This window comes from Hordeum vulgare, chromosome 4H (genome assembly GCF_904849725.1).
Source record: "Hordeum vulgare subsp. vulgare chromosome 4H, MorexV3_pseudomolecules_assembly, whole genome shotgun sequence".
Classification (NCBI taxonomy): Eukaryota; Viridiplantae; Streptophyta; class Magnoliopsida; order Poales; family Poaceae; genus Hordeum; species Hordeum vulgare.
Window position 1 is genome coordinate 158,549,393 of NC_058521.1, and position 288,358 is coordinate 158,837,750.

The 288,358-nt window shown below is 43.3% G+C and overlaps 4 non-coding genes across 4 annotated transcripts; 3 read left to right on the top strand and 1 right to left on the bottom strand.

The window, feature by feature from the left end:
* Positions 1 to 77,206: 77,206 nt before the first annotated feature.
* LOC123451642 lies at positions 77,207 to 77,304 on the bottom strand. The gene has a single exon (XR_006632470.1). It is a non-coding gene; the product is annotated as a small nucleolar RNA snoR26 (small nucleolar RNA).
* Positions 77,305 to 259,348: 182,044 nt separating this feature from the next.
* Positions 259,349 to 259,449, top strand: LOC123451559. Its single transcript, XR_006632399.1, has one exon. It is a non-coding gene; the product is annotated as a small nucleolar RNA R64/Z200 family (small nucleolar RNA).
* Positions 259,450 to 261,345: 1,896 nt separating this feature from the next.
* On the top strand, positions 261,346 to 261,491 carry LOC123451628. The gene has a single exon (XR_006632457.1). It is a non-coding gene; the product is annotated as a small nucleolar RNA F1/F2/snoR5a (small nucleolar RNA).
* A 317-nt stretch (positions 261,492 to 261,808) lies between these two features.
* Positions 261,809 to 261,903, top strand: LOC123451544. The gene has a single exon (XR_006632389.1). It is a non-coding gene; the product is annotated as a small nucleolar RNA Z103 (small nucleolar RNA).
* Positions 261,904 to 288,358: the final 26,455 nt, after the last annotated feature.

Sequence of the window (288,358 nt, forward strand, 5' to 3'; positions counted from 1 at the left end):
CTAGGGGGCGCGGTCGTGCCCTCATACCTTGACACGCCCCTGTGGCCCCTCTTGCACCATTCTTTGGCCTATAAATTCTCAAATATTCCAGAAACCCTAAATATCATACATAAATACTTTTTACGCTGCTCCAAGTCTCTGTTGCACGACAACCCCATCTAGAGCTCCATTCCGGCACACTGCTAGCGGGGGGGGGATCAATCACGGAGAGCCTCTTCATCTACCTTGGTGCCCGCATGATGACGTGTGAGTAGTTCACCACAGACCTACGGGTGCGTAGTTAGTATCTAGGTGGCTATCTCTCTCTCTCTCTCTCTTGATCTTCAATGCAATGATCATCGCATCTTCACTTTGATCTATCCAATGTAATTCTTTTGTATGGTGTGTTTGTTGGGATCCAATGAATTGTGGGTTTATGTTCATATTATTCATGAAAAGTATTTGAATCTTCTCTAAGTTTTATGATTCTTATTTGCATGATCATCATAGCTTCATAATTATCTATCATTTACTGAATTGATTTGGCCAAGTAGTTTGGTATTTCTTGAGTGAGAGGGGTGCGTTGTAGTGGTTTCAACCTGGCGAGTTTCTATATCCCAGTGATAGAAGGGGACAAGTTGAGTATTTGTGTTGCTGCACTAAGGACAAAACAATGGGGTTTATTCATCTTGGTTGAGTTTAATTTTTCTACAGCATGTCATTCTTCTCCAAGCATTACTCTGTTTACTTAATACTCTAGATGCATGTTGGATAGTGGTCGATGGGTGGAGTAATAGTAGTAGGTGCAGGCTGGAGTTGGACTTTGTGCTTATGTACGTGATGCCTATATACACATGATCATTACCGTAAAAAATTCGTAACAGTCACTGTTCTATCAATTGCACAACAGTAATTTTTTTACCCACCATATGTTGCTTTCATGAGAGATGCCACTAGAGAATACTCTGGCCCATGGGTCTATTCACTTATATATTCAAAACACTTATAATTTTCTCATTGTCATTATTTGACTTTTATTTTTTGCAATTCACAATGATTTACAATTACCTACACACCTCATTCACTTGCAAATAACGAGATCATGGGGATTGACAATACTCTTGCCCGCATTGGGTGCAAGTTGTATGCTATTTTGTGTGCAGCCGCTAAAGACGGTTGAGGATTGAAATTCCTATCTATTCGATAAACCTTGGTTTCTTAATCGAGAAAATACTTACTCGCATTGTGCTACGATAACCCGTTCCTCTTCTCTGAAAACCGAACGTAGATCACAAGTATCAGGAAAGATATTTGGCGCCGTTGCTGAGGAATATCATCACCAACTATCAAGTATCTTCATACAAACTATCATTCGCTTGTTCTTGTTTTTATTTTCTATTATATCTTGCCTTCTTCAAGAAAAATTAAAAATGAAAAAATATTTATCTTTGCTTGTTACTATGGCTAGTTCCTCCTATCTCTTGCTCACTTTGGAAAATAAAGTGTTCAATTTCAAACAAAGGGGAGGAGAAAATTTTAAAGATGCTTGGTACAGGATTTGTAACGCTCTAAATAGATCAACTCATAAGCAATTAATACACTACTACCTTGCTTCGTAATTTTTATGAGGGTGTGACAACTTGGTATAGGTTTGTCCTTAATGTGTCATACTTTGGATGCCTATAATGCTATTGAAAAGCTTGTGGGATCACCTCCCACCATTGTTAATGGAAATATTTTAACCTTGGAATACGTAATGTGTAGGCTTGATGCTATTGAAAAGAAAATTTCTACTTATGAACAAATTGAGGAGTTAGACAAAAAGCTTCATAATCATATTACTCAATTTGGTTCATGGGTAGGAATGACTTTCAAAACTTTGATGGATAAGGATAATATTACTAATGAGAGAGTAGAACAAAGTATGAGTATGATTGATAAAATGGAGGTGGTTATTTATAAAGTAGGTTTTGCTTTCACACCCTCCAAAATTAATGCTAGTACCTCTCATAGTAAAAGTCCCAAATTTATGTATTTTCCTTAGGGCATTAGTACTACTCCTATAAAAAGGGATGGAGATCTTAAAATGATTAGTGTGCATTCCAACATTGTAAACTTGCTAAAATATTCTATTTTCAAGTCTCCTATGGTTTTCGCTAACCATGGTTGTGTTATTGAGGAGCTTGATGTCAAAGATGAGAACACGTTATCATATGCATTATGCCTAGCTAGGGGCTTAAAACAATACCGCTTGTTGGGTGGCATCCCAATAGTTATCTTAATTTTTTATCTTTTTACCTTTTGTTTTGGTGTGATGACATGATTGTTGCCTCTATAATGATTGTGTTTTTATGTTTGAGTTAGTGTTTGTTTTAAGTTAAACCTTTGGGATGACTTGTATGATAAGTATAATTGATACAGTGCAAAAACAGAACCTTTAACGTCAAGTGCAGAATTTCTCTAATTTTCTGGAACATAATTTTAAGCTGTACATTGTTGCTGTACAAAAAGTTTTCTTAACTTTTGGATTTACACAAGTTTAGGTTCATTACATATTACTTCAGACTGTTCTGTTTTAGATAGATTCTGTTTTTTGCTTGCATAGTTTGCTTGTTTTGATGATGCTATGGATTGTATCGGGGGGTATAAGCCATGGAGAAGTTAGAATACAGTACCTATTATGCAATAATGAAATATGAATCAATTTGGAACAGTACGTAAGTATTTGATATGTTTCTTATACTAACGGATCTCACAAAGTTTTTTTGAGTTTTGTGTGATTGAAGTTTTCAAGTTTAGGGTGTTACCACGATGGACAATGGAATAAGGAGCAGTAAGAGACTAAACTTGGGGATTCCCAAGGCACCCAAAGCTAATGTTCCAGGAAGACTCGAGCGTCTAAGCTTGGGGATGCCCCGGAAGGCATCCCCTCTTTCGTCTCAATCCATCGGTATGTCACTTGAAGCTACATATTTATTCATCACATGATATGAGATTTGCTTGGAGCGTCATTTGCTTTAGTTTGCTTTTTATATTTAGTTTAACACAATCATATTTTGCTGGAAATACCAACCTGAGAGAGACATACATTTATCATGATTTGTTAGAATACTGTTTGTGCTTCACTTATATCTTTTGAGCTAAACAGTTTCTCTAGTACTTCACGTATATCTTTTTGAGCACAATGGTGTGTAGATTTTTTAGAAATATTTGAACTCTCGTTCTTCACTTATATTTGTTTGAGATTTAATAAACAGTAGCAGTAATTTGAATGGGTCGTAGACTTAGTCCAAAAAAATAAGTATTCAATGTATGATATTAAAAACTGTCATGTAGCACTCAAAGAGAAATTGTGGGTTAATGATGTGGTACGGTAATATGAAAAAGTGCGAGCGCATCATTTGTTGATTCATAGCGATATTAAGAGGTGATAATTCCTTGTTTCTCTGAATATTAAAAAGTCATGGCGGGGATGTGTGAGCATTTCTATTCCTCATGAAAATCCTAGTGTTGTTTCGAGTCTGAGTCGCGCGATGGTTAACTCCTCCCAACCCTCTTCCTCGGGGCATGCGGGTAGTGCTTTGATTTGTGATGAAACTAATAAAGCTTCACAATAAGTACATGATTTCTTCATGCTAATGTGAAACCATGGACATATGCAATCTCACCTCCTCATATTTTTCTAGCCTCTTCGCTACCGTGCATTTCCCATTCTCACCTCAAGGATCGGTGCGAACTTCGCGATGCATCCAATCCCCGTGGCATGATATGATGTGTCACACATAAACCTTTATTTTTCTTCCTCAAAACAGCCACCATACCTACCTATCATGGCATTTCCATGGCCATTCCGAGATATATTGCCATGCAAATTCCATTGATACATCACATGACAAGTTCATTCATCATCATATTGGTTTGCATGATCATATAGAGATGACATGGCATTTGTGGAAAAGCCACCATTCATTATATTGTTGATACATGTCATGCTATATCATTGCACATCCTGGTACACTGGCAGAGGCATTCATATTGAGTCATAGTTCTTTATATCGAGCTTTCATGAGTTGTAAGTAAATAAAAGTGTGATTATCATCATTATTAGAGCATTGTCCAAGTGAGGGAAGGATGATGGTGACTATGATTCCCCCACAAGCCAATAAGATACTAGGAATAAAAATAAAAATGGGGGAGGCCAAATGATCCCACCATAAAAAATGAATGAGAGAAAAAGAGAGAAGGGGCTTTGCTACTATCCTTTACCACACTTGTGCCTCAAAGTGGTAGAAGTTTCCTCATAAACAAATTCTCATGATATGTAATTTTCATATGCTAATGGGAATCATATTATCATTATTAAAAACTTGGCTTGCATATTACAATGACGGGCTTCCTCAAATGCCCGAGGTCTTCATGAGCAAGCAAGTTTGATGCACACCCCACTTAGTTTCGTTTGAGCTTTCATGCACTTATAGCTCTAGTGCATCATTTTCATGGCAATCCCTACTCCTTGCATTGCCATCTACCAATAGGCATCTCCATAGACTATTAGAGGGTAAAAGTGAGACTATATTCCCCACTTTTACCCCTTTGATACCTACCACCATATTCTATTTGAAAGTGCGTTATATCGACTAGAGGGGGGTGAATATGCGATTTTCATAAATTTGCGAGTGACGAAATTCCTTATGAGGAAAGTCCTCGGTAATGAACTAAGTGTAGCGGACTTAGTACTCAAACAGATGTGCAAAACAAAGCATAGGCGCCAGAGTGAAATGAAATGTTCGGATTGCACAAGTAGCGTGATTAGTTCTTGCAAGTGAAGAATAAGTTAAGTGAAGAATTTGGGGTGAGGAATTTGAGAAAGTCTTCAGCCAAATTCTTCAAACAGTAAAGATCAAAGTTGTCAATATACAATTGAGGAAATGAAAGGGTTGAGGAATTAGAATGAGGTGCTCGATGCAGACAATGATTTGATGACCCAGTTCCAACTGTTGTGCCAGACGTGCGTCTGGTTTGGAGCAACTTTGTATTCAAACCAAAGGACACAGAGTCCCAGGACACTAAGTCCTTACCGTATTCTCCTTGAGCTAAGGACACACAGTCCTTGCCCAACACTCGTGGTAAGTCTTCAGGGAAAACTTCCAAACCCTCACAAACTTGGTCACTCGGTGATCCACCGTTCACTTCTGGATGTTGTAGACCATGATGCCTAACATCTGGAGGATGCACGATCCTCAAAGGTAATAAGCATCAGTTCCACACAGGTACAATCTCTTCAGTGATGCTCAATCACTTTGGGTTTTGGGTTTTGGTTTGGGTGTTTGGGTTTTTTCCTCACTAATGAATTTCTCTCAAAGACTTCGAGGAATGGGTTGTTCTCAAATGACAAGTTCTAGTTTTATGGGGGCAGCTATTTATAGCCGGGGAGCAATCCCGACATGAATTCACATAAATTCCCCAATGATATGACTGTTAGGTGGATAAGGCTGGGGACAAGTGGCGCACATCACAACCTTAGTCAGAATGTTTGAGTTATGAAAGTCCTCATGTGACTCATGTTCCTCACAGATAGGTGATTCACACTAGCGAAGACCTAACTCATTAGTTAGAGCAAATTCCTCAGGGACCAGAAGATCTTCGTCTCTGTCACTGAAGAATTTGGCTAAGCTGTTCAAGATTTCCAAAGGCTTCACTAGAAGGATATGTATGTGTAGGCTTTGAGACGAGCATCACTTGGAAACTTTTGGTTAGTTTTACCTCGACCCCCTTTAACAGTATGGTGGTCCTATGACACAAAATACAAAAAATGAAATTGTGAAAATGAAAGTCTTCACGCTTCAAAGTCCTCGGATCAATTTCTTCACGGACACACCAATTTCCTCACTTTCAAAGTCTTCACAGGAAATACCAAATCCTTCAACAAAGACATACATATTTAGGGGTCAATATTCTTAGAATACCTCAAACTCCTCAACGACTTATAGAGCATGTGTACACTTCCAAACATATCAGTCTCTTAACCTATAAGTCTTCAGTACATCAAAATCACTAAGGGGCACTAGATGAACTTACAGTCTCCCCCTTTTTGGTGATTAATGACAAATAGGTTATGTTTTCAATGAGGATACTAATATGATGTGTAAGTACACAGTTTGAGGAATTTGAATGAAAGATATAGAGGAACTCCCCGTGAAGATGTGTATGTTTGAGGAATTTGCTTTGGACTGCAAATGTACAATGAGGATTTATACCATGGAGATATCCCCCTATATATTGTAATCCATGCAAGCATTTGACATATATCATGAGGAAATTGAAATGCATGATGGAAAGTGGAGTCTTTAGCATGCATGCATTTAATCAACATGAGGAATAAGCATGCGAGGAAAAACGGTTCAAAAGTGTTAGACTGCCACCGGGCATAAGTTTACAACTCATACAACCAAACACTCCAGAAGAACAAGAGTTGTACTTAAAATAATATAGTTCAAAAGACCATAAATTAATAAAGTAGACCTGCTTGAAGACTAACTCAGATTTCTCCCCCTTTGTCCTCAAATGACGAAAAGGGACGAAACTGAGGACTAACGCCCTTGAAGAGTATCATTTTGTTGGTGGAGGAGGAGCATTGGGGTAGTTCATCACACGTGTGTCGTCAAGATCTTCAGCGTCATTAGTGGTGCGCATTGAAGAAAATGAGTTGGCCACCAATTGAGGAACTAGAATCTTCTTGAAATTATTTTTTGGCGGCGAGGACCAATCGAAGTCTAGCTGGAACTCCATTTCAGTGAGTTCCTCACGAGTCTTGTGGTGAGACAGAGTGGCCCATGTGCGGTCAAAGATCTCATGAAGATAATAGTGATGATTGTTCAGAGCATTCTGAGTTGCATTGAGGTGTTTCACAATGGCACCAAACTGACGCTTTACCCATTTTTGGTTGCGATCAACCTTCTGATGAAAACTTAGCAAGAGCTCGCGGTCAGTCATCACACGCGGTGCAGATTCGCGAGGGGATTTTCCTCTGGCAACTTAGTCCTAGGAAGTAGTGTGGTCATTGGTGGAGTAAGACGCAGCTTTGCAAAATTGGCCATCAAGGGGCCAAGATACTTCATAAATAAAAAATTTCCCTTCACCATCAAGCATATCAAAAGATTCTTAATGACTTCAAGGGGAGGCAAGTAGGTGAGGTGATTCACAATACCTGCCTTGTAAGGAACAATAGATATGGCCCTGATGAATTTCATTATGCACGGCGCATAAGGCTTCGGATCAAAAGGTGACAGATCTGTGTTGGACAGAGTCCCCATGGAGAAATTGTGAAGTTTTATTGGAATCCCATGGATGATATTGAAGAGCAAGTTCTTCATGATGCCCACAATTTCTTCATCGTTGGAGTCATGACCCTTGATTGGACAGAAGGTTTTGGGCAAAATTCGCTAAACTGATCAGGGCACATAAAACAATTCCTTCACGAGGAATGTGGTTCTTGGCTGCCTTCCACGAGCCAAGGGCTTCATCAGTACTTGCATCAAATGGATTCGTTGTTCAGTTTCTTCATAGACGCATCTGGTTCCATCTGAGGTAATTGGAACTGGGACTGCATGAAGTAATTCCATGGCAGGGGCTTTGTAGTGAGTGTTTTGAGTCATCCAGTCCGGAACCCAAGTGTTGACATCTTAGACATCTCCTTAGATGTGCAGTGTAGGATAGAATTGAAGAATGATTTCTTCACTCCAGCCACAGATATCCGTGCAGAATGGAAGTAGTCCAACGTCATGAAGAACATGAAGAACTGGAGTAAATCAAGGAATATTCTCCATATATGCATGAGGAATTAGCCGGAGCGGAAGAACCTTGTCTTTGTCGAAGAGAACAGCGCCATAGTAGTTCATCTGACTCAGGGTACACAATCGGTTGCATCTTATCCTTGGTTAGTCAAAAGGATTGGTGTCGATGAAATAGTGATGTTCTTCAAATAATTTTGCCTTGTCAAACATTGGCCTCTTTGTTCTAGTGTAAGGCTGAAGATTCTTTGGTTGAAGACTTGGCTTGAATTGCCCCACAAGTATTCAAAGATCTTCAGTTTGAGGAATTTCAGCCACGACCACTTCCAACTGAGGATTGTCAACATGATGTTCATAGGCAGTGTCTTCACTCTAAGGAACATGTTCTTCAGTGACATTTTTCTCAGTTTGAAGAATATGAAGTGGAGATTCCTCAATTTCAGGTGCAACAGTTTCCTTAGTAGCTGTTTGATTGCCAGTGTCTTGAGCTCATGCAGCCGATTCAATCTCCAGGATGGACTTCATTGTCGTGCTCTTGTCATTAGACCTTGTACGAATTCCAGTGGGAGCAGGGGACTAGGGGACTTGAGGAATTGGGGTGGTCAATGGTGAGTTCGGATGAGCCTATTCCAAGTAGTCGTTATTGATCACAGGTGTTGTGCTTCCAATGTTCACATCTTCATATTTTTCTTCATCTCCACATATGTGTTGTGATGTGGCCGAGGAGATGCGGCTTGAGGAATTGAAGGATTTCGACTAGCTTCAATTTCTTCATCAATTGGTGTGGAAGCAGCATAATGAGTGTCTTCCATTTCTTCATCCCCTTGTTGGATGACTTGCTCGATACCAAATGGCACAATCACATAGGAGGGTGTTGCGTTGATAGGGGTGGCATCAATTGGAGCAGTTGAGGAATTTGTTGAAGTCCTCACGACATATTTCCTACAAGGTCGGCCTCGGCCTGCTCCAGGTGGGCGACCTCCATTGCATGTGTGTACTTAGGGTTAGTGGAGATGGTGATGACGTCGTTCAAGCCCAAAATTTTGAGCTTCATATAAGCATAACATGGTATGGTCATGAACTTAACGAATGTCGGGGATCCTAGTAGTGTGTGGTACCCTCCTTTTAAAGGGACCACTTCGAAGCATAGTTTTTTGATACACAAGTTTGCTTCAGTGCTGAATATGACCTCAGTTGTGGTATTTCCTAGTGGCTCAACCTTCTTTCCTCGAACTATGCCAGAAAAATGTGTGGTCGAGGGTCATAGCCCAGTTGTGGGAGGCCATTTTATGCATGGTTGCGTTGTAGATGATGTTGAGGCCGGATTGTAACAGCCCGAGATCGACACTCGAGAAGATTCCACTCTTATTCCGTTCTCGTCGTGTGATTTATTTGATTGTCGCATCATTCACATCATCTGCATTGCATCGACAGTTCGTTGCTGCCAGTTTTTAAAAACTTGCATCCATTATTAGTTGATGGTTCTCTGTGTTATTGTCATTGACCGTTTCGAGACCAACCACACACGCACGCGCCCGCGACACTGCTAAAGATATTGTTTTCAAAGTGTCTATAAAACATTCTCGGTTTTTGTTCAAACTTGACGTGCGGTCCTATTTTAATGTATGTAGGTCGCGTGCCAATTTTCACCGCAATCGGAGTCCGTTTGATACCAGAACAGTCGACCGTTGCAACACCATTGTCGGTTTATTGGCGTACGTTTTTTGGTATTTAAAATCTTGTTGCTGGGCCGCAAACCTCCCTCTCTTCCCCACCCAACCTATTCTACACAGCCCAATACCATCCAGCGAGCCTACCACTCCGTTTTAGACCATCCGATCGAGATCCGACGACCCGAAAACGGTGCAAAAAACAACTAACCCTAGTCCCGTGTCTATAAATAGACAACCAAACCAGCCTCTCCTCGAAATCCATTGCCCACCAACCCTAGCCGCCGCCTCCCACCTTGAGAGGGCCCGCCAGGCCCATCCCAGGCCTACCCTGGACCTGAACCGTGCTGCCGCAGCTCGCAGCTGCTCCCCGAGCCTTCAGCCGCTCGAGGGGAGGACCCTTTGATTTAGCGCGCCGCCGCTCGATGCAGCCTCGTTAGACCAGCACGTCGGCAGCTCGCCGGCCCAGATCCGGCGACCGACACCCGACAGGCGTGACCGAGCCGCCCTGTTAACTTCCTCCTCTCTCCGTGGCGGTCTCATCTCTCCTCTCTCTCTCTCCCTCTTTCGCATGTATAGCCGCCGCCGCAAGCTGCAGATCGCCACAGGCTTGCCTTCGGCCAGGACCCGGCCGCCCCGACCTGCCTTGCCGGGATCCAGCCAGCCCCGCTGTCTCCCCGTGGCTCCCTCGCCCTTGCGCCCTGCGTCGGCCATCGGCCGCCGCCATGCGCCGTTGGAGCTCGAGCAGATCCTGGCATTGACCGGCCGCTGTTTGCGATGCTTGATGGTGGGTCGCGCCCCACAGCAGCCTTCCTACACGGTCGAGCCAGGCCGGGTGCCAGGCCCAGCGCGCCCCCAAGCCAAGTCTAGCCAGCCCAGCCTCCTACCTAGATCCGGCCCATGAGGCCGAGGTGAGCCCCCTGCCAGCCCTGCCTATCCAACGCCCGCGTACGTTTTATCTATATAGCGCACCCCGTGGTTTGGCCCAGTATCAGATGTCGGCCCGTAGTCATTTTTTTACGTCTTGCGAATTGTCTAATTTAGGAAAATTGCATGATTTTAAAATGCTCGTAACTTTTAAACCGTGCGTCAGATCGGAATAAGTTATATATGAAAAACATGTAGAATTTTGTGTAGATTAATATTTCGTATCTTTCATGCATATTTAAAACTATTAACCTTGCTGTTTTCCTTGTTTTGCATGATGCCATGCTAAATCGGTTTAATTCATAGCTAGTTAACCGTAGCTCCGTAGGAGATGATCTATATATGGAAATCGACTAGAATGACACATAGAATTACGTAAAACACTTTATTTTTCCATTTAACAAACATAAAATATGTTTAGGACAGAACTGGTAAAATTTCGAAGTTAATGTGTGGGGTTATTTCGGAGATGTTATGTGATGTTTCCGGCCTCATTTAAAATGCCTAGATAGGTAGTTTATTTGTATTTTACCTCTTGCCATGTTCAAAAAACATTTAATATTTCCGTGTACCTAAACGGGAGTGAACTAAATAATTCCTATGTGGTGTTTCGTCAATATGCAACTCGTTGCATATTGAACTTCACTTAATGCGTAGTGTTTGATTTTGTGAATCGTCATGCCGTGCCTTGCATAATTAAACCGGACATGAATCATATGTGTTGTGCATCATATCGTGCTTTTGTTGTGGTGTTACTGTGCATTGATTGTTGTTCCGGATTGTTTCTTATCAATAGTGTTCCAAACCGCTTCGAAGTGTGAGGATCCGTTCGACTACGTGGTTCGTCTACTTCACGGATTCGTTCTTCTTCCAAGCGGGATCACGGGCAAGATGACCATTTCCCTAGATACCATTATTATCATTGCCATGCTAGTTGTCTCGTTTCTTTCGTTATGTCTCGTTGCCTACCATTTATTTGTCAGTCTTCCAACAATTTCATGAAAAACCTTTAACCTTTCTACAACCCAGCAAACCGCTTTTGGATATGTTAACGCTTGCTCAACCTTTTGTTAGTGTTGCTTGTTGCAGATGCAGTTGCTTCCATGTGCCAACATGGGTTCCTTGTTATATCACCATATAATTTCTACTTAGTTTCATCCACCTATATACTTGGTAAAAGGTTGAAAGCTTGTCCTTCTAGCCTAGTGTTTTATTCCACCTTTGCCTCCTTAGTTTTGGCTACCATTGTTATATTCCATAATTGAGCAGTCCTAACACGCTTGGGGTGGTTATGGGCCCCCCCTTGATAATTCGTCTTAGTTTAAAACTGGTCTAGCAAGGCCCAACTTTGATATTACATTTGCCTAATAACTATTGAACCGTATAGGGAGTAATTAACCCGTGGATAATTAATAAACCCCCGGGACAGTGCTCCTCATGAGTGTTGGTCCAAAATGGGCTGCCTGCGGGGCCACCACGAGGAAAATCGAAGATTGGTTTAACTTGTAGCTAGTCCCATCCGGTCGTGTCCTGAGAACGAGATACGAGGCTCCTATCGGGTTCGTCGACACGTGGGCGGCCTTGCTGGACTTGTTTTACCTTTTATGAAATATCTTGTGCATCGGGATTCCGGTGGTGTTTTGGGTTATCTTAGAGTTGAGGTTTTCCACTAAAGAATTCGAGGAGATCACGAGTTTCGTGATCGAGGCTTTCTATGCGGCTTGTTGTAATTTGTGATGGACTAGTTGGAGCACCCACTGCAGGATTAAATCTTTTGAAAAGCCGTGCCCGTGGTTATGTGGAAAACTTGGAAACTTTGTTTAACATCTTGTTCTGTATAACTTGAAGTAAGCTTAATTAAAAATATGCAACCGTGTGTGTAACCGTGACATTATCTTTCCTGAGCTCCTTCTCCGATTGAGGACACGGTGGTGTTATGTCTGACATAAGTAGGTGCTCAGGATCATTCATTTGATCATCATTAGCTCACGTCCACTATGCGTAGATCATGCCCCCTTTTAATCTTGTACTCGTAAGTTAGCTACCTCAGATAAATGCTTAGTCGCTTGCTGTAACCTCACCACTTAACCATACCTGACCCATTAAGCTTTGCTAGTCTTGATACCTTTGGAAATGAGATTGCCGAATCCCTATGGCTCATAGATTACTACAACACCAGTTGCAGGTGTAGGTAAAAGCGTGAATTTGAGGTGAGCACGATGATTGTTTTATTTGGAGTTTGTTCTTCTTCTTCATCATCGATCTAGGATGGGTTCTAGGCCGGCAGACTGGGATAGCAAGGATGGACGTTGATCTTTTATCATTTGTTTTCGTCCGTAGTCGGACCCTGCTCTTCTACATGTTGATTGCATATGTTGATGTATTGATGTGATATTGTTGTACCTTGTGGCGAGTGTAAGCTAATTCCATATAACCATCTCTTCAGTACAGGTACTTGTAACGATATCTATTCTTGCAAAACGACGAGATGCGCTTCTATCCCTATCGAGGCCCTCGTGCTAAAATATGGATAGGATCGCATCTTGGGCACTACAAGTTGGTATCAGAGCAATACCGAAATAGGAGCCCCTTCATTGATCAAACTTGGCCGAGTCGAGTCTAGTGCAAAAAAATGCTTTGAGTCAAGTTATATATCGGAGAGTAGGATTCTTTTTTCTCCTCTTCTATGCTCTGGTGAGGAATGTTGACATAAGAATTTTAATTCTACTTGTCTTCTCACTCAAGTTTTTTAGGATCAACCGGATATTTTTGGAATCTATATGGTGTCGATGTGATGGAGTTCTGTCTTGGTGCCTTGTTTCTGACTTGATTTCTTTCGTGGAGTTGAGCTCCAGGGGATTCTTGACCACATCGTTATTATTACGATTTCTTAGTATCTCAAGACGGAGGATGTACGAAATTTATTCTATACTAGTATTGGCGAGAGGAGTCCGACATCCCCAGTACTAGTGGACAGCGTCCAGATGTACTACCATACTTGGTATAGTTGTGATTACGAGGATCTGAGGTAGATGAGTTTCTGAGATCTCTGGTTATGTGTTGACGGATGTGATACACTGGACGGGTAGTGTTATTGCTAGGAGTTGAGTGATGCATTTTACTCCTTGTATACGTGGACCCGATTGCATGACCAGAAAATTTTGGGAGTTCTTAGGTGGGAATTCAAGTAGTTACCCGTAGGACAATCTTCCAATAGATGCATGATATGAGGTTGGGGTTTGACATCTAGTGGATTCGTTTGTTCATAGTCGTTTTTACAAAGGACACTCTCGATATATGTCATTAGTATGCTTTGACAAGCCTTGTAGTTTGCTACACCTAGGGAGCATACTCGAGTTTCATTTCAATATTACAATCCAATGTACGACCGAGCCCGTGCGATCCTATCCACGAAAATATCGAGCAAAATCTTTGTCATCAATTTGTTCTGGCTTGTTTAGTAATCCGCATCCTTTGTTTTGTTGGAGTATGGTAATTCGAGTTGCTTCGATGTCAAGTGGTGATTTCATATCTTTCCTAAGTGGTGTTCTCATATTTTTTTATGAGAGTGCTATCCTTTTGCTCAATCAAATTATCTTAGCAATTCTTGTTCACCCACAGTGCTTCTCTTCAAGTAAATCAATCTTCTCCAATATTTGCAAGATCAATCTCTCATTTCTTTCGAGAGTTCATCTCATCTGTCCTGAGTTGTCTTTGTTTTCCCCGCCCTCCCGCTCTTTTTCTTCAATGATTTAATTATCATCCAAGTGCCTTTCTTTTTATTTTTCTTCTGCTTTCTTATCTTCTGGGTCGTATCCGATGATTCACTGTGAAGATTCTCAGGAGTTCTAAGTTCATCATTTTTCATTTTTTTTATCTTTTCCGGTGAATTCAATTCAAGATCTCCGTGTTCATCATATCCTTTTCATCCTTTTAATTCTTTCCCTTGTTGGAAATTCTTATCAACTCTTTTTCGTTTTTCATCTCTCTCTCTTCTATCCGGTGTGTTGAAGATTCTGAGAAGTTTCTTCTTCTCAGTCCTTTCAATTATTTTGAGCTGCTCAACCTCGTCAAGTTTTCATTTCTACTGGTGAAAATCCCTCTTCCTAATCAATCATTTCAATAGTGGCTTATTTTGAGTGGGCCCATAACCCACAGGTTCTTCTCAGGATCTTATCTAGCTGTTTTAATCTTTTTCGGAGATCTCAAATTCTTTTTAAGTATGACGTAAGAATGGATTTGTCACATCCCTGACACCTTAATCAAGTTAGCTTTGTGCTCATGTTTTCTTTGCATTGCATCTAGGAAATTTTCAACAAGAACAAAGCAAGTGGTGAAGGAAAACTCAAAAACCCTAGCCACTTCTCAAAATAAAGGAAAATTCAAACTAGTTAAACTCAATGAACCCAAAATGGCCTCAAGAAAAGATCAATCTTTCTGATAAATCATGGAAGTAAATAAGCGATGAAGAAAAACATTTTCTTGATACTTTAAGCATTTTAAATAAATGCAAAAAGCTACTGGTTTCAAGTTTAAAATTTCAAATCAGAAACTTTAAGTTTTCAAAAATGTTGAAAACTCCATGAATGGTTGGATACATTCCAACTAATATTCTAGTGTGTTCAAAATGTTTTTACAAACTATTTTAGGAGCTGAAATAAATAGCAAATAAATAGTTTTCAAAACAGAATCAAAACAGAGACAAAACAGAAAAGAAAAGAGAAAGAAAAGAGGAAAAATCTTAACTGTCGCCGGCCCAGCCCACCAGGGGCTCCCCGGTCATCTTCCTCCTCCTGCCAGTAGGCACGGGAGAAGATGAGCACAGCGGCCAAGCCGGCCACCTCCTGCCTACCTGCTCGCTGCTGGAGGCCTCCAGGAGCGCCAGCGCGACGCCCGAGCCTTCTTATCCTCCTCCCCGCGGCTCTATCCTCTCCCCTAGGCCTCGATCCCCTTTTCCCCTCTCGGATCTCTCTCTCCCCGAAGCTCCGGTCGCCGTTGATCTGTCGTCTCCCGGTCTTCCCCGACCCTGCCGGCAGCCTCACAAGATCCGCCGTGAGCTCCTCTTCCCGTTCCCCCTCTTCCCAAGGCTTTCCCCCTCCTTTAACCACGTTAGCCGCCGGAGCCCGAAGGACCTCGTCGCCGGCCATGTCATTGCCGTCGTTGTGGTACTCAGCTCACGAGGCCGAGCTCACGAATGAGCTCCCGGAGCTGTGTAGATGGCGTAGGGCTCCTCTCCAAGCTCGCTAGTCCTCTGCATCAGCACTCCCGTCGATGCCTGAGCCGCAGCCGCCGCTGAGCTCATCGCCGGCGTGGATTCCGGTGACCACTGGGTCCAGCTCCTCTCCCTTTAGATGCTAGCTGTCCGTAGCACTAAACCGCGTCCAAAACCGACGCCCGTAGCGCCGTTTAGCTCACTCCGGCAAGCCCTCCGCCGCGCCCGTGGTCGCCGCCGGTCATATTCCGGTGGGGGCCGACGTGGCCAGCTTAACCCAGTAGGTTTAAGCCTAATATCTCGCTGACAGTGGGCCCAAGGCCAAGTCAAACTCAGTTAGGGGCTGGTCAGCGCGGGATTAGCCCCTGAGACGCTGACCAGTGGGTCCCCCCTGTCAGGTTTGACCTGATCAGGTCAGTTGACCTGTTGATGTCATGCTGATGCAATAAAGGGGTTTTCTAGTATAAAAATAATTCCAGAAATGTTTAATACTTCTAAAATTCATAGAAATTAATCTGTAACTCCAATGAAAATAATTTATATATGAAAAAGTATCAGAAAAATTCAAGGAATCTGAATATGTCATTTTCAAACATGTTTGAAAATGTTACAGCACCCAAACATGTAGATTAATGAATAAGTTAATTCTTTTAATTACTTTTTAGATGGAATTTGGGAAATATTTAAATTTCACTATAAATGACAAGATCAAACACTGTCCAAACTACAAACCAGCAACCTAACATGTCATACCATGCATGTTAAAAGCAAGTTGATCTGAGCATCAGGTCGAATCAATTAAAATGGTATCCGAGAATACCTCGTTTGAAGTGATATTTGAATTTGATTCAAATCAACTTCAAACCTAATGCATGTTAGCTATAATAGTATACCACCTTGCATCCTCATGCCATGCTCATGCATCATCTTGATTGCATATGTTTGATATTGATTGTTGTCATTCCCTTCGGTAGGCTCCGCTCCCCCGGATTCCACCGAATATCCGTCTGACGGATATTGTCACTCCTCTGAGCAACAAGGCAAGCAACCATTTTGATCGTCCCAATAAATCCCATGTTCTTGCTCCTGCACTTACTTATTGCATTAGGATCAAATGCTTCAAATGCTTTTGCCACGTTAGTTGAACCCACTTCCTTTGCATGACCTATCCTTGTCACTGTAAATAGCTAAACCTTGCAACCTAGCATACCTGGTAGTTGCTTGAGCCATGATGTGCCTTATCCTTCTATGCATGCTATGCTTAGAGTTGTGTATGGTCTGTCATCTGGGAGATGAACAGAATTGTGAGAATGTGTTCGGTAAGCAAAGGTTGTGTGTTGAACCTGATTTGGTAAAGGTACCGGTGAAAGGCTGTGTAGGAGTACATGGCGGGTTGTTTCATTGGAACAGTCCTTAGGAACTGAGTTCCGTGTATGTAATCCAAGACGAGATACTACCACATGCTGGGCCCTGAAATATGACCCCACTCGACTTATTAACTGCTTAGTACTCGGTCCACGAGTTGCAAGTAGTTTCTAGTGTTTATAGTCATGCTGGAGGCCGTGCATGGTGCTGACCTGAGAGGTGGGCTGTGATGCGGTAGGCAGTGGCACGGTTTACCAAGTGGCACCCGGATGGTGGGCTTGGGAACCCTGCGCACATCGTTTGGAGCCGTGGCGGAAACCTCGACCGGACTTCCGTGCGTGTTACCCTCAGATAGGCGATAGACCTGGACTAGGTACTAATGTGGTTAATGGTCGTGGCCGACTCCCTCGCTGGGCTTCCGCTTGAAGGTTGCCGAGCTGCATGACGTGCACATGGCGATAAGTGGCGAGAGCGTGTGTGACGAAGTACACCCCTGCAGGGTTATGATCTATTCGAATAGTCGCGTCCGCGGATATGGACTACTTGGAGACATATGTTGTTCATAGATAACTTCAATGGCTACTCAGAAAATTGTCAAGATAAGCGTGAGTTTCGTGGACGGCATTTCCGTATGGAGATGGAATGATTCCATGATGGATTATTGTTGTGGTGTTAGTGGACTCGTGTGCGAGAAATCAAGTTGTTAAAATTATTTAAAATTGCAAGTTGCCTAGCCACGAGTCAAATGCTGGCTTTCTGCATGAAACCCCACAATACCTTATTGATACATTGCATGAGTAGACAGTTATCCTAAAGTCTTGCTGAGTACCTCCGTACTCATGTTTGCTTAATAAATGTTGCAGAGGTTGCTAATGACCCTAATGGAGGGTTCTTCATAGACATCGACGATGACGAGTAGCTGGTGTCCCAGCTACGATCTGGCCCTAGGTTCGGTATGTAGTATAGTCAGGCCATGTGCCTTCTAGTTGCACCTGTCTGTACTCAGACAGTTTTAAACACTTCCGCTGGCTTGTGACTGAATGACTGCTATTATGGGTCGTGAGACCCTTACTGTGTAATATTATGTGTGTGGCTCTTCCGAGCCTCTTAAATAAAGCTTGTATGTTTATGGTTATGTCGTGATGCCGTCGATGTATCTATACATATCGGTATGCCATGCGTACGTGTGTCGTACTTGATATGTATGGGGTTCGACTACCTAGCCGTGAACTTTAGTAGCACTCCTTACAGGGTCTCGCTACCGCTCCGGACACATCGGTTGACCGGCATGTGTCCTTCTTAGCTGCTGTGTCTGTCCCCTTTGGGGAAATGTCCCGCGATGTAATGGAGTCCTTATAGCTTGCTACGACTCGTCTACACTCACTTGTGACCGACACCTGCTTTGTTGGGTCATGTATGCATGTCCTTGTGCGGTACTGCCACTTTGGTTTATGACTAGACTTGTTGATCCGGGTTCTTTGACATTGGAATGCTAGCGACACAATTGCATACGTGAGTCAAAAGGCGCAAACGGTCCCGGCTAAGGTAAGGCTACAGCCGTGGGGTTAACCGTGCGTGAGACCGCAAAGGGATGCGATGTGTTACAGGCTTGATTCCTATGGCTTAGGATCGGGGTCCCGACAGGATTCCATCAGTCGTATTCCTCCTCAAGGTCAATCTGAATTATTTCATCATTGGATCAACTTTTCATATTCCTTATTCTAGAGTGTCTCACCAATTCATGGTGTTGTTTCTTGTCATCATTCTGAGCTTGGAAGTTCGAAGGAGTGTTTCTCTCAAATCTTGTCCGTTCTTTTCAAGATTGTCATTTCGGCTTTGTGTTATCCTCTCAATTGTTTCCAATCATGAGTAATTCTTTTCATATCTATCCGGTGCATTTCAGTGTTGTGTTCATTTCTCAATCCTCCGAAGGCCATCATTTGAAAAGAATTCTTCTTTCTCATCCTCACTATTGGAATCCAGTTCTATGACGTCTGCTCACTGATGGCAAAGAAACTCTTTGCCGCCAGCTGACCTAAAGCATACGGTAAAGGGTTGAATGATGGCAAACAGACTATTTGCCATCGGCCAGACGTTTGCCGTCTGCCAGCGGACGACAAATTGCCCTAGGGCAGACGGCAAAGGGGCAAGATGGGTCCCACTAGACCTTGGGCCTCGCTAGGTCCAACGGACGGGATCTTTGTCGTCAGCGTGGCCTTTGCCGTCTGCCATGGGGCTCTTTGTCGTCCGGGGGCAGACAAGAAAGGGGAAGTGCCTATAACGGCCGTTTCCTCCAGTGCCCCCACTCTCTCTCTGCCCCCGCACGTGTGCCACTCCTGCGCCGGCCACTCCCCCGCCGCTGTTCACTCCCGCGCCGCCTCCTACCCTCACCCGTGCCTGGCGCCGCCCCCTCCCCTCACTGGCCCCCTGCGCCGCCCCCTCCCCTCACCCCGCCACCCCCACCCCTCACCCAACCCTGGATCCACCACCACCCCGCCGTCGTCCACTCTTGTGCCGCCCGCCCCCCCTCTCCTCCACCACCATGTTGCCCCGCCTCCACCACCGTGTCGCCCCTCCCCGCGCACCCCTTCCTCCTCTACGCCATGCGTCCGCCCCCACCCCGCCGCAGCCGGCGCCCCGCCCCGCCCCTGCCACAACCGGCGCCCCGACCCCGCCCGACGCCCGTGCCGCTGCCCTGCCCCCGCCCGACGCCCCTGCACGTGAGTTTTTTTCCTTTTTTGCTTTATTTCCTGTTTTTTCTTTTAAATTAGATAGTTAATTTCCATAGTTAGCTTATTTTTTGTTTTTTCTTTTAAATTAGATAGTTAGTTTTTTACTTTTTTTGTTAAATTAGATAGTTAGTTTATTAGGTAGAAAAGAGTAGATAGAAAAAATAGATAGAAAAGAAAAAACTTAGAAGAAGTTAAGAGAAGAAAAAACTAGAAGAAAAAAGAAGAAGAAGAAGAAGAAGAAAGAGGAGAGGAGGAGAAAGAGAAAAGAAAGAAGAAGAAGAAGAAGAAGAAGAAGAAGAAGAAGAGGAAAAAAAGAATAATAATAATCATAAGATGATCAAGAAGAAGAAGAAGAAGAAGAAAAAGAGGAGAGAGGAGAAGAAGAAGAAAGAAGATGACCACGAACCCCGGCCCCCGGCCCACGACCCCTGACGCGCGACGCCACCAACCCCCGACCCTCGACCCCCGACCCCCGACGCCACTGACACCCGACTCCCAACCCTCGACGCCCGACACCACTGTCCCATGACCCCCGACCCCCGACTCCACTAACCCCCGACCCCCGACGCCCGACGCCACTGACCCTCGACTCCCAACGCCACTGACCCTCGACCCCCGACCCCCGACGCCCGACGCCACTGACCCTCGACTCCCGATGCCACTGACCGTCGACCCCCGATCCCCGATCCCCGACGCCACTGACCCTCGACCCCCGACTCCCGACCCCCGACTCCCGACCCCCAACGCCACTGATCCCCATCCCCCGACACTGACACCTCTTCGTCCTCTTGTTGACCGAAAAGACCCCGACCCCTGATGCGAGTGACTCTCGACCCCCGACAACCCTGACCCCCGACCACCAACGCAACTTACCCCCGACCCCCGCAGCCGCCGACACCCGACACCATCGACCCTTGACGCCACTAAGCCCCGACCCCCGAAACCTCTTCTGCCTACTATTTAACGAGTAGGTGCTTTTCGGCCTTCTAGAGGCCGACGAGGTCATAGTTTTGTAAATTATGAGTTAGGTAAAATATTTTTCGATTATGTTAATTATAAAAACATCATATTTGTGTTGATCGGGTGAATTTCAATGTGCAGTTGTTTGACGACCTCCACGTGCATTGGACGAGCTCCGCCTCTGCATTTGTTGGTGAGCACAAATGAATTGTCCTCCTACCTCCTTAATTTGCTCTATTCCGATCTTCGTGCCGATGAAACATGCTAGCTATAGGTTTCTTCATTCATGAGTATGTGTGACTAGTATGCGTCTCTCATTCGAAAGGGTGACATATATAAATATGCATGTCTTTGCATATTTATAACCGCCATCCTTTCGAATTGTCCAACGTTATCCATGGACAGCCCGAGTATGTATAGATTGGGTTCGTTTTCCCGTATGCTGTGCTCCGGATCCGGTGCGGAATTTCGTCAGTGCCTCCCTGTTGTTCTCCGGGTACACATCCTCTCTGCTTATTGCCGAGACGTGTATCAGGAGAACAGCGGGGAGGTGCTGCCGAAATTCTGCGTCGGATCTGGAGCAGAGCATGGGAAAATGAACCCAATCTACACATACTCGGGTGGGATTAGGACCTATCTTTAACTATTAGCGTGTAGGTTTCATGGACATAATAAAACTGACAAACTTGATTAGTGGATGAATATATATGATGAATTATATATTTAATTCTTGTGTGCCCATAGATAGCTAGGCAAGATGAGTGATTGTGCATGGATGTACACTTGTCACCCTAGTCAGAAAGACATGACCCATGAATGGTAAACAAAAACCAGGGGGTTTGTGAGAGCCGCATTTGCAAATGGCCAGCAAAAGACATGGTGCCCCTGCGACAACTGCGACAGAGTTTGAAATGGGTAAACACCTAGAGAAGTGGGGGGTTTACGCCTAATTATAAGGTGTGGACTTTTCATGGTGAGTCTGATCAACGTGCCAGAGCTGAGGTGATTCGTTGTCGCACCGACGAGCATGGTACAGGGGTCCTTAAAATGATGAAATGGAAGAGTTGGCGGTGGAGTTGATCTGCGAATTAGAAAAGATCTTTCCATTGGGCTTCTTTAATCCAATGCAGCATTTGATTTTGCATCTCCCGACCGAGGCAAGATTGGGGGGGGGGCGTTCAAAATCGATGGTGCTACCCAACTGAGAGGATGCATAAGTCGCTTCGAGATAAATGTAAAAATAAACATAGAATGGAAGCATTGACGGCCGAGGCATTTGCTACTACAACAAAAGACCTTCCAACGACGCCAGAAACACGTGCTGACGGGAGACTGTTCTTGTCTTGAAACTCCTCAGCAACGGCACCAGGAATCCTTCTGCTACGGCTACGCCTTTAGGGACTTCCTAGTAAAATATGCAAATGATTTCCCCGCGGCCTTGGAGCCTTTCGTTGGTGTTCCCTCGAAGCGGAAAGGGTGATGTAGCACAGCGGTGGTAAGTATTTCCCTCGGTTTTGAGAACCAAGGTATGGATCCAGTGAAGGAGTATCACAAGTGCGTGCACAAACACAAAACACTTGCTCCCAGCGCTATGAAGGGGTTGTCAATCCCTTATAGATTGTTTGCCAAGTGAGAACTGAAAGCAACAAAGTAACAGAGCGAAGTAAAAGCAAAGTGGAAATGATAGGTGTAAATAGACCCAGGGGCCGTAGTGTTTACTAGTGGCTTCTCTCATGAAAGCAAGTCGACGGTGGGTGAACAAATTACTGTCGAGCAATTGATAGAACCACGCAAAGTCATGACGTCATCTATGGCAATGATTATAACTATAGGCATCACGTCCAAAACAAGTAGACCGATACTTTCTGCATCTACTACTATTACTGAACATGTCGACCGCTATGCAGCATGCATCTAGTGTATTAAGTCCAAAAGTACAGAGTAACGCCTTAAGCAAGATGACATGATGTAGATGGACAATCTCATATCTACGACAAAGCCCACCTTGTTACCCTTGATGGAAACTACACGATGTGTGCCGTGTTGCCCCTACTGTCACTGGGAAAGGCACCACACGGTATGAACCCAAAACCAAGCAGTTCTCCCATTGCAAGAATCATAGATCTAGTTGGCCAAACAGAACCCAAGACTCGGAGAGACTTACAAGGATATCAAATCATGCATATAAGAAATCAGCAAAGACTCAAATATATATCATAGATAATCTTATCACAAATCTACAATCCATCGGATCTCGACAAATACACCGCCAAAGAGGATTACATCGGATAGATCTCCATGAAGATCATGGAGAACTTTGTATTGAAGATCCAAGAGAGAGAAGAAGCCATCCAGCTACTAACTACGGACCCGTAGGTCTTAGGTGAACTACTCACGAGTCATTGGAGGGGCGATGATGTTGACGTAGAAGCCCTCCAACTCCAAAGTCCCCTCCGGCAGGGCACCGTGAAGGGTCTCCAGATGAGATCTCGCGGAAACGGAAGCTTGCAGCGGCGGAAAAGTGTTTTCGTGGATTCCCTGAATTTTTTTTTTGTATTTTAGGGAATACATAGGCGAAGGAGCTAGGTCAGGGGGGCGCCAGGGAGGCCACAAGCCTGCTAGCCGTCGCCCCTGGTGGTGGCTACAGGGCTTGTGGGCCCCTTGTAGCTCTCCTGGCTTGGCCCTCAAGCCCCCTGATCTTCTTCCGTTTGGGAAAAATTTATTTCGGTACAGAGCCAAAAACAGAGAAATAAACAGGAACTAGCACTTGGCACTGAATTAATAAGTTAGTCCCAAAAAGATATAAAAGGTACATAAAACATCCAAAGATGACAAGATAACAACATGAAACCATAAAAAATTATAGATACATTTGAGACGTATCAAGCATCCCCAAGCTTAACTCCTGCTCATCCTCAAGTGGGGAAGTGATAAAGAATGAATTTTTGATGCTTTCATGCTACCTAGCATAGATGTCCTTTGTAACTCCTCTTATGTGACGTGAATGTTCAGATCCATTAGATTCAAAACAATAGTTTACTATAGACGTGGAAACAATAATACTTCAAGCAAACTAGCAAGGTAATCATGAACTTTCAAAATAACAAGGCCAAAAGAAAGTTATCCCGACAAAAGCATATAGTCCGGCTATGCTCTATCATCATTGCACAACGATCTAAATCATGCACAACCCCGTATTGGCCAACTAATTGTTTTCACACCTTTACTTTCTCAAACCTTTTCAACTCTCACGCAATATATGAGCGTGAGCCATGGTTTTAGCACTATAAGTGGTGTGGAGTGTGAGGGAGGTTGCAAGACAAACAAGGAGAATATGATCACATTAACTAGGCATATCAATGAGTTGTGGAGATGCTCATCAATAGATATGAATGTGAATGAGTATGGATTGCCATACAAATGATGCACTAGGGCTAAGAGTATGTGAAAGCTCTTAAAGAAAACTAGTGGGTGTGCATCCAACTTGCTTGCTCACGAAGACCTAAGGCAAATTTGGGGAAGCCTATCTTTGGAATATACAAGCCAAGTTATATAAAGAAAATTTCCCACTAACTATATGGTGGTGACAAAACGAGAGACTCTCAATCATGAAGATCATGGTGCTTAATATGCACAAGTGTGGAAAAGTGGTAGCATTGTCCCTTCTCTCTTTTTCTCTCTTTTTTTGAATGGGCTCTTTGGCCTCTTTTTTTATTTTGGTGGGCATCTTTGGCCTCTTTTATTTCCTCACATGGGACAATACTCCATCAATGATGATCATCACACTTTCAACTCAAAACTTAGAGCAACGATGACTCTACATGGAATGCCTTCGGTAATGTACCGTGACAATGATGTAGCATGGCATAGACATTAATGGAAACATCATGCTAGCTATCTTACGATCATGCAATGGAAATGTAGAAGTGGTGGCACATGTCATGGTGGTAGTTGCATGGCAATATATCTCGGAATGACTTTGAAAAAGCCATAGTAGGTAGGTATGGTGGCTATTTTGAGGGAGGCTAATGGTGGGTTTTGTGCACCGGCGAAAGTTGCATGACACTAAGAAGATAGTGATGGTGGAAGGTGAAAGTGCATCTAAACCATGGACTCAACATTAGTCATGAAGAACTCATATACTTGTTGCAAAAGTTTTAGTAGTAATCGAAACAAAGCATTCAACGCATACTCCTAGGGGAAGGGTTGGTAGGTATAAACCATCGCACGATCCCGACCGCCACACAAAGCATGACAATCAATAGACTAATCATGCTCAGACTTCATCATATAGCGGTTCACCATACGTGCATGCTACGGGAATCACTAACTTCAACACAAGTATTTCTAGATCCACAACACCTTACTAGCATAACTTCAATATTACCACAACCACAACTCAAAACTAATTGAGATGAATCAAACTTCTCTAACTATTCAATGCACATGAAGGTGGAAGTTTTCATATCCCTTTGGATAACTACCCCTTTTGAGACTACTTTCATAGCATAGATCAACTACCAAGCCACGCACCACTGTGCTCCAAAATATGTAAGTGAAGCACATAGAGAAAAATCAACTAGCTCAAAAGATATAAGTGAAGCACATGTGAGCTGAATTGTCTACCAAAGGATATATGTGAAGCTCGACAAAATCACGGTGAGTGCATGTCTCTCTCTCTAGGTGTGCAGCAAGGATGATTGTGACACAGCAAAAATAAAAGACTCCTACGATACAAGACGCTCCAAGCAAAACACATAACATGTGGTGAATAAAAATATAGCCCCAAGTAACGTTACCGATGGATTGAAGACGAAAGAGGGGATGCCTTCCCGGGGAATCCCCAAGCTTAGGCTCTTACGGCATCCTTGAATCATCTTGGGGTGCCTTGGGCATCCCCAAGCTTGAGATACTGCCACCCTTTATCTTTTTGTCCATAATAACTTCACCCAAAACTTGAAAACTTCACAACACGAAACTTAAACAGAAACTCGTGATAACATTAGTATAAGAAAGCAAACCACCACTTCCTTATGTGCTGTAGCAAAATTAAATTCTACTTATTTTGATGTTGGGTTACTGTATTTTCAATCTTCCATGGCTAATACCCCCCGATACTATCCATAGTTTCATCAAAATAAGCAACCAACTCAACAAAAATAGAATCTGTTAACAGCAGACCAGTCTGTAGCAATCTGTATTCTTCATATACTTGTGATACTTCAGAAATTCTGAAAAATTACGACAGTCTGATGAATTTGTGTAGCAATCAGAAGAAAAAAGAATCAACTCAAAAGCTCTTACAGAAAAAAATGAAAATTCTTTTCGTGAGCGGAAAGTTTCTGTCTTTTCCAGCCTGACCAAACGATCATCCCGAAGACTAATCATAATGGTTTTGCTTGGCACAAACGCAAAAAGAAACACAAAAAACACAATCATAACAGAATTACGAATGTTTGGAAAACACAAAAGAGAAATAAAAAGGATAGATTCGTTGGGTTGCCTCCCAACAAGCGCTATAGTTTAACGCCCTTAGCTAGGCATTGATAATTCAATGATGCTCTCATAAAAGATAGCAATTGAAGAACAACGAGAGCATCAGAAAGCATGTGAAAATCACATCTAAGTCTACCATACTTCCTATGCATAGGCATTTTATAGGAAAACAGATAGTCAAGACAACCAATAGTTACCAAATGCAAGGAAGAAGAAAGAGACAATAGCAATCTCAACATAACGAGAGGTGATTTAGTGATATGAAACTTTCTACCACCATATTTTCCTCTCTCATAATAATTACATGTGGGATCATATTCGAATTCAACAATGTAACTATCACATAGGATATTCTTCTCATGATCCACATGCATGCAAAGTTGACGCTCTTCAAAAATAGTGGGATTGTCATCAACTAAAGTCATGAGTTCTCCAATCCCACTTTCAGTATTGTTGCAAATATCATAATCATCATGAGGCTTGAATTTTTTTTCAAGATCATAAGAAAGATCATCACCCCAATCATGATTATTGCAACAAGTAGGGGACATAGGAAAACTAGCATCCCCAAGCTTATGGTTTTGCATATTTTTAGCATGATTCTCACTAATAGGATTTATAGTGAAACCATTGCAATCATGCTTTTCATTCAAGGGGCCCTCATGAATCACTTCATAAGTTTCTTCATCACGATTTTCAGATTCACGCATCTCAAGCAAAACTCCATAAAGATAGTCAAGTGCACTCAATTCACTAGCAATTGGTTCCACATAAGTGGATCTCTTAAAGAGATTACCAAGTGGATGAGGATCCATATCACTAGATTTTCAGCAAGCGAAGATGCAAGCATATTGAAGGCACATGGCACACAAGCAATGGAAAGGAAAATGAGAGAAAAGGGCGAACGAAAAATAGGCAAACGAAAAAGGCAAAGGAGAAAGGCAAATGAAAACGGCAAAGGAGAAAGGCAAAAGAAAACGGCAAATGTGAAGTGGGGGAGAGGAAAACGAGAGGCAACTGGCAAAAAGGTAAATGCAAGAGATGAGTTTGTGACACCTACTTGGATAGATCTCTGCTTCCCCGGCAACGGCGCCAGAAATACTTCTGCTACTGCAACAAAAGACCTTCCAACAGCGCCAGAAACACGTGCTGATGGGAGACTGTTCTTGTCTTGAAACTCCTCAGCAACGACACCAGGAATCCTTCTGCTACGGCTTTAGGGACTTCCTAGGAAAATATGCAAAGGATTGCCCCACGGACTTGGAGCCTTGCCTTGGTGTTCCCTCGAAGCGGAAAGGGTGATGTAGCACAGCGGTGGTAAGTATTTCCCTCGGTTTTGAGAACCAAGGTATCGATCCAGTGAAGGAGTATCACAAGTGCCTGCACAAACACAAAAAGCTTGCTCCCAACGCTATGAAGGGGTTGTCAATCCCTTATAGATTGTTTTCCAAGTGAGAAATGAAAGCAACAAAGTAACAAAGCGAAGTAAAAGTGAAGTGGAAATGATAGGTGTAAATAGACCCGGGGGCCATAGTGTTTACTAGTGGCTTCTCTCATGAAAGCAAGTAGACGGTGGGTGAACAAAGTACTGTCGAGCAATTGATAGAACCACGCAAAGTCGTGATGTCATCTATGGCAATGATTATATCTATAGGCATCACGTCCAAAACAAGTAGACCGATAATTTCTAGTTGGCCAAACACAACCCAAGACTCGAAGAGACTTACAAGGATATCAAATCATGCATATAAGAAATCAGCAAAGACTCAAATATATATCATAGATAATCTGATCACAAATCTACAATTCATAGGATCTCGACAAACACACCGCCAAAGCGGATTACATCGGATAGATCTCCATGATGATCATGGAGAACTTTGTATTGAAGATCCAAGAGAGAGAAGAAGCCATGTAGCTACTAACTACGGACCTGTAGGTCTGATGTGAACTACTCACGAGTCATTGGAGGGCCGATGATGTTGATGTAGAATCCCTCCAACTCCAAAGTCCCCTCCGACACGGCACCCGGAAGGGTCTCTAATTGAGATCTCGCGGAAACGGAAGCTTGCGGCGGCGGAAAAGTGTTTTCGTGGATTCCCTGATTTTTTTCTGTATTTTAGGTAATATATAGGCGAAGGAGCTAGGTCGGGGGGCGCCAGGGAGGCCACAAGCCTGCTAGCCGCCACCCCTGGTGGCGGCTACAGGGCTTGTGGGCCCCGTGTAGCTCTCCTGGCTTGGCCCTCAAGCCCCCTGATCTTCTTCCGTTTGGGAAAAAATTATTTCGGGGATTTTATTCCGTTTGGACTCTGTTCCAAAATCAGATCAGAAAAGAGCCAAAAACAAAGAAAAAACAGGAACTGGCACTTGGCACTGAATTAATAAGTTAGTCCCAAAAAAGATATAAAAAGTACATAAAACATCCAAAGATGACAAGATAACAACATGAAACCATCAAAAATTATAGATACGTTTGGGACGTATCAGCTTTCATTACTGAGGAGGCGACAAACTTCATGATAGTACACTACGAAGCCAAAAATCATCATTTGCATAACCCGATCCTCGGTACAATGATGGCGGTCCTAAAAAAGGTCGATCCAACCTCAGCCTATTCAAACGGAAGCTCGCACCATCCGGTGCTTCGAAAGGGAAATCATTGGATGTCGAAGAATGGCGGACCATTTCATTGTATATATTCACCAACCTAAGAGAAGTGCTGCCGTACATCGATTAAGTTCTCGGTAAATTATTGTTTTGCAACTTCTAATTCCTTTGAACTACTCTTATTCCCGGATATTTGATATAGTCGATACATCGCTGAATTCTTGGATGGAGTATTCATCGAAAAGGATTCCGTCGAAGAGTATGAGCTTCTCACAAAGCATGGAGGCGACTATCCCGGTTTCATCTCTTGGTTAAAACAAAGGGTAATTAATTAAAATTAGTGGGGCATTTGATTTCTTGGTCTAATTTGCGGCTAATGCATCCATTCTTTCGTATTAAACTTGTAGGCTGATGCAGAGTCTATGGACGCCGAGTTGGGACATGTCGCTAATGGTTTTGACTATAAGGTCCGTTCATTTGACAAATACAACATCAACAGGTATCACTTTCGTACCTTTGGCAAAGAGTTGTCTATGCTCGACCTAAAGACTACAAATTGTTCTGTCTCCGCTATCGACGAACGAGGCACCGAGTATTATGGAAGAGTTGAAGAAATTTATGAACTTCTATTCTATGGTGAAAACCCACCGACCATCGTAGTCTTAAAATGTTATTGGTTTGAGCCGAGGGAGACTAGAACGACTGATGAACAAATAGGACTAGTCGAAATCAACCAAAACACCCACTTAGATGTTCCTGATGTCTATATTATGGCTCAACAGACGACACGAGTTTTCTATCTACCGTGGGCCTGCCAAACTGATCCAAATCTGAAAGGTTTGGATGTCGATTATGAAGTGCCGCCACATTTTAGACCACCTACCCTCAGTGAAGAGGATTACGAACCTCACATTAACCCAGACACATATGAAGCAGAATTCTTCCAAGAAACACGTATGTCCAAGAAACGTTTCAAGAACCACTCTACATCACCCCAGAACATTGAAGTAGACAGCGACAGTGAATCCGTCTTAACCCCTGAGCCAAAACAGGAAGAACCAGAAGAAGAAGAGGTTACTGCTGCGGATGACCTGTCACTTCTTGAACGATTACATAATGGTGGCCTTCCACATGTTCTTCCAGATAGTGATGATGATGATGCATTTATTGATGATAGTGATGATCATGATGCATTTATTGACCCCCAAGCATATATAGACGAGCACGATTGTTATTAGTTCATGTCAGGTATTCAACTATTACTATATATAAATTTTGAGTTCATGTTAGGTATTCAATTTTTATTAGTCATGTTGGTATTTATGATGATGATACACTTAAATTATATACATTTTATTACTCATGTTGTTATTTATGTTGTACTAATTTCATTTATTCTTTTTCATGAAAGGTATTGAAAGATGGTGGGAAAGGGTCGAAAGCACTCCAGGGCTCCTTCTTTCTCGGCGGGTGGTGGGATGGGTACTTCCATTCCCACCTCGCCTCTTTGGAGAGCGTTGCTCTCTACACTGCATGGAGTGGTCGGTTCTTTGACTCTCATGGCCCCCGTGAAAGGAGGTCGACCCCTGCGAAGGTATTACTCATGTTGGTATTTATGTTGTACTTATGTTGGTATTTATATACATTTTATTACTCATCTTGGTATTTCTGTTGTACTAAATGCACACGTGGCTGCGGGAGAGGTAGGGCGGTGGGTGCCACGCCTTCCTCGACGCCACCCCAAGCTGATTCACCTGAGCACAAGACTTCTAGGGTGGATTCGTCTGAGGTGCAGCCTACACGGTCTCCGGTTCATGAGCCTCAGGTCGATGAGCGTCAGGTCAACGAGTCTTCGACCCACGGGACTCATGTCCCAGAGACTTCGTTCCAGGCGACTCCGGAGCAAAGTAGGGATGAGGGTACATCCCAGAGACCCAGTGGGATACCTGGGCTGATCTGGGTCAGCCTAAGCCAAGTGGCCATGCTGATAGCGACGAGGAGTTGGGTGAGGGGGCCACCGTCTAGTAGCGTGGTAGTTCGGGGCTCCCGCTCATGCCGGCGACCCGCGATCAGAGGTGGTCGATTAAGCCAAATGGGGACAAGTTAATTTACTATTATTTAACCTTTTGCCTTCATGTTTTCTCAAATATCTAATGTTTTGGCTTTAATTTTTCATACTGCAGGGGTTGGATTGTTGCCAAGGGTGTCCACAAGCCCAACAGTGTCCTTGGTGTGCTTTGTCGTCAAAACTTCCCGGGGTTTGTTATGTTGCCCGGTCGGGAGCGAGAGGTAGGAATGACCTGGGAGCACTACTTGGGTGCCCCAGCCCCGCGGGAGGTGGAGATCGACAGTGTTTTGTGCTACACGAGGGCCGATATGGTGATCCGACAGTTCTGGGTAATTTCTCCTTTACACAATTATAAATCAACCATAGCTAGTTATTGTACTAATTGGTGTTGTCTCATTTGCATACCTACTACAGTTGTGAGGAGGGATACGAGGAGGACGCGGCAAAGGTTATCAAAACCGAATGTCGCCGCCTACTTCAAAACTTTCGGCACGAGGCTCGGGTGCAGGTTGTTCCAGAATACTATGCCTTGCGGCGTATTAGGAAGGACAAGGCGAAGTGCCACGATTCTAAGATGGAGAAGGAGCATTACATGAAGGTAATTACATATTATTAAGGACTTGTACTTAGTTTCCTTGATTTGATTTTTACGCGTTGCGCTTAAATTTCTCTTTATTAACTTAGGTGCCCCCGAGATGGTGTGTGGATAAGATGGATTGTTGGGAGGCCTTGGTGGATCAATGGTGCTCCGGAACGTGGAGGCCAGCCACAACAACGACAAGGAGAGGTATGGCAAAATGGTTGGTGTGCCACACCATCAAGGGACTGTCAACTTAATCCAATTTGGCGAGAACTGGGTATGTGGTTTGCTTCATGCCTCATGCAATTCATTCTTGAGCCCTTTACTAATACATTTTCTCTCTCTCTCTCTCTCTGTCTCTTAGGCGCGTCACAATAAGATGGAGGTGCCACAGATGTACGACCTGAATGCGATGGCCCATACTTCCTCGTACAAGAAGGTCAAGGCATTCTCTGAGTCTGACCTCGAGCATCCAGAAAAATTCACCAACATCTCCTCCCACCACAAGCTCGTGAAGTACAGAGATCACAGGAAGGCGAGGAAAGGGGAGGACTTTAACCCGAGTGAGGGGCCTATTGATCCAGAGCTGGTGATGATAGCTGGCACCGGGAGGCCCCATGGCTCGATCTCCATTGGAGACGGCCTTATATGTTGTCCTCGCACTCTCCGACAGATAAAGGCACGCAAAACGAGCTCCTGTCCTGAGATAACACCCCGTCCACGTCCAGTCGAGCTCGCCATCGAGGTTAGTTTAATGGACTCAACTATCTTTCCGCATTATGTTATGCGTGGGAACCAATATGATTACAATTCTAACAAAGAGTTGTGTTGCAGGCTGCTATTCTGAAAGAGAGAGAGAGGCAATGCACGTGCTTTTGGCGGAGAAGGATAAGGAGATGAAGGAGCTGGAGGAGAGGATGGCTGCATTGGTGGAGGCGGAGAGGGCACATAATGATGTGTCTAACATGGCCATGTACAAGCTCTTCGTGGTAAGTTTCTTCTTCATATTATTTCAAATCTTGCATGTTAATGTGTGTTTCATTAATAACTAAGAAGTTTGACTTGTCAAAACCAAATGTACAGTCTATGTGCGAGAAGACCGGCGACGTACCTCCGGCGATGCCAGTCATTAACATGGCGGGGATGGTGAGTTTCATTTCAATGCAGTGTCATCATGCTAACGACACATTGCAAACGATGTTTGGTGCAGAATATCTCCCGAAACGCATCAGGTGACCCTTCTACAGTGGAGCCTTCTCCAAGTGAAACAAGCCAGGGCCACCATGCTTCACCACCGTGATGACGATAATGGTATGTTATTTCTCGTGTTTTGCTAAACAACCGCATAATGTTCCAATATGGCTTAATAAGCATAGTGAGCTCCAAAATTACATATTTAACCCAATCTAGCTCCAAAACGACATATAGTTAGCTTGGCTTCCACCTAAATGACATAATTAGCTTAGTTAGCTCCAAAATGACCTATTTAATAATAAATGACCTATACTTAGCTAAGTTCTCTCCTAAATGACATGATAAGGCTTAAGTCGCTCCAAGCTGACCTATCCCCCCTAACTTAGGTAATAAATGGCCTATAATTAGCTTAGCTAGCTCCAAAATGGCTTAATAAGCATAGTTTGCTCCGAAATGACCTATTTTACCCAAGTTAGCTCCAAAAGGACCTATAGTTAGCTAGGCTTCCACCTAAATGACATATTTAGCTTAGTTAGCTCCAAAATGGCCTATTTAATAAAAATGACCTATACTTAGCTAAGTTCTCTCCTAAATGACATAATAAGGCTTACGTAGCTCCAAGATGACCTATTCGCCATAACTTAGCTATTAAATGGCCTATAATTAGCTTAGGTAGCTCCAAAATGGCTTAATAAGCATAGTTAGCTCCAAAATGACAAATTTTACCCAAGTTAGCTCCAAAATGGCCTATAATTAGCTTGGTTACCACATAAATGACATAATTAGTTTAGTTAGCTCCAAAATGGCCTATTTAATAAAAAATGACCTATACTTAGCTAAGTTCTCTCCTAAATGACACAATATGCTTACATAGCTCCAAGATGATCTATTCCCCCTAACTTAGCTATTAAATGGGTTATAATTAGCTTAGCTAGCTTCAAAGTGGCTTAATAAGCATAGTTAGCTCTAAAATGACTTATTTTACCTAAGTAGCTCCAAAATGACATATACTTAGCTTAGTTTCGTCCTAAATGATGTAGTAAGCTAAATTAGCTCTGAAATAACCTATTCTTCTCTTCTTCATCTAGTCTTCTTCTTCTAACTTACTTATTTCCCATTTTGCAGATTAAATTCACTTCATAAAAGCTTGGATTATGTTGATGGAATGCTTCAATATGGTTTCTTCTAAAATGGCTTCATGGAAGCTTGGATTGAAACTATTGTAGTATGTGGATATGAAACTTTGTATGTATGGATGAAACTAGTGTAATATATGGTTTGGTATGGATGAAACTTGCACAATATGTATGTATTATGTATGAAACTTATTTTAATATGGTTATGAGTATGGCCAGTTTGTGTGAAATATATTATGTATTATGGATTATGGATGAAACTGTCAAATATATATTATGTATTATGGATGAAACTGTCAAATACGTATATATATATATATATATATATTCCTGATTTGTGTAAAAATTGTTGGATATAATTAAAAACAAAATAAACAGTGGCAGTTTGGACCCTTTGTTGTCTGCCGACCGACGGCACAGGGGTTATAGCAGACGGCAAAGGGCCTAAACTAGGATGTCGAAGCAAACTCGGTGCAGCCTTTGCCATCTGGACACAAGGATGGCACACGGAAAAGGCGCAAACTAGAGGGCTTTGGTGGCACCTTTGCCGTTAGCCCACCAGCATGGCTGACAACAAAGGGGTCCATGGCGGACGGAAAATGATCTATGGACCCAGCAAGCTGCCGTTAGCACTTGACGGAGGTGCCCGTAGATGTGTCGTCCCATATTCTTTGCCATCTACCCCTCACGGCAAAGATCCTTTGTCGTTAGCTGTTCCAATGCAGACGGCAAAGAGGCCCTTCACTGGATTTTTGTTTGCCATGCAGTTTGCCATCAGCTGATAGATGACAAAGGCCTTTGCCGTTCGGGGTGTCCCGCTTTGACGTCCGCCATGGCAGACGACAAATTTCTGAATTTCAGTAGTGCCTCCAGCTTTCATCCTCAGATTCTTCTCAATTGTTGTCTCTTCGCTCGTCCCTCAATGATTTGGGTGCCTTGTTCAAGTTTTTCTCTCAGGTGGATCATGAGCTCTTCGCTCTCTTCTTTCTTCATTCATTCAAAATTTTCCCATTGATTTCAATTCTTACTGTTGGCTTGTTCAAGCATTGTCTAATCGAATCATGCTCTCCTTGTCCTCATGTAGCCCAGTTCATTTGTATTATCCTCTTGTATTCCAAATTCTAACCAGTGGTTCCTTCAAGACTTCTTCAGTGTGTGCCTTATCTATCTCTTTTTTGTCTTTTCAAGAGGAATAAGTGGTATGCCAAATCCATTGCTTGTCATCAATTAAACTTTACGAAGGATAAGCGTAACATAATTCTTATTCCTGTTTCATCAAATGATTTTAATTCTTTCTTCCGGAGTTGTTCATGGTATCAAATCCTTTATTCCAAGTGCCTCATCGTATCTTTTTCCGGAGTTCCAAGTATTTTCTCAAGTATCTCTTTGTGGAGTTTCATCTAAATCTTTGCAAGGCCTCAATCTTATTCTTTTCAACCTTAATTCTTTTATATCATCCTTTCATTTCGGTGTTCTCCAAGATGTTCTCCATGGAGGTCCTTCAAGGTTCCAATTCATTCGCAATGAGTTATTCATGATTCTTGTTGGAGAACGTCAAGTATTCTTTTCTTGCATATCCAAGTGCAATTCTTCCTCCTTTATCCTTGAGGTGGTGTTATAGCATTCTTTGTAGTGGAGGAGCCTCGAACAGAGTTATTTCAAGAATGAGATATTTAAACCAACCAATTCTTTCATCATGGGATATTTTCAACCCATGATTTCTTCATCGAGTTATCTTGGTGGGGATTCCACCTAAATCTTTTCCTATGGATTGTTGCAATCATGGTGCTTGTCATTAATCTAAGTTCTCAATGTTTCCTCTTGTTGTAAGAAATTGTGCATATCTTGTTGGTCCAAATCAATTCTTGTTTCCGTTAGTGGCCGGTTGTCACCTCATTATTTTGAAATGGTTTCTGTAAGCCCACTACAAGCATCTTATTTTCATTGTTGGTTTTCCAACAACTCCGTTCAAATCTTCTTGTAGGATGCTCTTCAATTCAATTGTGGTGGAAATTGTCATTTTCTTCTCTGTTCTCTTCGTCTCAATGATCTAGTTCGTATTCCTTTGTTCGGGAGACCTTGTGATGTTGCTCTCTTTAATTCATGACCTTCTCTCATCAAGCTCATATTCTTTCATTGCTTATCAATTCAGTCGGTTTGTTGTGAATCTTATCATGTTCTTTGTATCTTATAAAATTTTGGCCTCTCTTTCCTACCGAAGTGCTGCCAAAATTTTGTTTGAATTCTTCCTTGTTTCTCATGTCATTCTTCAACCCCTTTGATATCTTCAAGGATCATTGGTTCACTCGTTTGTCAAAGAAGCAACTAAGTTTTTCCTATTTTCCTTTCTCTTCCTCCTCCCCCTTTCATTCTTAGATCTCGGGTTGAGATCTCTTGTTTGTGTAGGAGAGTTGTAACAGCCCGAGACCGACGCTCTAGAAGATTGCCCTTTTATTCCATTCTCATCATGTGATTTATTTTATTGTCGCATCATTCGCATCATCCGCATTGCATCGGCACTCCGTTGCCGCAACTTTTCAAAACTTGCATTTGTTATTAGTTGTCAGTTCTCTCTGTTATTGTCGTTGACCGTTTCGAGACCAACCACACACGCCCACGCCCGTGGCAGTGCTAAAAATATTGTTTTCAAAGTGTGTATACAAACTTTCTTGGTTTGGGTTCAAACGTTGCGTGCGGTCTTATTTAAATGTAGGTAGGCTGCCCCCAATTTTCGTCGCAATCGGAGTATGTTTGATATCCGAACGGTCGACCGTTGCGGCACCATCGTCGGTTTATCGGCGGATGTTTTTCGATGCTTCAAATCTCGTTGCCGGTCCGCAAACCTCCCTCTCTTCCCCACCTCGCCTATTCTACACAACCCAATACCATCCATCGTGCCTACCCCTCCATTTTAGACCGTCCGATCAAGACCCAACGGCCCGAAAATGGTGCAAAACTGCTAACCCTAGCCCCTGTCTATAAATAGACAACCAAACCATCATCTCCTAGAAATCCGTGCCCCCACCAACCCTAGCCGCCGCCTCTCACAGCCTCATCCGCCTCCCACGTAGAGCGGACCGGTAGGCCCATCTGAGGCCTGCCCCGGGCCCGAACCGCGATGCCGCAGCTCGCAGTTGGTCCCCCGCCAGCAGCCACTCGAGGGGAGGAGCCCCTCGATCCAGCACGCCGCCGCTCGATGTAGCCTCGTCTGACCACCGCGTCGCTAGCTCGCTGACCCAAATCCGGCGACTGACCACCGGCAGGGGAGCCCGAGCCGCCCTGTTCTCTTCTCATCTCTCTCTCCCTCAGAGTCTCATCTCTCCTCTCTCTCACTTTCGCACGTGCAGCCAGCCGCCACCGCAAGATGTAGATCACCGCCGGCCCGCCTATGGACAGGACCCAGCCGCCCCGACCTGCCTTGCCCGGATCCAGCCTCACCGTCTCCCCGTGGCTCCCTCCCCCCGCGCCCCGCATCGGGCCTCGGCCGCCACCATGCATCGTTGGAGCTCTTGCAGCTGCTGGCATTGACCGGCCGCCGATCGTGATGCCCGCTGGTGGGCCGCGCCCCACAACAGCCTCCCTCCACGGTCGAGCCAGGCCGCGTGCGAGGCCCAGCGCGCTCTAAGCCAGGTCTAGTCGGCCCAGCCTCCACCCTAGAATCGGCTCGTGAGGCCGAGGAGAGCCCCCTGCCAGCCCCGCCTATCCAACGACCACACGCGTTTTATCTACATTGCGCACCCCGTGGTTCGGCCCAGTATCAGATTTTGCCCCGTAGACATTTTTTTACGTCCTACGAATTTGCTAATTTCAGGAAAATTGCAAAATTTTAAAACGCTCGTAACATTTAAACCGTGCATCGGATCGGAATAAGTTATATATGTATAACATGTAGAATTTTGTGTAGATTAACATTTCCAAGTTTCATGCACATTTAAAACTATTAACCTTGCTGCTTGCCTCGTCTTGCATGATGCGATGCTAAATCGGTTTAATTCGTAGCTAGTTAACCGTAGCTCCATTGGAGATGAGATATATATGGAAACCGACTAGAATTACTCATAGAATTATGAGAACCACTTTATTTTACTGTTTAACAAACATAAAATATTTTTGGGATAGAAATGGATAGATTTCAATGTTAATGTGTGGGGTCATTTCGGAGATGCTATGTGATGTTTCCGGCCTCATTTAAAATGCCTAGATAGGTAGTTTATTTATTCTTCACTTCTTGCCATGTTTAAACAACATTTAATATTTTCGTGTACCTAAACGGGAGTGAACTAAATAATTCGTATGTGGACTTTTGTCAATATGCAACTCCTTGCATATTGAACGTCACTTAATACGTGCCTTACATAATAAAACCGGACATGCATCATAGGTGTTGTGCATCATATCATTATTTTGTTGTGGTGTTACCGTGTGTTGATTGTTGTTCAAGATTGTTTCTTATCGATAGTGCTCTGAACAGCTTCGGAGTGTGAGGATCCTTTCGAGTACGTGGTTCGTCTGCTTCATGGATTCATTCTTCTTCCAAGCGGGATCACATGCAAGATGACCATTTCCCTAGATACCATTACTATCATTTCCATGCTAGTTGTCTTGTTGCCAACCACTGATTTGTCAGCCTCCCAACATTGCCATGAAAAACCTTTAACCTTTCTAAAACTCAACAAACCATTGTTTGGCTATGTTACCGCTTGCTCAACCTTTTGTTAGCATTCCTAGTTGCAGGTGTAGTTGCTTCCATGTGCCAACATGGGTTCCTTGTTAAATCACCATATTATTGCTATTTATTTAATGCACCTGTATACTTGGTAAAAGGTGGAAGGCTTGTCCTTCTAGCCTAGTTTTTTGTTCCACCTTTGTCGCCTTTGTTTCGGCTACCTCTGTTATATTCCATAATTGAGCGCTCCTAACATGCTCGGGGTTGTTATGGGGACCCCCTTGATAATTCGTCTTAGATTAAAACTGGTTTGGCAAGGCCCAACTTTGATACTACATTTGCCTAATAACTATTGAACCGCATAGGGAGTAATTAACCCGAGGATAATTAATTAACCCTCGGACCAGCCCTCCTCATGAGTGTTGGTCCAAAACGGGGTGCCTATGGGGCCACCCCGAGAAAACTCGAGGATTGTATTAACTTGTAGCTAGTACCATTCGCTCGTGTATTGAGAACGAGATACGTGGCTCCTATCGAGTTCGTCGACACATCGGGTGGCCTTGCTGGACTTGTTTTACCTTTTATGAAATATCTTTTGCATCGGGATTCCAGTGATACTTTGGGTTATCTCAGAGCTGAGGTTTTACACTAAGGAATCCGAGGAGATCATGAGTTTCGTGGTCGAGGCTTCTATGAGGCTTGTGGTTATTTTTGATGGACTAGTTGGAGCACCCCTGCAGGGTTAAATCTTTCAGAAAATCGTGCCCATAGTTATGTGGCAAACTCGGAAACTTTGTTTAACATCCGGTTCTAGATAAGTTGAAGTAAGCTTAATTAAAAATATGCCAACTGTGTGCATAACCCTGACTGTCTCTTTCGTGATTTCCTTCTTTGACTGAGGACACGGTGGGGTTATGTCTGACGTAAGTAGGTGTTCAAGATCATTCATTTGATCATCAATAGCTCACGTCCGCTATGCATAGATCATCCCCCCTTTTAATCTTGTACTCGTAGGTTAGCCACCTCAGCTAAATACTTAGTCGCTTGCTGCAACCTCACCACTTAACCATACCTCACCCATTAAGCTTTTCTAGTCTTGATACCTTTGGAAATGAGATTGATGATTCCCTGTGGCTCACAGATTACTACAACACCAGTTGCAGGTGCAATTAAAAGCGTGACTTTGACGTGAGCACGATGATTGTTCTATTTAGAGTTCCTTCTTCTTCTTCTTCTTCTTTTTCTTCAATCTTGGATGGGTTCCAAGCCGGCAACCTAGGATAGCAAGGATGGACGTCTATCTTTTATCGTCTTTTTGTCCGTAGTCGGACCCTGCTCTTCTACATGGTGATTGCATATGTTGATGTATTGATGTGATATTGTTGTAGCTTGTGGAGAATGTAAGCCAATTCCGTATACTCATCACTTCAATACATGTACTTGTAACAATATCCATTCTTGCAAAACGACGAGATGAGATTCCATCCCTGTCGAGGCCCTCGTGCCAAAATAAGGATAGGATCGTATCTTTGGTATTCAGGGATCGACCGTCTATGACCACCTTTGAGAGCTGACAACCACCAACGATTGGGTCTACCACAACTGCGTGTTACCGGGGTATGCAATGTAGACTAGGTCATCTATGAGCCCAAAAAATAGTGTGATTTGACCAATCCATGAGCCCGAGGACTTCGGGGATGAGCGTGTAGACCTCCCACAAGGTTTGCTTCTGGGCACTCTTGGACTTGGGACCTCGGAACATCATAGCTACTTTCTGTGTTTCCTTTTGTTTGATCTTCCGACCTCCACTACTTCTCTCACATGCCTTTGCAGTCCTTGTCGTACAAGGGAGGCAATCATTGTAATTGTGGGAACTTCTTATATCCCTGTTTCTAGTGTTCTTCTCATGTAAGAGTTATTCATTGATGTGACAGCCGCATGTTGAGTGAAGTGCCTTGTAGGCTACATGGTTGTTGTACTTGCAAGGGCCACTCATGATCTCTTCCTATGAGCAGGAAGGTCGCCTCAGTCTCTCATTACCTCTTTTCTTCTTGTTGTTCTTCTGTACGACCTCCTGCACGGCGGTTGTCACATGGATCTACAACCTTTCCTTCCACTTGTGGTCCCGTTTGTGGTTTCAATTATGATCTTGGTGGCCTCCATTACAGTGCATGTCGTCTGGCTCCATTGGCCTATCGTAAGGGTGGCCCACGCTGGTGGTCTATGTCGTGGGTATGATCCTGACAATGAATACTAGGGTTACGAATGAGGGGAGGAGCCTAGCTATGGCACAAGCATCACACAAATTTAGCGAGTTCGGGCATGCGTCGAAGGAGGTAAAGACCTTATGTCTCGAGCCCAGAGGCTTATGTTTTCTATGGCGGTGTCTGGTTACACAGGATGATGAACCCCTGTCACAGATCTTTGGGGCGTCTTATATTGAGTCCACCAGGACCTGTCGAGCATCATCACAAGGGCATTTAGTGAGATTCATTACAAGCATGACTAGAAACTGCAGCTTTAACTATGGCTATTACTCGTAACACTGGTTTTAACCGCACTTCCTGTATGGTTTTAAGTCCCTTGGACATTGAAGCTACCAAACCGTACACGCTTGCCTCTGTCCAAGTGTCGGTGCATGTCTGACTGATTGTAAGACATCCATGTGACTCAGTGGGACCGAGTGAGACGTGGATATGCATCGTAGTCTTGGGACTTTAATAGTCGTGTGGGGCCCAAGGTGGGCCGTGGATGTCCGGTCCATGATCCTACCCTTGGTAGGTGACTCCATGAGTAGCCCGCAAATTGGTTGAGCCTTAATTTGTCGAGTGAAAGACACCTTGGGGTGTCTCCAGCACTTCGGAGACGTTTGAAAAGTAGGTCGGGGCTTGCTCACTCGGTTCCAAGATGAAGCCGCAACAAATTCAAGATTGAAGATCTCCGAATGAACGGACTAGTTTGGATGCTATGCACAACTAGTGGCATTTGTCCATCTCTCGGGAGAGACATCTAAATGGATCGGTTATGTGCGATCTAGGGGCTCCGAGTGATTAGGTAAGAGCAAGGACTGATCCTTCTCGTGTTCCAAGGGAACTCTTCGACTTTGTTCGTAAGCGTCCTGGTGATTCGGGTCCTGCAAGGGGAAATTTGGCGGACCAGAACATCTTGCTTCCGGTAAGTGGACGCTGGATCCACTCGAGCCAAAATGTCGCAGAATTATCACGGATTTTGAAATGTGGGCGACGCGCATGCGCGTGAAAGCAGTGGCATCACGGTTAGCGGGGAAACTGGGCACGGCGCCTCAATTACTACATCGTGATTTCTGCCACGTGCGTGAGGGGCACTGTTTGTGAGATCTTGCGAATCTCGCTCCGTTCGGTGATTGATGGCTCGTGATACACTAATATGGAGTATAAGAGCAGGGCGTGGCCGGAGAGAGAGAGAGCACCAGATCTAATTCCTTTCTTTTCGACTCCTTCGCCACTCCACCCGCTTGCGATGTCACTCCAACCCTAGCTGCCTCTCCTCAAAGTCCGACCTGACCTTGGAGGATGATAATGATCACAACTTCAAAGGCTGAGCGGATGAAGAAAGGATCCTGTGGGTCCTCCTCAAATGTCGGGACGCCGACAAGGCGGATCCAAAGCGATTCGATGGTGTCTCGCGTCGCCAAGGACCGTCTGATGCTGGTGATGTGCGTTGGGTTTTCCGCGAAGAGTAATGTTCGATGCAACATAATATAGGTAAGTATTTCCCTCAGTAGAGAACCAAGGTTTATCGAACCAATATGAGTAACAACCAACCCTTGTCTTCAGCCACTGCACGCAAGAGAAACAATCACTTGCACGACCGCTGGCAAGAGGGATGTCAATCCCGTTGTCTCATTATTCGCAAGCAAATAAGCAATGTGGTTGGATGTTGCACACGACGGAATAGAGACTTGTGGCGGTAGAAAAAGTGTTTCCGGATGCTCTCTAGGGTTTTCGGGATATATGTGAATTTATAGGACGAAGAGGTACGCTAGGAGGCAATAGAGGGGACCACAGGGAAACAGGGTGCACCCTAGGCCCTGGTCGCACCCTGTTGGCTTGTTCCTCCCTCGTGAGGCTTCTCGCCTCCTACTGAGGCTTCCAGGTCTTCTTTTTTCCATAAAAAATCACCAAAAAGTTTTGTGGCAATTGGACTTCATTTGGTACTGTAAACCTGAAAAGCCAAAAGCATGCAGAAAACAATAACTTGTAGTGGCAACCGGGTCAAGAGGTTAGTGCTCACAAATAATATTAGTTGGTAAATAAACTTCCAAAAGGTATACTACATTGATATAATAGCATGGAAAAATCAAAAATTATAGATATGTTGGTGATATATCAGCATCCCCAAGCTTAATTCCTGCTCGTCCTTCTGTAGGTAAATGATGAAAACAGAATTTTTGATGTGACATGCTACCCAACATGTAATCTCTTTTATCATTGGGAAATGGTGAATTAATAAAAATCAATATAGTAATGCTTATAACATAAGCAACATAATCATCAAGTTCCAAAGCATACTATCCTTAAATAATATTTACCTCCTATTCATTTTATCATATAAATATATCATCGCTCCATCCTCACCACATAAATACAAATGTTAAGCACCACAGTGTCAAGTGAGGCAATTGGATCGTACTTTTTAACACGCTTTAGTTTTTATTACTTGCACAATATATGAGCGCGAACCATGGATATAGCATAAAGGTGGAATAGAATATAGTGGTAGGTTTCAAAAGCATGAAAGTGGAGAAGAAAGTCTCGAACTAACTTGGCATATCAATGGGCTATGGAGATGCCCATCAATAGATATACATGCGAGGAGTAGGGATTGCCATGCAATAGATGCACTAGAGCTATAACTGTATGAAAGCTCAACTAAAGCTAAGTGGGCCTGCATCTAACTTGCTTGCTCATGAAGACCTCAAGCATTTGAGGAAGCCCATGAACAGAATGTACAAGCCAAGTCCTATAATTAGATATTCCCACTAGCATATCAAAGTGACTAAACATGAGACTCTCTATATGAAGAACATGGTGCCACTTTCAAACACAAGTGTGGAATAAGAGGTTGTAGCACTGTCCCTTCTCTCTTTTCTCTAAATTATATATTGTTCCTTTTTATTTTTCTCCTTTTCTTTTTCTCTTTTTTCTTTTCTTTTCTTATTTTTCGTCCGGAGTCTCTTCCCGACTTGTGGGGGAATCATTGTCTCCATCATCATTTCCTCACTGAGGCAGTGCCCTAAATAATGATGATCATCACACTTTTATTTACTTCCAACTCGATATGGAAAACTAATAGGATGATTTGAATCTATATGAATGCCTCTGGGAGTGTACCAGAATGTGCAATGATCAAGCATAACATGTATAACAATGATGAACAATGTCTTTGACACAAATACTATGTTAGCTTATATGATCATGTAAAGCAATATAACAACGGAAGTACAAGTCATATGATGTGATGGTGGAAGTTGCATGTTAATATATATCGGAATGGGTATGGAAATGCCATGATAGGTAGGTATGGTGGCTGTTTTGAGGAATATATAATGAGGCTTATGTGCAATAGAGCGTATCATGTCACGGGGTTTAGATGCACAAACGAAAGTTTTACCGATACTCGACGTGAGAATGGGCAATGCGCAGTACCGAAGAGGCTAGCAAATATGTGGAGGTGAGAGTGCGTATATCCATGGATTCATGTTAGTCCTCAAGAACTCACAAACTTATTTCAAGATTTTATTAGCTCCCTCAAAGCAAAGCGGTACTCACATGCCCCTAGGGAGGAGGTTAGTAGGAGTTAACCATCACGCGCCCCCACATAAACAACACTAGGATTTCAAAGAGGAATAAGTATGCTCACACATCATCACCATGCCATAAAAATATTTGGATGAACAACAAGTTAACACCTCTATTTCACGATACCTATATTAACCAATGATCATGCACTCATGCTATTTCACATTACCACATTAACATCATTAATCATGATTTCTCTTTTATGTGCTACATGTCGTTTTGATTATGCACTCATTGAATACATACTATTTTTGAAATAATCTTATAACCCATGGAAATTACAGTCGCTGTTTATTAACTCTCAAAAAATATAAGTGAATAGCAAGAGTGCAATTCTTTCTATAAAATAGATACGCCACCGTGCTCTAAAAGATATAAGTCAAGTACTAGAGCAATTGCCAAGTTCAAAAGATATAAGTGAAGCAATAAGACAATTCTAATAAATCATGGTGATCGTGTGTCTCTCCCAAGTGGGTGTATTCATAGAATGATGATTGTATAAAACTAAAAACAAAAATAAAACTAAATCAAACGACGCTCCAAGCAAAATTCATATCATGTGTTGAACAGAAATGTAGAACCACGTGACATACCGATCGATTGAAACAAAACAGGGGATGCCGTCCGGGGCATCCCCAAGGTTAGATGCTTGAGTATTCCTAGAATATTACCTTGGGGTTCCTTGGGCATCCCCAACCTTAGGCTCTTGCTGCTCCATAATCCTTCGTCCATCGCAATAACACCCAAAACATGAAAACTTCAGCACATAAAACTCAATAGAAACTTCGTGAGATCCGTTAGTATAATAAACATATCAAATATTTTTGGTATTTCTTTAATATATTTATATTTTATTATTGCATAAGTTTTTTTATTGTAACTTACTCTTGACATATGCCCCCGATATAATTCATAGCATCACCAAAACAAGCAAACTATGCAGATAATAAACATAATCTATTTAAAACAGAACAATATGTAATGATATAGTTAAGTAGCATACTTATTTAACTCCAAAATTTTGTAAAACTAGGAAGACCTAGGGAATTTCTGTAGAGATAGGGTGTACAAAATTCAGTTTAAAAAGATGTTCTAGTAAAATCATAGAAATCATGCATTGGACGCTAAAGTTTGTGTTTTCGCACCGCATCAATTCTACTATTATCCAAATCACGCCAAAGGTTTTACTTGGGACAACACTAATTTAAACAAAACAACACAATTATTATAGAGTAAACAATCATGTTATCAAACACAAACAGAAAGTAAAAAACAAAAATATAAAGATAACTATTGGGTTGCCTCCCAACTAGCGCTATTGTTTTATGCCCTTAGCAAGGCATGATGATTACTATTCAAGTGGTGTCATCTTTGACACTCCACCCATAGGTAGCCCTCGTGGTAGATTAATAAGGTGGTTTGATTCTCTTTCTATGGAAGTATTCCATCCCTTTCCTCAATGGAAATTGGAACTGTATGTTTCCCTCTTTCATATCAGTTAATGCACATATAGTTCGTAGAAAAGGTCTCACAGGTATTATTAGACAAGATGGGTTGCAATCAATAGAAAGAGCTATAAAATCTACATGCACATAATTTCTATTATCAATTATTAGAACATCATTTATTCTTCCCAAAGGTTTCTTGATAGTAGAGTCCGCAAGATGTATACTAAGGGAACACTCATGAGTATTACTAAGACCAAGCACATCACATAGAGATTTTGGTATAGTTTAAACACTAGAACCTAGCTCACAGAAGGCATTGTGTTCATATTCTTTGATCTTAATTTTAATAGTAGTTTCCCATTCATCATACCACTTTCCAGCGATAGAGACTTCTAACTCAAGTTTTTCGTCATAGGCTTTTACCATAGCTTCTATTATATGTTGAGTAAAATCTTTATTTGTTCATGAGCATTGGGTGAGATAATAATGGATTGCAGCAAGGAATACATTCTACTAACAAGCAATTAACATAATTACAGTCCTTGTGATCCAAGATAGTGTGCTCATCAGTAGCTCAAGTTTTGACCTATCCAAACCCATTTTTTAGTTTTAGTATTGAAATCATCATCCTCCAGCCAATTGGGACGCTCTCTAACTAGAATTGACTCATCTTCAGTCCCTTTTTCATTTATTTTAAGAGAATTAAGCAAAGGTTCAATAGGAGTAGTGCCAATACTTTAATATCTTGAGCATGATTCCGGTAAAGACCGGATGGAGGAGCTTTTTCTAGGAATTCCACTTAGCTTTCAACTTGGCAGTCCTCTCCCTACTTTCATTCATAGATATTTGGATAGATATAAAGTCTCATTAAAGCCGTGCTTTGGTGGATTTTTTTACCTTTAAGAGTTTGTAGATCAAGAGTGATCATATCCATGTTCCTAGCCAAATCACCAATCTTATGCAACTTTTATTCTACCATAGTATTAAAAACTTTTTGAGAACTAATGAATTATTTAATGCTGTTCTAAAGATCGGGGGATAACTTACTATCATTGGTAGAAGGATTCCCATAAAAATTGCCATAACCATTGGAGGAGTTACCGGAATATGGTCTAGCATCGAAATTACCCATATAAGCAATCTTATTGAAATTATTTTGCAAGATAAAATTCAAATGAATGGCATTATGATTTTTATCAATAAAAGTAGAAAAGGGCGCGTCATCAGGATCAACATGAGCACTTTTATTAGCTACCAAATTCGTAAGAGCATCAACTTTTTCACTCAAAGTAGCGATTTCCTCAACAAAGTTTACCTTCTTACTAGTTGGAGCTTTTTCGGTATGCCATTGAGATTAGTTGGTCATGATGTTGTCCAGAAGTTTGGTGGCCTCTCCGAAGGTCACCACCATGAAGGTACCACATGTAGAAGAATCTAGAAGATTTATAGATAAAAAGTTTGGCGCAACATAGAAGTTTTGGATAATCATCCACAAGTTTAAATCATGAGTAGGGCAATTTCTAATCATCAATTTCATCCTCTACCCAAGCTTGTGCAAAATGTTCATGGTCATGTTGTTTAAAATTCATTGTTTAATTTCTAAGGGAGTCAATCTTTGCAGGAGAAAAATACTTGGTAATAAAAGCATCTTTGCATTTATTCCATGTTCCAATACTATTACGTGGTAAAGATGAGAGCCAAGATTTAGATTTATCTCGTAAAGAAAAAGAAATAACTTTAATTTTACAATATCTTTATCGATGTACTTTTTCTTTTGCATATAACAAGGTTCAACAAAGGTATGAAGATGAGTAGCGGGATCCTCATTGGGACTACGTGAAAAATTCTTGTTTCATGACAAGATTCAGCTATGCAACATTTATATCATAAGCCTCTGCACTAGTAGCGGGTGGTATATGAGTACTAATAAAATAATTGTTATTAGTAATTGAGAATTCATACAACTTAGTAGTATCTTGAGACATGGTGACCGAGTAAGAAAGTGACAAGCACGACAAGTAAACTAGCAACCCAAGCAAGCAAAGAAGTAAACAAGCAACTAGCAAAGAAAAATATTTTTGTATTTTTGATTTTTATTAGGCAAGCAAAATATAACAGCAAATAAAAAAAGAACAAGTGAATGATAACTTGTGTGAAATTACTTGATAGTAGGTTCATGTTACTCCCCTGCAATAGTGCAAGAAATCCTTCCTGATGCTTGTGATCTATGTTGCGTTTTTCGTGAAGAGGAATGGTGATGCAGCACAATATAGGTAAGTATTTTCTCAGTAGAGAACCAAGGATTATTGAACCAATGGAGTAATAGCCAACCCCAATCTTCAGGGAATACACACAAGAGAAACAAAAACTTGCACCCAACGCAGGCAAGAGGGTTGTCAATCCCCTTGCCTCGTTATGTGCAAGCAAGTAAATAGTGTGGTTGGAAGTTGAAAATCGAAAACTAAATAAAGACAGCGAGGAAATTTTAGCGTTTGTAAACTTATAAGTGAATAGTCCCGGGAGCCATAGTTTTCCCTAGTGGAATCTCTCACGAAATTTGTCACAGCCCTGGAATAATTGCTTGTGATTAGCTGCGTCATCATCATGCATCATGTTATACCAAAATGTTGTCAAATTTGGACTAGAAAACCCCTAGCAACTCATTTATCAAAACAAATTTAAATAGTAGTGTTTTTCGAGGAACCAAAGTGACTTTCAAAAATGTTCATATTCTTCTATAAATGGTTGAAAGGACATTTCTGAAATGCATTTATGTTTTCAAACAATTATGACATTTTAAACAATTAACAAAATCCAGTGAAATTTAAAACAAGATAACTATAAATATTTTAAATCACTCAAAAGTGCTGAAATAATTATTGGAGTTCGGAAATATTCCAAGTATACTCCATATTTATTTCTTGGGTTTTACAAATTGGTTAATTATTATGTTCAAACACAAATGTAACAAATATAGAAAAACAGAAAAGAGTAGAGGAGAGTCCTACCTGTTGCTCACTTGGTCGGACCAGCCCACCAGGGCCTCCCCCTGCTCGTCGTCTTCCCCGAGAAGCTGCGTGGCAGCAGCGTGTGCGCCGGCTCCACCTCCTGCTTGCCACCTCGTGCTCGTCCCCGTCCTCATCTCCTTGCCCGGAGATGCCCCAGACCCCCTCGAGCTCATCCTCCTCTCCTCTCTCCAGTTCCCTCTTCTCTCTCTCTGCTTTCCCTCGTTGCCGCCATTGCCGAGATCGTCAAGCTCGCCTCCAGCTCGTCTCCGGCCATCCCTCCCCTTCCTGACCGGCTCATTAGCTCCGCCTCGCCGAGAAGCTCCTCACCATCAACCTTCCCGAGCACCCGAGCCACTACAGCATCGCCATTGCCACCTTCTTCTTTCTCCGGTCGCCGGAGCTCCCCACCTCGATTCGCCGGCCAGCGACCCGCTCCGGTCTTCTCGATGCCAAAAACGGAGCTGCAGTGAGCCCCTGCTCCTTTCCCCTCTCTTCCCCGCGTGATAGCGCCCCGTGAGCTCCTCCCCGACGAGCCCGACTTCCGGCCGCCGCACACGCTCGTCGCCGGCACCTCTCCGGGCCACCATAGCCTCTCCTGATGCCTTTGCCAGATCAGGCGCTTCGCGAGCGTCCCGTAGCTGCAAACCGCGCCCGATTTGGACATCTATAGCGCGAATTAGCACAACTCTGGTGAGCCCTCCGCCGCGGCTCAGTCGCCGGCGACCACTCTCCGGTAGCTGTCGACGTGGCCGACCCTTAGCGTGTAATTAACCTCCCCTCAGTCACTTCCAGAGGGCCCACGTGTGGGTCAAACCCCACTTAGTGCGGGTCAACACGGGATTAGCCCCTGTGTCACTGACCAGTGGACCCCACTGGTCAAGTTTGACTTGACCCAGGGCTTGTTGACTGATGACGCAATGATGACGCAGTGCTGACGCAGTAAAACTAAATTTGTTTTATTATAATTCCAGAAAATACCTAAAATTTCTAAAAATCATAGAAAATAATCTGTAAGTCCAATGAAAATAATTTATACATGAAAAAGGATCAGAAAAATTCAAGGAATCTGACTATGGCATTTTTATGCATGTTTGAGGAAGTTAACATCACCAAATAGGGAAAATGATGATTAGGGTAAATTTAATAAATAGTTTGGAGTTGGAATTTGATTCATATTTGAATTCCACTTCAATTACTATGACCAAATAATGATCTAGGAAGCTCAGCACCCCAATATGCCATCTTCATGCATGCTCAAACAAATTATACATGAGCATCAGGCCAAATAATTTTAAAAGGGTATCCGGAAAAATACCTTGCTTGGGTGATATTTCAATCCTGATTCAAATCAAGCTTCAACCTAAGAAATGGGAGCTATATTGGCCGTGCCACATTTCATTTCCATTTCTTGATCATGCATCATAGTGTTGCATTTCCATGAAGTAATTGTTGTTCCTTTCTTGTTTGCCGATGTTGTTCCCTCTCGGTAGACGATGGTTTCGACGATGTGATCGTTGACATTGATGAAGACTCATTGCTATCTTCAGATGTGTCAGGCAAGCAAACCCCCTTGAGCATATTTATATAAACCCACTCTCTCACTCCTGCTCTCTTTTACTTCATTAGGACAAACTCGATTCAACTGTACATGTTATCGGTAGTTGAACCCATTCCTCTGCATGACCTGATTTTGTCACAGTAAATAGTTGAAACCACTTAGCATGAGTAGCAACAGCTTGAGCCTTGTTGTGGTTACTCATTCATGCTTGCTTACAATGCCTGCTATGCTTAGAGTCGTGTCGGGTCTAATCCATCTGGATGATGTATCGGAATGGTTGTGTTCATGTCCTACAGTGTGAGAGTAGAAGTGTGAATCTAATTTGGTAAAGGTGGCGATGAGAGGCCATGTAGGAGTACATGGTGGGTTGTCTCATTGGGACCGTCCTTACGAACTGAGTTCTATGTATGTTATCCAAGACAAGATACTACCATGCATTGGGCCCTGAAATATGACCCCGCTCGGCCTATTAATTGCCTAGATCTCTGTCTAGGAGTTGCAATTAGTTTCTGGTGTTTGTAGGAAAAGTGTTGGTGGCCGTGTTTAGCTCTGCCCGACGGGGTAGGCTTCTCTGCGGTAGATACACAGTGGCACGGTGTACCAAGTGGCACCCGGATGGTGGGCTTGGGAACCCTGCGCATATCGTTTGGGGCCATTGAGGAAACCTCGGTCGGACTTCCTTGCGGGTTCAGTCTCAAATAGGCGATAAACATGGACTAGGGTCTTGTGTGGTTAATGGTCGTGGCCGACACCCACGCTAGTGCTTCCGCTTGAAGGTTACCGAGATGCATGACGTGCATATGGTGCTAAGTGGTGGGTGCGTGTGTGAAGAAGTATACCCCTGCAGGGTGAATTAATCTGTTCGAATAGCCGCGTCCTCGGATATGGACTACTTGGAAACATTACGTGGTACATAGACAACTTAAATGGATACTCTAAAACATGCAAGATAAGTGTGAGTGCTATGGAAGGCTTTCTCGTAGCGAGACGAGAGTGGATCCATAGTGGTGTATAGCATTGGTGAATATGTGGACTCGTGTGCACTATCCCACCTCAAAGAAAGAATTTGTAGTCGTAGTACAGGTTAGCCAAGAGTCAAAGCTGGCTTGCTGCAATCAAACCCCACAATCCTTTCATTGAAACATGATGCATATGTAGATAGTTATGATATAAGTCTTGCTGAGTACCTTTGTACTCACGGTTTCTTTATATATGTTTTTGCAGAGAAGAATTTTGTCTCATCAAAGGTTTCTACGCGATGTGTTCGATGTTGATCGGAATAGCTTGGGAATCCCAGACAGAGGTCTGGCTCCTTTGGTAGGGTCGTAGTAGCTTTTCAGGCTCTTCCAACCACTTTTAGTAGTACTCTTTTCGGGGAAATGCATTATATGTGTGGGATTCGACACCTAGTTGTGTTCCTTTAGTAGTACTCTTTTCGGGGAAATGCCTCTTTGTGCTTCCACCGAACCTTGGTAGCTTGCTACTACTCCGGACACATTGATTGACCGGCGTGTATCCTTCTTTGACGTTGTGTCCGTCCCTTCGGGGAAATGTCACGCAGTGTAATGGAGTCTTTGTAGCTTGCTACGACTCGTCTACACACGCTGATGACCTACACCTACTTTGCTGGGTTATGTATGCCTGTCCATGTACGGATGTACCACTTGGGTTTAGAACTAGCCATGTCGACCCGAGTTCTTGTCGTTTGAATGCTAGCGACACATCCATATACATGAGCCAAAAGACGCAAACGGTCCTGGCCAAGGTAAGGTGGAAGCCGTGGAGTTTACCGTGCATGAGGCCGCAAAGTGATGTGATGTGTTATAGGCTGGGTTCTTATGATTCAGGATCGGGGTCCCGACAGCTTTGGTATTAGAGCTTGACTGCTTGTAGGATAACCAAGCCAAACTGGTCGATGTTGTGTCTAGCAACTCTTTAGTTATATAAGGGAATTGTTTGTGGAAGGGAACGTAAGGCTCTTTTTACTCTTTTCCTTGTGTCATTCTTATTCTGAGTCATCCTCTTCTTTATTCTACGGGGTTTAAGAATTAGGCTTTCTCATCGAATCATTAGGATGACGAGTTACTATGCTGGAGACTTATAGAAACGTTGTTGTCTTCGTGGATCAGTGTCTCCATAAGAATTCAATGGTTATGTTGTCAATTTCTTGCAGGTTGCCTCATATTTTATGCCGGTACAGCCGTTATGTTGTCCAAGTTTTCCAAGGTTTCTAAACAATCTGATGCAATTGCAAATTCCTTCCTCTTATTTCTAATGTCTTTTTGGCCAGCCAAAGCACACGAATCATTGTGATGAGGTACTTTATTACCTCGACCAATTGTTGAAGTATTAGGAAACCATGTCACCTCGAAAACCACCCAATAGTCTAGATGTGCTCTGTGTTTCCAGTGTGATAATTCTGGCCATCATTTTCAAAAACATCTCGTGATGTTATTTAGTTAGTAGGTATTCTATTTTTGGACTCTTGAATCCAGGATCATTCTGCTCACTTCTGTTGATAGTGTTGCTAGTTCCTTTAGAATGATTAGTAACCTTGTTGTAGTTTCCAAGATTCATGGTATATCATTCTTCCAACACCATGGATCATCTTTGGCAGAAGTTCTTCATGAACTAAAGATCATAACAAGAGTGCTCGTGATGAGTTCTCTACTCCATATTGTGATTTTGCCTACTTCGCCTTTCTGCATGGATTATCTGGAAGAATTATGTTGAACTCGTTCGACATGCTAATCTATGCCTCCACAACTCAATAAATCATGTGCTCTGGAGTTGGCCCTATCTAGTTGTATTCTGACCTTCATTTATGAGAGGATAGTCAAAAGTAGTTGCGCATTCATGTCATCGGTGTCTTGTATTCCGTGGTTTGTCAAGTTGTTTTATTTACGAATGACTGGGAGAAGGAAACTCCAGTACCTCATCCATTTCCTGGATTGGGTCAAAGTAGTTGTATTCCCAGATCAAAATGCCAATCCAGCATTATCTCTGTTCTATCTTGGAGTATTACCCTCTTGTTGTCAAGAATGTCGTGAGAATTGCACCATCTCTTATGAGGCCTTGATGTAGTGATACTTCTGGACATCATTATTCATCCCTCGGCTTCCGTGTTGGTTGTAACTGGAATAACGACAAGTGAACCATGATGTGGGAAATCAATACTCCTAGCAATGTTATTGTTTGGTAGTTAATGGACAATAATTTCACTCTTATGGGTGATGGTGACTAAATCGTCATCCTAAGATTGACCGTGCTACCTAGTCCATCTTTCATGGTGCACTTTTCGCTCGGTGGGTTAGGTTTGTGTCAATCCCTCGCTCTATTGATCACATCATCTTGCCGTGAAAAGCGAGATTGCTTCCCGAGCTTAATAATATATTGGTGGTTCGTGATTTTCGGAATATCTTCTCGGAAGTATTAACAGGTTGTTTCCTGGCTATTATGATAGAGCTCGTGATCAAGTTGGTTTCTCTAGAAGCCATCTTCTCCAAGAATCCCTGTTGGATACCCCGAGCTAGTTGGTTAAGCTAAACAACAACTTGGAGAGTTGGAAGATAAAATCTTCGCCTAAACTTAGCTAATTTAAAAAGGATATTTTTCCTGTTTTGTGAGTCTGAAGAAGATGATATTGTCATCGGCTGATTCGTGTGATCAATTGTTGCATATATTATCTTGTCCAATTTTGATTTGAGTATGGGCTATTCTCAAATCAAACTCAGAACCAAAGATTTTCATAACGGTGTCTTACTCAAGGTTTTCCTTGAGCCTACACTATTGTATTCTTGGATCTGACCAATGCTATTATCTTGCTCACATAGTTGTGGAAATCCATTTATATGGGTATCTTGATGAATTGTTGTTGAGCCCATCGGCAACATTCTCATTTGTTCCATGATTTATGTTGGACATTAAGCTAGTGCTGGAAACTTTGTAGACATTGTCTTCGTGTCTCGTGCACGAGGTATATGTTAGGTGTACGAAGTGACTTCCTCTAATTCATGTGCATCTGATGCAAGTTGCCGCCGTGAATTCGAGAATAGTTAATTGTTTCTTCGGAATCATCCCAAGTCAATCATGCAAGTGCGAAGTATTCTATTGTTTGATAGACTGATCATCTTCACTCCATATGTATCTCCTAGCACACCAAGACACTGATTGATTTGTTTAAGAAAAAGGAGTTCCCTCCCAAGAGCTAATCATATGACTTATGTAAGGACTTTGGTATTCGCAATGATGGTTCGCACCCAGAACTCGGTAATGTTTTGATTGTAAGACTTTTCATGTTCTCATCATTGCCTTGGGCAGTGTGTTCATGTGGGTCTTGCAATCCACCTCATGTTTTTGAGTTGTCTTCCGTAGATCATTCCTGAGAATCTCGCAACGTTATCTCGTCGATTTGTGTTGCAAATTTTCTTTTTAGACATGCTGAGTCTGAAACATCTTGTCACCAATCAGAGCTGAATCTCAGGCACTTATAATGGTTGGAACTTTTTCCAAGGATTATAATATTGGTCTCTGTGTAACCCGGTAAGGTGATGTCGTGGCTAACACACCTAACTGGAAGACTTAAGATTATAATATCTTGCATCAGCAACCTTAGCCATCTTTCCGTGGGGTTTTTGTATGACTAATTTTGGAAGTTGTTTCTCATGGACCCCATTTAAGCCCCGAAGTCCGACCTATATTTGATGTGCTAGATATCAAGCATGACTGCTAATTGGGTTGTGCTAGTACATCAAGGAGAACATTAGAAGCAGAGTGCTAAATGTCTCTCGGTCGATCAACTAGATTTCGTTTCCTTGGCATAGCTAAGGTGAAATCTGAGCAAGTGTTGTCTTCCTTTGCATCTGCATCCTCCATCACTATTCATCATGGTAGTATGTTGTGTCACTAGGATCCTTGGCACGGATATTGGTAAAACTTTGATGAATATGGAAATGCTCAAGTTCTTGAGAGCTTGCTCAGACACTAGGTTATATCCTCGGTATTAATTGGAATGTGCTTTCCGTTCGCCGAGTTATTCTATAACCCTAGATTCTTTCCAACCTGAGCATGTCATTCTTTCAAATTCCTTCAAACAATCATTCGTGAATTGCCTTCCTTGGTATGCAGAGTTTCAATGATCTTAGGATGAAAAGTAATTCTTTTTGCCACCTAAGGGAATACGCCTGCGAGTCACCCTCCTACGGTGCCCATGTTATGGTATGAAGGGCAACTTAACTCCTCGCCACTTTGAAACCTCGTCTCCATCTATTTTAAGCGTGGAATTGTTGCCTACCAATTGGACCTCGATCATATATCTCAATTCCTCATCCGTGTAATGTGTGTTGTGTCTGAGCTTAAGGGACGTTGCTATGTCTCATTCTATGAGTCGATCTTGAGCTGCTCGATCTTTGAGGAGATCGAATCTTGTAGAGTCTTTCTATTCTTGTCGCCGTGTTAGATGAATACCTCGAAGACAAAGATGTCAAGATCAACAAGATGCAATGATTCAATATCTCCGAGAAGGGCAATTGGATTCGAAAGATTTCGATAGTTTAGCGTCCCCTCTTCCTCTTCCTGACTACGCTTGAATCTCAGGACGAGATTCTTGTTTAGTGGGGGTGAGTTGTCACATCCCTGGAATAATTGCTTGTGATTAGCTGCATCATCATCATGCATCATGTTAAACCCAAATGTTGTCAAATTTGGACTAGCAAAACCCTAGCAACTCATTTATCAAAACAAATTTAAATAGTACTGTTTTTCGAGGAACCAAAGTGACTTTGAAAAATGTTCATATTCTTCTATAAATGGTTGAAAGAACATTTTTGAAATGCATTTTTGTTTTCAAACAATTATGACATTTTAAACAATTAACAAAATCCACTAAAATATTAAAACAAGATAACTATAAATATTTTAAATCACTCAAAAATGCTGAAATAATTATTGGAGTTTGGAAATATTCCAAGTATACTCCATATTTATTTCTAGGGTTTTACAAATTGGTTAATTATTATGTTCAAACACAAATGTAACAAATATAAACAAAACAGAAAAGAGTAGAGGAGATTCCTACCTGTCGCTCACCTGGTCGGCCCAGCCCACCAGGGCCTCCCCCTGCTCGTCGTCTTCCCCGAGCAGCTGCGTGGTAGCAGCGCGTGCGCCGGCTCCACCTCCTGCTCGTCCCGGTCCTCATCTCCTCGCCCGGAGATGCCCCAGACCCCCTCGAGCTCATCCTCCTCTCCTCTGTCCAGTTCCCTCTTCTCTCTCTCTCTCTGCTTTCCCTCGTTGCCTCCATTGCTGAGATCGCCAAGCTCGCGTCAGACTCGTCTCCGGCCACCCCTCGCCTTCCTAACCGGCTCATTTGCTCCACCTCGCCGAGAAGCTCCTCACCGTGAACCTCACCGAGCACTAGAGACACTTGAGCGTCGCCATCGCCACCTTCTTCCTTCTCGGGTCGCCGGAGCTCGCCACCTCGATTCCTCGGCCAGCGACCCTCTCCGGTCTTCCCGATGCCAAAAACGGAGCTGCAATGAGCCCCTGCTCCTTTCCCCTCTCTTCCCCGCGCGATAGCGCCCCCTGAGTTCCTCCCCGACGACCCGACTTCCGGCCGCCGCGCACGCTCGTCGCCGGCACCTCTCCCGGCCACCCTAGCCTCTCCTGATGCCTCTGCCAGATCGGGCGCTTCGCCGGCGTCCCGTAGCTCCAAACCACGCTCGATTTGGACCTCTGTAGCACGAATTAGCACAACTCCGGCGAGCTCTCCGCCGCGGCTCAGTCGTCGGCGACCACTCTCCGGTAGCCGTCGACGTGGCCAACCATTAGCGTGTAATTAACCTCCCCTCAGTCACTGCCAGAGGGCCCCACACGTGGGTCAAATCCCACTTAGTGCGGGTCAACACGGGATTAGCCCCTGTGTCACTAACCAGTGGACCCCACTGGTCAGGTTTGACCTGACCCAGGGCTTGTTGACTGATGACGCAATGATGATGCAGTGCTGACGCATTAAATACTAAATTTGTTTTATTATAATTGCAGAAAATGCCTAAAACATCTAAAAATCATAGAAAAATAATCTGTAAGTCCAATGAAAATAATTTATATATGAAAAAGGATCAGAAAAATTCATGGAATCTGATTATGGCATTTTCATGCATGTTTGAGAAAGTTAACATCACCAAATAAGCAAAATGATGATTAGGGTAAATTTAATAAATAGTTTGGAGTTGGAATTTGATTCATATTTGAATTCCACTTCAATTACTATGACCAAACAATGATCTAGGAAGCTCAGCACCCCAATATGCCATCTTCATGCATGCTCAAACAAAGTTTACCTGAGCATCAGGTCGAATCAATTAAAAGGGTATTCGGAAAATACCTTGCTTGAAGTGATATTTGAATCCTCATTCAAATCCAGCTTCAACCTAAGAAATGGGAGCTATATTGGCCCTGCCACATTTCATTTCCATTTCTCGATCCTGCATCATAGTGTTGCATTTCCGTGAAGTAATTGTTGTTCCTTTCTTGTTTGCCGGTGCTGTTCCCTCTCGGTAGACGATGGTTCCGACGATGTGATCATTGACATTGATGAAGACTCATTGCTATCTTCAGATGTGTCAGGCAAGCAAACCCCCTTGAGCATATTTACATAAACCCACTCTCTCGCTCTAGCTCTCTTTTACCGCATTAGGACAAACACGATTCAACTGTACATGTTATCGGTAGTTGAACCCATTCCTCTGCAGGACCTGATTTTGTCATAGTAAATAGTTGAAACCAGTTAGCATGAGTAGCAACTGCTTGAGCCTTGTTGTGCTTACGCATCCATGCTTGCTTACAGTGCCTGCTATAATTAGAGTCGTGTCGGGTCTGATCCATCTGGATGATGAATCGTAATGGTTGTCTTCATGTCCTACAGTGTGAGAGTAAAAGTGTGAATCTAATTTGGTAAAGGTAGCGATGAGAGGCCATGTAGGAGTACATGGTGGGTTGTCTCATTGGGACCGTCCTTAAGAACTGAGTTCTTTGTATGTTATCCAAGACAAGATACTACCATGCATTGGGCCCTGAAATATGACCCCGCTCGGCTTATTAATTGCCTAGATCTCTGTCCAGGAGTTGCAATTAGTTTCTGGTGTTTGTAGGAAAAGTGTTGGTGGCAGTGTTTAGCTCTGCCCGACGGGGTAGGCTTCTCTGCGGTAGATACAGAGTGGCAAGGAGTACCAAGTGGCACTCGGATGGTGGGTTGGGAACCCTGTGCACATCGTTTGGGGCCGTAGAGGAAACCTCGGCCGAACTTCCTTGCGGGTTCAGTCTCAAATAAGCGATAAACCTGGACTAGGGTCTTGTGTGGTTAACGGTCGTGGCCGACACCCACGCCAGTGCTTCCGCTTGAAGGTTGCCGAGATGCATGACGTGCATATGGTGCTAGGTGGTGGGAGCGTGTGTGAAGAAGTATACCCCTGCAGGATGAATTAATCTGTTCGAATAGCCGCGTACTCGGATATGGACTACTTGGAAACATTTCCTAGTACATAGACAACTTAAACAGATACTCTAAAACATGCAAGATAAGTGTGAGTTCTATGGAAGGCTTTCTCGTAGCGAGACGAGAGTGGATCCATAGTGGTGTATAGCATTGGTGAATATGTGGACTCGTGTGCACTATCCCACCTCAAAGAAAGAATTTGTAGTCGTAGTACAGGTTAGCCAAGAGTCAAAGCTGGCTTGCTGCAATCAAACCCCACAATCCTTTCATTGAAACATGATGCATATGTAGATAGTTATGATATAAGTCTTGCTGAGTACCTTTGTACTCACGGTTGCTTTATATATGTTTTTGTAGAGAAGAATTTAGTCTCATCAAAGGTTTCTACGCGATGTGTTCGATGTTGACCGGAATAGCTTGGGAATCCCAGACAGAGGTCTGGCTCCTTTGGTAGGGTCGTAGTAGCTTTTCAGGCTCTTCCAGCCACTTTTAGTAGATGTCTGTACCCAGACATATTGTGCTTCCGCTTGATGTTTGTATGACTTGAGTGACGGGTCATGAGACCCCTGTTTGTAATATCATACTATGTTGATTCCTATGAGTCTTTAATAAAATCTTGAGTCATAGAGTTATGTTGTGATGCCAGGATGTATCTACGCATATAGTGCATAATGTGTGTATGTTATGAAATGCATTATATGTGTGGGATTCGACACCTAGTTGTGTGCCTTTAGTAGTACTCTTTACGAGGAAATGCCTCTTTGTGCTTCCACCGAGCCTTGGTAGCTTGCTACTACTCCGGCCACATTGATTGACCGGTGTGTATCCTTCTTTCACGCTGTGTCTGTCCCTTCGGGGAAATGTCACGCAGTGTAATGGAGTCCTTGTAGCTTGCTACGACTCGTCTACACACGCTGATGACCGACACCTGCTTTGCTGGGTTATGTATGCCTGTCCCTGTACGGATGTACCAGTTGGGTTTATAACTAGCCATGTCGACCCGAGTTCTTGTCGTTTGAATGCTAGCGACACATTCATATACGTGAGCCAAAAGACGCAAAAGGTCCCGTCCAAGGTAAGGTGGCAGCCGTGGAGTTTACCGTGTGTGAGGCCGCAAAGTGATGTGATGTGTTACAGGCTGGGTTCTTATGATTCAGGATCGGGGTCCCGAAAAAAGCAACCATACGGTAAACAAATTATTGTTGGGCATTTGATGAAAAAGTGCATAGTTATGTGATATTCACGGCAATGGTCATGTGTATATAGGCATCCCATCCATAAGAAAATAGGTCAATTCTTGCCTGAACCTATTACTATTACTCCACCCATCGACCACTATCCATGATGCATCTAGAGTATTAAGTAAAATAGAGTAATGCTTGGAGAACATTCATATGAGATAGACAAAGATAATTTTAATAATATGAACTAACCCAGTGGTTTATCCTTAATGGCCATAATACAAATATGTATCTTGTCCCCTTTCTGCCACTGGGATATAGAAATCCATCAGATTGAACTCACTACAATGCAATCCTCTCACTAAAGAAAGATCAATCTACTTGCCAAACCAAACTAATAGATCACAGAGATTTACAAAGCTAGAATGATCATGCACATAAGAATCATATTTATAATTCAGAATAGACTCAAATATTATCTTGAATAATCTGAACATAAACCCACAATGATCATTGTATTGAAGATCAAGAGAGAGAGATAGCCATATAGGTACTAACTACAGACCCGTAGGTCTGTAGTGAACTAGTCACACATCACCATGGGAGCAACATGGATTCTGTAGAGGCCCTCCTTGATCGACCCCCCTCCGACAGGGAACGAGAAAAGGGCTCCAGATGGGCACACGAGGAAACAGAGACTTGTGGCGGCAGAAAAAGTATTTCGGGATTCTCTCTAGAGTTTTTGGGATATATGTGAATTTTAGGACGAGGAGGTACTCTAGGAGTCAACAAGGGGAGGATGAGCAACTGGGCGCGTCCTTGGCCCCGGCTGAACCCTCTTGGCTCGTGCCTCCCTCATGAGGCTTTTGGTGTCCAATCGAGGATTCCAGGTCTTATTTTGGTCCATAACAAATCACCAATTTTTTGTGTCAATTGGACTTGGTTTAGTACTATAAACCTGAAAAGCCAAAAACATACAGAAAACATCAGGTGGCACTGGGTCAATAGGTTAGCGCTCAAAAATAATATTAATTGGTAAATAAACTCCCCAAAAGTATCCTAGAATGATAATATAATAGCATGGAACAATAAAAAATTATAGATGAGTTGGAGACGTATCTCCACGTGCTGAAGCTGGAGAGCCAAGGGCTCGTGGCCGCTGGGAGTTGGCGGCTGCTGGAGGAGCGCGAGCTCGAGCCCCTCCGCGAGGGGACTAGCGAGTCCTCCTAGTGACTCACATCGAGCAAGGTATCTCTCTGCCTCCGCATCCATTTTCCCGCGCAATCCTCGAATTTTATGGGGAGCAACTCCACCACCTCACTCCCAATGTTTTTTCTTATCTGGCTGCCTTTGTTTCTCTTTGAAAAAGCTTCCTTCTTTGTCCTCCCCATTGCGGACGTTTCAAACATCTCTTTACTTGTGGGGTGATGACAGTGAAGATGTCCTCCCCGAAAGGGGATACGACCAATGTAGTCCAACTGTGCGGGGGACTTTGGCATTCAGCTCACAGGAAAAAGCTGGTTTCCACATGTATCATTTCCCCGATTTGGTGAAGGGTTGGCAAGACTCTTGGTTCTACCGTCAAGATGTTTTTGTTGGTGACGGATAGTCGGGCCTCATATTGTACTCGACGGAGCAAGTGCAGTTAGCACCATCCATCACCGTGTCCAAGGACGAGCGAACGGATGTAGATATGTTAGTGATAGCATTGGTGGCCTTTGTGAGGAAAGGCAACAATGTGATGGACCTACTGGAGGTCTTCTTCCAACTAAGGATCCAACGCTTGCAGGCAAGGGCCCATCCTATTTGGATGTATGAGGGACCGAGTGATCCCACGAGAACTCACCCAAAGGAGCCCGGAAACGAAGGCGTTAGTAGCAAAGTTCATGGCAATCACTCCGCGCGTGGGACAACCCTAGTGGGACCAGGCTGGTGCCTCGTTCTCCATGGAGAATCCTCCGATTGAGGTGATCTTGAGTTCGACTTGCCCGAGTGATTCCGTTGTTGTTGCTTACCTTTTCTTACTTGAATGTTTTCTTTTCACGTAGCAAAGGTTTACGATGATGGTTAGTACGATTCGGACTATCGACCGTGCGCCCACTTACATGGCGAGCGACACTGAGCGTATGGATGGCTCGGAAGACGAGGAAGATGAAGAGGACGATGACGAGACCGATGGGGATGGTGGCGACCCAGAAGAGGGAGATTAGGAAGAATCCTCTTCATTGAAGCAAGGACATGGTGAACTGCACTGTCATGTGAGATAGCGGCGAAGCAGCCCAAGATCCTGGCGGTCAAACCTCGGAAGGCCGTTCTGCCGAAGATCAAAGTGAGCGTGCCCGTGGCGCCAACGTAAGTGCTTTTGTTTCATGACATTTCCATTCCGACTAACATTTTTGACGGTTGTCCATGCGATATGATTTTTATAATGAATGTTTTGCAGTGCTGATACCTTGACCACTTCACTCGATCCCAAGGCTCATGAGAAGGGCCAGACTGAGGCTAATGTTGCGTCTTCAAAAGGTACTATTTGAACTCACTTGGATTTCATTCGATTGTCATATTTAATCCTGCAGGAACGCCCGTACGATGTTGAATGCTTGCACGCTGCGTGAGGTGATTGAGCTTGACAAAGATTACAAGGTCGACCTGCCTAATCCTTTGGTTGACGCGGATGTCATGATGCAGGACGCTTCTCGTACCCGAGCGACCTCGAATTCTCCTATCAAGGCCACGACTCCAGTTCAGGGTACAACTTCGAGGACCGGGGCCAAATTCAGAGCCAGCTCGTTAGCTCCTTCGCTAGCTACTCTAGTGGCTAGCATCTTCACGCTGCAGCATGTCCTGGAGGATAAGGTGGGCGCTGACAACATGGCTTTGATCTAGCTGGAGCTAATGAATGGTCGGCTGAAGGAGGGGTATGATGCCAGCGAGGCTCTGAAGAAGAATGTCCAAGTAAGTACTCTCGTAAGTACCAACCTCAGTCGGGAGTTTTTGTCTGCACATGATGTGTTTTTGTTTTGTCCGCTGAGTGGGTTTGCACTGGGCACACCCACTTGTGTTCTACAGTTCCAGTGGGGTCGTGCTGAGCACACCCACTGGGTGTAGTCCCCAAGACTGCCATCGACTGATACAGTCGACAGGAGTCATAGAGTATATGAACTCGACATAGACCGTCGGGGGGGGGGGTAGAACCTATTGTTGAGCTTGTTGAAGTAGCCGTGTAGAACATGTTTCTTAGCATGTGGAAGTAGCAGTGTAGAGCCTGTTGCTTAGCTTGTCGAAGTAACCAAAGTGGTACTTTTCGAAGAGGATGTAGTGATGGTCTATGGACCAGAGCTTCCCAACGTTGACTGCGTGGGTGTAAAACCTGTTGCTGAGCTTGTGGAAGTTCTTCCACCATCTATCCTTCCGGTGGGGCCGCACTCAGCGCACATAGTGGGTGTAGTCCCCGAAACTGTTGTCGACTGTTGCAGTCGGTGGGAGTCTTAGAGTTACTTTTTTGAAGTCTGGCTGATATCGTTCCCATGTCTTTGTTTCCTATTTGACATAGTGTCTGTGAGCTCGGGCTCATTACAATTCCATGGAGAAGGAGGTGCACGACCTACGTATCGGCTTGGAGGTTGAGAGGGCCAAGAGCGCATGTATGGAGCAAGAGAAACACTTAGTCGGAGGTAAGCACATCCTGTCCGACTGATTCCTGACTCTTATTTATTTTTTGTGTCCGACCGAGATTGCTTTAATAGATGTTCATAACAAAAATCTTCAACTTGCTATGAGGCTTAGAGATTCTATTTCTTTAGAAACCATGAAGGAGGTCCTTGAAAAGAAGGACACGAAGCCATCGTCTGCGTGGAAGGAGGCTAACTCCAAGACCAAGGTGGCCGAGGACAAGCTGAAGATAGTCTGGAAGCTAGAGGAGAAGAACAAGACCTTCAAGATTGCAGCGGACAAGACCATGGAGGCTCTCGGGAACGAGACGAGGAGAAGCTCAAAGGTAATCCAACATGTCCGAATGATTTCCGTGCCATTTGAAGTCATTGCCTTTGCCGATTTTCCTTATTCTCTCTTGTCTAGAGTTCTATATCGATGTAAAGGCGCCAACTGTCGTGGGAATGATCTTGACAATAATTACTAGGGTTACAAATGATGGGCAGAGCCTAGTTACGGTGCAAGTGTCACTAGGATATAACAAGTTTGGGCCCCTTTCGGAGGAGGTAAAGACCCTACATCTCATGCCCGAAGGCTTGTGTTTTCTCTAGGTGTATCTGTTTACATATGATGTTGAACCCTTGTCCTAGAGCTCGGGGAGGATTATATAGCGTCCACGATGATCCGCCAAGCGTCATTACATGGGCATTTAATGAGAGTCATTACATGGGTTACTAGAAACTGCACGTCTAACTATGGCCGTTACTAGTAACACTGGTGTTGACTGCACTTCATTTATGGTTTTAAGTCCCTTGACCATTGAAGCTACCACGCTGTCCACACTTGCCTTTGTCCGAGTGTTGGTGCGTGTCCGACTTACTCGAAGACATCCGAGTGACTCCATAGATCCGATTGAGACCTGGGTATTTGATATGTCTCCAATGCATCAATAATTTATGAAGTATTCATGTCATATTTTCCTATGTTTACCATACTATCACATGGTTTTGGTACACTTTATATAATTTATTTAGAACTAACTCGAGCTGATGCTTTTTCAGCAGAATTACCGTGGTGTTGTTTTTGTGCAGAAAATAATAGTTCTCGGAATCGCCAAAACTCTTTTGTGATTTTTCTAGAGAAAATAAGAAATACTGGAGTGAAGAACCACCGGAGGAGGCCAGCGATGGGCCACAAGCCTACAGGCCGCGCACACCTCCTGGGCACGCCCTGATAGCTGATGGGGCCCACATGGCTCCGGCTGACATGATTCTAATGCTAAAAATTCCTATAAAACCAGAAACCCCCGAAAGTTAACGTAGAACTTCTGCTTTGCCGCTGCAACTCCCCGTATCAAAGAAAATCCCATCTGGAGCCTTTCCAGTACCTTGCTAGAGCGGGAAATAATCACAGGTGGCAATCTTCATCATCCCGTCAGTGGATATGACCAGGAGGTAGTAGTTCACTGATACGTCTCCAATGTATCGATAATTTATGAAGTATGCATGCATTTTTTTCCTATGTTTACAATACTTTTATATGGTTTTGCTTCACTTTATATGATTTATTTATAACTAACCCGTACTGACGCTGTTTTTAGTAGAACTACCGTGGTGTTGTTTTTTTTGCAGAAATAAAATTTCTCGGAATTGGACGAAACTTGTTGACGATTTTTCTGGAAGAAAAGAGAAATACTGGAGCAAAGAACCATCAGAGGCCCCCTGGTGCCCACTAGGCACCACGGCACGCGAGCCCACCATGCTCGCCGTGGTACCTACTGGGCTACTCGTGGCTTATCTTGGCGTGATTCCAACGCCCAAAACTCCTATAAATATAGAAACCTCAAGAAATAACCCTAGATGAGAAGTTCTACCGCTAGAAGGCTCTGTAGCCACGAAAAACCAATCGGAAGCCCGTTTTGGCATCCTGTCGAAGGGGGAGATCATCTTCGGTGGCTATCTTCATCATCCCGGTGGAGGCCATGACGAGAAGGGAGTAGTCCACCCTTGGGGCTCAGGGTTTGTACCAGTAGCTATGTGTTTAATCTTTCTCTCTCTCTCATGTTCTTGAGATGTCATGATCTTGATATATCACGGGCCTTGTTAACATAGTTGGAACATATGGTGTTTGTCCCATGCTATTGTTGTGATGAATTGAGTCTTTCACTTTATGATCTCGTTATGTTGGATTGAATATTCAGGCTTGAGAGCACATGATGTATGTCTTACATGCGGATACCCCTAGTGATATTGGGGTATTCAATTGATTCACTTGATATACATTTTGGCACTCAACTCACGGTTTCCCGAGGTGATGTTGGGGTAATTTGTGCATAGGGGTTGATGCATATTTTCATACTATGTTCTTCAATGGAAATCGTGGTGTGCTCTTTGAAGTTCTTTGTGTTGGATTGAATATGAAGAATCTAAAATTATTTGATGCATGTCGTATAATTAGCCCACGGATACCTGAGGTTACATTGGAGAATCTAGGTGACATTAGGGTTGATTTATATGTATCAATGGTGTCATTTTAGTATGAACTCTTGGATAGATCGATCAAAAATGATAAGTTGTTATCTTAGTACGAACTCTTGGAAAGTTTGATTGGAAAGAACAACTTTGAGGTGGTTTCGTACCCAACAAACAATTTCTTCCTATGTTCTCTGCTAGGTAGGAACTTTGTAGTGATTCTTTATCACACGTTGAGGGATTGTTATGTGATCCAATTATATTAGCATTGTTGAGAGATTCGACTAGCGAAAGTACGGACCCTGGGCCTCATTTTCAAGCATTACAATACAGTTTGTGCTATGTTTTATGAATTTCTTACTTTCTCTTTTTATTTATTGAGATTATAAAAATATATTTCTACCATCCATATTACAATTGTATCGCCATCTCTTTGCCGAACTAGTGCACCTATACAAATTACCATTCTATTTGGTGTGTCAGGGAAACAAGAGACTTTTTGTTATTTGGTTGCAGGGTTGTTTGAGAGAAACCATCTTCATCCTACACCTCCCACGGATTGATAAACCTTAGCTCATCCACGTGAGGGAAATTTGCTACTATCCTACAAAACTCTGCGCTTGGAGGCCCAACACGAGACTACAAGAACAAGTTGTGTAGTAAACATCAAGCTCTTTTCTGGCGCCGTTGTCGGGGAGGTTAGTGCTTGAAGGTATATCTTTAGATATTGGAACTGAATCTTTTAGTTTCTTGTTTTATCACTAGTTCGGTTTATAAAAAGAAAAATACAAAAAAAGGAATTGAGGTGGTCTCATATTGTTCATATTTATCATGTCTTTCTTGAAAATGATGGGAAGGAAAATTCTGCTCAATTGATAGAAGACGAATTCAATAATTGGCATAAAATACTTGAATGATGAGCATGATTGCAATGTTGTTAGTATGAATTCTTTGAATATCCATGATGCTAATGATATGCAAAGCTACAAGTTTGGGGATGGTATGTTTGATGAAGATGATATTTTTAGTCCCCCGTTTTGATGAGCAAATTTATTATGATGAAAGGATGCCTCCTATTTATGATGATTATATTGATAAAAGTGGGTTTGGAAGAGTGTCAACTGTAGATATTAATGATCCCACTATTTTGGACGCTGTTGAATCTTTTCATTATGATAAAAGTGGATTCGGAGAGGTCATGACTTTATTTAATGATGGGTCCACTATTTTGTAAGAGGCGTCACACTACAGGATTCCGCTTCTTTGCCATCAGCCATGGCATACGGCAAAGGGATACTCTATGGACGACAAAGGCCTTTGCCGTCTGCCGGCAGTCGGCAAAACTTTTACGGGTTCTTGCGCCGGTAAAGGACCTTCTTTGATGTGTGCCTCCAAACAACGGACGACAAAGGTCTTTGTCATCAGCTGGCAGACAACAAAGAGGGTAGACGATAGCCGATAGGGGCGACTCCATTAGTTAGCTAACGGAGCCTTTGTCATCTGCCGCACGGGGGTCTTTGTCATCTGCCATGGGGCGACTCTTTCCCGTCTGCTAGCTAATGGCAAAGGGCGGCGAACCTTTGTCGTCTGTCACGGGTGACCCTTTGCGCTCTGCTGTGTGATGGCAAAGGGCGGAAACCCTTTGTCATCTGCCATGGGGCGACCCTTTGTCATGTGCTGGATGATGGCAAATGGCGGCGACCCTTTGCCGTCTACCATGGGGTGACCCTTTGCCGTCTTCCATGCGGCGACCCTTTGTCGTCTGCTGGCTTATGGCAAAGGGCTTTGCCATTTGTGGCAGATGGCAAAGAGTTTGTATTGCTCCTTCTTATCTGTTTTCTTTTATTTCCTTGCATTTTCATAGCACATACACACACACACAGTTTCAGATATCTTCAACACATATATTTCACAACATATATATATCCAAGATCATCATGAAATATTTAACAAGCTAGCACAATACAAAGTTTCACATAGTTCATCCATATATACATACATAAATTTTACATTGTTCGCCAATACAAATGAAAAAAACTAAACACTAATTGTCCATCAATTCCAGCTTCCATGAAATGAATCAAATCTGCAAAAATGGCAGAAATTAAGAAAGTTAGAAGAAGAAAAAGAAAAAACAATAACATATATGATGCATCTAAACATATTAAATTATATTCCAAGGGTAAATAATAAGGGTACATAAAGTTGAAAGTTAACATGTTATCAATCATATTATCATGGAGTGCATACATGGACAACAATTTATGGTCATGACAACAAGCATATTATTTAAACTGACAGAGAGAAGTCAAATAAGCTATCACGTTTGTCCACATAGATTGAATTATAATGATCGTTAATATTATAAATTAAGAGTTTAGACATATTGGAAACTATGCAACTACGTTCTCTCTACCTAACTCAAGTAAATGTTGCAAACAAGGTAAGAACAAACTCAAGTAATTATGAATATGTGACGAAAAGGAACTTAGATGCTGCAGATGCCGATGAGTGGAAAGGTTGTGAACCTGTGAAAATCAAGTATGCGTTGTTAGGGAGGAGGCAAAAAAATAGAAGATATGCATTATTCTTAGTGAGATTGCCTAAATTTCGGATATTAGTGGATCATTGAAAACATGTTCATTATGTTTAGAAGCTATATTGTAGTAATTTTTGTGCCACTTGATGAGTGAGTCATCATGCAATATTCAAGCAATACTGAGAGGTTCAATTCTTAAATGTTGCAAACAAAGTAAGCAAAAACTAAAGTAAATATGAATATGTGATGAAAAGGACCTTAGATGTTGAAGATGACGATAAGTGGAAATGTTCTGAACCCGTAGAGATAAAGTATGCATTGCTAGGGAGGAGGCAAAAAAGAAGCTATGAATTATTCTTAGCGGGATTACCTAAATTTCGTATATTAGTGGATCATTGAAAATATGTTTAGAAAGTTCAAAAGCTATTGCACAGTAATTTGTCGTGCCACTTGATTAGCTAGTCGTCATGCAATATTCATGCAATATTGAGTATCTTAATTCTAAAATGTTGCAAACAAAGCCAACACAAACTCAAAAAATATGAATATGTGACGAAAAGGACCTTAGATGCTGCAGATGTCGATGAGTCGCAATGTTCTGAACATGTAGAAATAAAGTATGCGTTGTTGGGGAGGAGGCAATAAATGAAGATATAGATTATTCTTAGTGTGTTTTTGAACGGCGGTGCTAAGCGGTAGTTCCTTATTTACTCTCATAATGCCACAACCTTAGACATTTGGTTGGAGTCTTCCTGGAAGTAAGCTAAATATGTTTTATAAAATCTAATCAACCCTCCAAGTAACCGTGCACATGCAATGCATGACTAATAACAGATGGAAAGTCTAAAAAACATTTCAAAGTTATGTTTTAGCTAATAATAATCAAAAAGGAACATGTTACAAGAACAACAAATTCACATTTGTGTATAATTGCATAAAGTATTTCATTAGATTGATAAATCACAAAGAATACAAACTGATAAACCATGAATTTCCTTCTCTTCGTGAAAAAAGTTACTATGATCCATATGTTACATAGACTTGGTGCCCCTTTTATGTCTTCTAAGAAAAGACTAAACAACTGAAAACTACATTTCAAAAATAAAACATCCAGTCTAAATGATCCATTGGTGGCATCAGATACGCAATGCACAAATAATTATACTTGCGTGCAAAAATGTCTGACATACCTTTAAACAAATATATATTTAAAATCTACATGAACCCAACTAAAATAACAAAATATCTCACTTATCTTGACTTTTTGTTTAGTCCCATATGATCATTTTGTAAAGAAGGCTTCACGGAGAGGTCTCAATATTTTCCTTATGTAATTACAAGAACTTGCAACCTCATGCGGTTAGCACACATATGAAATACTCCAATAGGCCTATTCGGAAAAACAAGACTATTGTGCGAAGTAATTGTACATGTCAGACCAAGAAATTTTTTTTCAAAATAATCACTTGCCAAATCATGATCTAATGATCGAAAACAAGTAAGCATCTGCAATAGCTATCTCACTCCCCGGCATGCTCTCAAAAACTCGGCAATCTCCAGACAATTTTCTAAGACCAACTTTTCACACATAGTATGTGTGAATTATGACACACGTGACTGGAGTGAACTGCATTTCAGAGTTTCTGGCACACACCTCTAGTTGCTCATGGAGCTGCTTCTGAACCTCCATTTGCATCCGTAGAGCTTCCGCCAAGTTCCTAAGAAAAGGAGAAGGAAAGAAATGACAAATTCTTAAGGCCATGGTGTTGGCTATGCATGCTGATACGTCCCAAACGTATCTACAATTTCTGCTTGTTCCATGATCTTTTGGGTGACATTGTTATATGTTTTGTTACACTTTTTTATCATTTTAAACATATTTGGACTAACCTACTAACTCAGTGCACCCAGTGCCAGTTTCTGTCTGCTGATGTCTTTTTTGCAGGGGCTTTTACCCAATTTTATGAAGACCGAAAAAATACAGAAAAATATAAAAAAATCAGCGAAAAAGAAGCTTCGGGATCAGCGAAGGAGGGCCAAAGGGTGGCCAGGGGCCTCCCAGGCGGCCTGCTAGCGCGACCTGGCCCTAGGTCACGCCAGGAGGTCGCCTGGGTGGGCCCCACCTCCTCTGGTGCCCCCCTTTGGCCTATATTTAGTGTTCCATGAGGAAACCCTCACAAAATTTCTGGAATCGTGAAATTCTCCATCGTTCTGCCGCCGCAGTACTTCCGAGATCAGGAGCATCAGGAGACCTCTTCCTGGCACCTTGTCGGAGGGAGGATTGACCTCCAGGATCTTCTCCACCACCATGGACGCCTCCCGGATGTGCCGTGAGTACTTTCCCTTGGACCATGAGTCCATGACCAGTAGCTATGTGATGTATTCTCTTCAATCTTGTGCTTCAATGGTTAGTCCTTGTGAGCTGCCCTGCATGATCAAGGCATCTATGTAATTCTATTGCTATTGCTTTGCTTGATTTGTTGGGATCCGATGGATTATGAGATTATGTTCAGATTGTTATGAGTTCTATATTTGATTATCCCTTTATATTATGTTCCTTAGTGATTCTTTCATGTTTTGCGTTGCTTTTTATTGCTTTGGCAAAGTAGTAGATCGTAACTCCAAGAGGGAGCGTTATGCATGATTGTGGGTTGGGGCCCCTCGATGTCTAGCTCGAGTGACAGAGGTTGTGCTTGTTGCCACCAGGGAGAAAACAACGGTGCTTGTGACCAAGGTTGCAAGGATTGTTTACCTTATGCATAGTTCGTTAATGTAGTTGTCTGTTGCTTTAAGTTTACACTTTGGGTGGGGCTCGCAACTTAATACCAGGGAGATGTTCTGGATAGATATCTCAAGGTGGATGATTAGTAAGTAGATGTTGATGAATAAACGTTCTACTTGTCTCGACGTATTGCCCATTACTATTGAACATCTAACTATCAAGGAGCATAATTAGCATTGCGATGCGATCATAATTATGTCAATTGCACAACTGTGATTTGTTTACCCTAGCATAGTTGTTTATCGTCTCTTGGGAGAGAGACATCACTAGTGAACGTCATGTGACTCCGGTCCATATCACCATCATTGCTTACACCGCCACCATTTACCGCTTTCTTTACTTTTTCGTTGCAATCACTATTACCTTCCCGCTTGTGTTTTGATCCTTTGCAAACTACAAGGCTACAGAGATTGACAACCTCTCTGTACTCGTTGGGAGCAAAGTTATTTGTTGTGTGTGCAGGTCCACTTCTTCCTCACAGGGGTGGAAGACACCTACTTGTTGAGCCTAGGAGTCCTACTTGTTCAATAAACCTTACATTCTCTGTGTGAGGGAAATTTTCTGCTGACTACATCTCCACATTGCACTTGCGGTCCAACAAGGGGCGAGAAGCATATACATAACCTCGTCATCAAACGAAGTTCTGGCGCCGTTGCCGGGGACTCCACTCTTCAAGATAGGGGAGTTGCACACTATCTTTTACCTTTGCTTTTTAGTATTGTTAGTTTGCTTTCAAGTTTGTGCTTTAGAGTCGTATACCAAAAACCACAAAAAAATTAGTTAGTTTGCCTTGTCAGTATGCCTAAATCCTTTGCCTCTAGTGTTGCACCCGAAGGAGAGATTCTCACCTTCAAACAAAGGGTTGGAGAAAGTCTGAAACATGCTTGGTATAGAATTTAGAATTCTTAAGATAGAGCCACCAAGAAGCAATCCACCACTATTTTGCATAGAAAATTTTATGTTGGTATTACTTTTTGACATATGTTTCTTCTAGACACAGCAACAGGAGGGAATTTCTTAGAAGCTCCCGTTGGGGAGGCTTTTAACATTATGGAAAATCTTGTCGGAATCCCACCTATTGTTGACATAAAGGATGATATCACTTTATCTCATGTTATGAGTAAACTTGAGAAAATAGAGCTAGAGATGCCAAGCATGAGTAAGATTAATGAATTAGATCGTAGGATTCAAGGGAACTTAAATAGGCTTGATAGCCCCATGAACAAAATTTACAAAATTTTGGTGACCCTTAAATCCCATGATGTGGATCCTTCTAGGATTGATAAGATCGAGGATATTTTTGAAACTTTAGGAACTACTCTATCCTCCACCAAGACAAAAAGGTAGAAACCCCCGCAAGGAAGGGACCTAGGTTCGTTAACGTACCCAAGGTTCCTCAACCCAAAACAAGTATACCTATTGCTAAGGGTGTTGAGACTGTGGAGACCTTGGAAGAGATACCTCTCTTAAATAGAATCTTTTGGCATTCATGAGAAGAAGTAGCTTTCCATGAGAATCTTTATTTCCAGGAGGTATTGAATTATTTTATTAAGGGAACTAACTACTCTAATCAGCTTATGATGAGTTTTGTATGAAGGGAGTTTTCAATTATTGCGATGGGAGAGATGATGAGAGAAGATAAAGGAGTGTCAAACGCTCAAGCTTGGGGATGCCCCCATGCATCCCAAGAAATATTCAAAGGAGACTCAAGCGTCTAAGCTTGGGAATGCCCCCATGCATCCCCTTCTCTATGAAGAATCATCAGGTCGTCCATCCCATACTATATTTTTATCACTTCATATGATATGTGCTATGCTTGGAGCGTCCCGCTATTTACTTTAGTTTGTTTTAGTTTTCCTTGCAGTTCATAACAAGTCGGAACCTAGCCTACCTTGTTTGGGAGAGAGACACGCTCCATTACACTCTAGAACACAATATAGCTTTTCATGCTTATTCTTTTTGTGTGTTCTTCATGTTTTCGTAGCTACTCTCGCGCTTAGCTCTTAGCTTTAATGCTTATCTTTTTAAGAGCTTTTACTTAGGTTGATTTTGGAACTCTCTTGAGTTATCATGCTTATCTTGTTCAGAGAGTTGGCTTATTGCACTGAGTTACGTGTCTTGCATAAGTAGGTAACTAAGGTTGCTATTTAAGTATAGTAGTAACTTGCAATAGTTTTGAGGTATTGAGTAATGTTTGGAATATTGGTGGCAAGAGCTTGAGCCTATTAGTGATAGGTGTCGTATTTTGGGAAATCTGTGTGTTTTTCAAAAACTAAAAATTAGTTGAGAACTCTAGCTAGTAAATTGATCGCTAACCTCTGGAGGGGTTGGAAATATAGATTACCCTCACGTTACCATGAGTCGAGGATGCACAAGGATAACCAAACCACGAAACATTCCTCCTCGGGGTACTTGTCTTTTTGTGAATTTTCTAACTAGATAGAGAGTTACTGATAATAAGTGTATGAGTTCTTCCCACTAATGTGAGTATTTGATTGTTGGCACTTCCACCATCCATATTTTGCTAGCCTCTTCGGTACCATGCATTCCCCTTTCTCACATTGAGGGTTAGTGCAAACTCCACCAGTGCATCCAAACCCATGACATGATACGCTCTGTCATACATAAGCCTTATTATATATTTCCTCAAAACAGCCACCATACCTACATATTAAGGCATTTCCATAGCCTTTCCCAGATACATTTCCATGTAACATCCATCATCTTCATGTCATACATGCTTTCTCTTGATCATAGAGTTGCATGCTAGTTGGGCCTTGCCCTAATTATTGCTACATGACGCGCTAGTATCATTGCATATCCTACTACACTGGCGGAGGCATAAATTTGCATACATCATGATAGTTTTCACTTGTCTTTATGTTGAGTACTTCTTATAAAGTGTGATGATTTTTCTTTCTATTCATGTAAAATATAGAGTGTTGCCCTTAAGTGAGGAAAAGATCCCAAAGAGGACAAACAAAAGAACCCAAAGAGGACAAATGAGAGATAAAAAAAAAAGAACCCAAGAGGCCACAAAAAATAAAAAAGAGAAAAATAAAAATAAAAAAGAAATAAAAAGATAGAATGGGGCAACACTACTATTCTTTTTTAAAGATCCACACTCGTACTCCATTGCTATATTGGTACTACATAGAGAATATCATTCATGCGTAACTATGTGGGGATCCTTACACTATAGAACTTGGTTTGCATATTCCAATGATGAGCCTCCTCAAATGAGCTCTATGTCTTCACGAGCAAACAAGTTGGATGCACCCCCACTAGTTCCATTGGAGAGCTTACCTTAGCTCATATGTGCATCCGTTATATGGAAATCCGTACTCCTCACATCATATCTATCATTTGGCTTTCTATCGCCTATTGTTGTCCTCATTGATGTGAGCCTTTTACACCTTTTTATCTTCCTTCCCCATCATTATTCTATTTGCCATCCTAAGTGCCAACATATCTTGCTTACGCTCATCCATTGCATGAGTGCTCAAAATCGGAAGGGAGAGGATCATTTTGACTTGTGCATGACAAGTGATCTGGGGATGAGTCAAAATAAGATTCTGAAGGAGACTAAGTGTGAGGTTTAGTAGATTGAGTTCTCAATTAAAAAATATATTTTATCTCTAAACCCATCTCCCACTTCTTGCACGCAAACACCATTTGGAGATATTCAAGTCATGGACGGCGAGAGCTCTTGCACCTTTATCTTCTTACGTTGCTAAACTCAATACTAGATATAGACTCTTGCTTGTTATTGTCTTGACTTCAATAGCATATCTCACTTGCTTAACTTTGAAGTTCTTATATGTGTGTTTGCATGTCACCACCGAAATTATTGTGTTATCATTAATCTTCTCAAGGACGAGTAGAAATTAAGCTTGGGGATGTTGATACGTCCCAAACGTATCTATAATTTCTGCTTGTTCCATGATCTTTTGGGTGACATTGTTATATGTTTTGCTAGACTTTTATATTATTTTACACATATTTGGACTAACCTACTAACTCAGTGCACCCAGTGGTAGTTTCTGTGTGCTGATGTCTTTTTTGCAGGGGCTTTTACCCAATTTTCCGAAGCCCGAAAAAATCCAGAAAATATATAAAAAATCAGCAAAACAGAAGCTTCGGGATCAGCGAAGGAGGGCGAGAGGGGGACCAGAGGCCTCCCAGGCAGCCTGCTGGTGCGGCCTGGCCCTAGGCCGCGCCAGGAGGTCGCCTGGGTGGGCCCCACCTCCTTCGGTGCCCTCCTTTGGCCTATATTTAGTGTTCCATTAGGAAACCCTCGCAGACTTTCTAGACTCGCAAATTTCTCCATCGTTCCACTGCCGCCGGAGCGCTTCTGAGATCGGGAGCAATAGGAGACCTCTTCTAGAAACCCTCCCAGTGGGAGGATTGACCTCCGGGAGCTTCTCCACCACCATGGACGCCTCCCGGATGTGTCATGAGTAGTTTCCCTTGGACCATGAGTCCATGACCAGTAGCTATGTGATGTCTTCACTCCAATCTTGTGCTTCAATGGTTAGTCCTTGTGAGCTGCCCTACATGATCAAGGCATCTATATAATTCTCTTGCTATTGCTATGCTCGGTTTGTTGGGATCCGATGGATTATGAGATTATGTTCAAATTGTTATGAGTTATATATTTGATTATCCTTTTATATTATGTTCCTTAGTGATTCTTGCATGTTCTCCATTGCTTTTTATTGCTTTGGCCAAGTAGTAGATCGTAACTCCAAGAGGGAGCATTAGGCATGATCGTGGTTTCGGGCCCCTCGATGTCTAGCTTGATTGACAAAATCATGAGACTAGGGGATGTGCTGGTTGCCACTGCGGAGAAAACAATATTGCTTGTGACCAAGGTTGCAAGGATTGTTTACCTTACGCATAGTTCGTTAATGTAGTTGTCCGTTTCTTTGAGTTTGCACTTTGGGTTGGGCTCGCAATTTAATATCGGAGAGATGTTCTGGATAGATATCTCAAGGTGGATGATTAGTAAGTAGATGCTGATGAATAAATGGTCTACTTGTCTCGGCGTATTGCCCATTACTATTGAACCTCTAACTATCAAGGAGCATAATTAGCATTGCGGTGCAATCATAATTCTGTCAATTTCCCAACTATGATTTGTTTACCCTAGCATAGTTGTTTATCGTCTTTTGGGAGAGAGACATCACTCGTGAACATCATGTGACTCCGGTCCATATCACCATCATTACTTACACCTCCACCATTTACCGCTTTATTTACTTTTCCGTTGCAATCAGTATTACCTTCCCGCTTGTGTTTTGATCCTTTGCAAACTACAAGGCCGGAGAGATTGACAACCTCTTTGTACTCTTTGGGAGCAAAGTTATTTGTGGTGTGTAAAGGTCCACGTCTTCTTGACACGGGTGGAAGACACCTACTTGTTGGGCCTAGGAGTCCTACTGGTTCGATAAGCATATACATCACCTCGACGGAAATTTTGTGTGAGGGAAATTTTCTGCTGACTACATCTCCACCTTCCACTTGGAGTCCAACGAGGGGCGAGAAGCATATACATCACCTCTTCATCACATGCACACAATTGTAATAATTCAGAGAACTCACTTGTTCTTGAACGGATCACTTCCATTGCTACCCGATTGTACTTTCTTAACGTTCGAGGAAGCCTTCTTCTCTGCAGACAATAATAGGCATCAAAATTCAGAATCGCAAAAAGGCATCGATTCCGATTACTTGTGGGTGATATTTAACTTCTGTAGTTTTTTTACCTTCTTTGACCTCTGAAAAGTACTTTGCGTGTCAGTACTACAAAACAACCAACTTAAACAAAAGAAGGAGAAGATGATAGCATCTCAGAGACTCACATTACATAGTCCCCAATGTTTTTCTTCACTATCAAAATTCCTGAAAGTGCAAGGATTTGTAAAATTTGATGTAACACCACAGATTCTCTCTAGAACAAGCAAATTAAAACGGCATAGCTAGAATCTTGCAACTACAAACCAATAGAGGATATACACTTCTCCTAATCTCCCTCTATTTCTTGAAGCAGAAACACAAAGAGCGGTTGCAATATCTGGAGAAGAAGAAGCAGCAGCCGGCATCAACACCTAACTATCTCTGTCCCAGCCGTGGCCTCCCTGCCTCAATTAAAAATCAGCAATCAGAACAACAAAGCAGCATGAAACTCGCAGTGAAAGTACACGCACGCACATACACAAAGATAAACCGTGAATAATACACGCGCGCATATCTAGCTGAATCACATATCGAGAGGACCTCATGGTCAAGGTCGAGGTCATCCAGCTTGGGTCCTCCTTTTTTTCCATCTATGTTGGTTGTTGCTTCTGATAGAATCGTCCATGGCTGCACGACCTTGACCTCACCATGGCTGCAAGAAAGAAGAACAGAGAGTTCCGGGAGAGAGGACGGCTCACCATGGCTGCACGAACCGGCGTATGTTGCCTCCGGGTGGAGTGATGTCCGTCCGATGGAGATTTGGGATGGAGGGTGAGGTGTCGTCTGCATCTGGTGCACAGGGGCATGGTGTGGCGGCGGCTCCTCGAGGGAGGGGGAGGCGCTACAGCTATAGGAGGGAGGGGAAGGTGATGCAGCTCTAGGAGCGAGTCAGGACTGGCAACGGCGAAGACCGGACCATCGGTGGATCTGAATCGGAGGCCGGCAGCATGTGGGGAGCAAGCAGGGGCGGGGCGGGTGGCAGCGGGGCGCGGTGGGTGGAAGCTCACTTACCAGGCCCGACGGAGAGCATGGTCCTCGGAGCAGGAGGAGTGCGGGGGTCGGGGTGGAAAGGGGGCCGGCATTGGTGGGGCGGCGAGGAGGCTGGCGGTTGCAGGTGGGTGGCGAGGCGAGGGTGTGGGAGGGAGGCCGCAATGGTGGGGGCACAGGAAGGGGAGACGTGGAATGGGAGGGGCAGCGCGGGGTGGTGGTGCGGGCGGCAGGGTGGGGAGATTGGGGGGAGAGAGGTGGAGAGTGGGGGAGATAAAGAGGTACCGCTGGTGGGGAGCGTTGTTACGTGCCCATCGCCTTTGCCCTGTGCTAGCACACGACAAAGAGGAGGAGACAGATGGCTAAGAGGCTACGAAAAATGGCAAAGAGGCAGCTGACGGCAACCATGCCGTCCACAGTGAAGTGAGGTATTTGCCGTGTGTCTATTCCATCTTTGCACACGATAAAGAGAACACTGATGGCAAATGGTATCTTTTCCATTAGTCAGCTCTTTGCCATCTATTTTTTGGCAGCTCGCGGCAAAGAGCTTCTTTGCCATCAGCCAGCAGACGGCAAAGATCAGGCATATTGCAAATTCTCTCATTGATGTAGTGTCAATAGACTATGACAACAAACTTGCTATCTATGATGATTATGATGATGACATGTATGTTATAAAGATTAATAAAACCCATGAAACATGTCATCATTATTTTAATTTTCAAATGGATTATATCAATCAAGTTTCTCATGATAGTTATTTTGTTGAGTTTGCTCCCACTACTATGAATGATAATAATTTTGCTAGTGTGGGTAGTAATAAAAATTCCATGCTTGTGCATCATGAAATAAATGCTTTACATGATAGTTATATTGTTGAATACCTTCATGATGCTACTGAAAATTGTTATGAGGGAGGAACATATGCTTGTAGGAATTGCAATAATATCAAGTTTCCTCCCTATGTGTTCATAGTTTCAAAGTCATGCTTGTTTTGCCTTCCTATGCTAGTTGATTCTTGCTCACACAAATTGTTCGCTCACAAAATAACTGCATAGGAAGTGGGTTAGGCTTAAATGTGATTTCCATGTGATGCACGATGCTCTCTTTATGTTTCAATTCTTTACTTTTATACGAGCATCATTGAAATCGTCATGCCTAGCTAAAATGCATTAAACAAAATCGCTTGCTGGGTGACAACCCAACACTTTTATTTTCTGTTTTTTGTGTGTTCACATGATTAAGCTACTTTATTAATCATGTTTTATAGCTTTTATTTCAATAAAGTGCCAAGTAAAGCCTTTGGGGTTGTGTGGATACTTGCTTGTTTGATTCTTTGGAAAAACTGAAACTTTTACATCAAGTGGATAATTTCTCTGATTTTTCTAGTGAGTTTACATTTTTTTTATTCAAATTCTGTACATTGTCCTAATTTTTCAGAATTTTTAGAGGCATGGAAGTATGGATTGCATGCAGATATTCACAAACGGTTCTATTTTTGACAAATTCTATTTTTCATGCAGAGTTTGCTTGTTTTATTGTTCCCATAACTTATATTGAGTGATATAAATTATGGGAATGATATAATACATTAGGCATTATGTGATAAAAATTATGTATCTTCTTCTGACATTATCTAAGTCAATGATCCATATTTATCACACTAATCCATCTCACGAAGTTCCGGGAAGTTTTGTGTGATTGAAGTTTTCAAGTTTTGTGTGAGATGCCAATATGAGGAGAATAAGGAGCAGCAAGAACCTAATCTTGGGGATTACCAAGCCACCCCAAGGTAATATACAAGGAAGACTCAATCGTCTAAGCTTGAGGATGCCCCGGTAGACATCCCCTCTTTCATCTCCAACATTATCGGTGTATCTTACTTGGAGCTATATTTTTATTCATCACATGATATGTGTTTTGCTTGGAGCGTTATTTTATTTTTTTGTTCCCTATTATATGTTATTTACAATCATGTCTTCCGATAAAAAGTTCCAAGAATTTCCATTAGAATGCTTGAATTGCATGTGTGATGTGTGTTCTATAAAAACAGAAACTTATGCTGCACTATTTGAATTATCATAATTTACTAGAACGTGGAAAGTTTCTAAATTTATTACACATTACTTCATACAAGTTATTTGTCACGTCCTAAATTTGCAGAATTGTTTAGAGATATAAGTACACTTTTTATATAGATTACTACAAACTATTCTGTTTGGACTGATTGCTTTCATAGTTTGGTTATCTACTTATCCTATAGTTTCCATGGCTTATATTTGTAGATATAAATTATGTAAATGATAGTATACAGTACCTAATGTTTGAAAATTATTATGCAACTTGTCTTGGTAGTACATAGAGAGTTGATTTACTTTTATGTGTACTAACCTATCTCACGAGTTGTTTTCAAGTTTTGTGTGGACGATGTTTTTGAGACCATGATATGAGAGGAATTAAGGAGACCAAAAAGATCAAGCTTGGGGATGCCCAAGGCACCGCAAGTAAATATTTCAAGAAGTATCAAGCATCTAAGCTTGGGGATGCTACCCGTCCCACCTCTCTTCGTCAACAACTATTGGTTAGCCTATATTGAGCCTAAATTTTTATCCATCCACATGATTCGTGCTATTCTTGGAATGCATTTTTGTTTTACTTTGCTGTTTGAAATAAAATAACAGATCTGAAAATATTTATTGAGAGAGAGTCCTCACGTAGCTACTTAATTGTTTGACTACTCATTGATCTTCACTTATATCTTTTGAGAGTAGTTTGATTGAATTGCTCTAGTACTTCACTTATATCTTTTTGAGCACGGTGGTGCCGTTATTTTGAAGAAATATGCTCTTATACTTCATTTAGATTATTTTTTAGAGCTCGTAGAAACTTTAAAGAAATATGCTCTCTTGCTTCAATTATTTTATTTTGAGAGTTGAAAATTTTAAAGAAACTTGGACTCTCGTTCTTCACTTATATTTGTTTGAGAGCTTGTTATTAGCAATGACAATTCGCTTTAATTAAAATTTGTCCTGAAGTGAAAGATATCGAGGGAGATATAATAAAAACTTTCATATAGATCATTGGATATGATAAATTTGATTCCTTGCAATAGTTTTTGCGATATGGAGATAATAATATATGAGTCATGTTGGTGAGTAATTATGCTTTAGTAATAATATTGGTGTTTAGGTTTGCGATTCCCTATGCACGCGCATGAAGTCAATAATTATGCTATGAAATTACATCCTACTTGTGTTGTATTATTTGGTGTTAGTTATGTTTAATGTTCGCTTATGATGGTTTTCGTTCCTTGGTTGGGCGCTTCTCAATCTATTTGTTAGCCTTCACTTGTACCAAGCAAGAATGTTGCTTGTGCATCCAAATCCTAAACCCAAAGTTGTGCCAAATGAGTCCACCATACCTACCTATATGCCGTATTTCAGTGTCGTTCCAAGTAAATTTGTATGTGCCAACTCTAATGTTCAAAATAAACTTCTGTTTTGTGTGCCCGTACCGCTCATGAAGGGGCGAGGGGTGGCTAGTATCTTCCATGCTAAATAGATTATTCCCAAGATGAGTGTTTATTCACTTGTCATAGCACAAGAGTATGCGGTAATAGGGATGCCCGGTCCCAAAATGCAAAGAATTTTTTTTTATGTTATCAAATAAGAAATTCCTTGGAAAGTGTTGGTATGGACGGTACCCGTGGATGTGGCTAGCCGTGGAATGTCAACGAATGGTGGAAAAAGGAATACACTTTATTTTCAGTTTGGGAATCGCCTATAATTTGATTAGGATGGGAGTTATTGGAAGTTCTTAGTCATTTGCATTGACAGGAAAAGCATACCACCCAAAATACTTGTCTCTAATTTTTTCATTTTGAGCTCTAGCACCTCTACAAATACCTGCTTCCCTCTTCAAAGGGCCTATCTGTTTACTTTTATGCAATTTTTATTTTTTATTTGAGTCTCCATATTCTCTTATAAAGCACCAACTACAGAACACTACTATCAGACTTGAGCATTGGATGTAGCTAATATGTGGGCGTGTTGCGTGAATGGATCAATTATTGAGCATGATGTGCTAGGGATAGCGTTCTTTAGCGTTGATATTTTGAGAGACTTGGTTGGTTTTTGATATGCTTGAGTATTAAAGTTTTCATGTCAAGTTATAAACTATTGCTTTGAATCATCTAAAAGTCCACATGTCCATGCTATAAAGAAAACATTATGATGAACATGTGTGATAGCCCGATGCCGACGTTCCAGAAGATTCCCCCTTTATTCCGTTTTCGTCGTGTGTCTATTTTCTTTTTTCGCATCATCATCGCATCATGCGCATCATCTGCATTGCATCGGCATCCCGTTGCCGCCAGTTTTCAAAACTTGCATCCGTTGTTAGTTGCCGGTTCTCATCGTTGTCCGTTCTGAGCCCGACCGCACTCGCACGCGCCTGCGGCATCGTTAGAAACACTGTTTCAAAAGTGTGTGTAAAACTTTCTCTGATCGAGGTGAAACTTGGCAAGCGGTCGTAATTTGTTTTAGTTAGACCGCCTGTCGAATTTCGTCGCGATCGGAGTCCGTCTGGTACCCGAACGGTCGACCGTAGCGACACCGTATTCGGCCTACCGTCGGACGTCTTTCGGTGTGTTATAACTGGTTGCCGCACTGCTTGTTTCCCTCTGATCTCCGCCTAGCCTCTCTACACAGTGCACCGACCTGCGCGCAAACTAGCCCGAAAACCTCCCGGGACCCGAACCGGGCGGTCGTGGCTGTTGGATCCGGATCACCCCCGTTATACTGCAAATCGTCATCGGTTTGTTTATTGGACTCTCCTAACCTATTTAACCGCAATCATCCGATTATGATCGGAGCGTCCGAACCTAACCCATTTTTCCTATTTATAGACCACCTAGACCTAAATCTAGCCTAACCCTAAAAACTAGGAGGCTTGTCCCAACCTGCCGCCGCTAGCCTCGCCTACCTCGGAATCATCCCTGATCCAATCCTCCTGGCAGTCTGTGCTTGACCAACCACAGCCAACATCTCCCCAACGCTGATCTGAGCCGCCGGATCCCTAATCCAACGATCCATGGGCCTCCTAGCCCCTCGGCCTTGCCTCCCGCAACGCTCGATCCAATCTGGATCGAGGCAACCGCATCTGCCCGAGGACCCGACCGCGCCGGTGACTGAGTCAGCAGCAGGTCATGCCGTCGGCCTCCTCCTTCCCTTCCTCCTTCGCCCGCTCTCCCTCTGATCTGTCTCCTCTCATCTCTTCTGCAGGAGCACCAGCATGGACCGCATGGACAGCCCAATGGAGTTCTGCTACCGTTCCATGGTCAACCTCAACGAGCCCCGCCTCCGAGAATGGAGCAGGTGCCCCGAATCCACCTCCCTCGACCTCGTCGAATGGTCCTCGACAACCTTCGTGCTCGGATGTAGCCTCTGCATCGAGCAGACGAGGGGAACCGCCTCTCCCTAGGCTCCCGCGCCATCCCAGAGGCGTGAGGAAGCTCGCCCCACCTCCTTCCGCATGACGCCGATGGCCCAGCTTCGCTGCGACCTGGGCCTGCCCCGATTCCCCCCCGACGATGGCCTCCGCGCCCACCATCGTTGCCGGGGTAGCCCCAGCTCGCCGTCCTCTGAAGCCTGAACCCCTGCATCCCCGACCTGGCAACAAGATTCAGTTTCGTCAGACTCGCCCCACGGTATGGTTCATATGGCGCAAACCCTGCGACATATCACTCGAGCATGTACACGTCAACTGGTTTGTGTTAACCGGTTCCATCCCAGAGATCTGGGGTTCAAATCCCAGCTATGCCCATTTATTTTTATGCTTGTTCTGTTGACCTGCACCATGGCATATTCTTCTAGACTAAAACAATGCATTATATCACAATCAGTGTGTAGCCGAGCTGGATAGTGCATTTATACTCCACCCGGGGGATCCTGGGTTCAAGTCCCATGTAGCTCACATTTTCACATGCTTTCATTTTCTCTTTTTGCACTCACACACACTTAGTTCCCTCGGCCGCCGCACTATATTGCAATTCGGCCTATGTTTTTTTTCCTCCTATGATTTCATCTTTAACCTAGACATGCATGTTTGTATGAGATGTGATGTTGTCCGTTTTGTAGATGCCATGTTAGCTGCATGTTGTTTCCCTTTTGTCGTGTCCCCGACACATGGGAACCCGATAACTGGGAACACCCCATCATTCTTTGGCATGACACGCATACGCTCACAATTCATTGGCTCCGATACCTCTTCGAGTTTTCGGGACCCGAACGTTGCCGTGGCATCGTTTCCGTTTGCCGCCATGGTTCCCTTTCGTTCGCCTTGGCGACACATGCTTCTTTTTCTTCTCGCCCGTGTTGTTGTAACTCGCATGCATGTCGCATTCATGGCATGTAATCTTGTGTTGCATGTCTCTTTTGCCGTAGCTCCGTTCTTTGCTCCACGAGTTAACCGACTAGGATGTCATGTAGGATCGCCGCTTCACCCCTTGTCATGTTAACAACAATTTAATATTGTTGTGTAAATAAACGGGAGTGAACTAAATAATAAATCGTGGAGTTTCGTCGATATGCAACCCGTTGCATATCGAGCTTCATTTAATGTGTAGTGTTTGCGTGAGGTGAATTGCCATGCCATCCCTTGCATGTTGAACTGATCATGCATCATAGTAGGTTGAGCATCATGTGTGCATCGTGTGGTATATTTGTGTTGATGTTTGTTTCCGGTTTGCCCATCTCGATAGAGCTCCGCAAGCGTGTCGGAATGTGAGGACCCGTTCGACTACGTTGGTTCGCCGACTTCTCAGAGTTGTTCTTCTTCCAAGCGGGATCTCAAGCAAGATGACCATTTCCCTAGATACCATTACTATCATTGCCATGCTAGTTTTACTGTTGCTGCCGTTTTTGTCTCGTTGCCTACCACATGTTAAATATAAGCCTCTCAACAATGCCATGTTAACCTTCAACCTGTTCGACCTAGCAAACCACCGATTGGCTATGTTACCGCTTGCTTAACCCTATGTTAGCGTTGCTAGTTGCAGGTGTATTTCTTCCATGTCAAAGCATGCGTTCCTTGTTATATCACCATATTAAATGTTATTTAATTTAATGTACCTATATACTTGTTAAAAGGTGGAAGTCTCGGCCTTTCTAACCTGGTGTTTTGTTCCACCTTTACCCCCTTAGTTTCGGCTACCGGAGTTATGTTCCATAAATGAGCGCTCCTAAAACGATCGGGGTTGTTATGGGGACCCCCTTGATAATTCGTTTTAGATTAAGACTGGTCTGGCAAGGCCCAACTTTGGTACTACATTTGCCTAATAACCTAATAATAATGCATAGGGACCCGCCGGCACCCGTGGACTATTTTAATCAACCCCCGGGCCAGTGCTCCTCATGAGTGTTGGTCCCACCTGAGCGATGTCCCGCGCCCCTCTGGTCACCCGGAGGTTTAGCGATCCCGACGTCTAGCTCATCTGTCGTGTCCTGAGAACGAGGTACGCGACTGCCATTGGGATCGTCGACACGTCGGGCGGCCTTGCTGGATTAGTTTTACCTTTGACGGAATATGCTGTGCATCGAGATTCCGTTGATGCTTTGGGTAATCTCAGAGTTCAGGTTTTGCACTAGGGAATCTGACGTGATCGCGAGCTTCGTGATTGAGGATTTCTACGCGGCTTGTGGTAATTGGTGATGGACTAGTTGGAGCACCCCTGTAGGGTTAAATCTTTCGGAAAGTCGTGCCCGTGGTTATGTGGCAACGTGGAAGCTTTGTTTAACACTGGTTCTAGATAACTTGAAGTTAACTTAATTAAATCTTGCCAACTGTGTGCGTAATCGTGACTGTCTCTTTCGTGAGTTCCTTCTCCGATCGAGGACACGGTGGGGTTATGTCTGACATAGGTAGGTGTTCAGTATCATTCATTTGATCAACATTAGTTCACGTCCGCTATGCGTAGATCTCCCTCCTCTTATTTCTTGTACTCGTAAGATTAGCCACCAAATATATGCTTAGCCGCTGCTGCAACCTCACCACTCAACCTTGCCTCACCCATTAAGCTTTGCTAGTCTTGATACCTTTGGAAATGAGATTGCTGAGTCCCCTGTGGCTCACAGATTACTACAACACCAGTTGCAGGTATAGGTAAAGGTTACTTGATGCGAGCACGTTAATTGTTCATTTGAAGTTGCTTCTTCTTCTTCTTCTTCATCGATCTAGGATGGATTCCAGGCCGGCAGCCTGGGATAGCAAGGATGGACGTCGTTCTTCTTTTGTCGTTTGTTTTCGTCCGTAGTCAGACCCTGCTCTTACTCTTGATGAATATGTAATGTACTGATGTGACTCTGATGTAGCTTGTGGCGAGTGTAAGCCAACTCTGTTATATACCTCTTCTTTTCAGTACATGTACTTGTAACGATATCCATTCTTGCGACACAACGAGATGCGCTTCTATCCCTGACGAGGCCTTCCTGCCAAATTGAGGATAGGGTCACATCTTCGGCGTGACAATATTATAGGTAGCATTCCACATTAAAATTCTATTTTCAAGTGCCACTCTATCATGATGAGTTTTATAAGAAAGATTTGCTTTTATGATGCTAGGAAAACTGATTGAAATTATCATTGATCAAACTTATGCACTATGATAGCATTCACACTTCATAAATTATTTATTTTAACATTTATCTACTCGAGGACGAGTCGGAATTAAGCTTGGGGATGCTGATACATCTCCAAGTTATCGATAATTTATGAAGTGTTCAGGCCATGTTTGCCTATGTTTACAATACTTTTATATGGTTTTACTGCACTTTATAGAATTTATTTAGAATTAACCCGGAGTGACGCTGTTTTCAGCAGAACTACCGTGGTGCTGTTTTTTGTGCAGAAATAAAAGTTCTCGGAGTTGGATGAAAGTTTTTGACAATTTTTTGGAAGAAAATAGAAATGCTAGAGAAAAGAACCACCAGTGGGGGCCCGATGGTGCCCACTAGGCACAAGGACACGCCAACCCTGAGTGGATCGCCATGGTACCTAGTGGGCCACTCGTGGCCCATCGTGGCATCATTCCAACGCCCAAAAATCCTATAAATATAGAAACCTTTGGAAATAACCATAGATGAGAAGTTCGACCACCGCAAGCCTCTATAGCCACGAAAAACCAACCGGGAGCCCAATGCAGCACCTTTTCGGAGGAGGAGATCATCTCCGATGGCCATCTTCATCATCCTAACGGAGGCCATGACGAGGAGGGAGTAGTCCACCCTCGGGGTGAGGGTTTGTACCAGTAGCTATGTGTTTAATATCTCTCTCTCTCTCTCTCTCTTGTGTTCTTGAGATCTCATAATCTTGATACATCACGGGCCTTGTTAATATAGTTGGATCATATGGTGTTTGTCCCATGCTATTGTTGTGTTGAATTGAGTCTTTCACTTTAAGATCTTGTTATGTTGGATTAAATATTCAGATATGAGAGCACATGATGTATGTCTTGCATTCGGATACCCGTAGTGACATTGGGGTGTTCAAGTGATTCACTTTATATATGTTTTGGCACTCAACTCACGGATTCCTGAGGTGAGATTGGGGTAATCTATGCATAGGGATTGATGCATGTTTTCATACTATATTCTCCGATAGAAATCTTGGTGTGCTCCTTGAAGTTCTTTATGTTGGATTGAATATGAAGAATCTTAAATTGTTTGATTTGTGTGGTATAATTATCCCACGGATACTCGAGGTGACATTAGGATTGATATATATGTATCAATTGTGTTATTTTTGTACGAACTCTTGGATACATAGATCGTAAATGATAACTTGTTATATTAGTACGAACTCTTGTAAAGATTGATTGGAAAGAATAACTTTGAGGTGGTTTCATAACCTACAAACAATTTACTCTTATGTTCTGTGCTACATAGGAACTTTGGAGTGATTCTTTATCGCGTGTTGAGGGATTGTTATGTGATCCAATTATATTAGCATTGTTGAGAGATTGAAGTAAGGAAAATACTGACCCTAGGCATCATCTTCAAGCATTGCAATACTGTTTGTGCTACGTTTTACGAATTGCTACCTTTCTGTTTCTATTTATTCAGAATAAAAAAATATATTTCTACCATCCATATTACACTTTTATCACCATCTCTTTGCCGAACTGGTGCCCCTATACAAATTACCATTTTATTTGGTGTTTCTGGGACACAAGAGACTTTTTATTATTTGGTTGCAGGGTTGTTTGAGAGAGACCATCTTCATCCTATGGCTCACACGGATTGATAAACCTTAGGTCATCAACTTGAGGGAAATTTGCTACTGTCCTACAAAACTCCGTGCTTGGAGGCCCAACACAAGCCTACAAGAACAAGTCTGTAGTAGACAACATTCACCCTCAGGGCTGAGGGTATGTACCAGTAGCTATGCGTTTAATATCTCTCTTTTCTTGTTGAGATGTCACGATCTTGATGTATCACGAGCTTTGTTAATATAGTTGGATCAGATGGTGTTTTTCCCTTTCTGTCTTGTGGTGACAAATTGAATATTTTCCTTTGAGATCATGTTATGTTGGTTTGAATATTTTGGATTTAAAAACACTTGATGTTTGTCTTGTGTGTGGATACCCGTGGTGATAATGGGTCATTCTGTTAATTCACTTGATATATGTTACGGCATCAACTTGCGGATTTCGGTGACCTTGGCGATCTATGCACACGGGTTGATTGCACATTTTCATCCGATTTTTTGTGATATAAATCTTGGGGTACTCTTTGAAGTTCTTTATGTTGGGTCGAATATGATGAATCTGAAATTGTTTGATGCATGTCGAATAATTAACCGACGGATACTTGAAGTGACATTGGAGTATCTAGGTGGCATTACTTTTAATTGATATGTATCATAGGTGTTATTTTAGTACAAACTCTAGGGTTGTACATATAGGATATGCATCATAGAAGATACCTATAGGAATAGCCCAAAAGATTGATCAAAAATAATAACTTTGAGCTGGTTCACTGACTAGAACAACTTTTTATTATGTTCTCCACTAATAGGAACGTTGGAGTTATTCTTTTGTGCATATTGATGGATGACCATACATTCTAGTATGTTAGCATTGTTGAGAGATTGCACTAGTGAAAGTATGAACCCTAAGCCTTAGTTCCAAGCGTTAATATACCATTTTGCTTGTTGTTCACTAATCTTTAACTTGTTGTTTTTATTTATTAATATTATTAAAAAATATTTCTACTATCCATACAACACTTGTTTCACTATCTCTTCGCCAAACTAGTGCACCTATACAATTTGTCATTGTGTTGGGCATGTTGGTGACACAAAAGATTTCTTGTATTTAATTGTAGGGTTGCTTGGGAGAGACCATCTTCATCCTACACCTCCCACGTATTGATAAACCATAGGTCATCCACTTGACGGAATTTTTCTTGTTGTCCTACAAAACTCTACACTTGGAGGCCCTACAACATCTACAAGAATAAAGTTGCATAGTAGACATCAAAATCTTTTCTAGCGTCGTTACTAGGGAGATGAGTTCTTTAAGGTATATCTTTAGATGTTGCAATTAAATATTTTAGTTTCTTGTTTTTGACTAGTTTAATTTTATAAAATAAAACTACAAAAAATGGAATTTAGGTTGCCTCAATTGCTTCGCCTTTTTAATGTCTTTCGTGAAAATGGTGATTCAGAAAATTGCGCTCAATTGTTAGAGGAAAATTTTGTTAAAATGCTTAATTTGAATTCCTTGAATGATGAGCATGATAGTAATATTTTTAGTATGAATTCTCTGAATATCCATGATGCTAAGGATATACAAAGCCACAAGCTTGGGGATGCTACGTTCGACGAAGATGATATTTTCTGTCCCCCAACTTTTGATGAGCAATTTTTATGATGATAGCATGCCTCATATTTATGAGGATTATTGTGATGAAAGTGGGTTTGTAAGAGTGTCAACTCTAGGTACTTATGATCCAACTATTTGTATGGTGTTCAATCTTATCGGAATAATGATAAAAGTGGATTTGGAGAGGTCATGACTTTATTTAGTGATGAGTTCACTATTTTGGTAGAAGTTTCAATTGACTGTGACAATAAAGTTGTTATATGTGAGGATTATGGTGATGACACGTAAGCTATAAAGAGCAATAGTAACCATGAAACTTTTCATCATGATTTTAATGTTCAACTGTAGTATGTCATTCAAGTATCACATGATAGTTATTTTGTTGAGTTTGCTCCCACCACTATTATGAATGATAAGTTTACTTGTGTGCGTAGTATTGAAAACTCTATGCTTATGTATTATGAAAAGAATGCTTTATGTGATAGTTATATTGTTTAATTCCTTCATGGTGCTACTGAAAATTATTATGAGGGGGGAACATATGCTTGTAGGAATTGCAATAATATCAAGTTTCCTCCCTTTGTGTTCAAAGTTTTGAAGTCATGCTTGTTTTGCCTTCCTATGCTAGTTGAGTATTGCTCTCATAAAATGTTTTATCACAAAATACCTATGTATAGGAAGTGTGTTAGACTTTAATGTGCTTTTCATATGCTTCATTATGCTCACATTGTGTTTTAGTTCATTACTTTTACATGAGCATCATTCAAATCATCATGCCTAGCTAAAAGGCATTAAAGAAAAGAGCTTCTTGGGTGACAACCCAATAATTGTATCTACTGTTTTTGTGTGTTGAGATGATTAAGATACTGTATTAACCATGTTTTGTGTCTTTTATTTCAATAAGGTGCCAAGTAAAGACTTTGGGATAGTGTGGATACTTGTTAGTTTGATTCTGTGCAAAAACGGAAACCTCTACGTCGAGTGCAGGATTTCTCTGATATTACTCGAGCGTCAAACAATTGTGAAATTTTTAAAAAAATTTGATATGAAAATTCTTTGTGAGTTACTAAATTATCAGAATTTTTAGAGTTAGGGACGTATGGTGTTCATTTTATTCTCCACGGAATGTTCTATTTTTCATAGATTCTGTGTTGCATGCATAGTTTGCTTCTTTTAGTGTTTCCATTGCTTATATTGAGTAATATATATTATGGGAATGGTATAAAACACTAGTTATTGTGTGATAATAATTAAGAATCTTGTTTTGATAGTACCTAAGAGAATGATCTATCCTTATTACACTAACCCTTCTCACAAAGTTCCATTAAGTTTTGTGTGATTGAAGTATTCAAGTTTTGGGTGAGATGCCGATGTGAGGAGAATAAGGATAAGCAAGAACCTAATCTTGGGGATGCCCAAGGCACCTCCAAGGTAACATCCTAGCGTCTAAGCTTGGGGAAGCCCCGGAAGGCATGCCCTATTTCGTCTTGAACACTATCAGTATATCTTACTTGGAACTATATTTTTATTCGTCACATGATATGTGTTTTTCTTGGAGCGTCATTTTATTTTGTTCCTGTTAGATATTATTTATAATCTTGATTTTCAATAAAAAGTTCCAAGAATTGCCTTTAGAGTGCTTGAATTGCATGTGTAATTTATGTTGTATAAATTGTGGAAATGACAGTATATTGTACCTAATGTTTGAAAATTAGTATGCAACTTGTCTTGGCAGTACATGAAGTATTGATTTATTCCTGTGCGTACTAACCGATCTTACATGTTCTTTACAAGTTTTGTGTGGATGCAGTTTTTGAGACTAAGGTGAAACGAGGAGATGAGAGGATTGCATGAGATACGAAAGTTGAAGCTTGGGATGCTCAAGGATGGCCAAGGCATCTCAAGTCAATATTACAAGAAGTCTCAAGCATCTAAGTTTGGAGATTCTTGATACGCCTCCAACGTATCTATAATTTTTGATTGTGCCATGCTGATATATTATCATTATAGGATACATTTTGGGAATTTATATACCAATTTATAATATTTTTGAGCACTAACCTATTGACCCAGTGCCCAGTGCCAGTTTCGGTTTTCTGCGTGTTTTTTGCTTTGCAAGTTTACCCTACCAAACGAAGTCCAAATGCCACGAAACTTTAATATGATTGTTTCTCAACCATATGAAGACATGCAAGCATCGGAAGTGGACGAGAGGCCGCACGAGGAGGCACAAACAAACAGGGTGCGACCTAGGGCTTGGCCGCTGGATGCCTCCTGAGGTCTTGTGGCCCCTGGATGCCTCCTGAGGTCCCTCTGTGGTGTATAAAGTCACAAATATTCCGAAATCCCTAAGAGTATTACCGAAACACTTTTCCGCCGCCGCAAGTCTCTGCTCCGATGGCAGGCCATCTAAACCTCCATTCCGGCGATCTGCCGTAGGGGTGATCAATCAGGGAGGGCCTCTACATCAATCTTGCTACCCTCACTTTGATGTGTGAGTAGTTCACCACAGAGCTACGGGTCCATATGTACTACCTAGATGGTAATCTCTCTGTCTTATGATCTTCAGCACCGTGTTAATTGCATCTTCGCTTTGATCTATCTGATGTAATCACTATGTATGGTGTGTTTGTTGGGATCCGATGAATTGTGGGTTTATGTTCAGATTATTTATGAAAAGTGTTTGAGTCACCTCTGATTATTATGATTCTTAATTGCATGATTATCATAGCTTCGTAATGCTCTTCGATCTATTGAGATAATTTGGTTAACTAGATTAATATTTCTTCAGTGGGAGTGGTGCGTTGTAGTAGGTTCAACCTGGCGAATTTCTATATCCCAGTGACAGAAGGGGACAAGATGCGTCTTTGTGTTGTTGCTACTAAGGATAAAACGATGGGGTTTATTCACATTAATTGAGTATACTTTGTCTACATCATGTCATTGTTCTCCAAGCATTACTCTGTTTTTACTAAATACGTAGAGAGGCAAGCATATAAGCGCGCTTGAAGTGGAGTAATAGTAATAGGTGTAGGCAGGAGTCGGCATATTTGCATATGAACATGATGCCTATATACACATGATCATTGTCGTGAAAATCGCATAATTATTCGATATTCTATCAATTGCCCAACAGTAATTTGTTTACCCACCATATACCTTTGCCATGAGAGATGCCACTAGGGAACACTACGGCCCCCGGGTCTATTCACTTATATATTTACAAACCCTACTACCATATTGCTGCCATTATTTGTGTTTTATTTTATTTTGCAATTTACAATTATCAACAATTACCTACACACCTCATTTTCTTGCAAATAACGAGATCAAAGGAATTGACAACCCTCTTGCTCACGTTGGGTGCAAGGTGTTTGTTTCTTTGTGTGCACGCGCTGAAGACGGTTGAGTATTGGTATTCCTATTGGTTCGATAAACCTTGGCTTCATAACTAAGGGAAATACTTACTCGTAACTCTACTGCGATAACCCATTCGTCTTCATTGAAAACCCAACGCAGATCACAATCATCAGGAAGGATTTCTGGCATTGCTGGGGAATACCATCACCAACTATCAAGTAGATTCTCACAAATTTTCATTCACTTGTTATTCTTTTTATTTTCTATTATATTTAGTTTGTCACATAAAAATTAAAAACACAAAAATATTTACCTTTGCTTCTTTCTAGTTTTCTTGTCTTGCTTGAATTTGCCATCATGTCTGAGTTTGAAATTAGTTGTGCTCCCACCTCTAGTCGGAAGCCTTTGAAAATCCAAGTTTGTCTTGTGATCAACATGCTAAAAGAAATTGTGATGAAGTTGCTAAAGGAAAACTTGATAACCTTGAGGATGATGACCCATCCAAAAAGGAACCGATCATGGAAACAAAGAAACTCCGCATAGGTAGTGGTAATATTATTGGGAAGAGTGTGATTCAAGATTTTTTCACTTGTGCGGGATCTTTACCATTGATAGGAGGCTCTATTATTGCTCGAACTACAAGTTATGCGGATGCTATATCTTTGCTCAAAGTACTATTGGAAAGACCATTTATTCGTATGCATCCCTTTATACAATGGTTGTTTCTAGAATTCGCAAATATTCAGGAAGCCTCTACTAAACATCTAGCCAACATATTTCTTATTCAGGAATTTAATGAAATCATGCAAGAGGCTAGAGATATATTTTCTCATTATAGGATTAATGGTGAGTGTCGTCCCATAGAGGGAGTTTTTTATGAATTGGAAGGGATAAGAAAATTGAGGTCCACGGACTATGTTGCTTATGAGGACAACTTTAGAAAGAAGGTTCCACCTAATGTTCTATCTCTCCGTCCGAAAATAAGTGTCGCAAACTTAACACTAAGTTAGTATAAATTTTGTACTAGACCAACGACACTTACTTTCGGACGGAGGGAGTAGTTGATAAGATTTCTGAACACAATGATCAATTTTCTATAACAAAAATTGGTTTGGGCTATGAGCTTGAGAGATAATTAAGGAAATACCTTTATCGAAACCTATACAATGAGGAGTTGATCATTATTTATCTGAAACATAAGGAGGAGCCTTCCACTCCTCCTAAGGTAGATCTCACAGATCCTAATGTTGTGAAACTTAGTACCTTTAATTACTTTTTCCTTCCAATTAGGAAACTTGATGCTGAAAGTAGGGAATATGATTGACACGACCGTCTTCATGATTATTATAACACTTGAAACTATGCATTATGCCAAGCTAAGGGCATGAAACAATAGCGTTAGTTGGGAGGCAACCCAATAGTTATCTTAATTTTCATTTTTAATTTCTGTTATTTTGTGTTGACATGATCATTGCCTCTCTAATGATTATGTTTTTAATTTGTAAGTAGTGATTGTGCCCAGTAAAGCCTTTGGGATAACTTATTTGATGAGTATGATTGGTGCTGTTCAAAAACAGAAACTTTCGTCTCAGTGCATAATTTTTATTTCTCTGCTAGAGCATGGTAAATTCTTGATATTTCTTAAACAGTATTTACGTACAAATTCTCCATGTTTTCCTATTTTTTCAGAATTTTTAGAGTTATAGAAGTATGCGATCTTTACAGATTTCTATATACTGTTCTGTTTTAAACAATTTCTATTTTGCGTGCATAGTTTGCTTGTTTTGTTGATGCTATGGATTATATGGGGGCGTATAAGTCATGGATAAGTTAGAATAGAGTACTTATTATTCAATCATAAATTAAGAATCAATTTACAATAGTACCCAAAGTATGCAATATGTTTCTTATACTAACGGATCTCACGAAGTTTTGTTGAGTTTTGTGTGATTGAAGTTTTCAAGTTTTGAGTGTGATCGCGATAGCCCATGGAATAAGGAGTAGAAAGAGCCTAAGCTTGGGGATTCCCAAGGCACCACAAGTATTATTATAAGGAATACCGAAGCATCTAAGCTTGGAGATGCCCCGGAAGGCATCCCCTCTTTCGTCTCAAACCATCGGTATGTCACTTGGAGCTACATTTTTATTCATTACATGATATGTGGTTTGCTTGGAGCGACGTTTTTTTTCTTTTACTTTCAGTTTATCACAATCATCATTTGCTGGACACGCCTATTATAGAGAGACTCGCCTTCATTATGATTTGCTAGAAGTTGGTATCAGAGCCGACTGCCTGTAGGTAGCCCCCTTTCCAACTCCTTGGCCGAAGTTGAGTCTAGTGTTTGAAAAACTTTACTAACAATGATGTTGTGCCTTACGGGCCCACATCTCAATTGGGTGGTATTAGTATCTTTTACTCCTTTCCTATACTCTGGGTTCTACTCTCTCTTCTCTTTCGGGTTAAAGATTTTACTAACTCTACCATTAGGTTCTCATTATCACATCGACCCGGAGCGCTGGACTATCTACTTTGTTCTTCTGAATATATATTACACACATTGTCATTTGACATCCGCCAATCTTATTTTCAGATGTGTCTCGCAAGACAGCACGTGCGCCTGACCCAGGCCACTGAGTAGACTGGGTTCCCGGCCATTTTGGTCGACCTCCAAACCAGGTTGGGATATCGCTGGTACCCCGAGTACACTATGTACGAGGACTTCCGCGAGTACAACCATTACCAGTACTAGGCTGAGGTTCGCATCTTCGATCAGATGGGCGGTGAGACCCTCGAGCGCCACGTCTTTTGTGGTATTGGAGTGTCGGTCGAGATGGCCGTCCATGATGCGGCCTACATCGCTATCACCCGTCTCTGTAGAGCGTACCCTCACCTGGAGGAGAGCCCTTTCAAATACATCCCGCATGCTCCTGCTGGGGATGAGACTGGGTCTGATCTCACTGCCTACACTGCTATCGTTTGGGAGCGCAGCGACCGATCCTACGTCGCTGTCTGCGCCCCCTACGTGACGCGTCGCTACGACGCACGATGTCTGGTGCAGTACACTGAGGCACTGGATCGTGCTTTTCGAGCTCTGACTGTGGAGCTGTATGCTACGCGCGCTCGTCTTTACGACGCGTTGATAGAGCTGCAGCCATCACACTCCCTGAGGGTTCCCCCTATGCACATCCGCGAGCCGAGCAGGACAGAGCTACCATCAGGTCTCGAGTGGACTGATGTTGGGGGTAGAACCCCTGCACTTGGACCTCAGCTCCTCGAGTGGATGCGGTACCCTCACCAGAGTCACAACGGGACACAGGGTCCTGTTCCTACCTTCTATGACCGCCAGCTACCAGGATTCGTTCTCCTCTCCGACGTTGATGTAGCCTTATCGCTATATCTCGTTGTGGTACTCTTCCACCGCGTGCCTGCGTGCCTCCTAGTGAGTCCAGGGTATCGTCTAATGCGTCCAGGCTATCTCAAAATTTTGAATTTGTAATCGTTAGTCTATAATCGAACTTATGTATGGGTCTGTATGTCGAACTCAACTACTATGAAGTATCTATCGCGTTTCCCTTTCATCATGCTTGATTACTTCATAATGCGTGCGATGCCTTTGCAATTACTTTAAGCAAAACTACCCCTGTTAAATATTTGACAGGATGGTTAGACCAACTGGCCGCCCGCGTGGCCCTGCCAACGATGCACCAACCCCACCTCCTGAGTATATGGCGGGGATGATCCAACAGTTTGAGCTGAACCACCAGTTTATGCAAGGGCTCATGGATCAGTTCCAAAGGCTGAACATGAACCAACAGCAAGGCGTGACACTGCAAGATTTCTGCCGCCTCAACCTTGCGATCTACCACAGCTCAACTCAGCCTCTCAATGGTGGGACAGCCACAGGCGCTCTTAGCCCGATGGAACTATCATCACTTGGGCAGAGTTCAAGGCTGCTTTCCGTGCTTGCTACATTCCTCTGGGAATCATAGACCGGAAGAAGCGTGAGTTCCGCAACCTGGTCCAGGGCAACAAGGCTGTGGATGCTTATCAGCGGGAATTTCTAGACTTATCTTGCTATGCTCAAGAAGACATTGCAACTGATGCACGCAGACAGGAGAAGTTCCGTGAAGGCCTTCCCCCTGATATCAAACTGACACTCCATGTTTAGGACTATGCTAATTTCGTGACCCTGTTGAACAAGGCTATTCAGGTTGAGACTGGTCTGCAAGAATACAAGGATAGCGGCAAGCGCAATCGTGACATGGGCTCATCTTCGGGCTCATCTGCACAAAAGTGGAAGATCTGGATTCCCAACAACATGTACCATGCACCTGCTCCTGCTCGGAGGCCGTCCTATGCTGCACCTCGCCTGCCTCCTCCACCACCTAGGTAGCCGAGGCTTCTAGCTCCACCGCCTCGAGTTCCTCCTCCCCATCAAGAGGAAGGGTTGTGCTTCAAGTGTTGTTATCCAGGTCACCATGCTAGAGACTGCAGGCATAATCCGAATCAGCTGACACTTCCCTCAACTGGCAGTGGCAACAACCAGAACCGCAACTTCAACGCTAAGCCTGCTTATGTTCGTGGTCAGGCGAACAACATTGATATGGGTCAAGCTCAAGGCCAGCCTGCTACCGTGATGGGTACACTTCTCGTTAACTCAGTACCTGCTTCTGTATTGTTTGATAAAGGAGCATCACATTCCTTTATGTCGGAAAATTTTGCATTCATGCATGGCATTAAGTACGAAGAGATGGACGTCCCAATAGTGGTAAGCACCCCCTCGGGCCAATGCCGACCCTCCATGGTCTGCCCCAATGTCCCCATTGAAATTGAAGGATTGGAATTCCTTGCCGCTCCCATGTTATTGAGTTCTTCCAACATTGATCTCAGACTTGGGATGGACTGATTCAAAGCTCATACGGCATCGGCCATTTGTGCCACCAAGACCGTCCACCTCCTACACCCTTCAGATGAATTAATAAGCTACCATGCTCATCTCGTCTGAAATACTGAGGCACGGCTATATGCCTTGAATGCATTAAATGCATCACCTCTTGAAGGGATTGAAAACATTCAGTGGTCCGAGAATTCCAAGATGTCTTTCCAGAAGAACTTCCGGGGATTCCCCCTGCTCGAGCTATCGAGTTTGTCATTGACTTGGTACCCGGTACCACTCCTATTGCTAAGCGTCCTTATAAAATGCCACCACATGAACTCCTTGAACTTAAGCAAGAAATAGACAACTCGCTTCGTCTGGGTTTCGTTCGTCCGAGTTCCTCTGCTTGGGGAGCACCTTCTCTCTTTGTTAAGAAGAAGGATGGGACAAATCAATTGGTTCAAGACTATCGTCCTATCAACCAGGCCACTATTCAAAACAAATATCCTCTCCCTCGGATAAATGATTTGTATGATCAACTTGCTGGTTCCACCGTCTTCTCTAAGCTCGACTTGAGGTTGGGATACCACCAGATCCGTGTTCGTGAAGAGGATATTCCAAAGACCACTTTTGTTACTCGTTATGGATCATACGAGTACATCGTCATGTCCTTCGGCTTAACCAATGCACCGACAACCTTCTCTCAATTGATGAACTATATATTCATGGACTACCTCAACAAATTCGTCATGGTATATCTGGATGATATTCTGGTTTTTTGGAAGATTAAATAGGAACATGCCGAACATCTTCGTCTTGTACTGGATAAGCTTCGGGAGCATAAACTCTATGTGAAGTATGCCAAATGTGAATTCTGGCTAGACGAAGTGACTTACCTTGGTCATGTGATTTCCAAGGATGGTATTGCAGTCAACCCCGAAGTAATTTAAGCTATCCTTGACTGGACTCCCCCGAAGAATGTTAAGCAAGTCAGAAGTTTTCTCGGACTCGCCAGCTATTGCCTTCGATTCGTCGAGAACTTCTCCAAGATTGCGAAGCCCTTAACCAACCTGCTTCACAAAGGTGTTAAGTATGAGTGGACTGATAAATGTCAGCAAAGTTTCCAGGCACTCAAGGATAAACTGACATCCGCTCCACTACTTGCTCCTCATGATGCAAAAAGGGATTTTGTCATATACTGTGACGCTTCTCGTCAAGGATTATGTTGTGTCCTGATGCAGGATCGCAAGGTGATTGCTTATGCTTCACGTCAACTGCGTGCTCATGAAGAGAACTACCCAGTCCATGATCTCGAGCTTGCCACAGTTATTCATGCACTGAAAGAATGGCGACAATACCTTGTCGGTAATCGTTGTGAAATCTACACCGGCCCTCAAAGTCTGAAGTACTTCTTGACTCAGCCTGAGCCGAATCTACGTCAACAAAGATTGATGGAGTGTATAGCAGATTTTGACTGTAGTATATCATATACCCCTGGCAAGGCTAACGTAATGGCTGATGCCTTGAGTCGCAAGTCATACTGCAACCACCTCCAGGTTCATAAGGTTCACGATCGGTTGCAAGAGGAATTCCGTAAGCTGAACCTCCATATTATTCCTCAGGGTTACCTTGTTCTCCTCCTGAAGAGTGTCAAAAGATAAACCTTCATGTTGTTAATCAGGGTTCCCTCAGTAACCAAGGTGTTGTACCAGCTCTTGTGGGCACCACCAAAAACCTGCAAGGATTTGACGATGATGTCGACAGGATTAAGAGCTATATTGCGAAGGATAAACCCTCCTTTTTCACTGTTGCTGAAGATGGCACCTTGTACTTCAAGGGTCGCCTATTCGTCCCAAATAAGAAGGAAAATCTCAGGATGACCAGAGAGGTGATGAAAGAAGCTCACGACACACCATTGTCTATTCACCTAGCTCGTACCAAGATGTACCAAGACATCCGACAAAGATTCTGGTGGCCCAATATGAAAGAAGACATTGCATGCTATGTGGCAGAATGTGATATATGCCGGCGTATCAAAGCAGAACATCAAAAGCCTGCTGGAACTCTGCAACCTATCTCTATTCCCGAGTGGAAATGGGACCATGTTGAAATGGACTTTGTCACTGGTTTTCCCAAATCTTAGAAAGGTAATGATGCTATTCTTGTCATCATTGACCGACTGTCCAAAGTTGCACATTTCCAGGCCGTCAAAGAAACAATTAATGCTAGTCAGCTGGCAGATCTTTATATGTCAAGGGTTATTTCACTTCACGGTATTCCATTGGTAATTAGCTCGGACCGTGGCAGCTTGTTCACTTCAAAATTCTGGGAAATTTTTCATAAGGCTATGGGGACTCATCTATCCTTCATCACTGCATTTCATCCTCAATGCCAGGGACAAGTTGAACGAGTCAACCAAATTCTCTAGGACATGCTTCGAGCTTGTGTCATTTCTTTCGGTAAGAAATGGGAGGAATCCCTCCCGTATGCCGAGTTCTCTTACAACAATAGCTATCAAGAAAGTCTGAAGATGGCCCCTTTCAAAGTATTGTATGGACAAAGGTGTCGAACTCCTCTGAATTGGTTAGAAACTGGGGAACGATCATTCTTCGGTCCAAATATTATTCAACATGCCGAAGATCAAGTCCGCATTATTCATGAGAAACTGAAGGCTGCTCAGTCTCGTCAGAAGAGTCAGCATGACCGTCATCATCAAGATATGGTCTATCAACCTGGTGAAAAGGCTTATCTTCGTGTCACACCAATGAGAGGTGCACATTGTTTTGGGATCAAGGGCAAGTTAGCTCCTCGCTATATTGGTCCTTTCACTGTTCACGAAAGGCGTGGAAGAGTGGCTTATCAATTGGAACCGCCGGTGAACCTTTCTCAGGTTCACGATGTCTTCCATGTTTCTCAGCTCTGTCGCTGCTTCAAGGATCCTATTCGAGCAGTGGATCATGATATGCTTGAGATGCAACAATACCTCTCTTATAAAGAGCATCCGGTCCGCATTCTCGACCAAGTTGAACGTAAGGCTCGTGGCAAAGTCACCAAGTTCCTTAAAGTGCAGTGGTCAAATCATTCTGAAGATGAAGCCACTTGGGAACGCGAGGATCATCTTCGTGATGAATACCCCGAGCTCTTTCCTTCTACCTCTTAATTCTCGGGGCAATAATTATTGTTAGTAGGGAAGAATTGTGACATCCTCGACTTTTGCTACAGTGATGATTGTAATTAAGCGACAGTGATCCGTGCTAATGATGCCACATCACCGTTAATTATATCAATGATCTCGTGTTAGTTGAAACCGAATCAAAATTTGAAACTTAAAATTAAAGTCGAACGAGAAAGGTTTTATGTTGTTGAAATAAAAACGTCGGGGAGTTATTACAATTACCTAATAAATTATAAATGTGAATTGGGAATTATTGAAATCATTTATAATCCTCATATATTTAAAACAATAGCTATATATATAATTAAATGAAATAAAGTAATCAAAAAAATTAAAAAGAAGAGAAAACCAACCTCGCCCAACTAGGCCTAAATTGGCCCAGCCAGGCCACCCCTACTCGGCCCACCCACCTCGGGTATAAAACCCCAAAGGGCAGGCTAACCCTAATTCCCCCGTTGCCCCGCTCCCGCCCCCCTGGCCACCGCCGCCCCCCGCTCCAGCGCCAGGACCCTCCCCTCCAGCATTCGAGTCCCACCAACCGCCCCTCCCGCTCGCTCACCCCACCTACCCCGCGAGCAGACCCTCCCTCTCTCTCTCGGTCACCCACCACGAGACCCCCATCCCCACGAACCCCCTCCTCTCTCGGTCTCACACACCCTCCCAGACCGAGCCCGAGATCACCCCATCCGCCTCACTTCCCCACGTCCTCCGAGGGACCGAGGCCCCTGCCTCCCCACCGACACCCCACCTCCGGCGACCCCACCTCACCTTCCCGCCGGCAGCCACCCCATCTCGCCGGCCCCGCTCCACCTCACCCCCACGGGCCATGACGACCTCCCATTCCCGTCGGCCTCCCCTCCCTCCCGCTCGGTCCAAGAGGGATCGAGCAGGGAGGTCCCCCTTCGGCGACCTCCACCGGCCGGCTCCTCATGGCGGCCCTATGGCCGGAACAGAGCCACTACCACCGCCTCGTCCGCCTCCACGCCGTCTCCTCCGCGCCTGTCGAGAACTCCGGCTTCACCGGGCCCTCTCGTCAAAGTCGGTGAGACCCTTTTCGGGCTCCTCCCACTATCTCCTTCCATGCGACGTCTCGGTTCCATTTTGGCAAACGGCGCTCCGTTCCGACGTCGTTAGGATCGAGTAGGTGATGAGGGATATGTATCTCTCTCTCTATTGTTGAGTCTCTGTTGGTAACACACAGGTTGGAGTTGAGATGTGAGAAAAAGAAAAGGAAAATAAAATGATGTATTTGTGTATGTATGTATGTATTAGATACCGTATGTATTTTGTATGTATGAGATGCACGTATGTATGTATATATGTATGTAGGAATTGGAAGAAATACTTTATGTTTTGTGTCTATGTGGCCTAAGACACTTACCGGTGGGGCCAACCCATCCCACTGTCTATGACAGGGAGGCCCCACACCCTCTTTTAAGAAAAGTAAAAATTAAAATATAAATATAAAAATATGCTTTTATTAAATAAATAAATAGATACATTATTTAATTAATTATTTGGGTAATTAGAATAATTAGAGTATGACACGTGGGTCCCCCACTAAATTAATTTGATTAATTACTATTTAATCTTAATTAAAAACTTGTGTCTATGACGCTCGGGACCCACTGGTCAGTTGACCAGTCAACTGTTGATGTCCGCGTGACATCTTGCTGATGTCATAATTGCTTTCAATCAATTTAATGAAATCTGTTTTTAATTACTAACTTTTGAATAAAACTTTAAAAATTAATATAAAATAATTCGTAAGTCAGATCAAAATATTTTCAACATGAAAGTTGATCAGCAGAACGAGACGAACCCGGATACATGGTCCATTCGTGTGCCACGCGTCCCTAGCATAGCAAACATGGAACATTTCCATCGTTTCCAGTCTGCCCGGTAGTAGCCCGAGACCCGGAAAATATCGTCAGATATTCTTCCGACCCGTCTATGACGGATGTTGCTGCGTTAGCTCATGTCTAGCCTGCATCTTGCCATGTCATGCATTGTGTTGCACCGTTGCTATTATTTATTGTTTCTTCCCCCTCTTCTTACCGATAGACCCTGAGACTGACGCTGGTGCGGGGTACATCTACGACCCTGCCGATCAGTCCTTTGCCGCAGAGCAGCAAGGCAAGCAAACCCCCCTTGATCATTCCTATATCGCCTATGTCTTTCTTCCTACTGCTTGCATTAGTATTTTGCTACTGTTGTAGTTAGCTCCTATATCTGATGCATAGCCTGTTTTTGATGAACTGCTATTTTCAGCACTGTACTTTAAATCTGCTCAGTATAGGTGGAGCAGTCATCTTGTGTGACCCCGTAGTCCAGTTGCCCCGGTTGTTTTGAAATCTCGATCCCTGATCGATGAGCCAGACCCGACACAGCGCATACACCCCCCTTAGTTGTATGACGCTACAAAGATACTATCGGGTACCGAGGGTGACACCTCGCTAAGTACTCCTTATGATATCTCTGTAGTATAGCTTGTCGGTCGTGGTTATTGAGGGTGATTCCTCTTTCACCATTCCCGATGATGCCTCTGTCGTGCAACCCCTCAAGTGTCGGACCCCTGAGGGTGATTCCTCTAAGCCCACCTTAACGGATACATCGTTTGGAATCCAACGAGGGTGATACCTCGGATTCCCCCCGACGTTACAACCACACAGTTACTCGACCATGTTACTGGGATCATTGGTGATTAGTATTAAGACGGGCGGATTCCTGCGAGATTGTGTCGATGGCCTAATTAAAATGTTAGTGGATTTGGGTATTTGATTTGGGTTGGTTGGAGACCTTTTCGCACTAACCGTTTGCGTGGGAAGAATTATGGGTACTCGACATCGCGGTATCAGCCGAAGCTCTTCAGACGTCAGCGATGTAGCGGCGCGCACCCGAGTGGTCCCAAGATGCATCACGCTTGTGATTAAGGGGTGCTAGGACTGACGTCGGCCGCCCTCGCATTGTGCAGGAGTGCGGAGGGGAACTGGGCCCATGAACCCTTTGCGCTTAGGATTTAGACCGGCGGGCTGGCCTCTCTACTAAGCTTAGGTGGGGCTGCGACGTGTCGATATTCCAAGGCCGGGTAGGACCCAGAAAAGTGTGTCCGGCCAGAGTGTTATCGAGCGCGTCGGGACATGTGGTGCACCCCTGCAGGGATTAAAATTAACTATTTGAGTAGCCGTGTCCACGGTTACAGGACGACTTGGAGTTGTGCCCTGATCTTATACAACTACAATTGTTACTTAACTGGAATTAGTTGCCTCGGTATTGCTTCGTCGCAAGGAGTCGGTGGAGGATCTCTGGGCGTGACCTCACTTTAATATTGCTGCAATATGAGTATTAATTGTGTCACCTTTCTCTTTTCTCGTCTATTGCTACAAGACCCAGAAGATGCTAGTCTTCGATAGGACTATGCCTTCTCTCTCTATTCTCGCATTGCTGCAGTCAGTCCACATATAACCACCCCCGTTCTTTGATACTGATGCATACTTAGAATAGTTCTGATGTAAGACTTGTGAGTTCTTTGGATGAGTACTCACCGTTGCTTTGCTCCCCCTTTGCCCCCTTGATTCGTTGAGGCGACCAGATGATGGAGCCCAGGAGATGGAGGTCCCCGCCGACGACGACTCCTACCCCGAGGGTGCCTACTACTATGTGGAGGCCGCTGATGACCAGGAATAGTTAGGAGGTTCCCAGGCAGGAGGCCTCGCCTCGTTCGATCGTTGTATCTTTTGTGATATCCTTCTCTAAGGCACCCCTTGTTTTATGTATGTACTCAGATATTTATTGCTTCCACTGTCTCGTGTTTTTATCGAGCTTCCGTATTCTAGCCCTCGAGGCCCCTGGCTTGTAATATGAAGCTGATATTATTCTATTTGTGTCTAGAGTTGTGTTGTGATATCTTCCTGTGAGTCCTTGGGTTTGATCGTACGCCTTTGCGTGTATGATTAGCGTACGATTAAATCGAGGGCGTCACACACCTATTATAGAGAGACCCGCCTTCATTATGATTTGCTAGAATACTCTATGTGCTTCACATATATGTTTTGAACTTGGCAGTTGCTCTAGTACTTAACTTATATCTTTTCGAGAATGGTGGCGTGTATATTTTATATAAATAATTTTCTCTCGTTCTTCACTTATATTTGTTTGAGATCTGAATAAATAGTGATAGTAGTTTGCGTGGGTCATACGACTAGTCCAAAAATAATAGGCATTCAATGAATGATAATCAAAACCATCATGTAGCACGTATAGTGAAATTGTTAGTTAGTGACATTGATATGGTAATATGAAAAAGGTGTAAATCCATAATTGTTGATTCATATAAGTGTCGGGACTAAAGGGGTGTTAAATTGTTCTTCATCTAAATATTAAAGAGGCATGGTGATGATGTGTGAGCATTCTTATTCCTCGTTAAAATCGTAGTGTTGTCCCGAGTCGGGGGTGCGCGACGGTTAACTCCTACCAACCTCGTCCCTCAGGGCATGCGAGTAGTGCTTTGCTGCGTGATAAAACTAATAAAACTTCGCAATAAGTATCTGAATTCTTTATGACTAATGTGAGACCTTGTACATATGCATCTTTACCTTCTCATATTTCCTAGGCTCTTCGGGACCGTGCATAGCCCATTCCCACATCGAGGATTGGTGCAACTTTCGTCGGTGCATCCACACCCCGCGGCATGATACACTCTATTGCACATAAGCCTCATTGTATCTTCCTCAAAAATCCACCATACCTACCTATTATAGCATTTCCATAGCCATTTCGAGATATATTGCCATGCAAATCCCATCGTCACTTCACATGACTAGTTCGTTCATCGTCATATTTCTTTGCATGATCATATAGAGCTGACATAGTATTTCTGGAAAAGCCACCTTCCATCATGTTTTTGATACATGCCACGCTAGATCATTGCATATCCTGGTACACTGCCAGAGGAATTCTCAGAGAGTCATATCTTCCTATCAGTTCTCCATATTGAGTTGTAAGTAAATAAAAGTGTGATGATCATCCTTGTTAGAACATTGCCTCAGTGAGGAAAGGATGATGAAGACTATGATTCCCCCACAAGTCGGGATGAGACTCCGGATGAAAAATAAATAAAATGGGGGAGGCCAAGCGAGCCCACCATAAAAAAATTATGGGGGAGGCAAAAAATAGAAAAGCCCACCATATAAAACAGTGAGAGAAAAGGAGAGAAGGGACAATGCTACTATCTTTACCACACTTGTGCCTCGAAGTGGCACCATGATCTTCATAGCGAGAGTCTCCTATGCTGTCACCTCCATATGCTAGTAGGAATTATCTTATCATAATAAACTTGGCTTGTATATTCCAATGACGGGCTTCCACAAACGCCCTAGGTCTTCATGAGCAAGCAAGTTGAATGCACACCCCACTTAGCTTTAGTTGAGCTTTCATACACTTGTAGCTCTAGTGCATCATTTGCATAGCAATCCCTACTCCTCGCATTGACATATATTGATGGGCATCTCCATAGTTCGTTGGTACGCCTAGTTGACGTGAGATTATCGTCTCCAATTTTTACCCCTTTGATATCTACCAGCATATTCTGTTAAACCTATATGCTATGTCAATTGGTTCATGCTCATGTATTGCGTGAAGAATAAAAAGTTGATGCGTATTGAAAAAGTACGATCCAATTGCCTGACTTGAACACCGTGGTTCTTAACATTTGTATTTATGTGGTGAAGACAGAGTCATGCCTTGCTAATACAATAAAGATGAATAGGGGGTAAACATTCTTTTAGGATCGTATACTTTGAATATCAATAATTATGTTGCTTATACTTCATAAATATTATTATGTTTCCGTTTGTTAATTTATCACTTTTCAATGATCATACATACAAGAGATTACATTATGGATAGCATGTCACATCAAAAGTTCTGTTTTTAACATTTACCTACTAGAGGACGAGTAGGAACTAAGCTTGGGGATGCTGATACATCTCCAACGTATCTATACTTTTTTGGTTGTTACATGCTGATATATTATCATTCTAGGATACTTTTTGGGCATTTATATACCAATTTTTAATATTTTTTAGCACTAACCTATTGACCCAGTGCCCTGTGCATGTTCCTGTTTTCTGCGTATTTTTTGCTTTGCAGGTTTACCGTACCAAACAAAGTCCAAATACCATGTAACTTTAATATGGTTTTCTCTGGACTATATGAAGACCTGCAAGCATCGGAAGTGGACGAGAGGTCGCACGAGGGAGGCACAAGCCAACATGGTGCAGCCCAGGGCTTGGCCACGCCTAGATGGTTTGTGGCCCCCCTAGATGCCTCTCGAGGTTCCTCTCTAGCCTATAAGTTCACAAATATTATGAAAACCCTAAGAGCACTCCCGAAACACTTTTTCCGCCGCTGCAAGTCTATGTTCTAACAGTAGGCCATCTAAACCTCCGTTCCGGCGATCTGCCATAGGGGAGATCAATCGCAAAGGGCATCTACATCAACCTTGCTACCCTCACCATGATGTGTGAGTAGTTCAGTACAGACCTACGGGTCCGTAGGTAGTACTTAGATGGCAATCTCTCTCTCTTATGATCTTCAATACCATGTTCATCAGATCTTCGCTTTGATCTATCCGATGTAATCACTATGTATGTGTTGGAAATATGCCCTAGAGGCAATGATAAAATAATTATTGTTATATATCTTGTTTCAAGATAATCGTATATCATCCATGCTATAATTGTATTGAATGAAATCATAGATACATGTGTGGATATATAGACAAAACAATGTCCCTAGCAAGCCTATAGTTGGCTAGCCAATTGATCAAGGATGGTTAAGGTTTTCTGACCATATGCAAGTGTTGTCTCTTGATAACTGGATCACATCATTAGGAGAATCATGTGATGGAATAGACCCAAACTATGAACATAGCATGTGATCATGTCATTTTGTTGCTCTTGTTTTATGCGTGTCAAGTATTCATTCCTATGACCATGAGATCATGTAACTCACTGAGACCGGAGGAATACCTTGTGTGTATCAAACGTCACAACATTACTCGGTGACTATAAAGGTGCTCTACGGGTATCTCTGAAGGTGTCCGTTGAGTTAGCATGGATCAAGACTGGGATTTGTCACTCTGTGTGACGGAGAGGTATCTTGGGGCCCACTCGATACTACAACATCACATACAATCCTTGCAAGCAATTTGACTCAAGTGTATGTCACGTGATCTTATATTACTGAACGAGTAAAGAGACTTGCCGGTAATGAGATTGAAATAGGTATAGGGATACCGGCGATCGAATCTTGGGCAAGTAACATACCGAAGGACAAAGGGAATGTTATACAGGATTATATGAATCCTTGGCACAGAGGTTCAACCGATAAGATCTTCGTAGAATATGTAGGATCCAATATGGACATCTAGGTCCTGCTATTGGATATTGACCGGGGAGTGCCTCGGGTCATGTCTGCTTAGTTCTCGAACCCGCAGGGTCTGCACACCTAAGGTTCGGTAACATTTTAGTATAGTTGAGTTATATGTGTTGGTGACAGAAGGTTGTTCGGAGTCCCGGATGAGATCAGGACGTCACGAGGGTTTCTGGAATGGTCTAAAAACGAAGTTTGATATATAGGACGGTTTCATTTGGTCACCGGAAAGTTTTTGGGCATTACCAAGAGTGTACCGGGAGTGACGAATGGGTTCTGGGTATTCACCGGGAGGGGCCCAACCACCCGGGAGTGAGCCCAGTAACCCTAGGGTAGTGTACCAACCCTTAGTGGGTTGGTGAGGCCAGCCCAAGAGGGCTATGGCGCCACAAGACAAAAATACCAAAGGAAAGAAAAAAAAGGAAAGAGGCAGGTGGGAAGGAAGGAGTGGACTCCTTCCCCAAAACCGAATTGGGGTGGGAGTCCACCTCCTCCCAATCGGTCGGCGCCCTTGGGGCTCCGTTGAGCCCCAAGGCTAGACCCTCCCCTCCTCCTATATCAATTGGTGGTTTTACGGTTTTTGAGGCACAACTTTGCCACGTGCAACTCAAACCTATACCACGTAGTTCTTCCTCTAGATCGGATTTCTGCGGAGCTCGGGCGGAGCCCTGCAGGAGTAGATCATCACCAACACCGGCGCGTCATCACGCTACCGGAGAACTCATCTACTTCTCCGTCTCTCTTGCTGGATCAAGAAGGCCGAGATCGTCATCGAGCTATACATGTGCTGAACGCGGAGGTGTCGTCCGTTCGGTGCTAGATCGGAACAGATCGTGGGACGACTGTGATTTGAATCACGAAGCTGTACCACTACATCAACCGCGTTTCTTAATGCTTCCCGCTTAGCTATCTACAAGGGTGTGTGGATCCAATCTCCCTCTCATACATGAACATCACCATGATAGGTCTTCATGTGCGTAGGAAATTTTTTTGTGTCCCATGCAACGTTCCCCAACAGTATGGTGTGTTTGTTGGGATCCGATGAATTGTGGGTTTATGTTCAGATTATTCATGAAAAGTATTTGAGTCACCTCTGATTATTTTGCTCTTAATTGCATGATCATCATAGCTTCATAATGCTATCCGGTCTATTGAGATAGTTTGGCCAACTATATTAATATTTCTTCAGTGGGAGTGGTTGGTTGTAGTAGGTTCAACCTCGCGAATTTTTATATCCCAGTGACAGAAGGGGACAAGATGCATCTTTGTGTTGCTGCTACTAAGGATAAAACGATGGGCTTTATTCATATTAATTGAGTTTACTTTGTCTACATCATGTCATTGTTCTCCAAGCACTACTCTCTTTTTACTTAATACGTAGAGAGGCAAGCATAGAACCGCTCTTGAAGTGGAGTAATAGTAATAGGTGCAGGAATGAGTCGGCCTATTTTCTTCTGGATGTCATGCCTATATGAACATGATCATTGTCATGAAAATCACATAATTATTCGTTGTTCTATCAATTTCCCAACCGTAATTTGTTTACCCACCATATGCCTTTATTTACCATGAGAGATGCCACTAGGGAATACTACGCCCCCCGAGTCTATTCACTTATATATTTACAAAAGCTACTACTTCCTTGCTAACATTATTTGTGTATTATTTTATTTTGAAATTTACAATTATCAGCAATTATCTACACACCTCATTTGCTTGCAAATAACGAGATCAAGGGGATTGCCAACCCTCTTGCCCACGTTGGGTGCAAGTTGTTTGTTTTTTGTGTGTAGGCGCTGAAGACGGTTGAGGATTGGTATTCCTATTTGTTTGATAAACCTTGGTTTCGTAACTGAGGGAAATACTTACCCGTATTATGTTGTGATAACCTGTTCCTCTCCACGGAAAACCGAACGCAGACGAGAGTCATCAATCCTACACATCGCAACTCTCTTCGTCAAGAAATATCGGTTAGCCTATGTTGAGCCAAAGTTTTTATTTGTCCACATGATATGTGCTATTATTGGAGTGTATTTTGTTTAGTTTTCTATTTGAATAAAATTCTCAGATATTAAAATCTTTATTAATGGAGATTCCACACATAGCTACTTAATTGTTTGACTACTCATCGATCTTCACTTATATCTTTTTGGGAATAGTTTGATGTTTACTCTTGTGCTTCACTTATATCGTGAAAGTAAATTGTGAATGAATGAAATACCATAAATATTAAATTACGAATGTGCTATATTCTCAGTAGTATTTTCACGTTTGGTTTAGAAAGTAAATCTATTGAAGTTTGACAATCATAGTATTGGTCATACAAGCCGTTCCTGGATGATTAGTATAAGAAATAGAATTTCACATACAAATATATTATCTTGGACATGTTTTATGAATGCGAATACCCATTAATTATTTTCAACCTTGATCAAATAGTTGAAGTTGGACAAGGAAGATAAAGTCATGGTTATGTTTGGGTATATTTGCATAGAAGTTATGTTGTTCTGGATCCTCCAACATGTGGTGCTTGTTTAGAACCTTTTGCTAGTGAAAATATTGTACTAAGTAGAGATACTAGTTGTGCATACAAATCATTGATCCAAGTTTCTTCCATGAGAGTCCACCATACCTACCAATATCTATGGTATTTCACTGCAATTCGAAGCAAAATGGCATGTGCCACCTCTAAAACCTTCAAAAAACGTTTGTTTTGTGTGCCCATACCCCTCATGGAGCGATCGGGATGCTAAGCGGGTTATTTCTCATGATGAATGTTTATTCACTTGTCATTTTGCACACAAGTGGCTGGTAAAAAGGATTCCTAGTCCTGCATAATACAAAATAAATAACCAAGAACTCCCCCTAGAAACTTGATTGTGTGGAGGGCACCCATGGTACGGCTAGCCATGGAAAGTGTTTGAATGGTTGAGGGGGATTAATATTTCAATTATATTTGGGAACCAACAATAATGTGGTTAGCATGGAAGATATTGAAATCGCTTGTTCTAACATTGACATAAAGGCACACTACCCAAAATATATTCATCCCTATTTTAAATAATGAGCTCTCGCACCTCTACAAATCTGTGCTTCCCTTTGCCAAGGGATATTCTATTTACTTTCATGTTCTTTACTTTCATGTTATTTACTTTTCATGTTGAGTGAACTTCTTATTCCAACCTCAGTATATTAGTTGGAAAGTACCACGTGGTGGGGAAAGATCCAAACACATATATCCAGTCAAATATACTTGATCATGATTCACTATTATTGATAATTATCTTCATGATAAGTACGTTGGGAGGCAAAATATTAAGCCCCTATCTTTCTTTGTGTTTGATGGATGTTGTTTGTTCTAAAAATATGCTTTGAGTATTAGCAATCATAGAAGACTATATGGTAATTGAGTATGTGGAGCTCTTACTTAGAATTGATGATGTATTGAAATTATTAAATGTCGAAGAACACATGTGTAGTTAAGTTTCAAGAGAATGCATTGTTTGAAACATGACATGCAAACTGATTACTACTCTATCATGATGATTTTTATGAGAAACATTTGCTCGTTATGATGCTAGAAAAGTTATTGAAATTATCAATGATCAAAATTATTCACTATGCCAACATTCAAACTTCATAAATTACTTCTTTTATCATTTACCTACTCGAGGACGAGTAGGAATTAAGCTTGGGGATGCTGATATGTATCCAACGTATCAATAATTTATGAAGTTTTCTTGCCATATTTACCTATGTTTATAATACTTTTATATGGTTTTGATGCACATTATATGCTTTATTCAGAACTAACCCGTATTGATGTTTTTTAGTAGAATTACGATGCTGTTGTTTTTGTGCAAAAAATAAAAGTTCTTGAAATCGCCGAAACCTTTTTTGTGATTTTTGTGTGGAGAAAATAAGAAATACTGGAGTGAAGAATCACCAGAGTGGGGCCACCTTTGGGCCACAAGCCAACAGGGCGCGCCCTGATAGCTTGTGGGGCCCACATGGCCTCGGCTAACATGATTCCGACGCTGAAAATTCCTATAAATCCACAAACCCCCAAAAATTAACCTAGAACTTCTACTACACCGCCAAAACTCTCTAAATAGAATAAAAACCCATGTGAAGCCTTTTTGGTACCCTCTCGGAGGGGGAAATCATCACTAGTGGTCACCTTCATCATCCCGACAGAGGCCATGACGAGGAGAGAGTAGTTCACCCTTGGGTATGTACCAGTAGCTATTTGTTTAATATCTCTGTCTCTCTCTTGTCTTCTTGATACAACATCATCTTCATGTATCAAGTGCTTCGTTAATGTAGTTTGATCATATGGTGTTCTTCCCTTGCTATCTTGTTGTGATGAATGGAATCTTTGCCTTTGAGATCTCGTTATGTTGGATTGAATATTTTGGGTTTGAGAACACTTGATGTATGTCTTGCATGTGGATACCCATGGTGACAATGGGGTATTCTATTAATTCACTTGATATAGGTTATGCCATCAACTTGCGGATTTTGGTGACCTTGGGGATCTATGGATAGGGATTGATTGCATGCTTTCATCCGACTTTCTCCGATAGAAATCTTGGGGTACTCCTTGCAGTTCTTTGTGTTGGATCAAATATGATGAATTTGAAATTGTTTGATGCATGTCGACTAATTAACACACAAATACTTGAGGTGATGTTGAAATATCTAGGTGACATTAGGGTTGATTGATATGTATCACAGGTTTTATTCTAGTACGAACTCTAGGGCTGTTTGTGACACCTATAGGAATAGCCCAAAAGATTGATCGGAAAGAATAACTTTGAGGTGGTTCGCTGCCTACAACAACTTCAAATTATGTTCTCCGGTAATAAGAAATTTGGACAGATTATTTGTTGCATGTTGAGGGATGATCATATGATTCTACTATGCTAGCATTGCTGAGATATTTCACTAGTGAAAGTATGAACTCTAGGCATTATTTCCAAGCATTAATATACCGTTTTGCATGTTGTTCACTAATTTTTACCTTGCTGTTTTTATTTATCCAGATTATAAAAATAATGTCTACTATCCATACTACACTTGTATCACCATCTCTTGGGTGTGTTGGGGACAAAAGAAATAGGAACTAGTGCACCTATACAATTTGCCATTGTATTGGGTGTGTTGGGGACAAAAGAGATTTCTTGTATTTGATTGCAGGGTTGCTTGACAAAGACCATCTTCACCCTAGAGCTCCTATAGATTGATAAACCTTAGGTCATCCACTTGAGGCAAATTTGCTATTGTCCTACAAAACTCTGCACATGGAGGCCCTACAACATTGTCAAGAATAAAGTTACATAGTAGACATCACTATGCATCGGTAGTCCACGGACTTTAATGGCCATGTAGGGCCCTAGCTGGGCCATAGATGTCTGGTCCATGAACCTACTCCTGGAAGGTGACCCCATCAGTATCCTTGCCTCTAGCAAAGTTGTTTGCGACCTTCATGAGGGTTTCCATAGTTGACAGTTTCCCTTTAGCCTGCTTCTTCCCGAGCATGGTGTCTAGTTCCCTAGTGATGAATCCTTTGAATGTCATCCCTTCGAAAATATAGTATATCTATTTTTCTTCTTGAGCGAGCATGCGACGTAGTCGCAGACCGACTCCTTCCCCCCTTGTATTATATTGTGGAGACCCATAATGTTTTCTTGCCATTGGTAAGTGCCTTCAAAGTTGTCGAGGAACTCATGTTTGAAGCCTGTCCACTCATGGATGGAATTTGGGGGTATCCCATTCAACCATGATCACGTAGATCTGGATAGGCAAAGCGGGACATGGCGTAGGGTGTTGTCAATGTCACCGAGAGCCATTTCAGCGGATGTTAGGTGGTCACTGAGGTAGAGGTCAGGTTTTGTGTGTTTTGAGTATTTCTCGATGTCGCATATGATGAAGGGTTGCGGGAAATGATGAAATATGACCTCATAGCCAAAACATGATGGCGCAAGGCCTGAAGTTAGCCACGGTATACGAGCTTCGTAGTCTATCCCCTAGAGCTCTTGGTGTGGTGTCATGGGTGGTCACAAAGATATGGGCGAAAAAGAAGACGATCGCGGATGGATGATCCTTAATTCCTCGTTTGCGTGACCGTTATTGTGTGGCTATGTTTGTCGGCAGAAAGTGTTGTGTTGGCCTTCCATGTGACGTTGGGCTCCCGACGGTGGTGCACTTGCGGCTCATCAACATAAATTGCAGCGGTTTCAAGGAAGGCAGAAATTCAGCAGTACTAACAAGTCTAATGCACCCTACACATGCTAGTCAACATAAATGGCAGCGGAAAAGTAAAGACTCTGCACATGTAAAGGAGTAGAGATTAGGAGATCAAACACAAAGGTTGACACAACGATTTTGGCATGGTTTCGATAGGTGGCGCTATCGTACGTCCATGTTAGTGAAGACTTCAACCCACGGAGGCTAACGGCTGCGAGAGTCTGCGGAGGGCTCCACCCACGAAGGGTCCAAAAAGAAGCGGCCTTGTCTATTCCACCACGGCTTCCATCCACGAAGGACTAGCCTTACTTACGGTAGATCTTCACGAAGTAGGAGATCTCCTTGCACTTACAAACATCTTGGTTGAACTCCACAACATGAAGTAGGAGGCTCCCAAGCAACACCTAACCAATCTAGGTGACACCACCCTCCAAAAGGTAATAGGTTTGGTAGATCAATGAACTCCTTGCTCTTGTGCTTCTAAATATAATCTCCTCCACGCAAAATCACTCTCTCAAATAATATGCATGGGTAGGAGAGATTGATTCCGTGGGAAGATCTTTGGGGAGGCTAGAGATCAAGTTTGAAATGATTGGATTGGAATATCTTGGTCTCAACACATGAGTAGGTGGTTCTTTCTCACAAAATGGATTTGGCAATGAAGTGCTTGTCACATCCTTGGATCCCTAACTAGGATTTAGTATTTGTGCCCATGTTTTCTTCCATTGCATTCAAGAAATTGAAACAAAATTCAAAGAAGTGGTGAAACTCAAACAAAAAACCCTAGCCACTTCCTATTCAAAGGAAATTCAAATCTTGTCAAAATCAATGAACCCAAAATGGCCTTCTTAAAAGTTCAATATTTCTGATAAATATTGAAAACAAATTATCAGGGGAGAAAACTATTTTCAAATCACTTTTTGCATTTTATTTTAAACTATCAAGTCTCTGAATTCAAACTTATATTTGAATTCAAACATATATAGTTTTCAAAAATGCTGAAAACTTTATGGGTGATTGGAAATATTCCAACTAACACCCCAGCATTTTTCAAACTATTTTTAAGTCTGCTTTCGAAGACAAAATAAATAGAAATCAATGACAGCAAATAAAACAGAAACAAAAAAAATGGAAAAATGCTATCCCACGCTTACCTGGAGCCCAGCCCACCTTACCTGTCGTCTTCCTCCCTGCCAGTCGGAGCAGGAGGTGGCCGCCGCTCGATCCGGCGTGCCCATGCAGCTGCGTGCCTGCCTGGCCGCCGTGTCGCCCTCGCGAGGTAGGGGATAAGCTCCCCGAGGCGTGCCCGAGGTCATCCCTTCCTCATTCTCCCCCCTGCTACCTCTCCTCTCGGCCGCCATTGGAGCCCGAGCAGAGCTCGAGCTCGCTGTCGCTCTGACCTGCCTCCGTCCCTCCTGAGCGGCGCAGAAGAACCGCTAGGGTCCCTTGAAACTTCCAAGCCACGAGCTGGACGCCGAGACGTAGTGTATCGCCGAGAAGCCGTCTTCTTCCTCCTCGGATCGCTGACGTTCATCGCCGCTGAACTTCCTCCTCAGGCCTTCCCCGAGCCTCCTTTCAACGCCACTGCACTACTCGTGAGCTCAGGATCCTTTTCCCCCTATTTCCCCTCTCGATCCCGATCCCTAGCACCTGATTCCACCGGAGCCCGACGATGACCGCCGCGGTAGCTCGTCGCCGGTGGCTCTCCGGTGATCAGCTCGTTGATCTAAGGCTTGCAAACGCCGCAGCACGTCATGTAGATGCCGTAGCAGCCTAGCCCCGCGCGTGATGCCCCCTGTTTCGATGACCCCGATGACGCCCGAGCTTCCGCCGATGCCAAGCTCGTCACCGGCGTCATCTTCGGCCAGATCAGCCCCGGTTCTATGCAGAAATGGAACGGCGGGTGAACGCTGGTCAGTCTGGTGCCCTCTGCCAGGCAAATGGTCATCGGAATGAGATTTCCGAGCCCCTCCGCCGTTCTGGTGGTCGCCGGAGGCTCACCATCGGCGAGGACGACCTCGCCGCCGGTGGATCTGACCCCCTGAGCCAATGACAGGTGGGGCCAGCCTCTAGTTAATTGCGATTAGGATTAGTAAAAATAATTAATGAAATAAAAACATAAACAGTCACTCAGATGTGGGTCCGGCCCTGATAATTAATCTATTAAGAGAAATTTAAACTAAAAACTGGCTAGAGTCACTAACGAGTGGATCCCACTGGTCAGGTTTGACTTTAAACGGCTAGTTGGACCTGCTGGTTTCATGCTGATGCAGTAAAGAGTTTTCTGATTTATCAGAATTCCAGAAAATACCCAAAACTTCTAAAAATCATAGAAAATAATTGTCGGGACCCCGATCCTAAGCCATAGGAATCCAGCCTGTAACACATCGCATCTCTTTGCGGTCTCACGCACGGTTATCCCCACGGTTGTAGCCGTACCTTAGCCGGGACCGTTTGCGCCTTTTGACTCGCGTATGCAATTGTGTCGCTAGCAATCCAATGACAAAGAACCCGGATCGACATGTCTAGTCATAAACCAAAGCGGCAGTTCCGCACAGGGACAGGCATACATGACCCAGCAAAGCAGGTGTCGGTCACCAGCGAATGTAGACGAGTCGTAGAAAGTTACACGGACTTCATTACATCGCGTCACATTTCCCCAAAGGGGACAGACACAGCAGCTAAGAATGACACATGCCGGTCAACCAATGTGTCCGGAGCAGTAGCGAACTACCATGGCTCGTTGGATCACAAAGGGGCATTTCCCTGTAAGGAATGCTACTAAACCCTACGACTAGGTAATCGAACCCCATACATATCAAATACAACACACGTACGCATGGCATACAAATATGTATAGATACATCGATGGCATCACAACATAACGATAACATACAACTTTCTTTAGAAGGCTCGGAAGAGCCACACACATAATATTACAAGGTAGGGGTGTCACGACCCATCATCACAAATCATACACACAGTTCTTACAAGCCAACGGAAGATTAAAGTTGTCTGGGTACAGACAGATGGAAAGATAAAGGCACATGGCCTGACTATCTACAGACCCGTCCTAGGTCCAGATCGTAGCTGGGATACCAGCTACTCGTCGTCGTCGATATCTAGGTAGAACCCTCCATTAGGGTCATTAACAACCTCTACAACAATTATTAAGCAAACATGAGTACAAAGGTAGTCAGCAAGACTTTAGGATAACTATCTACTCATGCAATGTATCAATAAGGAGTTGTGGGGTTTCATGTGGAAAGCCAGCATTTGACTCGTGGCTAGACAACTTGCATTTTTAAATAGTTTTGATGACTTTGATTTCTCGCACACGAGTCCACTAACACCACAACAATACTCCATCGTGTAATCATTCCGTCTCCATACGGAGATGCCGTCCACGACACTCACGCTTATCTTGACAATTTTATGAGTAGCCATTAAAGTTATCTATGAACAACATATGTCTCCAAGTAGTTCATACCCGCGGACGCGGCTATTCGAATAGATCATAACCCTGTAGGGGTGTACTTCTTCACACATGCTCTCACCACTTATCACCATGTGCACGTCATGCACCTCGGCAACCTTCAAGCGGAAGCCCAGCGAGGGAGTCGGCCACGACCGTTAACCATGGTAATACTTAGTCCAGGTCTATCGCCTATCTGTGGGTAACCCGCACAGAAGTCCGGCCGAGGTTTCCGCCACGGCCCCAAACGATGTGTGCAGGGTTCCCAAGCCCACCATCCGGGTGCCACTTGGTACACCAAGCCACTGCCTACCGCATCATAGCCCACCTCTAAGGTCAGTGCTACGCACGACCTCCAGCATGACTATAAACACCAGAAACTACTTGCAACTCCTGGACCGAGTACTAAGCGATTAATAAGCCGAGAGGGTCAATTAAGTATCCCAACGTGTGGTAGTATCTAGTCTTGGATTACATACACGGAACTCAGTTCCTAAGGACGGCTCCAATGAAACAACCCGCCATGTACTCCTACATAGCCTTACATCGGTACCTTTACCAAATCAGGTTCAACACACAACCTTTACTTACTAAACACATTCTCACAATTCTGTTCATCACCGAGATGACAGACCGTACACAACTCTAAGCATAGCATGCATAGAAGGATAAGGCACATCATGGCTCAAGCATCTACCAGGTATGCTAGGGTGCAAGGTTCAGCTATTTACTGTGACAAAAACAGGTCATGCAAAGGAAGTGGGTTCAACTAACGCAGTAAAAGCAGTGAAAGAATTTGCCCTAATGCAAGAAATAAGAGTAGGAGCGAGAACATGGGATTTATTGGGATGATCAAAATGGTTGCTTGCCTTGTTTCTCAGTAGAGGGACAATATCTAGAGGAGCGGGGCCTACCGGTAAAAACAATATCAATCAATAACAATCATATGCAACAAGATGATGCATGAGCATGGCATGAAAATGAAAGGTGGTAGGCTAATGTGACTATCATGATTCAAATATCACTTCAAACACGGTATTTTCAAATACCCTTTTAATTGATTCGACCTGATGCTCAGGTAATCTTGTTTTAGCATGCAATATGATGGTATGTTGGGTTGCTGGTTGTTCTTGATCATGGCTTGGTCATAATATTTGAAGTGGAATTCAAATGGATTTCAAATTCCAAATCTATATTATTTAATAAGGTTATTCCAATCATCATTTAACCTGTTTGGTGATGTTAACATTTTCAAACATGTTTGAAAATATAAAAATCTGATTCCTTGGATTTTTCTGATACTTTTTCATATATAAATTATTTTCATTGGAGTTACAGATTATTTTCTATGGATTTTAGAAGTTTTGGGCATTTTCTGGAATTCTTTTATAACACAAAAAGCTTTGTTGCATCAGCATGACATCAAGAGGTCTTTCTGGCCGTTGAAAGTCAAACCTGACAAGTGGGACCCACTGGTGAGTGACTGGCCAGTTTTAGATTACGTTTAAACTTAACTAGCTAATTAAAAGAGCTAGACCCACATGTTAGTTACTGGTTAATGATTTATTTATTTATTTATTTTTATTAAGTTAAACTTAACTACTCAGGGAGTGGTCAGGGGGGTTGAACCCACTGGCGACGAGGTTGATCTCGCCGGCGGTGAGCCTCTGGCGGCACCAGAGACGGCGGAGGGCATCGGAAATGCGTCTCCGATGACAAAACACACGGCAGAGGCCACAGGGAGAACGGCCACTCGACGGCGCACATGATGGAGCGAACCCCAGGGGTTGGGGTGGCCGGAATCGACGCCGGCGATGAGCTTGGCGGTAACCAAAGCTCGGCCATCGTCGAGGTCATCGAAAACAAGGGCAAATCGCGCGGGCCTGGGCTCCGAAAGCACCTATGCGACAAGCTGAAGCTGTTGCAGGCCTCAGATGGACCAGCGGCGGTCCTCGTCGGGCTCCGGTGAAACTAGGCCTAGACCTCGGAAAAGAGACGGGAAAATGGGGGGAATCACTCCAGACCTCACTGCGGTGACGAGGGGATGCTCAGGCTGCTCGGGGAGGCATAGGATCCGGCGAATCGGCGATGGCTTGCCGGCGGCCGAAGCTTGAAGACGACGGTGCCGAGGGCATTGCAGGGCTCGGGGGATCTTCTTCTTTGGCATGGACGACCAGCTTGTCGAGGCGGAGCGAATGGTGCACTCAGAGGCGAGGGAGGACGGCCGGAGCAAAGGCTAGCTCGAGCTCGAGCTCGCGGCAATGGCGGCCGAGAGAGAGAGAGAGAGAGTAGGGGCGAATGAGGAGGGGAAGAGGCTGGGAATGGCTCGGGGGATACTTATCCTCCCTCTCCAGCTCATCTGGGCGAGCCAGGCACGCTCACAGGTGCGTGGCCGCGCCGGAGGAGGCGGCGGCCAACTCCTGTTGCCCACTGGCGAGGAGGAAGACGACACGGGAGAGCTGGGCCTGGGCCAGGTAAGCGCTAGATAGAGTTTTTGCATTTTTTTCTTTCTTCTGTTTCTGTTTATTCTTTCCGACATTTGTTTTTATTTATTTTTGGCTCCAAACTATTCCTAAAATACTTTGAATGATACTCGAGTGTTAGTTGGAATATATCCAACCACATATAAAGTTTTCAACATTTTTGGAAACTTTGAAATATTTCAAATCAAATATACAATTGATTTCAGTAGCTTATAACTTAATTTAAAATGCCAAAAGTATTTTGGAAATATGTTTCACTTCTAAAATCTTGTTTTCAACATTTAACAGAAAAGATGAACTTTTCTAATGGCCATTTTGGGTTCATTGATTTTGGCAATAGTTGGATTTCTTTTGAATAAAGAGTGGCTAGGGTTTTGCTTTGGTTTCATTTCCTTCCTTGAGTGCAATTCATATTCTTAAGATGCAACGGAGGAAAACATGAGCTCAAACATGCTAAACCCTAATGGCGATTAGCGATGTGACAACTCACCCCCGCTGAAAAGAATCTTGTCCCGAGATTTAGAAGTTGTCGGGAATAGCGCACGATACTCAAGTCGGAGACGATCCTCTCTTTCCCAAGTTGCCTCCTTTTCAGAATGATTTGACCATTGAACTTTAAGAAACTTGAGGTTTCGGCGTCGAGTGGTACGCTCAGCTTGATCAAGAATACGCACAGGCTATTCTCGGTATGAAAGGTTATCTTGGAGATCAAGCGTTTCGTGGTCCACTTCACGGATAGGATCCGAAAAGAAATGCCTGAGTTGCGAGACGTGGAAGACATCATGAACCTTGGAAAGATGCGGAGGAAGTTCCATCTGGTAGGCAACTTCTCCTCGTTTGGCAAGAATGCGAAAATGACCATTGTAACGAGGATCCAACTTGCCCTTGATACCGAATCGTTGGGTACCCTTCAAAGGTGTAACCCGAAGGTAAGCCTTCTCGTCAAGTTCAAAGGTCACAGCCTTATGATGACGATCATATTGGCTCTTTTGACGAGACTGGGCTATTTTCAACTTTTCACGAATAATGCGAACCTGCTCTTTTGCTTCCTGGATCATATCTAGGCCAAAGCGTTGCCTCTCTCCGGTTTCTGACCAATTAAGAGGTGTTCGGCATCTTCGTCCATAGAGAACTTCAAAAGCAGCTTTGGCCAAGCTTGATTGATAACTATTGTTATAAGCAAATTCGACGAATGGAAGGCACTTCTCCCAATTCATACCGAACGATATAACACAAGCTCGGAGCATATCTTCTAGGACTTGATTTACTCTTTCTACTTCACCACTTGACTGAGGAAGGAAATCAGTGCTAAAAGATAAGTGAGTCCCCATAGCATTCTGAAAAGTTTCCCAGAAGCGAGAAGTAAAGATACTTCCACGGTCCGAGTTAATCTCCAGAGGAACACCATGAAGAGACACTATTCGAGAGATATATAACTCTGCTAGCTGGCTAGCTGTTATACTCTCACGAACTGGAAGAATATGAGCTACTTTGGAGAGACGGCCAATGACCGCAAAGATAGCATTATTTCCTTTCTTGGTCTTGGGAAATCCGGTAATGAAATCCATACTAACTTTATCCCATTTCCATTCAGGAATAGCTAAAGTTGAAGGGTGCCAGCAGGCCTTTGATGTTTTGCCTTAACTCGACGACAAACATCGCAGTTAGCAACGAACTCAGCAATTTCTCTCTTCATCCTAGTCCACCAAAACCTCTGGCGTAGGTCCTAATACATCTTAGTACTACCAGGATGAATGGTGAGAGGAGAATCATGTGCCTCCTTAAGTATCAATTGCCACAGACGTTTGCTCTTAGGAACCACTAAATGGTTCTGAAAGAACACAACACCTTTCTCATTGATGGAGAGATCCCTAGCATTTCTGCAACAATATTCTCCTTGATCCGGGATATACCCTTATCATAAGCCTGCACGGCTATGATTTGATCCCTAAGAGTAGGCTTCCCCACCAGGGTAGAAAGGAATCCTTGAGGAACAATATGAAGATTTAACTTCCGAAATTCCTCATAGAGATGTGGTTGACCTCGTTGTAGCATCAAATTGTTACAATAAGACTTACGACTTAGTGCATCCGCCATAACATTGGCCTTCCCCGCGGTGTAAGTTATCCCTAAGTCGTAATCCGTGATCAACTCAACCCACCGTCTTTGCCTCAGATTCAAATCCGGCTGGGTGAAGATATATTTTAGACTTTGGTGAACAGTGAATATTTCGCAACGATTACCAACAAGGTAATGTCGCCAGTTTTTAAGTGCATGGACTACAGTTGCAAGCTCAAGATCATGTGTGAGATAATTATCCTCATGTGGACGCAACTGTCGAGATGCGTATGCTATCACATGACGATCTTGCATGAGAATGCAACCTAATCCTTGTCGCGAGGCGTCGCAGTAGATAACAAAGTCCTTAGAGAAATCTGGTGGTAGCAACACAGGTGCGGAAGTCAGGCGTCTTTTCAGTTCCTGAAAGCTATGCTCACACTATGGTGTCCACTCGAACTTTTTATCTTTCTTGAGGAGTCAGTTAGAGGCTTCGCAACCTTGGAGAAATTCTCGACAAAGCGGCGACAATAGCTCGCTAGACCAAGAAAACTCCTAACTTGCTTAACCGATTCAGGTTGAGTCCAATCAAGGATAGCTTGAACTCTCTCGGGATTGACAACAATACCCTTACCAGAGATTACGTGACCTAGATAGGTCACTTCTGGTAACCAAAATTCACATTTTGAAAACATGGCATAAAGGCAATGCTCTCGATGTTTCATCAATAACAGCCTTAGATGCTCGGCATGTTCTTGTTCGTTCTTCGAGTAGATGAGAATATCATCGAGGTATACTGCGACGAATTTATCCAAATACTCCATGAAGATTGAATTCATCAAGCGAGAGAAGGTGGCTGGGGCATTGGTTAAACCGAAGGACATGACGTTGTACTCGTATTGGCCATAACGAGTGACAAAAGCTGTTTTTGGAATGTCCCCGTTCTTGATCTTGATATGATGGTATCCCAACCTCAAATCCATTTTTGAGAAGACTGAGGATCCAGCAAGTTGATCATACAGGTCGTTGATCCTGGGAGCGGATACTTGTTCTTTATGGTGACCAGATTAACTCGTCGGTAATCTACAACCATCCGATTTGTTCCGTCTTTCTTCTTGACGAAGAGGACGAGATAAGCCCAAGAAGAAGAGCTAGGACGAATGAAACCTTTATTCAAGGCCTCATTTAGTTGCTTCTCAAGTTCGGCTAGCTCCAGGGGTGCCATCTTATATGGTCTTCTGGCTATGGGAACAGTTCCCGGAACAAGATCTATCACAAACTCCACATCTCTGTCACGTGGAATTCCTCGCAGTTCCTCTGGAAAAACATCCAGGAAGTCATGGACTACTGGAATGTCTTCAAGTTCCGGAAGAGGGTTGACATTGAGGGAATAGACTTGACATTTGGCAACTCGAGTAGAGACATTGACTATCTCACCCGAGGGATGGGTAATATGAACATTTCTAGAATGAGTATCAATCTTGGCATAGTGGGCTAACATCCAGTCCATACCCAAGATGATATTGATATCCGAAGATTTCAGGGCTATCAATGATGCTAGAAAAACTAGCCTATCTACTAGAATTTCATTGTCATAGGTTACCCTGGAGGTTTGCCACTTACTACCACGGGTTTGGACAACCAATGGGATTCGCATATCACAGGAAGACATGTTATGCAACTATGCATAACTTTCTGAAATGAAGGAATGAGAAGACCCAGTGTCAAAAAGAACAGATGCTGGGTGATGATTAACAAGGAGCCTACCCAGTATGACGTCGGGATTCTCTACATCTTCTTCTGCTGAAACATAGTTCACACGGCCACGTGCAGGAGTTGGCTTCACATAGTAAGCTTTGCCCGACTTGCCTTGCCCAACGGACTTTCCGGGTTCCTTGGCACCCACATTCTGAGGACACTCTCGGGAATAGTTCCCTCGTTCTCCACACTTGTAACAGATCACCTGATTGGCACGTGGTGCTGCATTGCTAGCTGGACCACCATAGGTTTTTGCTGGAGGGTGGTCTGATTCGTCTGAGGCACCACATAGGATGGCCTCGGAGTGTATCTTGGTGGCAGAGATCTATTTGGAACCCACAGCCTATATTTGGGAAACGCGGAACCAGATGACGTGCCAAAGTCACGGGAGTGCTTCTTTGTGGCTTCATAGTCCGTATGACCAGTCTCGGCACTGATCGCCTTGTTGACCAGGGCTTGGAAGCTTGTACATTCGTGGAGGCGCAAGTCACGACGAAGCTCAGGGCTCAGACCCTTACGGAATCTTGCTTGCTTCTTGGCATTAGTAGACACCTCCTCTGTTGCATAGAGGGCGAGGTTACCGAAATCGCGGCTATAGGCATCCACGGTCAACTTTCCCTAGGTGAATGCACAGAACTCCTCTCTCTTTCTGCCCATCAGGCCCTCTAGAATATGGTGCAGACGGAAGGCTGCACTAAAGTCTGCCCATGTGGCTGATGGTTCGGCAGGACGCATAGCTTCAAAGTTCTCCCACCACAGATTGGCGGGTCCTTCCAGAAAGTACACCGCAAAGGTCACCTTGTCGGCCTCAGAGACATTCGCAGAGCGAATCTTGCCTGATATACTGCACAGCCAATCATCAGTGTCGAGGGGACCGACGGAGTGATGGAACTTTGGAGGATTCAGCTCACAAAGTGATTGAGGGACACTGCAGCATTCCTAGGCTCACGAGCCGTATTTTTCTCAATACACTCTAATAGTTGGTTGGTCTCCCTTTTGTTTCTCTCTGCCTCAAGCATAACTTCTGCCAGAGAAGGCGGGTGAGGCAGTTCTTCCTGCGATGCTTGAATACCCTCGCCTTGCTCATGAGCAGGGGCACGGTTCAACTTGGTGAATACCATCCTCACAAACAAACTCACAGCTTAGACCAATATCATCATCAATACTAGCTATGGATTAAGAATGCACTAAACACATGGAATGCGGAAATGAATATCCGAACAACATGGTAACAAGCAACTGCTATATATACACCATGGTTCATACACACCATTACATAGTTCAGTACAACCTTAATCGAAGAACAAACTACTGAAAATATGAAACTACTCATCAGAGGCTTCCAAGCTTCCTATACATTATTTATCTATGCCTCCGTAATTCATTTCACGACACAAGCATACTTCACAAGTCACATAGGATTGTGAAAGTACAGCTACTACCATACTATCCTTCCACTCATGGTTCAGGCATCCACGTAGAACATCTCATAAAGATTGCCTCAATGGCTTGGAAGCTCAACCTGCGGATCATGAAATACTCCAGCCTGAGACCCCTGGGATCCATAAGGACACGGGTGTGGCCTTGGTCGCCTCGCTGGTGGTAGTAGAGGTCCCCGAAGAGGGGTGACTCCTCCTATAGCAGGCCAGTCAACATGAGCTGGAAGATGGTTCCTAATAGGGTTCAACATCTCCATATCTCCATACCCTGTCTGAACTACAGGTGCCAGCTGCGTCAAAGCCGTCCACAGACGGGCACGTGTAGCATAAAGCTCCATACGAAGGGCACGAGCATCCCTGTCCCTATTCTCTAGCATCTCAGCAGTGGACTGCAGCAGCGGATCCTCCATAGAGGAATCAAAGTAGACCCCACTGAGGTATCCTTCTTCACCTGGCTGAGAGGCGGGAACATAGCAGAACTCCGAATTCTACATCAGTGCAAGTCTAGCCCTCATGATAGTCAACATTGAATAGGCAGCATCTTGTACTGCCATGTCAACAGTGACTCCCAATCCATAAGACCAATGGATTGGCTCCTCAGCTCCAGGGTAATCTGGGAATACCCTAACAGTGCAGAGGTACTGGCTCTGATTAAAATCCCTGTACTGCTCCTCCACTGTGTACTCTGGGTACCAACGGTAACCGGACACTGACATCATCCTGACTAGCATGGCCGTATGACCCAGCACATCAATGCACCTTGTCAGACGAACCACCTGACGAGAAGGACGGCCAGTCATCTGGAAATAGAGAGTAATGCAAAGCATTAGAGCTCTCAAGACAAAATTGGGCAGCATAACGACTGTAAATGCTCAAAAGATGAGGATGACCAGAATAGAATGACTTGAGAAGAGAACAAGAGTCTTACGTTCCCTTCCACAAACAATTCCCTTATATATAACTAAAGCAATTCTAGACTCAACTTCGACCAGTTTGGCTTAGTAATACTACAGTCAGTCAGGCTCTGATACCAACGCTGTCGGGACCCCGATCCTAAGCCATAGGAATCTAGCCTGTAACACATCGCATCTCTTTGCGGTCTCACGCACGGTTATCCCCACGGCTGCAGCCTTACCTTAGCTGGGACCGTTTGCGCCTTTTGACTCGCGTATGCAATTGTGTAACTAGCAATCCAATGACAAAGAACCCGGATCGACATGTCTACTCATAAACCAAAGCGGAAGTTCCGCACAGGGACATGCATACATGACCCAGCAAAGCAGGTGTCTGTCACTAGTGAATGTAGACGAGTCATAGCAAGCTACATGGACCCCATTACATCGCTTGACATTTCCCCAAAGGGGACAGCCACAGCAGCTAAGAAGGACACATGTCGGTCAACCAATGTGTCCGGAGCAATAGCGAACTACAATGGCTCGTTGGATCACAAAGGGGCATTTCCCTATAAGGAATGCTACTAAAGCCTACGGCTAGGGAATCGAACCCCATACATATCAAGTACAACACACGTACGCATGGTATACAGATATGTATAGATACATCGATGGCATCAGAACATAGCCATAACATACAACTTTATTTAGAAGGCTAGAAAGAGCCACACACATAATATTACAAGGTAGGGGTCTCACGACTCATCATCACAAATCATACACACAGTTCTTACAAGCCAGCGGAAGAGTAAAGCTGTCTGGTTACAAACAGATGGAAAGATAAAGGCACATGTCCTGACTATCTACACACCCATCCTAGGGCCAGATCGTAGGTGGGACACCAGCTACTCGTCGTCGTCGATGTCTATGAAGAACCCTCCATTAGGGTCATTAGCAACCTCTGCAACATTTATTAAGCAAACATGAGTACGGAGGTACTCAGCAAGACTTTAGGATAACTTTCTACTCATGCAATGTATCAATAAGGAGTTGTGGGGTTTCATGCAGAAAGCCAACATTTGACTCGTGGCTAGACAACTTGCATTTTTAAATAATTTTGACAACTTTATTTCTCGCACACGAGTCCACTAACACCACAACAATACTCCATCGTGGAATCATTCCGTCTCCATAGGGAAATGCCGTCCACGACACTCACGCTTATCTTGACAATTTTATGAGTAGCCATTGATGTTTTCTATGAACAACATATGTCTCCAAGTAGCCCATATCCGTGGACGCGGCTATTCGAATAGATCATAACCCTGCAGGGGTGTACTTTGCCACACACGCTCTCGCCACTTATCGCCATGTGCACGTCATGCATCTCGGTAACCTTCAAGCGGAAGCCCAGCGAGGGAGTCGGCCACGACCGTTAACCACATTAGTACCTTGTCCAGGTCGACCGCCTATCTGAGGGTAACCCGCATGGAAGTCCGGCCGAGGTTTCCGCCACGGCCCCAAACGATGTGCGCAGGGTTCCCAAGCCCACCATCCGGGTGCCACTTGATACACCGTGCCACTGCCTACCGCATCACAGCCCACCTCTCAGGTCAGCACCATGCACGTCCTCCAGCATGACTATAAACATCAGAAACTACTTGCAACTCCTGGACCGACTACTAAGGAGTTAATAAGTCGAGCGGTGTCATATTTCAGGGCCCAGCATGTGGTAGTATCTCGTCTTGGATTACATACACGGAACTCAGTTCCTAAGGACGGTTCCAATGAAACAACCCGCCATGTACTTCTACACACCCTTTCACTGGTACCTTTACCAAATCAGGTTCAACACACAACCTTTGCTTACCGAACACATTCTCACAATTCTGTTCATCTCCCAGATGACAGACCATACACAACTCTAAGCATAGCATGCATAGCAGGATAAGGCACATCATGGCTCAAGCAACTACCAGGTATGCTAGGTTGCAAGGTTCAGCTATTTACTGTGACAAGGATAGGTCATGCAAAGGAAGTGGGTTCAACTAACGTGGCAAAAGCATTTGAAGCATTTGATCCTAATGCAATAAGTCAGTGCAGGAGCAAGAACATGGGATTTATCGGGATGATCAAAATGGTTGCTTCCCTTGTTGCTCAAAGGAGTGACAATATCCGTCATATGGATATTCGGTGGAATCCGGGGGAGCGGAGCCTACCGAAGGGAATGACAACAATCAATATCAAACATATGCAATCAAGATGATGCATGAGCATGGCATGAGGATGCAAGGTGGTATACTATAATAGCTAACATGTATTAGGTTTGAAGTTGATTTGAATCAAATTCAAATATCACTTCAAACGAGGTATTCTCGGATACCATTTTAATTGATTCGACCTGATGCTCAGATCAACTTGCTTTTATCATGCAAGGTATGACATGTTAGGTTGCTGGTTTGTAGTTTGGACAGTGTTTGATCATGTCATTTATAGTGAAATTTAAATATTTCCCAAATTCCATCTACAAAGTAATCAAAAGAATTAACTTATTCATTAATCTACATGTTTGGGTTCTGTAACATTTTCAAACATGTTTGAAAATGACATATTCAGATTCCTTGAATTTTTCTGATAGTTTTTCATATATAAATTATTTTCATTGGAGTTACAGATTAATTTCTATGAATTTTAGAAGTTTTAAACATTTCTGGAATTATTTTTATACTAGAAAACCCCTTTACTGCATCAGCATGACATCAGCAGGTCAACTGACCTGATCAGGTCAAACCTGACAGGGGGGACCCACTGGTCAGCGTCTCAGGGGCTAATCCCGCGCTGACCAGCCCCTAAATGAGTTTGACTTGGCCTTGGGCCCACTATCAGCGAGAGATTAGGCTTAAACCTATTGGGTTAAGCTGGCCACGTCGGTCCCCACCGGAATATGACCGGCGGCGACCACGGGCACGGCGGAGGGCTCGCCAGAGTGAGCAAAACGGCGCTACGGGCGTCGGTTTTGGACGCGGTTTAGTGCTACGAACAGCTAGAGACACGCCACATCTAAAGGGAGAGGAGCTGGACCCAGTGGTCACCGGAATCCACGCAGGCGATGAGATCAGCGGCGGCTGCGGCTCGGGCATCGACGGGAGTGCCGATGCAGGGGACTAGCAAGCTCGGAGAGGGGCCCTACGCCATCTACAGAGCTCCAGGAGCTCATTCCTGAGCTCAGCCTCGGGAGCTGAGTACCACAACGACGGCAATGACAAGGCCGGCGACGAGGTCCTTCGGGCTCTGGCGGCTAACGTGGTTAAAGGAGGGGGAAAGCCTCGGGAAGAGGGGGAACGGGAGACGACGGATCGATGACGACCGGAGCTTCGGGGAGAGAGAGATCCGAGAGGGGAGAAGGGGATCGAGGCCTAGCGGAGAGGATAGAGCCGCGGGGAGGAGGATAAGAAGGCTCACGCGTCGCGCTGGCGCTCCTGGAGGCCTCCAGCACCGAGCAGGCAGGCATGAGGTGGCCGGCTTGGCCGCCGTGCTCATCTTCTCCCCTGCCTACTAGCAGGAGGAGGAAGATGACCGGGGAGCCCCTGGTGGGCTGGGCCGGCGACAGGTAAGGTTTTTCCTCTTTTCTTTCTCTTTTCTTTTTTGTTTTGTTTCTGTTTGGATTCTGTTTTGAAAACTATTTATTTGCTATTTATTTCAGCTCCTAAAATAGTTTGTAAAAACATTTTGAACACACCAGAATATTAGTTGGAATGTATCCAACCATTCCTGGAGTTTTCAACATTTTTGAAAACTTAAAGTTTCTGATTTCAAATTTTAAACTTGAAACCAGTAGCTTTTGCATTTATTTAAAATGCTTAAAGTATCAAGAAAATGGTTTTCTTCATTGCTTATTTACTTCCATGATTTATCAGAAAGATTGAACTTTTCTTCAGGCCATTTTGGGTTCATTGATTTTAACTAGTTTGAATTTTCCTTTATTTTGAGAAGTGGCTAGGGTTTTTGAGTTTCCCTTCACCACTTGCTTTGTTCTTGTTGAAAATTTCCTAGATGCAATGCAAAGAAAACATGAGCACAAAGCTAACTTGATTAAGGTGTCAGGGATGTGACAACTCACCCCCACTCAAAAGAATCTCGTCCCGAGATTTAGAAGTCGTCGGGAATAATGCAGGATACTCAAGTCGGAGACGATCTTCTCTTTCCCAAGTTGCCTCCTTTTCAGAATGATTTGACCATTGAACTTTAAGACACTTGAGGTTTCGACGTCGAATGGTACGCTCAGCTTGATCAAGAATACGCACGGGGTATTCTCGGTATGAAAGGTTATCTTGGAGATCAAGCGTTTCGTGGTCCACTTCACGGATAGGATCCCAAAAGCAACGCCTGAGTTGCGAGACGTGGAAAACATCATGAACCTTGGAAAGATGCGGAGGAAGTTCCAAATGGTAGGCAACTTCTCCTCGTTTGGCAAGAATGCGAAAAGGACCAATGTAACGAGGAGCCAACTTGCCCTTGATACCAAATCGATGGGTACCCTTCAAAGGTGTAACCCGAAGGTAAGCCTTCTCGTCAACTTCAAAGGTCACAACCTTATGACGACGATCATATTGGCTCTTTTGACGAGACTGAGCTGTTTTCAACTTTTCACGAATAATGCAAACCTGCTCTTCTGCATCCTGGATCATATCCGGGCCAAAGAGTTGCCTCTCTCCGGTTTTTGACCAATTAAGAGGTGTTCGACATCTTCGTCCATAGATAACTTCAAAAGGAGCTTTGCCCAAGCTTCACTGATAACTATTGTTATAACAGAATTCGGCGAATGGAAGGCAGTTCTCCCAATTCATACCAAATGATATAACACAAGCTCGGAGCATATCTTCTAGGATTTGATTCACTCTTTCTACTTGACCACTTGATTGGGGATGGAAGGCAGTGCTAAAAGATAGGTGAGTCCCCATGGCATTTTGAAAACTTTCCCAGAAGCGAGAAGTAAAGATACTCCCACGGTCCGAGTTAATCTCCAGGGGAACACCATGAAGAGACACTATTCGAGAGATATATAACTCCGCTAGCTGGCTAGCTGTTATACTCTCACGAACGGGAAGAAAATGAGCCACTTTGGATAGACGGTCAATGACCACAAAGATAGCATTATTTCCTTTCTTGGTCTTGGGAAATTCGAAGATGAAATCCATACTAACTTTATCCCATTTCCATTCAGGAATAGCTAGAGGTTGAAGGGTGCCAGCAGGCCTTTGATGTTCTGCCTTAACTCGACGACAAACATCACAGTTAGCAACGGACTCAGCAATTTCTCTCTTCATCCTAGTCCACCAGAACCTCTGGCGTAGGTCCTGATACATCTTAGTACTACCGGGATGAATGGTGAGAGGAGAATCATGGGCCTCCTTAAGGATTAACTGCCTTAGATGTGGGTTCTTAGGAACCACTAGACGATTCTGGAAGAATACCATACCTTGATCGTTCATGGAAAATTCTTTAGCGTTTCCGCCAAAAATATTCTCCGTGATCCGTGATATACCCTTGTCACGCTTTTGGCCAGCTATAATTTGATTCTTAAGGGTAGGCTTCGCCACCAGGGTAGAAAGGAATTCTTGAGGAACAATATGAAGATTCAACTTCCAAAAGTCCTCATAGAGATGTGGTTGACCTTGTTGTAGCATCAAATTGTTACAATAAGATTTACGACTTAGTGCATCAGCCATAACATTGGCCTTCCCCGGGGTGTAAGTTATCCCTAAGTCATAATCCGAGATCAACTCAACCCACCGGCTTTGCCTGAGATTCAAATCCGGCTGGGTGAAGATATATTTCAGACTTTGGTGATCGGTGAATATTTCGCAACGATTACCCAGAAGGTAATGTCGCCAGGTTTTTAGTGCATGGACCACAGCTGCAAGCTCAAGGTCATGTGTGGGATAATTATCCTCATGTGGACGCAACTGCCGAGATGCGTATGCGATCACATGACGATCTTGCATGAGAATGCAACCTAATCCTTGTCGCGAGGCGTCGCAATAGATAACAAAGTCCTTAGAAAAATCTGGTGGTAGCAACATAGGTGCGGAAGTCAGGCGTCTTTTCAGTTCCTGAAAACTATGCTCACACTGTGGTGTCCACTCGAACTTTTTATCCTTCTTGAGGAGTTCAGTTAGAGGCTTTGCAACCTTGGAGAAATTCTCGACAAAGCGGCGACAATAGCTCGCTAGACCAAGAAAACTCCTAACTTGCTTAACCGATTCAGGTTGAGTCCAATCAAGGACAGCTTGAACTCTCTCGGGATTGACAGAAATACCCTTACCAGAGATTACGTGACCTAGATAGGTCACTTCTGGTAACCAAAATTCACATTTTGAAAACTTGGCATAAAGGCGATGCTCTCGAAGTTTCATCAATACCAGCCTTAGATGCTCGGCATGTTCTTGTTCGTTCTTCGAGTAGATGAGAATATCATCGAGGTATACCACGACGAATTTATCCAAATACTCCATGAAGATTGAATTCATCAGACGAGAGAAGGTGGCTGGGGCATTGGTTAAACCGAAGGACATGACGGTGTACTCGTATGGGCCATATCGAGTAATAAAAGCTGTTTTTGGAATGTCCCCGTTCTTGATCTTGATTTGATGGTATCCCAACCTCAAATCCATTTTGGAGAAGACTGAGGATCCAGCAAGCTGATCGTACAGATCGTTGATCCTGGGGAGCAGATACTTGTTCTTTATGGTGACCAGATTAACTGGTCGATAATCTACAACCATCCGATCCGTTCCGTCTTTCTTCTTGACGAATAGGATGGGGCAAGCCCAAGGAGAAGAGCTAGGACGAATGAAACCTTTATTCAAGGCCTCATCTAGTTGCTTCTTAAGTTCGGCTAGCTCCAGGGGTGCCATCTTATAAGGTCTTCTGGCTAATGAAACAGTTCCAGGAACAAGATCTATCACAAACTCTACATCTGTGTCAGGTGGAATTCCTGGCAGTTCCTCTGGAAAAACATCCGGAAAGTCACGGACTACCGGAATGTCTTCAAGTTCCGGAAGAGGGTTGGCATTTAGGGAATAGAGATGGCATTTACCAACTCGAGTAGTGACATTTACTATCTCACCCGAGGGATGGGTAAGCTGGACATTTCTAGAATGAGTATCAATCTTGGCATAGTGAGCTGACATCCAGTCCATACCCAAGATGATATTAATATCTGAAGATTTCAAGGCTATCAATGAGGCTAGAAAAACTAGCCTGTCTACTAGAATTTCATTGTCATAGGTTATCCTAGAGGTTTGCCATTTACTACCAGGAGTTTGCACAACCAATGGAATTGGCATATCACAAAAAGACAGGTTATGCAACTGTCCATAACTTTCTGAAATGAAGGAATGAGAAGACCCAGTGTCAAAGAGAACAGACGCTGGGTGATGATTAACAAGAAGCGTACCTAGTATGACGTCGGGATCCTCTGTAGCCTCTTCTGCTAAGACATAGTTCACACGGCCACGTGCAGGAGTTGGCTTCACATAGTAAGCTTTCCCCGACTTGCCTTGCCCGACGGACTTTCCGGGTTGCTTGGCACCCACATTTTGAGAACACTCACGGGAATAGTGCCCGGGTTCTCCACACTTGTAGCATATCACTTGGTTGGCACGTGGTGCAGCATTGCTAGCTGGACCACCATAAGTTTTTGCTGGAGGGTTGGGCTGATTCGTCTGAGGCGCCATGTAGGATGGCCTCGGAGTGTATCTTGGCGGCAGAGAACTGTTCGGAACCCACAGCCTGCGTTTTGTAAACGCAGAACGAGAAGACGAGCCAAAGTCACGGGAGTGCTTCCTTGTGGCTTCAAAGTCAGTATGACCAGTCTCGGCACTGATCGCCTTGTTGACCAGGGCTTGAAAGTTTGCACACTCGTGGAGGCGCAGATCACGACGAAGCTCAGGGCTCAGACCCTTACGGAATCTTCCTTGCTTGTTGGCGTCGGTAGACACCTCTTCTGTTGCATAGCGGGCGAGGTTACCGAACTCGCGGCTATAGGCATCCACGGTCAACTTGCCCTGAGTGAAGGCACATAACTCCTCTCTCTTTCTGTCCATCAGGCCCTCTGGAATATGGTGCAGACGAAAGGCTGCACTGAAGTCTGCCCATGTGGCTGCTGGTTCAGCACGACACATAGCTTCAAAGTTCTTCCACCATAGATTGGCGGGTCCTTCCAGGAAATACGCCGCAAAGGTCACCTTGTCGGCCCCAAAACCATTCGCAGAGCGGATCTTGCGCGATATGCTGCACACCCAGTCATCAGCGTCGAGGGGATCGACGGAGTGATGAAACTTTGGAGGATTCAGCTTCACAAAGTCGTTGAGGGACACCGCAACATTCCTAGGCTGACGAGCCGTATTCTTCTCAATACGCTCTAATGGTCGATTGGTCTCCCTTTTGTTTCTCTCTGCCTCAAGCATAACTTCCGCCAGAGAGGGGGGTGAGGCAGGTCTTCCTGCGACGCTTGACTACCCTCGCCTTGCTCATGAGCAGGGGCACGGTTCAACCTGGTGAACACCATCCTGACAAACAAACTCACAGCTTAGACCAAGATCATATCAATACTGGCTATGGATTAAGAATGTACTGAACACACGGAATGCGGAAATGAATATCCGAACAACATGGTAACAAGCATCTGCTATATATACACCACGGTTCATACACACCCTTACATAGTTCAGTACAACCTTACTCAAAGAGCAAACTACTAAAATTATGAAACTACTCATCAGAGGCTTACAAGCTTCCTATACATTATTTATCTAGGCCTCCGGAATTCATTTCACATCACAGGCATACTTCACAAGTCACACAGGACTGTGAACGTACGGCTACTACCATACTATCCTTCCGCTCACAGCTCAGGCATCCGCATAGAACTTCTCATAGAGATTACCTCCATGACCTGGAAGCTCAATCTGCGGATCAGGAAACACTCTAGCCTGAGATCCCTGGGACCCATAAGGACACGGATGTGGCCTTGGTCCCCTGACTGGTGGTAAGAGGGGTCCCGGAAGAGGGTGACTCCTCCTATAGCTGGCCAGTCAACGTGGGCCGGAAGATGGGTCCTAACAGGGTTCAGCATCTCCATATCTCCGTACCCTGTCTGGACTACCGGTGCCACCTGCGTCAAAGCCGTCCACAGACGGGCACAGGTAGCATAAAGCTCCATGCGGAGAGCACAAGCATCCCTGTCTCTGTTCTCTAGCATCTCAACAGTGGACTGCAGTAGTGGATCCTCCATAGAAGAATCAAAATAGACTCCGCTGAGGTATCCCTCTTCATCAGGCTGAGAGGCCGGAACATAGCAGAACTCTGCGTTCTGCAGCAGTGCATGTCTCGCCCTCATAATGGTCAGCATTGAATAGGAGCATCTTGTACTACCATGTCAACAATGACTCCCAACCCATAGGACCAATGGATTAAAGGGGTTTTCTAGTATAAAAATAGGCAGCATCTAATAAAGAGGTTTTCTAGTACAAAAATAATTCCAGAAATGTTTAAAACTTCTAATATTCATAGAAATCAATCTGTAACTCCAATGAAAATAATTTATATATGAAAAAGTATCTGAAAAATTCAAGGAATCCGAATATTTCATTTTCAAACATGTTTGAAAATGTTACAAAACCCAAACATGTAGATTAGTGAATAAGTTAATTCTTTTAATTACTTTGTAGATGGAATTTGGGAAATATTTAAATTTCACTATAAATGACATGATCAAACACTGTCCAAACTACAAACCAGCAACCTAACATGTCATACCATGCATGTTAAAAGAAAGTTGATCTGAGCATCATGTCGAATCAATTAAAATGGTATCCGAGAATACCTCGTTTGAACTGATATTTGAATTTGATTCAAATCAACTTCAAACCTAATACATGTTAGCTATAATAGTATACCACCTTGCATCCTCATGCCATGCTCATGCATCATCTTGATTGCATATGTTTGATATTGATTGTTGTCATTCCCTTCGGTAGTCTCCGCTCCCCCGGATTCCACCGAATATCCGTCTGACGAATATTGTCACTCCTCTGAGCAACAAGGCAAGAAACCATTTTGATCATCCCGATAAATCTCATGTTCTTGCTCCTGCACTTACTTATTGCATTAGGATCAAATGCTTCAAATGCTTTTGCCACGTTAGTTGAACCCACTTCCTTTGCATGACCTATCCTTGTCACAGTAAATAGCTGAACCTTGCAACCTAGCATACCTGGTAGTTGCTTGAGCCATGATGTGCCTTATCCTGCTATGCATGCTATGCTTAGAGTTGTGTATGGTCTGTCATCTGGAAGATGAACAGAATTGTGAGAATGTGTTCGGTAAGTAAAGGTTATTTGTTGAACCTGATTTGGTAAAGGTACCGGTGAAAGGCCATGTAGGAGTACATAGTGGGTTGTTTCATTGGAACCGTCCTTAGGAACTGAGTTCCGTGTATGTAATCCAAGACTAGATACTACCACACGTTGGGATACTTAATTGCCCCTCTCGACTTATTAATCGCTTAGTACTCGGTCCATGAGTTGCAAGTAGTTTCTCGTGTTTATAGTCATGCTGGAGGCCGTGCATAGCGCTGACCTTAGAGGTAGGCTATGATGCGGTAGGCAGTGGCACGGTGTAGCAAGTGGCACCCGGATGGTGGGCTTGGGAACCCTACGCACATCATTTGGGGCCGTGGCGGAAACCTCGGTCGGACTTTCATGCTGGTTACCCTCAGATAGGCGATAGACCTAGACTAAGTATTAGAATGGTTAACAGTCGTGGCCGACTCCCTCGCTGGGCTTCCGCTTGAAGGTTGCCGAGGTGCATTACGTGCACATGGCGATAAGTGGCGAGAGCGTGTGTGAAGAAGTACACCCCTGCAGGGTTATGATCTATTCGAATAGCCGTGTCCACGGATATGGACAACTTGGAGACATATGTTGTTCATAGATAACTTTAATGGCTACTCTTAAAATTGTCAAGATAAGCGTGAGTGTCGTGGACGGCATTTCCGTAAGGAGACGGAATGATTCCACGATGGAGTATTGTTGTGGTGTTAGTGGACTCGTGTGCGAGAAATCAAAGTTGTCAAAACTAATTTAAAATGCAAGTTGTCTAACCACGAGTCAAATGTTGGCTTTCCGCATGAAACCCCACAACTCCTTATTGATACATTGCATGAGTAGATAGCTTATCCTAAAGTCTTGCTGAGTACTTTTGTACTCATGTTTGCTTAATAATTGTTGCAGAGGTTGTTAATGACCCTAATGGAGGGTTCTACCTAGACATCGACGACGACGACGAGTAGCTGGTATCCCAGCTACGATCTGGCCCTAGGATGTGTTTGTAGATAGTCAGGCCATGCGCCTTTGTCTTTCATTCTGTTTGTACTCAGACAACCTTACTCTTCCGCTAGTTTGTAAGAACTGTGTGTATAAATTGTGATGATGGGTCGTGAGACCCCTACCTTGTAATATTATGTGTGTGGCTCTTCCGAGCCTTCTAAATAAAGTTTGTATGTTATGGTTATGTTGTGATGCCATCGATGTATCTATACAAATCGGTACGCAATGCGTACGTGTGTTGTCCTTGATATGTATGGGATTCGATTACCTAGCCGTAGGCTTTAGTAGCATTCCTTACAGGGAAATACACCTTTGTGATCCAACGAGCCATGGTAGTTCGGTACTGCTCCGGACACATTGGTTGACCGGCATGTGTCCTTCTTAGCTGTTGTGTCTGTCCCCTTTGGGGAAATGTCACGCGATGTAATGGAGTCCCTATAGCTTGCTACGACTCGTCTACATTCGCTGGTGACCGACACCTGCTTTGCTGGGTCATGTATGCATGTCCCTGTGCGGAACTGCCGCTTTGGTTTATGACTAGACATGTCGATCCGGGTTCTTTGTCAGTGGATTTCTAGCGACACAATTGCATACGCGAGTCAAAAGGCGCAAATGGTCCCGGCTAAGGTAAGGCTGCAGCCGTGGGGATAACCGTGCGTGAGACCGCAAAGTGATGCGATGTGTTACACGCTGGATTCCTATGGCTTAGGATCAGGGTCCTGAAAGTGTTGGTATCAGAGCCTGACTGACTGTAGGATTACTAAGCCAAACTGGTCGAAGTTGAGTCTAGAATTGCTTTAGTTATATAGAAGGGAATTATTTGTGGAAGGGAACGTAAGACTCTTGTTCTCTTCTCAAGTTATTCTCTTCTGGTCATCCTTGTCTTTTCTGCAGGATTAAGGACTAGGTTACTCATCTTCTCTTAGGCTCGTGTTTCTGATCGGTAGAGTATAGGACAACGGGTCGAGAGTTATTTCGGGTTTCTTTTATCCCTAGGAAAAGGAAGTATGTTTGATGATCACAGAATTGATCTTGATAGTTGAGTGGTTACGCTATTCTATTTTATGGGTTGTCTCAAAATTGTTTTTGAGCATTTACAGTCGTTATGCTGCCCAATTTTGTCTTGAGAGCTCCAATGCTTTGCATTACTCTCTATTTCCAGATGACTGGCCGTCCTTCTCGTCAGGTGGTTCGTCTGACCAGGTGCATTGATGTGCTGGGTCATACGGCCATGCTAGTCAGGATGATGTCAGTGTCCGGTTACCGTTGGTAGCCAGAGTATACAGTGGAGGAGCAGTACAGGGGTTTTAATCAGAGCTAGTACCTCTGCACTGTTAGGGTATTCCCAGATTACCCTGGAGCTGAGGAGCCAATCCATTGGTCTTATGGATTGGGAGTCATTGTTGACATGGCAGTACAAGATGCTGCCTATTCAATGCTGACCATCGTGAGGGCTAGACATGCATTGCTGCAGAATTCAGAGTTCTGCTATGTTCCTGCCTCTCAGCCAGGTGAAGAAGGATACCTGAGTGGAGTCTACTTTGATTCCTCTATGGAGGATCCGCTGCTGCAGTCCACTGCTGAGATGCTAGAAAATAGAGACAGGGATGCTCGTGCCCTTCATATGGAGCTCTATGCTACGCGTGCCCGTCTGTGGACGGCTTTGACGCAGCTGGCATGTGTAGTTCAGACAGGGTATGGAGATATGGAGATGCTGAACACTGTTAGGAACCATCTTCCGACTCATTTTGACTGGCCTGCTATAGGAGGAGTCACCCCTCTTCGGGGACCTCTACTACCACCAGTCGAGGGACCAAGGCCACATCCGTATCCTTACGGATCCCAGGGGTCTCAGGCTAGAGTATTTCCTGATCCGCAGGTTGAGCTTCCAGGCCATGGAGGCAATCTTTATGAGATGTTCTATGCGGATGCTTGAACCGTGAGTGGAAGGATAGTATGGTAGTAGTTGTACTTTCACAGTCCTTTGTGACTTGTGAAGTATGCTTGTGTCATGAAATGACTTCCCGAGGCATAGATAAATACTGTATAGGAAGCTTGGAAGCCTCTGATGAGTAGTTTCATGTTTTCAGTAGTTTGTTCTTCGGTTAAGGTTGTACTGAACTATGTAATGGTGTGTATGAACCATGGTGTATATATAGCAGTTGCTTGTTACCATGCTGTTCGGATATTCATTTCCGCATTCCATGTGTTCAGTGCATTCTTAATCCATAGCTAGTATTGATGATGATATTGGTCTAAGATGTGAGTTTGTTTGTCAGGATGGTGTTCACCAGGTTGAACCGTGCCCCTGCTCATGAGCAAGGCGAGGGTAGTCAAGCGTCGCAGGAAGAACTGCCTCACCCGCCCTCTCTGGCGGAAGTTATGCTTGAGGCAGAGAGAAACAAAAGGGAGACCAACCGAGTGTTAGAGCGTATTGAGCAAAATACGACTCGTCAGCCTAGGAATGCTGAAGTGTCCCTCAATGACTTTGTGAAGCTGAATCCTCCGAAGATCCATCACTCCATCAACCCCCTCGACGCTGATGATTGGTTGTGCAGTATTTCACGTAAGATTCGCTCTGCGAATGTTTCTGAAGCCGACAACGTGACCTTTGCGACGTACTTTCTGGAAGGACCCGCCAATCTGTGGTGGGAGAACTTTGAAGCTATGCGTCCTACTGAACCAGCAGCCACATGGGCAGACTTTAGTGCAGCCTTTCGTGTGCACCATATTCCAGAGGGCCTGAAGGACAGAAAGAGAGAGGAGTTCTGTGCATTGACCCAGGGAAAGTTGACCATGGATGCCAATAGCCGCGAGTTCGGTAACCTCGCCCGCTATGCAACAGAGGAGGTGTCTACTGATGCCAAGAAGCAAGCAAGATTCTGTAAGGGTCTGAGCCCTGAGCTTCGTCGTGATTTGCGCCTCCACGAATGTACAAGCTTCCAAGCCCTGGTCAACAAGGCGATCAGTGCTGAGACTGGTCATACCGACTATGAAGCCACAAGGAAGCACTCCCGTGACTTTGGCTCATCATCTGGTTCCGCGTTTCCAAAATGCAGGCTGTGGGTTCCAAATAGTTCTCTGCCACCAAGAGACACTCCGAGGCCATCCTATGTGGCGCCTCAGGCGAATCAGACCAACCCTCCAGAAAAAACCTATGGCGGTCCAGCTAGCAATGGTGCACCACGCGCCAATCAGGTGATCTGTTACAAGTGTGGAGAACCAGGTCACTATTCCCGTGAGTGTCCTCAGAATGTGGGTGCCAAGCAACCTGGAAAGTCCGTTGGGAAGGCAAGTCGGGCAAAGTTTACTATGTGAAGCCAACTCCTGCACGTGGCCGTGTGAACTATGTTTCAGCAGAAGAAGCTGCAGAGGATTCCGACGTCATACTGGGTACGCTCCTTGTTAATCATCATCCAGCGTCTGTTCTTTTTGACACTGGGTCTTCTCATTCCTTCATTTAAGAAAGTTATGCACAGTTGCATAACATGTCTTTCTGTGATATGCCAATTCCATTGGTTGTCCAAACCCCTGGTAGTAAGTGGCAAACCTCCAGGATAACCTATGACAATGAAATTCTAGTAGACAGGCTAGTTTTTCTAGCATCATTGATAGCCTTGAAATCTTTAGATATCAATATCATCTTGGGTATGGACTGGATGTCAGCTAACTATGCCAAAATTGATACTCACTCTAGAAATGTTCAGCTTACCCATCCCTCAGGTGAGATAGTCAATGTCTCTACTCGAGTTGCCAAATGCCAACTCTATTCCCTCAATGCCAACCCTCTTCCGGAACTTGAAGACATTCCGGTAGTCCGTGACTTCCCGGATGTTTTTCCAGAGGAACTGCCAGGAATTGCACCTGACAGAGATGTAGAGTTTGTGATAGATCTTGTTCCGGGAACCATTCCAATAGCCAGAAGACCATATAAGATGGCACCCCTGGAACTAGCCGAACTTAAGAAGCAACTAGATGAGGCCTTGAATAAAGGTTTCATTCATCCTAGCTCTTCTCCTTGGGCTTGTCCCGTCCTCTTCATCAAGAAGAAAGACGGAACGGATCGGATGGTTGTAGATTACCGACCAGTTAATCTGGTCACCATTAAGTATAAGTATCCGCTCCCCAGGATCAACCACCTGTATGATCAGCTCGCTGGATCCTAAGTCTTATCAAAGATGGATTTGAGGTTGGGATACCATCAAATCAAGATCAAGAATGGGGACATTCCAAATATGGCTTTTGTCACTCGTTATGGCCAATACGAGTACACCGTCATGTCATTCGGTTTAACCAATGCCCCAGCCACTTTCTCTCACTTGATGAATTCAATCTTCATGGAGTATTTGGATAAATTCATCGTAGTATACCTCGACGATATTCTCATCTACTCGAAGAACAAACAGGAACATGTGGAGCATCTAAGGCTGGTTTTGATGAAACTTCGAGAGCATCGCCTTTATGCCAAGTTTTCAAAATGTGAATTTTGGTTACCAGAAGTGACCTATCTAGGTCACGTAATCTCTGGTAAGGGTATTGCTGTCAATCCTGAGAGAGTTCAAGTTGTCCTTGATTGGACTCAACCTGAATCGGTTAAGCAAGTTAGGAGTTTTCTTGGTCTAGCGAGCAATTGTCGCCGCTTTGTCGAGAATCTCTCCAAGGTTGCAAAGCCTCTAACTGAACTCCTCACGAAAGATAAGAAATTCAAGTGGACACCACAGTGTGAGCATAGTTTTCAGGAACTGAAAAGACGCCTGACTTCTGCACCTGTGTTGCTACCACCAGAATTTTCTAAGGACTTTGTTATCTATTGCGACGCCTCGCGACAAGGATTAGGTTGCATTCTCATGCAAGATCGTCATGTGATTGCATACGCATCTCGAGAGTTGCGTCCACATGAGGATAATTATCCCACACATGATCTTGAGCTTGCAGCTGTAGTCCATGCACTTAAAACCTGGCGAAATTACCTTCTTGGTAATCGTTGCAAAATATTCATTGATCACCAAAGTCTAAAATATATCTTCACCTAGCCAGATTTGAATCTCAGACAAAGACGGTGGGTCGAGTTAATCACAGATTACGACTTAGGGATAACTTACACCTCGGGGAAGGCCAATATTATGGCTGATGCACTAAGCCGTAAGTCTTATTGTAACAACTTGATGCTACAACGAGGTCAACCACATCTCTATGAGGAATTTCGGAAGTTAAATCTTCAAATTTTTCCTCAAGGATTCCTATCTACCCTGGTGGCGAAGCCTACTCTTAGGGATCAAATCATAGCCGTGCAGGCTTACGACAAGGGTATATCCCGTATCAAGGAGAATATTGCTAGCGGAAACGCTAGGGATTTCTCCATCAATGAGAAAGGTGTTGTGTTCTTTCAGAACCGTTTAGTGGTTCCTAAGAGCAAACGTCTCCGGCAATTGATCTTTAAGGAGGCTCATTATTCTCCTGTCACCATTCATCCTGGTAGTACTAAGATGTATCAGGACCTACGCCAGAGGTTTTGGTGGACTACGATGAAGAGAGAAATTGCTGAGTTCGTTGCTAACTGCGACGTTTGTCGTCGAGTTAAGGCAGAACATCAAAGGCCTGCTGGCACCCTTCAACCTTTAGCTATTCCTGAATGGAAATGGGATAAAGTCAGTATGGATTTCATTACCGGATTTCCCAAGACCAAGAAAGGAAATAATTCTATCTTTGTGGTCATTGACCGTCTCTCCAAAGTAGCTCATTTTCTTCCAGTTCATGAGAGTATAACAGCTAGCCAGCTAGCAGAGTTATATATCTCTCGAATAGTGTCTCTTCATGGTGTTCCCCTGGAGATTAACTCAGACCGTGGAAGTATCTTTACTTCTCGCTTCTGGGAAAGTTTTCAAAATGCTATGGGGACTCACTTATCTTTTAGCACTGCTTTCCATCCTCAACCAAGTGGTCAAGTAGAAAGAGTGAGTCAAATCCTAGAAGATATGCTCCGAGCTTGTGTTATATCATTCAATATGAATTGGGAGAAGTGTCGTCCATTCGCCGAATTTGCTTATAACAATAGTTATCAATCAAGCCTGGGTAAAGCCCCCTTTGAAGTTCTCTATGGACAAAGATGTCGAACACCTCTTAATTGGTCAGAAACCGGAGAGAGGCAACTCTTTGGCCCAGATATGATCCAGGATGCAGAAGAGCAGGTTCGCATTATTCGCAAAAAGTTGAAAACAGCCCAGTCTCGTCAAAAGAGCCAATATGATCGTCATCATAAGGTTGTGACCTTTGAAGTTGACGAGAAGGCTTACCTTCGGGTTACACCTTTGAAGGGTACCCATCGATTCGGTATCAAGGGCAAGTTGGCTCCTCGTTACATTGGTCCTTTTCGCATTCTTGCCAAACGAGGAGAAGTTGCCTACCATTTGGAACTTCCTCCTCATCTTTCCAAGGTTCATGATGTCTTCCACGTCTTGCAACTCAGGCGTTGCTTTTCGGATCCTATCCGTGAAGTGGACCACGAAACACTTGATCTCCAAGATAACCATTCATATCGAGAATACCCTGTGCATATTCTTGATCAAGCTAAGCGTACCACTCGACGTCGAAACCTCAAGTTTCTTAAAGTTCAATGGTCAAATCATTCCGAAAAGGAGGCAACATGGGAAAGAGAGGATCGTCTCCGACTTGAGTATCCCGCGCTAATCCCGACGACTTCTAAATCTCGAGACGAGATTATTTTGAGTGGGGGTGAGTTGTCACATCCCTGGATCCCTTACTAGGATTTAGTATTTGTGCCCATGTTTTCTTCCATTGCATTCAAGAAATTGAAACAAAATCCAAAGAAGTGGTGAAACTCAAACCAAAAACCCTAGCCACATCCTATTCAAAGGAAATTCAAATCTTGTCAAAATCAATGAACCCAAAATGGCCTTCTTAAAAGTTCAATATTTCTGATAAATATTGAAAACAAATTATCAGGGGAGAAAACTATTTTCAAACCACTTTTTGCATTTTATTTTAAACTAGCAAGTCTCTGAATTCAAACTTATATTTGAATTCAGAAATATATAGTTTTCAAAAATGCTGAAAACTTTATCGGTGATTGGAAATATTCCAACTAACACCCGAGCATTTTTCAAACTATTTAAGTCTTCTTTTGAAGCCAAAATAAAAAGAAATCAATGTCAGCAAATAAAACAGAAACAGAAAAAATGGTAAAATGCTATCCTACGCTTACCTCGAGCCCAGCCCACCTTACCTGTCATCTTCCTCCCTGCCAGTCGGAGCAAGAGGTGGCCGCCGCTCGATTCGGCGCGCCCACGCAGCTGCGTGCCTGTCTGGCCGCCGCTGGCGAGGTAGGGGATAAGCTCCCCAAGGCGTGCCCGAGCTCATCCCCTCCCCATTCTCCGCCCTGCTACCTCTCCTCTCAGCTGCCATTGGAGCCCGAGCAGAGCTCGAGCTCGCCGTCGGTCTAACCTGCCTCCGTCCCTCCTGAGCCGCGCAGAAGAACCGCCAGGGTCCCCTGAAGCTTCCAAGCCACGAGCCCGACGCCGAGAAGTAGTGAATCGCCGAGAAGCCATCTTCTTCCTCCTCAGTTAGCTGACGTTCATCGACGCCGTTCTTCCTCCTCAGGCCTTCCCCGAGCCTACTTTCAACGCCACTGCACTCCTCGTGAGCTCATGATCCTTTTCCCCTATTTCCCCTCTCGATCCCGAGCCCTAGCACCTGATTTCACCGGAGCCCGATGATGACCGCCGCGGTAGCTCGTCGCCGGTAGCTCTCCGGTGATCAGCTCGTTCATCTGAGGCTTGCAAATGCTTCAACACATCGTGTAGATGCCGTAGGAGCCTAGCCCTGCGCGTGAAGCCCCCTGTTTCGATGACCTCGATGGCGCCCGAGCTTCGACCGCCGGAAAGCTCGTCGCCGGCGTCATCTCCGGCCAGATCAGCCCCGGTTCTGTGCAGAAATGGAACGGCGGGTGAACGCTGGTCAGTCTGGTGCCCTCTGCCAGGCAAATGGTCGTCGGAATGAGATTTCCGAGCCCCTCCACCGTTCTGGTGGTCGCCGGAAGCTCACCGCCGGCGAGGACGACCTCGCCGCCGTCGGATCTGACCCTCTGAGTCTATGACAGGGGGGCCAGCCTCTCGTTAATTAAGATTAGGATTAGTAAAAAATAATTGATTAAATAAAAACATAAACAGTCACTCACATGTGGGTCCAGCCTTGATAATTAATCTACTAAGAGAAATTTAAACTAAACACTGGCCAGAGTCACTGACCAGTGGGTCCCACTGGTCAGGTTTGACTTTCAACGGCTAGTTGGACCTGCTAATGTCATGCTAATGCAATAAAGAGTTTTCTGATTTAAAACAATTCCAGAAAATGCCCAAAACTTGTAAAAATCATCGAAAATAATCTGTAACTCCAATGAAAATAATTTATATATGAAAAAGTATCAGAAAAATACAAGGAATCTGATTTTGATATTTTCAAACATTTTTGAAAATGGTAACATCACCAAACAGATTAAATGATGATTAGGATAACCTTATTAAATAATATAGATTGGAATTTGAAATCCATTTGAATTCCACTTCAAATATTATGACCAAACCATGATCAAGAACAATGAGAAACCCAACATACCATCATCATGCATACTAAAACAAGATTACCTGAGCATCAGGTCGAATCAATTAAAAGGGTATTTGAAAATACCTTGTTTGAAGTGATATTTGAATCTTGATTCCAATCAACTTCAACTTAAGAAATGGTAGTCACATTAGCCTACCACCTTTCATTTTCATGCCATGCTCATGCATCATCTTGTTGCATATGATTGTTATTGATTGTTATTGTTCTTACTGGTAGGCCCCGCTCCTCTGGATTCCACCGAATATCCGACTAACGGATATTGTCCCTCTGCTGAGGAACAAGGCAAGCAACCATTTTGATCATCCCATTAAATCCCAAGTTCTCGCTCCTGCTCTTATTTCTTGCATTAGGGCAAATGCTTTCACTTCTTTTACTACATTAGTTGAACCCACTTCCTTTGCATGACCTGTCTTTGTCACAGTAAATAGCTGAACCTTGCAACCTAGCATACCTGATAGATGCTTGAGCCATGATGTGCCTTATCCTGCTATGCATGCTATGCTTAGAGTTGTGTATGGTCTATCATCTGGGTGATGAACAGAATTGTGAGAATGTGTTTAGTAAGTAAAGGTTATGTGTTGAACCTGATTTGGTAAAGGTACCGGTGAAAGGCTATGTAGGAGTACATGGCGGGTTGTTTCATTGGAACCGTCCTTAGGAACTGAGTTCCGTGTATGTAATCCAAGACTAGATACTACCACACGTTGGGATAGTTAATTGACCCTCTCGACTTATTAATCGCTTAGTACTCGGTCCAGGAGTTGCAAGTAGTTTCTGGTGTTTATAGTCATGCTGGAGGCCGTGCGTAGCGCTGACGTTAGAGGTGGGCTATGATGCGGTAGGCAGTGGCACGGTGTACCAAATGGCACCTGGATGGTGGGCTTGGGATCCCTGCCCACATCATTTGGGGCCGTGGAGGAAACCTCGGCCGAACTTCCGTGCGGGTTACCCTCAGATAGGCGATAGACCTGGACTAAGTATTAGCGTGGTTAACTGTTGTGGCTGACTCCCTGGCTGGGCTTCCGCTTGAAGGTTGCCGAGGTGCATGACGTGCACATGGCGATAAGTGGCGAGAGCGTGTGTGAAGAAGTACACTCCTGCAGGGTTATGATCTATTCAAATAGCCGCGTCCGCGGATATGGACTACTTGGAGACATATGTTGTTCATAGATAACTTTAATGGCTACTCTTAAAATTGTCAAGATAAGCGTGAGTGTCGTGGACGGCATTTCCGTATGGAGACGGAATGATTCCATGATGGAGTATTCTTGTTGTGTTAGTGGACTCGTGTGCGAGAAATCAAAGTTGTCAAAACTAATTGAAAATGCAATTTGTCTAGCCACGAGTCAAATGCTGGCTTTCCACATGAAACCACACAACTCCTTATTGATACATTGCATGAGTAGATAGCTTATCCTAAAGTCTTGCTGAGTACTTTTGTACTCATGTTTGCTTAATAATTGTTGCAGAGGTTGTTAATGACCCTAATGGAGGGTTCTACCTAGACATCGACGACGACGAGTAGCTAGTATCCCAGCTACGATCTGGCCCTAGGATGGGTCTGTAGATAGTCAGGCCATGTGCCTTTGTCTTTCCTTCTGTCTGTAATCAGGAAGCCCTACTCTTCCGCTGGTTTGTAAGAACTGTGTGGATGACTTGTGATGATGGGTCGTGAGACCCCTACCTTGTAATATTATGTGTGTGTCTCTTCCGCGCCTTCTAAATAAAGTTTGTATGTTATGGTTATGTTGTGATGCCATCGATGTATCTATACATATCGGTATGCCATGCGTACGTGTGTTGTACTTGATATGTATGGGGTTCGATTACCTAGTCGTAGGCTTTAGTAGCATTCCTTACAGGGAAATGTCCCTTTGTGATCCAACGAGCCATGGTAGTTCGCTACGGCTCCGGACACATGCACATTGGTTGACCGGCATGTGTCCTTCTTAGCTGTCGTGTCTGTCCCCTTTGGGGAAATGTCACGCCATGTAATGGAGTCCCTGTAGCTTGCTACGACTTGTGTACATTCGCTGGTGACCGACACCTGCTTTGCTCGGTCATGTATGCCAGTCCCTGTGCGGAATTCCCGCTTTGGTTTATGACTAGACATGTCGATCCGGGTTCTTTGTCATTGGATTGCTAGCGACACAATTGCATACGCGAGTCAAAAGGCGCAAACGGTCGCGGCTAAGGTAAGGCTGCAGCCGTGGGGATAACCGTGCGTGAGACCGCAAGGTGATACAATGTGTTACACGCTGGATTCCTATGGCTTAGGATCGGGGTCTCGACGGTGCTTCTCCCATGAATGAGAGGTGGGTGAAGGGGTATATATATGCAACACAACAAATCCAACCGTTACACACAAATTGGCAAACTCGGTGACAAGGAAGCGAAAAACAAGGTGGTAGCGATTAGCACAAAGGTAGCAACTTTTGAATCTCAGTGAGACCGATATATGAAACTCGGTGGCACCAAAATGGTGGCTAATGGTCAGAAGGCCAAACTCAGTGGCACCGATACTCAAACTCGCAAATTCTGTTTTTGTGTATCGAGGCACCCGAAAGTTGGTCACCCAAACTCGGTAGCACCGATATGGATTCGGTTGCATCAATTTGGTGGGAATGGCTAGGGTTTCTGTCTGAGGTCAAACTCGGTGGGTCCAAAATGTGAGAGTTGGTGACACTGAATTTGAGTATGTAAAATTGGCAGAATGGATATGTGGGAAAATTTACTGAGTATTTTGGTGGATAACTTTGAGCACTTTGAGCAATCAGTTCATTTAACTATCTCACCCCCTTTTAATAGTATTGGCTTTCCTATGGCCTCAGAAGCGATTTCTCACAAATATAAAATGAAGAGTCTTCTAGTTTGAAGCTTGAGCCAATCCTATTCCTTTCTTGCATCAAGGGGCATCTCCACATATACCTGTAGCCAAAGCTCTATGAGGACTATTCCTGAAATATCTAGGCACAAGTGTTAGTCCAAGAGACAATGTATGTTGTCATGAATTATGAAAATCACCGAGGGAGCATATGTGGTTTCAATCTCCCCCTTGTTGTTAATTGATGACAACATACAATCAAAGCTTCAAATCAAAATAAGCATAAGAATATGACAGCTTTGAAAGAAACATGACTAGTACAAGCTCCCCCCAAATTTGTGCATTTCCTTTAAAGGGTAGTTGCTTTGGAATGCATGGGCACACACAAGGTAGAAGGACAAGACAAGTCATAGACATCCTGGCTATATGCATCAAACATATGTGAATGAAGGACTTCCATGTACAAGACTCCTTCTTGCAAACAATATGTGCAAGAAACAAGAGTTCCGCATGAACACGGATATGATGCATATACTTACCTTGAGGATCTTGAGCGTCTTAACATAGGAGTAAAATTGGGAAAACAAATATTAGATTACACAAGAGTACCCTGTCGTAAAGATGAAAAGAACCTCAAAAGTACCAGGAAATTGAAGACATATTGAAGATAAGATTTGATGAAAGGATATGTCTCCAAAGGAACAATAACTTTATCCTCTAAGGATGAATATGTAAGATTTCCTCTCCCCCTGAATCATAGCATGTAGATATTGGGAGTAGGTTGGGTAAGATAAGTTCAAACCAATAAACCAATTTTATCTCTCTCCTCCTTAAAATATCAGTTTTGATATATCTCCCTTTAGGTAGATTTTCCTTGAGGTTGACCTTACTTTAGGAGCATACATCTCCCCAATTGATATTTCTCCCCCTTTTATATAAGACTCTAGGTGATATTTCTGCCCTATAAATAGGTTCACTGAATGGAAGCTTTGATAATAATATTTCTCCCCCTTTGTCATTAATTTCCAAAAAGGTCAGAGGGTAAGGGCTCACTGAGAGAAAGGGATTCTGGATACGTCTCTCTTTTATAAGGGTTGCTTGAATTGGTCTTTTCTTTCCCTTAGATAGTATGTAGCGTTCATCGAATGTTCTCCCCCTTTGATATGGATAAGAGTTCCTTGAACTATCTCTCCCTATGATAGGGATCCTAGATGATTGTCCCTCTTATAGTGCATGGGATCACTGGGATTTTTCTCCCCCAAGAGAAGATTTCTCCCCCTAGAAAAATAAAGCTAAAAATGGATTTTGTCTTAGAAAATTTTCAATTCAATGTTAGGATGCAATGAAACAGGGGATCATTGATAATATTTCTCCCTATGACAAAAGTCGAGCAAAAATATCACAACAACTAAGGCTCTTATAATATCGTAATCACTGAGGCAAAGTGATCTGGTAGAAGCGAGAATGAGATTCATTCTTCTGGGAGAAATCGGTTGGACCGAGTTTCCCAGATCGGTGAGACCGAGTTGCAATCAATATCAACTACTTAACTAAAAATAGGTTGATCAAAATAATTGTTTCAAGATTCCAATTGTAAAAGATACCAGTTGAGAAAGAAACAAAAGTGAAAGAGAAACATAAGGTGGCAGCATTTTCTTTATTTTTTGAAATATATACATACATTTAGATGAGAGTTGAATGGTTCCAGAAGAATATGAAAGGACAAATGTGAACCATACAACAATCTCTATCTAGTTGTGGGGCAGTGACTAGGTCACCTATATTAGAGTATTTGACTTGAGGAGTCAAGCAAGGATGCTTGATCATAGGTCATACTCATCGTTAAACTTCCCATTACGCGCTTATGCAAATCAATGTCTTCATATCACTTGAGTTGCTTAACCCCATGAATTGATGTAAAGATTTATCAAGGATATGAGTACATACCTTCGAATGATGTTGATGACATGGCATGTAGGTGAACTTAGTGTGGATGCTCAAAGTTGATGAAGATTATCTTGAGTTGGGAGCTATCCATGTCGTTTTGGTTCACTTTTCACCTACAATGGTTAGTCACGCAAGGAAGAACATAATATATCCAATTGACATGAGTGAAATTCAATATCATAGAACTTTGAAGGATATGATTTTGTTGTCTTCTTCATCCATCTCCGAAGAAAAGGTTGTTGATACTTGGCCATGTCAAGATTGATTTTGATGTGAGTTGATTGCAATCTTGTGGAGTGTGTTTCTTCCAAGTACCTACACAAGGTTAGATGCAAGACAAGGGAGCATAGTTTCCAAGATATAAGATAGTCATATGAATGGCATCATGGAGTAGGCAATCGAGCTCAGGCCTTGCATTCATCCGAGTGGGTCCAGCTTAGGTTTGAAGCATTAATGATGTTCAACTCACTCCTAAAATGGCAAAACACATTCTCATCAAGTGTTTTGGTAAATATATCAACTAGTTGTTTGTCAGTACGAACATGCTTGAGATCGATATCTCCTTTAGCAACATGATCAACAATGAAATGATGTCGCACTTGGATATGTTTTGTTCTATAATGTTGCACATGATTATCGGCAATCTTAATAGAACTTTCATTGTCACAAAACAATGGAACTTTTCTAACATGGATGCCATAATCCTTAAGAGTTTCAGTCATCCAAAGTAATTGGGCACAACATGATCCAGCTGCAATGTGTTCAGCTCCGGCAATAGATAAGGATAACGAGTTTTGTTTCTTGGATGACCAAGAGACAAGAGATCTCCCAAGAAATTGACATATACCCGAGGCGGATTTTCTATCAACCTTGTCTCTGGCATAGTCCGAGTTGGAATAGCCAGGAATATTAAAATGTAACATCCCAAATGTTTGGAATGTTAATATAAGTAATAGATTGATTGTTTATTTGTTTGAGTGATTGAAAACTTGAGTGAAATTTGAAACTTTATAAAACTTTTGAATGAGAGGGAATAAAATGACTTTCCCCTTTTTCCTGTGAATTCAAATTCATCCACTTAAAATCAGTGAGAGGAGATAACCTGACTTCTTCAACTATAAAGAATTTGAAAGGTGGATTTGAAAACTAATAAAAGATTTCCTATATAGATTTCATTTTCGTATTTGATCCTATTGCTATTTGAAAGTTTAAATGAATCCAGATATTCAATAAAATATGAGAGGAGGAACATGACCCTCCAAACCTGAGTTATTTTGAAAATTATTTGAACCCTGAAACTTAGGGGGTCATTTGAAAAATAATTGCAAAAGAAAATAAATCATTTAGGCAATTTTGTGAGAACAATTTTTTCTCAAGTTTTTATTTTGGCCATGGAAAAATGTCCATCTTATTGGATTTATTTTTCTGACAATTTTTATATATAATACTTCTATATTTGGAGTTATATTTATTTTCCTTTTACGTTTTACTTTCCTGTCTTAATAAGAAGGAAACAATCGTTTTTTTTGAAAGGCACTGTGGGCTAGTTAGGAATCCGAATCTGGCCCAATTCTTTCCTTCTTCTTCCTCCTCCCGTCACTTTCCTTCCAGAACGGTTGCCTTCCATGGCCACAGGAAGCTTCCTCTCCGGGATTCGCGAGATTCCTTCCCTCTTAGCGCCTCCCACAACCCCTATAAGAACCCCCTCGCTCTCCTTGTTCCATTATCCTAGAGAGCACTCTGTTTCCTCGCCTCTAGCCGCCGCCCCACCTCGCCAGAAGGAGTTCGCCGGAGCCGAAGCTCCTGGAGCCCCTGCAACGCCCTCTGTCTCCTCACGCGCCACCCCAATGCCACAAGGAGATCGTCATGGTTCCCCTCCGCCGGTCGCACCCCTCCGCCGCCCCCTACACCGCCGGAGTCAGCCCACCTCACTGCCTCCACTTCGGCTGGCCAGGAGTTTGCCGGAGTTCTTCTCTGTAGCCGGTGAGCCCCTCTTTTTCTCCCTCCATCCTTAGATCTATGATCAACGCATCAGATTAGATCTATTATACCCCTTCGGTTTTTTAGAAAAAAACAAACGGTTTTCAGTTAAGTTACTTTAACCGAATAGTTTTTTTTATTTTGCGGCCGTCCGCTAGTTACACTAAAACGCGCACAGAACTCAGCCAATCAGGAGCTGCCACGTGACCTTTTCTTTTTAATCCTTTTTTGTTTTCAATTCCGAAACAGATTTGAACCCAATTTTAGAATCCTTATAACTTTTATTCTATAACTCCAAGTTAGGTGATTCTTTTTGCATTGGATCACAAAATTTATGTAGTTTCTGAAAACATAAAATTTGACTATACTTGAGTTTATAAATTTTCAGTTTGAACAGAATTGATTTAAATCTTATTTTGGGAATACCAGGAGTTTAAAAATAGAATTTTAATTGATTCTTGTTGCTACTGATCACTAGTGATCTTGTTTATCAGTGGGTAAACTTTCATAATTTTTCGAATAATTTAACTAATAATTTTATGTAAAACAGTTTCTGATTTAGTTCTTTCTAGGATTGTTACAATTTATTTGGTTATAATTGTTTTTAATTATTTTAGTTTATCCTTGTAAATAGTTATATTTTGTTTTTCTGTTAGTTAAAAGTAGGTTTTCAACAACAACAAAATTTTATTTTACTTCATAGCAAGCAATCAATTCTAGTTTGGTAATAACTTGAAAAATTGATTTCATTGCTAGTTTGATGTCCTATTTGAAAATACTTTCAAAATAATATAATTTTATGAAATACTTTATGTTATCTTAGTTAATTTTATATTTTCTTTTCTTTTATTTTACTATTTAGAGTTTTATTTTCTGTTAAGTTTAATTAGAAGAAAAACTATTTAGTGAATGTTGTAGTAGAAGACTCCATAGTTTTATTTGAAGTTTTCCTTTGGATTTCTACTTGATCTTTGTTATTGATTTTATTTCATCAATTTTTTTATTGTTTGTTATATTCATTGCTAGGATGATTGCTAGTATGATTGCTTATATGAATACTATGTTTGATTATATAGATTTCATCGGAGAGTGACGAATAGTTCTATGAAGTTATTTATTGAGAGCGATATCTATCTCCATCAACCTTACGAGGCAAGTCACGTTGATCATGTTTTACCTATGTTTTATATGCATTGTAGGTCTACCTTCTTAACCCAATTGCATGCAAAGTAGGTACTTGGAAATTTGGATCTTGATGTAGTATCATGTGATAGGCACCCATCCCCTTGTTACTTTGGCCGGGACGTTATTTTGCTATGGTCCTAGTAGACGGGGTTTGGTTGAGTGTTTATCATGAGTGTTGTGAGAACTTAATAATCAAGACCTGAAGACTCCAAGACCTGCAAGACCACAGAACGAATTAGACCTTTGGGTGAAGGACGGTTCTGATGGGCTCCCTGAAAAAAAACTAGCGGAGGCGGGATGCATGGAGAAGTGCCATGACATCTTGTGGAAAGCTTCACCCAGACACAAAGAGATGGATGGATACTTCAAGGCCGAAGGCTTACCTACACAACCACAAGTCATTATGGGCCCTGGCTTAGTTGGACAACGTGGTGACTCTGGACAGGCGGTGCTACGAGATGTCGAAGAACGATAGGATTGGATGGGCACCGTCAGAGGCTCAGAGGAACCCGTTGAAATACCATGTTTTGATCATCCGGTTCTCAAACACCCTGAAGTGTGAGGACTTCAACAGAGGCGATCAAATCTTGTGGGGAACGTGTGCACAACTATGTAGAGTACTCAAACCTAATCGATTAGCCGTGTCCACGGCCATGGACAACTTGAGCCAAAGGAACTGAAACTATCAGGAATTATCAACACCATTGACTTATTGATGTGCGTAATATTTATAACTTGGGTATGAGAAATGGTTGGTGGAACCTTCTCATTAACAACCAACAATGTAGTAAATTTTGCTTTTACCCTTCTCTTGTGGTAGGAAAAATTTGCTTTACGCAAAACTTAAGATACAACCCCACCTACCATATATGCATATAGTATATAGATGATATTTTCACCCTCTCTTTTTTGACTTGCCGGCATATTCAGTATGCTGACCTACATGGCTGCAACATCTTATGTTGCAGATACTTTCTTCGACGAGTAAGAGTACGATTCAGGGTTACGGTTTGCACTCAGCTTGCCGTTGGTATTTATTGGGACTCCACTCCGTTGACTGTTCCGCTGAGACTTTGAGGTATATATCAATTTTACGTTATTTACATGTGATTGCACTTTGATATATACATTGATGTATTGTGTGTGCCAGCATACTGATCCAGGGATGGCACGGACACACAGAGGCTTGACTCATTTTGAGTCGGGTCGCTATAGATATGGTATCAGAGCGCATGTTGACTGTAGCATGTGACCCTAGAAACTGGAAATCCCTTAGGAAAGTATCTCTCTAAAATTTTATTTTCAAGAACATCCTTTACTTCCCATCTCTTCTGATTTCATCAAATTTTCTCTCTCACACCAAATAGTTAGACAACACCCTTTCCCCTTTGACCACATGAAGGATCAATGGAGTCCCACTTCAAAGTAAAGAGGATTTCACCATGCATTTGAAGAATTGAAGCTGCGTCAATTGAAGACTCCCAAGACCCGAAGAATTTGAAGACCTTGAAGCGTTCCAATATTTATATGGCCATTAAAAGTCCAAACCCCTGTTATATTCCCACGTTAGACATGATCATTTGTGAGCCGTCATTTGTGTGTGTTTTCCGACAGCCACAAATAAAACCTATTCTCAAAAGTATTGTTTGTATTGTGTGTATCTCCCTCTACCCCTCTCTCCCTTACCCATCTCATCCCAAACCTCTTGGACCCAATAGATGATGAATGAAGATGGACATGTGTTTTCTAGATCGATGACTCACTTGGAGATGGAACAATGGATTCAGACCATAGAGGATCAGCTAAGGAGTAACTTTGTTGCAAGAAAAGAGATGCTCCAGTATGCTCTTCGGTACTTTGTAGAAAGTGCTACAACTTGGTGGAAGATGCATGAAGCTATCCATGGAAGGCAAGGTGCAATCACTTGGGAAGAATTCGAGAAGACTCTGTTAAAATCCCGTCTTATTCAAAAGTGTTATGATAACCCGATGAAGAAGCCTTATGCATGCAAGATCTTTGGAGAAATAGGACACACCCAGGAAGAACACAAGGAAGGATGCCCTCGTTGTGAAGAGAATCACCCAGCGGAGGAATGCCCAACTAGTCACGTGACTTGTTTCTTGTGTGAAGGAACCACCCACTACCCAGGCCAGTGTTACATTTACTCCAAGGTGCAACAAGTTGTCAAGCAGAAAAAAGAAGCAATGAAGGAAACACTCAAGAAGATGATTTTAGAAGAAAATGTGATGAACGAAAATATTGAAGACCCTGATGGACAAGGCCTAATCAGATTTTTCTCCAGTGCCTGCTACTCATGTGGAGAAGAAGGACACCTTTTACAAGATTGCATGAAGGAAAGGCAAGAGTGTCTGGGAAACTTCCCGACAGAAAAAGTAGAGTTTGATCCTCATGAAATAGAAGAACTGGCGAGAACGAAGAAGTCCTGAAAGAAGAGAAAGTACACTCGGACAAGCCAAATATCTGCAGATAAGGACCTGAGTCATATCCCATGTTTTAAATGCAAGACCATAGGTCACTATGCCAATATGTGACTAGCAAGGAAGCATGAAAGCCAAGGAGCAACAACAAACACCAAGAAGCCTCGAGACAGGTTGGAAGTCATTTGTTTTCGTTGCAAGGAAGCAGGACATTATGCTACTAAATGTCCACATGGGAAGAAAGCTAAAATGGAGTAGTTAAGTTTTGACAATGGCAATAAGTGTAACAGGAAGCACTCTTGTTTTTGATGAGATTATGGAGTGGAATTTTGTAATAGAAGACTTAGATATTGTAATAACTTCATGGATCAATAAAATTTATTGTGTCATGATTTCCTATGTTGAATTGTAAGAGTTATTGCTCCATATACAAACATCTGTGACCAATTTCGAGGATATGAGAAAATACGGTTTATGCAGGCATGACTATATTTTATTTGAAGTGTGGTTCTAAGTGGTAAAACTACATGAGCCAAGGAAAAATAATATATCGCCGTGCCCATGGAGTCTGGGCAAGAATAAGTTTGTGATTTATTTTGGTTACTCCAAGAGTATGATGGAATGAAACACTATTGGATTTAAAGGCGGAGTAATTTGAAGTATGAGTTAAAGTGGGCCTGCAACACACAGACCCCGGGACTAATAAGGATCAATCACTACCTTTATGAAGAAATAAACTTGGAAGAAACTATGATGGATTAGCAAACGTTTTCTTAGGAGCATGCGTAAACCGAGAGCAGTGAAGAAACAACAGATGTTGGTTCAGCTTGCAGAAATCAATGGATTATACGAATTTTGTTTGGGAACAAGAGAAATTCTGCAACGCTTGTGAGGATGCCCAAGTGTTAGAATACGAGATTCACTAAGCCTTATACAAGGTAATGATTTCAGTGCGACATGGCTTGGCCACCATGACGACTTACTATTATCATTCTCTTGCTATTTGGAATGGTAAATCTGAGAGACTTACCCATAGTGAGAGATGACGTTCTTTGATGCTTTTGTTTACGCCTTAGAACGGTATGATGAAAGCCCCATGTACATGGCACTTGTTGTCACGCGTAGGAAATTTTACGGTGAGGATGAAGCCAAGACCCCTCTCCCTGCAGGATAACCACAAATGGTAGTCCACCATGAGAATCATCGATAGGTTATTTTGAATGGTTATGAGACTTGTCAGTTAAGAATACCAAGTGACGGAAGAAGCTTATATCAACAGAAGAACCCTCGTTTTTTATGAAAACGTTATGAATATAACGGAAGAGCATCACCAAAGGAGTTAGTATGAAGAATGTGAGGAGACAGATGCCAAGACATCAGAGGATTGTTAAAATTTTGAGGGACCGGTAACTCTCATTTTAAGTGTGGTAGCATCCCACTTTATAGCAGATTGGATTTGTTAGAAGACCTCTGAAACCCTAACCTTTTCTTTCTAGCCTCTTCGAATCTCGAGGACGAGATTCATTTTAAGTGTGGTAGGTTTGTAACATCCCAAATGTTTGGAATGTTAATATAAGTATTAGATTGATTGTTTGTTTGTTTGAGCAATTGAAAACTTGAGTGAAATTTGAAACTTTTTAGAACTTTTGAATGAGAGGGAATAAAATGACTTTCTCCTTTTTCTTGTGAATTAAAATTCATCCACTTAAAATCAGTGAGAGGAGATAACATGACTTCGTCAACTATAAAGAATTTGAAAGGTGGATTTGAAAACTAATAAAAAATTTCCTATATGGATTTCATTTTCGTATTTGATCCTATTGCTATTTCAAAGTTTAAATGAATTCATATATTAAAAAAATATAAGAGGAGGAACATGACCCTCCAAACTAGGGGCTTCTTAAAAATTATTTGAACGCTAAAACTTAGGGGGTCATTTGAAAAATATTTGCAAAAGAAAATAAATCATTTACGCAATTTTGTCAAAATATTTTTGTGTGAAGTTTTTATTTTGGCCGTGGAAAAATGTCCATCTTATTGGATTTATTTTTCTGATAATTTTTATATATAACACTTGTATATTTGGAGTTATATTTATTGTCCTTTTTATGTTTTACTTTCCTGTTTTAACAAAAAGGGAAAAAAATCATTTTTTTAAAGGCATTGTGGGCTAGTTAGGAATCCGAATCTAGCCCAATTCTTTCCTTCTTCTTCCTCCTCCCGTCACTTTCCTTCTAGAATGGTTGCCTTCCATGGCCACAGGAAGCTTCCTCTTTGGGATTTGCGAGATTCCTTCCCTCTTAGTGCCTCCCACCACCCCTATAAGAACCCCCTCACTCTCCTCGTTCCATTTCCCTAGAGAGCACTCCGTTTCCTCGCCTTTAGCCGCCGCCCCACCTCGTCAGAATGAGTTCGCCGAGCCGAAGCTCGTGGAGCCCCTGCAACACCCTGTGTCTCCCAGGCGCCACCCCGACGCCACAAGGAAATCGTCCTGGTTCCCCTCCACCGGCCGCACCCCTCCGCCGCCCCCCTACACCGCCGGAGTCACCCCACCTCACCGCCTCCACTTCGGTCTGCCAAGAGTTCACCGGAGTTCTTCTCTGTAGCCGGTGAGCCCCTCTTTCTCCCCCTCCACCCTTAGATCTAGGATCAACGCATCAGATTAGATCTATTATACCCCTTCGGTTTTTTAGAAAAAACACAGACGGCTTTCTGTTAAGTTACTTTAACCAAATAGTTTTTTTTATTTTGCGGCCGTCCGCTAGTTAGACTAAAACGCGCGCAGAACTCACACGATAAGGAGCTGCCACGTCACCTTTTCTTTTTAATCTTTTTCTGTTTTTAATTCTGAAACATATTTCAACCCGATTTTAGAATCCTTAGAACTTTTATTCTATAACTACAAATTAGGTGATTCTTTTTGCATTGGATCACAAATTTTATGTAGTTTCTGAAAACATAAAATGTATAAATTTTGAGTTTGAACAAAATCGATTTAAATCTTATTTTGGGAATACTGAGAGTTTAAAAATAGATTTTTCATTGATTCTTGTTTCTACTGATCACTAGTGATCATATTTATTAGTGGGGTAAATTTCAAAAAATTTGGAATACTTTAACTCATTATTTTATGTAAAACAGTTTCTGATTTACTTCTTTCAAGGATTGTTACAATTTATTTGGTTATAATTGTTTTTAATTATTTTATTTTGTCCTTGTAAATAGTTATATTTTGTTTTTATGTTAGTTAACAGAAGGATTTCAACAACAACAAAATTTTATTTTATTTGATAGCAAGAAATCAATTCTAGTTCGGTAATAACTTGCAAAATTGATTTCGTTGCTAGTTTGATGTCCTATTTCTAAATACTTTTAGAATAATATAGTTTTATGAAATACTTTTTGTTATCTTTGATAATTTATATTTTCTTTTCTGTTATTTTACTATTCTAGAGTTTTATTTAGTGATTGTTGTAGTAGAAGACTCCATAGTTTTCTTTGAAGTTTTCCTTTTGATTTCTACTTGATCTTTCTTATTGATTAAATTGCATCAATTTTTTTTATTGTTTGTTATATTGATTTCTAGGATGATAGCTAGTATGATTGCTTATATGAATACTATGTTTGATTATATAGATTTCATTGGAGAGTGACGACTAGTTCTATCAAGTTATTTATTTAGAGCGATATCTATCTCCATCAACCTTACCAGGCAAGTCACGTTGATCATGTTTTACCTATATTTTATATGCATTGTATCTCTACCTTCTTCACCCAATTGCATGCACAGTAGGTACTTGGAAATTTGGATCTTGATGTAGTATCATGTGATAGGCACCAATCACCTTGTTACTTTGGCCGGGACGTTATTTTGCTATGCTCCTAGTAGACGGGGTTTGGTTGAGTGTTTATCATGAGTGTTGTGAGAACTTAATAATCAAGACCTGAAGACTCCAAGACCTGCAAGACCTCAGAACGAATTATACCTCTGGGTGAAGGACGGTTCAGATGGGCTCCTTGGGAAAAAAACCAGCGGAGAACCCAGGATGCATGGAAAAGCGCCATGACATCTTGCGGAAATCTTCACCCAGGAACAAAGAGATGGATGGAGACTTCGAGACCCAACGCTTACCTTCATAGCAACAAGTCATTATGGGCTCTGGCTTGGTTGGACAACGTGGTGACTCTGGCCAGGCGGTGCTACAAGATGTAGTAGAACGGTAGGATTGGATGGGCACCATCAGTGGCTCAGAGGAACCCGTTGATATACCATGTTTTGACAATCCGGTTCTCAAACACCCTGAAGTGCGAGGACCTCAACGGAGGGGATCAAATCTTGTGGGGAACGTGTGCAGAACTCTGTAGAGTACTCAAACCTAATCGATTAGCCGTGCCACGGTAATGGACAACTTGAGCCAAAGGAACTGAAACTATCAGGAATTCTCAACACCATTGACTTATTGATGTGGGTAATATTTATAACTTGGGTATGAGAAATGGTTTGTGGAAACTTCTCCTTAACAACCAACAATGTAGTAAATTTTTCTTTTACCCTTCTCTTGTTGTAGGAAAAATTGCTTTACGCAAAACTTAAGCTACAACCCCACCTGCCATATATGCATATAGTATATAGATGATATTTTCACCCTCTCTTTCGTGACTTGCCAGCATATTCAATATGCTGACCTACACGGCTGCAACCTCTTACGTTGCAGATACTTTCTTCGATGAGTAAGAGTATGATTCAGGGTTACGGTCTGCACTCAAGTTGCCGTTGGTGTTTATTGGGACTCCACTCCCTTGACTGTTCCGATGAGACTTTGAGGTTTATATCAATTTTACATTATTTACATGTGATTGCACTTTTATATATACATTGATGTACTGTGTGTGCCAACATACTAAACCAGGGATGGCACAGACACACAGAGGCTTGACTTGTTTTGAGTCGGGTTGCTACATAAAAGTAGATCCCTTGGGATACCACATGCCAAAGTTGGGTGTATTTATAAGGTATCTCACTGTCCTTTTCACAGCCAATAGATGACACTCTTTTGGTGCTGCTTGGTACCGGGCACACATGCAAACGCTCAACATGATGTCAGGATGGGAGGCACATAAATATAGCAATGAACCAATCATTGATCAATAAACCCTTTGATCAACTAGTTTGTCCTCCTTAGTGAGATCAAGATGTACTCTAGTAGGCATTGGGGTTCTCATACCTTTGCATTCTTGCATGTTGAACTTCCTGATTAAGTCCTTGGTGTACTTGGTTTGAGAAATAAATGTACTTTCTCTCAATTGTATGATTTTCAATCCGAGGAAGAATTTCAGCTCACACATCATGGACATCTCATACTTCTCTCACGTCAACTTTCCAAATTTTTCACTAAAATGTGGGTTAGTAGAACCAAAGATAATATCATCCGCGTATATTTGGCAAACAAATGGTTCTCCATTAACTCATTTAGTGAATAAGGTTGCATCAATTTTACCAATCTCAAAACCCTTTCAATGAGAAACTTCGTTAGGCATTTGTAACAAGCTCTAGGGGCTTGTTTAAGTCCATATAAAGCTTTACGAAGTTTGTAGAGATGATCAGGTTTTTAGGGTTCACAAAACCAGGAGGTTGTTTAACATAAACTTCCTCCTCAATTTCTCCATCGGGAAAAGAACTTTTGATATCTATGTGGTGATTGGCATAAGCTAGAAGAATGTGAATGGCTTCAAGTCTAGCAAGAGGAGCATAAGTCTCACCGTAGTCCATACCTTCGACTTGCATGTATCATTGGGCTATGAGTCGTGCCTTGTTGCGTACAACTTGTCCGTCTTCATCTTGCTTATTCCGAAACACCCATCTTGTACCAATGATATTCTGCTCGCCTTTGGGTTTTTCAACAAGTGTCCATACTTGGTTCCTCTCAAAGTTGTGTAGCTCCTCGTGCATGACATTCACCCAATCCGGGTCTTGAAGGGATTCTTGAACCTTCAAAGGTTAAATACTAGAGATGAAAGAATAATGCTCACAAAAGATAGCTAAAAGAGATTTAGAGCAAGTGGATTTGATTCAACGGATGATCTCTATCCACTCTTGCTCTAAATCTTGACAGCTTCTTCTTGTTGGATGGTGGAGCTTCTTCTTAATCATCACCATCTTGATAGTTTTCGTTGACGTCATCATCTCCTTGAGGTGGTGGTGAGGAAGGTTGAGGTGGATCATCATGATGTTCTTCATCCTCTTCTTCATCATGTCGTGTACCACTTGTGGATGCTTCCATGTCATTTTGTGGTTCGCCTTGATGTGAAGTAGGAGGTTCCACTTGAATTGATGAAGTCCTTTCCTTCACCTCCATGGGACGAGTCTTGACAATCAAAAAAATCTTTGATAGCTTACGAAGGTTCCTTATCTCCTACATCAGTTGGCAATTGTTCGACTTGTGAAATGTTTGTCAAATCAAACTTCACATCTACCGCCTCTTTAACTTTTCGAGTGAACTTGTTGTAGACACGGTAAGTGTGAGAGTTCGATACGTAATCGAGTATGAAACCTTCACAAGATTTCGGTGCAAATATTGATCGACGATGCTTATCAAGAATATAGCATTTAGAGCCAAATACCCGAAAGTATCTGCTTCCAGTTGCTCAACGATTAGCAATTATCTTGCAATGGCCCACCAGCGCGTGGGATCGCGGCAGTTTTCGATGGTAGAGTATTCAACCCAAATTTGTTGGTTCGACACGATCGGAGTGAAAGGATATTCTCCAGTATTAGCAATTGAGTTGTCGGCTCAACCACACCTGAAAGATTAGTATCTGCAAGAAGGGTATAAGCAGCAAAGGTAGTATGATAGCAACGGTGCTAGGAAAGAATCTTTTGACGGTAGATTATTCCTAACTGAAGTATCAATGGCACCAGTAAAGTATTGTAGCATGTAGCAGCAGTGTAATGAGTAACAGAAGTAGCAAGGAACAACAATAGTGACAGCAGTAGCAAATAGCAACAGTAGCAAGCAACAGCAATAGCAAGTAACAGTAGTAGCAACAGTAGTGGAAGGAGCAGCAGGACAAAGCAAGTAACAGTAGCAGCAACAGTAGTAACGGCAGAGAATGTAACAGTGGCAGTGGGACAAACTCGTAGGCAATGGATCGGTGATTTGTTGGATGACATTCATCATGCAACAGTTACAACATGGAGAGATATCTGACTAGCTCCCGTTCGTCAATGTGATGTAGGCATGCATTCCTTGTGTAGTCATACGTGCTTAGGGAAAAGAACTTGCATGACATCTATTGTCCATCCCTCCCGTGGCAGCGGGGTCCAAATGGATACTACGGGATATTAAGGTTCTCCTTTTAATAAAGAACCGGACCAACGCATTAGCACTTGGTGAACACATGAACTCCTCAAACTATGGTCATCACCGGGAGTGGTTCCGGTTATTGTCACCCCGGGGTTGCCGGATCATAACACATAGTAGGTAACTACAACTTGCAAGATCTGATCTAAAACACATATATATTGGTGACAACATAATAATTTCAGATCTGAATTCATGGCACTCGGGCCCTAGTGACAAGCATTAAGCATGGCAAAGTAGTAGCAACATCAATCTCAAAACATAGTGGATACTAGGGATCAATCCCCGTCAAAACTAACTCGATTACATGATAGACCTCATCCTACTCAACACCGCCCAGCGAGCCTACGAATAGATTACTAACGAACAATGAAGAGCTTCATGGAATTGGAGAGGGAAGAAGGTTGATGATGACGATGGCGACGATCTCCTTGATCCGGAGCCCAAAACGGACTCCAGATCTACCCTCCAGGGCAAGAACGGGATGTGGCGGCGCCTCTGGATCGTGAAACGCGATGAACTCTTCTCTCATGATTTGTTCCGGGACGAAAGGGAATAAATAGCGCTGGAATTGGGGGCCGCAGAGCCACGTGGGCCCCACAAGCCTGGTATCCGCGGCCAGGGGGGAGGCCGCGGCTATAGGGCTTGTGGCCCACTGGCCCATCCCCTCCGGTGGATCTTTGCGCAGGTATCTTTCATATTTTCCAGAAATATTCTCCGTAAAATTTTAGGATGTTTCAAGAACTTTCATTTCTGCACAAAAACAACACCATGGCAATTCTGTTGAAAACAACGTCTGTCTGGGTTAGTTCCATTCAAATCATGCAAGTTAGAGTCCAAAACAAGGGCAAAAGAGTTTGGAAAAGTAGATATGATGGAGACGTATCAACTCCCCCAAGCTTAAAACCTTGCTTGTCCTCAAGCAAGTCAGTTGACAAACTAAAAGAGAAAGAAAAACTTTGACAAACTCTGTTTGATCTTGTTGTTGCAACTATGTCTAACTCATAACCAGAATTTCAGCAAGATCACAAGTTAACCACATAAGCAAGTGACACATAGGTCTCATGGTAAACTAATATCAATGACATAATCAGCTAGCGAGAAAATAATAATGAGTTTCATATACCAACAATTCAATCAAAACAAGCATGAAGCAATATGAATAGGTGGTATCTCACTAGCTGTTTCTGAGACCGCAAAACATAAATGCAGAGCACTTTCAAAGATCAAGGGCTGACTAAACATTGTAATTCATAGCAACGAAGATCCAGTCATAGTCATACTCAATATCAATCAAAAGCAAAGCATAAAAATGATAGAGGTTCTCTCTAATTGGTGCTTATATAAGAAGAGGATGACTCAACAGGAAAATAAATAGACAAGCCCTTCGCAGAGGGAAGCATTGATTTGTAGAGGTGCAAGAGCTCAAGATTTGAAAACAAAGATAATAATTTTGGGTGGCATGCTTTCATTGTCAACGCAATGACCAAGAGTTCTCAATATCTTCCATGATACTCATGCTATAGGCGATTCCCCAACAGAAAAGTAAAGTTTTAACTCCCCCACCACGAATCAATCACACTCCACGGCTAGCCAAATCCTCGGGTACCGTCCATACTAACATCAATCCGGGGGGAGTCTTGTTTTACAGTTATGTTTTCAAGTTAAGCGTGGAACTGGGCATTCCAATTACCGGCCCCTTTCTCATGAATGACAGTGAATAAACACATGTCGAGGATAACACGCCTAACATGGAAGATACCAATAGCCCCCTGTCACCACATGAGCGGTTCGGGCATGCAAAATAGATTATTTCTTGATGTTTTAGAGAATGGCACATGCAAATTTAGTTGGAACGGCAGGTAGATACCGCAAATAGGTAGGTATGGTGGACTCTCATGGAAAAACTTTTGGGTTTATGGAAGTGAATGCACAAGCAGTATTCCGCTTAGTACAAGTGAAGGCTAGCAAAAGACTGGGAAGCGACCAACTAGAGAGCGACAACAGTCATCAAGATGCAATGAGTTTGACTAACATTGAGTGCAAGCATGATTAGGATATAAATCATCATGAACACGAACATCATATAGGCTATGTTGATTTTGTTTCAACTACATGCATGAACATGTGCCAAGTCAAGCCTCATGAAACATTCAAAGGAGAATACCATCCTATCATACTACATCATAGTCATCCCAAAATCTATATTGGCATTCAAGACAAACCATTATAAGCTCCTAACTAATTAAGCATGGCATCAGAAACTATGATCTCTAAGTTGTCATTGCAAACATGGTTCTCTCTCAACGAAGCTGAATCTAGGACAACAAGCTAGTCATATTTACAAAAACAAAATAGATAGAGTTCATACCAGCTTTTCCAGTCTCAGTCACTTCATCATATATCATCATTATTGCCTTTCACTTGCACGATCGAACGATGTGAACAATAATAAGAGTGCTCGTGCATTGGACTAAGCTGAATCTGCAGGCAAACACAAAGGAGAAGACAAAGTAATATGGCTCTTTAACAAATGAACAGGTATGCATGCGAGAGCCACTAAACATTGTAACCATGGTCTTCTACCTCGAGTCAACGAAAAAGAAAACTATTTACACGGGAAAGCTCCCAACAAGCAAAAGAAGAAAGGAAAAACTTTTTGGGTTTTCCCAAAAGGACACAAAACAAGAAAACAAGAAAATGAAAATAAACTAGCATGGATAATACAATGGCAAAGTGTAAACACCGACTAACAAAGTGAAAGCATAAGCATGAATGTAAAGTTGGTGCAAACACGTACTCCCCCAAGATTAGGCTTTTGTCCTAGCTTGGTCTACTCCCAAGGTGAGTAGTAACCGTCTGGAACCTCTGGAGTGGACTGAGGGCGCCGCTGCTGTGTGAGCTCCTTCGGCTCCCACTGATAAACTGGAGCCTGGTACTCAACTGGTGGCTCAGGTGCGGGCACCTATGGTTGGGCTAGGCCCCAATACACGTAGATGTCCGAGGGTATAATAATGTACCTTCCTGCATAAAGGTTGAACAAAGAAGGAGCACGCAAAGTAATAGTCTCTCCAGTACCCTGACTAAATACCAGGTTATAAATCATCCGTCTACTAGCATCTCTATCCAGAATATCATGGCGAACCATGCTGTCATAATCCAGATATTTCTCAGGAAGAAGCATTTCTTCTTCCTCGTGAAGTCTAATAGGTATCTCAAAGTGTCTAGCAAGACGAGTAGCATAGATACCTCCATAGACAACACCTTTGGAACGGTTTGTGTTCAACCGCTGAGCTACTATAGCACCTAGGCTATAAGTCTTATTGTTATAAAGGCCTTTGCGCAAAACCGCAAGGTCTGGATAGCTAAGTGATCCAGCCTCCCCACGGCTAATCAAACATTTTCCCACAAATAATGAGAAGTACCGAAGCACAGGCAAATGTATGCTAGCAATTCTAACGCGAGACACTCCTCTCTCCTCTCCAACAGCAATAGTATCTATGAAAGCCTCCAAGTCCCGTGGACGAGGATCATGAATATCCCCAACATAAGTTAATTTGCACACATTGCAAAAATCCTGTAGTGTCATGCGCTGGGGTTTATCGTATAACATGAACTCAACCATAGGAGGATTCTTCCTCGGATAAAAGTGGAAGCTTTGAACGAAAATATTGGTGAGGAGGAGGTATTGTGGGCACTTATCTTCAAGGAGCGTGGTAAGACCCGCGTTCTCCACCAAGTAATAAAAGTCTTCATAAAGCCCAGCGGCACGCAAAAATTCATCACTTGGCCACTCGCATTCTCGAACTTCTCTGACTCGAGGAACCACGTACTTGGGGTGGTTCTTCTCATCCTCCTTGGGGTTACGACTTGAAGAGCCTCACAATAACCTACTCATATTTTCCCTTTTCTAACTTTGAAAAATTCTGAAATTTTTAGAGACTTCGAAAGAAAAGGGAGTAAGGATTAACCCAACTCGTAGCAACTACACCTACTAGTGCCTAGAGACCATATCACGCGCTAAAACTACTTGGGACCAGCTAAAATCAACATTTCAAGCTCAAGAACAGGGTCACCAAGGTGGCAAGAATACGCGAAGGATAAAGCACTAGAGTAGAAACTAATTGGACCAATGGAAGAGTCACTTACCAAGGAGTAATTTCCCCAAAACGGTTCGGAGAATGGTGCTTTGAGCAAGGAGATCGAAAATCATAGCCAAATGAGCAAGAACATGGGTTTGAGCTGCGAAACAATTTTTTTCTGGCGGTAGAAGAAGAGGATGGGAGCTGGAATGAGTGGAGGGGGTCCCTGTGGGCCCCACAAGCTTGGTAGCCACGGCGAGGGGGGGAGGCCGCGTCTACAGGGCTTGTGGCCCATTGCTGTGGCTCCCAGGCCAGCTCTCAGTCCAAGTATTTTTCAAAAAATCCAGAAAAAATCATATTTGATTTTCAGGACCATCGGAGAACTTTTATTTTCGGGGTACCTTTCTCCGGGACGCTAAAATAGAAAACAGGAAAAAGTAAACTAAATCTATCATTTTCCTTCTAAGCAACAGAAAGTGAAAGCTTAAAACAGAGGTATGTGACTCTTTGATTCATCCATTTCATGGTCATCGAAAGAAATCTGTCAATGGGGTTGATCAAATCCTCATGACAAAACTTTTTCAAATCGCAAAAGGAAATGGAGAATTGTCGAATAGCCACTAAGTCACCTCAATGGGGATATGAGTCTCCCCAACAAGCAAATCATACTTCCTCTTAATACGAGGAATAGGGCATTCAAAGCTCCCAATAAGAATCAATGAAGTTTTTTCGATAGCATTGATGCAATGTACTTGATATCGTTCCTTCGTAAAGTGCACTATATGCTCATTACCGTTGACATGGAAGGTGACATGGCCTTTGGTGCAATCTATAACATCCCTTGCGGTGTTTAAGAATGGTCTTCCCAGAATGATTGCCATGGCATCATCCTCAGGAATATCCACGATAACAAAGTCCGTCAAGATAGTAACGTTAGCAACCACAACATGCACATCATCGCAAATGCCTACAGGGAAAGCAATTGGTCTGTCGTCCATTTGCAGAGAAATTTCAGTGGGTGTTAACTTATCCAGTTCAAGTCTACGATAAAGAGAGAGAGGCATAACACTAACACCGGCTCCAAGGTGACATCAGGCAGTTCTTACGTAGTTTCCTTTAATGGAGAAAGGTATAGTGGGCACTCCGGGATCACCAAGTTTCTTAGGAGTTCCACCTTTGAAAGTGTAATTGGCAAGCATGGTGGAGATCTCAAGATCTGGTATCTTCCGTTTATTGGTCTAGATATCTTTCATGTACTTGGCATATGGAGACATTTTGAGCATATCAATTAACCGCATCTGCAGAAAGACGGGTCTCAACATTTCAATAAAGAGCTCAAAATCCCCATCATCCTTTTCCTTGGATGGCTTAGGAGGAAAGGGCATGGGTCTCTGAACCCATGGCTCCCTTTATTTACCATGCTTCCTAGTAGTGAAGTCATTCTTATCGTATCTCTTAGGTTGTGGGTTATCAACATTAACCGTAGGTTCAATCTCCACATCCTTATCATTCCTAGGTTGAGCATTATTATGAATATCGCTGTCCATATTGTCACCAGGTTCATGTTCATCACCAGATTGTGTTTCTGCATCAGACACAGAAATATCATTTGGTTCTTCAGGTGTGACAGTATTTGGTGAACTGACATGTAGGTTTCTATCATCCTTCTTCTTCTTCTTAGGATGACTGGGTGTATCAGCATTAATTCCTTGAGAATCTTGATCAATTCTCTTAGGATGGCCTTCAGGATACAAAGGTTCCTGAGTCGTTTTGCCTTCTCTAGTAATGACTTTGACAGACTTGTCATTTAATTCATTGAGCAAGTCATTCTGAGCTTTAAGTACTTGTTCTACCTGAGTAGTAATCATAGAGGCATGTTTACTCAGAAGCTTCAGATCATTGACATTTGTGTCTACACAAGCACTTAAATGACTAGGCATACGAGTACTTTGTTTCAATTGTCTGCTAACATAATCATTGAAACTCTGTTGTTTGGCAACAAAGTTGTCAAATTCATCAAAGCATAGGCTAGCAGGTTTGTCAAAAGGAATATCACTCTCCTTGAATCTACGCAGAGAATTCATCTCTACTACTTGTATCTGGTTATCGAGACCATGGATCTCTTCGATAGGCGGTAGATTTTTGACTTCTTCAGATCTAATGCCTTTCTCTTGCATAGATTTCTTGGCTTCTTGCATATCTTCGGGACTGAGGAATAGAATACCTCTTTTCTTAGGAGTTGGCTTAGGAGGTGGTTCGGGAATAGTCCAAGCATTATCGTTGATCAAGATGTTATTCAGTAGAATCTCAGCTTGTTCTATAGTTCGTTCCCTAAAAACACAACCGGCACAACTATCTAGGTGGTCTCTAGAAGCATCGGTAAGTGTGTTATAGAAGATATCAAGTATCTCGTTCTTCTTAAGAGAGTGATCAGACAAAGCATTATGTAGCTGGATGAGCCTCCCCCAAGCTTGTGGGAGACTCTCTTCTTTACGTTGAGCAAAGTTGTATATTTCCTGCAAGGCAGCTTGCTTCTTATGGGCAGGGAAATATTTCTCACAGAAGTAATAGACCATATCCTGGGGACTACTCACACATCCAGGAGCAAGAGAAGTGAACCAGGCTTTAGCGTCATCCTTTAGCAAGAGAAAGGAAACAGCTTAAGGATATAGTAGTAGCGGATCTTCTCCTCACTAGAGAAAAGGGTGGCTATATCGTGTAGTTTGGTAAGATGGGCTACGACCGTCTCAGACTCATAACCGTGGAAAGGATCATATTTGACTAGAGAGATTATCTCAGGGTCGACAGAGAATTCATAATCCTCATCGGTGATAAAGATAGGTGAAGTGGCAAACGTCGGGTCGTATTTCATCCTAGCTTTCAGAGATTTTTCCTTCCACTTGAGTAGTAATTATTCAGCGTCATAGGCATCCTTACATGCAAGAAACTCCTCAGCTATCTCTCCCTCCATAACTTAACCCTCAGGTATATCAAGCAATTCATATCAAGGAGAGCTAGATCTAGCAGGAGCAAAAGCAGGTTCTATCTCAATAGTATCGGCAGTTTCAGAAGCATCACGAGCATTGGCAGTAACTCTAGTAATATGAGCATCAAGGAATACCCCTAGTGGCATATCAGGCAAAGTAGTATCTCTAGTAGTATCAAGCATAGCATCATCAGGAAAAATAGCATCTCTAGCATCATCAGGCAAAGCAGTATCAAGCATAGCATCATGGATAGCAGTATCAGGCATAGCATCTCTAGCAGTATCAGGCATAGTATGTCTAGCAGTATCAGGCATAGTATCTCTAGCAGTATCAGGCATGGTATCATCAAGCATAGGCGACAAATCAAGATTTCTAGCAGGAGGTGGTGTCGCAAACTTACTCATAACTGAAGGTGAATCAAGTGCAGAGCTAGATGGCAGTTCCTTACCTCCCCTCGTAGTTGAGGGCAAGACTTTGGTTCTTGGATCTTTCAGATTCTTCATAATGATCAGCCGATATAAATCCCAAGTGACTCAGAGAATATAGCTATCCTCCCCGGCAATGGCGCCAGAAAAGAGCTGCTTCCAGTTGCTCAACAATTAGCAACTGTCTTGCAATGGCCCACCAGCGTGTGGGATCGCGACAGTTTTCAAGGGTAGAGTATTCAACCCAAATTTATTTGTTCGACACGATGGGAGTGAAAGGATATTCTCCAGTATTAGCAGTTGAGTTGTCGGCTCAACCACACCTGAAAGATTAGTATCTGCAAGCAAGGTATAAGCAGCAAAGGTAGTATGATAGCAAACGGTGCTAGGGAAGAATCTGTTGACGGTAGATTATTCCTAACTGAAGTATCAATGGCGCCAGTAAAGTATTGTAGCAGGTAGCAGTAGTGTAACGAGTAACAGCAGTAGCAAGGAACAACAATAGTGACAGCAGTAGCAAATAGCAACAGTAGCAAGCAACAACAGTAGCAAGTAACAGTAGTAGCAACAGTAGTGGCAGCAGCAGCAGGACAAAGCAAGTAACAGTAGCAGCAACAGTAGTAACGGCAGAGCAAGTAGCAGTGACAGTGTGACAAACTCGTAGGCAATGGATCGATGATTTGTTGGATGACATTCATCATGCAACAGTTATAACACGGAGAGATATCTGACTAGCTCCCGTTCGTCAGTGTGATGTAGGCATGCATTAATTCTGTGTGTAGTCATACGTGCTTAGGGAAAAGAACTTGCATGACATCTATTGTCCATCCCTCCCGTGGCAGCGGGGTTCAAATGGATACTACGGGATATTAAGGTTCTCCTTTTAATAAAGAACCGGACCAACGCATTAGCACTTGGTGAACACATGAACTCCTCAAACTATGGTCATCACCGGGAGTGGTTCCGCTTATTGTCACCCCGGGGTTGCCGGATCATAACACATAGTAGGTAACTACAACTTGCAAGATCGGATCTAAAACACACATATATTGGTGACAACATTTCAGATCTAAATTCATGGCACTCGGGCCCTAGTGACAAGCATTAAGCATGGCAAAGTAGTAGCAACATCAATCTCAGAACATAGTGAATACTAGGGATCAATCCCCGTCAAAACTAACTCGATTACATGATAGATCTCATCCTACTCATCACCGCCCAGCGAGCCTACAAATAGATTACTCACGAACGATGAAGAGCTTCATGGAATTGGAGAGGGAAGAAGGTTGATGATGACGATGGCGACGTTCTACTTGATCCGGAGCCCAAAACAGACTCCAGATCTGCCCTCCAGGGCAAGAACGGGATGTGGCGGCGCCTCTGGATCATGAAACGCGATGAACTCTTCTCTCTTGATTTTTTCCGGGATGAAAGGGAATAAATAGCACTGGAATTGGGGGGCGACAGAGCCATGTGGGCCTCACAAGCCTCGTAGCCGCGGCCAGGGGGGAGGCCGCGGCTACAGGGCTTGTGGCCCACTGGCCCGTCCTCTCCGGTGGATCTTTGCACAAGTATTTTTCATATTTTCCAGAAATATTCTCCGCAAATTTTCAGGACGTTCCGAGAACTTTCATTTCTGCACAAAAACAACACCATGGCAATTCTACTGAAAACAGCGTCAGTCCGGGTTAGTTCCATTCAAATCATGCAAGTTAGAGTCCAAAACAAGGGCAAAAGAGTTTGGAAAAGTAGATACGATGGAGACGTATCAGTATCCAACTTGGGGTTTGTTACCGGTGAGTAGCTCGTATGCCGTTTTACCGAAAAGCTTATGTAGGTAGTGTCAGTTTATGGCATGGCAAGCTGGTTCCACGGCTTCTGCCCAAAAGTGTCTTGGAGTCTTGTATTCGTCAAGCATCATTCTCACCATCTCTATGAGAGTCTGGTTCTTCCTCTCAACAACTCCATCTTGTTGAGGTGCGTACGTCGCCGAGAACTCATGTGAGATACCTTCTTCTTCAAGAAAAGTATCCACATTAGTGTTCTTGGGGCTTGTCAGGGTTACGCATACCTACATGTCCTAACCTTCTATGCCATAAATAAACCTTTAGATGATTTTGCAATAAGACATGTACGGGGTTTGGATATTTTGGAGAAGCCAATAATGTATAGATCACCTCTATGGAAACTAGTAAAGACAATTTTATGGTTGTCACTGCGAAACACTCAGCATTCAACTTTCGTAAATAGCATGTCGAAACCAAAGTCTGCTAGTCTAGATAGGGAAAGAAGATTGTAGCCAAGGGATTCAAAAATCATGACATTTTGAATGGAACTATCATGAGATACGACCACCTTACCAAGAGTAAGTACCTTACCCTTGGAGTTATTTCCAAAAGTCACATACCTTCGAGGTCAACAGTTCGGTGTGATCTCATGGGACATGTATTTATCTCCGGTCATGTGATTGGGGCATCCACTTTCGAGAACCCACTCCTTACCATTGGCAATGTAGTCTCTAAGGTTCGCCATAAGACTAAGGTTCATCAAGGTCTTCTCATACTCTATGTCAAAGTCCTCATCTTCATCATAGTAGCCATGCTCCGCATAACTATCATCAGATGAAGTTCCCTCATAAGAGACAAGAGTTTCATCAAAATTTTAACTATGACAATGTTCATGTTTATGCATTCAAATGGCTTCAACGATAATATTGTTAATAGTAATGACATCTCCTTTGGCACGCATGAGGTCACGAAGCTCAAATAAGCATTTATCAAAGTTAGGATCGGTTGACTTCATTTTGTGGAAACAATGTGTTTGTGGACCATGGTATCAAGATTTTTCAAGGAATAATCTGGATATCTTTTCTCTAAGTCGTTCCACAGGGTATGAGCACACTCAAAGTTTTGCAACTGATTAAGAACATTTCTTGGTAATCCTCTAATGATTAGATTGACATTGTTAAGATTACCACGCATATCAATTTCATCATCATCAGAAGGATGTATGGGATCAATGGGAGGTGCATAGCGATATTCAACATACTTGCACAAATGGAACTCATCAAGTATATCAAGCATTTCAGCTTTCCATTGTCTAAAGTACTCCCATCAAGAATAGGCACTCCACAACTAAAAATCCCGGAACTAGTCACACTCATCTTGCCACGACGGTGATAAAACCAAGGTTTTGGAGACATTGCTCTGATACCAATTGATGGATCGATAGAAGATGTGTCTAGAGGGGGCTGAATAGACTACTTGTCAAGATAAAAATCTTAGCCTAACCCAATTTCAAGGAAGGCAGAAATTGAGGAGTTGTAACAGGTCTAATGCACCCTACACATGCTAGTTAATATAAATGGCAGCGGAAAAGTGAAGACTTTGCAAATGTAAAGGAGTTGAGATTAGGATATCAAACACAAAGGTTGACACAACAATTTTTTCCATGGTTCTCATAGGTGGCGCTATCGTACGCCCATGTTAGTGGAGACTTCACCCACACAGGGTAACGACTGCGAGAGTCCATGGAGGGCTCCACCCACGAAGGGTCCACAAAGAAGCGGCCTTGTCTATTCCACCACGTCTTCCGTCCACAAAGGACTAGCCTTACTCATGGTATATCTTCATGAAGTAGGCGGTCTACTTGCCCTTACAAACATCTTGGTTCAACTCCACAACACAAAGTAGGAGGCTCCCAAGCGACTCCTAACCAATCTAGGAGGCACCACCCTCCAAAAGGTAATAGATGTGGTAGATCAATGAACTCCTTGCTCTTGTGCTTCTAAATATAGTCTCCTCAACACAAAATCACTCTCTCATAGAATATGCATGGGTAGGAGAGATTGATTTGATGGAAAGCTGTTTGGCGAGGCTAGAGATCAAGTTTCAAATGACTGGATTGGAATATCTTGGTCTCAGCACATGAGTAGGTGGTTGTCTCTTAGAAAATGGATGTGGTAATGAAGTGTTTGTTCTAATTGCTTCTCCCACGAATGAGAGGTGGGTGAAGGGTATATATAGGCAGCACACAAAATCCAACCGTTACACACAAAGTGGCAAACTCGGTGACACCGAAGTGAAAAAGTCAGTGGTACCGATTACCACAAAGGAAGCAACTTTCGAATCTGGGTGAGACCGATATATGAAACTCGGTGTCACCGGAAATGTGGCTAACGGTCAGATGGCCAAACTCAGTGGCACCGATACTCAAACTTGGAAATTCCGATTTAGTGTACCGAGGCACCCAAAAGTTGGTCACTTAAACTCAGTAGCATAGATATGGATTCGGTTGCACCGATTTGGTGGGAATGGCCAGGGTTTCCGTGTGAGGTCAAAGTCGGTGGGTCCAAAATGTGAGAGTTGGTGACACCGATTTTGAGAATGTAGAATTGGACATAATGGATATGTGGGAAAAATGACTAAGTATTTTGGTGGCTAACTTTGAGCAATCAGTTCATTTAACTATCTCACCCCCTTTTAATAGTATTGGCTTTCTAACAAATATAAAATGAAGAGTCTTCTAGCTTGAAGCTTGAGCCAATCCTATTCCTTTCTTGCATCAAGGGGCATCTCCACATTAACCTTTAGCCAAAGCTTTCCATGCACTATTCCTGAAATATCTAGGTAAAAGTGTTCGCCCAAGGGAAAATGTATGGTTTCATGAATTATCAAAATCACTAAGAGAGCATATGTGCTTTCACTTTCCATGTGATGAAGGCAAGTCATCATGTGAATGACCTTGGTGAGATCCACCAGGAGGTGTTGGTTTGTGGGTGTGGCCTTCAACCTATCCACCAGTGGTATTGCTTCCTGAATTCTCTGGGCTGGTGAAGGATGTTCTTGTGAATCATTCTATCCTGAGAGGCTTTCATTTCCCACCTGGTTGGCGGATACCGCCTGAGTGTGTTGGTTCATGCGGTGGATGAGCTCTAGATGGAGCTTGGATTTTTTTGCATGTGATGGTTTATATGTTATCTTGTTGTAGCCACATGTGTCCTTTCAATGCACATATGCTTTTTTGCTTCTCTTGATAGTGTCCCTCCGTCGTTGCCCTCAATGGGCGTCGAAAGGAGCCTGATGGCACTGGCAGTGTTTTTTGGGGATGATGCTACTGCTTTGGCCAACGCGCATCCGCCGCCTCCCGGCGTGAAAAGTTCATGGGGCTCGACCTCCAAGGAGTGTGAATCAGGAGGGCTATTGGCCCAGATTGATGGAGATGGTAGCTTTGTTTGTGCTATCAGTGTTGCTATTATCGCGGTCAACTTCGGTGTGCTATCTCTTTCCCCATACTTCGCTTGTGTAATCATCACCTTGTGAAGTGGGATCAGTTATGGGACATACTCCTCGATCCTATCTGCGGTCCCCCACATGGTCTCTACTTCTTTGGTGGCCCTTTGTTGTTCGACTCGGCTTCCATGCCCTCAAGACCCTTTTTCTGTAGTGAAGGTGTGATACATGTCCATAGTATCTATAAATTTTGATTATTTCATGCAAAAACTCTACAACTTTCATATACTTTTGACAACTATTTATTATATTTCCGGGACTAACATATTGATCCAGTGCCCATTGGCAGTTTTTGTTTGTTTGCATGTTTGGCAAAAAATCCAACAAAGTCTAAACGTGATAAAAATTTACAGAAATTTAATTTGGAATATATATGTGAATTTTGGGAAGAAGAATCAACGGAAGATGGTGCTCGAGGTGGATGCAAGGCAAACATCGCATCCTCAGGTGGTATGGGCGTGCTGTGTTACCTTGGGACTCCCTATAAATCGGTTGGGGCCCTTCTTTCTGTGAAGAAAGACAATTTCCTAGGAGAAATCCCCTCAAAATTTCAGCACAATCGGTGTTACGGATCTCCGTATATTTAATAAATGGTGAAATGCGAGAAAACAAGACATGGAAACAAAAGAAAAACAAAGAGATATCCAATCTCGGAGGGTCTCCTACCCTCCATGAGCCACGGTGGCCATAAACCAGAGAGTAAACTACCCTACCATCTAATGGGGATACCATGGAAGAATAATAAGGGAGGGGGATCTCTCCCTCTCTCTCCTAGTGGCGTCGGAACACCGCCGGGGCAACCATCATGATGACGATCTACACCAACAACTTCGCTGCTGTCACCACCAACTATCTCCCCCTCTGTGCAGCAATGTAACTCCTCTTTTCCCTGTTATAATCTGTACTTAAATATGGTGATTGATGCTATATATTATTACCCAATGATGTGTGGCTATACTATGATGTGTGAGTAGACTTATTTTGTTGTATGGGTTGATTGATGATCGTGATTGGTTCCAGTTGTATGTTTTATTTTGGTCTTATCCTATGGTACCCATCTTGTTGCTAGCACATGTGGGATTACCGTTATAGGGTGTTTCAATACTTTGATAATACACTTATAGTGGGTTACATGAGTGACGGAAACACAAACCCGAATAAAGGTGTTGTTGTGTCTGGGAGTAAAGAGGATTTGTTACTTAATGCTATGGTTGGGTTTTACCTTAATGATCTTTACTAGTTGCGGATGCTTTCTACAGTTCCAATCATAAGTTCATATGATTCAAGTACAAAAAGTATGTTAGCTCATGCCTCGCCCTCATATAAAACTGCAATAATAATAAATGGTCTAGTTATCAATTGCCAAGGGACAAATCTTTCTCTTGTGTTACAAAATATTTCTACTAAACAACTAACCTAATTAATATTTATTTAAACACACCATAACTCTTATTTACTTGTTCTTTATTTTCTTGCATAACTGCCTATTACACCAACTAACTACTATTTTTTTCTTGCAAAGTAGTTTATTTCTTGTACTAGGTAAAGTGAACATTATTGCGCGTAGAGTTGTATTGGTGGTCGATAGAACTTGAAAGAATATTAATTCTACCTTTAGCTCCTCATTGCGTTTGACACTCTTACTTATCGACAAAGTCTACAAACGATCCCCTACACTTGTGGGTTATCAGGACCTTTTTCTGGCATCGTTGCCGGGGAGCAATAGCGTGGGGTTAATATTCTCGTGTGTGTTTGTTTGATTTATCACTAAGTAATTTTGTTTTCTGTTTTTTGTTTTTTCTATCTTTCTTTATGGGTAGTAAATGCATACTTGCTAACCCAGTGGTTGAGGAACCACGCAAAGTCTACCATATTGTCGAAGCATTCTACTTGGATCATCTTCAATCCCTTTGTGCTCATGATGAAAACCCAACTATCTTAGTTGAGGGGAAATCATTAGATGAGCATGCTTATTTTGTGGGATACCCATTATCTCAAAAAGGGAAACTCTTATGGCGTCAAATTCATTGTTTGAATCGCTATGCTTGGAATCTATGCGAAATATATGATTTTAATTGTTGTTCTAAAGAAACTAAAAAACACCTACCCTACCAATGTGAGTTTAATGATAATGAAATACTATATTATTAAGCCAAGGATGTCTATAGTTACTATGATATTGAATAAACTGAAGAATTTGTTGCTTTTAAGGGTGCATATGAAATTGCTTCTCTGATTGAAAAGTATGATGCTATTCTTTACAAATCTGATATTTTCATACTTCAATATTGCTATGAAAACTATGCTTCTAGTGCTTATGTTAAAGAATTTATAGAGAGAATGTGTGCTACCTCGGAAGAGATTAATACTTTGCAGGAACCTAAGAAAGAAGAAATGGCTGAAACTATGAGCTCATTAGATGAAAAAGATAAGGAGGAGAGTGATACGTCTCCAACATATCTATGATATGTTATTGTTCCATGATAATATATTACCGTTCTAGGACACTTTTTAGGCATTCACTTGTCATTTAATATTTTTTGAGCACTAAATTGTTAACCCAATGCAAAGTGCCACCTAATGTTTTCCTCATGTTTTTGGCTTTTCGGGAATATTGTACCAAACGAAATCCAAATACCCTGAAACTTTTTGATGATTTTTTTGGACCGAATAAAGACCTGGAAGCTTCGGAGGAGCACAGGAGGGCACACAAGGCGCCCTAAAGCCAACGGGGCACGCTCAGGGGGCGGTTACGACCTGATGGCTAAGGGCCACCTCCCAGCTTCCAGCCTTCGTTATCTCGCCTGTAAATTCAGGTATATTCCAAAAACCCTAGAGGGCATCTTGAAACACTTTTTTTGCCGCCATGAATCTCTGTTCCGCCGTGTGAGCATCTGGAGCCCTATTCCAGTGCCATCCTGAAGGGGGGCTCAATCACGGAGGGCATCTACATCCACATTGTTGCTCCCATGGTGATGTGTTGGTTGTTCGCCACATACCTATGGGTCCATAGCTAGTACGTAGATTTCTATCTCTATCTATGTTCTTCGTTGCCATGATCACTGCCATTCCCTCGGTGATCTATATTATGCAATCACTTTTGTGCGGTGTGTTTGTTGGGATCTGATGAATTGTGGGTTTATGTTCATATTATTCATGAATAATATGTGAGTCTTCTCTAAATTATGATATGCATGATATTGATAGCTTCTTCATTCTCATTGATCTATTGATATGGTTTGGCCAACTAGATTGATTTATCTTTAGTGGGAGAGGGCATTGTAGTGCATTCAATCTTGCGGTGCTCAATCCCAGTGACAGAAAGGAACATGACACATATTGTATTGCTACCACAAAGGGTAAAACGATGGGGTTCATTCATACTAATTGGATTAACTTTGTCTACATCATGTCATTATCCTCTAACTATTACTACGTTTTCCTATATGCATGCTGGATAGTGATCAGTTGGTGGAGTAGTAGTAGTAGGTGCACACAGTAGTTAGTCTACTTGCTTACGGAAGTGATGCATGTATGCGTGATCATTTCCATGAATAAATATTGCATAACTATGTGCTTTCCTATCAATTTCCCAACACTAATTTGTTTACCCACCGTATGCTTTCCACGAGAGAGAAGCCTCTAGCGAAAACTCTGGCCCCCGAGTCTATTCACAAATATATTTACAAAACTCTATATACCTTGTTGCATTTTATTATTTACATTTACTTTTTAAAATTTAATATGTTTAAATTATCTATCTATCACTACTTATCGCTTGCAAGTAACGAGTTCAAGGGGATTGACAACCCTCTTGCCCGCGTTGGGTGCAAGTGTGTGCTGTTTTGTGTGTAGACGCTGAAGACGGGAAATTATGTGGTTCTCCCATTGGTTCGATAACCTTGGTTCTCATGGAGGGAAATATGTACCTCTGCTATGCTGCATCATCCCCTCCTCTTTGGGGAAAAACCCAATGCAGACCATAAATATCAGGAAGGATTTGAGGCACCATTGCCGGGGAGTATCACCAAGTTCTTATTAGGTACCAACACACCAATTAGAATTCACGTGTTCTATTCTCTACTTTCCCAGTAATTCTATCTTTATTTTTGTCAACAAAAACAGAAAGTAAAACAAAATAATTTAAGATAAATGTATCATTGTCCACTTGCTAATCTTTTCAAAAGACCTGATTATGTTGAACCAATTTCTAGTGAGAGTGCACTAGATTATCTTTATGAGGTCTTGCTTGGAAATCATGAATCTAAAAATTGTGATGAAGTGTTAAAATAAATTTATAAAGTGATTCATGATAGTTCCTTGAATGAAAAGCTTGATTACCATGTTTTTAGTATAAATTCTATGAATATCAATGCCCTAATGATCTTTATTGGGGTGATAATCATGATGTTTCTTGTGATCTTGATAATTTTAAGATTCATGATGAATCTATTAATTATTATGATATTTGCAATACTACTGCAATTCGCTTTGGAATAGTGTCAACTTTAGGTAATAATGATCCCACTACTTTGGAGAATGATCAATCTTTTGGATTTTTTGACCAAAGTGGGTTTGGAGAGGTCATGATTTTGTTGATGTTAATCCTACTATCCTGGAAGATTATAAAACTTTCATACATGTGGATCATGGACAAAATGGTTTACATGATAGTTATATTGTTTAGATTATGATACTACATGTTATTATTATGAGAGAGGCAAATATGGTCATAGGAATTTTCATGTTACTCAATTACCTCTCTTTGTGTCGAAATTATTAATGCTTCACTTTTCGTATTTGCATATGTTAGATTTCACTTGTATTGAGAATTTTTATCCTATAAAAGCCTATTAATAGGTAGTATGTTAGACTTACATGTGTTTTTCACATGCTTTATGATGCTCCCTTTGTTCTTCTATTCTTGTCTTTTATGTGAGCATCATCATTATCCCAAGCCTATCTTCATGGCTATAAGGAAAGAGCTTGCTAGGAGACAACCGAATACTTCATGTTTGTGTGATTTCACATGATTATTTCTACTATAATGACTGTGTTTTTTTGTTTAAATTATTTTTTGTGCCAAGTAAAGACTTTGGGTTGATTTCAGTGATAAGTACAATTGATACGGTGTAAAACATAAATTTTATGTCTAGTGCAAAAATTCTCTGTTTTTAATGGAACGTATTTTTGATCTGAATTTCTTACAAAGTATTTCTATCCAAATTTCTTAGGTTTCCTAATTTTTGAGAGTTGACGGAGGTACAGAAGTATGGTGTTTTTGCTGATCACTACACATTGTTCTGTTATAGACAAATTCTGATTCTGCTTGCATAGTTTGCTTGTTTTGATGATGCTATGGATTATGTAGGCCGTATAAGTCATGGAGATGTTAGCATACAATAGCTTATACAGTAATGAAATATTAATAAATTTATATTGGTACCTAAAGTTTATGGTTCGCCTATCATACTAACGGATCTCATGAGTTTTCTGTTAAGTTTTGTGTGCTGCAGTTTTCAAATTTTGGGCGTTATCACGCTGGACGAACAAATAAGGAGCAGCAAGGCGCCTAAGATTACATATGCCCAAGGCACCCCAAGTGAATTTCTAGGAACACTCAAGCGTCTAAGCTTGGGGATGTCCCATAAGGCATCCCCTCTTTCGTCTCAATCCATCGGTATGTCACATGGAGCTATATTTTTATTCATCACATGATATGAGTTTTTCTTGGTGCGTCGTGTGTTTTAGTTTCCTTTTATTTTTTTTCAACAATCATTACTTTCTATACACACCCTCTTGAGACATACGGATGTTCACCAATCACCAAGATCTGTTAGAATACTCTATGTGCTTCACCTATATCTTTTGAGCTAAGTTGTAGCTGTACTTCTTCACTTATATCTTTTAGAGAACGGTGACATACTGATTTTATAGGAATAATTGCACTCTTGTTCTTCACCAAAATTTGTTTGAGAGTTTAATAAATAGTGAAAGTAATTTTCAAGGGTTATAAGACTAGTCCAAAAATAATAGGTACTCAAGGAGTGCATAATCAAAACCTTCATGTAGCACATAAAAGAGAAATTGTGGGTTAATGATATTGATGTGGTAATATCACAGGGCATGACTGAATGGTTGTTGGTTAGTAGAAATATTGATAGTTAAAGGGTGTTAATTCTCTGTTCATCTAAATATTGGTTATGGCATGGTGATGATGTGTGAGCATTCTTATTCCTTGTTGAAATCATAGGGCTGTTTAGGTCGAGGGCGCACGATGGTTAACTTCTGTCAACCTCCTTTCTTGGGGCATGTGAGTAGTATTTTTCTTCAAAAGAGCTAATAAAGATTTTCAATAAGTATCTGAGTTCTTTATGACTATTGTGAATCCATGGATGTACACACTCTCACGCTTCCATATTTTGCTAGCCTCTTCGGTACCGTGCATTGCCTATTCTAACCTCGAGGATCGGTGCAAACTTCACAGGTGCATCCAAACACCACGACATGATACATTATGTTGCACATAAGCCACCTTATATCTTCCTAAAAAAATCCACCATACCTATCTATCATGGCATTTCCATAGACATTCCAAGATATATTGCCATGCAATTACCACCGTTACATCATATGACTAGTACACTCATTTTCATTTTGCTTTGCATGATCATATAGCTGACATAGTATTTGAGGAAAATCCACCATTCATCATTGTTTACATGTTATGGTAGATCATTGCACATCCTGGTACACTACTAGACGCATTCATATAGAGTCAAATTGTTTAGTAGTTTTTATATCGAGATGTAAGTAACTAGAAGTGTGATGCTTTTAATTATTAGGGCACTGCCTTAGTGAGGAAAGGATGATGGAGACAATGACTCCCCCACAAGTCAGGATAAGACTCCAGATGAAAGATAAAGAAAAAAGCGAAAATAAAAAAAGATAAAAAATGTAAAAAGATAAAAAGATAAAAAAAAGAGTGAAGGGACACCGCTACTTCCTATTTTTCACACTTGTGCGTCAAAGTAGCACCATGTCTTTCATGTAGATAGTATCGTGTTTTTTCATTTTCATATGCTAGTGGGAATTTTTCATTATAGAACTTGGCTTCTATATTCCAATCACGGGCTTCCTCAGATGCTCGAGGTCTTCATGAGCAAGCAAGTTGTATGCATGCCCACTTAGCTTCACTTGAGATTTCATACACTTATAGCTCTAGTGCATCCATTACATGGCATTCCCATCTCCTCACATTGATACCGATTGATGGGCATCTCCATAGCCGTGGATGTGCCTAGTTGATGGGAGACTTTCTTTTTCACTTTTACCCCTTTGAAACCTACCCCATCCGTCCCAAAATAATTGTCTTAAGCTTAGTACAAATTTATACTAGAAGTAGTATAAAGTTGAGACAGTTATTTTGGGACAGAGGGAGTATGTTACAACCCTAGAATTTGTTTCCAAATATTTATATTAGTTGCTTCAGTGAGCATCCATGCATGTATTTTTAAATTCAACTGAATTTGAATGGAGGAATGATCAAGCCTCAGAAATAATTTTATCAAATAATCCAGATAAAAATTGCTTCAAATAGATCCAAGAAAATGTGCCTCGTATTCTAATAAAATATTGGCATGATTTAAAATGCCACCCATTATTTTGGAATCACAAAAGCATTTATTTTTGGGCTTTGAATTAAAAAATAAATATTTGAGTTGGATTTAATTGCGCTACAGAAGAATTACAATTCCAATAATTCTAAAAATTTATGAGTGGCTGTGAGTATATATTATCAGGCCACATAATAATTTTCGAAAGATACAAAAGTGATTTGGTTATAAACCAAATTGAAAACATATTAGAGAATTCAGAAAACTGAAACAAATAAGAAAAACGAGATAGAGAGAGAGAAATTTACGTGTTCGGTCCACCAACCTGGCCGAGCCCACGCACCTCCTGTCGTCTTCCTCCTCTCGCTATAGCAGAGAGGCGGCTCTGTGTCAAGCGAGAAACCGTCCTCGTCCACCTCCTGCTAGATGCCTCCTCGTCGACGCTGGGGATAGAACTCGCGGAGCCATCCGCATCTCGCTGACCCATCCATTCCCCCCCCCCCTCGCCTCTCCCTCACTCTCTTCTCACCATGGACGAGTGCTCCCATCGCTACCGCTTGTTGCTGCCGCGACCAATGGCCTCACCGAGCCCCCGTGTTGTGCCCTTAACCTTCGCTTCATCGGCCTCGTCCCCCAAGATGAAGGAAGTGACCCGAGGACCCCCTGCATCGTTGCCATCGAGCTCCTCATCATTGCCGGTGACCTTGGCTCGCCACCATTGTTCTGTTGCTTCCGGTGCCTCCCCGAGCCCGCTGAGCCTGCCATCTGATGCGTTGTGTGCCTTTCCGTGAATCCCCTCTCTAACCCGCTTGGATTAGCTGTCGTAGCAATCGATTCCTCTTCGCCCAAATTGCGATGTCGCTGAGCTCGTCGCCGGTGTCAATTCCGACCACCCCGCCACGTGTCGTATGTTTCCTTGGATGCACCTGAGCGAGGGGTTCCCTCCGGTGCCCTCAGCGTTCCCAACCAATGCCCCTAGGTCAACTACGGCGAGTCGTTGCTGCATTGTTGGTCATTGCCAGCCAGCTCCGGCATAATAATGTGGCCAGCCTAATTAGGGTTTAACCCCCCTGCTAATTAACCCATACCGAGGCTAAAGTGAGCCCCGCAGTGAGTCAAAGCATGGCCAACGCGGGGATTAGCTGTGTGCGGATGACAGGTTGACCCCACCTGTCAGCCCTTAAAGATGACCTTGAGTCAGTGACCAGTGGGCTCCACAGGTCAGGTTTGACGCAGGCTAGCCCTATTGACGTGCCGACGCAAGCATGACCCCTGATAATGCAGTTAATAATTTGTGGAATTAAAACAACTATCGAATTTCTAGAAAATAGTTTAAGCTTCAAAAATTCTTAGAAATTCAACCATAGCTCAGACTAAAATAATTAATGTATGAAAAACTATCAGAAAATGCAAGGAATTTTTTATGCCATGTTCACGCATGTATTAACTAGTTAACATCACCAAGTAGGACATTTCATGATTAGCACCTATTTTAATAATAGTTTGGAGTTGGAATTTGATGTATATTTGAATTCTACTTCAATTAATATGATCAAATATTGACCTAGGTGATTTCAGTACCTTAACATACCTTATTATACATCATGTTTGCTACATTGCATTGAATGTGTTCTTTCCTTATTTTGTCGGTGTTGTTCCTTCTCGGTGGACGATGGTTCCGACGAGGTGACTGTTGACATTAATAAAGAGAAGTACTATATTCAGAACAGTGAGGAAAGCAACCCCCTTGAGCATACTTATAGAAACCCACTCTCTCGCTCCTTCTCTGTTTCACTACATTAGGACAACCACGATTCAACTGTTTCATGTTCTCCATAGTTGAACCCATTACTTTGCATGACCTATCTTTGTCATAGTAAATAGTTGAAACCACTTAGCATGGGTAGCAATTGCTTGAGTCTTGTTGTGCTTACTCATCCATGTTTGTTTATTATGCGTGCTAAACTTAGAGTAATGTCGGGTCTGATCCATATGGAGGTTGAACCAGAATACTTTTGTTGATGTCCAACTATGTGGGAGTAAAGTGCGTGAATCTGATTTAGTGAAGGTAGCGATGAGAGTCCATGTGGGAGTACAAGGTGGGTTGTCTCATTGGGACCGTCCTTAAGAACTGACTTCTATGTATGTTATCCAACTCAAGATACGACCATGCATTGGGCCCAAAACCAATGGACCCTCTCGGCTTATTAGTCGCCTAGATCTCTGTCCAGGAGTTGCAACTAGTTTGTGGTGTTTGTAGGAAAAGTATTGGCGGTGTGTTTAGCTCTGCCCGATGGGGTAGGTTCGGTGCGGTAGATATACCATGGCACGATGTACCAAGTGGCACCCGAATGGTGGGCTTGTGGAACCCTGTGCACATCGTTTGAGGCCGTAGAGGAAACTTCGGTCACACGTCCTTGCAGGTTCAGTCTCAAATAGGCGATAAACCTGGACTAGGGTCTTGTGTGCTTAACGGACATGGCCGACGCCCACGCTAGTGCTTCCGCTTGAAGGTTGCCGAGATGCATGACGTGCATATGGTGATAAGTGGTGAGAGGATGTGTGAAGAAGTATACCCCTGCTGGGTGAATTAATCTGTTTGAATAGCCGCATCCTCAGATATGGACTACTTGGAAACATTATGTGGCACATAGACAACTTCAAATGGATACTCTAAAATAAGCAAGATAAGTGTGAGTGCTATGCACGGCCTTCTCGTAAGGAGACAGGGGTGGATCCATAGTGGTGTATTGATTTGGCGAATATGTGGACTCATGTGCGCAATCCCGCCTCAAAGATACTGCTTGTAGTCGTAGAACATGTTAGCTAAGAGTAAAAGCTGGCTTGCTGCAATAAACTCCACAACCCCTTCGTTGACAATGATACATACGTAGATAGTTCTGATTTAAGTCTTGATGAGTACCTTTGTACTCACACTTCCTAATTATGATTTTGTAGATGAGACCTTAGCCTCACTATAAGTTCAACGCGATGTGTTCGATGTTTACCGGGATAGCATGGGAATGCCACACTGAGTTCTGGCTCCTTTGGTAGGGTCATTGTAGAATTTTAGGCTCCTCCAACCACTTTTAGTAGATGTTTGTATCGGCTTTCGCTTGATGCTTGTATGACTTGAGTGTTGGGTCATATGACCCGTGTATGTAATATCACACTTTGATGACTCTTATGAGTCTTTAATAAATGCTTGAGTCATAGAGTTGTGTTGTGATGTCATGTTGTATCTACACATATGGTGCATATTTTGGTATGTTTTGAAATGCCTTATATGTGTGGGATTCGACACCTAGTTGTATGCCTTCAGTAGCCTTCCTTACAGGGAATTGCCTCTTTGTTGTTCCACTAAGCCATGGTAGCTTGCTACTGCTCCACACACATTGATTGACATGCATGTATCTTTGTTTGCTGTTGTGTCTGTCCCCACAGGGAAATGTAACGTAGTGTAATGGAGTCCATGTAGCTTTCTACGACTTGTCTACACACGCTGATGATCGACACCTGCATTGCTGGGTTATGTATGCATGTCCCTGTACGGTTATGTCACCTGGGTCAATAACGAGTCATGTCGACTCAGGTTCTCTAACATATGATTGTTAGCGACACATTCATATACGTGAGCCAAGAGATGCAAACGGTCCTAGTGAAGGTAAGGTTGCAGCCGTGGAGTTTACAGTGCGTGAGGTCGCAAAGTAATGTGATGTGTTACCTGCTGGAGTCATATGGCTTAGGATTGGGATCCCGACAGAGTTGGTATTAGAGCTTGACTGTCTGTAGGATAACCAAGCCAAACTAGTTGATGTTAAGTCTAGCAACTCTTTAGTTATATAAGGGAATGTATTATGGAAGGGAAAGGAAGACTCTTCTTACTCCCTTCCCCATGTCATTCTAATTCGGAGTCATCCTCTTCTTTATTCTACAGGGTTTAAGAATTAGACTTCTCATCAATATATCAGGATGATGAGTTACTATGCTGGAGACCTATAGGTAAGTTGTTTTCTTCCTGGATTGATGTCTCCATAAGAATTTAGTTGTTATGTTGTCAGTTTCATGCAGGTTGCCTCCTATTTCAAGCCCGTACAACCGTTATGTTGTCCGAGTTATCCAAGGGTTATAAAATCTGATGCAATTGCAAGTTCCTTGCTACTATTTCCAATGTGTTTTGGGCCACACAAAGCACATTAATGGTTGTGCTGAGGTATTCTATTACCTTGATGTATTTGTTGAAGTGTTAGGAAACCATGTTATCTCGGAAAACCACCCAATAGTCTAGCTGTGTTTTGTGTATTCAGTGTGATAATTCTAGTCCTCGGTATTGAAAGCATCACGTGACGTTATATAATAGTAGGTATTCCAAATCTGGATTCTTGAACCCAAGGATCATTCTGCTCACTCATGTTGATATTGTTTGCTCGTTCCTTTAGGATGATTAGTAACTTCTTATAGTCTTCAAGCTTCGTGGTATATCATTCTTCCACTACCATGAACCATCATGGCATAAGTTCTTCATAAAGTAAATGGTCATAATAAGAGTGATCTTGATGAGTTCTCTATTCCATATTGTGACTCTGCCAATTCAGCCTTTCTGCATGGGTTAACCGGAAGAATTATGTGCTCATCAGTAAAATTATGTGCTCTTTAGTTGTCCCTCTTTAGTTGTATTATTACTTTCTACTGATAGTGGATAGTCAAGAGTTGTTGTGCATTCGTGTTCATCGATGCATATTAATCTTGTGGTCTATCAAGCCATTCTATTTCAAAATGACTAGGAGAAGCAAACTCCAGTACCTCATCCATCTCTCGGATTGGGTCAAAGCAGTTGTATTCTGCAGATCAAAATGTTAATCCAGCTTTTCCTGTGTTTTCCTTGAAGTATTATCCTCTTTATGTCAGGAATCTCATTAGAATTGCACAATCTCTTATGAATTCTTGATACAACGGTACTTCTCGCCATCATTATTCATTTCTCGGTCACCGTGTTTGTTGTAGACGGAAAGGTGACAAGTGAACCATGATGCGTGAAGTCAATACTCCTAACAACCCTGTTGCCTTGGTTGTTAATGCATAATAATTACATCCTTAGTATGCTGGTTATTGAATCTTCATTCTAAAGATTGATCGTGCTACATAGTCCATATTTGTTGGTGCACTCCTTGATCAATGGGTTAGGATTCTGTCAACCCTTTGCTCATTGATCATACCGTACTGCCTTGAAAAGCAAGATTGTTCTCTATGTGAATAACATATTGGTGGTTCTTGATTTTTCGAATATGTTCTTGGAAGTATCACCAAGGTGTTCCTTGACTGTTATGTTGAGTTCGTGAACAAGATAGTGTTTCCATAAACCACCGTTCTCCAAGAACCTGTGTTTGATACCCTTGAACTAGTTGGATAAGCTAAATAACAATTTGGAGAGTTGCAAGATAAAAGCTTTGCCTAACGTAGTTCACCTCGAAGGGATATCTTTGTGTGCGTATATGTGAGTGTTGAACAAAGATGATATTCTCATCGGTTGATCCGTGTGATCAATTGTTGAACCTATTATCCTATTCAATTTTTTATTTGAGTACGGGCTATCGTCGAAGCAAACTCAGAACCAAAGATCTTCCTAATGGTTCCTTAGTCGGGGATTTCCTTGAGCATACACCATTATATCTTTTGGTCTAACCAATTCTACTACCTTGCTCACAGAGTTGTGTAATTCATTTATATGGATATTTGAATGAACTGTTGTTAAGCCCATTAGCAACACCTTCGTATTTTCCACATTTTATGTTGGACATTAAAGCGAGCGTTCGAAATTTTTGTAGGAATTACCTTCGTGTTAACCATGAAGTGTATGCCTTGATGAAAGAAGTGACTTCCTCTAATTCATGTGCGCTTGATGCAAGTGTCCGTCGTGAATTTGGGAAAAGTTATTTTTCTTCCTCTAGAATCATGCCAAGTCAGTCTTGCACGTGTGAAGTATTCTATAATTTGATGCAGTGGTCATGTCCATTCCATATGTATCTCCTAGCACACTGATACGTCTCCAACGTATCTATAATTTTTTATGGTTCCATGCTATTATCTTGTCAAACTTTGGATGTTTTGTATGCCTTTTATATCTTTTTTGGGACTAACTTATTAACTCAGTGCCAAGTGCCAGTTCCTCTTTTTTCCGTGTTTTTGACCCTTTGCACAGGAGAATATTAAACAGAGTCCAAACGGAATAAAACTTCCGAAAAGATTTTTCTGAAACAGAAGATATGCAGGGGGTGTGAGAACCAAGGCAGAGGCCACCAGGGGAGGCCACAAGCCCCCTAGGCGTGGCCAGGGGAGGCCACAAGCCCCCTGTGGCTCGTCTGCCCTACTTCTTCCGCCTATAAATCCCTGAAAAATCCAAAACCACGAGAGAGATCCACGAAAATACTTTTTCGCCGCCGCAAGCTTCTGTCTCCGCAAGATCCCATCTGGGCACGTTTTGGTGCCCTGCCGGAGGGGGGATTCGGATACAGAGGGCTTCTTCATCAACACCATTGCCTCTCCGATGATGCGTGAGTAGTTCACCATAGACCTTCGGGTCCATAGCTAGTAGCTAGATGGCTTATTCTCTCTCTTGGATTTTCAATACAAAGTTCTCCATGATCTTCATGGAGATCTATCCGATGTAATATTCTTTTGCGTTGTGTTTGTCGAGATCTGATGAATTGTGGATTTATGTTCAGATTATCTATGAGTCTTATTTTCGTTTCTTCTCATCTCTTATATGCATGATTTCATATCCTTGTAATTCTCTTCGAGTTGTGGGTTTTGTTTGGCCAACTTGATCTATGATTCTCGCAACGGGAGAAGTGCTTGGTTTTGGGTTCATACCGTGCGGTGACCTCACCAAGTGACAGAAGGGGTAGCGAGGCACGTGTCGTGTTGTTGCCATCAAGGGATAAAAGATGGGGTTTACATCATTGGTTTGAGTTTATCCCTCTACATCATGTCATCTTGCTTAAGGCATTACTCTGTTCGTCATGAACTCAATACACTAGATGCATGCTGGATAGAGATCGATGTGTGGAATAATAGTAGTAGATGCAGAAAGTATCGGTCTACTTGTCTCGGACGTGATGCCTATATGTATGATCATTGCCCTAGAATTCGTCATGACTTTGCGCGGTTCTATCAATTGCTCGACAGTAATTTATTCACCCACCGTAATATTTGCTATCTTGAGAGAAGCCTCTAGTGAACACTATGGCCCCTGGGTCTACTTCACATCATATTTTCAGCCTTACACTTTTACTTCGTTCCACTTTCCGCCTTCAGATATGACTTTGCAATCAATCTTGAAGGGGTTGACAAGCCCTTTATAGCATTGGGTGGAAGCTCGTTTGTGTTTGCGAAGGTACTCTGGACACTTGGCTTGATTCTCCTACTGGATTGATACCTTGGTTCTCAAACTGAGGGAAATACTAACTGCTACTGTGCTGCATCACCCTTTCCTCTTCAAGGGAAAAACCAACGCAAGCTCAAGAGGTAGCTGATATGTCTCCATCGTATCTACTTTTCCAAACTCTTTTGCCCTTGTTTTGGACTCTAATTTGCATGATTTGAATGGAACTAACCTGGACTGACGTTGTTTTCAGCAGAATTGCCTTGGTGTTGTTTTTGTGCAGAAATGGAAGTTCTGAGAACGTCCTGAAATTTTACGAAGAATATTTGTGGAAAATATGAAAAATACCCGCGCAAAGATCCACCGGAGGGGATGGGCCAGTGGGCCACAAGCCCTGTAGCCGCCACCCCCCTTGGCGGCGGCTAGCAAGCTTGTGGGGCCCACGTGGCTCTGCCGCCCCCAATCTCAGCTCTATAAATTCACTTTTGTGCTAGAAAAAATAAAAAGAGAATATTTCATCGCGTTTACGATACGGAGGCACCGCCACATCTTGTTCTTCATCTGGAGGGCAGATCTGGAGTCTGTTTTGGGCTTTGGAGAGGGCAAATCGTCGCCATCGTCATCATCAACCTTCTTACCTCTCCAATTCCATGAAGCTCTTCATCGTTCGTGAGTAATCTATTTGTAGGCTCGCTGGGCGGTGATGAGTAGGATGAGATCTAGCATGTAATCGAGTTAGTTTTGACGGGGATTGATCCCTAGTATCCACTATGTTCAGAGATTGATGTTGCTACTAATTTGCCAGGCTTAATGCTTGTCACTAGGTCCCGAGTGCCATAACAAAGTTTCAATGATTATGTTAGCAAACATTTGGAACAAAGTACTCGTATGCTTACCCATTTAAGTGCTTGTGTAGACAGAAATGTCAATGATCTGAAGCTTCTGAGTAAACATGCCTCTATGATTACTACTCAGATAGAACAAGTACTTAAAGCTCAGAATGACTTGCTCAATTAATTAAATGACAACTCTGTCAGAGTCATTACTAGAGGAGGCAAAATGACTCAGGAACCTTTGTATCCTGAAGGTCATCCTAAGAGAATTGATCAAGATTCTCAAGGAATTAATGCTGATACACCTAGTCATCCTAAGGAGAAGAATAAGGATGATAGAAACCTACATCTCAGTTCACCAAATACTATCACACCTGAAGAACCTAATGATATTTCTGCGTCTGATGCAGAAACACAGTCTGGTGATGAACATGAACCTGGTGACAATATGGACAGTGATGTTCATAATAATGCTCAACCTAGCAATGATGAGGATGTGGAGATTGAACCTACGGTTAATCCTGATAACCCACAACCTAAGAGATATGATAAGAATGACTTCACTGCTAGGAAGCATGGTAAACAAAGGGAGCCATGGGTTCAGAGATCTATGCCCTTTCCTCCTAAGCCATCCAAGAAAAATGATGATGAGGATTTTGAGCGCTTCGTTGAGATGATAAGACCCATCTTTCTGCAGATGCGGTTAACTGATATGCTCAAAATGTCTCTGCATGCCAAGTACGTGAAAGATATCGTGACTAATAAATGGAAGATACCAGATCTTGAGATGTCCACCATGCTTGCCAATTACACTTTCAAAGGTGGAACTCCTAAGAAACTTGGTGATCCCGGAGTGCCCACTATACCTTGCTCCATTGAAGGAAACTACGTAAGAACTGCCTTATGTGACCTTGGAGCCGGCGTTAGTGTTATGCCGCTCTCTCTTTATCGTCGAGTTGAATTGGATAAGTTGACACCCACTGAAATTTCTCTGCAATTGGCCGACAAATCAACTGCTTTCCCTATCGGCATTTGTGAGGATGTGCCTGTTGTGGTTGCTAACACCACTATTTCATCAGACTTTGTTATCTTGGATATTCCTGAGGACGATGCCATGTCTGCATCCTCGGAAGACCCTTTTCAAACACTGCAGGGTCTGTTATAGATTGCAACAAAGGAAATGTCACTTTCCATGTCAACAGTAATGAGCACACAGTGCACTTTCCGAAGAAACGATATCAAGTACATTGCATCAATGTTATCGAGAAGACTTCATCGATTCTTATTGGGAGCTTTGAATGCCCTATTCCTCGTGTCAGGATGAAGTATGATTTGCTTGTTGGGGAGATACATATCCCCATTGAGGTGACTTAGTGGCTATTCGAAAATTCTCCGTTCTCTCTTGCGATTCGAGAAGGTTTTGTCATGAGGACTTGATCAACCCCATTGACGGATTTCTTTCGATGACCATGAAATGGATGAATCAAAGAGTCACATACCTCCATTTTGAGCTTTCTTTTTCTGTTGCTTAGAAGAAAAATGATAGATTTAGTTTAGTTTTTCCTGTTTTCTGTTTTAGCGTCCCGGAGAAAAATACCCCGAAAATAGAAGTTCTCTGATTGTCCTGAAAATCTAGTATGATTTTTTCTGGAATATTTGAAAAATACTGGGCGTGAGAGCTGGCCTGGTGGCCAGACCAGGGGGCCACAAGCCCTGCAGCCGTCGTCCCCTGGTGGCGGCTACCAAGCTTGTGGGGCCCATATGGACCCCCTCCACTCATTCCAGCTCCCATCCTCTTCTTCCACCTCCAGAAAAAATTGTTTCGCAGCTCAAACCCGTGTTCTTGCTCATTTGGCTGTGATTTTTTATCTCCTTGCTCAAAGCACCATTCTCCGAACCATTTTGGAGAAATTACTCCTTGGTAAGTGACTCCTCCATTGGTCCAATTAGTTTTTGCTCTAGTGCTTTATCCTTCGCGTATTCTTGCTACCTTGGTGACCCTGTTCTTGAGCTAGAAATGTTGATTTAGCTGGTCCCAAGTAGTTTTAGCACGTGATACGGTCTCTAGGCACCAGTAGGAGTAGTTGCTACAAGTTGGGTTAATCTTTATTCACTTTTCTTTCGAAGTCTCTAAAAAATTTAGAATTTTTCAGAGCTAGAAAAAGGAAAAGATGAGGAGGTTCTTGAGAGGCTCTTCAAGTCGTAACCCTAAGGAGGATGATAGGAACAACCCCAAGTACGTAGTCCCTCGAGTCACAGAAGTTCGAGCGTGCGAATGGCCAAGTGATGAATTTTTGCGCGCCCCTAGGCTTTATGAAGACTTTTATTACTTGGTGGAGAACGTAGATCTTACTGCGTTCGTTGAAGATAAGTCCTCGCAATACCTCCTCCTCACCAATATTTTCATTCAAAGCTTCAACTTTTATCCGAGGAAGAATCCTCCCATGGTTGAGTTCATGATATACGATGTCCCCCAGTGCATGACGCTACAGGATTTTTGCAATGTATGCAAATTACCTTATGTTGGGGATATCCGTTACCCTCGTCCACGGGACTTGGAGGATTTCATTGGTACTATTGCTGTTGGAGAGGAGAGAGGAGTGTCTCGCGCTAGAATTGCTAGCATACATTTTCCTATTCTTCGGTACTTCTCATTATTTGTGGGAAAATGTTTGATTGGCCGTGGGGAGGCTGGATCACTTAGTTCTCTAGACCTTGCGGTTTTGCGCGAAGGCCTTTATAGCACTAAGACTTATAGCCTAGGTGCTATAGTAGCTCAGCGGTTGAACACAAACTATTCCAAAGGTGTCGTCTATGGAGGTATCTATGCTACCTGTCTTGCCAGACACTTTGAGATACCCATTAGACTGGGAGAAGAAGGAGAGATGCTTCTCCCTGAGAAATATCTGGATTATGACAGCATGGTTCGCCATGATTTTCTCGATAGAGATGCTAGTAGACGGATGATTTATAACCTGGTATTTAGTCAGGGTACTCAAGAGACTATTACTTTGCCTGCTCCTTCTTTGTTCGATCTTCATGCAGGCAGGTACACTATTATGCCCTCGGACATCTACACATATTGGGGCTTGGACCAACCACAGGTGCCCGTGCCCGAGCCGCCAGTCGAGTACCAGACGCCAGTTTATCAGTGGGAGCCATAGGAGCTCACATAGCAGTGGCATCCACAGTCTGCTCCGGAGTATCCCGGAGCTGGTTATTTCCCACCTTGGGAGTAGACCAAGCTAGGCCAAAAGCCTAAGCTTGTGGGAGTACGTGTTCTCACCGACCTTACATTCATGCTTATACTTTCACTTTGTTAGCTGGTGTTTCCACTTTGCCACTTTATTATCCATGCTAGTTTATTTTCGTTTTCTTGTTTCGTGTCCTTTTGAGAAAACCCAAAAAGAGTTTTCTTTCTTCTTTTGCTTGTTGGGAGCTTTCCCGTGTAAATAGTTTTCTTTTTCTTTGGGTCAAGGTAGAAGATATTGGTTACAATGTTTAGTGGTTCTTGCATGCCTACCTGTTTAGCTTTCAAAGAGCCATATTACTTTGTCTTCTCCTTTGTGTTTGCCTACAGATTCAGCTTAGTCCATTGCACGAGCACGCTTATTATTGTTCACATCGTTCGATCGTGCAAATGAAAGGCAATAATGATGATATATGATGAAGTGACTAAGACTGAAAAAGCTGGTATGAACTCTATCTATTTTGTTTTTGTAAATATGACTAGCTTGTCATGCCTGATTCAGCTTTGTTGTGAGAGAATGACGTTTGCAATGACAACTTAGACATCATAGTTTCTGATGCCATGCTTAACTAGCTGAGAGTTATAATGGTTTGTCTTGAATGCCAACATAGATTTTGAAATGACTATGATGTAGTATGATAGAATGGTATTCTCCTTTGAATGATTCAAGTGGCTTGACTTGGCGCATGTTCATGCATGTAGTTGAAACAAAATCAACATAGCCTCTCTGATGTTCGTGTTCATGGTGATTTATATCTTGTTCATGCTTGCACTCCATGTTGTTCAATCTCATTGCATCTTGATGACTGTTGTCGCTCTCTAGTTGGTCGCTTCCCAGTCTTTTGCTAGCCTTCACTTGTACTAAGCGGAATACTGCTTGTGCATCCAGTCCCATAAACCCAAACGTTTTTCCATGATAGTCCACCATACCTACCTATTTGCGGTATCTACTTGCCGTTCCAAGTAAATTTGCATGTGCCATTCTCTAAACCTTCAAGAAATAATCTGTTTTGCATGCCCGGACCGCTCATGTGGTGACATGGGGCTATTGGTATCTTCCATGCTAGGAGTGTTGTCCTCGACATGTGTTTATTCACTGTCATTCACGAGAAAGGGTCCGGTAATTGGAATGCCCAGTTCCACGCTTAAATCGAAAACATAACTGTAAAACAAGACTCCCCCCGGATTGATGTTAGTATGGACGGTACCTGAGTATTTGGCTAGCCGTGGAGTGTGATTGATTGGTGGTGGGGGAGTTAAAACTTTACTTTTCTATTTGGGAACCTCCTATAGCATGAGTATCATGGAATATATTGAGAACTCTTGGTCATTGCGTGGACAATGAAAGCATGCCACCCAAAATTATTATCTCTGTTTTCAAATCTTGAGCTCTGGCACCTCTTCAAATCAATGCTTCCCTCTGCGAAGGGCCTGTCTATTTATTTTCCTGTTGAGTCATCCTCTTCTTTTATAAGCACCAATTAGAGAGCACCTCTGTCATTTTTATGCTTTGCTTTTGATTGATATTGAGTATGACTATGACTGGATCTTCGTTGCTATGAATTACAATGTTTAGTCAGCCCTTGATCTTTGAAAGTGCTCTGCATTTATGTTTTGCGGTCTTAGAAAGAGCTAGCGAGATACCACCTATTCATATTGCGTCATGCTTGTTTTGATTAAAGTGTTGGTATTTGAAACTCATTATTATTTGCTCTTTAGCTGATTATGCCATTGATATTAGTTTACCGTGAGACCCTTGTCTCACTTGCTTGTGTGGTTAGCTTGTGATCTTGTTGAAATTTTGGTTATGAGTTAGATATAGTTGCAACAGCAAGATCAAACAGAGTTTGTCAAAGTTTTTATGTCTCTCTCAGTTTATCAACTGAGTTGCTTGAGGACAAGCAAGGTTTTAAGCTTGGGGGAGTTGATACGTCTCCATCGTATCTACTTTTCCAAACTCTTTTGCCCTTGTTTTGGACTCTAATTTGCATGATTTGAATGGAACTAACCTGGACTAACGTTGTTTTCAGCACAATTTCCTTGGTGTGGTTTTTGTGCAGAAATGAAAGTTCTCACAACGTCCTGAAAATTTACGGAGATTATTTCTGGAAAATATGAAAAATACCTGCGCAAAGATCCACCGGAGGAGATGGGCCAGTGGGCCACAAGCCCCGTTGCCGCCCCCCCCCCCCTTGGTGATTTATATCTTGTTCATGATGCAGTTAATAATTTCTAGAATTAAAACAACTCAGGAATTTCCACAAATAACTTTAAACTTCAAAAGTTCATAGAAATTCAACCATATATCAGATTGAAATAATTTATATATGAAAAATTATCAAAAAATGCAAGGAATCTGTTTATGTCATGTTCGTGCATGTTTACACAAGATAACATCACCAAATAGGAAATTTCATGATTAGGACCAATTTGATAAATAGTTTGGGGTTGGAATTTAATATCTATTTGAATTCTACTTCAATTAATATGAACACATATTGATCTAGGTGATTTCAGTACCTTAACATGCCATATCATACATCATGTTTGTTGCATTGCAATGAATATGTTCTTTTCTTATTTGACATTTTTTACTTCTCGATAGATTATGGTTCTGATGATGTGAGCGTTGACATTAATAAAGAGAAGTACTATCTTCAGAACTGTCAGGCAAGCAACCCCCCTTGGAGCATACTGATATAAACCCACTCTCTCGGTCCTCCTCTCTTTCACTTCATTAGGACAATCACGATTCAATTGTTTCATGTTCTCGGTAGTTGAACCCATTACTTTGCATGACCTATCTTTGTCATAGTAAATAGTTGAAACCACTTAGCATGGGTAGCAACTGCTTGAGTATTCTTGTGCTTACTCATCCATGCGTGCTTACTGTGCCTGCTATGCTTAGAGTCATGTCTGGTCTGATCCATGAGGAGGATGAACCAGAATGGTTGTGTTCATGTCCTACTTTGTGGGAGTAAAGTGTGTGAATAAGATTTGGTAAAGGTAGCAATGAGAGGCCATGTAGAAGTATATGGAGGGTTCTCTCATGGGGGTCGTCCTTAAGAATTGAGTTGAGTGTATGTTATCCAAGTCAAGATACTACCACGCATTGGGCCCGAAAAGAGTCGACTGTGTCGGCCTACTAATCGCCTATATCTCTGTCGAGGAGTTGAAACTAGTTCGTGTTTGTAGGAAAAGTGTTGGCGGTCGTGCTTAGCTCTACTCGACGGGGTAGGCTTCAGTGTTGTAGATACATAGTGGCACGGTGTACCAAGTGGCACCCGGATGGTGAGCTTGTGGAAACCTGCTGATCGTTTGAGGTCGTGGAGGAAACTTTGGTCGGACTTCCTTGCGGGTTCAGTCTCAAATAGGCGATAAACCTGGACTAGGGTCTTGTCTGGTTAACAATCGTGGTTGACGCCCACGCGAATGCTTCGGCTTGAAGGTTGCCAAGATGCATGACGTGCATATGATGATGAGTGGTGAGAGTGTGTGTGAAGAAGTATACCCCTGCAGGGTGAACTAATCTGTTCGAATAGCCACATCCTCAGATATGGACTACTTGTAAACATTATGTGGCACATAGACAACTTGAAATTGGTCCTCTAAAATAAGTAAGATAAGTGTGATTGCTATGGATTGCCTTCTCGTAGGGAGACGAGGGTGGTTCCATACTGGTGTATTGATTTGGTGAATATGTGGTCTCGTGTGCGCTATCCCACCTCAAAGATAGTGCTTATATTCATAGTACAGGTTAGCTAAGAGTCAAAGCTGGCTTGCTGCAATGAACTCCACAACCCCTTTGTTGATAATGATGCATATGTAGATAGTTCTGATGTAAGTCTTGCGGAGTACCTTTGTACTCATGGTTGCTTATTATGTTTTTTCAGATGCGAACTTAACCTCACTACTAGTTATATGCGATGTGTTTGATGTTAACCGGGATAACTTGGGAATCCCAGACAAAGATCTGGCTACTTCGGTAGGATCGTTCAATAGTACATAATCAGGTAATAGTTCCGGTTCATAAGGACCTTTAGTGCCAGTTCTGCAACCGGCACTAAAGGATGGGGATTAAAGTCCCCCCTTTAGTGCCGTTTCGTCACGAACTGGGACCGAATGCCCACCACGTGGCACGAGCCCGCGCCAAGGTCTCGGGGCCTTTAGTACCAGTTGGTTACACCAAACTGGACTAAAAGGTTTAGGGGTTTGGGGTTTCTAGTTTTTATCCTTTCAATTTTGTGTTTTCCATTTAATTCTTTTTCATTTCAAAAATATTTTACGCTACTACATATTGTACACGTTATGCATATATGAAAATAGAATTTCTCGTAGAACCGATCATAAATATATCATCGAATTTCTCGCACGACCATTCGCACATACACATGTATATATACAGTTTCTCCTACAATTTGTAGAACATGGAGGCATTACATCTTGTAATGGTGTTCTGCTTTGGGATCTATGACATGGTCGAACAAAAATCCCGCTATTTCCTCTTGAATTGCTCGTACGCGATCCGTTGGTAGGAGCTGATCCAGCATGCTTTTCATCTAATTTATTAAAAAAGAAGATCAATATGGATATATTAGTTCTATGTATATATATTAGATCATGATAAAAATAATTGTGAATAGGTTTGCGCAAACATACCTAAACTTGTCTCTTACTTTTGGACCTTTCAGACGTCGTAATGCGAATGTTCTCGCAAATGTAGTATGCACACAAATTATTCCTCGGCGCGTGACTCACGCACTTTACGAGAATAGAATTCAATCAGGTAATAATTAATCAAGCATGATAATGGTATTGAAACTACAATTAAGGAGAATCAATTACCCTCGGTCGCACCCATTTTAGTTTTTGTTTCCATTGGCCTTCAACCTGTTTGATGAACTTTCCCAAGCCCTGCCCACCGACAAAGAAAATGAATATAGGAGTTATTAATTAGTTGATATCTGGAAATTTACTAAAGAGGCCGACATATAGTTCGATAATGATTGAAATTACCTGCCGACCATCCCCCTCACGATTGCATAGTCTCTATCGTCTTTAAATAGTAAGTTGAGTACATGAGCTTTTCCCTCGTCAACTTCAATGATTAGCAGGATCCAGTGAAAACTGCATGCGCACACGTTTGTATAATTAAGCGAGAATGTGCATATGTAAATCATCAACTAACTTATTAAAATATAGTAAGCAAAAAAATAATTTGTAGTACAAGAGAGTGTCACTCACACCAAGTTGTAAGGAAGTACTATTTCTGGTTGGATATTTAGTTGCACCAAGAACTCTGCCAATCTTTTCTTTGTGTCTTTTCGCTCCCATTTACGCTTCCATAGCTCTTCATTAATGGTATTTGGGTCAATGAACTCAATGCCATAGCGTCCAACTTTTTTCATTTCATACATCTTCATTCTGCATAATACCACAGAAAAGAATATATAGTGAGGATAATTACAGGTAATGAACGAGCACTACAGCTAGCTAGAGACTTAAATTACAGAAAGAAATCACTTACAGACAATAGCAACTGACGATAGATTTTCATGTGCGTGTTGATTGAGTAACTGAAACATTTCTTGATACTCAACCCACAAATCTTTTTTATGGTAGTAATGCTCTTCCTCGGCTTTCACCATGAGGGACTCTCGATCCATAGTCTTTATTACTGTCACGTACCATTGATGCAATTCATACATTCTGGTTGATAGAAGCGGGATCTACTCAGGCTTGACCATAGGTTAGCCACGAACATATTTCCATGTTAGTTCCACCTTTTTAAACGTTTGCAAGTCCTCGATGCCTAGGATTTGTTCTAAAGTGACACCGGGCTCTTTAGCCCGCCTTCTATGATCGTCGGTTATTACCAGTTGTTGATCGGTGGTACTCACATGTGCTTGTAGTGGGGGTTGGATTGCACTGCCTGTTCTCCCAGCTGGGGAACAATTTTGCCGCATTTTTTGCCAGCTACTTGGCTCGAGATCGAGCTCCACTCCTTCCTTTTTATGCTTGATATGAATTCTTATTAGAGCATTCATAGTCTGGGTCGATATGCTTGACAACTGGTTGAGAATTAACAATAAAGTGTTGTATGACATGCTCAGGTATGATCTCCTTTGGCGGCGGGGGCGGTTTCGGTCCAAAATGGGCCTTCACTTCGGCTTGCACGTCGGGTGTGTTTTCCTCGGGAGTCAGGTGGTAAGGCAACCTCGAAAGAGCCTTGAGTCTTGGACCATATTTGAATTTCTTTCCTCCTGTTATAACGCTAGCCGACATAGCTGCGACACCTCTTTTTCGCTGAGGCGGCGGAGCCCGCTATGGCGGTGGAGACAGCTGATGCAGTGCCTAACTTGGAGGACGAGTAGGATGATGCGTTGCCGGACTTCGAGGAGGAGGAGTCGACTGACGCGGTTCCGGACTTGCAGGAGGAGGAGTCGGCTGACACGGCTCCGTACTTGGAGGAAGAGGAGTCGGTTGACGTGGTTTTGTACTTGGAGGAGGAGGAGTGGGCTGACGCGGTGCCGGACTTGGAGGAGGAGGAGTCCGCTGACGCGGTGCGTGACTTGGAGGAGGAGGAGTGGGCTGACGCGGTGGCGGACTTGGATGAGGAGCCGCCTAATGCGCTGTTGGTGGCCTTTGGAAAGACGATGGAATCCTTTCTCCATAGAATGATATGATGTATGGCCTCTCCGAGTGTTTGCTCGTCGTCACCTCCAGGAATGTCAAGCTCTAGCCCCAAATATCTTGCCACCACTTCATCAAACCTGACATGAGAATAGACATCTGGAATCAGATTGCAATGGAAGGTTGCTTCAGGGGGATTTGTATAAGCATAGCCGTCTGCCACCTTCATGGATATGTTGTTCACTTTTATGTGTAGCTCACAAGGTGTCGTATCTATGATATCATCCACAGGGTATCTATCCAATGCATCATCGCCCTAGGCGGAACCCACGCTGCTTCTCGGCATGGATGGGACGGTGTTATCCAATGCTGAATCTGCTAGCTGATGCCGCTGCTGAGACCCCCTTTCCTGGCTAATTGAGTCCATCTGCTGCTGCTGCCGCTTGAAAGCGGGTTCCAACTCTGTGTGCTTTGATTCTACAATGTGAAGGCGGTCTATTTCGTGCTTCTTGTGCTCCTCCTCCAGCTTCATATTCTCCTCCTCCTACCTCTTCTTTCTCGCACGGCTTCCGTAGTCGGCGTTCTAGTCCGCAAACCCCTCAAACCACGGAACAACACATTTTCCTCATGTTCTTCTCGGGGGTTTAGATATATAAGTCCGGAAAGTCACTAGAGAAGAAAGTGATGATAGTGAAGTCGGTCGCATCCCAGAGTCCGGAACAACACCTTTTCTAAGAGCTATGGAGAAGCAATGGTGGGCCCGGATTCCAACAAATGGTCAAAGGCCATGTAGTCCGAGATAGGGTCAATGTATGAAAACAAAGTATGGACTTTGGAAGTATTACCTGAAGGCCGAAAGGCCATTCAGAAAAAATGGGCCTTTAAGAAGAAGACGGGCACCAATGGTAATGTGACCGTCTATAAAGCTCGACTTGTGGCAAAAGGTTTTCGACAAGTTCAAGGAGTTAACTACGATGATACTTTCTCACCCGTAGCTATGCTTAAGTGCGCTAGAATCATGTTCGCAATAGCTGCATTTTTCGATTATGAAATTTGGCAGATGGGTGTTAAACAACGTTCCTTAACGGGTTTCTTAAGGAAGAGTTGTATATGATGCAACGAGAAGGTTTTCTCGATCCAAAGAATGCTGAGAAAGTATTTAAACTCTAGCGATTCATTTATGGCCTATCCCAAGCATCTCAGAGTTGTAATCAATGCTTTGATGAGGTGATCAAGGCATTTGGGTTTATACAAGTTTTTGGAGAAGCTTGTATTTACAAGAAAGTGAGTGGGAGCTTTATATAGTTTCTAATATTTTATGTGTATTAGGCACTAAGATCTATAGAGATAGATCAAGGCGCCTGATAGGACTTACACAAAGAACATATCTTGATAAGATTTTGAAGAAGTTCGAAATGGAACTATCCAAGAAAGGGTTCTTGCATGTGTTACAAGGTATAAAGTTGAGTAAGACTCAATGCCTAGTGACTTCAGAAGATAGAGAAACGATGAGTGTCGTCCCCTATGCTTCAGCCATAGGGTCTATCATGTATGCATTGTTGTGCACAAGACCAGATGTCATCCTTGCCATAAGTATGGCGGGTAGGTTTCAAAGTAATCTAGGAATGGAACACTGGACAACGGTCAAGAATATTCTTAAATACCTGAAAGGACTAAGGAAATGTTTGTCGTTTATGGAGGTGACGAACAGCTCGTCGTAAAGGGTTACATTGATGCAAGCTTCGACACTGATCCGGATGACTCTAAGTCTCAAACCTGATACGTATTTATTCTTAATGGGGGTGCAGTAAGCTGGTGCAGTTCCAAGAAGAGCGTCGTAGCTGATTCTACATGCGAAGCAGAGTACATAGTTGCCTCGGAGGAAGCTAAAGAGGGTCTCTGGATGAAGCAGTTCATGACAGATCTTGGAGTTTTGCCAAGTGCACTAGATCCAATAAATCTGTTCTGTGACAACACTGGTGCCATTTCTCTAGACAAGGAACCAAGGTTTTACAAGAGGGACAGACACATAAAGAGACTTTTCAATGCCATCCGCGATTACATCAAAGAGGAGGACATAAATATTTGCAAAGTGCACACGGATTTGAATGTTGCAGATCCGCCGACTAAGCCTCTTCCACGAACGAAGCATGATCAACAACAAAACTGTACGGGTGTTAGATTCGTTACATTGTAAATCACATAGAGATATGAAGCTAGATTATTGACTCTAGTGCAAGTGGGAGACTGTTGAAAATATGCCCTAGAGGCAATTATAAAATAGTTATTATTATATTTCCTATTTCAAGATAATCGTTTATTATGCATGCTAGAATTGTATTGAATGGAAACGCAAATACATGTGTGGATACATAGACAAAACAATGTCCCTTGTAAGCCGCTAGTTGACTTGGTCGTTGATCAAAGTTAGTCAAGGTTTCCTAGCCATAGACAAGTGTTGTCACTTGATAGCGGGATCACATCATTAGGAGAATGATGTGATCGACAAGACCCAAACTATAAACGTAGCATGTGATCATGTTATTTTATTGCTACTGTTTTCTACATGTCAAGTATACATTCGTATGACCATGAGATCATGTAACTCACTGACACCGAAGGAATTACATGTGTGTATGAAACATCGCAACGTAACTAGGTGACTATAAAGGTGTTCTAGAGGTATCTCCGAAGGTGTCCGTTGAGTTAGCATGGATCAAGACTGGGATTTGTCACTTCGTATGACGAAGAGGTATCTCGGGGCCCACTCGGTAATACAACATCACAGACAAGCCTTGCAAGCAATGTGACTAAATAGTTAGCCACGGGATCTTGTATTATGGTACGAGTAAAGAGACTTGTCGGCAACGATATTGAAATAGGTATGGAGATACCGACGATCGAATATCGGGCAAGTACATACCAAAGGACAAAGGCAATGTTATACTGGATTAACTGAATCATTGACATAGAGGATCAACCGATAAGATCTTTGTAGAACATGTAGGATCTAACATGGGCATCCAGGTCCCGCTATTGGATATTGGTCGGAGAGTGTCTCGGTCATGTCTACATAGTTCTCGAACCCGCGGGGTCTGCACACTTAAGGTTCGGTGACGTTTCGGTATAGTTGAATTGTTGATGTTGGTAGCCAAAGGTTGTTCGGAGTCCCAGATGAGATTGCATACATCATGACGGTTTTCGGAATGTTCCGGAGACGAAGATTGATATATAGGAAGTATCCATTTGGCTTCCGGAAGGTTTTCAGACATTACCAGTAAAGTATCGGGAGTGACGAATGGGTTCCAGAGATTTACCGAGAGGGGCCACCTACCCGGAAGAGAACCAAATAAGCCCAAGGGTGGCGCACCAGACCTTAGTGGGCTGGTGGCCAACACAAAGAGGCTTATTCAGCAAAGCGAGGAAGGAAAGGAGGGTGGGGCCAAACCAAATTGGGGAAGGACTCCTCCTTCCAAGTTGTGTTGGAGAAGGACTAACCATAGGGCCTTGCCCTAGGGCGCCACCCCACCCATCCCTCCTATATATAGTGGAGGTGAGAGAGGCTTTTTGCACCTAAAGCCAAGGCGCATCCCTCTCTCCGTCCACGACTTCGTGAAACCCCGTAGCTAGTTCGGTGCGGTACGACGAAGCCCTGCCGGAGTAGCTCCACCACCATCACCGCCATGTCGTCATGCTGCCAGAGAATTCAGCTACCTCTTCGTCTCTCTTGCTGTATCAATAAGCCAGAGATCGTCCTCGAGCTTCAAGTGTGCTGAACGCGGAGGTGCCGTCCGTTCGGTGCTAGATCAGGACGGAGTTCTCGGACAACTTGCGATTTGGATCGCGAAGACGTTCGACTACATCAACCGCCTTTCTTAGTGCTTCCCGCTTAGCGATCTACAAGGGTATCTGATCTCCCCTCTCGTAGATGGTCATCCCCAAGGATAGGACTTTCGTGTGCGTAGGAAATTTTTTTGTTTCCCATGCAACGTTCCCGAACATGGTTATGGCATGGTGATGATGTATGAGCACTCTTATTCCTCGTTGAAATCATGTGCTGCTTAGTTTGGGGGCATGCGATGGTTAACTACTACAAACCTCCCCCTAGGGACATGTGATGTCCCACAAGCGTATGGGATCACAGCAGTTTTCGAGGGTAGAGTATTCAACCCAAACTTGTTGATTCGCGAATATGGGAAGCAAAAGAATATTCTCAAGTATTAGCAGCTGAATGTGTCAGATTCAACCACACCAGAAAGATTAGTGTGTGCAAGCAAAGTATCAGTAGCAAGGTAGTACGATAGCAACGGTGCCAGAAAAAGCCTTGTAGACGGGATGTTAGGGCCGCTTACCTAGCCTCGGCAACGGTGCCAACAAAGTCTTGCAACAAGTAACAGCGGAGTAGTAAGGAACAGTAGTAGCAGCAGCAGCAAAGTAACAGCAGTACTAACAGCAGCACCAAAGTGGCCCAATCCTTTTGTAGCAAGGGACAAGCCTAGACAAAGTAGCGTAGCGATGACAAGTAGTAAAAGACTCGTAGGCACTGGATCGGTGATGGATGAGTGTGACGGATGTGATTCATCATGTAACAGCTATAACACGGAGAGATATGTGGCTAGCTCCCGTTCGTCAATCGAATGTAGGCATGTATTCCGTATGTAGTCATACGTGCTTAGGTAAAAGAACTTGCATGACATCTATTGTGCATCCCTCCCGTGGCAGCAAGGTCCTAATGGAAACTACGGGATATTAAGGTTGTCCTTTTAATAAAGAACCGGACCAACGCATTAACACGCGGTGAATACATGAACTCCTCATACTATGGTCATCTCCGGGAGTGGTTCCGGCTATTGTCACTCCGGGGTTGCCAGGTCATAACACATAGTAGGTGACTACAACTTGCAAGATAGCATCTAAAACACACATATATTGGCGACAACATAATAGGTTCAGATCTGAAATCATGGCACTCGGGCCCTAGTGACAAGCATTAAGCATAGCCAAGTAGTAGCAACATCAATCTAGAACATAGTGGATACTAGGGATCAATCCCCGTCAAGAACTAACTCGATTACATGATAGATCTCATCCAACTCATCACCATCCAGCAAGCCTACGAAGAGATTACTCACGAACGATGAAGAGCATCATGGAATTGTCGATGGAGAAAGGTTGATGATGACGATGGCGACGATTTCCCCTCTCCAGAGCCCGAAACGGACTCCAGATCTGCCCTCCAGATGAAGAACAGGATGTGGCGGCGCCTCCGTATTGCAAAACGCCATGAAACCTTCTCTCTGATTTTTTCTAGGCGAAACGGAAGATATAGAGTTGAGATTGGGGGCGGTGGTGCCACGTGGGCCCCACAAGCCTGCATGGCGCGGCCTAGGGGGGTGGCCACAGCCTGTGGGCTTGTGGCCCACTCGCACACCCCCTCCGGTGGATCTTTGCGCAAGTATTTTTCTTTTATTCCAGAAAAAATCTCCATAAATTTTCAGGACGTTCCAAGAACTTTTATTTCTGCACAAAAACAACACCATGGCAATTCTGCTGAAAATAGCGTCAGTCCGGGTTAATTCCATTCAAATCATGCAAATTAGAGTCCAAAACAAGGGCAAAAGAGTTCGGAAAAGTAGATACGATGGAGATGTATCAACTCCCCCAAGCTTAAAGCCTTGCTTTTCCTCAAGCAACTCAGTTGACAAACTTTGACGAACTCTGTTTGATCTTGTTGTTGCAACTATGTCTAACTCACAACCAGAATTTCAGCAACATCACAAGCAAACCACATAAGCACATGACATCTCGGTCTCACGGTAAACTCATATCAATGGCATAATCAGCTAGGGAGCAAATAATAATAAGCCTCAAATGTCAACACTTCAATCAAAACAACACGAAGCAGTACAAATAGATGGTATCTCGCTAGCTCTTTCTAAGACCGCAAAACATAAATGCAGAGCACCTTAAAAGACCAAGGGCTGACTAAACATTGTAATTCATGGCAATGAAGATCCAGTCACAGTCATACTCAACACAGTTAAAAGCAAAGCATAAAAATGAGAGGGGTGCTCTGTAATTGGTGCTTTTGTAAGAGGAGGATGACTCAATTGGAACATAAATAGACAAGCCCTTCGCAGAGGGTAGCATTGATTTGCAGAGGTGTCAGAGCTCAAGCTTTTAAAACCGACATAATAATTTTGGGTGGCATGCTTTCATTGTCAAGGCAATGACTAGGATTTCTCAACATCTTCCATGCTACACATGCTATAGGCGGTTCCCAAACAGAAAAGTAAAGTTTTGACTCCCCCACCACCAATCAATCACACTCCACGGCTAGCCAAATCCTCGGGTACCGTCCAAACCAACATCAATCCTGGGGGGGTTTTGTTTGCAATTATATTTTCGATTTGAGCACGGAATTGGGAATTCCAATTACCCGCCCCTTTCTCGTGAATGATAGTGAATAAACACATATCCAAGATAACACACCTAGCATGGAAGATACCAATAGCCCCTCTGTCACCACATGAGCGGTTCGGGCATGCAAAACAGATTATTTCTTAAAGATTTAGAGAGTGGCACATGCAAATTTACTTGGAACGGCAGGTAGATACTGTACATAGGTAGGTATGGTGGACTCATATGGAACAACTTTGGGTTTATGGAAGTGGATGCACAAGCAGTATTCCCGCTTAGTACAAGTGAAGGGTAGCGAAAGACTGGGAAGCGACCAACTAGAGAGTGACAATAGTCATCAAAGTGCATTGAGATTAACTAACATTGAGTGCAAGCATGAGTAGGACATAAATCACCATGAACATGAATATCATAGAGGCTATGTTGATTTTGTTTCAACTACATGCGTGAACATGCGCCAAGTCAAGCCACTTGAAACATTCAAAGGAGGATACCATCCTATCATACTACATCATAGTCATCTCAACATTCATGTTGGCAACCAAGACAAACCATTTTAAGCTCCTAGCTAAATAAGCATGGCATAAGCAACTATGATCTCTAAGTTGTCATTCCAAACATGTTTCTCTCACAACAAAGCTGAATGAGGCATGATGAGCTAGTCATATTTACAAAAACAAAATAAATCGAGTTCATGCCAGCTTTTCTAGGTTCAGTCACTTCATCATATATCGTCATTATTGGCTTTCACTTGCATGACCGAACAATGTGAACAATAATAAGAGTGCTTGTGCATTGGACTAAAGCTGGAATCTGCAGGCAAACACAAAGGAGAAGACAAAGGAATATGGCTCTATGAAAGCTAAACAGGTATGCATGCAAGAGCCACTAAACATTGTAACCAATATCTTCTACCTTGACCCAAAGAAAAAGAAAACTATCTACACGGGAAAGCTCCCACCAAGAAAAAGAAGAAAACGAAAATCTTTTTGGTTTTTTTCAAACTAGACAGACACACGAAAAGAAAACGAGAAAAAGAAAATAAACAAGAATGGATGATACACTGGCAAAGTGTGAATACCGGCTAACAAAGTGAAAGCATAAGCAAGAATGTAAAGTCGGTGAGAACACGTACTCCCTCAAGCTTAAGCTTTTGGCCTAACTTGGTCTACTCCCAAGGACGGTCCTGGCGAAACCCAAAATCATAATCGGGGTTATACGGGAGCGCTGCAGCCACTGCCTGAATAGCTGCCTTTCGGAGACGAGCAGCCATCGCCTGCCTCTCATACTCCTCTGCCTCTCCTCTGGTTATGTAATTTCTTTCTTTTACCTGAAAGTCAAAGAAAGAAGGAGCGGGAAGGGTAATATGGAAAACACGCTGCCGGGTAAATATCAGTCGGTATAGGAGGGATTCATTATCCCTCTCAAGAAACTGGTAGCGTATCATGGTGACGCGGTCAAGGAAAGCTGTATGGAGCGGGGGATCTCCTTCGCGGATGGGTACTCCAAGAAAATTTACTATGCGAGTGGCATAGATCCCACCGAAGAAATCCCCTTGTATTGCATTCTTATTCAGCCTCCTTGCTATAATAGCTCCCATGTTGAAGCTTTCGTCCCCCGTCACTACATTCTTAAGGATACTAAGGTCGGGTGCGCAGAGGTGACAATGCTCAATCTTGCCATTAGTGCATGTTCCTATGAAGAGGGCAAAGTAATGCAAGGCAGGAAAATGAATACTCCCCATGGTAGTTTGCGTAATGTCTCTGGTTTCTCCAACGGTATCTTGCAAATTCTTGAAAATGAATACCAGAGCAAAAATCTCTAACCGAAGATTTAGGAGGATCATTGAGACTACCCCGAATAGGTATCTTGCAAATTCTATTGAAATCCTCTAAATCCATGGTATACGATTTATCATAGAGATCAAACAGTACCGACGGCTCACGGCCAGCTGAAAATTTGAATCCACGAACAAAAGAGGCAGTGAGAGCAACATACTGTTCACATTTATCAGAGATGAATTCTTCGAGTCCGATGTTGCGAACAAATGCATCAAACTCATCTTTGAAACCTGCCTCAATCATAAATTCATCAGAAGGCCAATCACATGGTTGTACCTGCGCGTCCCTAGGTTGGTAAGGATCAGTCTCCCGAATCGCAAGAGGGGGACCTTGTTGGAAATATGCCCTAGAGGCAATAATAAATTAGTTATTATTATATTTCTTTGTTCATGATAATCGGTTATTATCCGTGCTATAATTGTATTGATTGGAAACACAATACTTGTGAGGATACATAGACAAAACACTGTCCCTAGTAAGCCTCTAGTTGACTAGCTCGTTGATCAAAGATGGTCAAGGTTTCCTGACCATAGGCAAGTGTTGTCACTTGATAACGGGATAACATCATTAGGAGAATCATGTGATGGCTAGACCCAAACTAAATGAACGTAGCATGTTGATCATGTCATTTTGTTGCTACTGTTTTTCTGCTTGTCAAGTATTTATTCCTATGACCATGAGATCATATAACTCACTGGCACCAGAGTAATGCCTTGTGTGTATCAAACGTCACAACGTAACTGGGTGACTATAAAGATGCTCTACAGGTATCTCTGAAGGTGCCCGTTGAGTTAGTATGGATCAAGACTGGGATTTGTCACTCCGTGTGACGGAGAGGTATCTCGCGGCCCACTCGGTAATACAACATCACACACAAACCTTGCAAGCAACGTGACTTAGTGTAAGTCATGGGATCTTGTAATAAGGAATGAGTAAAGAGACTTGCCGGTAAACGAGATTGAAATAGGTATGCGGATACCAATGATCGAATCTTGGGCAAGTAACATACCGAAGGACAAAGGGAATGACATACGAGATTATATGAATCCTTGGCACTGAGGTTCAACCAATAAGATCTTCGGAGAATATGTAGGATGCAATATGGGCATCCAGGTCCCGCTATTGGATATTGACCGAGGAGTCACTCGGGTCATGTCTACATAGTTCTCGAACCCGCAGGGTCTGCACACTTAAGGTTCGGCGATGTTTTATGCGTATTTGAGTTATGTGGTTGGTTACCGAATGTTGTTCGGAGTCCCGTATGAGATCACGGACGTCATGAGGGTTTCCCGAATGGTCCGGAGACGAAGATTCATATATAGGTTTGTCTCATTTGATTACCGGAAAGTTTTCGGACATTACCGGGAATGTACCGGGAGTGACGAATTGGTTCTGGATGTTCACCGAGGGTGGGGGGCAGCCCACCCGGGGGAAGCCCATAGGCCTGATGGGTGCCACACCAGACCTTAGTGGGCTCGTGGGACAGCCCAAGAGGCCCTATGCGTAGGAATCAAAGGAAAAAGAAAAAAAGGGGGAAGTGGGAAAGTGGAGAAGGACTCCACCTTCCAATCCTAGTTGGACTAGGATTGGAGGGGGAGGACTCCCTCCCTTGGTTCGGCCGACCCCTTGGGGCTCTCTTGACCCTCAAGGCAAGGACCCCCCTCCCTCCTATATATACTGAGGTATTAGGGCTGATCTGAGACAACTTTGCCACGATAGCCCGACCACATACCTCCACGGTTTTTCCTCTAGATCGTATTTCTAGGGAGCCCGGGTGGAGCCCTGCTGAGATAGATCACCACCAACCTCCAGAGAGCTGTCACGCTGCCGGAGAACTCATCTACCTCTCCGTCTCTCTTGCTGGATCAAGAAGGCCGAGATCATCGTCGAGCTGTACGTGTGCTGAACGCGGAGGTGCCGTCCGTTCGGCACTAGATCAGAGCGGATCGTGGGACGGATCGCGGGACGGTTCGCGGGGTGGATCGAGGGACGTGAGGATGTACCACTACATCAACCGCGTTTCTTAACGCTTCCTGCTGTGCGATCTACAAGGGTACGTAGATCGGAAATCTCCTCTCGTAGATGAACATCACCATGATAGGTATTGTGTGTGTAGGAATTTTTTTTCTCCCATGCGATGTTCCCCAACAGTGGTATCAGAGATAGGTTCATGAGTAGATGTTATCTCGAGTAGAACACAAATGTTTTTGTGGAAGGTGATGTGCGATTTGCTGCCCTCCTTAGTCTTTTCTTGATTCCGTGGTATTGTTGGATCGAAGCGGCTCGGACCGACATTACTCGTACGCTTACGAGAGACTGGTTTCATCGCTATGAGCAACCCCGTTGCTCAAAGAAGACTGGCGAGTGTCGGTTTCTCCAAATTTAGTTGAATCGGATTTGACCGAGGAGGTCCTTGGAGAGAGGTTAAATAGAAATTCATACATCTCCGTTGTGGTGTTTGCGTAAGTAAGATGCGATCCTACTAGATACCCATGGCAACCACGTAAAACATCCAACAACAATTAGAGGACGTCTAACTTCTTTTTGCAGGGTATGCTTGTGATGTGATATGGCCAACGACGTGATGTGATATTTTGGATGTATGAGATGATCATGTTGTAATAGTTAATATCAACTTGCACGTCGATGCTACGGCAACCGGCAGGAGCCATAGGGTTGTCTTTAAACTGACGTTTGTGTTTGCAGATGCGTTTACTATATTGCTAGGATGTAGCTTTAGTAGTAATAGCATAGCATACACGACAACCTCTATGGCGGCACGATGATGGAGATCATGATGATGGGGATCATGGTGTGGCGCCAGTGACAAGAAGATCATACCGGTGCTTTGGTGATGGAGGTCAAGGAGCACTGGATGATAGCCATATCATGTCACTTATGAATTGCATGTGATGTTAATCCTTTAAGCACCTTATCTTGCTTAGAACGATGGTAGCATTATGAGGTGATCTCTCACCAAAATTTCAAGCTCAAATTGTGTTCTCCCCGACTGTGCACCGCTGCGACAGTTTGTCATTTCGAGACACCATGTGATGATCGGGTGTGATAGACTCAACGTTCACATACAACGGGTGCAAAACAGTTGCACGCGCGGAACACTCGAGTTAAACTTGACGAGCCTAGCATGTACAGACATGGCCTCAGAACACATGAGACCGAAAGGTCGAGCATGAATCATATAGTTGATATGATTAGCATGGAGATGCTTACCATTGAAACTATTCTCAACTCACGTGATGATCGGACTTGAGATAGTGCATTTGGATCATGTACCACTCAAATGACTAGAGAGATGTACTTTTTGAGTGGGAGTTCTTAAGTAATATGATTAATTGCACTAATTATCATGAACATAGTCTAATGGTCTTCTGCGAATTAAGATGTAGCTTGCGCTATAGCTCTACTGTTTTTATATGCTCCTAGAGAAAATATAGTTGAAAGTTTATAGTAGCAGCTTTGCGGACTTAGTCTGTCAAACTGAGGATTGTCCTCATTGCTTCGCAGAAGGCTTATGTCCTTAATGCACCACTCGGTGTGCTGCAGCTCGAGCGTCGTCTGTGGATGTTGTGAACATCCGACATACACGTTTCTGATGACTATGTGATAGTTTAGTGCAAAATACTTAATGTCTTAGAAGCAAGGCGCCGAAGACATTTTGAAACGTCTAGGAACATAAGAGATGTTCTAATAGGTGAAATTTTGATTTCATGCTCGTGCCCTTGTTAAGAGGTATGAGACCTTCGACAAGATTCTTTGTCCACGAAGTAAAAGGAGAAAAGCTCAATCATTGAGCGTGTGCTTAGATTGTCTGAGTACGACAATCGCTTGAATCAAGTGGGAGTTAATCTTCTAGATGAGATAGTGATGGTTCTCCAAAGTCACTGCCACCAAGATGTGAGAGCTTTGTGATGAACTATAACATATGAAGGATAGATACAATGATCCTTGAGCGATTCGCGATGATTGACAGTGCGAAAGTAGAAATCAAGAAGGAGCATCAATAGTTGATGGTTAGTAAAACCACTAAGTTTCAAGAAATGCAAGGACTAGAAGGGATACTTCATGAAACGGCAAAACAGTTGGTGCACTAATGAAGAGACCCAAGATTAAACCCAAACCCGAGACTAAGTGCTTCTGTTATGAGGGGAACGGTCACTTAGGCGGAGCTACCCTAGATGCTTGGTAGATAAGAAGGCTGGCCAAGTCGACAGAAGTATATTTGATATACATGATATTGATGTGTACTTTACTAGTACTCCTAGTAGAACGAGGGTATTGGATACTGGTTCGATTACTAAGTGATTAGTAACTCGAAATAAAAGCTACGGAATAAACGGAGACTAGCTAAATGCGAGGTGACGATACGTGTTGGAAGTGTTTCCAAGGTTGATATGATCAAACGTCGCATGCTCCCTATACCATCGGGATTGGTGTTAAACCTAAATAATTGTTATTTGGTGCTTGCATTGAGCATGAACATGATTGGATCGTGTTTATTGCAATACAATTATTCATTTAAAGAGAATAATGGTTACTCTATTTTCTTGAATAATTATCTTCAATGGTTTATTGAATCTCGATCGTAGTGTTACACATGTTCATGATATTGGTGCCAAAAGATACAAGGTAATGATGATAGTACCGCTTACTTGTGGCACTATCGCTTGAGTCATGTTGGTATATATTGCATGAAGAGGCTCCATGCTGATGGATCTTTATACTCACTTGATTTTGAATCACTTGAGACAAGCAAATCATACCACATGAGCAAGGCCATGTTTTCATTGAGATAAAACAAGAAAGTAACTTGTTGGAAGTAATACATTTTGATGTATGCGGTCCAATGAGTTCTGAGGCACGCAGTGGATATCGTTATGTTCTTACTTCAATGACGATTTGAGTAGATACAGAAGTATTTGCTTAATGAATCAGAAGTCTGTAATATTTAAAAAGGTTCAATTCAGTTCGAGAGTGAAGTTCATCGTAACAAGAGGATAAACTGTCTATGATATGATCATAGAGATGAATTTCTGAGTTGCGCGTTTTGGTACACAGTTAAGACAATGTGGAAGTTGTTTCACAATTCATGCCACCAAGAACACCATGGTGTGATGGTGTCATAGCCGCGACATATTTGATATGGTGCATACTATGATGTCTCTTATCGAATTACCACTATCATTTATGGGTTATGGATTACATACAACCGCATTCACTTTAAATAAGGCACCGCGTAATTCCGTTGAGATGACACAGTATAGACTGAGGTTTAGAGAAAGATAAGCTGTCGTGTCTTGAGAGTTTGGGTTTGCGACACTTATGTGAAAAAGTTCCAGTCTGGTAAGCTTGAACCCAAAGCGGAGAACTGCATATTCATAGGATATCCAAAACAGTTGGGTGCATCTCCTATCTCAGATTCGGAAGCAAAGTGTTTGTTTCTAGAAAACGGGTCCTTTCTTGAGGAAAGGTTTCTCTCGAAAGAATTGAGTGGGATGGTAGTAGAACTTGATGAGGTTATTGAACCATCACTTCAACTAGTGTGTAGCAGGGCACAGGAGGTTGTTCCTGCGGCGCCTACACCAATTGAAGTGGAAACTGATGATGGTGATCATTAAGCATTGGATCAAGTTACTACAAACCTCGTAGGTCGACAAGGCTCATACTACTACAGAGTGGTACAGTAACCTTGTCTTGGAAGTCATGTTGTTGAACAACAATGAACCTACGAGTTATGGAGAAGCAATGGTGGGCCCAGATTCCGACAAATGGCTGGAGGCCATGAAATCCGAGAGAGATTCCATATGTGAGAACAAAGTATAGACTATGGAAGAACTACTTGATGGTCGTAGGACTATTAAGTAAATATGGATCTTTATAAGGAAGACAGATGATGATGGTGAATCGTCACCATTAAGAAAAGCTCGACTTGTCGCAAGAATGTTTTCCAACAAGTTCAAGAAGTTGACTGTGATGAGACTTTCTCACTCATAGTGATGCAAAAGGTCTGTTGGAATTATGTTAGAAGTTGCTGCATTATTTATGAAATATTGCACATAGGATGTCAAAACATTGTTTTCCTCGACGGAAAGGTTGTATGTGATACAACCGGAAAGTTTTATCAATCCTAAGGATGATAACAAGTATGCAAGCTCTAGCGATCCTTCTATGGACTGGTGCAAGCATCTCGGAGTTGGAATATATGCTTTGATGAGTTGATCAAAGCTTTTGGGATTATACAAGGTTTATGAGAAACTTGTATTTCCAAAGAAGTGAGTGGGAGCACTATAGAATTTTTGATAAGTATACGTGGTTGACATATTGTTGATCAGAAGTAATGTAGAATTTCTGTGAAGCATAAAAGGTTGTTTGAAAGGAGTTTTTCAAAGGAATACCTGGATTGAGCTACTTGAACGTTGAGCATCAAGATCTATGGAGATAGATCGAAATGCTTAATAGAAGTTTCAACAAGATGCATGCCTTGACAAGTTGTTGAAGGAGTTCAAAATAGATCAGCAAAGAAGGAGTTCTTGACTGTGTTGTAAGGTGTGAATTTGAGTAAGACTCAAAACCCGACCACGGCAGAATAAAGAGAATAGACGAACGTCGTCTTCTATGCCTTAGCCGTAGACTCTAAAGTATGGCATGCTGAGTACCGCACCTGATGTGTGCCTTGCAGCAACTCTATTAAGAGGTACAGAGAGTGATCCAGGATTGAATCACTGATCAGCGGTCAAATTTATCCTTAGTAACTAAATGTACTAAGGAATTTTTCTCGATTATGGAGGTGGCTAAAGAGTTCGTCGTAAAGGGTTACGTCGATGCAAGCTTTGACACTAATCCGAATAACTATGAGTAGTGAAACGGATTCGTATAGTAGAGCAGATATTTGGAGAATTTCCGAATAGCATGTAGTACTAGCATCTATAAGATGACATAATGATTTGTAAAGAACACACGGATCTGAAAGTTTCAGAACCGTTGACTAAAACCTCTCTCACAAGCAAGATGTGATCAGACCCCAGAACTATATGGGTGTTGGATTCGTTGAAATCACATGGTGATGTGAACTAGATTATTGACTCTAGTGCAAGTGGGAGACTGTTGGAAATATGCCCTAGAGGCAATAATAAAGTAGTTATTATTATATTTCTTTGTTCATGATAATCGTTTATTATCCATGCTATAATTGTACTGATTTGAAACACCATACTTGTGAGGATACATAGACAAAACACTGTCCCCAGTAAGCCTCTAGTTGACTAGCTCGTTGATCAAAGACGGTCAAGGTTTCCTGACCATAGGAAAGTGTTGTCACTTGATAATGGGATCACATCATTAGGAGAATCATCTGATGGACTAGACCCAAACTAAATGAACATCGCATGTTTATCGTGTCATTTTGTTGCTACTATTTTTCTGCGTGTCAAGTATTTATTCCTATGACCATGAGATCATATAACTCACTGGCACCGGAGGAATGCCTTATGTGTATCAAACGTCACAATGTAACTGGGTGACTATAAAGATGCTCTACAGGTATCTCCGAAGGTGCCCGTTGAGTTAGTATGGATCAAGACTGGGATTTGTCACTCCGTGTGACGGAGAGGTATCTCGGGGCCCACTCGGTAATACAACATCACACACAAGGCTTGCAAGCAATGTGACTTTCTTTAAGTCACGGGATCTTGTATGATGGAACGAGTAAAGAGACTTGCCGATAAACGAGATTGAAATAGGTATGCGGATACCGACGATCGAATCTCGGGCATGTAACATACCGAAGGACAAAGGGAATGACATACGGGATTATATGAATCCTTGGCACTAAGGTTCAACCGATAAGATCTTCTGAGAATATGTAGGATTCAATATGGGCATCTAGATCCCACTATTGGATATTGACCGAGGAGTCACTCGGGTCATGTCTACATAGTTCTCGAACCCGCAGGGTCTGCACACTTAAGGTTCGGCGATGTTTTATGCGTATTTGAGTTATATGGTTGGTTATCGAATGTTGTTCAGAGTCCCGGATGAGATCACGGACGTCACGAGGGTTTCCGGAATGGCCCGGGGACGAAGATTGATATATAGGTTTGTCTCAGTTGATTACCGGACAGTTTTCGGACATTACCGGGAATGTACCGGGAGTGACGAATGGGTTCCGGATGTTCACCGGGGGGCAGCCCACCCGGGGGAAGCCCATAGGCCTGAGGGGTGCCACACGAGCCCTTAGTGGGCTGGTGGGACAGCTAAAGAGGCCCTATGCGCAGGAATAAAAGGAAAAATGGGGGGAAAGTGGGAAAGTGGAGAAGGACTCCACCTTCCAATCCTAGTTGGACTAGGATTGGAGGGGGAGGACTCCCTCCCTTGCTTCGGCCGACCCCTTGGGGCTCTCTTGAGCCTCAAGGCAAGGCCCTCCACCTCCCTCCTATATATACTGAGGTATTACGGCTGATTTGAGACAACTTTGCCACGGCAGCCCGACCACATACCTCCACGGTTTTTCCTCTAGATCATGTTTCTGCGGAGCTCGGGCGGAGCCCTGCTGAGATAGATCACCACCAACCTCCGGAGCGCCGTCACGCTGCCGGAGAACTCATCTACCTCTCTGTATCTCTTGCTGGATCAAGAAGGCCGAGATCATCGTCGAGTTGTACGTGTGCTGAACGCGGAGGTGTCGTCCGTTCGGCACTAGATCAGAGCGGATCGTGGGACGGATCGCGGGATGGTTCGTGGGACGGTTCGCGGGGCGGATTGAGGGACGTGAGGATTATCCACTACATCAACCGCGTTTCTTAACGTTTCCTACTGTGCGATCTACAAGGGTACATAGATCGGAAATCTCCTCTCATAGATGAACATTACCATGATAGGTATTGCGTGTACGTAGGAAATTTTTTGTTTCCCATGGGATGTTCCCCTACAGACCTCTATTGCTTGAGGAATCACCATGAAAGTTTCTCATGGACATCTTCCTTTTCTGAAATTTTCAGTGACCCAAAGGAAAGGTGAACAAGGTTCAACTAAACTTGTAGCAACTACTCCCACAAGTGCCTAGAGACCATATTACGCATCAAAACTACTTGGGACCAGCTGGAATTAGCATACAAAGCTCAAGAACATGGTCACCAAGGCAGCAAAAATACGGGGGGTATAAGGCACTAGAGCAAAAACTAATTGGACCAATGGAGGAGTCACTTACAAAGGAGTAATTTCCCCAAAACAGTTCAGAGAACGGTGATTTGAGCAAAGAGATCGAAAATCCCAGCAAGAGGAGCAAGAACACGGGTTTGAGCTGTGAAACGATTTTTTCGGGAGGTAGGAGAAGCAGATGAGAGCAAGAACGAGTGGAGGGGGTGCCTGTGGGCCCCACAAGCCTCGGTGGCGCGGCCAGGGGGGTACCCGCGCCCCCAAGGCTTGTGGCCCAAGGTGTGGCCCCCAGACGTACTGTTTGTCCCAGTATTTTTCAAATATTCCAGAAAAATCATACCAGATTTTCACAGCGTTCGGAGAACTTTTATTTTCGGGGTACTTTTCTACCAGACGCTAAAACAGAAAACAGGGAAAACTAAACTAAATCTAACATTTTTATTCTAAGCAACCGAAGGTGAAAGCTTGGAACAGAGGTTTGTGACTCCTCGATTCATCCATCTCATGGTCATCGAAAGAGATCCATCAATGGGGTTGATCAAATCCCCTCGACAAAACTTTCTCGAATCGCGAAAGAGAACGGAGAATTCTCGAATAGTCACTAGGTCACCTCAATGGGGATATGTATCTCCCCAACAAGCAAATCATACTTCATCTTGACACAAGGAATAGGGCATTCAAAGCTCCCAATAAGTATGGATGAAGTTTTTTCGCTAGCATTGATGCAATGTAGTCGATATTGTTTCTTCGGAAAGTGCATCGTATGCTCATTACTGTTGACATGGAAAGTGACATTGCCTTTGTTGCAATCTATAACAGCACCTGCAGTGTTTAAAAAGGGTCTTCCGAGGATGACCGCCATGGCGTCGTCCTCAGGAATAGCCAAGATAACAAAGTCTGTTAAGATAGTGGTGTTAGCAACCACAACACGCACATCCTCGCAAATGCCGATAGGGAAAGCAGTTGATTTGTCGGCCATTTGCAGAGAGATTTCAGTGGGTGTCAACTTATCCAGTTCAAGTCTATGATAAAGAGAGAGAGGCATAACACTAACACCGGCTCCAAGGTCGCATAAACTAGTTCTAACATAGTTATCTTTAATGGAGCAAGGTATAGTGGGCACACCGGGATCACCTAGTTTCTTGGGAGTTCCACCCTTGAAGGTACAGTTAGCAAGCATGGCGGAGATCTCAAGATCAGGTATCCTCCTCTTATTAGTCACAATATCTTTCATGTACTTAGCATACGGAGACATTTTGAGCATATCTGTCAAATGCATCTGCAGAAATACACGTCTGATCATCTCAACGAATCGCTCAAAATCCTCATCATCCTTTTTCTTGGATGGTTTGGGAGGAAAGGGCATAGGTTTCTGAACCCATGGCTCCCTTTCTTCACCATGCTTCGTAGCAGTGAACTCGTTCTTATCATATCTTCTATTCTTGGGCTGTGGGTTATCAAGATCGACAGGTTCAATCTCCACATCCTTATCATTGCTAGGTTGAGCATCTTCATGAACATCACTATTGATATTATCATTAGGCTCATGTTCATCACCAGATTGTGTTTCAGCATCAGAGACAGAGGCATCGTTTGGACTCTCAGGTGTAGCAGCAATAGGGTTGCTAGCGTGCAGGTTCCTATCATCTTTCTTATTCTTTCTAGGATGACTAGGTGCATCAGTGCTAAACCCTTGAGACTCTTGTTCAACTCTCTTCGGATGACCCTCGGGATACAGAGGTTCCTCGGTCATTCTACCGCCTCTAGTGACGACTCTGACAGAGTTGTCATTCAACTCATTGAGCAAGTCCTTCTAAGCTTTAAGTACTTGTTCTACCTGAGTAGTAACCATTGAGGCATGCTTACTCGGAAGTTTAAGATCATTGACATTTCTGTCCACACAAGCACTTAAATGACTAAGCATACGAGCATTTTGTTCCAATTGTCTGCTAACATAATCATTGAAACTTTGTTGTTTGGCAACAAAGTTATCAAATTCATCCAGGCATAGGCTAGCAGGTTTATCAAAAGGAATACCACTCTCATCAAACCTAAGCAGAGAATTACTTCTACTACCTGTATCGGGTTATCGAGACCATGGATCTCTTGGATAGGTGGTATATTTTTGACATCTTCAGATTTAATGCCTTTCTCTCGCATAGATTTCTTGTCTTCTTGCATATCTTCAGGACTGAGGAATAGAATACCTCTTTTGTTCAGAATTGTCTTAGGAGGTGGTTCGGGAATAGTCCAAGCATTCTCATTGCACAAGATGTTATTCAGTAGAATCTCAGCTTGTTCTACGGTTCGTTCACTAAAAACACTACTGGCACAACTATCTAGGTGGTCTTTACAAGCACCGGTAAGTCCATTATAGAAAATATCAAGTATCTCACTCAAGAGGGTGATCAGGCACTGCATTCAGTAGCTGGATAAGCCTCCCCCAAGTTTGTGGGAGACTCTCTTCCTCAGCTTGAGCAAAGTTGTATATTCCCTGCAAGGCAGCTTGCTTCTTATGGGCAGGGAAATATTTTTCAGAGAAGTAGTAGACCATATCCTAGGGACTACGCACACATCTAGGAGCAAGGGAAGTGAACCAGGTCTTAGCATCAACCTTTAGTGAGAAAGGAAACAACTTGAGCATATAGTAGTGGCAGATCTTTTCCTCACTAGTGAATAGGGTGGCTATGTCATGCAGTTTGATAAGATGGGCTACAAGCGTTTCAGACTCATAACCGTGAAAAGGATTAGATTCGACTAGAGTGATTAACTCAGGGTTGACAGAGAATTCATAATCCTTATCGGTCACAAAGATAGGCGAAGTGGCAAACTTCGGGTCGTATTTCATCCTAGCATTCAGAGATTTTTCTTTCCACTTGCGCAGAAGTTTCTCAACATCATAGCTATCCTTACAAGCAAGAAAGTCCTCAGCTATCTCTCCCTCCATAACATAGGGCGTATCAGGCATAACAGGCAATTCAGGCATAGTAGTAGGTTCTACTTCAATAGTATCAGCAGTTTCAGAAGTATCATCACGTCTAGCAGCAACTCTAGCAATATGTGCATCAAGGGCACCTAGTGGCAAAGCAGTATCAGGCATAGTATCAAGCATAGCATCATCAGGCATAGTATCAAGCATAGCATCATTAGGCATAGTATCTAGCATAGCATCATAAGCATCATGGGCAGTAGAAGTAGCATCATCAAGCACAAGCGACATATCAAGATTTATAGCAGGAGGCGAAGTCGCAAACTTACTCAAAACTGAAGGTGAATCAAGTGCAGAGCTAGATGGAAGTTACTTACCTCTCCTCATAGTGGAAGGCAAGATTTTAGTTCTTGGATCTTTCGGATTCCTCATTGTGATCAGCAGACGTCCATCCCAAGTGACTCAGAGAATATAGTTGTGCTTCCCCGGCAACGGCACCAGAAAAAGCCTTGATGTCCCACAAACGTATGGGATCGCAGAAGTTTTCGAGGGTAGAGTATTCAACCCAAATATATTGATTCGCCAAGATGGGAAGCGAAAGAATATTCTCAAGTATTAGCAACTGAATGTGTCAGATTCAACCACTCCTGAAAGATTAGTGTCTGCAAGCAAAGTATCAGTAGCAAGGTAGTACGATAGCGACCGTGCCAGAAAAAGCCTTGTTGATGCGATGTTAGGGCCGCTTACCTAGCCTCGGTAAGGGCGCCAACAAAGTCTTGCAACAAGTAACAACGGAGTAGTAAGGAACAGTAGTAGCAGCAGCAGCAAAGTAACATCAGTAGTAACAGCAGTAGCAAAGTGGCCCAATCCCTTTTGTAGCAAGGGACAAGCCTAGACAAAGTAACATAGCGAGGACCAGTAGTAAAAGACTCGTAGGCAGTGGATCGGTGATGGATGAGTGTGACGGATGTGATTCATCATGTAACAGCTATAACACGGAGAGATATGTGGCTAGCTCCCGTTTGTCAATCTAATGTAGGCATGTATTCCATATGTAGTCGTACGTGCTTAGGGAAAAGAACTTGCATGACATCTATTGTCCATCCCTCCCTTGGCAGCGGGGTCCTAATGGAAACTACGGGATATTAAGGTTCTTCTTTTAATAAAGAACCGTACCAACGCATTAACACGCGGTGAATACATGAACTCCTCATACTATGGTCATCTCCGGGAGTGGTTCCGGGTATTGTCACTCCGGGGTTGCCGGGTCATAACACATAGTAGGTGACTACAACTTGCAAGATAGGATCTAAAACACACATATATTGGCGACAACATAATAGGTTCAGATCTGAAATCATGGCACTCGAGCCCTAGTGACAAGCATTAAGCATAGACAAGTAGTAGCAACATCAATCTAGAACATAGTGGATACTAGGGATCAATCCCCGTTAAGAACTAACTCAATTACATGATAGATCTCATCCAACTCATCACCGTCCAGCAAGCCTACGATGAGATTACTCACAAACAATGAATAGCATCATGGAATTGTCGATGGAGAAAGGTTGATGATGACGATGGCGACGATTTCCCCTCTCCGGAGCCCTAAACGGACTCCATATCTGCCCTCTAGATGAAGAACAGGATGTGGCGGCGCCTCCGTATCGCAAAACGCGATGAAACCTTCTCTCTGAATTTTTTTTTCTAGGCGAAACGGAAGATATAGAGTTGAGATTGGGGGCGGTGGGGCCACGTGGGCCCCACAAGCCTGCATGGCGCACCCTAGGGGGGTGGCCACGACCTGTGGGCTTGTGGCCCACTCGCACACCCCCTCCGGTGGATCTTTGCGCAAGTAATTTTCTTTTATTCCAGAAAAAATCTCCATAAATTTTCAGGACGTTCCAAGAACTTTTATTTCTGCACAAAAACAACACCATGGCAATTCTGCTAAAAATGGCGTCATTCCGGGTTAGTTCCATTCAAATCATGCAAATTAGAGTCCAAAACAAGGGCAAAAGAGTTCGGAAAAGTAGATACGACGGAGACGTATCAACATGCGAGTAATACTTTGCCACTAGAGAGCTAATAAAACCTTGCGATAAGTATGTGAGTTCTTTGTGACTAATGTTGTAGCGACCCGACTCAAGACGAGTCAAGCCTCTGGTGTTTCCGTACCATCCCAAGATCATGCTGGTACACACACAGTACATAATGTATTTATTCAAGAGTGCAATCACACAGCTTTATTAATCGAAATCTCATAAAGAGTACTTTATTACAATTAAGTGGCTTAAGGCCATCTCTTGAGATATCTAACGAAGACTAGCGGAAGCATCAGGTAGATGAGTCCATCCGACTCCAAGGGCATGTCACTGAGCGTAGATCGTAGCCTCACTCCTGGTCGGAAAAGTACTCTGCAACATGATACGTTGCAGCCGTGTAGGTCAGCATATTGAATATGTCGGCAAGTCATCAAAGAGAGGAATCAAATAATAATCAACTATCTCTACATGCATATTTGGCCGGTGGGGCTAAGTTTTGCATAAAGCTAGTTTTATCCTACAACAAGAGGGGTTGAAAGCAAAATATTACTACAATGTTTGTTGTTAACGAGATGGTTCCGCCAACCAATTCTCGTACCCGAATAGTTGTTAACACCCACATCATTATTAAGTTGTGTCGAGAGTTCAGGGGAAATTCAATGCCTTCGGCTCAAGTTGTCCATGACCGTGGACACAGCTAATCGATTAGGTTGGGCACTCTGCAGAGTTTTGCACACGTTCCCCACAAGATTTGATCGCCTCCGGGTTTGTCCTCGCACTTCAGGGTGTTTGAAGACCGGATGATCCAAAGATGGTCTTTCAACGGGTCCCTGTGAATCCCTGTCGGTGCCCATCCATTCCTACCGTTCTTCTACATCTGCTAGCACCGCCTGTCCAGAGTCGCCGCGTTGTCCAACCAAGCCAGAGCCCATAATGACTTGTGGTTGTGCAGGTAAGCCTGGAGTCTTGAAGTCTCCGTCCATCTCTTCGAGCCTGGGTGAAGCTTTCCGCAGGATGACATGGCCTCTCCAGCATCCCGGGCATCCACTGGGTTCTCCAGGGAGCCGATCAACCGTCCTTCACCCAGAGTTGCATTGCGTCCGAGGTCTTGAAAATCTTGTCTTAGCCGGTCTTGATTATTATATCAACCTCGCATCGCTCGTGATATACACTCAACCGATAACCCGTCTACTCAAGCATAGCATTAAGAAATTGTCGTCCCGGGGCCAAGTATCGGGGTTGTTGTGTTCCTACCACATGATACTACAACTTATACTAAAGTTTCCAAGTACCTAGGAAGCATGCAATTGGGCAAAGAAAGGTGATCTACCATGCATCGAAAACATAGGTAAAATAACATGATCAAAATGACTTGCCTTGATGATAGTTGTCTTGCTCAAGAGCTTCTAAGTAACACGCTTCGCACTCCGGATGATCTACCAATACAAACACAAAGCACACCATAAGCACTTCAATCATGCACAAGTAAAAATAACATCGCATGCAAGGATTTGCTAAAGCCTAAGCAAAAGAATTCATCACGCGCCGGTATGGCAGAAACTTGTTTCTGTTGAAAACACCAGTAAAAATACTTTAACAATTCTGAAACTTCTACCACAGTAAGATGTTATCACTAGGAAGCAGCGGCAAAAAGAATCAACTCAAAATCATTTTTTAAACTCCTGGAATAGGCAAAACAAGGTTTAAACTAAATCTGATCTAACTTATATTTTAAAATTTCAAACATAGACAAATTATATGTTTTTAAAAACAAAAAGAAATTTGTGAGCTACTGGAACAAGAATCAATTTCATTGGACTTAGGGATCAAAAGTTGTGGCCAAAACAAAACAGAGACTTTTCTGTTTTTGCAAATAGGCAGAAAAAACTGAGGATAACTAGCTAACTAATAGGGGTACACGTGGCAAGTTGCTATAGGCCGAGGGAGCTTTGGGCAAATGGCCGAGGCTAAGCAAAACTTGCTGGTTAAATGATAAGTGAAACTAAAAACCGCTGGTTTTTCTAATCTAAACCGAAGAGTTATATATGATCTAATCTACACCGTACAGCTTAGATCTAACAGGTACACAAGAAAAACAAAAGGAATAACAGAGGATGAGGAGGCTACCGTGCTGGCTGGGGGTAGCTCCGGCGAGGGGCGTGGTCGCCGGCGAGGGAGAGGGGGGGCTCCGGGGGCGTGGAGGGGACGGGGCGGCGGCGGTGGTGCTCCTCCTCCGTGGGGTGGAGCTCGGGGGGCGGAGAGGGGCTCGGGTGGGCTGCTCCAGTAGGCATAAACGTGGTGCAGGAGCTTTGCTCCGGCGGCTCGCGCCAGCGGAGGCTCGGGCGGCGCTTCGTCGGGGTAGGGTTGGGAACGGGGCTGCGGCAGGGCGCTGGGTATTTATAGGCCTAGGGAGGGAGTAGAAAGGAAGGGGAGAGAGGAAACGGCGAAGAAATCCCGGCGGTCTCGGGCGGGCTCGGTCTCGGGCACTGGTTTGGAAAGAGGAGGAAGAAGGGTGGCCGACGGGGAGCGGGTTCGGTCGGGTGGGGCCCAGCGGCCAGTGAGAGGGAGGCGGTGGAGAGTGGGGCGGGTGGCCGACTTTTAAGGGATTTAGATCCCGGGTACTAGGGGATCGGCCCAAGGCCTATATAGCGCTCGGCAGCGGTTCTAAAGGAAAAAAATACTTTCCTATTTATAATTTTTTCCGAATCAGAAAATAAAACGAAAAGAAAGGAAAGTAAATCAAAATATTAATATAGGGTATTATATACAAAAAGAATCAGAAAAATATCCTCTACCCGAATAACATTTTTCCAAACCAAAAATAAAAACTTAAAAAAAATGTTTTTTCAGAAATTCCCAATTTGCTTTATTTCTTTTTGCAAATATTTTTGCGAACAATCTTTGGGTTTCTTGGCTCAAATATTTCAGAAGTTGCCCGCACTTTGGAGGGTCATTTTCCTTTGCTCTCTCTCTTGCGTGCAAGAGGGTATTTCTCCGGGCATTTCTCGTGCGAGGAAAAATGGAAATGCAAATCAAAAGACGAAGGAAATTCACGTGCTAAATTTATTTCAAGCAATATGCATAGATGCTTAGCTACAATGTAAAACATTCCCAATTAGGAAAATTGGGATGTTACGAACCTACCCACCTTAAGATGAATCTCGCCCTCGAGATTCGGGTTGGCTAGAAAGCAGGTGCGGGTGGTCTCGACGAAGATCCTCTTCTCGTTCCCAGGTGGCTTCTTCCTCGGTGTGGTGGCTCCACAACACCTTGCAGAACTTGATGATCTTGCTGCGGGTAACTCTGTTGGCAGTCTCGAGAATCCTGACGGGTTTCTCCTCATAGGTCAGATCACTGTCAAGCTGTATGGCCTCTAGGGGCACTGTATCTCTCAACGGAACATCGGCCATCTCAGCGTGGCATTTCTTCAACTGGGAAACGTGGAAGACATCATGAACTCCGGACAATCCTTCCGGCAGTTCCAGTTTGTATGCAACTTCGCCTCTACGTTCAAGAATTCTGTAGGGGCCAATGAAACGAGGTGCTAATTTTCCTTTCACACCGAATATCTTGATTCCTCGAAGTGGAGACACCCGAAGATATGCTCGGTCTCCCACTTCGTACGTTACTTCCTTGCGTTTGCTGTCAGCATAACTCTTCTGCCTGTACTGAGCTATCTTGAGTCGGTCACGAATTAGCTTGACCTTCTCTTCAGAATCTCGGATAAGGTCGGGACCAAAAAGTTGTCGGTCTCCAACTCCATCCCACATCAACGGTGTTCTGCACCTCCTTCCGTATAGAGCTTCGAAAGGGGCCATCTTCAGACTAGTCTGGTAGCTGTTGGTGTACGAGAACTCGGCATACGGTAAATTGTCATCCCAACTAGACCCATAGTCTAGTGCGCAAGCTCTCAACATGTCCTCCAGAATCTGATTGACTCTCTCGGTCTGTCCATCTGTCTGCGGGTGAAAAGCTGTACTGAACTCCAATCTCTTTTCCCAAGGTTTCATGCAGTTGGTGCCAAAATTTTAATGTGAACTGAGTCCCTCTATCTGACACAATGCTCTTTGGTACTCCGTGCAGACATACGATCCTCGTCATATATATCTTGGCCATCTTGGCACTCGTGTAAGTAGTCTTCACCGGAATGAAGTGAGCTACCTTGGTCAAACGATCGATCACAACCCAAATAGAATCATAGCCACAACGGGTCTGAGGTAATCCTGTGATGAAGTCCATACCAAGATTTTCCCATTTCCACTCGGGTATCGGCAGAGGTTGCAGCAAACCTGCTGGCTTCTGATGCTCGGCTTTTACTCGCTGACAAACATCGCATATTGCTACGAACTCAGCAATGTCTTTCTTCAATCCTGTCCACCAGAAAATTTCTTTCAGATCCAGATACATCTTGGTGTTGCCGGGGTGTATTGAGTACGGGGAATCATGGGCCTCCTGAAGTATCAACTTCCTTAGTTCGGGATCATTGGGCACATAGATGCGATCCTCAAACCATAAAGTTCCGTGGTCATCCTCACGAAAACCTTTAGCCTTCCCGTCTTCCATTTTCTGCTTAATCTCAGCTATCTCCTTGTCTGATTTATGTGCTTCGCGGATCTTTTCTATCAAAGTAGACTGAATTTCTAGAGTGGCAACAAATCCTCTTGGAATTATTTCCAATTTGAGCTCTCGGAGGTCATCGATTAACTCCTGGGGTAATCCTCGAGCTGTGAGTGTGTTCACATAACTCTTGCGGCTCAATGCATCGGCTACAACATTTGCCTTGCCTGGGTGATAATGCAATCTCATGTCATAGTCCTTGATCAACTCTAGCCATCGCCTCTGTCTGAGATTCAACTCCTTCTGCGTGAAGATATACTTCAGGCTCTTGTGATCAGTGTAGACATCACAACTATTTCCGATCAGGAAATGTCTCCAGGTCTTGAGAGCGTGCACTACGGCTGCTAGTTCCAAGTCATACGTGGCATAATTCAACTCATGAGGTCTGAGCTGTCTGGATGCATAGGCTACAACTTTGCCTTCTTGCATGAGCACTCCTCCGAGTCCTTGACGAGAAGCGTCAAAGTAAACCTGGAAATCCTTTCGAATGTTCGGCAATATCAGCACTGGGCTGTAACAAGACGTTTCTTTAGCTCTTGAAAACTGTTTTCACATTCCTCAGTCCAAACATACTTGGATTCCTTCTTCAATAACTCTGTCATGGGCTTGGCAATCTTTGAGAAATTCTCAATGAACCTCCGGTAATATCCGGCAAGTCCGAGGAAACTGCGGATCTCCTTGACTGAAGTGGGTGCTACCCATTCGGTGACTGCTGCGACCTTGGCAGGGTCCACTGCTATTCCTTCTCCTGAGATGACGTGTCCGAGAAATCCGACTTCCTTCAACCAAAACTCACATTTGCTAAACTTTGCATATAGCTTATGCTCTCGAAGCTTCTCCAGAACTAGACACAGATGTTCCTTATGTTCCTCTTCGTTCTTGGAGAATATCAGTATGTCATCGATGAACACCACGACAAACTTGTCCAAGTATTCCATAAATACCTTGTTCATCAGATTCATAAAATATGCCGGAGCATTAGTCAGTCCAAATGACATGACTGTGTACTCATACAAGCCGTACCAAGTGGTGAAGGTTGTCTTGGGTATATCCTGTTCACGAATCTTCAACTGATGATACCCGGATCGAAGATCGATCTTTGAGAATACGCGAGCTCCAACTAACTGATCAAACAGATCATTGATCATCGGCAAGGGGTACTTGTTCTTGATGGTCACATCGTTCAATGCACGATAATCGACAACCATTCTCAAGGACTTGTCCTTCTTTTCAACCAAGAGCACTAGGGCTCCCCAAGGTGAAGAACTTGGGCGAATATACCCTTTGTCGAATAACTCCTTAATTTGTTTCTTGATTTCTATCAAGTCATTTGCGGGCATCCGATAAGGTCTCTTGGATATCGGGGCTCTTCCGGGTAATAGCTCAATCAAGAACTCAATCTCTCTATCGGGTGGCATGCCCGGCAATTCCTCCGGAAATACATCTGGGTACTCCTGTACAATCGGTACTTCCTCCTGGACTACTCCCATGAGAGAGTTTACTTGCTTAGTCCGTGTCGGGCGCTGAGACACGTACTTAATCCGCTTCTGCTCGGGGGTGGTGAGCAAAATAGACTTAAGGGCACAATCAATGTTCCCTTCATACTTGGCCAACCAATCCATGCCTAGAATTACATCCAATCCCTAGGACTCTAATACGATGAGGTCGGTGGGAAAATTATGGTTCCCGATGTTGAGACTCAAAGCACGGCATCCTATCCCGGCTATCATCATGCCTCCTTGGGAACTGACCTTAATAGGCTGGCTAAGGGTTCTAGTTGGCAAACTATACTTTTCCACAACTACCCTTGATATGAATGAATGTGTTGCACCAGAATCAAAAAGTACCAATACTGGATGTGAATTTAGCAGAAACTTACCAACCACAGTATCGGGGTGATCATAGACCTCTTCAATATCAAGGTGGTTCACCTAAGCTCGAGGAAAAGGATTGGGATTCTTTGCTGCAGAGTTGCCGTTGTCGTTTTCATTTCCCTGCTTGTTCTGCGGACATTCAGTGGCATAGTGTCCCGTCTTCTGACACTTGAAGCAAGCGATGTGAGTCAGATCCTTCTGAGCTGGAGCTGCATGCTGCTGAGTGCCAGTACCGCCATTCTTGAAGTTGTTGTTGTCGCGGTGGTTCCTATTTCCTCCATGGTTGTGGCCTCCATTGTTGTTCACCCGGTGGTTATGCTGAACGTGTCCTCCAAACTTACCGGATCCAATCCCGGTATTCCCTAAATAGGGGGTGTAGCGAGGCTTCTCCTGAGTGCCCGAATTGAACTTTCCAACCCCATACTTTCGCTTGCGGTTCTCCATCTGCTGGTGTTTCCCCTCCAAGATGAGGGCCTTATCAACCAGCTCCTGGTAGTTGTTGAAGGTGGCTACAGTCAACTGAATGCTCAGCCCATCATTGAGTCCTTCCAAGAACTTTTCCTGCTTGGCCACATCATCGACCACATCTCCAGGTGCATAACGGGCGAGCATGCTGAATTCATCGACGTACTCGTCCACAGAGCGATTCCCCTGGCGTAAGTTGCGAAACTCACGCTTCTTCAGACTCAATGCACCAGCTGAGACATGTGCGGTGCGGAAGGCTTGCTTGAATTGCTCCCAAGTGACTCCAGCAATAGGATATGTGGTGGTGTAGTTCTCCCACCAAGCAGCTACAGGGCCTTCAAGTTGATGTGCGGCAAAACGCACCTTCTCAGCTTCAGTACAACCAGCAGTATAAGTTCACGCTCCATCTTGCGGAGCCAATCATCTGCCACAATGGGCTCAATGCTGCTGGAGAAAGTTGGAGGGTTCAACCTCAGGAAACGGGTGAGGTTGTCGGCCTGGGGTGGGTGACGGTTGTTGTTATTGTTCTGGTTCTGGATGATCAGTTGCATCAGGGTGTTTTGTTGCTGGATCAACTGGGTGAGTACCGGCGGAAAGTTGGACTCAGGGGCGCATCTCGGAGGCATCTAATGTTTGTGGAGGGGTGGGATTAGCATAGAACAATGGTCTAAGAGTAATTACACTACCCATATGAATGCAACACACAAGTATCACACCACACATTTCATTCAATACCATCACAAAGGTTCACACGAGCATACAAAATTCGATAATCCTAAACATCGGCCTAAAACGTATAACGATAAAGTAAATTTGGTGGTCTAGTATAAGTGTCCTCCTCAGAAACGCATGTTGATGGGTCCTTCGGTGGAGCTTTCTTCATAGTCCTCGTCGTGGCTGATCAAGGGGGCTACATCTCCTTCGGGATGAAGGTTCTCGCCCATGTCCAGTTCCTCCTCCAAGTATGCAACTCGAGTCTTCAGCTTCTCGATCCGCTCCAGAAAGTCCTTCGCCTCCAATTCATGTTCATAGTGGGCTTCCCGGGCTGCTTCTTCTAGTTCAAGCTCGCGGAGTGACAGTTGCTTGATCTTCCTGGCGTCCTTGATCACATGATGCTCCAGAGTCCCACTGTACTTCTCCAAGGTCTGGGCATAAGACAAGGGAGCGTCCTTGGTCTTGCTTGAGATGATTTCTCCGTCTTCGTTTCTTCGGGATACGGTGAATAGGTCTGGAGAAATAGGGCAGCCTTTGTATTCTTCCTTGATACGTCTGAGTGCACAATGGATCGGCATGTCCCTTCCGAGAATCCAGTTGGGTGCGATGAACTTGAAATCCATCGCCTCAGTGCGCGGCTGGAATGTCCTTCCTGGAATGTGCACCTCGATCCTGTAGCGTGAATCCTCCGGGTAAGACGAAGTTGGCTTCCCTGTGATAGTCGGCAGAGCAATCCTCCAATCCTTGGTGATCTGCACCAGCTCTTTTCCGAACGGCATAGTGGTGTCGGGCTGGCAAAACTCCGTGAACTTAACAGGGATGAAGGTGGCCATCTAAACATTGGAAAATCGGAGAGAAGTCAGAAATGATCAGAAGAGGAAATAGAAGATTTATAGACATAAGAGAAAATAGTTTTCTTCCTAAGGCTTTTCCATTCCTAGAGGTTACGTCCTAAGGTCAGCGTGTGCTCTGAATACTATTTCTGTAGCGACCCGACTCAAGACGAGTAAAGCCTCTGCTGTTTCCGTACCATCCCAAGATCATGCTGGTACACACACAGTACATAATGTATATATTCAAGAGTGCAATCACACAGCTTTATTAATCGAAATCTCATAGAGAGTACTTTATTACAATAAAGGATTACAATAAAGTGGCTGAAGGCCATCTCTTGAGATATCTAACGAAGACTAGCGGAAGCATTAGGTAGATGAGTCCATCCGACTCCAAGGGCATGTCGCTGAGTGTAGATCGTAGCCTCACTCCTGGTCGGAAAAGTACTCTGCAACATGATACGTTGTAGCCGTGTAGGTCAGCATATTAAATATGCCGGCAAGTCATCAAAGAGAGGAGTAAAATAATAATCAACTATCTCTACATGCATATTTGACCGGTGGGGCTAAGTTTTGCATAAAGCCAGTTTTATCCTACAACAAGAGGGGTTGAAAGCAAAATATTACTACAATGTTTGTTGTTAACGAGATGGTTCCGCCAACCAATTCTCGTACCCGAATAGTTGTTAACACCCACATCATTATTAAGTTGTGTCGAGAGTTCAGGGGAAAATCAATGCCTTCGGCTCAAGTTGTCCATGACCGTGGACACGGCTAATCGATTAGGTTGGGCACTCTGCAGAGTTTTGCACACGTTCCCCACAAGATTTCATCGCCTCCGGGTTTGTCCTCGCACTTCAGGGTGTTTGAAGACCGGATGATCAAAACATGGTCTTTCAACGGGTCCCTCTGAATCCCTGTCGGTGCCCATCCATTCCTACCGTTCTTCTACATCTGCTAGCACCGCCTGTCCAGAGTCGCCGCGTTGTCCAACCAAGCCAGAGCCCATAATGACTTGTGGCTGTGCAGGTAAGCCTGGAGTCTTGAAGTCTCCGTCCGTCTCTTCGAGCCTGGGTGAAGCTTTCCGCAGGATGACATGGCCTCTCCAGCATCCCGGGCATCCACTGGGTTCTCCAGGGAGCCGATCAACCGTCCTTCACCCAGAGTTGCATTGCGTCTGAGGTCTTGAAAATCTTGTCTTAGCCGGTCTTGATTATTATATCAACCTCGCATCGCTCGTGACATACACTCAACCGATAACCCGTCTACTCAAGCATAGCATTAAGAAATTGTCGTCCCGGGGCCAAGTATCGGGGTTGTTGTGTTCCTACCACATGATACTACAACTTATACTAAAGTTTCCAAGTACCTAGGTAGCATGCAATTGGGCAAAGAAAGGTGATCTACCATGCATCGAAAACATAGGTAAAATAACATGATCAAAATGATTTGCCTTGATGATACTTGTCTTGCTCAAGCGCTTCTAAGTAACACGCTTCGCACTCCGGATGATCTACCGATACAAACACAAAGCACACCATAAGCACTTCAATCATGCACAAGTAAAAATAACATCACATGCAAGGATTTGCTAAAGCCTAAGCAAAAGAATTCATCATGCGCTGGTATGGCAGAAACTTGTTTATGTTGAAAACACCAGCAAAAATACTTTAAAAATTCTGAAACTTCTACCACAGTAAGATTTTATCACTAGGAAGGAGTAGCAAAAAGAATCAACTCAAAATCATTTTTTTCAACTCCTGGAAATAGGCAAAACAAGGTTTAAACTAAATCTGATCTAACTTATATTTGACAATTTCAAACATAGACAAATTATATGTTTTTACAAACTATAGGAAATTTGTGACCTACTGGAACAAGAATCAATGTCATTGGACTTCGGGATCAAAAGTTGTGGCTAAAACAAAACAGAGACTTTTCTGTTTTTGCAAATAGACAGAAAAAACTGAAGATAACTAGCTAACTAATAGGGGTACACATGGCAAGTTGCTATAGGCCGAGGGAGCGTTTGTTGCAATGCTTTGGGCAAACGGCCGAGGCTAAGCAAAACTTGCTGGTTAAATGATAAGTGAAACTAAAAACTGCTGGTTATTCTAATCTAAACCGAAGAGTTATATATGATCTAATCTACACCATACAACTTAGATATCTAACGGCTACACAAGAAAAACAAAAGGAATAACAGAGGATGAGGAGGCTACCGTGCTGGCTGGGGGTAGCTCCGGCGAGGGGCGATGTCGCCGGCGAGGGAGAGGGGGGGGCTTCGGGGGCGTGGAGGGGACGGGGCGGCGGCGGTGGTGCTCCTCCTCCACGGGGTGGGGCTCAGGGGGCGGAGAGGGGCTCGGGGGGGGGGGCTACTCCAGTAGGCGTAGACGTGGTGCAGGAGCTTTGCTCCGGCGGCTCGCGGCAGCGGAGGCTCGGGCGGCGGTTCGTTGGGGTAGGGTTGGGAACGGGGTTGCGGCGGGGCGCTGGGTATTTATAGGCGTGGGGAGGGAGTAGAAAGGAAGGGGAGAGAGGAAACGGGGAAGAAATCCCGGCGGTCTCGGGCGGGCTCGGTCTCGGGCACTGGTTTGGAAAGAGGAGGAATAAGGGTGGCCGACGGGGAATGGGTTCGGTCGGGTGGGGCCCAGCGGCCAGTGAGAGGGAGGCGGTGGAGAGTGGGGCGGGTGGCCGGCTTTTAAGGGATTTAGATCCCGGGTACTAGGGGATTGGCCGAAGGCCTATATAGCGCTCGGCAACGGTTCTAAAGGAAAAAATACTTTCCTATTTTTATTTTTTTTCCGAATCAGAAAATGAAACAAAAAGAAAGGAAAGTAAATCAAAATATTAATATAGGGTATTATATACAAAAAGAATCAGAAAAATATCCTCTACCCGAATAACATTTTTCCAAAGCAAAAATAAAAACTTAAAAAAATGTTTTTTCAGAAATTCCCAATTTGCTTTATTTCTTTTTGCAAATATTTTTGCAAACAATCTTTGGGTTTCTTGGCTCAAATATTTCAGAAGTTGCCCGCACTTTGGAGGGTCATTTTCCTCCTCTCTCTCTCTTGCGTGCAAGAGGGTATTTCTCCGGGCATTTCTCGTGCGAGGAAAAATGGAAATGCAAATCAAAAGATGAAGGAAATTCACGTGCTAAATTTATTTCAAGCAATATGCATAGATGCTTAGCTACAATGTAAAACATTCCCAATTAGGAAAATTGGGATGTTACAAATGTGAATCCATGGATGTACGCACTCTCACCACCTCATATTTGCGAGCCTCTTTGGTACTGTGTGTTGCCCATTCTTACTTCAAGGACCGGTACAAACTTGACCGGCGCATCCAAACCCCATGACATGATACACTTTGTTGCAAATAAGCCACCTTATATCTTCCTAAAAACAGCCGCCATAACAACCTATCATTGTATTTTCATGGCCATTTCGAGATATATTGCCATGCAACTTACACCACCACATCATATGATTAGTAAGCGCATTGTCATATTGCTTTGCATGATCGTAATATAGCTAGCATGATATTTCGATGGCTTGTCCATTTTTATATCCTCCCTGCTCTAGATTATTGCTCATCCTGGTACACTGCTAAAGGCATTAATATAGGTTCATATTGTTTAATAGTTTTTTATATCGAGTTGTAAGTAAATATAAGTGTTATGCTATTCATTATTTAGGGCACTGTCTCCGTGAGGAAAGGATGATGGAGACAATGATTCCCCAACAAGTTGGGATGAGACTTAGGACAAAAAATAGAAGAAAAAAGAAGAAAGGGAAAAACAAGAAAAACAAGAAAAAATAGAAAAAATAAAAAAAGATAAAGAGAAAAATAAAAAAATGAAAAAAAAAATGAAAAAATGAGAGAAAAGAGAGAAGGCGCAGTGCTACTACCTCTTTTTACACTCTTGTGCTTCAAAGAAGCACCATGTTTTTCATATAGATAGTCTCATGTATTGTCACTTTCATATGCTAGTGGGAATTTTCAATTGTATAACTTGGCTTGTTTATTTCGATGGAGGGCTTCCTCAAATGCCCGTGGTCTTCATGAGCAAGCAACTTGGATGCACACTCACTTAGCTTCAGTCGAGCATGCATACACTTATAGCTCTAGTGCATCAGTTACATGGAAATCCCTACTCCTCGTATTGATATTTATTATCCACCTTTACCCCTATGAAATCAACTACCATACTCTATTCCACCTATATGCTATGTCCATGGTTCACGCTCATGTGTTGAGTTAGTAATAAAAAGCTGAAGCGCGTTAAAAAGTATGATCATGTTGCCTAGTTTAACACTGTGGTGCTTGACATTTGTATTTATGCGGTGAATACGGAGCCATTCCATGCTAATATGAGAAAATAAATCGGGGGTGAACATTCCTAAGGATTATATATTTTGAAGATTCATAATCATATTACTTATGTTCATGGAAATTACTATGTTGATGTTTGTTAATTCACAGTTTCTGAGTGATCATGCGTGCAATACATAACATGTCGGGTAGCATGTCACATAAAAAAATTTGATTTATGATTTACCTACTTGAGGACGAACAGGAACTAAGCATACGGATGCTGATATGTCTCCAATGTATCTATAGTCATTTATTGTTCCATGCTATAATATTATCATTCTAGGATACTTTTTGGGCCTTTATTTGCGGATTCATATTATTTTTTAGCACTAACCTATTAACCCAGTGCCAAGTGCTAGTTGTTATTTTCTGCATATTTGTGGATTTTCAGGTTTACAATACCAACCAAAGTCCAAATACCATGAAACATTTTAATGATTTTTCTTCACCAAAAGAAGACCTGGAATCTTCGGGAGAAGATCGGAGGCCGCGCAAGGGCCCCACAAGCCAACACGGCGCGCCCAGGGGGCGGAGGTGTTGTGTGAGCTTATGGCCCCTCTCGGCTCTTCTAACCTCGTTCTTTGGCTTATAAATTCTCATATATTCCAAAGAGCCTAGGGGATGTCCCGAAACAAATTTTCTGCCACCACAAGTCTCTGTTCCATTGTGTGCCCATCTGGAGGCTTGTTCCGATGCCATGTTGGAGGGGGGATCGATCATGGAGGGCCTCTACATCAAACTTTCTCCTCCCATGGTAATGTGTGAGTAGTCTACCATAGGCTATCGGTCCATATCTAGTATCTAGATGGCTCTCTCTCTCTGTGTATGTTCTTCAATACAAAGTTCATTGCATCTTCGTGATGATCTATTTGATGTAATCACTTTGTGCGATGCTTTTGTTGGGATGCTATGAATTATGGGTTTTTGTTCAAATTATTCATGATAAGTATTTTCATGATTATTATAACTTCGTAAATCTCTCTGATCTATTTATTTGGTTTGTCCAACTAGATTGATCTATGTTCAGTGAGAGGGGTGTGTTGTAGTGGGTTAAATCTTGCGGTGCTCAATCCCAGTGATAGAAAGGGACATGACACATACTTTTATCATTGGCACTAAGGATAAAACGATGAGGTTGATTCATATTAATTGGATTTTGTTTGTCTACATCATGTTATTGTTCTCCAAGCATTACTTTATTTTACTTAATACTCTAGATCCATGCTGGATAGAAGTCGATGGCTGGAGTAATAATAGTACATGCATGAAGGAGTGGAACTACTTGCTTATGCACGTGATTCCTATATACACATAATTATTTTCATGAATAAACAGTGCATAACTATGCGCTATTTTATCAATTCCCAACAATGATTTATTTACCCAACGTATGCCTTCTTCGAGAGAGATGCAACTAGAGAACACTATGGTCCCCGGGTCTATTCACATATAAATTTACAAACGTCATTGTTTCCTTGCTACCTTTATTTAATTTTTATCTATTTTACAATTTATATTTAACCAAATCTCATCTACACTACTTATTTGCTTGCAAGTAACGAGTTCACAGGGATTGGCAACCCTCTTGCCCGTATTGGGTGCGTTTGTTTGCTCTTTTGTGTGTAGGCACCGAAGACGGGAATAGTGTGGTCCTCTTATTAGTTCGGTAATATTGGTTATCATTGAGGTAAATACTTATAGATATTGTGTTGCATCACTGTGGGAAACTATCGAAGGATATCTTGCGGGGAAAAACCCAGCACAGGTCACAAGTATCACCTAGATGGATATCTCTCTCTCTCCATGTCCTTATTTTCCATGATCACCGTAATTCCTGCGGTGATCTATCTTTTGCAATCGCTCTTGTGCGGTGTGTTTTCGGGGGTCCGAGGAATTGTTGGTTTATGTTCAGATTATTCATGGACAATATTTGATTCTTTTCTGATTTCTTATATGCATGACTGTGATAGCTTCGTAATTCTCTCTCAACTATCGATATGGTTTGGCCTACTAGATTGTTTTATATTTAGCGGGAGAGGTTCGGTGTAGTGGGTTCAATCTTGCGGTGCTCAATACTAGTTTCAGAAAGGGACATGACACATATTGTATTGCTGCCACTGAGGGTAAAACAAGGGGGTTCATTCATATTAATTGGGTGTACTTTGTCTACATCGTGTCATTATACTCCAAGCATTACTCTGTTTTACTTAATACACTACTGAAATTCAGAAATTTGCCGTCTGCCAAGGTGGACGGCAAAGGGGGCAACCACGGACGGCAAAGGCTTTGCCGTCTGCCCCCTCATGGCAAAGTAGACGGTAAAAAAAATCCGGTGAAGAGGCTCTTTGCCGTCTTCTTGCACAAAGCGGACGGCAAAGAATCTTTGCCATGAGGGGGCAGACGGCAAAATAAATGGGACGGCATATATTGCAACGTCCCCGTTAAGTGTTAACGGCAGGCCTCCTCTCTTTTCCGTCTGCCTCCCCCCCTTTGCCATGTGGGGGCAGACGGCAAAGAGGGGAGAGAGAGGGGTCAGATTCCCTCTTTTCCGTCTGCCTCCCCCCCTTTGCCATGTGGGGGCAGATGGCAAAGAGAGGGGAGAGAGGGGGCAGATTCCCTCTTTGCCGTCTGCCTCCCCCCCTTTGCCATGTGGGGGCAGACGGCAAAGAGGGGAGAGAGAGGGGGCAGATTCCCCCTTTGCCATGTGCCTTCCCCCCTTTGCCATGTGTTGGCTGACGGCAAAGAGGGGAGAGAGAGGGGGCAGATTACCCCTTTGCCATGTGCCTTCCCCCCTTTGCCATGTGTTGGCTGACGGCAAAGAGGGGAGAGAGAGGGGGCAGATTCCCCCTTTGCCATGTGCCTTCCCCCTTTGCCATGTGTTGGCAGACGGCAAAGAGGGGAACCAGCCCCTTTTTTATTTATTTTTTGTTATATCCAGCATTTTTAACAATAATCAGGATATATATATATATTTGACATAAATAAATTTCTTTCCGTACTCATAACCATATTAAAATAACTCTCATCCATAGTGCATACATATTATGCAAGTTACATCCGTACCAAATCATATAATACACAAGTTGCATCCACGTGCATACAAAGTTTCATATATTCATATACTACAATAGTTTAAATACAACCCATGGTACAACAAATCATATTCAAGCATTCCATCAACCAAGCTTCCCGTGAAGTGAAGGTAATCTGCAAAATGACAAATAAGAAAGTTAGAAAAATAATACTAGATGAAGTAGTGTATATATAGGTTATTTCGTAGAGAAATTAGCTAAGTATAGACCATTTAGGAGCTAACTAAGCTAATTATGTCATTTAGGTGGAACCCTAGCTAACTATAGGAGAAGAGAAAGAGAAGAAGAAGTAAAAGAAGGAGGAGGAGGAGGAGAAGGAGAAGGAAGAGGAGAAGAAGAAGAAAAAGGAGGAGGAGGAGGAGGAGGAGGAGGAGAAGGAGAAGGAGAAGGAAGAGGAGAAGAAGAAGAAGGAGAAGAAGGAGAAGAAGAAGGAGAAGAAGGAGAAGAAGAAGGAGAAGGAGCAGGAGCTCCTTCTCCTTCTTCTTCTCCTTCTTCTCCTTCTTCTTCTCCTTCTTCTCCTTCTTCTTCTTATCCTTTTGTCCCCTTCTTCTCATTTTTCCTCTTTCTTCTCCTTTTTCCTCTTCCTTCCCTTCATTTTCCTCTTTTTCTCTTCTTGTTGCCTTCTTCGGGCTAAATTAGCTAAGAATGCCTTTTTGGAGCTAATTATGTCATTTCGAGGATAATTAGCCAATTTAGCCTTCCTTGGATGAGTCTAAGCTACGTAGAAGAAGAGATAGAGAAGAAGAAGTAAAATAAGGAGGAGGAGAAGGATGAGGAGATGAAGAAGGAAGAGGAGAAGAAGAAGAAAAGAAGAAGGAGAAGAAGAAGGAGAAGGAGAAGGAGGAAGAAGGAGGAAGAAGAAGGAGAAGGAGGAGCTCCTTCTCCTTCTCCTCCTTCTTCTTCTTCTTCTCCTTCTTCTTCTCCTCCTCCCTCTCCTCCTTCTTCTTCTCCTCATTTTTCCTCTTCCTTCCTTTCATTTTCCTCTTTTTCTCTTCTTGTCCCCTTCTTCGGGCTAAATTGGCTAAGAATGCCTTTTTGGAGCTAATTATGTCATTTCGAGGATAATTAGCTAAGTATAGGTCATTTTTTATTAAATAGGCCATTTTGGAGCTAACTAAGCTCATTATGTCATTTCGTAGGATAATTAGCCAATTTAGCCTTTCTTGGATAAGGCTAAGCTACGTAGAAGAAGAGATAGAGAAGAAGAAGTAAAATAAGGAGGAGGAGGAGGAGGAGGAGAAGAAGAAGGAAGAGGAGAAGAAGAAGAAAAGAAGAAGGAGAAGGAGAAGAAGAAGGAGAAGGAGAAGGAGGAAGAAGGAGGAAGAAGAAGGAGAAGGAGGAGCTCCTTCTCCTTCTTCTCCTTCTTCTTCTCCTCCTCCGTCTCCTCCTTCTTCTTCTCCTCATTTTTCCTCTTCCTTCCTTTCATTTTTCCTCTTTTTCTCTTCTTGTCCCCTTCTTCTGGCTAAATTGGCTAACAATGCCTTTTTGGAGCTAATTATGTCATTTCGAGGATAATTAGCTAAGTATAGGTCATTTTTTATTAAATAGGCCATTTTGGAGCTAACTAAGCTAATTATGTCATTTCGTAGGATAATTAGCCAATTTAGCCTTTCTTGGATAAGACAAGCTACGTAGAAGAAGAGATAGAGCAGAAGAAGTAAAATAAGGAGGAGGAGGAGGAGGAGGAGGAGAAGAAGAAGGAAGAGGAGAAGAAGAAGAAAAGAAGAAGGGGAAGGAGAAGAAGAAGGAGAAGGAGAAGGAGGAAGAAGGAGGAAGAAGAAGGAAAAGGAGGAGCTCCTTCTCCTTCTCCTTCTTCTTCTCCTCCTCCCTCTCCTCCTTCTTCTTCTCCTCATTTTTCCTCTTCCTTCCTTTCATTTTCTTCTTTTTCTCTTCTTGTCCCCTTCTTCGGGCTAAATTGGCCAAGAATGCCTTTTTGGAGCTAATTATGTCATTTCGAGGATAATTAGCTAAGTATAGGTCATTTTTTATTAAATAGGCCATTTTGGAGCTAACTAAGCTAATTATGTCATTTCCTAGGATAATTAGCCAATTTAGCCTTTCTTGGATAAGTCTAAGCTACGTAGAAGAAGAGATAGAGAAGAAGAAGTAAAATAAGGAGGAGGAGGAGGAGGAGGAGGAGAAGAAGGAACAGGAGAAGAAGAAGAAAAGAAGAAGGAGAAGGAGAAGAAGAAGGAGAAGGAGAAGGAGGAAGAAGGAGGAAGAAGAAGGAGAAGGAGTTGCTCCTTCTCCTTCTCCTCCTTCTTCTCCTTCTTCTCCTTCTTCTTCTCCTCCTCCCTCTTCTCCTTCTTCTTCTCCTCATTTTTCCTCTTCCTTCCTTTCATTTTTCCTCTTTTTCCCTTCTTGTCCCCTTCTTCGGGCTAAATTGGCTAAGAATGCCTTTTGGAGCTAATTATGTCATTTCGAGGATAATTAGCTAAGTATAGGTCATTTCTTATTAAATAGGCCACTTTGGAGCTAACTAAGCTAATTATGTCATTTCGTAGGATAATTAGCCAATTTAGCCTTTCTTGGATGAGTCTAAGCTACGTAGAAGAAGAGATAGAGAAGAAGAAGTAAAATAAGGAGGAGGAGGAGGAGAAGAAGAAGAAGGAAGAGGAGAAGAAGAAGAAAAGAAGAAGGAGAAGGAGAAGAAGAAGGAGAAGGAGAAGGAGGAAGAAGGAGGAAGAAGAAGGAGAAGGAGGAGCTCCTTCTCCTTCTTCTCCTCCTTCTTCTCCTTCTTCTCCTTCTTCTTCTCCTCCTCCCTCTCCTCCTTCTTCTTCTCCTCATTTTTCCTCTTCCTTCCTTTCATTTTTCCTCTTTTTCTCTTCTTGTCCCCTTCTTCGGGCTAAATTGGCTAAGAATTCCTTTTTCGAGCTAATTATGTCATTTCAAGGATAATTAGCTAAGTATAGGTCATTTTTTATTAAATAGGCCATTTTGGAGCTAACTAAGCTAATTATGTCATTAGATGGAAGTCTAGCTATTTTGGAGCTAACTAAGCTAATTATGTCATTAGATGGAAGTCTAGCTATTTTTTATTAAAACACTAGAAATAACATACCTAAGTTAGGGTGAAGCACGGTGGCTCTGGCTTGTTTCACCTGGAGAAGGCTGTCCTGGAGAAGGCTCGACTGTAGAAGGGTCGTGCGATGCGTTTCGGGACATATTCTGCACCAAACATCGTTTGCAATGTGTAGTTAGCATGAGGACACTCTTAAGATCACTCCACTGAAATGAAACTCACCGTCCCCGCCACGTTAATGACTGGCATCAGCGGAGGGACTTGGCCGTTCTTCTCGCACATAGACTGTATATTTGGTTTCGACATGTCAAACTTTTTATTTATTAATGAAACGGACATTCAAATGCAAGATTTGAAATAACATGAAGAAGAAACTTACCACGAAGAGCTCGTATATGGCCCTGGTAGACGCTTCATTCCGTGCCCTCTCCACCTCCACCAATGCAGTCGTCCTCTCCTCCAGCTCCCTAATTTCCTTATCCTTCTCTACCATAGCCGCCTGCATTGCCACTCTCTCTTTCTGAATAGCAGCCTGCAACACAACTCATTGTTAGCAATGTAATCATGTTGGTTCCAACGCACAACATAATGCGGAAAGATAGTTGAGTCCATTAAACTAACCTCGATGGCGAGCTCGACTGGCCGTGGACGACGTGTTATCTCCGGACAAGAGCTCGTTTGGCGTGCCTTTTTCTGCCGGAGAGTGCTAGGACAACGTATAAGGCCGTCTCCAATGGCGATCGAGCCATGGGGCCTCCCGTTGCCAGCTATCATCACCAGCTCTGGATCATTAGGCCCCTTGCTCGGGTTAAAGTCCTCCCCTTTCCTCGCCTTCCCGTGATCTCTGTACTTCACGAGCTTGTCATGGGAGGAGATGTTGGTGAAGTTTTCTGGATGCTCGAGGTCAGACTCAGAGAATGCCTTGACCTTCTTGTACGAGGCAGTATGGGCCATCGCATACAGGTCGTACATCTGTGGCGCCTCTGTCTTATTGTGACGCGCCTAAAAGAGAGAGAGCAGAAAATTGTATTGGTAAAGGGCTCAAGATAGCATTAAGAATGAATGGCATGAGGCATGAAGCAAACCACATACCCAGTTCTCGCCAAATTGGATTAAGTTGACGCTCCCTTGATGGTGTGGCACGCCAACCATTTTGCCACGCCTCTCCTTGGCGTTGTTGTGGCTGGTCTCCCACGTTTCGGAGCACCACTGATCCACCAAGGCCTCCCAACAATCCATCTTATCCACACACCATCTCGGGGGCACCTAAGTTAATAAAGAGAAATTTGAGTGCGTAAGAACCAAATCAAGGAAACTAACTACAAAGCCTTAATAATATGTAATTACCTTCATGTAATGCTCCTTCTCCATCTTAGCATCACGGCACTTCGCCTTATCAATCCTAATACGCCGCGTGGCATAGTAGTCTTGAACAGCCTGCACCCGAGCCTCGTGCCGAAAGTTTTGAAGTAGGCGGCGACATTCAGTTCCGATAACCTTTGCCGCGTCATCCTCGTATCCCTCCTCACACGTGTAGAAGGTCTGCAAACGAGACAACCCCGATTAGTACAATAAATAGCTATGGTTAATTTATAATTGTGTGAAAGAGAAATTACCCAGAACTTTCGGATCACCATGTCCGCCCTCGTGTCACACAAAACACCGTCGATCTCCACCTCCGGCGGGGCCGGGGCACCCAAGTAGTGCTCCCAGGTCATCCCTACCTCTAGCTCCCGACCGGGCAACGTACCAAACCCTGGGAAGTTTTGACGGCAAAGAACACCAAGGACGCTGTTGGGCTTGCGGACACCCTTGGCAACAATCCAACCCCTACAGAATGACAAATTGAAGCCAAAACATTAGATATTTGAGAAAACGCGAAGGCAAAAGGTTAAATAATAGTAAATTAACTTACTTGTCCCCATTTGGCCTAATCAACCACCTCTGCTCGGGGGTCGCTGGCACGAGCGGGAGCCCCGAACTACCACGCTGGTAGACGGTATCCCCCTCACCCAACTCCTCGTCGCTACCAGCATGGCCAGTTGGCTCAGGCCAGGTATCCCACTGGGTCTCTTGGGACGTACCCTCATCCCTGCTGTGCTCCGCAGTCGTCTGGAAGGCTCGTCGACCCGAGGCTCGTGAACCGGAGACCGTGTAGCCTCCACCTCAGACGAATCCACCCTAGAAGTCCTCCTGTGCTCTGGTGAATCAGCTTGGGGTGGTGGCGGAGACTGTGTAGCCCTACCACCCCCGCGGCCACGTGTACCTTTAGTACAACATAAATACCAACATGAGTAATAAAATGTATATAAATACCAATATGCATACAACATGAGTACAACATAAATACCAACATGAATACAACGTGTACCTTTAGTGCCTCTCGGCTTCGCGGGTGGTCGACCTCCTCTCACGGGGGGCGCTCCTTGCATAGTAGAGAGCAACACTCTACGAAGAGGCGAGGCAGGAATGGAAGTACCCATCCCATCACCCGCCGACGAAGAAGCAGCCGCGGCGTGCTTTCGACCCTTTCCCACCATCTTTCAACACCTGTCATGACAAAGAGTAAAGATAGGTCCTAATCCCACCCGAGTATGGGTAGACTGGGTTCGTTTTCCCATGCTCTGCTCCAGATGCGACGCAGAATTTCGACAGGACCTCCCCGCTGTTCTCCTGATACAAGTCTCGGCAATAAGCAGAGAGGATGTGTACCCGAAGAACAACAGGGGAGGCACTGACGAAATTACGCATCGGATCCGGAGCACAGCATACGGGAAAACAAACCCAATCTACACATACTCGGGCTGTCCATGGATAATGTTGGTCAATTCGAAAGGATGGCGGTTATAAATATGCAAAGAAATGCATATTTATAGAAGTCGCCCTTTCGAATGGGAGACGCATACTGGTCACGCATACTCTTGATTGAAGAAACCTATAGCTAGCAAGTTTCATCGGCACGAAGACCGGGATAGAGCAAATTAAGGGGGTAGGAGGAGAAGTCATTTGTGCTCACCAACAACGCAAGGGCGGAGCTTGTCCAACGCACGTGGAGGTCGTCGAACAACTGCACATTGAAATTCACCCGATCAACACAAATATGATGTTTTTATAATTAACATAACTATATGACCTAACTCATAACTATGTGGGTCAGTGTCATCGGGGGTCGAAGGTCACTGGCGTCGGGGATTGGGGTCTTTTCGGTCAACAAGAGGCCGAAGAGGTGTCGGGGCTCAGGGGTTGGGTGTTAGTGCCGTCGGGGGTCGGGGTAGGGGGTCGGGGGTCGAGGGTGAGTGTTGTCGGGGGTCGGGGGTCAGGGGTCGAGGGTCAGTGGCGTCGGGCGTCGGGGGTCGGGGGTCAGTGGCGTCAGGGGTCGGGGTAGCGGGTCGGGGGTCGAGGGTGAGTGTTGTCGGGGGTCGAGGGTCAGTGGCGTCGGGCGTCGGGGGTCGGGGGTCAGTGGCGTCGGGGGTCGGGGTAGGGGGTCGGGGGTCGAGGGTGAGTGTTGTCGGGGGTCGGGGGTCGGGGGTCGAGGGTCAGTGGCATCGGGCGTCAGGGGTCGGGGGTCAGTGGCGTCGGGGGTCGGGGTAGGGGGTCGGGGGTCGAGGGTGAGTGTTGTCGGGGGTCGAGGGTCGGGGGTCGAGGGTCAGTGGCGTCAGGCGTCGGGGATCGGGAGTCAGTGGCGTCGGGGGTCGGGGTCGGGGGTCGGGGGTCGAGGGTGAGTGTTGTCGGGGGTTGAGGGTCACTAGCGTCGGGGGTTGGGGTCTTTTCGGTCAACAAGTGGCCAAAGAGGTGTCCGGGCTCGGGAGTTGGGGGTCAGTGGCGTCACGGTCGGGGTAGGGGGTCGGGGGTCGAGGGTGAGTGGCGTCGGGGGTCAGGGGTCAGTGGCGTCGGGGGTCGGGGGGTCGGGGGTTAGCGTACTACGGCATCTCCTCCAACTTCATCAGCTACCTGACCGGCCCGCTCGGGGAGAGTACGGCCGCCGCCTCCACCGTCAACGCCTGGTCCGGCGCCGTGTCCATGTTTCAAAATTTCATTGCTTTGTCCGGTGGAAGCACACACACCACAACATAGTGCTTCCCACGTCGCTGTGCTCATGAATCAGCTGGACCGGGTCGATCTTTTTTTTTGGGAGGGTACCGAGTCGATCTTCGAAGATAGAATATTGTGCTCAACCCTAAACCTTTTTCTTTTCTAATGACACCACTTTTTTCTTGAAACACATCATCAGTACTCCCGAGTCAAAAAAATATATTGTTTTTAGCCATTCCGATGAAGAGGTACTATGAGAAAAAAATATTTTTTGTACATAATAAGTATCACATGTGTGACACAGAACACATCGGCGTTTTCAAACTACAAATACCATTAAATAGAAACAAAACCAAAAAAACACATCATGCTTGACAACTAATGTTATCATCCTCATGTCATTAATTTTACCATAAACAATTAGCATATATAATATAACCTAACAAAATAATTACCACAAACTAATTACCATGAACCTAAAAATAACAAAATAGAAAAAAACCAAAAAAAAAGAAATAAATTTACCTAGGGAGGAAGGGCGCTGCAGGGTGGAGGGGCGGCGCAGGGAGGAGGCGCAGGGAGGAGGGGTGCCGCAGGGAGGAGGGGTGGCGCAAGAGGGGCGGTGTAGGAGGGGCGATGCGGGGCAGGGAGGAGGAGCGGCGCGGGGCAGGCGGCGGCAGGTGGCGGCGCGGGGCAGGCGGCGGCGCGGGGCAGGGAGGAGGAGCGGCGCGGGGCAGCGGCGGCGCGGGGCAGGCGGCGGCGCGGGGCAGCGGCGGCACAGACAGCAGGCGCAGGGCAGGCGGCGGCGCGGGGCAGGGATTCGAGCAACGGGCTACGTGGGAAGGGTTGGAGGGGGGCGGGGGTGCGCGTGGATGTGGCAAGGCTTCCGGGCCTTTGCCGTCCGCCGCGCTCCTAGGCTGACAGCAAAGGCCCCCAAGGCCGACGGCAAAGGTCCCGGGGGGGCACCGGGTGGGGGGTTCGGTTGGTGGGCCGCCATCACCTTTGCCGTCCGCCGCGCTCCCAGGCGGACGGCAAAGGGCCCCAAGCAGGCGGCAAAGGGGAGGGGTGTGTGGGGTGGCGTTTCGGCCGTTGGGGGGGGGGCTTTGCCGTCCGCCCTCTCTTTGCCGTCCGCGTAGGGCTTCTTTGCCGTCGGCCAGCGGACGGCAAGGAAGTGGCCGACGGCAAATTAATCTTTTTCCATCTGCCACCTCTTTATCGTCAGCACTGTGACAGCTGACGGCAAAGAATACCTTTGCCATGTGTCAGCTGACGGCAAAGGCCAAGCAGACGGCAAATTTATGAATTCCAGTAGTGATACTCTAGATGCATGCTGGATAGTGGTCGATGGGTGGAGTAATAGTAGTAGATGCAGGAAGGAGTTGGTCTAGTTGCTTCTGGAAGTGATGTCTATATGTGTGATCATTGCAATGAATAAATTTTGCATAACTATGTGCTTTTCTATCAATTTCCCAATAGTAATTTGATTACCCGACATATGCTTTGTAGGAGAGAGAAGCCTCTAGCAAAAACTATGGCCCCCCTAGTCTATTCAAAAATAGATTTACAAAAACTCTAAATACCTCACTGCCTTTTATTATTTATATTTAAATTTTGTATTTAATATATTTAAATTATCTATCTATCACTATTTATCTCTTGCAAGTAACGAGTTCGGGGGGATTGACAACCCTCTTTCCGCGCTGGCTGCAAGTGCGTGCTACTTTGTGTGTAGGAGATGAAGATGGGAAATTGTGTGGTTCTCCTATTGGTTCAATAACCTTGGTTCTCACTGAGGGAAATACTTACCTCTACTGTGTTGCATCATCCCCTCCTCTTTGGGGAAAAACCCAAAACATATCACAAGTATCGGAGAGCGAAGAACAGAAGGAGGAAGAGCAGATTAGCTACCCTTGCCCACCTTCTAATGAGAGTAAATCTTCAACTCATGCATTATTCTATTTCCGTTCGTGCTTACCGAAGGATGATTGCTATGATAATTGCTATGATCCCTTGGATTCGTTTGAAATATCCCTTTCTGATGAACTTGATGCTTGCTGTGGTTGTGGCCATGATGCCAATACGAATTATGCTTATGGAGATGAAGTTTCTATAGTCCCTTATGTTAAGCATGAAATTGTTGCTATTGAATCCACACATGGTAGTCCTATTATATTTTTGAATTCTCGCAACTACACTATATCGGATAAGTTTCTACATGTTCAAGGTTATATTGATGGATTGTGTTTTACCATTATACATGATGATTTTTATGAATATAATATGCATGTGCTTGCTTTTCCTACTTGCAATTATTATGAGAAAGGAATTGAATCTTCACCACTCTATGTTTCCAATATGATAAATTTGCAAGAATCTGTTTTAGTATGCATGGGCCTTTACTTTGTGTGAATGAATTGTTCTTTTATGACAAGCCAATGCAAAGGAAGAGAGTTATACTTCATTTCTACATGATATATATTACTTTGTGCTCACGACTTAATTACAAATCATTGTTAATTATAATTGGCTTTGATATACCTTGGGATCCGGGTGGATCAATTACTTGAGCACTATATGCCTAACTTAATGGCTTTAAACAAAACATTGCTAGGGAGACAACGTCGGAGTCTTAGATAGTCATTTTATTCTATTGTCTACTTTTAAAATAACTACAAACAAAAAAATAATGTGGGCAAATTGAAATTTTTTTCAAAAAGAGAAGCGACTGGAAAGTTATGCATTCGAGAAGTGAGGGCCGACCTTGAACACTTGTGTTCATCCTCATGGAAACAACGTAGAATTTTTCAAGGAAGTTACTCGCAAGAATAATTATCCCCTTGTACAAATCCATTGTATCATAAAAGTAAGGTCCCAAGATTTACCATTAGGAAGTTTAAATTGTTTGTTTGATATGTGATGTGCAAAAACATAAACATTGGCTGTAGTGTTTGATTTTTCCTATTGAAACACAAACTTTTATGAAGATTGTTTATTATGTCTTAAGTTTTTAGAATTTCCCGAGTTATAGAATTATATATGTCATCTGCATCTTTACACACTCTTCTATTTTTTACAAATTAGTGTTATAGTTTCATTGTTTTCTTATGTTTGAATTCTGGTTGTGCCTCATTGAATAGGGAACCATAGAATTTTGATAGCATATACTAGATAATGTTATATTATAATTATACAATAATGTTATGATAGTACTTGATGGGATTTGATGTTATATGTACTAATCTTTCTAATAAGACTTTTGTTATGTTTTGTGTGGATGATGTGTTCCAAGATCAAGGAGGTATCAATATGAGAAGAATAAGGAGAGACAACAGGTCAAGCTTGGGGATGCCCTAGCCACCCCAAGTAAATATTCAAGGAGGCTCAAGCGTCTAAGATTGGGGATGCCCCTGAAGGAATCCCATATTTCTTCCTCAGCAATTATCAATTTGTCTTGGTTTTTGTTTTATTCACATGATATGCGTAAATTCTTGGAGTGTCGTGTTCCTTTTATTTTTATTTTATCAATGCACCATGCTGGTATGTGATAGTCATTGGTTGATTTATAGAATGCTATATGCACTTCATTTATATCTTTTGAGTATGGCTTTATAGAATGTTTCATGGGCTTCCCTTATATCTTTTGAAGTTTGGATGCTCGCGTCTCTACATTGTGAACACCGTTATTTGTAGAATGCTCTTTTTCTTCACTTATATTTCTTAGAGAATGTCCATGTATTTTGTAGAAAGAATTAAACTCTCATGATTCACTTATACATATTTTGAGAGTTAACATGAATTGGTCATTCACATGGTTAGTCATAAAATCCTACATAAAACTTGTAGATCACTAAATATGATATGTTTGATTCCTTGCAATATTTTTGCAACATTAAGATGGTAATATGTGGGGTAATAGTAATGATTGTGGTTTAGTAACAATATTTGGGTTAAGGTTAGTGATTCCCGAAGCATGCACGTATAGTCTCTAGTTACACGATGAAGTTGGAGCATAATTTATCCTTGATTGAAATTGTTTGTGTTGTTATAATCGGGTGTGTGTGATGGTTAACTCCTACCAACCTCCTCCCTAGGGACATGCGAGAAATACTTTTCTTCGAGAAAGATAATAGGCTTTGCACTAAGTATGTGAGTTCTTTATGACTAATGTGAATCCATGGATGTGCACACTCTCACCTTTCCAAAATTGCTAACCTCTTCGGTATCGTGCATTGCCCATTCTGACTTCAAGGACTGGTGCACACTTTGCGGATGCATCCAAACCCTATTATATGATACGCTCTATCAAACATAAGCCACCCTATATATTCCTCAAAACAACCAACATACCTACCTATCATGGCATTTCCATAGCCATTCCGAGATATATTGTCATGCAACTTCCACTGTTCAATCACATGACTTGTGTCTTCATCATCATATTGCTTTGCATGATCATGTAGCTAACATAGTATTTGTGGCATGTTATGCTAGATCATTGCACATCCTAGTACACTGCTAGAGGCATTCATATAGAGTCATCATGTATAGATTTATCATTATATCAAGTTGTAAATAAATAAAAGTGTGATGATCATCCTTATGTGAGGAAAGGATGATGGAGACTATGATTCCCCCATAAGTTGTCATGAGACTCCAGACGAAAAATGAATATGGTGGAGGCCAAATGAGCACAACAAGAAAAGGAAGAAAAAAGAGAAATAAAAAAAAAGAAAAATACAATAAAAAGAAAAGTAAAAAAATTAGGGGAGAAAAAGGGAGAAGGGGCAATGTTACTATCCTGTTACCATACTTGTGCTTCAAAGTAGCACCATGTTCTTCATATAGAGAGTCTCCTAGGTTGTCACTTTCATATATTAGTGGGTAATTTTTATTATAGAACTTGGCTTGTATATTCTGATGACTCCCTTCTTTAGATGCCTGGAGTCTTCATGAGCAAGCAAGTTGGATGCATGCCCACTTAGTTTCATTTGAGATTTCATAGACTTATAGCTCTTAGGTTGCATGGAAATCCCAACTCCTTGCATTGATATTGATTGATGGGCATCTCCATAGCTTGTTGGTGTGCCTAGTTAATGCGATACTTTCTTTCCACTTTGACACCTTTTGATCTCTACCACCATACTGCATCCCATAGATATTTTATATCAATGGTTGAGGCTCATGTATTGAGTGAGGTTGAAAATTGTGAAGCGCGTTAGAAGTACGAGTCAATTGTTTTGTTTGACACCACGGTGCTCATGATGTATACGTTATGCTAGGAAGACTAAGTATGATAGGCTATAATATTTTGTACGGATAGAGTTGTTTAGCATTTTATTTTCAAAGACATGATTATTTTTTATGTTCCTGAGTATTGATGTCTTTATATCAAACGATATTCTATTTCCTTGAATCACTTGTATCTTAATATGCATGCCAAGATTAGATATTTGTTCAAGATTATGTTAGGTATCATTCAAAATAAAAAATTATCTGTTTATCATTTAGCTACTCGAGGACGAGAAGGAATTAAGCTTGGGAGTGTTGATACATCTTTCTCATGCCTATAATTTTTATTTTTCATGCCAATACTCTATGACTTTCATATACTTTTGGCACTATTTTCTATTACTCTTGGGACTAACATATTGATCGATTGCCCAATGTAGGTTTTTGTTTTTTTGCATGTTTGGAAAAAATCCAATGAAGTCCAAAGGCAATAAATTTCAGGATATTTATTTTGGAATATATGTGAATATTGGGAAAAAAAATCAATGTAAGACGATGCCTGAGGTGGTCCCAAGGCAACAGGGCGCATCGTGTTACCTTGGGACTCCCTTGTGAGTTGGTTAGGGAACTTCTTTCGCTGCAAGAAAGATAATTTCATGAAAAAATCCCCTATAAATTTCAGCCCAATCGGTGTTAAGGATCTTCGGATATTTAAGAAACGGTGAAAAGCCACAAAACAGGATGACAAAATAGAAGAGAAACAGAGAGAGAGAGAGAGAGAGAGAGAGGGAGAGAGAGAGATCCATGCTCGGATCAGCTGTTGCCTTCTGGGAACCATGGTAGACATGGACCAAAGAGGAAACTCTCCTTCCATATAGGGGGGACCAAGGAAGAAGAACAAGTAAGGGGGATCTCTCTCCCTCTCTCCCAGTGGCGCGGGAACGCCGCCGGGGCAACCATCATGATGGCAATCTACACCAACAACTTCACTGACCACTACAAGAAATATGCTCATACATGATGTTTTTTAAGACATCGTTGATGAATTCGTCACAAATCTGTGACGATTTCATCCGAGATCATCGTAAACCGTTTGAGGGGATCAAATCTACATATAAATTACGACGATGTGAGTCAAAAACGTCGTAACCGCATAAGATGAGATCGTCATAACTGTTACGACAATTATAAAAATGTCGTAATACGTTCTAACTATGTTGACATGTCACTCGTGGGTCCATTCTATCCCACCTCATCCTAGTTTGTGAAGCAACCTACTATTCTGTCATTCCAAAAATTCTAGAAAAAATCTCATAAATAATTTGGACCATATATTTCCAAAATATATGAAAACCCTCCCTTCCATAGTTCAAAAATAATTCAAAAATATTCATTTTCCTATTCTGTTCAAAATAGCACTTTGTGAAGGAAGTGCTATTTCTATTTCTTTGATTACCCTCATATTGTTTGAGCACTCTTTCCTATCCAAATAATTGCCTCATGAAAACTTTGGTAACGATTTTCCTAGTAAATCTTTCTCAGCAAATTTCCAAAGTTTGTGTTCAACTAACAGCTTTGTGAAGGAAGTACTAGATAGGAATTTCCTGATGAGTTGAATTTTTTCCACATCATCTATGTGCCCAAAACGTAGCTCTCCATAAAATTTTAGCCACATCTAACAATACATGTGAGCTCATCATCCAATCTTTGTTTTTGGTAATAATATCATTTTGTGAAGCAACTATCTTTTATATTGCTTTATAGTTGATGAAAATATACCACGGGATGACACTGACCATATAACCTCACTCCACCAAATTTTAGCTTATTTAATTCAGCCACTTTCTCTCAATATTTTTCCCAATATTCTGTTCAGTAGAGAGCATTGTGAAGGAAGTACAATTTTTATTTATCCAAATTTTATGAAATTTTTACAGTACCTTAATGTGCCCAAATTATCATCCTCCTCCAAATTTAAGCTCAATGCAATCATCTATGTGAGCCCAGTTTCAATTACCATTTTCTGTCCAGATTGGCACATTGTGAAGGAAGTGTCACTTTTCCATGTCCAAATGGTATAATTTTTATACAGTGCCTTCATATGCCCAAATTAACATCATACACCAAATTTCAGCTCAATCCATTCATTCATTTGATCCTAGCTTCAACATCCATATTTCTGCACAATGTGTTACCTTGCAAAGCAAGTGCCACCTAGATTCATCCATTTGAGATAAAAATTTGCCAAGAGAGTCTCCTTAGTATATGATCATCCTCACCCAAAATTTAGGACCATTGTCTATGTGAATTACCCGCACCGCTAATCAAACACTTGGCTGCTAATTCATGTTTGTGCTTAGTTCAGTCTCCTCGTGAGATTCTTCTATTGTATCATTATTGCTAACACCTATCGAGGGATTTTCCAACCCACCAGACATGCCTATTCCACCTAGAACGCGTGGCAATGCAACGGTCAGGCGGTGACCATGCGATTGGCATGCAAGTTCACGCGCTCTGGAGTTGGGGCCCTCGACCACCATCCAAACCTCGACGTCAAGGCACCACCCCATGTATTTCTGATTAAATAGATACTTATATACCTATAAATGATTTTTGGGAAAAATAAAGAGCAAACTATAATGTAGCTGCAGTTCAAATTTAACCCGCTTCCAATTGAATCGACATAAATTTGTCTTTTTCACGAGAGGTGGATAAAATCTTTTAACACCCAACCATTTTGTCAATTGTACATTAAATATGGACTAGTATTTTATAAAAATGATTTGATACAATTTTCAAACAAATATATGGTAGATCCTTCACAAAAAAACTCAGTTTGGTCACTTGAAAAATGGAAAATGAATTTTTCATACAAGGAAAATGAAAACTTCCTTAATCAACATTGTTTTCCATTCCAATATGCACCCTTGTGCATAATATTATATCATTTCAACAAACTATGTCATGAATGTGGCCATAAGATTGATCATTTGGCTTGAAAGCCATGAATCTTCACACATGATAGCCCATTTCTATGAACACTTATTTAAAATAATTGTCGTATTACTAGTTTATTATTTTTCCTGGTAACTTTGTCACATATAATGACACAATGAAATGGTTTTCATTTTTTGAATTTGTTTTGAATTTTTCATGGTCATTTCAAAACACGGTCAAAACTACAGGTATGACCGTTCATACCTAGTGGTTGAATATTGGAAATGTTTTGATGTTTCTATGATTAAATAGATACTTTTGTACCTATAGGAAAAATATAGAGCAAACTATAATGTACCTGCAGTTCAAATTTGACCTGCTTTTAGCTAATTCAACGAAAATTTGTCTTTTTTACGAGAGGTCGATAAAAGTCTTTAACACCCAACCATTTGGTCAATTGTACATTAAATATGTCCTAGTATGCTAGAAAAAAGATTTGGTCCAATTTTGCTACAAATATATGGTAGGCCATTCACAAAAAAACTCATTTTGGGCACTTGAAAAATGAAAAATGAATTTTTCATACAAGGAAAATGAATACATCCTCAATCAACATTGTTTGCCATTCCAATATGCACCCTTGTGCATAATATTAGATCTTTTTAACAAACTATGCCATGAATGTGGCCATAAGATTGATCATTTGGCTTGAAAGCCATGAATCTTCACACATGATAGCTCATTTTTGAGAATACTTTTTAAAAATAATTGTCGTATTACAAGTTTGTTATTTCAAGGGTCGCCTATTTGTCCCAAATAAGAAGGAAAATCTCAGGATGACCGGAAAGGTGAAGAAAGAAGCTCACGACACACCATTGTATATTCACCTGGAAAGGTGATGGAAATGGGACCATGTTAAAATGGACTTTGTCAATGGTTTTCCCAAATATCAGAGAGGTAATGATGCCGGATATTATCCAACTTGCAGAAGATCAAGTCCGCATTATTCATGAGAATCTGAAGGTTGTTCAGAACAATTTGAATTTGAGATTTAAAAATAAAACAAAGCGGGAATAATTATCGAATGCGAAGATTAAGATATCAGGGGTGATATGAAAATTCCCTAATAGATTATAATTATAAATCAAACATTTTCAAATTGGTTAAAATTCTATATATTTAAAACAGAAATAATAAAATAAATAATAATAATGATAACTAATAAAATAATAATAGAAAAAAGTATTTTAAAAAAAAGACCCCCCCGGACCAACTGGGCCAAGTGGCCGAGCTGGCCATCAACCCTTGCCGACCCGTTCACCCTCCCCACTCCCCTAGCCGCCGCCACCCATCCCACACAACGCACCCGCTCGCCCTACCTACCCCTCGGCCTCTCCCTCCACCAGATCGACCCCCCCTCGTTCCCTCTCTCCCACCGACCCCCAGCCCCACGCGGTCCCTCCTCTCGCCTCTCACCCACCCACCTAACGCCCCGCCTCCCTCCGATCCGATCTGCGTGACGGACCCGCTGCGGCTGGGCTACATGGTGGACTTCCCGGACTTCGAGGCGCACCCGGTGGACGTCCCGGACGCGGTGGAGATGCCCCCGCACGCGGACGCGGGCGAGCGGCTGCGCGACGCGGATATCGGTTCCGCGGCGAGGTGCAGGGCCCTCAGAGCGTCGCCTTCGACCCGCGTAGCCGCGGGCCGTACACGGGCGTCGCCGACGGCCGGCTCCTCGTCTGGGACGGCGCGCGCTGGTCCTACTTCGTGGATGCCTCGCCGCCACCTCCCCAGATCGCAGCCGACGACCTCCTCTCCTATCCCCACCACACCGGCGACATCTTCTGCTCCAGCCCCACAATCGACATCCCGCCTCCCCTTCTCCTTCTCTACCGGCTGCTTAGAGGGCTCGTGGACCCCGGCTTCGGCTAGCGCCGGAACAAGACCCACACGCTCTGCTTTAGCTACGGCCGCCGCAGCTTCCACCTCCAGAAGAGCACCTGCTCCTCGTGCGGCTACCCCGCCGCCCGCATCCGCAAGTGTAAGCTCCCCCACTCCTCCTCCCTCCCACGTCCTCCGTTCTATATCTCCATGTGTGTTACTGATATGTGCCACGTTCTTGATGTTACCACGGGCTTATTAGGATGCGATCGGCGTCTCGTCGTGGTTGTGAGAATTGAGACGTTAGCAGTTGATTCAGTCATCTGGGTTCATAATATATCTGCATGCTCTGTTTGGATGATGGTGGTTGGATGCCTGTGGTAGCGAGATTATGGGTTCTATGTGATTTCTTTTCTCAATGTTGTTTCTACGGTTTGCAAAATGCCGTGATGAATAATGAAATCTACAACACATGTCAAACTTCGGAGGTGCCATTTATTTGGCATTGATGATATGATGTTTCATATCCTGAGCTTTTACTGTACTTTGACACATACACTTGCATCTTTTGCCGACGAGCAGATCATGAAATAGAGTTCTTCTTCGTAATGCTAAGTTTCTGTATACTAAAAGTTGTTGGTAACTGCTGGACCCTCTAATTTTTGTGAAAAAGGAACCAAGCCTTGCAATTTTTGTGATTGCAGTCATGCGCCATATGTATGGATAAACCAAAGGATCTTGCGTTTGGATGTGGACATGCGGTGCATAAAATATCCCCTTGCTTTCCTCTAAACATTTATTCATAATTCTTGTTGTATATACAAATTGCTAACACGTTTAATTCAGACTTGCTATGACTGCGGTAAAAAAATTGGTGCACTGCCCTATGTGCCAGCAGCACATAACCACCAGGATCAGGTTGTACTGATTGAAAGCCGACCACCTGATGCTTTTGAAGCATGTGGTGTGCCAATACGGAAGGAGCTCGGTGGAAAATATTCAGAATTTCGCACAAATTTTACTTGTTGTCCATAAATTTTTGCGTCCTTAATGTGATTGGGGTGTCTTCGATTAGCCAGTGTTTTAAGGCCGTGTTGGAATGCAGCGTTTATTCTCCATTTCCCGCAAGGGAAATGTGGATTGAACCGTTTGAGTAAAATTTCTATGTTCCTGAAGGGCTCTTAATTACTGCAGTGAAGAATGTTCTGTGGAAAATAATGTACATATTGATTTCCTTTCTTTCTCTTGTAAATAAAATGAACAGTCGAGAAAATTCAGGATGTACCAATTAGGAAGACATTTGCATTGTATATTAATTAAAACCTTTTATAATTGCTGAATATTCAGTTTTGTATCCATTGGGCTCGCCGGGTTTCAGCACCGACCGGCTGCCGCCCAACACCACCACCAACCGCGGCGCCACCGACCCATCCTCCTACTCGGACAACGATGGCGAGGCGGAGGTCGTCCCCAATGTGCACCCCAAGGAAGACAACGGGGAAGACCTCTTCAACGGCGACTACCTCAAGTAAGCGGGACACGTCCCAACTAGAGATTTTCCGGATCTGCTGTTACCTGGGACAACGTTTAGATAGATGTTTCTAGTAGTTGACAAGTTTAGCCCGTTGGTTCTGCTAATAAATTGGTTAGTCAACGACTTCGGGGGTTCTAGATTCTAGGAATTCTGGCGTAGATTTACTTCATAAATAGGCAGATTTGTGCCACTCGGATACAAGTGAATTTACAACACTTCACCGGATTTTGCCTTTTGTGTTACCATGAATGTTTTGTTAGTCGTGGACTTTCTAATGTAGAAATGTCTGCCAACTTGCTTCCCCTAACTGAATATGAATATTAAAACATGTTGTTTGTGCTTGGTATTTTGTTGGGTATATTTCAGTTTACCAAATTCAGTACCTGATATGTCCTGTTCCTTTTGATGAATTAGTTGTCTGAAAAGGATTTGTTGATCAATTTTCTGCTATCCAGATGAATAGTATTGTTCAGTCACCTACACAAATTAACTGTTCCTTTCTGTTGTCCTGCAGTTTTGCTAATGTGTTTTTTACTTTCTGGATTGGCTAGTGTTTTGGAAACTGTGACTGTTCAGTAATGTGTTTTTTACTTTCTGGATTGGCTAGTCCTCACGCTAAATTCGGGTTTATTTTTTGTCTTAGAAGCACCTCATGTGTTTGTGTAGTTGTACAGTCTAGTGTTGTCAGCTCTTTACTTATGTCTTATTGGTAGAGTAGGGCATTTTTACTTATTTGCATGTAATCGAAATCAATAAAGAATGTCGATATTTTTGCTTAACTCTATTTGCCTTCTTTGGATTAAGATTATAGCACGAACCATTCTTTGAGATGGTTTTTGCATTCAACTTGTCCATACATATCTTAGCACCGAACTGAATTTTGTTTGGACAGTGGTATTTGGGATTCCATGAGGTATCTGATGCTTGGTCCTCTTTCATGGCCTTGTTTCTCGTTAGATTGGCATACATCGAGAAGGAAACGGGTTTTTGCGACACTGGCTGCTCTCATACAAGGAGCTTCCTGTTACTATACCCCCGTTTACACATATCAACTATATTGTTCTTTCTGCAGCTGGTTTCTATGGTCGATTCATCAGTGATGATCAACACTTATTAGGTGTCTCATCATACAGTATATTATTAAACTATGCATATTCGGTATCTGAAGTCATGTTTTTGTATCTCTACTTATTCTGAATGTCTAGTAAGCAGCACAATCTGTCATGGATGTTGTATAGTTGTCTTTTCTTAAATAAATAAAACTCCTACACCATTTTTTGTTTGCTTTGAGAAGTGATGATATCATATCCATACCACGTTTCTGCACTTACTGTGATGATCAATTGCTTTTTTCCTTGGATTATATGGACCTAAGGATACTTTCCCCAAATTATCGTCTATGACTATACAATGCGCAAATGTAATCCCATCAGGATTCCAAGCCAGAAATCTGACCCATATTTTATGTTTTACTATTGTCTTCTGGTTAATATTTTGAGTGCTAGTCAGGTTTCCTTTCTCCAATCTGGCTAAAGAATTACCCAGTTGACACCAGAAATCAACTCAGCATCAAGCTCTATCTAAATCAATAATGCTCTTGGTAGTCCCTTTTTCATATTTTCATTTGATTCGATCTAAAACTTCTGAAGGTAATAAATTAGAGTCTCTGGTGCACTTATTGATAGCGTAATTTAGTGATGTATGTTGCCGAAAGGATTTTTGGGCTAATATTCTTACACCATGGTTTGCACTTGGTTATCACAGTAATGTGGAGTAGCTTGTTTTGTATTATCTTACATGTTTGCTAATTATTGTGTCATTGACTCCTGCTTGTGTCAGTGCTTAAATTCCTCCAGTAAAGCGAAAGTACCATAAAGATATTGAGTTTGCTTGTGTGCATTTCCTTTGTCCAAAATTTCCTGGAACAATCTTAGGTAGTTTGAAATTTAATTTTTAGTTTCTGTGACCTGTTTAGGTTGGACTAATTATACTCTAGAATTTATATCTCAGGATTTTTAACATCATCTTCAGGATGAAAACAAATCTTTTTTATTTCTAATATTTTTTATATTTGTTTCCTTCTAATATTTTTTATATTTTATCGAGCATGCCTCATAGGAGAGTGGAATGAAGTCCACTGTACTGTTGGGACAGTAGCAGATGTGCCATTGTTCTATTGTGCAATTTTGTTCGTTCTTGCTATATTCCTGTGTAAGGAAATGTATTCACGAGATGATTTATTGTGATATGTAAACCTGGGATATGTATTTTGTGATGTTATATGATGGATGATTTTAATTCGACTTGGAGTTTTCTTGATTTGAATATGAAATAGTATTGAATTTAATACTGGATAAATAATTGGGTTGAAAAGGCCCAACAAATAGAAATGAATCCAAATTCTGGAACAAAAAGTTGCTGAATTCAAAAATGAAAAATGGCCAAAATTGAAACTGGACCAAATGTATTTGGGCTCTAAAAGGCTAGGGCCCAAATTATGATGATATAAAAAAATTCGAAAAAATACTAGAAGTGGGTGTAAATAGGCTAAGGCCCAAAAAGAAGCCCAATAAGAAAAAGCCCAAAAAATTAAAACCAGCCCATGTGATCAATTGAAATGGGTTGGGTTGATTTCAACCATGATGTTTTGATTTCGTCGTAATTTTGCCACGTAGGACTGCCACGTAGGACTGGGTTTGATTGCCAACGACGATTTAGGATCGTTGTAAAGGTTACGACAATATAGGAATCGTCGTAAAAGTTACGACGATTTTGATAAAAACGTCGCTGCTGTTCATTTCTGACGCTCCGTTTTCGACGCTTGGTTTTTCGTCGTGAGATCGTCGTAAATTGAAAACCGTGACGATGTAGCGACGAAAAAATAGCATCGTGTATTAGCATATTCCTTGTAGTGGACATTGCTACCAACTCTCCCCCTCAATGCAATGGTGTAACTCCTCTTTTCCCCGTGGTACTCTCTACTTAAACATGGTTCTTAATGCTATATATTATTACCCAATGATGTGTGGCTATCCTATGATGTTAGAGTAGATTTCTTTTGTATTGTGGGTTGATTGATGATCATGATTCGTTTGAGTTGTATGTTTTATTTTGGTGCTGTCCTACAATGCCTTCCATGTCATGCAAGCATGTTGGATTACCGCTGTAGTGTGTTGCAATACATTGGTAATTTACTTATAGTGGGTTGCATGAGTGACGGAAAACACAAATCCCAGTAAGGGGGTTGTTGCGTATGGCAATAAAGAGGACTTGTTACTTAATTCTATGGTTGGGATTTACCTTGATGATCTTTCGTAGTTTTGGATGCATGCTAGACTTCCAATCATAAGTGCATATGAACCCAGTACGGAAATTATGTAAGCTGATGCCTCTCCTCATATAAAACTGCAATAATGATTACCGGTGTAGTTATGAATTTCCTAGGGACAAATCTTTCACTTGTGTTACAAAAATCTATCTACTAACCAACTAACTTAATTAATATTTATCTAAAAAGAACCTCACTCTTATTTACTTGTTCTTTATTTTCTTGCAAAACTATCTATTACACGTACTATGTACTTCTAGTTTCTTCCTGCAAACTAGTTTATTTCTTGTACTAGGTAAAGTGAACATTGTTGAACGTAGAGTTGTATCGATGGTCGATAGAACTTGAGAGAAAATTAATTCCTCCTTTAGCTGCTTGTTGTCTTTGACACTCTTCCTTATCAAAAAAGGCTACAAAATATCCCCTACACTCGTGGGTTATCAAGGTCCGGTTGCGCCGGCCTCGACGTGCTCCCGTGAGGCCGTTTCACTGTTAATATCTTCATGATCAGACAACGATAGTATATTGATTGTTTCAATGCTGCAGTTTAAGATTGTTTCATCAAGGAATCAATCTCATGGTGCATGATCGATGCGGCAGCTATATCATACCATGGAAACAAACTGTATGTCTTTATGGAGGTGTTGATGTAGCTCTTATTGATATGTGATACTTCTCCGTCGTATCAACTTTTCCAAACTCTTTTGCCCTTGTTTTGGACTATAATTTGCATGATTTGAATGGAAGTAAGCCGCACTAACGCTGTTTTCACCATAATTGCCATGTTGTTGTTTTTGCACAGAAATAAAAGTTCTCAGAATGACCTGGAAATTTCGAGGATTTTTTGTGGAATATATAAAAAATACTGGCGCAAGAATCAACCGGAGGCGTGGAGCGAGGAGCCCATAAGCCCAGGATCGCGGGCCCCCTGGCCGCGCCTAGGAGGCTTGTGGGGCCCTCGGGGCTCCGCCGCCTCCAACTCCATCTCTATTTAGTCCCTTTCGTCTGGAAAAAAAATGAAGGAGAAGAGTTTATCGCGTTTTACCATACGGAGGCTCCGCCGCCACCAGTTCTTCCTTTGGAGGGCAGATCTGGAGTCCGTTTTGGGCTCTAGAGAGGGGAGATCGTCACCATCATCATCACCAACCTTCCTTCATCGCCAATTCCATGATGTTGTTCATCGTTCGTGAGTAATCTCATCGTAGGCTTGCTGGACGGTGATGGGTTGGATGAAATCTATCATGTAATCGAGTTAGCTTTGATGGGGATTGATCCCTAGTATCCACTATGTTGTGAGAATGATGTTGCTACTACTTTGCCATGCTTAATGCTTGTCACTAGGGCCCGAGTGCCATGATTTCAGATCTGAACATATTATGTTCTCGTCAATATATGTGTGTTCTTGATCCTATCTTGCAAGTTGTACTCACCTACTATGTGTTATGACCCGACAACCCCGGAGTGACAATAGCTGGAACCACTCCCGGAGAAGACCATAGTATGAGGAGTTCATGTATTCATTAATTGCTAATGCTTTGTTCCGGTTCTCTATTAAAATGAGAACCTTAATATCCCATAGTTTCCAATAGGACCCCGCTACCATGGGAGGGATGGACAATAGATGTCATGCAAGTTCTTTTCCCTAAGCACGTATGACTATATACTGAACGCATGCCTACATTACATTAACGAACTGGAGCTAGTTACATATCTCCCCATGTTATAACTGTTGCATGATGAATGTGATCCAGCATATTATCCATCACCGATCCAATGCCTGCGAGCTTTTCCTAATGATCCTTGCTACGTTACTTTGCCTCTACTTCTTCACTGCTGCTACCGTTACTTTGTCGCTACTGTTGTCACTTCTGCTACTATGACCGTTGCTACTGTTGCTATTACACTACTTTTCTACTGATACTTTGCTACAGATACTAAGTCTTTCAGGTGTGGTTGAATCAACAACTCAACTACTAATCCTCGAGAATATTCTTTTGCTTCCCCTTGTGTCGAATCAAAAATTTGGGTTGAATACTCTACCCTCGAAAACTGTTGCGATCCCCTATACTTGTGGGTTATCAAGACTATTTTCTGGCGCCGTTGCCGGGGAGGCCTAGCTCTATTCTCTTAGTCACTTGGGATTTATGTCTGTTGATCACTATGACGAATCCGAGAGATCAAAAAACTGAAGTCTTGCCCTCAACTACGAGGACAGGTAAGGAACTGCCATCTAGCTATGCACTTGATTCACCTTCAGTTATGAGTAAGTTTGCGACACCACCTCCTTCTAGAAATTTTGATGTGTCGCCTGTGCTTGATGATGCTACTTCTGCTATCCATGATGCTTGTGATGATGGTTTGCTTGATACTGCTTTGCCACTAGGTGCATTCCTTGATGCACAAATTGCTAGAGTTGTTGCTGAATGTGATGATACTTCTGAAACTGTTGAGATTATTGAAGTAGAACCTGCTATTTTACCTGTTAGAACTAGCTCTCCTAGATATGAATTGCCTAATATACCTGAGGGTTATGTTATGGTGGGAGAGATTGCTAAGGACTTTCTTGCTTGTAAGGATAACTATGATCTTGAGAAATTACTGCGCAAGTGGAAAGAAAAATCTTTGAACGCTAGGATGAAATATGACCCGAAGTTTGCTACTTCGCCTATCTTTGTGACCGATAAGGATTATGAATTCTCTGTCGACTCTGAGTTAATCAGTTTGGTCGAATTTGATCCTTCTCATGGTTATGAGTCCGAAACTGTTGTAGCACATCTTACTAAGCTGCACGATATAGCCACCCTATTCATGAGTGAGGAAAAGATCTGCCACTACTATATCCTTAAGTTGTTTCCTTTCTCACTAAAGGATGATGCTAAGACTTGGTTCACTTCTCTTGCTCCTGGTTGTGTGCGTAGTCCCCAGGATATGATCTACTACTTCTCTGAGAAATATTTTTCTTCCCATAAGAAACAAGTTGCCTTGCAGGAAATATATAACTTTGCGCAAGTGGAAGAAGAGAGTCTCCCACAAGTTTGGGGGAGGCTTGTCCAGCTACTGAATGCTTTGCCTGATCACCCTATTGAGAAGAATGAAATACTTGATATCTTCTATAATGGACTAACGGATGCTTCTAGGGACCACCTAGATAGTTGTGCTGGTTGTGTTTTCAGGGAACAAACTGTGGAAAAAGCTGAGATCCTATTGAATAATATCTTGTGCAATGAGAATGCTTGGACTATTCCCGAACAACCTCCGAAGCCAACTCCAAACAAAAGAGATGTTCTATTCCTAAGTCGTGAAGATATGCAAGAAGCTAAGAAATCTATGAAAGAGAAAGGCATTAAATCTGAAGATGTCAAAAATCTACCACCTATCGAAGAGATCCATGGTCTTGATAACCCGACACAGGTAGTAGAGGTAAATTCTCTTCGTAGATTCAATGAGAGTGATATTATTTTTGATAAACCTGCTAGCTTATGTCTGGATGAATTTGATAACTTTGTTGCCAAACAACAAAGTTTCAATGATTATGTTAGCAGACAATTGGAATAGAATGCTCGTATGCTTAGTCATTTAAGTGCTTGTGTGGATAGAAATGTCAATGATCTTAAGCTTTTGAGTAAACATGCATCTATGGTTACTAATCAAGTAGAACAAGTACTTAAGGCTCAAAATGACTTGCTCAATGAGTTGAATGACAAGTCTGTTAGAGTTATCACTAGAGGTGGTAGAATGACCCAGGAACCTTTGTATCCTGAGGGTCATCCTAAGAGAATTGAACAAGATTCTCAAGGAGTCAACACCGAGGCACCTAGTCATCCTAGGAAGAAAACGAAAGATGATAGGAACTTGCATGCTAGCAAACCTGCTGCTGTTACACCCGAGAATCCAAACGATGTCTTTGTTTCTGATGCCGAAACACAATCTGGTGATGAAGATGAACCTAGTGATAATATCGATAGTGATGTTCATGTTGATGCTCAACCTAGCAATGATAAGGATGTGGAGATTGAACCTAGTGTTGATCTTGATAACCCACAACCTAAGACTAGGAGATACAATAAGAACGACTTCACTGCTAGGAAGCATGGTAAAGAAAGGGAACCTTGGGTTCAGAAACCCATGGCCTTTCCTCCCAAACCATCCAAGAAAAAGGATGATGAGGATTTTGAGTGCTTTGTTGAAATGATTAGACATGTCTTTGTGCAAATGTGTTTGACAGATATGCTCAAAATGTCTCCCTATCCCAAGTACATCAAAAATATTATGACTAATAGGAGGAGGATACCTGAGGTTCATATTTCCACCATGCTCGCTAATTACACCTTCAAGGGTGGAACTCCTAAGAAACTACGTCATCCCGGAGTGCCCACTATACCTTGCTCCATTAAAGGAGACTATGTTAGAACTACTTTATGCGACCTTGGAGCTGGTGCTAGTGTTATGCCTCTCTCTCTTTATCGTAGACTTGAATTGGATAAGTTGACACCCACTGAAATCTCTCTGCAAATGGCCGACAAATCAACTGCTTTCCCTATCGGCATTTGCGAGGATGTGCATGTTGTGGTTTCTAACGTTACTATCTTAACGGACTTTGTTATTCTAGGTATTCCAGAGGATGATGCCATGGCGGTCGTCATTGGAAGACTCTTTTTAAACACTTAAGGGGCTGTTATTGATTGCAACATAGGCAATGTCACTTTCCATGTCAATGGTAATGAGCATACGGTGCACTTTCCGAAGAAACAATATCGAGTACATTGCATCAATGCTATTGAAAAAACATCATCGTTTCTTATTGGGAGCTTTTAATGCCCTATACCTACTGTTAAGATGAAGTATGATTTGCTTGTTGGGGATATGCACATCCCCATTGAGGTAACCTAGTGACTATTCGAAAATTCTCCATTTTTACGCGATTCGAAAAAAGTTTGTCAAGGAGACTTGATCAACCTCATTGACGGATTTCTTTTGATGACCATTAGATGGATGAATCTAGGAGTCACAGCCCTTTGTCCCAATCTTTTACTTTCGGTTGTTTAGAAGAAAAATGATAGATTTAGCTTTAGTGTTTCCTGTTTTCTGCTTCTTGCGTCCCATAGAAAAGTGTCCCGAAAATAAAAGTTCTCCGAACGCCCTGAAAATCAAGTATGATTTTTTCTGGAATTTTTGAAAAATTCTGAGTCGGAGAGCTAGTGAGGGGGATGCACTAGTGGGCCACAAGCCTAGGAGGCACGGGCACCCCCTAGCAGCGCCTACCAGGCTTGTGGGGCCCACGTGCCCCCCCCTCCACTTATTCCAGCTCCCATCTCCTTCTCCTACCTCCAGAAAAAAATCATTCTGTAGCTCAAACCCGTGTTCTTGCTCTTCTTGCTATGATTTTCGATCTCCTTGTGCGAAGCCCCATTCACCAAACTGTTTGGGGGAAATTGTTCCTTGGTATGTGACTCCTCCATTGGTCCAATTAGTTTTTGCTCTAGTGCCTAATTCGTTGTGTATTATTGCTGCCTTGGTGACCCTGTTCTTGAGCTTTGCATGCTAATTTTAGCTGGTACAAAGTAGTTTTAATGCGTGATATGGCCTCTAGGCACTTGTAGGAGTAGTTGCCATGAGTTTCGTAGAGCCTTGTTAACTTTTCCATTGAGTCACAAAAAATTTCAGAAATTTCCAAAGAAAGAAAAAGGAAAAGATGAGGAGGTTCCTAAGAGGCTCTTCAAGCCGTGACCCCAAGGATGATGAAAATGAGAAGAAGAAACCCAAGTATCCGGTCCCCCGAGTTGCAGAAGTTCGAGCGTGCGAGTGGCCAAGCGATGTGTTCTTACGTGCTACCGGTTTTATGAGGATTTTTATTACTTTGTGGAGAACGCAGGCCTTACCGCATTTGTTGAAGATAAATGTCCACAATACCTCCTCCTCACTAATATTTTTGTGCAAAGCTTTAACTTCTATCCAAGGAAGAGTCCTCCTATGGTTGAGTTCAAGCTATAATTATATCCTCCAGCGCATGTCACTTCAGGATTTTTGCAATGTCTGCAAATTACCTTATGTTGGGGATATTCATGAACCCCGTCCACGAGATTTGGAGGCTTTCCTTGATACTATTGTTGTAGGAGAGGAGAGAGGAGTGTCTTGCGCTAGACCTGCTAACATACATTTTCCCGTGCTTCGGTACTTCTCATTATTCGTGGGAAAATGTTTGATTGGCCGTGGGAAAGCTGGGGCCCTTAGCTCCCCAGATTTGCGGTTTTGCGCGAAGCCCTTTATAATGATAAAACTTATAGCTTGGGCGCTATAATGGTTCAACGGTTGAACACGAACCGTTCTAAAGGCTTTGTTTATGGAGGTATCTATGCTACCCGTCTTGCTAGACATTTTCAGATACCTATTAGACTGCACGAGGAAGAAGAGATTCTTCTTCCTGAGAGATATCTAGATTATGATAGCATGGTTCACCATGACTTTCTTGATAAAGATATAAATAAGAGGATGATTTATAACCTGGTATTAATCAGGTTACTCGTGAGACTATTACTTTGCCTGCTCCTTCTTTGTTCAATCTTCACCTAAGAAGGTACATTATTATGCCCTCGGACATCTATGCATATTGGGGCATAGCACCACCACAAGCGCATGTGCCCAAGCTACCAGTCGAGTACCAGACGACAGTTTAACAGTGGGAGCCAGAGGAGCTCACACAGCAGTGGCATCCTCAGTACACTTCAGAGTACCACGGAGACGGTTACTTCCCTCCTTGGGAGTAAACCAACTTAGGCCAAAATCCTAAGCTTGGGGGAGTACGTGTTTCTCACCGACTTTATATTCTTGCTCATGCTTTCACTTTGATAGTCGGTGTTAACACCTTGCCACTGTGTCATCCATGCTAGTTTATTTTTTTTTCTCGCTTTCTTCTCGTGTGTTTGTTTAGATTGAGAAAACCCAAAAAGATTTCCTGTTCTTCTTTTGCTTGTTGGGAGCTTTCCTGTGTAAATACTTTTCTTTTTCTTTGGGTCAAGGTAGAAGACCATGCTTACAATGTTTAGTGGCTCTGGCATGCATATCTGTTTTACTGTCAAAGAGCCATATTACTTTGTCTTCTCCTTTGTGTTTTCTTGCCGATTCCAGTGTAGTCCAATGCATAAACACTCTTATTATTGTTCACATCATTCGGTCATGCAAGTGAAAGGCAATAATGACGATATATGATGAAGTGACTGAGCCTGGAAAACCTGGTATGAACTCGATCTATTTTCTTTTTGTAAATATGACTAGTTCATCGTTCCTAATTCAGCTTTGTTGTGAGAGAAACATGTTTGCAATGACAACTTAGAGATCATAGTTTCTGGTGCCATGCTTAGTTATCTAGGAGCTTATAATGGTTTGTCTTGGATGCCAACATGAATTTTGAGATGATTATGATGTAGTATGGTAAGATGGTATCCTCCTTTGAATGATTTAAGTGGCTTGACTTGGCACATGTTTACGCATGTAGTTCAAACAAAATCAACATAGCCTCTACGATATTCATGTTTATGGTGATTTATGTCCTACTCATGCTTGCACTCAATGTTGGTTAATCTCAATGCATTTTGATGACTATTGTCGCTCTCTAGTTGGTCGCTTCCCTTGTACTGAGCGGGAATACTGCTTGTGCATCCACTTCCATAAACCCAAAGTTCTTCCATATGAGTCCACCATACCTACCTATACGCGGTATCTACTTGTCGTTCCAAGTAAATTTGCATGTGCCACTCTCTAAACCTTCAAGAAATAATCTCTTTTGCATGCCCGAACTGCTCATGTGGTGACAAGGGGCGATCAGTATCTTCCATGCTAGGCCTGTTATCCTTGATACGTGTTTATTCACTATCATTCACGAGAAAGGGGCTCGTAATTGGAATTCCCAGTTCCATGCTCAAATCGAAAAGATAATTGCAAACAAAACTCCCCCTGGATTGTTGTTGGTATGGACGGCACCCTAGTATTCGGCTAGTCGTGGAGTGTGATTGATCGGTGGTGGGGGAGTCAAAACTTTACTTTTCTGTTTGGGAACCGCCTATAGTATGTGTAGCATGGAAGATGGTGAAAACTCTTGGTCATCGCGTTGACAATGAAAGCATGCCACCCAAAATTATTTACCTCTGTCTTCAAAGCTTGAGCTGTGGCACCTCTGCAAATCAATGCTTCCCTCTGCAAAGGGCCTATCTATTTATGTTTCTGTTGAGTCATCCTCTTCTTTCAAAAAGCACTAATTAAAGAGCACCTCTGTCATTTCTACGCTTTGCTTTTAATTGATATTGAGTATGACTGTGACTGGATCTTCTTTGCCATGAATTACAATGTTCAGTCAGCCCTTGGTCTTTGAAGGTGCTCTGCATTTATGTTTTGCGGTCTCAAAAAGATCTAGCGAGATACCATCTGTTCATATTGCTTCATGATTGCTTTGATTGAAGTGTTGACGTTTGAAACTTATTATTATTGCGCGCTAGTTGATTATGCCATTGATATGATTTCCTCTTGAGACATAAATGGCATTGCTCATGTGGTTAGCTTATGATCTTGCTGAAAATCTGAATATGAGTTAGACATAATTACAGCAACAAGATCAAACAGAGTTCATAAAAGTTTTTCTTTTGTCTCTTTCAGTTTGTCAACTAAATTGCAAGTGGACAAGCAAGGCTTTAAGCTTGGGGGAATTGATACGTCTCCATCGTATCTACTTTTCCAAACTCTTTTGCCCTTGTTTTGGACTCTAATTTGCATGATTTGAATGGAACTAACCCGGACTAATGTTGTTTTCAGCTGAATTGCCATGGTGGTTTTTTTGCGCAGAAATAAAATTTCTCGGAATGACCTAGAAATTTATGAGGATTTTTTGTGGAATACATAAAAATACTGGCGCAAGAATCAACCGGAAGCGTGGAGCGAGGAGCCCACAAGCCCACGAGGCGTGGGCCCCCCTGGCCGCGCCTAGTAGGCTTGTTGGGCCCTCGGAGCTCCGCCGCCTCCAACTCCAGCTCTATTTAGTACCTTTCATCCGGAAAAAAATCAAGGAGAAGAGTTTATCACGTTTTACGATACGGAGGCGCCGCCACCACCTGTTCTTCCTTTGGAGGGCAGATCTGGAGTCCGTTCTGGGCTCAGGAGAGGGGAGATTGTCGCCATCGTAATAACCAAACCTTCCTTCATCGCCAATTCCATGATGCTCTTCATCGTTCGTGAATAATCTCATTGTAGGATTGCTGGATAGTGATGGGTTGGATGAGATCTATCATGTAATCGAGTTAGTTTTCATGGGGATTGATCCCTAGTATCCACTATGTTCTGAGATTGATATTGCTACTACTTTTCCATGCTTAATGCTTGTCACTAGGGCTCGAGTGACATGATTTCAGATCTGAACCTATTATGTTCTCATCAATATATGTGTGTTCTTGATCCTATCTTGCAAGTTGTAGTCACCTACTATATGTGTTATGACCCGGCAACCCTGGAGTGACAATAGCTGGAAGCACTCCCGGAGATGACCATAGTATGAGGACTTCATGTATTCACTAAGTGCTAACGCTTTGTTCCAGTTCTCAATTAAAAGGAGAACCTTAATATCCTATAGTTACCATTAGGACCCCGCTACGACGGGAGGGATGGACAATAGATATCATGGAAGTTCTTTTCCCTAAGCACGTATGACTATATATGGAATGCATGCCTACATTACATTCACGAACTGGAGCTAGTTACATATCTCTCCATGTTATAACTGTTGCATGATGAATGTCATCCCGCATAATTATCCATCAACGATCCAATGCCTATGAGCTTTTCCTACTGGTCCCTGCAATGTTACTTTGCCGCTACTATTGTCACTGCTGCTACCGTTACTTTGTCGTTACTGTTGTCACTGCTGCTACTGTTACCGTTGTTACTGTTGCTATCACACTACTTTCGTACTGATACTTTGCTGCAGATACTAAGTCTTTCATGTGTGGTTGAATTGACAACTCAACTGCTAATACTCGAGAATATTCTTTTGCTTCCCCTTGTGTCGAATCAACAAATTTGGGTTGAATACTCTACCCTCGAAAACTGTTTGGATCCCCTATACTTGTGGGTTATCAATATGCAACCGTGAAATGCCTTAATCGAACAGAAATAGGTTGCTGAGGTCGGATGGTAAGGTCGCCGTGACGAGAAACCCGTCCCATGCTTCGTGTTGAATAGGTGGTAGGCACAATTATAGATTAGTGTGAGTGTTGTTGGTGAAGGCGACACTGCCATTGTAGATTGTGCATAGGGTGGGCCGGTTGTTTGATGTCGACCCAACCCGCCCCATCAAAACTACATCTAAGGGAGAAAAGGTTAGCCTTTCTCTTGGTGGAAGGCCGCCGGAAGTAGATGAAGATCTTATCCAAGATCAATGGCCAGTCGGCGCCTTCCATGTCTGGCTTGCCAACTCATGGTGCAAAATACCATCAGATCCGTGGGTAGGGGTCCAAGCGAAGTTGGAAAGGGCGTGCCAAGGTTCGAGCCTCTGGAGAGTAATACCCTACATCTTGCTTTCTTTTGTTATTAATACGTCACCAATGTATGTATAATTTATCAAATATTCATGCCATGTTTACATTGATTTTATATAGTTTTCGTGCACTTTTTTATGGTTTTTGGGAACTAACCTTGTAATCTAGTGCTGAGTGCTAGTTTTTGATTTTGGCTATTTTTATGTTTCACAAAAAATCTATACCAACGGAAGACCAAATGCCACAAAAATTTGTGGTGATTTCTTTTTGGAACATAAGAGACCCCTGAAGCATTGACGGAGAACCAAAAGACCCACGAGGCTCCCACAAGTTCACCTCACACGCTGATGGGGTTATAGTCCCAGGGTAGGGTCATAGGCCTGCCCTATAGGTCCTACCCAAGGACTACCCTTCATAAAGGACAACGCCCTTAGACAGTTCCGACTGAACTAAGGACTCCCCCATCATCCAGTCGGTGAGGAGCATTCGGAGCGTATTTAACGTACCGACTGAATTCCACTCTGTACATCGTAACCTCCCAGGAGGGCAACGATCATACGTTTTCATACACCATTATTAGCATTTAAGGCATACGTTACCTGTAACGTAGGCATTTATTCGCCACTATTCCACCCCTGTCCACCGGGCCGTTGTGAAGGGCAGTGCACTCTATATAAGCCGCCCTTCCCCACTAGTGCGGGGGTTGGCTTTTACTGTAATCTGATATTCCACTCGACACTAAGCTCCCAAGAGAACTGAGACGTAGGGCTTTTACCTCCACCGTAGAGGGGCCTGAACTCATACAACCTCGCCGTAGCTAAGGCTCTGCCCATCCTTTCGTACCCTAGACATCTACTGTCAGACTTATACCCACGACAGTTGGCGCCCACTGTGGGGCAGGCGTCTAAGCGACTTCCGGCGAGTTTGCAACTTCATCTTTTCATCATGTCGTCCGGCGGAGATTTATGCATGGGTCATGAGATCCTCTTCGGCGCACTCTCCTTCATCGTCGACGATTCGGCATGGCTTCGGGATGCGCCTCTCGACGTCGAGGCGCTCCCCAGTCGCGGGGCTACGCACTTCCGTGCTGGTTCCTGCGGCGTCCTTCTTCTCCAGCAATCGGCCCCGGTGTCGATCTTCGCCCCCGTCACGCACCTCAACAAGTAGTCCCGCCGTCCTCGGCTCTAGCGTTGGGTGCGACACGCCCAGGCGCGACAGAACGTGTCCTCTCAAGTGGCGGTCCTCGAGTCGGTTGTGGTCGCGCCGCCGTCCCAGTGCTTGGACTCAGTTCTGACTGAGTTACCTTCCGAGTACTTGGGTCGCGGGCCTGCAGCCGAAGTTCTCATGGCCGATTCCCATGAAAGTCCCCGCCGAACTGGTCGGAACGAGCATGAGGTCGGCGAATCATCCGGCGCTCGTCGTCAACACCACCGTTTTGCCAGTCGACGCACTCGTCAGGGCAACGTCGAGGTGTTCCGCACACCCGTCCTCAACCTGGCTGCCGCTGCCAACATAGCTGATTCCCTCCAACCGACTGACTCAGAGGCTGGTAGAGGGATCGAGCAGATCCGCGCCCTGTTGCATACGGCGCAGCAGCAGAATTCGGCGGTCTCCCAGTCGCACAACAGGATCCATAACAGTTCTGTTCACGCGAACACGCATCGGTCGGTTTTCAGCCCCGACTCTCATCAGCGACGCAGAGGGGGCAGCCGTTCCATGAATCCTGAAGATCGTCGCCGTTCACGCACTCCTCTACGGGGTGGGCCTTACGGGCCCCGACATCACGATGATCGGCGTTCAGTCGGTGACGCGTATGACCCAAGGCCCAACGCAAGAGGGTACATCGCACAGAGGAAGGTCGACAAGAGTCGAGCCCACCGTGATGGTCACGATAGAGACCGTCCGAGTGGAAGCAGGACCATCGTCTCTGGCCCCGAGTGCTTCAGTCAGGCCATCCGTTCAACTGACATCCCTCCCAACTTCCGATTGGCGACGGGGATCAACAAGTTCACAGGAGAGTCCAAGCCAGAAATGTGGCTGGATGACTACCAAGTGGCGGTCCAGATCGGTGGGGGAGATGACCAGGTCGCCATGAAACATCTCCCCCTGATACTCGCCGGCTCGGCACAAGCGTGGCTGAACCAGTTGGCTCCATCAAGCATCTACAGCTGGGCAGATCTGTCCCGAGTCTTCATCACGACCTTTGAGGGCACGTGCAAACGCCCTCCTGGTCTCGTGGAGCTCCAGCACTGTGTCCAGAAGCAGAATGAGCCCCTGCGCGATTTCATCCAGCGCTGGACGACTCTCTACCACACGGTGGAGAACGTCACAGAGCACCAAGCAGTCTGCGCCTTCAAGGCAGGCGTGCGGTACAGAGATCTGTACCTGAAGTTCGGTCGGATAGGCGACATCTCCATGAGCAAGATGATGGAGATAGCCGCATGCTATGCAAATGGCGAAGAAGAGGACCGCATACGTAGCGGCAAGCATAAGGCAGTCGCCAACGGAGATGGGAACAGCAATCAGAAGCAAAAGCAGAAAGCTCCGTCCACTCCGCAGGCAGAGGCAGGAGCCGTTACCAATGCCAAGTTCAAGGGAAAGGGGAAAGCTCAGTACACCCCCAAGAAGAAACAGTTCGGGAATTCCATCCTGGATCAGCCATGTCCAATCCACACGAAGATGGACGAAGAAGGCAATGCCATATTCCCGAAGCACACCACTCGGCAATGTTGCCTCCGGATCCAAGGGTTCGGCGAAGGGCAACCGAGTGAAAAGGAAAACGAGCAGGATGATGAACACAAGGAGGATCCGTTCCCCCAAGTCCATGCAACATTGGTGATTTTTGCTGACGTGGAAAGCAAAAGTCGACTGAAGCTGGTGAACAGAGAGGTGAACATGGCTACCCCAACCAACCCCACGTTCCTCAAATGGTCTCAGACTGCGATCACCTTTGATCAGTCGGATCATCCAGCACACGTGCCCACCCCAGGGAGGCAAGCTCTGGTCGTCGACCCGGTGGTGGCAGGAGTCCGACCGCGCAAAGTCCTCATGGACGGCGGCAGCGGCTTGAACATCATGTACGCCGACACTCTCAAGGGGATGCGCATTCCGATGTCCAAACTTAGCGAGAGCAGCATGCAGTTCCACGGAGTCGTCCCAGGAAGAAAGGCCAAGTCACTCGGCCAGATCGCGTTGGACGTCGTTTTTGGTTCCAACAAGAACTTCCGCAAGGAAAAGCTGACATTCGAGGTGGTGGACTTCCAGAGTGCATACCATGCAATTCTGGGCCGTCCGGCGTATGCACGTTTCATGGCCCGTCCATGTTACGTGTATTTGAAGCTGAAGATGCCGGGTCCCAAAGGTGTGATCACGGTCATGGGCAATCGGCAGCGGGCCGAGGAGTGTCTGCAGCAGGGGTCGAGGATTGCCGATCAACAGATGGCTATCCTTGAGCTGGATGAGTACAAGAAGACAGTCGACCCCGCAGACTTGATGCCTTCGAAGAAGCCAGCTTCGCAGTCCGCATTCCAGTCGGCGGGCGACACGAAGAAAGTCGGCATCCACCCGACGGACGACACCGCTGCCCCGACGAACATCTCCACCACCCTTGATCCAAAATAGGAAGCCGAGCTCATCCAATTCTTCCGTGAGAACTGGGACATTTTCACATGGAAGCCCGCTGACATGCCAGGTGTACCCAGGGAGTTGGCTGAGCACCGACTGCATGTGGATCCTGCTTCTTGGCCGTCCGAGAACGTCCGCGTCGGTCCGCCGCGCACAAAAGGAAGGCAATCGGAGAGGAGGTGGCTAAACTATGGGCAGCCAACTTCATTCGCGAGGTACACCTCTCCGAGTGGCTCGCCAATGTTGTCATGGTGCCCAAGAAGGACAAGTCTCTCCGTATTTGCATCGACTTCAGGCATCTCAATAAGGTCTGCCCGAAAGATCATTTCCCGCTCCCCCGCATTGATCAAATTGTTGATTCGACTGCGGGTTGCGAGCGTTTATCATTCCTTGATGCCTATTCGGGCTATCATCAGATCCGTCTGTATGGTCCGGATGAATTAAAAACAGCCTTCACCACCCCATTCGGATGTTTCTGCTACATCACTATGCCATTCGGTTTTAAGAATGCAGGAGCAACTTTTATGCGCATGATCCAAAAATGCCTCCTTGACCAGATCGGTCAAAATGTGGAGGCATATATGGACGATATCGTAGTCAAGTCACGCAAAGGTTCCGACCTGCTGACTGACTTGTCAGAAACATTCGCCAACCTTCGTAGGTACGATATCAAGCCTAACCCTGCCAAGTGTTCATTCGGTGTTCCCAGCGGAAAGTTACTCGGTTTCTTCGTTTCCGAAGAGGGATCGATGTCAACCCCGAAAAGATCGGGACCATCGTCCGAATGGAGCGGCCGATCAGAATACATGATGTTCAAAGGCTCACAGGTTGCCTAGCGGCTTTGAGCAGGTTTGTCGCTCGACTTGGCGAGAAGGCATTACCTCTGTACCGACTCATGAAGAAATCACATACTTTTGAGTGGACAGACGAAGCCCAAATTGCATTCGACGACCTCAAATCCCTGCTTTCCACCCAGCCGGTTCTTACTGCCCCGCTCAGTAAAGAACCCCTTCTTCTGTACATCGTGGCTACAAATCAAGTCGTCAACACTGTTCTCACAGTCGAACGCGAAGAAGAAGGCAAAGCGTACAAGGTTCAGCGGCCAGTATAATATGTCTCCGAAGTCCTGACTCCTTCCAAGCAGAGGTATCCCCATTATCAAAAGCTTATTTATGGGATCTACATGACTGCAAAGAAGGTGGCTCATTATTTCGAAGACCATTCGGTGTCTGCTATTTCTGATGCTCCGTTGTCGGAAATCCTCCACAATCGAGACGCATCAGGCCGAGTGGCGAAGTGGGAAATGGAGATGTTATACTGCGACATCAAGTTCGAAGCCAAGAAGGCTATAAAGTCTCAAGCTCTGGCTGACTTCATAGCAGAATCAGTAGAACAACAGCAACCGACTCACATCTACTCGGCTCATTGGACCATGTTCTTCGATGGGTCCAAGATGTTGAATGGCTCCGGCGCTGGCGTATTGATCATATCGCCAAAAGGTGATAAACTTAAGTATCTGTTGCAAATACATTTAAATTCTTCTAACAGTGAGGCAGAGTACGAAGCTCTCCTTTATGGATTGCGCATGGCCATCACACTCGGTGTCCGTCGCCTGATGGTCTATGACGATTCTGATCTGGTGGTTAATCAAGTGATGAAGGAGTGGGATGTAAGGAACCCCACCATGACTACATACTGCAACGCAGTAAGGAAGCTCGAGAAGAAGTTTGAAGGTCTGGAACTTCACCATGTTCCGCGACTGAAAAACCAAGCAGCTGATGAATTGGCGAAACTTGGATCCACTCAGAGACCGGTCCCGAGTGATGTCTGCCTCGAGCACCTACACCTTCCCTAAGTAAAAGAAGATCCTTTCACAGAGGAACCAGTACAACCGAAGAGCTCAATAGATCCGACTAAAGTGGAGGTCCCCGCTGTGGTGGATTTGATCATGGAGATTCTTGCTCTCATCCCCGATTGGACTGTGCCGTTCATTACGTACATCCTGAGGCAAGAGTTACCAGAAGACGAAGTCCAAGCGAGGCAGATCGTCCGCAGGTCGAAGTCCTTCACCATCATTGATGGCCAGTTGTACAAGGAAAGTGTTTCAGGTGTCCTTCAGCGATGCATCTCCCCTGAGGAGGGACAATTAATCCTGGAAGAAATTCACTCGGGAACCTGCGGCCATCATGCCTCCTCAAGAGCATTCGTCGCCAAAGCATTCAGAGCTGGTTTCTTCTGGTTGCAGGCGAATGAAATGGCAACAGATATGGTCGACCGATGCGAAGGCTGTCAGTTGTATTCGAACAAGTCCCACAAGCCAACATCTGCCTGAAGACATTCCCTCTTGTTTGGCCGTTCTCAGTGTGGGGATTAGATAGAGTCGGACCATTCAGAACAGGCCAAGGGGGATTCACTCATCTGTTGGTAGCAGTCGACAAGTTCACCAAGTGGATTGAAGCCAAGCCCATCAAGAAGCTCGACACCCTTACGGCCATCAAATTTGTCACAGACATCATCGCCAGATTCGGGGTTCCGCACAACATAATCACCGACAATGGCACAAACTTTGACTCGGACAGATTCAAAGGTTTTTGCACAGGCCAAGGTATCCGAGTGGATTTTGCATCTGTGGCGCATCCCCAAACAAACGGGCAAGCAGAGAGGGCTAATGGGCTTATTCATCAAGGGTTGAAGAGTCGGCTCCTGCGAGAAGTTGGACATGCCGCCGGAGCATGGGTCACCGAACTGCCTTAGGTGTTGTGGGGACTCCGCACAACTCCGAATAGATCTACAGGGCGATCCCCGTTCTTCCTCGTTTATGGAGCAGAGGCGGTCCTTCCGAGTGACTTGCTTCACAACTCTCCACGAGTCGAACTCTTCTCCGAAGCCGAAGCAGAGCAAGCTAGGCAAGACGGAGTGGATCTTCTGGAAGAAGAGCGCGAGATGGCGCTGACTCGCTCAACAATTTATCAACAAGATCTGCGGGGATTTCACGCGCGACACGTCAGGAGTCGCGCATTCCAAGCAGCCGACCTGGTGCTCCGAGTGGATCAGCAGAGACCACACAAGTTGGCTCCCGCCTGGGAAGGACCCTTCATCATCTCTAAGGTGCTGAACAATGGGGCGTATCGACTTTACAACCTCGACAGGGAAATGGACGAGCCACGGGCGTGGAACGGAGATCTCCTGAAGCGCTTCAACACATGACTGCCGACGAGGACAATGTAAAGATCAAGTATCTTTGAAGTAATACAAAGCAGATTGATTTCTTGCAGGTTCAAAATTCTTCCGCGTTTGCAGACTCCGGTCTAAAAATTTTTCTCTCCGAGTGCGCACTAAAAGTCACACTCGGGGACTTAGCTGCGACCCAGAGTTGCCTAAGTAAAAAAACTCGCTCCGAGTGCGCACAAAAAGCCGCACTCGGAGACTTAGCTGTGACCCAGAATCGCCTAAGTAAAAAATTCACTCCGAGTGCGTACTAAAAGTTGCACTCGGGAACTTAGCTACGACCTAGAATCGCCTAAGTACAAACTCGCTCCGTGTGTGCACTAACAGCCGCACTCGGGGACTTAGCTGCGACCCAGAATCGCCTAAGTACAAACTCGCTCCGAGTGCGCACCAAAAGCCGCACTCGGAGACTTAGCTGCGACCCAGAATCACCTAAGTACAAACTCGCTTCGAGTGCACACCAAAAGCCGCACTCGGGGACTTAGCTGCGACCCAGAATCGCCTAAGTAAAAAATTCACTCCGAGTGCGTACTAAAAGTCGCACTCGGGAACTTAGCTACGAACCAGAATCGCCTAAGTACAAACTCGCTCCGATTGTGCACTAAAAGTCACACTCGGGGACTTAGCTGCGACCCAGAATCGCCTAAGTACAAACTCGCTCCGAGCGCGCACTAAAAGTCGAACTCGGGGACTTAGCTGCGACTCAGAATCGCCTAAGTACAAACTCGCTCCGAGTGCGCACTAAAAGGCGCACTCGGGGACTTAGCTGCGACCTAGAATCGCCTAAGTACAAACTCGCTCCGAGTGCGCACTAAAAGCCACACTCGGGGACTTAGCTGCGATCCAGAATCGCCTAAGTAAAAAGCTTCCTTCGAGTGTATCCTCGAGATCCACTAGGAGGCTTAGGAGATCCTCATTGAGGCTCATGTGGATGCGAAGACAACTGACAACTACATGAGTAACAACTCACTCCGAGTGCGAGCTTACAGTCACGCTCGGAGACTTGGCCGCGACCCAGAGTTGCCTAAGTAAAAGCTTGCTCCGAGTGCGCACTTCACTTGGCAGACCCTCATTGAGGCTCATGTGGATGTGAAGACAACTGACAATTACATGCTCCGTATGTTTGCCATTGGCTTCACCAAGAAACGCCAAACAAAAACCATGAGCCAAAATCGTGTAAAAAAAAACTTGGCGAAAGAAGAGCAAAATATTCGATTCGAATTCAAAGTTGGATCTACGATCAGTCGGCTCGGTGTGGATCAAGCTTATCCACACTGAACCACGAATGTGACGGCTAACAGCAATGGCCAAAGTTTGATACAGATAACACTCGGCATTCCGAGGCAAAAGTGCGTTCACCACAAAGTTTTTCAAGCGTCACCAGGACTGGTAGGCTCCACAAAGCTGTCAAGGTCGATCCCGTCTGCGATGCGAGTAGCTGTGTCGATGATGGTCTCCATGAAATCTTCGAATCGAAGCTTCTTGGTGTTGGCGACCTGCAACGCCTTCAGCTTTTCTTCGCGAGCTTCTTTGAAGTGCACTCGGACCAAAGATAGCGCCACGTCCGCACCACAACGAGTGGCAGACTTGTTCCATGCCTGCACTCTATTCGGGACGTCCTCCAGCCGAGTCATCAACCCTTCTATTTCTTGCCGGGAATCGTCTTCGGGCCACAGCTCCTTGTCGATCCGGTCGATGACTTCTCTCAGGCGGCCAATGAAAGGTCCCACTCTGCCAAGGCGAATATGCGCTCGGAGCATGTCCCGGTTGGCTTCGTCGCCGAGTGGACGTTCGGAACAACCGACCGTTCAGTGTCGGCTGCTTCAGCCTCAGCGTCCAGACAAAAATCTGCCAAGAAAAGACAAGCAGAAAGTAAGCGCAGAATAAACTCCAAAGACAAGAAGCAGTCGGCAAAAAGCTTACCACCAAGCAGTGCAATCATCTTCCTTGCCCAGTCGCTGACGTACTTCTCCTGCGCCATGCACCGATTGTTCATCAACTTCAGCTGACCCATCCATTCGGTTCTTTGCCTGCCCATTTTCTCAATTTCGGCCACCAATGCCTTGTTGGTCTCCCGGGACTCCTCCAAAGACTTCTCTCGGTCAGCAAGAGCCCCCTTCACACCAGCCAAGTCATTCACAGCCGCCTCCAATTCCGCAGCAACCTGAATCTTTTCAGCCTTTAGAGCATAGTACGCGGATCCCATTTCGCAAGTCTTCTGCCAAATCAGCGCAAAGGGAAGATCAGACACATTCAACAAGGAAAACAAACAAAGCTCAAAGTTCTTCAGACCCCTGCCGATGCAAGAAATCGACAGCGGTCTCGGGGACTACACCCAGTGGGTTCACTAAGAGTGACCCCACTGGCATGAAGCTCGAACAGGCCGGCCCTATTGAGCTACATGACAAACAGACAAATCTATGACACTACTATCACCCGACCTGAGTAACACTACTCTCGAGGACTACACCCAGTGGGTGCACTCGGACTGCCCCCACTAGAACCATTCGGGCAGATCAGCTCTAATCCGCTCAGGTAACGGAAAATGCATCTAAAGACAACTGTCGGTGCAAGGACTCGACAGAAGTCTCGGGGACTACACCCACTGGGTTCACTCGGAGTGAACCCACTGCAAAATCATCCTACTATATCCGGGTCTATCACTGCAACCCCCACTGGGTGACAAGAGGAAAGTAAACACTTACTAGCGCACTTACTCGGATATCGTCCCGGAGTTCCAAGCTTCTCTTGGACAAAGACGTGATGGAGTCATACGCTCCCTTGGCGTCACCCACCATCAGCTCCACCTGCACCATGGCCTCCTTGGCGGCCCCCACTTGGTCTTCCGGGAGGTGTCAGGCGTCGTACTGGACGGTCGACGGACCCGGCACGACAGAAGACTCCTTGGGCATCCCAAGTTCCGCTCCAGTCGGTTCAGCCGCGAGGGGCACCATCTCAGTCGGCGGCATCGTCTCGATCGGCGGCACGTCCATGGTGGGAGCAGCAGCAGATGGGACAACCTCAAGGACAGACGCCGAAGCTGGCCTTGACCCCCTTTGGTCATCGTCCTCCAGGTGAATCACCTCCGAAGGAAGCCCGACTGAACACCATGAAATTACAGAAAAAGGGCAAGATTAAAGACAGCGCTCGCGAAACAATAACACAAACTCTCGGAGTCATGACAGCGTACCTTGCTGGGATGTGGCAGTGTTATCCGTGTCCATGGGATCATCGTCTTGGCGCGGCAGAGAGGTGGCAGAGGTAGTAGCTCTATCGAGTAAAATCCACTCGACGGATAAGCATGAGTTCAACTAGATACTGAAGGAAGATGGGAGAACAAGACACTTACGCTGAGGCGACTGGAACAGCGATCCTCATCCGAGGCAAAGCTTTTCGAGGCTTGGGCCCACTAGGTTTTGCCACCTTGGACGGCTGGTCCGTGGGCTCGGCAGCAGCGTCCCTAGTCCTCTTCACGCTCCGAGCACTCGGAGCCACGGGAGAGGCTGGCGGAGCACTCGGGGCCGCTGGAGGAGCCGGCGGAGCCGCGGGTTCGTGACAGCGCTTAGTTCGATGCTTTGATTGTGGAGGTGGCGAGCTCTGCTCCCCAACCTCCCCCTCCTCCTCTTCAGTCTCCTCCTCCGTCTCCCCACTGTCGGAGACGTACTCGGCGCTATCCACGCTGCCCTCCTGGCTGCCCTCCTCCTCCTCAGATGGATTCCCGTTCGAGACGGGAGAACACCAGTTGGTCCACTCCTGCACAAAACACAGTCGGCAACGTTAGACGTCTGGCGGCGGTAAAAGAAAAGCGATATATCCAAGAAGATTGAAAGCACTCGACAAGAGGTGCTTACCTCATTCGGAGGAGGATTATCGGCGCGCAAGGGCTTCACCTGCCGGGCTCCTGTGGGGTTGTCGCATGCGCCTGTGATACCGCGGACCCACGCTGTCACATCCTCCCCGGTCACGCATTCTGGATGAGTCCGAGTGGAATCCTCAAGCCCCATGTAGTGCCACATGGCGTGGTGTCGGGCTTGCAGCGGCTGGATGCGCCGACCCAGAAAAGTCTGCAGCAAATCTGTGCCGGTGACTCCCTTGCGGACGACAGCTATCAGCGCGTCGACAGAGGTTGGATCTAGATATTTTCCACCTTTGAGAGCGCAAGCTGCCTGGGAGGGGCCGGACGGTCTAGGCTAAAGGGTGGCAACCCAGTCGCGGCATTCGGACAGGCGATGTCCTGGCAATAGAACCAGGTCGACTGCCAGTTCCTAACTGACTCGGACAACTACAGAGGGGGGAAGCTACTCTTCGTTTTCTTCTGGAAGCCTAAGCCGCCGCAGAGCTGGAGGAGATGGGTTTTATCGTCCGACTGGCTAAGCTTTTTGACACTATGGGACCTAGCGGAGAAGATGTATTTAAAGAGCCCCCAATGGGGGAGACATCCAATAAAGCACTCGCAAAGGGTGACGAATGCGGCAAGATGGGCTATCGTGTTTGGAGGAAAATGATGGAGCTGCGCCCCGAAGTGATTCATAATACCTCTAAAGAAGGGGTGGGGAGGAAAGGAGAAGCCCCTGAACACGTGGCTAAGCAGCAGGACGCGCTCCCCCTCCTGCGGTGCCGGCTCCGTCTTGCCCTCCGCCGGCAGCCTCCACGACTTGTTGGCGATCATGCCGTGCTCCACTAGCTCCAGCAAGTCGTCCGCCATCACTGTGGAGGGGAGGAAATCCCCCTGGATCCAACCCGCCGGCAGTGCCCGCTGTCGCCGCTGAGCAGGGGCCGCCCCCTTCTTCTTCTTCTTTTGCGACTCGAGTTTGCTGGTCTGCCCTTCGTCATGGTGAAGGCAACAGATCCGGTGAGGAGGAGAGGAAGGAGGAGGCTTGGAGCGTGCAGGGAGCTACGGGAGGAGCGAGGTGAATGCGAGTAACAACGGCAGCGCAACAAGAAACCCTCGCCGGAGAGACTTAAATAAGCTTCTGACTGAGTCACTAACAGGTGGCCCCGAAATCTTATCCCCCGACCGGCTGCTGCAATGTTAGTGGAGAAGATAAAGGCGCGGTAATCGAGGCGGCAGAAACAACTCGATGGCGATCTCGTCATCCCCGCTGAGCGCGCGACAACCAAAATTTGAGGATCCCAGAAAATCCGCCGCTGTCAGTTCGACCGGTCACGTCGCAAGATTCCGCGGAAGCACTCAGTCCCTGACGGTTCGTCTCACTGGTATATTCACTCGGATCACTGGTTGAAAGGATAAAATGGATCGAGGCCAACAACGCCGAAGTCACATCCATACCAGTCGGATCCGTACTCCAGGCATCACTTCATCGTTCCAACCCCGATCCATTCGGGGACTAATGATGGGGTTATAGTCCTAGGGTAGGGTCATAGGCCTGCCCTATAGGTCCTACCCATAGTCCTAGGGTACTAAGGACTACCCTTCATAAACGACAAGGCCCTTAGACAGTTCCGACTGAACTAAGGACTCCCCCATCATCCAGTCGGTGAGGAGCATTCGGAGCGTATTTAACGTACCGACTGAATTCCACTCTGTACATCGTAACCTCCGAGGAGGGCAACGGTCATCCGTTTTCATACACCATTATTAGCATTTAAGGCATACATTACCTGTAACATAGGCTTTTATTCACCACTATTCCACCCCTGTCCACCGGGCCGTTGTGAAGGGCAGCGCACTCTATATAAGCCGCCCTTCCCCACTGGTGCGGGAGTTGGCTTTTACTGTAATCTGATATTCCACTCGACACTAAGCTCCCAAGAGCACTATGACGTAGGGCTTTTACCTCCACCATAGAGGGGCCTGAACTCATACAACCTCGCCGTAGCTAAGGCTCTGCCCATCCTTTCGTACCCTACACATCTACTGTCAGACTTATACCCACGACACACGCCCTCGGATAGAGAGTGTTTTCTGAGCTTGAGGGCCTCTCATAACTCCGATTGGCATGATTCAAACGCTAAAAGTTCCTATAAATTGAGAAACATCCAGAGAGAAACCTAGATATTTTATGCCACCGTGACAAGCCTTTGATCTAGAGCGATCTCACCCGGATCCCGTTTTCGGTGCCCTACCAGGGGGAATCGTCACAGGAGGCCATCTTCATCATCCCGGCGGTCTCCATGATGAGGAGGGAGTGTCTCACCCTGGGGTTGAGGGTATGTACCAGTAGCTACATATTTGATCTCTCTCTCTCTCATGATCTTGATAGGGCGTGATCTTGATGTACCGTGAGGTTTTTGAATGTAGTGGAATCATATGGTGTTCTTCCCTTTAATGTGATGAACTGATTCTCGCCCTTGAAGGTTTCATTATTATCGAATTTAATATTTGAGGATTTGATATTACTTGATATATGTCTTGATCGTGGATTCCCGTGGTGACAATAGGGTGTTCTATTCAGTCACTTGATGTATGTTTTAGTAATCAACTTCTGGATTCCCGTGGTGGCAATAGGGTGTTCTATTCAGTCACTTGATGTATGTTTTAGTAATCAACTTCTGGATTCCCATAGTGATATTCGGGTAATCTATGGACATCGGTTGGTACATGTCTCATCCCACGTTCTCCGACAGAATTTCTGGGGCTACTCTTTGAAATTCCTTGTGTTGGATTGAATATGATGAATCGAAAATTGTCTCATAGATATCGAATAATTATCTCACAGATTCTAGTGGTGACATTGGAGTATGTAGGGGACAGTTAAATTTATTTATGTGTATTATACAGTGTTATTATAGTATGAACTCTAGAGTTTTTTATGACACTTATATGAATGGCTCAATAGATTGATCGCAACAATAACTTCGAGGTAGTTTGTTATCTACAACAATTTCATGTTATGTTCTCCGCTATTGATAAGAACTTTGGAGTGACTCTTTGTCACATATTAAATAATTGATATATGATTTGATTATGATAACATGGTTGAGATATTATACTTGTGAAAAAATGAACCCTAGGCCTTGTTACAAGCATTACAATACCATTTTTGCTCACTTTTATCAATTGGTACCTTACTATTTTTATTATTTTAGATTAAAAAACTTATATCAACTATCCATACTACACTTCTATCAATATCTGTTCGTCCAACTAGTGCGCCTATACAATTTTCCATTGTATTAGGTGTGTTCAGCATACAAGTGATTTCTTGTATTTGATTGCAGGGTTCTTTGAAGGAGACCACCTTAGTTCTACACCT